The sequence below is a fragment of the Carettochelys insculpta genome, chromosome 1, assembly GCF_033958435.1.
Source record: "Carettochelys insculpta isolate YL-2023 chromosome 1, ASM3395843v1, whole genome shotgun sequence".
NCBI classification, from domain to species: domain Eukaryota; kingdom Metazoa; phylum Chordata; order Testudines; family Carettochelyidae; genus Carettochelys; species Carettochelys insculpta.
This window is the reverse complement of record NC_134137.1, coordinates 43,640,261-43,900,443: the sequence shown is the minus strand read 5'-3', so window position 1 is coordinate 43,900,443 and position 260,183 is coordinate 43,640,261. Positions and strand designations below refer to the sequence as shown.

General features: G+C 43.8%; 2 protein-coding genes across 5 annotated transcripts; one reads left to right on the top strand and one right to left on the bottom strand.

Annotated features, from left to right (window-relative positions):
- Positions 1–37,190: 37,190 nt before the first annotated feature.
- FDX1 (ferredoxin 1) lies at positions 37,191–85,600 on the bottom strand. Its single transcript, XM_074985054.1, has 4 exons — positions 85,386–85,600; positions 70,640–70,764; positions 59,858–59,987; positions 37,191–42,906 (listed from the first exon to the last, which is right to left on the bottom strand). Exons 1-4 carry the CDS (start codon positions 85,541–85,543, stop codon positions 42,792–42,794), a joined length of 528 nt encoding a protein of 175 aa, XP_074841155.1. The 5' UTR covers positions 85,544–85,600; the 3' UTR covers positions 37,191–42,791.
- Positions 85,601–85,636: 36 nt separating this feature from the next.
- Positions 85,637–238,173, top strand: RDX (radixin). Of its 4 annotated transcripts, XM_074985020.1 has the most exons (15): positions 85,637–85,749; positions 86,611–86,705; positions 160,886–160,960; positions 193,960–194,043; positions 206,248–206,343; positions 215,131–215,405; positions 218,787–218,870; positions 219,208–219,354; positions 220,780–220,876; positions 223,119–223,282; positions 229,606–229,736; positions 230,444–230,604; positions 234,057–234,149; positions 234,555–234,797; positions 235,854–238,173. In XM_074985020.1, the coding sequence occupies exons 2-15, from the start codon at positions 86,625–86,627 to the stop codon at positions 236,016–236,018; spliced, it is 1,896 nt and encodes a 631-aa protein (XP_074841121.1). In that variant the 5' UTR covers positions 85,637–85,749; positions 86,611–86,624; the 3' UTR covers positions 236,019–238,173. The 4 variants fall into 4 exon arrangements, with proteins under 4 accessions (XP_074841121.1, XP_074841141.1, XP_074841112.1 ...); XM_074985040.1 differs by lacking the exons at positions 85,637–85,749; positions 86,611–86,705 and adding an exon at positions 128,498–128,580; XM_074985011.1 differs by lacking the exons at positions 85,637–85,749; positions 86,611–86,705 and adding an exon at positions 138,356–138,596.
- The last annotated feature ends 22,010 nt before the right edge of the window (positions 238,174–260,183 follow it).

Below are 260,183 nucleotides of genomic sequence, written 5' to 3'. Positions count from 1 at the left end.
CCAAACCCATCAGATCAGCCCCGCCAGGGCTTTGTCGAGGCGAGGCTTAAACACCTCCAGGGATGGAGACTCCACTGCTTCCCTGGGCAGACCATTCCAGTGCTTCACCACCCTCCTAGTGAAAAAGTTTGTCCTAATGTTCAACCTGGACCTTTCCAACCACAACTTGAGACCAATGATCCTATTCATTGGCCTTCCTTCATCTGAAAGTAAGTGGGAAAAGATGACCATTTCCAGCCCTCTCACTCTGTCCCACCACCCTGCCCCCCCCCCGCCCCCCCCACATAGGCCATAGAATGGCGGGGGGGGGATGACTTTTGTGACACTGCTGGGTCATTTCCTTGTAGCTGTAGACAGAAGCATCTGATGATTGATCTCAAACCTACTCCCACCCCTTAAGGATCTGAGCATGCTCAGTGCTCCCCCCTCCCCCAACATCCATCATTGCCAAGCATTGAGTGAAGTGGCATATCTTTGCCTTTGACCATGAGCAGCTGTATAAAGCCTTACACAGGCATTCAGGCAGGGCCACTTCCCCTGCTGGAACGGGAAGCTGCCTTCACCACTGCGGTATGAAAGGGCATGGAGCCTCCCGAGTGCCGCTGCTGCAGGTTAAATGGAGCCCTAGCTAGGTCGTTGGAGACCAACCCTCTTTAATTCACAGATGCACTTGCATGATTTCACTTATTCTGTGGAAGAGCTAATGCTGCTGTATTGATGCCACAAGGGAAATGGACATTAATCACTCAACAGAAATCTAGAATACTAAATGTGGCCAGGTGCTGAAGATTTCTGCTATGGAGTGTGTGCTCTGTAAGCCCTAATGATTCAGTGTGTCACTTAGATTTAGACATTTGTACTGTACAATATACACTGGGACTTTTTTCTTAATACAATGACCGCTCCAGGCTTTATTTTGCCTGGGTTCTTCAGCAACTTGACCGCACATCTCAACTATTCCTAGAGGACAAATAGTCTGGTAGCGCAACTGGCAGTCGCTAAGTGAAGCGGTTCAGAATTCAGCCATTCAATGACCTTGTAAGAGACGTGTGTTTTCAGTATAGAAAGTATTGCTCTTCACTTGATCCTGCTGTCACATCTGATGTCAATCAAAGTCTGCCTTGTACATTCACTCTTTCAACTATAGCAAGAGAGAGGGAGCAGTGCTAGTCTACGTACTATCAAAACAAAAAAAGCCGTCAAGTAGCACTTTAAACTGGGTTTGTCCCACGAAAGTTCACCTAATAAATTATTTTGTTAGTCTTTAACGTGCTACTTGACTGCTTTTTTCTTTCAACTATGGCTGTAGTTCTGATTTAACCTGTAAGTGGAGGGCCCCATTTTGTGGGAAATTTCAACATTTTTCTGTTCAGAGAACGCACCAGGCAGAGGTCTGAGAGTACGGCTTGGAGAAACAAATTCCTGAGTATCAATCCCACCTCTCTCAGTGAATCTTTCTGTGGCCTTGGACAAGTTATGTAACCTCTTTGCTGCTCTTTTCGGGCTGTAATAAGGGCACGTGCCCCAGAGGCAGAAGAACATGGGCTCAGCTAATCCTAATTACAGAATGGGCCTCACCTGAGGGGAATTAAGCAATTTCTGTGTATCAGGGTCCAGTTTTAATGGAATTAAAGTCGAGCTGGAGGAAGAGATGGAAAGAGAGAGGTTCCTGTGTCAGGAAGAAACCAAGTGGCATAATGCCCGCACAAACTGCAGAGGGCAAAAGGCTTCTGAGCCCAGGGAAAAGCTCTCCAGGCAGGGAGGCCTGCGTGAGACCCTCAATAAAAATAGGGAGGAGACTGCATGCAGTACAACCAGTCAGAGGTTTGTTTCTTTGCCTGCTCTGTAACCTTGGGAGCCTTAAGTATTCTGCTGCTGTGGCTCACAGCCTGAACCTCCACTGCCAGCAGACAAGCTTGCAGTTCCCAACCTGTTTGTACTGTGCAGCCCTGGTTCAGTGCTCTGATCCCAGCAGCCTGCCCACAACACAACAGCCCCCACTATATTCCCTCAGCCTGGGTTACTGCTTGCAGGGTTACCCCAATACCCTGCCAATCAAGAATTTCCCCCAGTTTTCTGCCAGGAAGTGTCCAGCCCTCTTCTGGACCACTCAGATGTAAATCTGGTTCGTTGCTCCTTTAAGAGACAAAAACACAGTGTGTTGCTTTAACTGAAGTTAGCAATGACTTTAATCCATATACAGCACTGAGTAAAACAAATTAACAAAAGAAGTGAGGTTTTTAAGTGAGCTCAAGTCCACAAGATAAATCCAAAAGTGGCTACAAGTACATACAAGTAAAACCACTTTCTACTGTCGAACACTTAAGAAGCTTTGACATTGGTCAAGACAGATTTCTTACCGATTTTTCTTCTTGCCAGCCATGACTGACTTTCTCTTCACCAGGACCTTCCACAGAATTGCAAAGTGCTTCTTTCCCTTGCCTGCTGAGGTGAAAGGTCTTTGATTGTTCAGGTTTCTCTCATATATTCAGTTCCCAGAGACTTCCACCCCTTTGATTAAAGGACCGCACCTTCTCTGATCACCAGAGCCCGGGCCCTGTGTCTGACCAGTGAGTGACGCCTCTCTGGCTTCTAATTTTGCCACCCTTGCTCACATTGCATCTACTGGCATGAGAAAGCATTGCTCACCATTAAGAATGAGGGGCAGATTTGAGTCCCATGTGATCATATGTTACACACCTGCTATTACTTCTCATTGGCTACAGCTTTCAATATTTTAATGATAATTCTCTTAATCTGCTTGATTAGTTCCCCAGATTTATGGAATTTTGCTGAAATCAGAAATCTGTGTTAATATTTTCAGATGAAGAAAACCTAAGCTGCTCCATTGCCATTCTATATTATAAATTAATTTTCTGCCATAAGTATTTGGCCCAATTCTGTTTGTTTCATCGTGGCCTGTGGGTTAGAAGTATTCCACCTCCTCTTTTAATCCCTCACAGTTTCACAAGTTCAGTGGCACATTTCATACAAATAATAGAGTGGAACTGTACAAAGTACATTATATAGCTGTCTGTGGACTCTTAAATTGCCTTTCCTTAAACAGAACGTGTTTTTCGCAGTGTAGTAATTTCACGTCGCTCTGATAAAGCTTAAAACAACATGGGCAACGTAAAGCTGTGATACATTTTTCCTCACGCTGAAAATATCATGTTTAAAGCTCTACAGAAGGACCAGTGTTCTTTGGAATGTTTACTTTTTAGGTCATTTTTATTCATCTGCATGAGGACAGGCGGCTGTTAGACTCATCCTCCCCGGAACTGTGTGGAGGCCCATGTCCTCAAGTGGTGTAAATCAGTCATCCCCCAGCTGTGGAACACCTCCCACTGGAGGAACTTCTCAGGGGTGAAATGGGGCCAAGGCCAGCCCTCAATGGGGAGGAGCACTACCCAGAACTCTTCTGACCCCAGCTCTGGTCCCAGCTCCGCACCTTGCCCTGGCTACAGCCCTGTTCCCTGCTGTGGCTCAGCCCTCCACGACCCCAACTCTAGGCCCCTGACCCTGACCCCCCCATCTTTACCCAGAGTCTTCGGAGCTCAACTCTCTTCCACCTCACTCTGCTCCTTGCTCTGGCCCTGACCCAACTCCAGCCATTGGCTCGGTGTGACTCCACGCCCAGCCTGGTGGAGGAGAACAGACACATTCCATGACAGGTAAGGAAGGGTGTGAGAGAAAAAGTCTGGGCGTAAAACATCCTCATTCCATTGACTTCAGTGGGGCCGTGGGGCTTCAGACCAGCTGAGGTGCTCTCTCCTTTGTCCTTTTTGTAGTTAGCAATTTTTTTTTACTATTCTGCTTTGTCCCACCTGAGTCTATTTCAAGTTCCTCTCTCAAGAGCAGTATTTTAGCAGGTATATGGGCACCTATAACTACATTTTTATCAACACCTACATTATTTCTTGTAAATTTTAACTCACACTCTTTAAGTGACCCAATTATACCTTCTGCAAAATTTTCTAGAACAGGATTGGCTTAGATCTTCAACCCTGATTCCCCAACCAGAGAGTCCATTGCATTAAATTGTTCTGTGTGTTGAAATATTTGTCTGTGGAGGTTTGGTGGTTCCTTTCCTATAGCTCTAATTCTTTCCTCTAAGATCTCATTTCAAATCATTTCACGCTGTCTTAAATTAAGGTGGGAGATTCCAGCTTAGCCCAGAATGTGCTGGACAAATTAATCAGGCTGAATAGAGACTTAACTGGCTGAGAAACTAAGCTCCCGTTTACACCATTAAACATTGGTCCCTTCAGATCAGAGTTAAGCCTATTAGTGGCAAAGTGGTAAAACTATTACTGATCACAAGAGTTGTAGTGTAGGACTAGTCATAGAGAGAGAAGTAAAGATACCAACAGAGCTGTTACTTTAACTTTCTGAGCAATAAAAACACACTAGTCTTTAGTGAAGAAGGGGTTAACCATACAATGCAGGTGGAGGAAGCTGCACCCCCTTATCACTGCTGAGCATGCTCCAAATGGAGCCTATGTATAAAAGGGAACAGTCCACCTCAGTCACGGATGCCCACCTAGGAGAGAGGAATCATATGGCAAGCTCCTTTCCAGGAGCAATTGGAGCCCCAGGTCATGGAGGACAAGTGCACTGAGAACCAGGCAGATACCCAGCTGCCTGCAGACACTCCTGAGAATACAGTCTCGCCATGACCTTTGCAAGTGACACCCCTAGAGGACCAGGAGACCTGTGAACAGCCACACTGGAAGTTAGCGTAGGAGACAATCCAGGGGAACTAAACACTGGTCAGGTTGTTGAACTAGGACAAAAGCTATGTGTTTCAAGACAGATTCCACACTGACCTAGTGGTGACTCACCAGTTGCCGACTAAGTCCTTTGTTGGAATAGAAATAGGAAGAACCAGAGTCTGCCTACCCTGGCTACTGCTCACCCCTGACAGCAGTTGACTTCCCCAGTAGCCACCAGGCTATCTGACCCTGCCATGGAGGGAAGCCACATTGACCCTTGCCAATAGGCCACACGGAGGAGGCTTGCCTCAGGACTCCAGCCATTAGAGTCACACTATTCTGAGCTAAGGGCAGTCATTTGAACCCAGCCACTGCTATAATACCCTTTCTCTTGCCCCAGAGGATGGTAGGGTGTACTTGCCCCAGGGCTGGACGTAAACCAGAGGATCTGAGCAACTCTTGTCATTAAAAAACACTTGGTACTTTTCCTAATAGCAGGACAGTTTTGCCCAGTGTTCAGTTTCCACATAGATCCATCTTTCTCACTGCCCCGAGAATATTTTAACAGAAAAAATTATGGAGGAAGAACAAACTTTGTTGTGGTGATGTCACAAGATGGCTGCTATATTCCAGGCCAGTGATTGCTGCACTTCAGCAGTGGGTTTGTAAAGCACTTTGTAATCCTTCAGTATTAAGATGCAATTTTTAAGTATATAATTATTACCGCTGCTGCTTTCTTGGCATGCCCGGATCAAGTCAACCCATAGGGAGTCATGAGATTCACAATAGAGAACATATCTTTATAGACTGAGAGATTCATTATGCAATATAGAACTGTTTCACAGCAGGTGTCGTGGATTGCTTGAAGACATTCTACATCTACCAATGTACTAAATTCACAGAGCACTTCTGAACACAATATACCACTGTGTTTTTTCATAAACAACCATATACCATAGCAACTCTCTAGTAACTCTTAAACTCCAGGGTGAAAATTGAATCCCGACAGTACTCTGTTGGAATCTCTCTGGGAGGACTTTGAATTGACTAAACAGTAATAATCAGGTCCTACTGACCTTATGGGAATTGAGAGCACATGGTACCTTGCAGAAGTGGGGCCTTGAGTTACAAAGTCCTTGGGAAAGAAATGATGTCTTCCCGTCTGTCTGTACACAAGGGGTTAAGCCAACTGTTGGTAGCAAACAAGTGACAGGCAACAATATTCACAAGAAGAAAGCTCAAAGCCTGATAAATCCCTGAGAGGATGAGACAATAGAGTCAATTGACAAAGGATGCGATCATCCACCCCAGACCCATAACAAAACAATCCAGTCTTTCTCCCCCTAACCTACAATACCCTCAGAGGCTCCTCTGTAGGTCAGGCTTTGTTCTGAGGGAGGAGTTGAACATCCTACTCCACCCTTACTTTACCATGGACCCTACCCTCCTGGTACCTGAAGGACAGTTGAAGCCAGGAGAGTACTTGCTAGTGTGGGTTCACCGCAGCCACAGAATGAAGACAAGTCCCAGAGTAGAGGTGGTGTGACCACACAGAGCCTTTGTGTGCATGGCACCTAGCCTTCTGTAGCTCCCTCAGGATCTGCAGGATTTCTGGGTGGGTCTGGTGGCCTGTTCCACAGGGCAGAAAACCCCACACAAATAATCAGGCAGGATCTTCACAAAGACACATTCCAGCATTTCTTCAGAGACCCCCCCACCCCCGACCTCACATGTTTTTTTTTTCAATGGGATAGACTGATCCGCCCTGAGGAGGGTTTTCAGAGACCATGAATTCCACACTGGGCTCATCTAGCCTTGCCCAGAATGTAACCCATGGTGGTTTGTAACGCTCTGTTGGACAAGCAACCGATGAATGCAGGCAATGATAATATCTAGTACAGCAGGAAATTAAGGCTGAAGTCCTTAATCAATCAGCTTCACCAAAATCAAATTACATAGAAAGTTCACCACAAACGCTCCCTGAAGTTTGGGGCGGGGGGGTGGGAAAAGGAAGTTGGAGAGGGGGTTCGGGGCTGCCATTTTTTGATTCCTGTTACTCTGCTTGCGGCAGAAGAGGAAAAGATGGAGTAGATGACATTGCGGTGGCTATAGAGTAGAGAGGCAAATGTGATTCCAAAAGTTACTGTCACTTTACAGTGCTTTGCAGTTTTTTCATAGTGTGGGGTTTACCACCCAGAAACCCTACAGATCCTGAGGGAGCCGCCGAACGCCAGGGCTCTCCCCACAAAGGTGCTGGGCTGTAAAGCACAGCATGTGAGTTCTATGCAATTGAGAAAAGCAGTGTGAAGTAACACACCTTGCTGGCCTTGCCTCTGAGAACAGATTAGTGGTGGCACTTACGGGGCTTGATGTGCTTGCCTGGACTCCTGGCACACCTTGAACAACTCCAGTCAGAGAGCTGCTTCCCCCCGACCCCTTGCTACACAAACCCAGGATTCTATTTTCTACTCCATTTTTCCTCTGAAGAAGTAGGTTTCACCGATGAAAGCTCATGATCTGATACATTTGCTAGTCTCTAAGATGCCACTGCTTGTTATTTATCCACCCAGGGAGAGATTTTTAAAGCTCACTTGAAGGTTTGTTTCTACAAGGTTTGTCCTGTGAGCAGGGTACTTGCTATGAAGAGAAAGCACTGGGACTGTGAACAGTCTCTCAAACTAGTTACAGCCACAAAGAAGGTAGTTTAACTCAGATCAAGGTACATTACTGGAACAAATGTAGTGCCCATTTTTCTGCCTTGTTCCAACTGCGCCTTGATACCAGCGGGACAAGTGCTAGTGTAGTTGGGGCAGCAACATTTTTCAGCCTGAGTGCTGTCAATGCTGGCAGTCGTGGTATTCTGGATGCGCTTGGGACCAGTGCTGAAAAATGCTAGGTCAGATGCAGCCTAAGAGCGCTCAGTACGCATGTAAGATAGACAAAGGGTCTGACAAGTCTTATGGAATGTCTGAGGAAATTTTTTTCCCACCTTGGCCTTGTGAGGGTGGCAGTGAGAGGTGAGAACATGGGCATAGAGCACAGCATTTGTTTCTAGGTCCAGCTCTGCCACAGCCTTCCTCTGGGGCCTTGGCCAACTCACTTTTGTACCCTAACATGTGGCGTGAAGGCAAATACCTGGCTGAAAGCTGTACATACAGGCTCAGTGAATGTTTGCCTTGTGAACAGCCATTTGGTTCAGCATACAGCAAGGTCACAACATTCATGAGTGCAACATTCACAAATTCAATTATTTGCGACCAGCCACCACTTCCCTGGGGCTCCGGGGCCAGGAGCACTGGCAGCTGCCGCTTTCTCAGCTCTCCATGGCCCCACTGCCGGTCTCAGCCTCCCCCAGCTGCTGGGCAGAGCTGCCTGGGAGCCTGCCATAGTCACAAAATTCAACATTCACAAGGGTTCTCAACACCGAACCTTGCGACCCTACTGGTACCTTTGTTACCCTGGCTGATCCAGTGCAGGGCTTTGGCCACCTCAAGTGACTGGACCACATAGCATCTGTTACTATTGCCAAAGGCCTGAAATGAGTGCTTTAGCTCAAGTGAGTAGGGCTCCATGCTTTTAAATGCAGAGGCTGTGTGTTCAACACCCCCTCCATGATTATGGTTATATTCGTACCCTGATTTTTTTATGCAAACACATTTTTCTTTAGCTGAATATCTGGGGAATGGTTATTTGTAAGCGAAACTGCCCCTGAACGAAGAGCCAGTATCAAGTCTGCACCTCACTTAAATCCAATCCCGCGTAAGCCCTGTTTCAAGGACTTTCATGTTGCATAGGCCTTGGCTGAGATCACGGCACGGAGTGAACTGAAAACCTGTGTGCGTGATATAAGGGTATTTCTGCATGGTGAGCATTTGTTATTCTCTGTTTATTATTCTGCTTAGAAAGCTTCATTCATCCCCTAGTAAACAAGAAGCAGTACCATGGAACTTTGGGCTTGTCAATATGCACAGCCAACGCTCAGTGCACAACAAGCCAGAAAACAAATCCACCTTGCACTAGCTGGCTGTGCATGAATTCGCCGCGTACATCCTCTGGCCGCACACTAAACGTTCCATCCACTTCCATAATGAAAGGGGAACAGCTCAGCGCACAGTAGGGAACTTTCAGCGTGCAGCAGGAGGGTCCACATAATGGTGCAGCCAGAGTAGTGTGGGTAAAGGCGGCAGCAGCAGCAGATCAAAAGCAGACCAAGCGTAACTGCCCATGGGCAAACTTGAACCCAGGACCTCAGTGTAGGCACCTCTAGAGCATGAGCTAAAGAGCAGGCAGTTCTCAGTGGATGGGTACTCTTTGGCTGTGAAGTGGTCTAGGTACCACTAGATGAGACAGTTAACTACCCATAGATGTGTGGGTTACACAAGTACTTACTCACCCGTTTAAGGAGTGTTTTTATATTCGACCATCTCAGCTTCTGCAACTTCACCCAGTGCTACTGTTTGCACTTAGGCTAATTCACTGAAGGCTACTGCCAGTATGTTTACACAAGCCAGAGAATCACACCTCTCCCTCCTAGCGTACCAAATGTCCCTGTGCAAACATGCTTATTCTACTCCAAGGGTAACATGGAGTAGCTTCCTGGCTTAAATTTACAGCCTGGCTAATTCTGCAATGGCTTTCCCCTGAAGACAAACCTTATCAAACACATTCAAAGCTATCGGGCTTGGTGTGCAAAGAGCAAACAGGGCTGTTTTCTTTAGATAATTTATTTGCAATGAATAATTCCATTTTAGCAGTGAGATGAAATGAATCGGTATGTAAAGCACTTGGAGGTACTCTGATGAAGAGCGCTATGTGTACCTAGCACAAAGAAACATTATTTTACTGTCATTAATTAAATTTCAAACAAAGCAGCAGCCATTTGCTTCATCTTCTGAAACAGGCAAAGGACTGCGGGAGCTCAGGGCCATTACAATTTCCCTTTGTCTTTCACTCACTTGCTCTCTTTCACTCAAAACACACACTAGCCACAGGCTCAGCTCAGCTCATTACATCATTTTGTCAATACTGTCTCTGTGCTTGAAGGCAGATCGTCTAATCATTACGACTAGGGGAAAGTTCTACTAAAAACACCATATCCACCCCCTGTACTGGAAGGTCTCTGTCCAGAGTTTACTCTATATTTTCTTATATTGTGATTCAGGCGATTATGAGTATCCAGTCCCCTCACACAGCCTCACACTAACAAAGAAAAAGAGGACGGTATTACAGAGCTGTACTGGAGGGGTAGCTGTGTTAGTCTGTATCCACAAAAATGAGAAGTCCTGTGGCACCTTATAGACTGACAGACCTACTAGAGCATAAGCTTTTGTGTAGAACGACCGTATCTCCCTGTCCCAAATATGGGACAGGGAGACGTAGGTGGGAGGGGCGACTACTCCCGGTTCCACCAAGCCCAAGGAGGCAGCCCCCTGCAGCACGCCCCGAGAGCCCCGGTGAAGTGGCAGCCGCCAGCCCTGCCCTGGGGAAGGGGCAGCCCTCAGCCTTTCCTGGGAGTCCAGTGAAGTGGCAGCCCCCAGTGCTGCCTGAGCCCTGAGGAAGACACAGCCATGGGCCCTCCCCCAGAGCCCTGGGGAAGTGGAAGGGACACAGCAGCTGTCCATGCTCCCCCTGCTTCCCCGAGGCTCGGGGAAGTGACTCCCGCCAGCAGCTGCACCTGCACAGCTACTGGCGGAAAAGGTGAGTTGGGGGACAGCCCAAATACGGGACAGTTAGTCCCTTTTAAAAATAAGTCAGGACGCCTTTTTGGTGTCCCAAATACGGGACCGTCCTGCCCACTATGGGACAGATGGTCAACTTACTTTTGTGGGCAAAGACCCACTTCATCAGATGCATCTGATGAAGGTGGTCTTTGCCCACGAAAGTTTATGCTCCAATAAATCTGTTAGTCTTTCAGGTGCCACAGGTTGTCTCATTGTTATTATACAGCTGCACATTTTAAACTTTCATTTTACGGCGTCAAGCAGCCAGACAGGACACAAATTGTTCTGGCAGCAGAAAGGTGACAGAAGTAAAAATATGTGTGATCGTGATCAGTAACCTGACAGACTTGCCATTCTAGTTATTTGTTCTGCTTAGCATTTACATCATGGACAGGCAGTTCTTATTGCTTAATGATTCTATATACTAATTAGGCAAAGGCTTAAAGGGCTAATGGGAAGAAGGATTCTTTTGAAGCTGGGGTTTACTTTCAAAACAGCAGCATCTACACTGGCTTTCTTCTTTTGCAAGAAGCTCTTTTGAAATTAGAATACGCAAATGAGGTGCCAAATACGCAAATTTATACCTCATTTGCATTTTTATTTACCTCATTTGCACACCTCTTTCAAAAGAGGAATGCAAGTGTAGACGCACTCTTAGTGAGCATCCATATTTCCTGGTAGTACAACTGTCCCCACCCCTCTTGCTTTCACAGGGGTCTGGCATTCAAGCCTGTAGCTTCCCAAGGTGCTTTCAGTTGAGGGTGACTCCTCATTTGCACAGTTCTGCTCCCCTTTGGTCACATAATAAAGAGAAGAACATTGATAACATCTTTTCACTACCCCCCTGCATTCAGTACTACAGTGAAGTAACCCAGCACCAGCCTGAGTAGATCACTCTGGGCATCTCAGCTCTATGTGCTGGATAGCTTGGTGGAGTAGGTGTGTTCCTGTAACCACGGTTTGCTCCTGAAGGCTCTCCCCATCCCAGCTAGCTGTCAGGGGAGTTCCTCACACCCTGCTTACACATAGAACATGTATAAGTTGGATTTTCAGTTCTTCCTGACTGTGCTTGGGGGATGGACACTGACTTTTCTGCATCACCTTTGCTCTGTGTGAATGTTGAGGCCATGTAGGGAGCTACGCAACCCCTGCTGTAAATTGGACCAGCCCTCTGGTCCTGGGGCTCAGAGAAGCAGAGAGCAGTCATCAGTCTGTAGTTCTGCCGCATTCCAAATTCTCCCCCATGCTGGAGACGGGGCTGATGGCCATCTTAGAGTGCTGCTGAAATTTATGAGCTTCAGCCTGCCCTCAGCCAGCCTGTATGAATCAGGGTAAACTCCTCTGGCAGCAATGGAGTAACAGCAGTGCTCCAAAACCGGCTTTTTTTGGATTAGAGTAAGTCTGGAGAGAGGTCTACCATTGACATGGTCTTCTCTCTCAGGCAGCTGCAGGAGAAGTGCAGGGAGCAGAGAAAGCCACTCTACAATAGCCTTCATCAACTTGACCAAGGCTTTTGACTTGGTCAGCAGGGATGGTCTGTTCAAACTGCTCCACAAGATAGGCTGTCCTCCACGGTTACTCAAGATGATCCAGTCGTTCCACGAAAACATGAGAGGAACCATCCAATATGACGGCGCATTATCGGATGCTTTCAGAATCAGGAGTGGCGTCAAACAAGGATGCGTGCTTGCTCCGACATTGTTCGGGATCTTCTTCGCACTCCTCCTGAAGCATGCCTTTGGATCTTCAACAGAGGGCATCTTGCTGCACACAAGATCTGATGGGAAACTGTTTAACCTTGCAAGGCTGAGAGCTACGACTAAGGTGCGAGAAGTCCTCATCAGAGACATGCTGTTCGCAGAAAATGCTGCTGTAGTGTCTCACACAGAAGACCAGCTTCAAAAACTGCTGGATTGGTTCTCCAAAGCGTGCAAGGACTTTGGGCTTACCATCAGCCTAAAGAAGACAAATGTACTTGGTCAAGATGTTGCTGAATCCCCATCAATCAGCATTGACAACTATACGTTAGAGGTTGTCCACGAGTTCGTTTACCTCGGGTCCACCAACACTGACACCCTGTCGTTGGACACTGAGCTAAATAGGAGGATCGGAAAAGCGGCCACAACTCTGTCCAGACTCAGCAAGAGAGTGTGGAATAACAACAAGCTGTACACTCACACCAAAATGCAAGTCTACAGAGCCTGCATCCTCAGCACCCTCCTATATGGCAGTGAGACTTGGACCCTGTATGCCCGCCAGGAAAAGAGGCTGAACGTCTTCCACTTGCGCTGCCTCAGGCGCATCCTTGGAATATCATGGAAGGACAGAGTTACCAACACAGCCGTCCTCGAGCAAGCTGGAATCCCAACCATGCAGACCCTCCTCAGGCAGCGTTGGCTCCGCTGGCTTGGCCACGTCCACAGGATGAACGATGGAAGGATTCCAAAAGACATCATGTATGGTGAGCTAGCCTCTGGCCCCCGGACGCCCCCAGTTGCGTTACAAAGATGTCTGCAAGAGAGACCTCAGAGAGGTAGACATCGAGCTGGACAACTGGGAAGAACTAGCAGACGACCGCGGCAGATGGAGGCAGGGGTTACACAAGGGCCTTCAGAAGGGTGAGATGAGGATCAGACAGCTAGCAGAGAAGCGAGCACACACAAAGCACATTAAGGACTTGCCAGACACCCACTACATCTGCAAGAGATGCAGCAAGGACTGTCACTCTCGTGTGGGTCTTTATAGTCACAATAGATGCTGTAAATGAAGTCTTAAATTGAAACTTTAAAGGGCACGATCCATAGTCTGTGCAGACTGAAGGATGCCTACTACTAGAGTAAGTCTACAGGACTGCTGCAAACATCCCTTCTGGCTCTGGGATCAAACTCCTGAGTCCTTGGAGCAGCACATGGAAACTCCTCAGGGCCGCATGGCCCAGGAGTCACATGACTTAGTGGGGCTGCTGCTGGTGGTGGCTGGGCCCTCGGGGTACGCAGTTGGTACCAATAACACTGCACAATAGGAAGGTGGAACCCATGTGAAGCAGCATCTGATGAAGTGAGTCTGTGCTCACGAAAGCTCATGCTCAAAACTTTTCTGTTAGTCTATAAGGTGCCACAGGACCCTTTGTTGCTGTTACAGATCCAGACTAACACGGCTACCCCTCCGATACTTCTCCCCTTGACATCAATCCCATTTCGTGCCCGGAGCGCGGAGTTAATTGCTTGTTAAATAGCAGGACAGGGCTGAGGGCTGGAGGGCAGAACCGAGCTTTTGTCAGCGAGTCACTCAAGTGCATCCTGGGTGGGAGGGTTTATGTTTCTTTGCACAAAAGTGAACAGGGGAAAAAAAAAGGAAACGAAATCTGCAGGTCCCCTGACACGAGGTCCTGCTGCGCCACAGCGAATGGCCATTGGGCTTAGCAAGGGTGTCTGTGCCTGCCAGCCACTGCAGCACCTGAAAGGCTTGAACTGCTAAATGAAGCTCAGTTGTAGGGCAGCCTGAATTGTCCTGTCACGTGCCCTAACCTCAGCATGTCAGTCCAACTGAGTACGTGTTTCTCATTCCGTTTCCTCCTCTCAGCCGGAATAGTGCCCTGGAGGCTGGCTGGAAAATTAGCCAAGTGAATCTTTGGCTGCCTCTCTCTCTGCCCTAAGCTAATGAGAAAATTGAACTGTGATTCTCTCAATCTGTTTCCTCATTAGTCTAGCAGCGTGTTTAACTTTCACCGGGGTGGCTGCAGGACTTGGTGGGGTCCGAGTTATCTATGCTCATTAACATTCAGGGAAGCAGTTCAGGAGTTCGAAGGTCAAAGGCAAAAAGACAGACAGTTTCTGCCGAACAGGGGCTAGCCACCTTCAATATCAGCCCGTTGATTGCTTCAGTAGCAAACTCTATAAACCCTCTCCAGTGCAGAACTGGCTTGCAGCCAGCTGTCACCTATGCAAGAGAGGTGTTGCTGAACTAGCAAACGCTTTCATAATACGCCATCAGCACGCCAGGGAAATACATGACCGTTGTATGTTTTATAAAATGTAAAGGACATCACTGACAAAGACTGGGTTTTGGATAACAAAACGCTACAGGCTGCAAATGGGCCAAGCCATTAAACAGGCCAGAATTCAGTTTGAAAACACTATTGAACCAGACAAAGAATGAGACTAAAATGCACGTGTGCAAAGGTGGCTGCACATATCAACACAAGCAAGATGGTAAAAGGCAGGACACACTATGCACAGTTCCAGGCTATTATTTAATACTGTGAATGGAAAGGCACAGGAGCTGATTGCTCAGGTAAGCCCAAATGAGAGCTAATTAAACCCCTCTGTCATGCGTTTGGTACATTCCACACGCATTACAGCACAGCAATGGTAGGAATGTTTTAGAGGGCTTTACAATTTTTATATGACAGACTAGGTCTGCTTTCTGCCCCTTGCAAAGCCAGGTGCCTTAGTTAATGCCAGTCCAGCTGTGCGAGGTGCAGGAAACACAGGCTGTAAATACTCTACCGCTAACCTGGAAAACTTTCCCAGAGGCACAGGTGGTAAGTGATATGTTGCCTGAGCACCAGGAATAGTCCTGGCCGAGGGACCTCGCTCCAGGGTTGCTCCCCTGTCCTGCCTACTGCCCCCATGTGATCCTCCCCCTCCATGCATCTCCTGGTCCATCTGCTCCCCCTGGACCACTGCCATGACCACCACCACCCCTAGCTCATGTGACTGACTGCTGGGCTGAGTGGCCTGTGGAGTTGGCAGAATCTCCATGTGCTGCCGCCAGGACTCAGGAGTAATGCAGACACCACGCCCCACCCAGAGGCATGAGGGATGAGTTAGCTGCAGAGTGGAGCAAGCTTCTAGCACCGCTGCACCACCATTGGTGGCAGCAGTGCCATATTGACATATTAAATTGCCCCAGGGTAGCAGGTAGGGCTGGAAGACAAAGGGAGCCTTTGGAGACACCTACTGCCTCCAGAGCCATGGCAGATGGGGTGAGGGTTCACTAGGTAAGTGCAGCACCCCTCTACTCCCTGCACTCCCTTGCACACTCACTCTATCCGAGAGCCTACAGCATCTCCCCCCTCCCTGTTGCCCCCAAACTCCCTCCCAGAGCCTTAGGCAGGTGTGAGAAGAGGGAGGGAGGTTGGTGGAGGCAGGATGAGGGCTCTGGACATTCTAGACACCACCAAAGTTTCTTCAAACCTGCTTCCCCTCTCTACAGGTAAGTGTTCTAGCCAATGCTTGAGACTTCAGACTGTCTGTGAGTACAGGGGTCAATTTGTCAGTCAGATAATGTGTAATGGGGTCAGTTACTGATGGGCATCAGGCCCCCAAGAGGGGAGGGGGGTTGGTTAACTACCTAATCAGGATGGCTGCAGTGTGACTAGAAACTAAAGCGACCTATACTTTATAGATGTAAGGAATGTGGCAACGGGAACGCAAAGCTGCTGAAGGCTGGGAGGAATGTGTATCCCAGAGGTCATCTGCATGAGAATGCAAAGGTGTGCATGTGTGATACCTTTCAGGCAAAGCCTAATGGGTAGCAAGTAAGCCATGAGATTTGGTCCATTGTTAACACGTTGTCGTAAAATCACAGTTTATGCTGACACTCAGTGTGGGAGTTGTGAGATCTCACCAATGCTCTGGGTTGTTGTGGAGGACAGGGAAGTCACCATAGCTGCATAAAACGTTGATTACACAGGGCTTACTGGTTTAAAGCCCTGTAAGGGGCTAGGTCAGGCTGGACCTATGCCTTGGCCATATAGTGATAAGCCTGGCTTGACTAGCTCTTTTCACCTGTTGAAAGATAGAGCTGGATGGTAGGGTGTTCATGAAACCACAGTAGAGACATTAAGAGCAGAAATCATAAAATGGTAGCTGAAAACCTGCAGAGCTGAAATTACAGGGTTCTGCCTCAGGGCAATCCCTGGAAGTGTGATTGGTAGAAGGGGTGACTGGGGGTGGCTAGTAGGAGCAATGGCAGGTGGTAGGAGGAGTAGCCAGTAGCCAGCAGGGGGATGCTGCAAACAAGTGAACAGCTAGTACTACCCTGGTGATGTATCTGTGAGCTCTGGGTTTGGGACTTCACTGCAGAAGGTACACCCTGTAACTGTGTGTGAGGTAAAGGACCAAGAGCCCCAGCAAGAGACCTGGTTCTATTGCATATGGGGAAGGTATCTTGGTAAAGAGGGTTGTCTCTTCTTTGCTAGATATACTGCATCTGTCACTGTAACCTTGGGGTAGGTTATGGTCATTAAATAAGCTGTTTCTATCTTGGACTCTGTGCTTGGGGCCGGGGGAGAACCACCTTACAGGCATCCAGCAAGTGGGGTGAAATTGTCCCAGGCTACTGGGTGGGGGGTCCAGCTGGTTGGTTGTATCCTTGACAGGAAACCCCCCAGGAGTTGAACCCGGCCCTTCTGGCAGGCACCTGGCTTTAACAGAAGGGTTACATAAATACTTTTTTTCTTAAGTAGATGAGATAAAGCTTTTGTCTGGGCCTCCCCAGCTGGAAAAGGCTGAGGTAGCAGGGGTTGAGAAAAGAAACACAGGATGAGAACAATAGGTCTTTCTTTCTCAAGCAGCCATTTTAGTCTCCCTCTCTCTCTCACACACACACACACCCCTCCAAGGTCTCAGTGAACCCCTCAGCCAGAAAACACACCATGATTTTCAAGTGCTTGTAAGAGCTATTCATTCTATTTTTATCCTTCCCTGTAACAAATGCTTTCCAATAGCAGCACTATTACCCATGAGATAGGTTTTTAATAGCATAATTGCCCTATAATCCATTTTTATTGCATGGTTTGAGGTTGTTTGATGTCAGGCCTAGTAAATATATGTTACAATTGTATTCTGTTCAGCTCCATCGTATTCAGAGGCGTAACCCTTCCAAACATCTCTCTGAGGTACATTTCTCAAGGCAGCCGTAGGCTGTGGTAGAGTGAGCTGTTCTGATCTAGTATCTATGCAACCCTTCTATTAATGCCAGGTGCCTGCCAGAAGGGCCGGGTTCAGCTCCTAGGGGTTTCCTGTCAAGTATACAACCAACCGGCTTCACCCCACACCCAGTGGCCTGGGACAACCCATTACCCAATCCACAAGCTGGAGTTCTTGGCCATGAAGTGGGCCATCACTGGGAAGTTTCGTGACTACCTGTATGGTGCTAAGTTCCAAGGATGGACAGACAACAATCAATTGCTGTATGTATTGACAAGTGCTAAGCTGGATGCTACTGGGTAGAGATGGGTGGCTGCCCTGGCCAGCTACGAGTTCAGATTACAGTACCAATCGGGGAGAAGCAACATCAACGCAGATACATTGTCACGACGCCCACAGCCACTGGAAATTGCTGAGATTCCTGTAGATAGAGTAAGAGCCATTTGCAATGGAAGTTATCACAAGTCCCAGGCCCCTGAGAGTTGTATTGCTGAAACTCTGGGTTTACCACCCGAGAGTGAGCCATCGGCCTCTGTTAACTATATTGCGTTGGATCAATCACCATTGCCTAGGCTCAATGCTGCGGACTGGCAAAAAGCCCAGTTGCAAGATGCTGACACCGGTGACACCCTACTCGCAAAAAGAGAGGGGCAAAACCCTCGGACCATTGTTCCCTCCACTGCGGGAAGTAAAGTACTACTAAGGGAGTGGAACAAACTGAGACTGATACAAGGCGTGCTGCACTGGCTCACCATAGAGCCATTGTAAAATCGACAAACACAACTGGTACTACCAACCAAGTACAGGGTCCTGGCCATGAGGGCTCTGCATGATGATTTCGGGCATTTGGGTATGGAAAGAACACTTGAGCTTCTCCATAATAGGTTCTACTGGCCCCGGATGGCCGAGGATGTACGCAGGAAATGAGAGACGTGTGCTCAATGTGGTCAACGGAAAACTCTGCCCACTAGAGCAGCCTATCTACAGAGCATCACGACCAGCAAACCCTTGGAACTGGTATGCATTGACTTCTTGGCTCTGGAACTGGATAGGAAGAATATTGGAAACATCTTAGTGGTAACCGATCACTATACCCGATACGCTCAGGCCTACCCCACATGTGATCAGACAGCCATCACTGTGGCACGGGTATTGTGCGGAAAGTCCTTTTCAGTGTTTGAACTCCCACCTCAGATACACTCTGCCCAGGGGGTGAGACTTTGAGAGTAAACTCCTAAAGGAGGTGCTGAGAGTGGCAGGAATAAAAAAGTCCAGGACAACCCCTTACCACCCACAAGGTGACCCTCAGCCAGAACGGTTTAAGCAAACCTTATTGGATATGCTGGGGACATTGCGCCCAGAGCAGAAAGTGTCCTGGAGTCAACATGTTGCCTTTTTGGTGCATGCCTACAATGCCACGAAGAATGACGCCACGGGAGCCACCCCGTATTTGCTGATGTTTGGACGAGAGCCCAGACTACCAATAGACCTATGCTTTGGGGTGTCAGGGGATGGGGAAAGCTATGAGGCACATCTGCAGTATGTTTCCTGACTAAGTGAAAAGCTGCGGGATGCCTACCGGTTGGCTATGGCAGCTGCCCTCAAGAACACAGGTCATAACAAACACCGTATGATGCAAGAGTGCACCCTCAGGAGCTCCAACCTGGGGACCGAGTTCTCTTGTGGAATCTAGGGGTTGCTGGTAAATACAAGATTGCTGATAGATGGAAGGCAACACCCTACCTGGTGGTGAAAAGACTTAAGGACCTACCTGTTTACAAGATTAAACCTAAGAGTGGATCAGGGCCAATGAAGACAGTACATAGGAATCTCCTACTGCCTGTGGGAGAGTTGATTGGTGCACCTTCAGGGATGGACTATGACATGAGACTGGGGCACAAAGAAAGTGCAAGGCCACATCCATTACCCAACACAGGCAGTGGGTGCGGTGGAGATGATTTACCCTTATCCAGCACCTTCGAGAGAGACTCTGAAGAGGATGAAGCTCCCATGGAGCACCTTGGAATGGGAACCAGATCCCAGAGTCTATCAAGGGAACATGGGGAAAGGGCAACACCTTTGGCACTGAATCCCAGAGCAGAAGTGTTTAGGCCCGGGGCTGGAAACCCCCCTTCCATGACAAAACTAGTCTGGGATGATGAATCTGCCCCATTTACCGACTGTTCGGAGGAGAACGGAGCATGTGCAGTTACACTCCAATTTGCAGACAGAGATGTTTTTGTCCAGGACATCCCAGTCTGTGAGCAAGAGACACAAGGGCCAATACAGGTAGAAAGGGAGTCCCCAGGTGAATGCCCCTTATCCCTACCTTCAGAAGAGAATCCTGCAGCCCCTGTTATCCCCATCCTCAATAGGCGAGATAGAGTCATAAGGCCCGTAAATAGACTAGCTTACGAGGCACCTGGAGTAGTTGGGGAGGATGTAATACACCTGGCACACAGACTTATGGAAGCCATCGTGAGCTTTCTCAGGCCATTAGAGGTGAATTCATGTGGATGTTATAATCAAAAGTGTGGTTTGCTGGGATGTCAAATTCTTGGCTGGGGGGAGGATGCACGGACTGTGGCAGCAGGAACGCAACGCTGCTCAAGGCTGGGAGGAATGTGTCTCCCAGAGATCATTTGCATGAGAATGCAAAGAGGTGTCTGTGTGATACCTTCCAGGCAAAGCCTAATGGGTAGCAAGTAAGCCATGAGCTGTTGTCTGTTGTAAACATGTTGTTGTAAAATCACAATTTATGCTGACACTCAGTGTGGGAGTTGTGGGATCTCACCAATGCTCTGGGTTGTTGTGGGGAAAGGGCAGTCGCCATAGCTGCATAAGACATTGATTACACAGGGCTCCCTGGTTTAAAGCCTTGTAAGAAAGGAGGGAAGGGGTACTAATTGAGCTAGTTTGTTCAGTGTCTTGGCCTGGTTAATGCCTTGGCCATATAGCTATAAACCTGGTTTACAAGCCTTCCTCACCTGTTGAAAGATAAAGCTGGATACTAGGGTGTTCATGAAACTCCTTGCTGGAGATATTGGCTGTGTCTACATGTGCCCCAAACTTCAAAATGACCATGCAAATGGCCATTTCGAAGTTTACTAATGAAGCGCTGAAATGCATATTCAGCGCTTCATTAGCATGCGGGCGGCAGCCGCGCTTCGAAATTGACGCTCCTTGCCGCTGCGCGGCGCGTCCAGACGGGGCTCCTTCTCGAAAGGATGCTGCCTACTTCGAAGTCCCCTTATTCCCATGAGCTCATGGGAAGTTTGGGGCATGTGTAGACACGGCCATGCACACCTTTGCTGTTCTGGTCTGGCTATGGTCTGAAGAAGTGGGTCTGTCCCACGAAAGCTCACCTAATAAATTATTTTGCTAGTCTTTAAAGTGCTACTTGACTGCTTTTTGTTTTGATAGTATATAGACTAGCAGGGCTCCCTCTCTGTTACTATGCACACCTTTGCATTCTCATGCAAATGATCTCTGGGAGACACATTCCTCCCAGCCTTCAGCAGCATTCCATTCCTGCTGCCACATTCCTTACATCTGGATGACAAGATAGCATTAAAAGCACCAAACACACACACACACACACACACAGATGCTACGTCTACATTAGCCAAAAACTTTGAAATGGCCATGCAAATGGCCATTTCAAAGTTTACTAATGAAGCACCGAAATACATATTCAGTGCCTCATTAGCATGCGGGCAGCCGCGTCACTTCGCAATTGACACGACTCGCCGCCACGCGGCTCGTCCAGATGGGGCTCCTTTTCGAAAGGACCCCAGCTACTTTGAAGTCCTCTTATTCCTATGAGCAGATGGGAATAAGGGGACTTCAAAGTAGGTGGGGTCCTTTCGAAAAGGAGCCCCGTCTGGACGAGCCGCGTGGCAGCGAGCCGCGTCAATTTCGAAGTGCTGCAGCCGCCCACTTGCTAATGAGGCTTTGAATATGTATTTCAGCACTTCATTAGTAAACTTCGAAATGGCCATTTGAATGGCCATTTCGAAGTTTTTGGCTAGTGTAGACATAGCCACACAGAGCATAATGAAAATAGTACCTTAATACAAGACAAACAAGAGAGAGACTAGTACTGGGGGGTGAAATGGGGTTGATGGTCTGATTACATCTGATGGCAAAGCTTTACATAAGGACATCCAGGAACACAGCCTGGGACAACGTTAGCGTGTTTAAAAATCTTTTAAATGAAGCAGGCCTGTAAATGTCAAGTATCGCTCACCACCATAGAACAACCCAAGGAACAAAAAGCCTCAAGAGGACATAAAAGTGGCCTGGGAGATGTGCTGCTGATTCCAGACAAGTTTCCTACAGCTCCCTGGTGAAATATCAAAGCTCTCCTTCCTTGATGAAGTCAAATGGAGCTACCACCCACTGCCTTTCCATGGAGATGAATTGCCAATACAGCCTGGCCACAAACAGCATTTGCCACCACTTAAACCCTAAATATAACAACTCCAGTACGCCTGCTTTTCAGCTGCATATGTTACCCCATGCTCCTGGCGAGTTCAGTGGCCCAGCATGAACAGGAGTAAATGGGGATTAGAAGCGCATTGGACTCCTGGGCTACGTCTACACGTGCACCCAACTTCGAAATAGCTTATTTCGATGTTGCGACATCGAAATAGGCTATTTCGATGAATAACGTCTACACGTCCTCCAGGGCTGGCAACGTCGATGTTCAACTTCGACGTTGCTCAGCCCAACATCGAAATAGGCACAACGAGGGAACGTCTACACGGCAAAGTAGCACACATCGAAATAAGGGAGCCAGGCACAGCTGCAGACAGGGTCACGGGGCGGACTCAACAGCAAGCCGCTCCCTTAAAGGGCCCCTCCCAGACACACTTTCATTAAACAGTGCAAGATACACAGAGCCAACAACTAGTTGCAGACCCTGTATATACAGCACGGACCCCCAGCTGCAGCAGCAGCAGCCAGAAGCCCTGGGCTAAGGGCTGCTGCCCACGGTGACCACAGAGCCCCGCAAGGGCTGGAGAGAGAGTATCTCTCAACCCCCCAGCTGATGGCCGCCATGGAGGACCCCGCTATTTCGATGTTGCGGGACGCGGATCGTCTACACGTCCCTACTTCGATGTTGAACGTCGAAGTAGGGCGCTATTCCCATCCGCTCATGGGGATAGCGACTTCGACGTCTCGCCGCCTAACGTCGATTTCAACTTCGAAATAGCGCCCAACACGTGTAGACGTGACGGGCGCTATTTCGAAGTTACTGCCGCTACTTCGAAGTAGCGTGCACGTGTAGACGCAGCCCTGGAGACATATAGTTTGATGGTATAGCATTGCAGCTCCTAAACTCCCTGCCTGCCAGTCCCCAGGCAGTAACGAGAAAAAGGCAAGTCTTTCCTTCTCTCAAGCTGGGGTTGCAAAATAAGGAGACTTTGTGTGTGTGTATGTGGCTTGGTCCTTTTAATGCTATCTTGTCATCCAGATAAGATCAGAACAGCTCATTCTACCACAGCTGACTGCTGCCTTGAGAAAGGTACGTCAGAGAGATGTTTGGAAGGGTTTTGCTTCTAAATACGATGGAGCTAAACAGAATATAATTGGAACATTTATTATGAGTTTCCCTATTAGAAACCCAGGCAGGAGTAGTTAATGCCAGAGAAAAGCTAGAAGCCTATTTTTTGTGAGGTGATCCCTGTTTTATGGCTGTCACAGGCAATCACAGGTTTTCTTTGCATTGTTGTCTTTGTAGCTGTGAATGCCTGCGCACCGGGCAGGAGGCTGAAAAAAACTCATGTCACAATAAAAATAATCTCCATGTCTATCCAGGTCTGTATTGAGATTTATGAACTATAGGCTTAACCCTACAGTTGCTGCTCCTGGGATCTAAACATTACCTCAGAATCAGTGTTTTCATTTTTTTTCTTTTTTCAAAAAAAAGCAATTCTGTAGCCCAACGGGTGTGAAGAAAAGTTTCATTATAACTTACCTGGGTTTGCAGAGAGCCTGAGACGAAAGGTCTGAGCAGTAAAAATTGGCCCGTGCCTCTGAATAGGATGTTAATCACTGCTTTTGGTTGGCCCTACCAACGCCACTCAGAGAAGGAGGAGGAAGGAGAAGAGTGCAGCAAGCCCCGTCCATCCAACCAGCTATTGCAGCTGTCCAGGTATATGTTTTGGGATGTTCCTGCTGCCAAAAGAGGTAGGTGGCACCTGCTGCTATTCTTCGGCACTGGGGAAGAAAGGTGTATGGTGCCATTGCCTTTGACTCTCTGGGGGTGGGGTCCACCGTCATCACCACTCCTGCTGTATGCATGGGGTGCATGTTGTGTCTAGGACTCTGCATTGTCTTAATCCTGTCCTGTCTGTCCCCCCCTCCCCCCCAAATCTGCACCTAAGAGTTCCCAGAAGACACTGTCAGGATATTTTGGTCAAAGGCAGCTACAGTGAAATTTTCAGTTGTGCTATACAATGTTTCCTCTAATTGTTAGTGGGTGGAATAAATTTTATTATGTGCACTGAGGCATGTTCAGCTGCACACCACCCATAGAAATACATGGAGCCTGTGGGCAGCTGTGGGTGTTCTGCTAATCATCTGGGCAGCACCTGAATCTCTCCTGGGTGGACACCCAACATGTTGATCTGGCCATGAGGTAAGTTTGTATCTTAAAACAACATGCTGCCTATAGAAATATTTGAGACTACACGGTGGAACTCAGACTGTGTGAGGCAGAGCACAGAAGCTTGTGCTCCGGTTGCCAAAAATTCTGCACTCAGGGTCAGTATCTTACGGTTTTCATGGTACCTTTGAAACTCCAGCTTCAAGTTACACAATTGGGAACAAAGATATTGGACTTTGTTGCTTCTGCCTTCCCATGGGTGAAAGCAGAAGCCTGGATCACATGATTAGTTTTAAAACAAAAAGCAGTCAAGTAGCACTTTAAAGACTAGCAAAATAGTTTCTTAGGTGAGCTTTCGTGGGACAGACCCACTTCTTCAGACCATAGCCAGACCAGAACAGACTCAATATTTAAGGCACAGAGAACCAAAAACAGTAATCAAGGAGGACAAATCAGAAAAAGATAATCAAGGTGAGCAAATCACAGAGTGGAGGGATTGGGGGAAGGTCAAGAATTAGATTGACCCAAGTATGCAGATGATTAGTTTTGTCTTAATAATAGCCCCAAGGTGTGGCCCAATGGCACTGGTAAGGTCCAGACTTTGGGCTCCCACATGCCAGCCCACAGCTTGTAAGTTTTCAGATCAGTACTATTGTCACTTACTCTGTTTTCAATATTCCACTTACCATTTGTAAGGCCTCTTGACAAGTTTATTTGACAGCTGTCCCACTCATTGTCTTGACTATAAGGCAGCCCGTATTGTCAGAACTTTTAGGTGCACTAAATACAGCCTCAGGATAGCCCCACGTGCTGTATTCCAAATCAGATGGATTTCCCCAGTTAAACAAGAGGAGAAACGATGTGCAGCAATAATGGGCTAATTGTGGTAACTTAAAAAGCTGCTTAATGGACCTCTGTGGCTAATGTTCATAATAAGGGCCATAGCTGCCACGAAGGGAACCAGGGACTAGTACAGCCTCAAGTGATTGATCTGGATCACCTGCAGTAAAGAAGGCTGGGTTTATTTTATGTTTTTTAAATGTTTTGGTGTTTTAGTCAGCAAAAAATATCACTTCTCTGTAGATCAAAGCAGCAAAACTCCATTGGCTGACACTATATCTTATAAATGTATTTTAACACTTGGTATTGACAACTAATTCTTTATAATGTGTCTGAAATTGTTCAACATCCAGCTAAGAAAATTAATATGTCTAGGTGCTTGTTAGTTTGTTGGAACTTTAGTTTGAAACATTCCAGAGCTTAATTTATGTCTGATGTGTTCAAAAACACAGCAGATTTCAATAGAAAAGACAGGCTGCATCTACACAATGACAAAAATTTGAATTTAATTCAGTTAGCTCAATTTTACCACAACTGTCTTCACTGCAAAGACCATTAATTAGCTTGATTTTGGTGCACTAATCTCAGAATTACAATATCGTCATTACATGAGGGGTGTAGCGTCAAGCTCGAATTCCCGGCGTCCCGTATGTAACCTGCAATGCTCTCCCAGTGCTCTGCTCTGGCCACTGCTCTCCCGTAACAGGAAGACCGTGAATTTCCAAGTGGGAGCGGTGAGCCTTTAGCCAGGGGCTCATGTTAGTATGAGAGCCTGAGAAACATCTTCTTTCTATGCTCTTAGCACAGTGAGTGCATCTACCCATTCAAACAGCCCCTGCAGGGAGTTCTTGACTCTGTCTGCATATTTGCTATATTTTTGTGCGCTGCTTGGTGCCAGCCCCCACCCCGTCATACCATGTGTCTTGCTGGGGGTCGTGCTTGCATAACACACCAAGAAACTTCTTCTCAGAGGTTTACATTTGTGTGCGAACCCCCTTCCTTTCCCCACAGGCGCACACAGTCTGGGACTTTCCTGCGCTCAGCCACAACATGTGGGTAGCCCCTTGCTCAACCCAATAAAAGGATGTGCCTGCCGTTTGGTGCTGACCATGCTGCCAGTTGTGTGTTTAGGGCTCTAAAGGCAGGAAAGATTCTGAGCTTTGCTGCCGCTGTGGGGAAGGACCACCTCAACTGACCTCTCAACTACTGGCCCCTCCTTCGCCCATTTCGAGCCATGCTGCCACTGCGGAAAAGTCTCCACAGGTGGCTCAGGGGCTTGCTGCTGCTGGGGAAGGACCACCTCAACTGGCCCTCCCTCCACTGAACACCCCCCCCTTGGCCCATACTGGGGCTTGCTGCCTCCAGGGAAAAGTCTCCCCTAGCAGCTAAGAAAATCAGGGTTTGGCTGCTGCCGTGGGGTAGGACCACCTCAACTGGCCCCCCACTGCACACCCCTCCATGGCCCATACCGGTGCTTGCTGCTGCTGGTGAAAAGGTCTCCGAGCGTGGCTAAAGGACTTGCTGCTGCCGGGGAAGGACCACCTCAATTGGTCCTCCACTGGACCATCTTCCCACTTGGCCCATACCGGGGCTTGCTGCCACCAGGGAAAAGTCTACCCTGGTGGCTAAGGGGCTTGCTGCCACTGGGGAGGGACAACTTCAACTGCCCCCCCCCCGCACCCCACTTTAGCGCATACTGGGGCTTGCTGCCACTGGTGGTGAAACAAAAATTTCTTTTTTCCTGCACTTTTCTCTCCTCTTTCTTCTCACTTTAAAAAACAGTCCGGGCCCCTACATTATTTTCAGGGATCACATTCATGCAATGATGGGAGGTGGGACACTCAGTGGATAGCCGCTTGCGAACACAGTTGTTGCACACTTGTGGGCAATGTAATGGCATCGGAAACCAAACATTCTTGTTTCCTACACTTTTCTAACAGTTTTCTTCTCACTTTACAAAACAGTTTGCGCCCTTGTTTTATTATCAGGGATCGCATGGACTGATGAGAGGTGGGATACTCAGGGGATGGGCAGCTCAGAAAACAATCGAAGCCTTATAGTGCACGTGAAAGCCAAAGACTCTCCCCAGTACCAATATAGTGAAGGAGAAAACCAAATATTCATTTTCCTACACTTTCCTATCCTCTTCCTTCACACTTTAAAAACCAGTCTGGACCCCTGCATTCAGGCATGCAGGCAATGATGTGGAACAAAAGGATGGCCAGTTGAGAAAACAGTTGCTGCAGCTGTGTTAGCAATGTAATGTGGGGGGAAACCAGAAATTCTTTCTTTCAATTTTGAGGGTCTCTGCATTATTTCCAGAGATCGACATATTTTCAGGGATTGGGAGGGGAATGATGAAAATGCAATGGGGGAAGATAACATCAAGGCCAGCGAGCATACCTAGAATGCTATGGGGATGAGGGAACTGTGGGATAGCTTCCCACAATGCACTACTACAACAGTTGATGTCAGCCAATTTGTGTGTGGCAGCAATGACTTGACTTTGCAGGGAGCATCATGGAAGTGAGGATGGTCAAAATCGAACTTATAAATTCCAGAATTAGAAAATCGATATAAATAAATTTGATTTTATTTCAGGCCCTTTCTACACATGCCACTTGTTCTGGAAGCAGCATGCTAATGAACAGCCTGGAAAATGTTAAGGAGGCATGGTGTTAGCTGGTGGCCTGGTGAGATATCACGTATGCCTTCACTTCATCCGAGTCCTTAACTGCTAGGACAGACGGTCCCTTCACAGTGGGCAGCCAGGGAGGCTGATGGATGCCCCAAGGATTCTCACCTGAGTCTTTAGCTGCTAGGACACACAGTCCCCTCACAGCGGGCAGCCAGAGAGCCTGACGGGTGTCCCAAGAGTCTGCTCCATGGAGGCGACACAACTCAATGCCCAGCTCTCAGTACAGCTTACCAGTGACCATGCTAATGCAGCCAAGACTAGCTGGGGTTCTTTGTGTGTGTTCGGTTTAATACAGTTACAGGAGGAGTCAGGCTGAAACTTCAACAGTGACTATTAGACAAGAAAACTTAACTCTTATGGTTACAAGGCTATTGCTTCACTTGTTTGGTTACAAGTAACTTACATATAGCAAAATAACTTTAGCTGACATCTATTCTTGAATGCGTACAAAAGGAAAACACATAGCAGGTATAATTCTCACCCCTGCATTACTCGACTTTGGCGTGGCCAGCACCTTTCATGCCAACCCTTGGGAAGAAGAAGTACGAGGAGGGACCTCGGGAGGCAAAGACCTTCCTGACTGGCAGGTATATGTAATTGGAGCTCAATTAGAGTGGGCTGCCGGACCCTTCTTTATACCCCTTGGGTCATGTACACTCTTCCTTATCTTAAAGATGCCAATTGTGTTAGATCATCTTTGTGACGCCAGTTCTCACAGAGGGGTTACAGAGACTTAATTTACACCTGTGAGGTGAAGATAACTTACGCATTCTTTCCTTATGGGCATGAGATTCCTCTCCTGGGACGGTGTGTAGGCGTATCAATTGCCAGTACCAGCCAAGGGCAGACTGAGGCCCCAGTCGTCGGCTAGCCCGTTTGTCTTTGTTGTCTGGTTTCTGTCTGTTGTTCAGGGTCATGATAAGGCAGCACATCTGCTTCCCTGAAGTATTAAAGACAGCTCTCTCTCTCTCGTGATCCAAGAGGGAGGGGGGGAGGGGGGTTTCTGTCTGGCTACACATGGATGTAAGTTTCTGGCACCTCATTAGCATACGGTCACGTGATTCGGAGTCTGGAAGAAGCTCTTCCAGACTCTAAAATAGCTGTGTAGAAGCGTGACCCCCGGGGATCTCCCAGAAGGAAATCTTCCTTCCAGAAGCACCCCTCTTCTTGAGCATTTTCAGGCAGATGGCCTACCAGAAGGAGGATCTACTTTCGGGAGATCCCCCGGGGGCTGTGCTTCTACACAGCTATTTTGGAGTCTGGAAGAGCTTCTTCTGGACTGAATCATGTGACCATATGTCAATGAGGCGCCGGAAATTTACGTCCATGCCTCATTAGCATTTTCTGGGTTGTTCACTAGCATGCTGCTTCCGGAACAAGTAGCATGTGTAGAAATGGGCTCATAGTGTAGATGCAGCCTTAGATAATCTAAACAGGAAAGAATAGGGAGTAGCAATGGTTTTGTTGCTTGAGTTTATGTTACAACATGCTGGATAGAGAAACACCCAAGTTTTGTGTATTTGTAATTACCCTTTAACAAAGCAGCATAATGTGAAAAGAATCTTTCAGCACTTGCACTGGGAAGAGACTCCAAGACAACTACAGTATTTGTCAAATCTGGAAAACATTCTGTGATGTCTGCTAGTGCTCATTGGTGATGTTTTCATTCAGCTTGACAAAGCCGATCCCTTGCTTGCACTTCTCAAAGGGGCAATTTCCCATCACGATTTAAACCATGTGTTAATGTGCCGAATTTGAATATAAAGTGGACGAGCTGACTTTTATATTCAAATTTGGCACATTAACACATGGCTTAAATCGTGATGGGAACTTTCTGAGTCACTATAGGGGCTCGTCTGCATACTTGGCTCAGTCTAATTCTTGATCTTCCCCCCGACCCCTCCACTCTCGGATTTGCTCACCTTGATTATCTTTTTCTGATTTGTCCTCCTTGCTTACTGTTTTTGGTTCTCTGTGTCTTAAATATTGAGTCTGTTCTGGTCTGGGTATGGTCTGAAGAAGTGGGTCTGTCCCACGAAAGCTCACCTAATAAACTATTTTGCTAGTCTTTAAAGTGCTACTTGACTGCTTTTTGTTTTGATATTTCCACTTAGGATGTTTGACTGTAGTGGTGAATTTGTTTTCTTGAGAGCCATGATTGATACAAGAAATGAAAGGTACTGCCAAAACACAGGAATACATTTTAGCTGAACTACTAAAGCCAGATATATTAAGCTGCCTCTGAGCATTATGCAACAGCTGTAGTCTCAAATCCTGTTTTTTAATGGTTGCACAGCTATTGGCAGAGTTAGGAAGGGTGAAAAGCAATGATACGGGAAGCACTGTGACATTCTCTCTTTGTCTTGCTCTCTTTTCCATCAAACCCTTGATCTTTGCAGGCATAGCCATGTGCTGGTACTCAGTATCTTGGTCCTTTTCAGAAATACACGCATTCATAAGATTAAGACTGTAACGACACCCTCCCACAGTTTACATTTAACACACAAATAATGACCGGCATGATAAGAAGAAAACGTTTGCAAGTTATCTATCTCTGTGTGTATTTTGACGCAATGTAAAAGGTATATATAAAAAAGGAGTTGAACAAAATAGGTAAAGCAGTAGCTGAAAGGTGTTGAAATGGGAGCAAGGAGTTGCAATGACAATACAGGAAAGACTGTAGAAGTTCACACTTCAGCTCTTCACTGAAAAATGCTTAGGAAGTAAAAGAGGACAAACAGGAAGTAGACTGGGGCTTCACTGTATTTTTGTACACACACATATTCTCAGTTCACTGGAAGCAATATTACTATGATGTCACTTACCACTTAAATGTTGTGGTGCATTTTATCAAGTGTAATTTGCTTCAAGATTCTTGCTCAAGTTTTACAGAAACATGGGCCTGTTTGTCTGGAGAGAAGCGGAAGCCAGTTAAAGAAAAGCTGCTGTGATCCTCCTTCCCAAAAGCCCTACCAAGACAAAGCCAACACACACAGATTTAGAGAGGTAGGCTGAAATAGACTTGCAGGTAACTGCCCTCTCCTGAGTACTGCTGTTAAATTACATGGGACAACTTACTGCAGTAAAGATGCTCACAGACTTTGTGGTTGCAGGATTCTGACCTTATTGTGTTTTCTGTGGGAATTAATTTTTTATTTCTGAGGGAGATGAAAAACAATTGTTTTTGTAAATAAAAATGTATTGGTTTCCATAGTCCACTAACTGCATCTTGTCTGAGTGATAGTCCCCAGTGTGATTAAAGTAGCAGTCAGATCCACAGCTGTAACAGAATTCAAAAAGTCTGATGCAGATTTATAGCATGTCATGGGTAGGATAAATCCTTCCTGAGGCAGATTAGGGTTCTGTTAGGTCCTGCGCTGGAGCAAGTGGGGGGGTCCCCTCCCAACACCTTCCACCTGCAGCCCCCCACCCAATTCTGCCCAATCCAGCTGTGGCCCCGCCCACAGCCCTACACTGTTTTGCCTCATCTCCACGTCCCTGTTTCTGTTTTGCCCACTGTCCCCCCACCCCTTTCTATTTTCTCACTGTGGCCCCCATTAGCTCCTTTTTGCCCCGTTACTGTGGCTCCAAGGCCCCTGGAGCTGCTTAAAAGTGAAAACTCTCTTAGCCCTGAGACCTTGGCAGGGAGACAGACCTCCTCTGGCCCCAGGGCTGCAGCAGGAATAAGTTCCTATAGCTGATAACCTCCACACCAGGATAATTCCATTCTAGTTTCCTAAATTACTGATTATGTTACATTTAGTTTGAAGGAAAAGTACAAACATTTCTCATATTGCAGAAGACCCTGGCGATATTTTCCCCCTAACGAAATAACCTGAATCATTGAATATCAATTTCCATTTTTGTTCTCCAGGGTGTACTACATCTGTTGGTCTTATTACTTAAAAGAAAAAAAAAAAGTCAGGCAAGCAAAGATAAATTTTCCTGCTTTTCATCACGCTTAAGGTACACAGACACAACGGGTTTTTTCACAGCAATGTGGCAAAGCAGGATTAAACTTTAAATATAAGCATCCATAATAAGGTAAATTATGTATCCTCTATCTTTCAACCTCATTTTGGTTTGGAGAAGACTTCTGAATATTGAATGACCGATATGCAAAACAGTGTGAATGTATATACTGATGACCACATGGAAGCCTGAGAGAGCTCATTACAGGAGATAAGACTTCTCTATCCTGAGAGGTTTTCTTGTTCTTACAGATTGGACTTTATGAGTGACAAAAGGAAGAATATTTCTCGAGTTTACTTTTGGAATTAATGCTATGACAGCTCTAAGAACTATTTGAACTGAAAGTACATACACGTTGAGAATCTCTAGTCTGGAATGCTCTGGTCTGGCACCATCCATGGTCAGGCATGATTTTAGTTAGCCTGACGTAGTTATCGTGGTAAGGCCACATTTCCCATGGTCCCATAAAATTTGTTCACAGCCACCAGCTCTGGCTTTCAGTGTTCTGTGTTGTTATTTAGCTGTAATTTACCCCTAAATGCCTTTTAAGAGCCCAGTGAGCAGCAGAAATGTTGGTAATGTGCTAGACAATATTGACCTCCATGAGTCAGCAAATTCTCTGGTTTAGCATTGGCCAGACTAAAGGTTCAGTCTGTACTTGGTGTCAAACAGGAAAGCTCCCAAATGCATAAACTTTCCTGATTGGAGATAATTGTTATCACTAGCACTACATTCATGAACCAGAAGTACAATGTCATCTGTCATTGCGGTTCAATTAGTTTAATGCTGTCAGGACCTGAATGAGATCCCAAGGTTGTGGTCTATAACCGTGTGCGGCTGGAACCAGGGTAGATGTCCCAAGGAAGTGTTTAACATCAGTGTTTGCACAAAGCAGTGTTTCCCAATTTTATTTGCCACAGAATCCTTTTAAACTCGAAAGAATTTTGCGGAACCCTAATTACCCCTTAACACCTCTCAGCCTCAAATCCACCCTCCCCACCCCCAGGGCTTACCCCATGTCAGGCCCAAACCCACCCAAATATCTCAACTAGCATGGTGGACAAACACACCTCTGCTCCTCTGACTCTACTTCTGAGGGCCCAACGCAGGATTACGCAGGGAAACACTGGCATAAAGTTTATTTTTCTTCAACATTGTGAGAACATCATAATTCAAAAAACTAGACTTTTTGCTTGAACACTTTCCTATACCAGTATCAGAGGAGTAGCCAGGATAGTCTGTATCTGCAAAAGCAATGAGAAGTCCTGTGGCACCTTATAGACTAACAGATTTTTTTTGAGCATAAGCTTTCACGGGCAAAGACCAACTTCATCAGATGCATGTCATTCCCTATAACAGTAACAGAGCCCTACAACAGAGCTACAATTTGTGTAAGCAGAGGTGCATTTTCCTAGAGAGTAATACAACTCTGAAGAAGAAACAAAACAATGATGGTTTAATTGTTACCAGATTTGTCTGTTACTCTGAGGTATGCTCATTTATTTGGGGTTATGGGGGAAAGAGGTGAATAATTCTATCAGTGTGCAGTTTGTGACACTAGTGTTCCTAAGGAGCTTTACTTCTCCCTTCTGCTAATTCCCACCCAATGGAGATATTCTGCCCAACCCAGAGTCCACAGGATTAAGTTCTTCCCACCCTGGACTCAGGTGCACGTGAACACACACACCAGAGCTCACCTGAGAGGACTGGTTAATCAGCACTTACAAGCTGATGCCTTATATGTCCCTGTATTCAGTAGGCTGGGTTGCACAGCTGTGCCAAGCTGTGGCCCTTATGTACCCTTGGACTCAGTGGCTGCGATAAACAGCACTCTCAGCTGCCACCCTCATACGTCACTCCAGTTCGGCACCCCCTCCCAAGCTGCCAATTTCACAGCACAATCATTCTATTAGTAACCCACTGATGGGCAAAGCCCTCAGGAGTTCTGGGCACCAAAGGGATCTTTTAGCTTAGGTACAAGAAGCATTGCTGCAGTGAATGGGGAAGCCAAAACAACACCCCTGAAGAAGAGTGAGCCAGGGAGGAAGAAAAAGAGAGAGAAGCAACCAGTTTAACAATGAAAGCTATTTATTTTTGGGTAGTGAATATATATTTAACAGTTACAATAGTAAATTGAGTACAAATGTTAGGGCTAGCAAATCATATAACTAATTACATAAGGTAAGGTTAGGAAGCTGTGCCGGTCGGGTTGGGAGGAGGGAAGAAAGAGAAAGATCGCACCACTCTGTGGAGATTGCACTGATCGGGGGCCCCAGATGGTGATGGTAGCCAGGGATCCAGAAGGCAGGAGACAAGCAGAGCTCCTAGCACAATCAGGCAGGAGATGATGAGGTCTCAAAGAAAATGATGTGGGGTTTACATCTAGGCATTTCTTGAGAAAGGGTAAGTGTTTTTGTAGAGACAGGACAAAGGTTCAAGAAGAACACTAGATTTGATTATGGGTAAACAGATGCAAGACAATAGAAACTGATCATGCCTGGCTATGGGTGATGTTCTTTGCAGCTAGGCAGTTTCAGTATTTTGGGTATCAATAGGATCCATTACTAGAATTGGTTGATAATGACTAATGTGGGTGTGAGCAGGTCTGGGTTCATTAGCATCTGGAGCAGAGATTGCCCATCAGACTTCTCTGTTTTTGGTATACCATAGTTCAGTGCATAGTTCCTACTTTGGAAGAGTAGCCGTGTTAGTCTGGATCTGTAACAGCAACGAAGGGTCCTGTGGCACCTTGTAGACTAACAGAAAAGTTTTGAGCATGAGCTTTCGTGAGCACAGACTCACTTCATCAGATGCATCTGATGAAGTGAGCCTGTGCTCACAAAAGCTCTTGCTCAAAACTTTTCTGTTAGTCTGTAAGGTGCCACAGGACCCTTCGTTGCTGTTATTTTGGAAGAGCTGTTCTCCATTCATTATTCTAATGGAGATGTCTCTCTGTTCTGTCTTCAGTGCAGATGAGACTAGGGGTGTTTCCTCAATCTAATCACCCTTGTTTGTGGGATTTAAGTGTGTCCATCCCTAACAATTTCAGTGCTTTGTCTTTGATTCAAGCAGAAGCCTGGAGGAAAGGGATTTGTTTTCCATGAGTGTCACTCCCTGGTTCCCCAAAAGCACAGGGCTCACAGGCAGTCATGCTCTGGTTCCCCAAAAACACAGAGCTGGAAAGTAACATAATATCTTAATCATAAATAGCTTTCACTTACAGCTTATTTTTTCATTTAATGACTTCATTTTTCAGAAATTCCTGCATGAGGTGTAAGTTGTGTCCCATATAAGAGACGTGCTATCACTCGATGTGTCCAGCGAATCCCCTAACCCAAACATGAAACTGAATATCTGAAATTCCCACGTCAAACAGAGCAATCAAAACGATCCTATCTAGTGCTACTGTTTTGAAGACAATAATGTGAGGCAATGACTTTTTCTTTAATCTACATAAGCAAAAGAATCTATTTAAAGTGTAAATTTAAAAACGACTGAGGTTTCTTTAGAATGAAAAAGATTAGGAACAGAGATGGTGGGTATTGCCTGATTGTATCTGTGCAGTCATACATGGGTTACTCAGCAGGGAGCAGATCCAAAAAATTCTAATGGAACATTTTTAATTTGGATTTTGTTTCTTTGAAAGGAAAACATTTCAGAGAGAGACATTTCTCTTCCAGACATCTTCCACTAGAACTCAGGCAGGGTTCCATCGAAAGCCTGATGGGCTTCCTGCCCACTCACCTGCCCAGTTCCTGGATAGCACAGCTTCCATGTTCCTCAGACACTCATCTAGTGAACTCATAGGAACCTAAAGCTCTCAGCTCTTTGGTAGCTCAGGGCTTCCAATCTCCTGTTCTATGGGAGTCTGCTAGGCATTCTAACCTACAGCTGAGAATCCCAGGGCTACTTGGGTCCATGACAGCAGCCCCAGGCAGCTCCATTCCCTTTCCCAAAGAATTTGAATTTATTAGGTTTTGTTCCAAACCAGAATGAAACCAACCAAATTTCATAATAGCAGAGTCCTCCACAAAGCAGAGTGACTTTCCTCAACCCAGCTTTATTTTCAATTCATCAACTGGTTACCAGTGTTAATGAATTAGCATTCCCTTGAAATGGCAGGTCTTCCTCAAATTATAACTAGATAAAGCAATAGGGTCCTGCACACAGCAAAACTATGGCTTGGAGAGGCCTTTTATTATTTTTTTTAATATATGTATATATACAAACTCTCACCCTGAAATGAATTTTTGTTGCACGTGAAAAAAATATTTGCACATTGGCTTTGGCTAAAAGGGATGAAAAGTGAAAAACTTCAATCAAAGCTCTTGTGTTAGTTTTTGAAGAGGTCAGCTCTTTGTGTAAGACTAGTGTAAAGGACAAATTTAGGACCTACTAAGGCCATCAACACTGACAGCACATACTAGCTTTATCCTGAACTGTTTCAGATACCTGTATAAGCCCTGAATGGTTGGTTGACAAAAGGAAATTGCGCCTATGGGTACCAGACCTAGACAGCCCCTTCCATTAGTCCCAGTTAGCATTTGGCATAAGGAGTAATGTGTCCATCCTTTCAAAAAATCTGCAGTTCTGCATTCCCCAAGTTGAGGGAGCAGAAAATAGATAACTGGATCTTGACCTCTACCAATGGATTTGATAGGGTGCAATGTAGAGGAGTGAACAGGATTTACTTGGTAGGCTCCCTGGAATTCCTGGTTCACTGAAGCAGATCCATGTATGATGTTAGCAGTCCCAAAAGGTTTCACTAGGAATTGGAGTTTTATTTCTGTCTCACCACTTGTTTTTGTTTATAACCATTTTCATCCAGGCTTCATCTTTTAACATTCAGCTGAGAAGAGACTCTGGGAGTACATGTCAGAACAAATGGTAATAATTGCCATCATCCATAGGCAGTCAGAGACTTGTCTGTGGGATGGACAAACAGGAATGGGACACACACCTTTCTCAGGAACTTATTAGATATTTCATACTGACTCCTGCTCGATTTTCCTGAGTCCCTGTAGCTAGAAATAGATTAAGGGCTGGCCCTTGATAGGCAACAGGTTATATCCAGAGTCCCATATAATTCTTTTTTAACTTTTCCAGTTTATTCTTCCAGAATGCTTTTCTTATTTGAGGTGTTTTTTCTTTTTTATATTTGCACTGACAAAATGCCTCAAATGACTGTGTACAGACACAAGCACCATACAAATCCAAATTATTTACACTACATCACTTTATTAAGAATTCATAATTATGCCAGGTCTTGAGACAAACACCAACCCCTCTCTGCATCCCTGAGTTAAACACCCCAAAATACCCTGGACAACTCCCTTAGGGGTTCCCTCCTTGAAATTCACCCAGTACTGCTTTCTCAGTGCCACAAACTCCATGGGACACTGAAGATCTTCTCAATCCCTACTGCTTCCTTCTCCAGCAGTGCCCCCACCAGTTCCCACTCCTATTTACCCAAGGATCACTCCCTGAGCAGCCTCATCTCCCCTTACAGATATTTCCTCTCTGCCATTGGACCCCACCATGCTTCACTCAGTAAAGGGCAGCAGGGGAACCACTGCTGAATTATTTACAGCATCTTTTGAGGTTGTCCCTAAAATCCCAGCTGAGGGGGCTCTGACATTACACGAACAGGTCAAATGGTTCACAACCTCTCCATGCTGCCCTCCCCAGCCCCCCCCCCCCCCCCCCCCGGTGCTAGACTTGTCATGCTTCCCTAAGACTTTCACATAGGAGCACCATTTATAGGCAGGGGGAGGCCAGCTGGGGCAGGGGTTCTGTTGCAGCCCACCCCCAAGGATTATGATGTGGTGCATATTTGGGTCCTGCCTCTGCACTTGGCATCCAGAAGCTGTGGGTGAAGTGCCCATCCCTGCCACTCATCCCGCTGCAGCTCCTGTCCTTCAGGGATGGGCCCAGCGCCTCACTCTGACCTACTGGCTCTTGCCACAGCATGGATGTAAGGCCCTCTCCCTGCAATGCTGTCTTTTGCCTCCTTCCAGGCCTTGGTGATGCCAGATCTACTCCAAGGTGGGCTGTGGCAGACGTAAAAGTGGTCAGACCATGGCCCAGTTACCTCCTCCACTGCTGTAACCCCTCTTCTAAAATATCATACTGGGAATCAAGAATGGATTCCTCAGAGCTCTACCCCCTTCTCTTGGGTGAAGTTTAGACTATTCTGCATTTCCCCTGGAAGACTGGCAGAGCTGGGAATGAAGGGCCCTTATGCTCAGCAGCATTAGTAGGGTCCAGGTTGTGTCCAGTGCCTCTATCCTTGACATACAAGAAGGTAGAACAGGAGCAGCAAATCTCCAGTCAGAGCTATGGCTGCAGGTGTGGGCTACAGGGATGCTGCAGTGATTTCCTACCTGGCACACTGCTTTATTGGTACTGGGGGAGTTTCATGCTCCTGAATCCAGTTATTCCAGTAGTAGCTGGCTCCTTTACTGCCGTGGTGAGGAGGCTGTGGCAACTGAATAGAGAGTGGGTTGCCTGGTGTAACACCACACTACCCCAGAGCTGGCCAAGCTCTCTAGCAAGGCACTCAAATGAAACAGGAGACAAAATCCTCTCCTTTTGCCTTTGGAATTTCTTAGCTTAGTTGTCTCCCTGAAGCCTGCAAGGGAACCATAAGCACCAAACCCCTCAGAAAGGAAAAGAGAAGTGAGGGGAACATCCTTCGGAAGGCAAATGCAAGTCTGAAAGTTAGACAAAGAGTAGAGGCATTCCAAGTGCTGCCAGCTCCTCAGTCTATGCATGCACAGTGTAATGAAGCTGCAGTCCTTAGCATGGTAAAGGATGAAAGAGAATCAGATTAAGTTGGCTCCTTCCCTCACAACAGAAAACTGAGCATGAAAATAGTGTACTCTCTGGTAGCTATCAAAGGGTTAAACTTTGACCCTGTCAGCCCTTTACATTTCTGTAAATCATTATCCTTTCCTTAATCTCTATTTTCATATGGTACACTTAGATCAGTAATATAATTTTGCTATTTAAGTAGTCATCCGCAGTATGTGCTGTCATTTAATATGAAAATTAGAGAATATCATTGGCCAAATAATCCTAGTGAAATCAGCGAGGTTACACTATATATGAAATTGGTACCACAAAAATATCATGCACTGTGGATCATTTAAAATGGTATATTTCTTTATGCAATCATCACAGTAGATTTCTGGGTGTGCATTTCTTTCCCTATTTAGCCTAAAATATGTATATATCCTACATTCTGTACCAAAAAGCAAAACTGGAAGAAAAGTGCTAGTGTCTGGGAAATTGGTATAAAATAAAATTTATTTGCACATAATTTTTGACAACTGAGAAACAAGTACAGCTGAGATCTGTATTTTCTGAAGTACCTAGTGATTCCTTCACCTTTCCGTCAACTCGCATTCCTATAAAACAAAGAACACTCACAGAAGCCAAAATGAACTCTGAAGTCTCTGTTTGACTTTCTCTCCTCAATGAATTCCTCCTGTGGTGAAACTCTAGAAAAGCCAAAAGAAAGAACAACCCATACCACAGGAGGCCTTCATGTGAAGCGCTAACATATTAAAACAGCTCTACTGGATACGCTGCTGGTTTCACAACGGTGTGGTGATTCATAAGGGTATTCAGTCACTCAGAGACTGAGCATCATCATGCTTATATTTTAGATTACTAGAAAAACATTAGGATTCAAAATGCCCAAGTTATGCACTCAGATTTCTGAAGCAATTAAGAGTGATACAGGCACTCTAGGACAGAATTTGCAAAGCCAGCACACAAAGCAGCTCCCTGGCTAAACTAGCCTATGAGAGAAGACAAAGAGCTTAAGCCCTGAGCTCAGAGAGTTTCAACAAGTACCTCCAGGCTGGAGGGGGGCACCTACAGCTGCTGCGATTCTCAGCCACGAACACTCTTGTGCAGACAGGAGAAGGGAGAGCTCCTTCATAGCCCAGTGGTTAGGATATCCATCTTAAACATGGAAGACCCATTTCCTTCCCTACCCACTCTACCTCAAATGCAGACAAGTATTTGCCACCTCCTAGGCAAGTGTCCTATCTATTGGACTACAGTATATTCTGATCTAGTGCTGCCTCAATTGCTCACTAAGGAAACAGAACAAGAGATGTTAAAATGAAAGCCTTACTTACCACTTTATATTTCAGATGCTTTGAACAGTTCTTCCTTACAATACAAAAGGCAGTTTAATGGCGTGTTTGCCATGGTACTAAGCAGGTTGTAGGTTCCATATACCAAACCATTAAACATTGTTTTATGTGGACAACAAGGGGCTTACGTACCCTTGTCACTGGGCTAAAAGTTTTGGGGGAACCCCTCCTCTGCCACTTCTCCCACCTGTTATATGTGGAACTAGATGATCACACCTGCAAGGCATAATCCAATAGTGTTTGATCTTCTAACTGGCATATATCAGGCACTACCTTTCAGTTAGGCAGAGGAATACCTATCTTCCCCTGGTTTGCATATCAAAGCTTGGATGGGAAATAGGTGTCTTCATGCCTAGAGGAAAGATGCAGTGTATACATACAAAGGCACAGAAAGACACCTAGGGAGCTGCTTCGGCAAAAACATAGGTATTGTGGCAAAAAGCAGTCAAGTAGCACTTTAAAGACTAGCAAAATAATTTATTAGGTGAGCTTTCGTGGGACAGACCCACTTCTTCAGACCACAGCCATACCAGAACAGACTCAATATATAAGGCATAGAGAACCAAAACAGTAATCAAAGTTCACAAATCAGAAAAAAAAATTATCAAAGTGAGCAAATCAGAGAGTGGAAGGGTGCGGGGGGGAAGGTCAAGAATTAGATTAAGCCAAGTATGCAGACAAGCCCCTATAGTAACTCAGAAAATTCCCATCCTGGTTCAAACCACGTGTTAATGTGCTGAATTTGAATATAAAAGACAGCTCAGCTGTTTCTCTTTGAATAGCAGTGCGAAATTTTTTTTTCCAGTAATGCGCATACTCTTAAATCGTTAACAGAATACCTCATTCCATTAAAATGTTGACTAACTGGTTTGTGGATCTTGAGTGTTTTGATGTCTATTTTGTGCCCATTAACCCTTTGTCTAAGGGAGTTAGAAGTCTGTCCAATATATAAAGCATCTGGACATTGTTGGCACATGATGGCATGTATGATGTTAGAAGAGGAGCATGAGAAAGTGCCTGTGATTCTGTGAGTAACGTGGTTAGGTCCAGTAATGGTATTTCCAGAGAAGATATGTGGACAAAGCTAGTAGTGGGTATTGTGGTACTATACTATATATTATATGTATTGTGGGTTTAGGCACCAACAGAGTTGGACGTCAGGTGAGCAAAACTTTCTGCCTGCCTGTGGAACTTGTATTTCAGAGTTAGGCACCTAAAGCATCAATTATTCCCTAAATCCCTTTGTGAATCTCTTTAGGTTTAAGTGCTTTGATTTCCATTATGAAAAGTATCTTGAACCTACCAAAAATAAAACCTACTAAAATGTTTAGTTTCCTGCAGCACATGTAAATAGTACAGCAAACTGCATCTTTCTTCTGATGTGACTTGCAAGTTTGGTCCCAGTCAAAGTGTGAAGAGCTACTATTTGATTATTTTATTTTTCTTTTTTTTTTTTTTAAATAATTGGAGACACACATTTCCTATAACTGGAAGGGACCTTGGGAGATTATCTAGTCCAGTCCCTTACCCTTCTTGGCAGGGCCAACTGCCATCCCTGACATCTATTTGCCCCCATCCCTAAATGGCCTCCTTGAGGATTGAACTCACAACCCTGGGTTTAGCAGGCCAACACTCAAACCACTGAGGTATCCCTCCCCCTGACATCGTAAATGACATCTTAAAATACCTTAAGTGATAATACTGCAGTACCTCAAGAATACATGGAAAAAGGAACATACACTCCCACTCTCCCATTCACAGAGCAGCAACATAGGAAAAAGACTGAGCCCAATATCTATCTAATTTTATCTTAAATATATTTTCCCCCCATCTGCCACTTCCTTTTGTTCTGCTCCTGTCCCAAGAAAGCTTCAAACTGAATATATTTCAGCTGTGTTTTGTCAGACCACTTACAATTTTTTTTTTTTAGATCCAAGTAAATGAGTTCTCTCACAGGAACACATAGAATAATGGGAAAAGTCCTACATAGATCAAATTAGATTATGTCATATAAATCCCTGTAAGAACTAGTTAGTTTATAGATGCACCTGGAAATCAGAAATAGAATGAGTGTTTTGCAATACTTAGAAAAGAAGGATTATGTAAAAGTTGACAAGTTTAGTACTGAATTTTAAGAAAAAGTAATACTTTTCACATATAAATGAAACATGGAAGAACCTTTCACCCAAAAATACCCTCTGGGTCATTGTTGACAACTCAGCTACTGTACTGAACACTTAAGTATTCAACTGTAAATTAATGGTTTAGTTAAATACAAAATAAAGATTTCATCCCAAGATAACAGTATGACCATTGGATTTCATGCTAGTTGCCTCATCTAACAACATATATCATAAAAACTGAAGAGGTAAATGACAATTAAAAGCATAGAATTTTTTTTTTTTTTTTTTACACCATACTGGGCAAAAGCCACCCTAGAAAGAGTCCAAATATTAGGAACAGCTTAATCCTATGCACACAGTTACTGTCTGGAGGACCAAGACCCATAATGGAGAAGACAAGAGAAGAGAATTGCTTGCATCAGGTATTATACACTAACAGCAGCAGGACTGCACTAGCTTGAAACATGATCTCAACAATATTTGTCATAGTTTATCAAGACTTACAGATTTAAGATAGGCCAGTTCCATCCATCTTCCTAATTTCCTTTCCAGTTGTTGTGAAAGCACCATACCATCAACCAGCTAATTAGCTCTCTTCAGCTCTGCTTCTACTATACCACATGAAATACACAGGGAAATTAAGTGCTACAATTGTCATCTGTCCAGCTTCCTAATGTATCTAGACCTGAAACCCTTAAAAAAAAGTTTTGAATCTATAAAAATCACTGAAAAAGTCTGGTTTTCAAGTACAGTTTACATAGAGAAATCCATTAGCAAGTATAATCTGATAGCATTTTACAGTTCACTACAGTACAGTTTAACTTGTTAAAATATTAATTTTTTTAAAAATCAAAATAAATGGTTCCATAAAGAAAATTATAAAAACAGAATTAACACCGAAAGTCAAAATATAACTCCCATGATTGTATAAGTTCACATTTAAACATTCAAAAATAAATTATAAAAATAGTTTAAAATTTCATGAAAAGCTTCTAGTAAGTTTTATTTTAGGAATTCTTGCTTATATCTATAGATTGTCTAGCATCAGCAACTGCTTCAGGTACTCGAACAGTCATATTGTTCATGAATTTCTTCAAGCAGATCTGGCAGCCTAAACGTGAGCTGAAAGAAAGAACAATGCTGTCTTTAGTTCTAGCCAAATACTTAGGTCAGTGGTGTTATAAGCACTGAAGTCACAAAACATGAAGTTTAAATCCTGAATGTGCATTTGTAAAAAGCTGGCTGCTATAAATACTGCAGCATAAAGATGCAAAATAACACAGCTAAAACACCTTTAAATTAGTCTTCAAATGTAAACTGGTAGACTGTGTTGCTACCTTAGAGGAAGAAAACAGACTCTGATCCCCCAAACTACTCCATGTAAGTAAAACCATTATGCTCACTGAAATAAGTGGGATTCTGCCTGGGTGTATGCACAGAACAGCTTTCAGGAGAGAGGTCTAAGTTTGAAAATCAGCAGCATGGGGAAAATAAAGCATATGGAATTTCTGATTCTCAGCTGATGTAAATTGTCTTAGAGCCAATGAAATCTTCAATGAGCGATGCAAAGTTACACCAGTTGTGAATCTGCATCACAGAGGCCGCGTCTACACTAGCCCCAAACTTCGAAATGGCCATGCAAATAGCCATTTCGAAGTTTACTAACGAAGCGCTGAAATACATATTCAGCGCTTCATTTGCGTGCGGGTGGCTGCGGCACTTTGAAATTGACGCGCCACGCGGCTCGTCCCGACGGGGCTCCTTTTCGAAATGACCCCGCCTACTTCGAAGTCCCCTTATTCCCATCTGCTCATAGGAATAAGGGGACTTCGAAGTAGACAGGGTCTTTTCGAAAAGGAGAACCGTCGGGACGAGCCGCGTGGCGCATCAATTTCAAAGTGCCGCAGCCACCCGCACGTTAATGAAGCGCTGAATATGTATTTCAACGCTTCGTTAGTAAACTTCGAAATGGCCATTTGCATGGCCATTTCGAAGTTTGGGGCTAGTGTAGACACGGCCAGAGTCTCTTTTACTTTATGTCACTGGTTTTAAATAATGTTGAGGTCACTAGTAAATTGAGATTTTCTGAAGGGGTTTCTAAGACAAGCTGGTATTATCATCAAGTCCAGTTTCTAGTGGAAAGTAACACAATACACAGCAATTGGTATTAAAAAGGACTAAATCTTCTGGTGATCTTGGCAGACCACAACTGATGAATATTCATGGCACTATGCAGAGGGAGGAAAAAAACATCAGTGTTGGTCTGTACGTCTCCTATTCTTTAGCTACAGCCTGACTCTTCATTGTAATCAATTCAGAAACTAATTAAAATGGCAATGAAATAACAGAATGAACAGATCCAGCATACAAATAAACTGAACAGAGTAAATATCTTCTGCAGGCTATTAGGTTTTGCTTCTATCCTTTTGGTCCAGTGCCATAATGGAAATCTTCCATGGGCCTGCCTTTCCTTCCCTGTTTCAGCCTCCTTGTTGTCTCTACCTCTTTCCCCATCTGCACATATATCCTAAATAAACCTTCAATTTAGCCTGCTCAAGGAGATCCAAGGGGGACTATTTTCCTCAATACTGTGACATCCTCTCATCGCATCCCCTCCAGTTTAGTTTTGACCGTCTCCAACTCATCAGAAGAACCCTAACTAATGACTGTTCCTTAAGAGTTTCTTCTCTCCCCTCTATGCCAGATTGACTCCTACTGGCTGGGACACACCACCTCATTTTTGTGATCATGATGGCAGCATGCGGAGACTTGGTGAGCAGGAAGAAAACGTGAAGAAACAATGTGCTCCTGGATAGGGAGATGACATGAAAAAGCCATTATTAGATATAAAAAGAACTAATTGATAGTCCAGAGTTCCAGAATAGTAATAATCCAGAATAAAAAGGAACCAGAATTTCCAAGAGAGAAAATGTGATTGTACATTTGGCAAAATACATTTTTTCTACTTAGCTGCATGTATCAATTTTGTGGTATCATTTTTGCATCTGAATTTTTTTCCTGAGCAGCTGCACAAGCTCACAGCTTGCTGGGAACACTGCCTATGGCTACGCCTACACTAGCTCCATTCCTTTCAGGAGCAGCATGCTAATGAGCGACTTGGGAAGATCCTAAAGAGGCGCTGCCATGAATATGCTGTACCTCATTAGCATGACAGCCACGTGATTTGAAAGTGCCTCTTTGGAATCGTGTACTGCCCATGTAGACAGGGGACTTTAAAAAAGACCCCCCAGACTTTGAAAGCGCCTTCTTCCTATTAGGTTTTAGGAAGAAGGGGCTTTCAAAGTCCAGAGGGTCCTCGTGAAAGGCCCCGGTCTACGTAGGCAGCACGTGATTCAAAAGCAGCACTTTCAAATCGCGTGTGGCCGCCATTATGCTAATGAGATGTTGCAAATTCATGAAAGCACCTCGTTAGCATCTTCCCAACTTGCTCATTACCATGGCTCCTTCCAAAAGGGGCTAATGTAGTCGTAGCCAATGAGGGAAGATTGAAAGAAATGGGTTTGTTCAGTCTGGAAAAGAGAAGACTCAGAGGGGACATACTTTTCAAGTTCCTAAAATTTTGTGAGAAGAAAGGACAAAAATTATTCTCTCTACCCTCTGAGGATAGCATGAGAAGCAATGGGCTTATTATATGCAGCAAGGGAGGTTTAGGCTGGATATTAGGAAAGGCTTCCTCACTGCCAGGGTAGGTAAGCACTGAAATTTCCTATGGAGATTGTGGAATCTCCATCATTGGAGATTTTTAAGAGCAGGTTAGACAAACACCTGTCAGGATTGGTGTAGACGGTGCTTGGTCCTGTCCTAAGTGCAGGGGATTGGACTTGATGACCTCTAAAGATTCCTCACAGTTCTATGACTACTGATGGTTGGATACACAGCTGAGAGATTTGGATACCAAGATTACCTAAGGCATTTAGTGTACTTAGGTTCATTAGCTATCTTGCCTGTGCCTTCTCAATATGCAAAGGGTTAATGACAATTCATATTATATCCAAGGGAATAAGAAAAGCACCCTCAGAGCCATCACATCTGCAGCTATATACACTTCATCCCCAGTAACAGAAATTTGAACACAGTTTATTTGTTGCAAATAGTCCATGACTGGTTGGCCCTATTTGCAGAAAATGTTAATGTCTGGAATCCTTGCGTCCTGTGTGATTGCATCTAGACAAGAGCTTGGTGGACTACTAGGGTGTTTAGCAAACCTGGAAGATTCAGAGCTATTAAAGTGATTTGATGCCTACTGCATCAATCTGACAACTAAATAACTTTTTGGCAAAGGGTGGAAAGCTACACTCCTCAAGTAGTGGTGCTGAGTTTGCCTCTGTCACATCCCCGTGGAACTATCAATGCCCAAGTTGCATTAGTGTCTGGTGTCAAGGATGTCCTCACATAACAGCAGTGACTCAGGAAGTAAGGTACCATGAGATTACACCCTACTGTGAACGCAGAACCAAGACAGCTGGTGTCTTGCCTAGGACACTAAATATTAATGTTACCAGAGTGAGGATACCAAACAGTCTCATTTTGGGACACATGCTATTCTTAGGGATGAATAAGATCAGCAGTATAGCAGTGTCTGGCCCAGGACAGATGACTGGAGCTTGCATAACTCAGGTTAGTTGGCTAAAAATTGCTGTGTAGATGTTCAGGCTCAGGTTGGAGACCAAGCTTTGGGACCCTGGGGGGAGGGTGGGAGAACATCAAGTAATTATACAGCAATTATACTTGCACCCAGCTAGTCATATGACCATGGTCAGCCACTGTGGTTTAAATGCTATGTAGACATACCCTTAGAGGTGGTAAAATAAGGGGATTTGAGACTCTTCTTCTTAGCACTCTATTAGAAGGTGACCACCTTCTGTGCTTTTCCAAAGCTGGGCTTTTTCATACCCTTTGTGGTAGCTAAAGACTCGACAGCAGAAATGGGAAAGTCTTTTCAGGAGCTGGGTGCTAGCAGGGGAGCAAGAGCTTACTGGAACACTTTCAGAGGAACTCTGCTCTGTTCCACAAGGGTTTTGTTTACCCAGATCAAGAATGGGTATTAACAGACAAGTCAATGAGAAGATTGGTTTAGGAGAGCTTCTCTGGCCTGTCTACTCATTTAGTAAACAAATCTGCAAATTCAGTATTTTTCAGGTATATGCCCCTTTTCCAGCCATCCAGTATCCATTACTAGGGGACACAGCTGCCTCACAAGAGGGACAATATTTAAGACCGGGATATCTGAGCTTAGACACAAGAGCTGAAGACGAGTACTGACTATAACAAAAGGAAAACCCTACGCTAACTACCTACATAGTGATCTTAAGACTATATAACTAAGCGATTCCTATTATATAACTGGAGGTAGCCGAGTAGGCAAGAAATAGACACACTGCTCACACTTGCATCGTACAGCAATGTGATGTAATGATTGGCCCTAACTTACCCTTTATGCTCTTAAACAGGAGCATGTTAAAGTACACAGGGCACATGCACACATGACGCTCATGGACACTGCTAGCCAAAAGACTGTGATCAAGTGCACCCCAGTACGTACGTATATGGAGAAGACCACATTTACACAATCTGAAGAACTGCTCGTGGACTAAAAATTAAAGCTGGCGTCTGAGGTTTTCAGTTGTGTTTTTACTTAACTAGCTTGGCTTATACTCTATATTTAAATAAAACATCTATGTTGGGAAAATTATACATGCAGTTCATCTCTAATAAAGTATTAGAGACAGACACCATTTTAGCTAAGTGCTACTGAAAGTCCTAGTTGGCTAGTAGTTTTAATTTTGAAACCTGGGCTGAGAGAAGGAGAAAAGCATCAAGAGAATTCCTGAAAAATCTTCTTTTGAAAATAACCCACAATTTGCAATATGCTCCTACTTTAAGACACTAACTAGTGATTATAGCTAGACACGCTAGTGCCAAAACTGCAAGTACAAAAAGGTTCATTTCTTTATGTAACAATGGTTATAAAGAATTGGAAATGATGTTTAAAAATATATACATAGAAGCAGAACATCAGATAACTTCATGTCCTCTTTAGTTACTCAGTGGTGATTGGTGAAACTATGGAGCAGTTTTACAGTCCATGGATTCTGATTATGCATACTTCTCCTATCCATCTGTGATCACTTGTAATCATTTTTGTAGTCAGTTATGCTCAAATATTTTCTCCCTCTGCTTCAGTACTATAACTGAGAAAGTAGATAAAGCAAAAATTCTGTGTTTTTTGTGAGCATGAAGGAGGGCACAAGGGCGAATAGCTCAGACTCCGGAAAAACAGAGGCGGAGTGAATTTTATCTGGAAAATATTAAACCCATTTTATCAGTTAATTAAAATACAGAGACAAATTAAAACAAAAACATTTTTAAATAGAGATGATTTAAGAAAATATGAAGAGTAAACATGCAAGGGGTGAAAAAAGTTCAGAACTGCACCTAACTTTACCTTGAACATTGGGCTTGACAGTTGCCTTTTTATCTGTTCTCTCTCAAATTAAATCTCAATCAGCAAACAATACAGAGACATAGCAGCCTGCCCGTGTATTCACTTTGCAAGATTAAAGCCTCAGACTAAGCTTCTCATGGCAGGGGCCAAATCACCCTCTATGTTTGCACAGTATCAAGCACAGTGACTGGCTGAGACTTGTGGGCAGTACTGTAGTAGAAGTCATCAGTTTCACCTGACAGACTGAAGAGATAATACCTATAAAATGGCATTTCATAATGCGCTTCCTGTAGTCTTCAATACCACTAGTATGATTACTTAAGAAATTCATCTGCAAACATCTGGAGGAAAATAAGGTGGTAAGTAACAGCCAACATGGATGTGTAAAGAACAAATCTAGACCAATGCAAAATCAATCTGAAAGATTTTTTTGACAGGATAACAAATCTTGTGGATAAAGCAGAAGAGGTGGATGTGGTATACGCAGACTTTCGTAAGGCACCTGACACAGTCTCACACGATTTTCTTAACAATAAGCTAAGCAAATATAACTTAGATGGGCCCACTATAAGATGGGTGCATAACTGGATGGATAAACATTCCTCAAGAGTAGCTATTAATGGTTCAGAGTCATGCTGGAAGGGCATAACAACTGGGGTTCCGCAGGGATGTGTCTTGGGACCGGTTCTATTCAATATCTTCATCAACAATTTAGATATTGGCATAGAGAACACACTTATTAAGTTTGCAGATGATACCAAGCTAGGAGAGGTTGCAACTGCTTTGAATTGACAGGGTCATAATTCAAAATGATCTGGACAAACTGAAGAAATGGTCTGAGGTAAACAGGATGAAGTTTAATACGGACAAATGCAAAGTACTGCACTTTGGAGGGCATAATCAGCTTCATACACATAGAATGGAAAACCACCATCTAGGAAGGAATACTGCAGAGAGGGATTTAGGGGTCATAGAGGACCACAAGCTAAATATGAGTCAACAATGTGATGCTGTTGCAAAAAAAATCAAACATGATTCTGGGATGAATTAACAGGAGTGTTGTGAGCAAGAGGTGAGACATCATTCTTCCACTCTACTCAGCGCTCATTAGGCCTCAATTAGAGTATTGTGTCCAGTTCTGGCCACCACATTTCAAGAAAGATGTAGAGAAGGTCCAGAGAAGAACAACCAGAATGATTAAAGATCTAGAGAACTCAAGCTAGGAGGGAAGACAAAGAACTGGGCTTGTTTAAGTTTAGAAAAAAGAAGACTTAGAGGGGACATGATAGGGGTTTTCAAGTACCTTAAAGAGGGTTACTATGAGGACAGAGAAAAATTGTTCTCCTTGGCCTCTGAGGACAGAACAAGGAGCAATGGGCTTGAACAGCAACAAGGGAGGTTTAGGTTGGACATTAGGAAAAACTTCCTAACTATCAGGGTGGTTAAACACTGGAAAAAATTACCTAGGGAGGTTGTAGATTCTCCATTACTGGGGATTTTTAAGAGCAGGTTAGGTAGGTACCTATTGGGGATGGTCTAGACCACGCTTGGTCCCACCGAGAGAGCAGGGAACTGGACTGTATGACTGCTCGAGGTCCCTTCCAGTTCTAGTTTTCTATGATTCTATTTGTGAATGAACTTGAAAACCAAGGCATTGTTAAGATACTTTTTGTAAGAGACTAAATGACACTTGACATGTCAAAAAAGTTACCTCAAGAATCATTTGTTTTCCAGCATTTTATTTTCTTTTACATGTACTTTTGATGGACTTAAATTTAGTAAGGGAGGTTTTTTAACGCAACAGTTACCATTTCAAATTTAGCATACTAGATTGATAGGCAATGTAAATTACATGGTAGCTGACGGCATGAGTTTCAGAAACTTTTAGATCAATTAAACATATCAATGTTGTATCCAACTGCCTACAAAAGATCACTATTAACTTTATTCAAACTGCAACTATTTAAAATATTAACAGAGAGGGAGCCGTGCTAGTCTATATACTGTCAAAACAAAAAGCAGTCAAGTAGCACTTTAAACACTAGCAAAATAATTTATTAGGTGAGCTTTCGTGGGACAGACTCCCTTCTTCAGACCATAGCCATACCAGAACAGACTCAATATTTCAGGTACAGAGAACCAAAAACAGTAATCAAGGAGGACAAATCAGAAAAATCCAGTCGTGGAACCTTTCCTTGCAACAAAGCCTGCTGCCAGCTTTGTCCACATATCTTCTCTGGAAATACCATTACTGGACCTAACCAGGTTATTCACAGAATCACGGGCACTTTCTCATGCTCCTCATCTAACATCATACATGCCATCATGTGCCAACAATGCCCAGATGCTTTGTATATTGGACAGACTTCTAACTCCTTTAGACAAAGGGTTAATGGGCACAAAACAGACATCAAAACACTCCAGATCCTCAAACCTGTTACTCAACATTTTAATGGAGTGGACCACTCCGTTAAGAGTATGCATGTTACTGAAAAAAAAAAATTCACACCGCTATTCAAAGGGAAACGGCCGACCTGTCTTTTATATTCAAATTTGGCACATTAACATGTGGCTTGAACCAGGATGGGAATTTTCTGAGTCACTATTGGGACTCATCTGCATACTTGGCTAATCTAATTGTTGACCTCCTCCCGCCCACTCTCTGATTTGCTCACCTTGATCATTTTTTTCTGATTTGTCCTCCTTGATTACTGTTTTTGGTTCTCTGTGCCTTAAATATTGAGTCTGGTCTGGTCTGGCTATGGTCTGAAGAAGTGGGTCTGTCCCACGAAAGCTCACCTAATAAATTACTTTGCTAGTCTTTAAAGTGGTACTTGACTGCTTTTTATTTAAAATATACTTATTTTTGCAGCTGCAATGTATAGATAGTCTCTTGGACTTGAGCCTAGCTTCACTAGACCAAAAGTAACTAACAGTATCAAAATAGTTCCTGCAACTAATTACACTATGATGCTAAGATAAGACTCACTGACTCAATTCATTTACTCATTATATGAGAAACCTAGTTCCAATTACCAGAGCAGCAATTCAGAACCACCAAAGATATTCAAAAGGAGCCAGACGTTCATTAGCACAACAAATCATTCCTTATCTCAATAAAAATATCCTACCAACTTATTCTCTTTTTGTTTGCTGGAATAATGAAAGCTTCTCCCCCTCCCTCTTTAAAATCACGGGGGGGAGGGCGGGGGGACGACAACTATGTTTAAGAAAAAGACCCCCAGCTGAGGACGATTTTTTGGGCTGGGTTTTGTGAAGTGATAGAACAGGTAAATTAACTCCAAGCTCTATTATTTTAAATTTTGAAAGACTATACAGGTAAAATTTAACACTCACATCAAAAAATAGTGGTCACATTAGCATATCCCCTAAAGGTAAAATGACCTTCAGAGAAATGAACTCGTAATGATCATCAGAAGAAAGCTGCATCCTCTTCCATGTTTTACTGATGTAGTTACAGTAAACGAAAGTCAGGGTGACAACACAAAAATACTGTTCTTCACTTCCAACCAGATGGATATATTACTATACACAAAGTTAAAGCCTGACACCAATGAAGAACTTCATTTTGAATTTGAAAGACTAAACAACTTTAGGAAGATTCATCCTCAAAAGTCAGTATGGTGGGTTAAATGGACAAGTGTTCACTTTCATTTCCTATTAAAAAAAAAAAAACAGGCTAAATATTCCTTTGAATTCTAACATTACTACTTCGCCACTCTTCGCTAGAGGGCAGTAGCTAGCAAATGGAAGAAACACACAGATAAAAGGGGCCGGGGTGTGAAAGAAGCAGCCAAGAAGAAATCAGTTGAAGCTATGATTATTGATCTAGCACTTCAAATGAACATTTGTATTCCCTTATGTGGCTCTTGGCCTAGAGAATCACTTTTAATCCCAAGAATATCATAGGTGTCTGCTTCAACAGGGACATAATTTAATACAAAAATAGATCTCAGGTTGGTTGCGAGTTCTTCTGGATGGGGACCATTTGTACAATACACAGAATAATGGAGCACCAATCTAATTGGTCAACTGGGCAATACTGTAATGAAAATATTTAAACATATTTCTCATTATGTTTCTCTTTCAACATTGAGTTTTTTGTGAAAGGTTCAAACAGTTATCTTTGACAAATAACATTCTCCTTGCTGAAGGTTTCCCATTCTAGAGATTCAACTGCAAGGAAAACCTAAGCTGAATATTACCCTAGCCAAGTTAACAAGCCCCCCCTGCAACTCCCCCCCAACTCTCTCTCTCTCTCTCTCTCTCTCACCCCCCCCCCACCATATTAACAGGTCAAACAGCTTATAGTAGTGGTTCCCAAACTTTTCAGCATCACGCCCCCTTTTTGATTTTTGAGAAACATTACATACACCCCCACCTCTTCTTTACCATCCTCCAACTCCCCTTTTCACAAGAAATTCAATTCATAATTTAAAATAACCACAAAAACTTGGTATAAAAATTTTATTTAAAACTAAAAATAAGCAAAATAGTTCTTCTTGGCCCAAAAATTTAATAAAACAGTAATGTAACAATTAGCAGAAACCAAATGAACTTCATGTGAAGGATGATGTTTAATTTTCTTCAAGAGTTGAAAAATCCTAGGTTTGAAAGATGAAAGCGCGCAATGCAAATTGCTTTCAAGATCCAGTCAATTTCTTTGTTTTGTTTTAATGTGACTGCCCTGGCTCAACCGCCATCCACTGCGTGCGGCCCCGGTTCAACAACACCCCCCACCAGCCCTGCTCCCCACCCACACGCAGCTCCAGTTCATCCCCCACCCAGGCTCTAGCTCCAGCTCAAACACCAACCCCCTCCCCGCAGTTCAAACCCTCCACCAGCTCCCCACCCTGCTCATAGCTCAACCTCCCCCCGCCACCAACGTGTGCAGGACTGGTTCAATCGCCAACTCCCCCCGGGGCCCCAGTTCTAAGCCCTCGTGTGTAGCTCAGCTCAACTCTGCCCCCCCACAGACCTAAACCAAACCAGGCTTAACCCCCCTGCTCCCCTCCTATGGCCCCAACCCACCACCAGGCTTAACCCTCTGCAAATGCCTCCCTGCCCCGACTTACTTTTCAAAGCCACCTCCCCCAACCCTGACTTATGTGAAATTAGAGTTATGCCAGGTTGCGTGTGAACACAATCCTCGCCTAAATCGAGAGACTACTGTACATGGAAGAATTCTGAATAAAATATTTCCCAAAGCTTGAGTTTTCAAAATTATCTTTCACACCTGACTCATTCTGGCAATGAATTGACATCAACGTTGAATGGATGGTGTACTAACTTATGAATGGAGTTGCCAAAAATTGTCTGGAAAATAGATGAATTTTTCAGCAAGACAGTCCAGATGAAACAATTTTGTTCTTCATATCCTCTTTATAAAGATCTTGGAAATGTTCATTTTCAGGTGAGTGATGAAAATGTCAGAAAGGATGAAAATTAGGCATCTGAGCTTGTGTTTGACATTTCCAAAGCTGGATTTTTTCCCTAAATGCTTTGATGGCATTGTGGTGCACTATAACGTTTGCAGCTTTGTTTCCTTGCAACTTTAAATTGAGGTTGTTCAAAGATTCAAAAAAGTCCATGAGGTATGCCAGTGAAAGTTGAAACATTTGGTCCATAAATGCATAGTAACTCTTCTTTCTTCTGTTGCTTGAGGAAAATTTCCACTTTGTCTTTTAGTATGAATAATATCAAAAGCATGTTACCTTTGGAAAGCCATCGTACCTCAGTGTGAAACAAAAGAATTATGATCCGCTCCCAAATCCATGCAAAGAGCAGTAGAAGTCTCATATGCAAAGCACTGTTCTTCACAAAATTGACAACTTGGATGGTCAAATTCAATGAGTCACATAGGTCATCTGGAAGGATTTTAGCAGCCAACACTTGTGCATGTATGATGCAGTGAGCTGTGGTTACGGCTGTATTTTTTCTCTCTTTCTTTCAATGTCACAAATCCAGAGCAAGAGCCAAGCAAAACTGGAGCACCGTCTGTGCATACACCAGCTAGTTTTCCCCAGGAAAGTCTATTTTCTTAAAACAAAAAGTTGGAAATTGCTTTCATAACATCAGAAGCCTTTGACGTGGTCATCAAGTTCTTTGAAAAAAGCAGTTCTTTCACTGTTCCACTGCTAATTTATTGAACACTGATAAGCAACTGACAGTGTTGTGCGAATTGTGAACAAGGGTGAACACAACAGTGCTTCCACAACTTTAAGATCTTTTCCCAGGTCATTAATGTGACGTTTCATGGAATTGTTGGCTAGCTTTTTCTTGCTTTCCACACCAAGCACATCATCAGCTGCTTTCAACAAGCAAGGCTTCACAGGAGTTTCTCTGATTATGTGAGCTTTCTTGGTGTTAGTGATGAGCAATGACAGTCCATAAGATGCTTTGGCTGATGCTTGATGAAAAGCTCCAGTAGTGTCCAGCTTCATGAATTTCAAATTATGAAGTTTAGCAGCAAAAAAAAAAAAAAAAAAACCTTTTGGTGTGCCTGTCAAAGTGCTGTGGTTCTTCGTCAAATATCGCTCAAGATAGTTAGGTCTCAAGGTGTTATTGCTGAGACCTGTGTGACATACTATGCATTGGGGGTGATTGAAGACTGAGGAGGTGAAGGGCTCAGGACAGGGGGTTCCAATGTATGACAGGATCAGGATAGAGGTGTGTGTGGGTGCAGGGGTGTTATGATGCTGTGGCCAGATGGGCACTTGGCCCCCACTGGGGAGTTGCTGGCCAGGCTTCATTTTTAAATAAACTATGTCCAAGACAAACATTCCAGCATTGTCTATTTATGGGGGGCAGGGGCAGCTTGTTTTGGGTCGGGGTCACTGACCCACAGAAAAATAAGTCAGGGACCACACAAGTGAGATGCAAACCAAACCAAAAACAAACCCTGAAGCACGCGCCCCTCCTCCCGCTGCACTGATGTGGCCCCAACTGAGACACTACCCTCCTCTGGCATCCCAGCCCCACAGGGAGAGAGTAGGTAGGCTGGAGGTTCAAGGCCTCAGGTCAAATTAATTCTTCTGGGGTTCCAGTGTTAGTGGAATTTGTGGGCCCCTCTATTCTCAGATGCGGCAAACAATGTTAATGATGAGCAGGTTATCAGAGAATGTGTGGGGCCATTACTGGATGAAAGAGGTAACCCGGTCACAGATGATGTAAGAAAAGCTGAAGTACTCAGTGTTTTTTTTTTTTTGCCTCCATCTTCACAGACAAAGGACAGCTCCCACACTATAGTGCTGGACAACGCAGTATGGGAAGGTGGAGGGCAGCCATCTGTGAGGAAGGAACGAGTTATGAGCTATCTAGAAAAACTAGATGTACACAAATCCAAGGGTCTGGATTTAATGCACCCCAGGGTACTGAAGGAATTGACAGACATCATTGCCGTGCTTTTGGCCATTACTTTTGAAGACTGTTGGAGATCAGGATAGATCCCAGATGATGAAAAAAAGGCAAACATAGTTCTCATCTTTAAAAAAGGAAAGGCGGACAATCCAGGGAACTAGAGACCAGTAAGCCTTATCTCAATCCCTGGGAAAATGATGAGGGGATCCTCAGGGAATCCATTTTGGAGCACCTGGAAGAGGGGAAAATGTTCAAAAGAAGCCAACACGGATTCCCCAAGGGCAAGTACTGCCTGACTGATCTGATTAGCTTCTATGATGAGGCAGCAGGCTCTGTAGACATGGGGAAGTCAGTGGACATGATATACCCTGACTTCAGCAAAGCTTCTGATGTGTCTCCCACAACATTCTTGCTCATAAGTTAAGGAAGTACGGATTGGATCCTTGCACTATAAGATGGATAGAAAGCTGGCTTTACGATCAGGACCAATGGATAATGGTCAATGGCTCAATATCTGGATGGCGGTCAGTTTCAAGTGGAATGCTGCAAGGCTCGGTTCTGGGACCAGTGCTGTTCAACATCTATACTAATCACCTGGATGAGGAACTGGACTGCATCCTCAGCAAGTTTGCAGACTACACAATTTGAGAGGGGAGAGGTAGATACGTTGGAGGCTAGAGATAGAATCATAGAATACTAGGACTGGAAGGGACCTGGAGAGGCCATCGAGTCCAGCCCCCTGCCCCAATGGCAGTACCAAGTACTGTCTAAACCATCCCTGATAGACATCTATCTAGCCTGTTCTTAAATATCTCCAGCGATGGAGATTCCACAACCTCCCTTGGCAGTTTATTCAGAGGATACAGAGTGATCTGGATAAACTGGAGGATTGGGCCAAAAGGAAACTGATGTGGTTCAACAAGGAGAAGGGTACAGTTCTGCACTTGGGACGGAAGAATCCCAAGTATTATTATAGGCGGGGGACCGACTGGCTACGCAGCAGTACACCGGACAGGGACCTTGGGGTTATGGTGGATGAAAGGCTGGATATGAGTAAACAGTGTGCCCTTGTAGCCAAGAAAGCTAATGGCATATTATGGTGCATTAGGAGGAGCATTTCAAGCAGATCTAGAGAAGTGGTTGTTCCCTTCTATTCGGCACTGGTGAGGCCAAATCTAGTATATTGTGTCCAGTTTTAGGCCCCCCCAAGTATAAAAAGGATGTGGATGTGCTGGCGCAGGTTCAGCGGAGGGCAAAAATGATTAAGGGGCTGGAGCTCATGACCTACGAGACTGTGGGATTTGGGCTTCTTTAGCTTACAGAAGAGACGACTGAGAGGTGATTTAATAGCAGACTTCAACTTCCTGAAGGGGAGTTCTAAAGAGGATGGTGAGAAATTGTTCTCAGTGGTGACAGATGGCAGAACAGGGAGCAATGGTCTGAAGTTACAGAACGAGAGGAGTAGGTTGGATATTAGGAAAAACTACTTCACCAGGAGGGTGGTGAAGCACTGGAATGCATTGCCTAGAGAGGTGGTGGATTCTCTACCCCTGAGGTTTTTAAGTCCCGGCTTGACAGAGTCCTGGCTGGGATGACTTAATTGGGGTTGATCCTGCTTGAAGCTGGTGGCTGGACTAGATGACCTCCTGAGGTCCCATCCAGCCCTATGATTCTATGAAAAAAATGAGGGATCAGGTGAGCAGGACAGAGCTGCCAGTGAATGGGATGGCGTGGGGTGCAGAATCTTGGTCAAAAATAGGGTACAGAAGCAAGCTGGGTGTAGGTGTCTGGCCAGGAGGTAGGGGGCAGAAACAGTAGGGGCTGGGGCAGGGGGCAAAGTGCTGGTGGGACCCTGAACAGAGGGGCACGTAGGACCCTGGGTAAGGTACTAAAGGGTGTCTGGGCAGGGTACTCGTGGGGATCTGTTCAAGGAGATGGGACAGCTCGGCTGGTACCTGGGGGTCCCACAGTTATGTGCCAGGTCTGGGGTCTCAGGAAGTGCATGTGCTGCTTCCCCATCCCAAATAGCCGGTGCATTACCTGAAAATGCAGGTCTGTTGCCTGCTGGCGACTTCCTTCGCCATTCTGTCTTCCTATGTGGGGGCTGTGGGGAGTAGGAGTCCAATTCCAACTGCTCAGGCAGCATGTAGCTGCCATAGGGAGCGAGGGGCACATGTTTCCTGAGATGATGCCTCTGGCACGCAGCTGTGGGACCCCCCAGGAAGCCAGCACTATCTCCACTTTTGCAGGCGGTAATGCCAGTGCAGGCTGTTTCTTGTGGTCGGGGGGAACTGATGAGGCGGGGGGGGAGGTAGCCTCACACACCCCCCACTTGACTTTCTTCTCACACACACACCCATTTGGGAACCTAGGGTTTACAGCAAATGCAACAGAAGCCACAGATTCTGTCGTCCTGTTGGTCTGGTCATCCAGAAAGCTTCCCCCTAGAGTAGGTCATAGCATCACTGGCCAGAGAAACAATAGCATGTCAGGTAAACTGACAAAGCAGTTTGCCTTTAGGAACACTAAAACTTCATGATCCTGCTTCGTCTCATTCAGATCAATTGCTTTTAAACTAAACAACCTAAGCTGTTTCTCTGGCATTCTGCTCCTTAGTCAGTAAAATAACATTGCTCTGAAGTCTTAAATAAAAAGGTGGTTAAGTCAAAAACATGTGGTCTTGAAAACACTCTGAGTCTGTTCCTCAAATCGTTCTGATCCAGAATCTAAAAGTACCTCTTTGTCAGCGCAGAACATGAACAGACACAATAAGGGTAAAGTTACATTACATTTAACATTCCTATGTTTGCTTCATCCTTCCTTTTTTAATTTTCTGTTTGGGAGAGGAGACAGGGAGGAGGAGGAAGGGAAGGAAGCAGACAGAGCTTTCTCACAGATTAATGTCTTATTTAGAAGACAAATCCTACCAACAAATAGCAATTAAAAATATTTGGCTGGCCAAAGCCAGGCAGAGGATAGGGAAATGTCTCTGATTAATTCAGAGATGCCACTGCAAGGAGGAAGAATGCTTAAATTAGACCCACTTTTTTGCAGAATTATAAAAATAGTTTGGGATAGATCTAAAGCCCATTCGTAGGGGCAGGGGGGGCAAGGAGAGACATCAAATTTTAAAGATTGTTAACGACATCAACAGGTTCTGGATCAGATCTTTTATCAGGCCCTCGTCAGGTAGAATTAAGCTTTTCACCCCATTAATGCAGAGCTTGTCCATCATGTTCTATCTTTGCATCTTCACTGGGAACAGCTGATCAAGTAGCCTTTGACAACTGGAAAAATGTATTTGAATGTGGAAGTAGAGGAAGAGGGGGTTCCTTGGCAGCTTCTCTAAAATAGTTTTTTTAAGGGGTAAGTTGTCCTCAATCAGCAGTGCACAATTGTTCAGTGTGGGTGAGTGCCTGAGCCACACATGTTGAGCAGAAGACTTTTTTTTAAAGCTGTCTTGGGCTTTGAGGTATTTAAGAGTGCTTGTCTGTGTTCACCTGATTACTGTAACAAGACTAACACCAGAAGAGACAGGCAGAAAAAGGTTTTTGGCAGACAATCTTGCTTGAAATTGAACAGCAAATTTTTTTGCACATGCTTTATAGGATAGCTGCTAATTACCTGTTCCAAAATGGCAACAGGCTGTGGTGTGTAACCTCTACACGTAAGGTTAATATAGGCCAGAAAAAAAAAGCAGAAGAAAGAAACACAGAAGAGCAATAGCTGAACTTCTAGTAAGATGCTTTGTTTTTGCTGAGCTACAAGACAGCTCTGTGGAAGATCATCTATACTCTGCAAGGATACTACTTTGGAGTGGCAAACAATGTTTAGTGTGGCAGACGTGCCACTTATGTAAAATTTCACCTAACAAAGAAAAGGTAACCTGCTATTAGTTCCTATGTAATTGATTCCAACTATAGTAGAACCCCAATTATCCAACACAAATGGGACTGAGGGTTGGCTGGCTAACCAGAAAGGTCAGATAATGGGCTGCCGGCTGGCCAAGAAGGGCTTGTTGCTACAAGACTGTGGGATTGGGCCAGTAGCTGCGGGGCTGGCAGAGCGTGTTGGATAAAATGGAATGTTGGTAACTGAAGGTTGGATAATAGGGGTTCTACTGTATTATCATTTGATTGTCATTCTAGCAGCATTTCATTCTTTCCTGCCCCTTTCACCACTCCTTTCTTTCAGCCTGCTGGCATACTTGAAGAGTCTGCGCCTTACGTTTCTGTCAGTCCATAGGCTAGGTCCAGCATGTCCATCTCCTCATCAGTAATTGCATCTAATTTCTCAAATATGTGATCTTCAAAGATTAAGTGACAAGTGGAGCATGCCAACGTTCCTTCACATGCACCTGCAAAACAGACAAAAGTTTAATACAAATACTAAATTTGACAACATAGCAGGCGTTCGACAGTACCCAGTGCTCTGAGTGGAGACAGACATAGTGGGGGCACTTGCTTTTATGAGTACACCCATTAAGGCGAGAGGCTACAGCCGCCCTTCCATTATCAAAGAATTTCAGCAGAATCCCTCACTAAACAAATGATCAACTGCTTATTGATAAGTCAACTACCAAGTAATCTGAAATGTTAGCATGCAAAGATACAACATGCTATTCATTTCCAACAAATTTCTGTGTTAATCAGAAGTCTTATTAGGCGACATAGGGAGCATTACCAGATTCATCCACTTTTTCCCCCCAGACTTCACAAGTCACATGAATTATGCACCAACTTATTTATTGTAATTTTACTGAATTTATGAATTCAGTTTGAGAAGAATCTAAACTAAGGCATGGCTAAAGAATGGGAAGTACCCCATCAGATGAATGTGAATGTTACTTAAAAATAGTTATGCAGTACATGGGATAAGATATAACTATTTCAAATATATGAACAGCTTGAAAAGTTCACCCAGTACCCACGAGCCCAAAGATAACCAGAATGCTTCTACCATCAATGTGGTTGTGGCCCTCAAAACAAAACCCATTTTGGACAGCTAAGCCTTTATGGTAATGTCTTTCCACATTGTATCGATATCTCCTGGACTTGCCAAGAACAGTCCCTTCCCATTGTATTCCAGACAAAAATCCTTGATGTTAAATGCTTCAATTTCAGGTGTATATAGATTATTTGACTGTAATGCTGTGAAATCAAGCCCAGACAGCATAAGAGCCGAATGAGCTTCTGAATGAATATCCTGAGCAGGTCTGTCAGCCAAAATTGCTGAAGTGAGTAGGTACCTGCAAGGAGGATTGTGACTCTGTATTGTTTAACTATGAAGTACCCTGGGAAATTTGCTGGAAAGGCATATAGGAGGTCTTGACTCCAAGACAGAAGGAAAGTGTTCAGTAACATCCTCTGGGTTCTTCCTGCAACCCCTCCACTGGAAGAAAAATTATAATTGATGGTATTGAAGAGACTAATCCCAACCCCACCAATAATGGAATTAATAACTTCTATGGAGGTTCACAAGTGACCCTTTAGTAACAAGATTTTCTGCTCAAGAAGTCCAATTGGCTGATGACTCCCAAGAGATGATGCTTGGAGCTATCCTGTATTGGTAGCATCATGTTCAGAGCTTGAGGAATTCCAGTCAGTGGGATGGTGAGCAGGCTCCTGCTTGCTCATTTATGGAGAGCAGCACAGGTATATTATCCATGCTGATCTACACCATGGAATTCCAGAGGACAGTTAGAAATACAGTATTAGCTAGCCTGCTGCTTTAAGTTTCAGGTCCCTTAAATCTGTATCAGCTGTATCTCAGCCCCTTGCTGGGCATTCACTAATATCAGTGCCCATGGTGTGTGTTTAGACTGGGCCCCATGAAGGATTTGTCACTGAAAGAGTAATATTTGGAGCAGGGGTGGGCAATAATATTTGATTGGGGCGGGGGGGAGGCTCTCCAAGAATTTAGAAAGTGGTCAAGGGCTGCACTCTTCCACCATATGAATGGAGGAGGCGTGGTGTCCTGGCTTGGAGTCCTCCTTGCAGAACTGTCCCACATGGTACTAGAGACAAGCTTATACTCCATCTGGTGACCACTTAAAGGCATGCTGGATGATAGTGCCAGACACAGCCAAACCTGCCCGGCAGTTAACATTTCCTCCAGCTCAGAAGCAACTCACATGGACTGCTCTAAAAGATGTAGCCAAGCCAAGAGTTTCTGGACTAACAAGCCCTTGCAGAGAAAGACAAGCACAGGGAACACCTGTCTGGGATGTGGCTCATGGCTGGCATGAGCAGGGTTTGAACTGTACAGCTTAGGCCAAGTTTACACTACGGGGAGGGAAAGTGGGATCAATTTAAGATACACAATTCCAGCTACCTGAATTGTGCAGCTAGAGCAGACATTCGAAATATATTTCTGCTGTTCCCACAGCTGTAGGTCGATTGGAAAAACTCTTCCATTGACGTCCCTTACTCCTAACGACAGCAAGGAGTACCAGGATTAACAGGGGGGCCCTGCTGTTTCCATTTAGCATGGCCTCACGAAGCACACTAAACTGAACCCCACAATTTCAACCACCACTTTATTCATCTTTTGATAAGTGTAGATGGACCCTCAGTGTCTCATGATGTACAAATTGGAATGCCTAGTTCCAACTTCAGTGCATGGGGCCGCGGGCAATGAAAGTGTTGAAAATAAAGTTTCTCTCAAATTTGTGAAAATGTAAGTTTTGAAGTTTATGACCAAATAGCAAGTGGCTAACTAGATAGCTTTCATCTTACTAATATGGGAAGAGAAAACTAAGGGAGGATCATGGCTGCTCTACATTTTGCCCTCTCATTGGAGCATAGGGCACCTCAGACCATATATGACTGCAGTGGACAATGACGTATGAAAGATTCAATATAGCTGTGAGTGCACCTCATACACCCTGGAGTGAGACCCACACAAATGCTTGAAGAGCCACACAGGATTTAGAAAGTAGCACAGAGTGGTAGTTCCCAACCTTTTCAGTAACATGGTACATGTCAATGAGAAAACAATTCCATGGCACACCCACATTTTCCAGCTGAATTGATTGCTCATAAATATCACATACATTTACCATGGTTATGGTCATTCTAGAGAGGTTTGCAAAAAGCATGCATACAGCAAGCTAAACAAGGATCAAATGCATTGATGTTTCAAGAATACACCATCTTCAACAGCAAGCACAGCCATTTTCAAAGTTTGCTCAATGCCATGCTAGGGCTGTCAAGTAAACTAGTAATCATGGAAAATTTCAGCAGCTATTCAAGTACTTGTGGGTGGGGAAGGTGGCGCCAGAGAGCAGGCTCCCCTCCCCATCAGCCCATTGGAGCCAAGATGCAGCATTTAAAGATGCTCCAACAGCATTTACCAGGCTTGGTAAAGACACCATGGGGATAAACTGATAAACCCCATGCCAGCTGGGACTCAGGTAGCCTTGCTGCTTCAGAGCCAGATGGCATGGGGCAGTCAATTTTCATGCCCCCCCCCCCCCCCCCACCAGCTCTGCAAAGAGCCGCACACATTGAGTGCCCTTCCCCCTGCATGTGGAGCTCCAGCTGGGATCCACGTGGCTCTTCCGATTCCTGTGTGGCTCCTGCACTCCACTTGAGAGCCACACGGCTCCTGCCACCTGACGCTGCCCCAGCAGCTGTGGCTCGGTGTGGTAAGTGCTGAGGCTGCGCCTGCATCTGGGCACAGCCTTGGGGCCTGATGCAGCACCTGTGGCTCGGCCTGGCCCAGGAGGTCTGGCAGTGCCTGAGAGGCCCAGCACCGCTTTCATGGTGAGTGAGGCTGAATTACACGGGGGGGGGGGGGGGGGCGGGCAGAGGAATGGGATGGGGTTGCCTGGTTCTGAGGGACAGGGAAGGCATCCATTTAGAGCTGGGAGGGGCTCCGGGCAAGGGAGAGGGCATCCGTTTAGAGCAGGGGGGAGATGGGGTTGTGAGGATGTGGTTTGGGCTTGAGTCCTGCCACCTTTTTTCCTACAAAAAAGGACTGATTAAAATCAAAGCTGGTGAAGCAAACTTAAAAATTAGCCACATGAATTGGAAGAAATACATTATTTAAATGGAATGGTCAGTTTTGCTAAACATAGTGAATACAGTTTAGTTAAAGTATCCCTGTAGCACTACTGCTGCATCTGGATTGCCCCCTAGTGACAAAACTGCACCTTTAGAAAGGGTTTTTACAAGACCAAGTACTTTTATTAAAAACAATCAAACAGAGAAATTCTTTATTATGTGCTATAGCCTCTCAGCATCCAGAATACGATTTCCGCTCCCCACCCCACATTTAGTTTGCTCAGGTATTTGTTTTGGCTTCTTAACCTACAGACACCAGTTTTTGCTTCAAGAGTTAAACAAGGGATTTTAAAAGGGAAAAAAAAAAAATAATCACAAAAATATAAGCAGATTAGCCACAGGCCTGTGTGTTGTATTTACTATGTGGTATTTATGATTCTTAATAGAGTAATTATAATAGCTGACATACTCTAAACATTTAAATAAACCAACCAATCATTTCAGTTTTAAATGAGGACATTAGGAGTATTTTTATCCCATGTATATGTCGTTTCTATTGAACCTTTGTTCACAACAGGAGCACCAAATGTTTCAGATTACCAATAAACACTTTAAACAAGACTGAACCCTGCAAATTATGCACCTCACTTATCTATTTGAGTCTAACTTTGTTCCTCTGTAATTACTGTATCCCTGTCTCAGGGACTCATCCATCTTCTCCCACCCTCTTTTAATTTGTTCTAGCTCTGTCTCAAGCCACAATCTTGCAAGTTGGATTTGTGTGGGCAGGTCCCTGGCCATGCAGAGCTCTATTGCCTGCTGCGGAGCTCAATGGTTTGCCTACACAGACGACTTTGCAGACAACTTGAAACTGTAAGGCATTCAGTGCAAAGACCATATTATGTACTCTGCATAGTAAACCCAATCTGATAATGGCTTTTGAATGTTTTTTTTAAAAACTGGAACCCATTAATCTGGACCCAAACATGATACTTTGAATAAAATATTTTACTAAGACTCAATTCACTTCCACTCAAATCAATAAGTATCTCCCCACAGACTTCAACGGGCACTAGATGAGATCCTAAATTACTTGCTTATGGCCAATAACTTTTTGTACTATTTCATTTTCAGACTAAAAACCAATATGTTCCTAAGCTTTGCAAGATGATTAGACAATAGGAACATAGATAAGATTCTTATGTAGGAACTGCAAATGATTAAATTCTTAATACAGTAATGTGAATATTTTAAGAAAAGTTTAATTCAGTGAATTAACGAACATATGTAGCATTTTCTGAAAACTGTGGAAAAACAAAACACATTACTTCTAAGATACCTTTCAGGCTACCATCACATTTTACTATTTGTGCAAGAGACACAAGAGGTGCAATTCTCCAGTACAACTGGCTGGGGAGAAGGAAAAAAAAAAAAAAAAAAAAAAAAAAAAAAAAAAGACAGTTTCTCAGTCCATCCATCATCAAGATAACCTGTGCCGTAGTCAAGTACTGCATCTCCATTAACTCTTACATACAGCGAGCTCTCTCATTGATGCAGTAGAAGAAATATACGGAGCATGAGAAGAATTCCATCACATTCTACCTCCCAATTCTGTTGTTGTGACATCTTAGAACAAAAACTCTCTCAGGAAACTTTAAAAATATTTGAAGATTAGGATGAAGGGGAGAAGACAAATGTAGTTCCTTAAACGGAAAATAAATTTGCCCTCTTCTAAAGTCCTCCTCAAAAGAGCAAAATAAACTACAATTCTTTTTCTCTGTCAATCCTCTGACAATCACATTCCTGAAAAAGGAAGCAAAATTGTCTCTTATTTAGATGATCATCTCACTGGGGTAGAGAACATGGATATTTAAACAGAATCATAGAGGTCCAGTCCTACTGGATATTAAGAAATCATCAAGCCCAGTCCTCTTCTCTGAGGCAGTATCAAGTAGACCTAGGCCAGGGGTCAGCAACCTGGGGCTATGGGAACCATTTGTGGCTTTGGGTGATGCTGCCATAGACTCCTTTTGAGGCTGCTCTGCAGCCCCTTCTGCCTGCCTCCTGACAGCCACACTGCTGGGGGGAAGGCAGGGAGAAGTAGCCAAGAAACTGACCAGCCTTAGTGGGCTGTTCATTTTCCTGGGTCTGCAAGCAGAAGCGAGCTGGGATCCAAGTGGCAACCTGTTTCCCATCTTCTCTCCCCCCCGCACCCGACTTGCGTGAAAATTTGAGTTACATGGGGGTTGCAGAAACACAACCCTCATGTAACTTGAGGGTTACTTCAGTATAAATAAGTTTAAGGAGATAATGGCGGTGTCTACACTAGCCCCAAACTTCAAAATGGCCATTTCGAAGTTTACTAATGAAGCGCTGAAATGCATATTCAGTGCTTCATTAGCATGCGGGCAGCCGCGGCACTTCGAAATTGACGCGCCACGTCCCGATGGGGCTCCTTTTTGAAAGGACCCCGCCTACTTTGAAGTCCCCTTATTCCCATCAGCTCATGGGAATAAGGGGACTTCGAAGTAGGCAGGGTCCTTTCGAAAAGAAACCCCATCGGGACGAGCTGCGTCAATTTCGAAGTGCCGCGGCCGCCCGCATGCTAATGAAGCACTGAATATGCATTTCAGTGCTTCATTAGTAAACTCTGAAATGGCCATTTGCGTGGCCATTTTGAAGTTTGGGGCTAGTGTAGAAACGGCCATTATCCAATTTGCTGGAAGAGGATTTTGTCTGAGGTGCTCTTCTTAATCCTGATATCTGCAAATTGCTTTCTCTGAGATGCAGTCTAGACTGCAGATTTCCATCAACAGTAGTTTTGTCAACAGAGCGCACATCCAGACCGCGGATCTCTCAGAAGTAGTCTGCCGCATCGAGAGCGTTCTGTCAACATTCCTGTAAACCTCATACCACAAGGCAGAAGAAATGTTTCTACAAAGGGGGTTTCAGACATTTGGCTCTGTGTGCATGGGCCAAATATTGGAAAAGCCTCTCCCAACAGAGTTGTCAGCAAAAATATGCAAAGTGCAGTGCACAATTTGTACATCATTTGCCAACAGTTCCCTGCAGTTTAGACACAGTCAGAATGACAATCAATATGCTTCTCAGAAGTTTCTCCAGATAGAGATACAAAGCACAAAAAACAGTAGCATGAATATATACGTCTACTTTTAAATTTGCTGAGTTACAACGCGTGAAACTCATGAAAATTCTATAGCACATTCTCTTAAGCTATCCACGTTCATAATGAGTCAGATTTTCTGCAGTGTTCTGATTTATCATTTTTCACCACACCTTGTACCACTTGCATATCACCCACTGAGCGACTGGGATAGTCTTAACAAAAAGGAAGATCACATAAAAACAAGGAAAAAAAAAAAAAAAAATCACAAAATGAAAACCATCAGCAGTCGTGCACTAGAGCTCTCAGATAATCTGGCCTCCCTCAAACTCCTAGCTGAAATGAACCCTAGGGCAGGTCTCCACTATAACGGAAGGTTGAATTAAGGTATGCAACTCCAGCTACTTTAATTATGCAGCTGCAGTCAATGCACCTTAATTAAGGCTTCTGCACCAATCTCCACTAAGGGCATGCCTACACTTCTGGGACGATGAAGCCAGTCAGAGTTGATTTTCTGGAGTCTGAAGGACACGTGAAATCAATCTGTCTGGAGTCAGCAGTTGACTCCTGTACTCCTTGCTATTGAGAAGGGTAGGGGAGGTTGACAGGAGAAATGCTCCTATTGACCTTCCCTAGCAAAGACAGTCACGTAAGTCGATTTCCAATATGTAATTCTATCTACGGCAATTGCGCAGCTAGAATTGACGTATCTGAAATAGACTTTCAGGTTTAGTGTAGAACTGGCCAAAGAGATTGTTCATTCTTCTCACCTTCTTATTCTTAAGGAGAGTCAGGAGTTCTGGTGCTGATATAGGCACCCTGTAAGGTTGATTTAGCACATCCCTACCAGGCACGCTAAATCAAACTCCAGAAGAACAACCATGGCAAAGTCAACCTTCCTTGCAGTGAAAAGGTAGTCTCAGTTATTGTTGACTACTTATTCCTACTTCTGTAACAGCAACGAAGGGTCCTGTGGCACCTTATAGACTAACAGAAAAGTTTTGAGCATGAGCTTTGAGATGAGATGCACCTGATAAAATGAGTCTGTGCTCACGAAAGTTCATGCTCAAAACTTTTCTGTTAGTCTATAAGGTGCCACAAGACCCTTTGTTGCTGTTGCAGATCCAGACTAACACGGCTACCCTCCGATACTTTATTCCTACTTCTGGTGACTCAAAAAGCAACAGTGATGTTGGCTAATGCCTAATGTGATGGATTAATAATACCTCCACAGCACCAAAAATTAGCATGATGCTTTACTATTCATAAAGAAGAATTCTTGACTCTCTCTGGATCAAGTAGATGACAACTCTGAAGTCAAATCAGATTCTGAATTTCAAAATTCCTCCAAGAATTAGGAAAGCATTAGCTCCCTTGTACCAAGGATTAATGAGACTTCAGCTGGAATATTGAGTGCCAGTCTGGTGTTCAATGGTTAAGAAAAAAATTCCAGCTGAAACAGGACAAGAGGAGATCTGCTTGGACAATCAGAGGAATGGAGGACCTGCCTTATGAGAGAAAGTTAAGGAGCTTCAGTTGTTTAGCTGAACCAAAGAAAGAATGGAAGACAAAATTGTGGCCTAAAAATACATGCAAGAAAGTTACTTAAAGGTAAGGGACAATGTTGACACTAGAACAAGTGGATATAAATGGCCTATCAACAATTTTAGAAACCTTCATCTAATGTAAAAATCTAACCACTGGAGACAGCCTTCCACGAAGAGTTGTCGTGGCAAAATATCTGCTGACTTGTTTCAAGGCTAACCTCACTGACTTCATGAAAAGGATGGTATAGGTTGCCTATAATGATACATGGCTTATTCCCAATAGCCAGAGCTGGGACACTAAGGCTACCTCTATACTACAGAGATCTTTCAAAAGATTTTCCACAAGATCTCTTCCCTGGGGCAAGGGGTGGCCTGGGGGGAACCCAGCCCCCACCCACTCATGCTGGGTTCTGGCCCAGGGACCCTGTGCAGCTGCCAGTGGGAAGAGCTGACTCCCTTAGTCCTTGGCGCGGCAACTCTCCTCCCTGGGCCACTTCCCCATATGATTCCCCCACTACCTTCTCCAGGCCATAGCAGTCCCAGGTCTTCCCTCTTGATCTTGTAGAAGCTCCTACTCTTCCTCTGTGATCTCCAGTGTTCCTGCTGCTCTCCTCTGCTCCTCTCAAACCTGTTCTCTGCCTGCTCCTATCTCCTTGTGTGTGTCTGCTCACCACTCTCTCCCCCTGCCCTTCCCACTGTGGAGGGTTTTAAAGGTCTCTTATTGGGCCAGTCATTGGGGCCAGCTGGCTTTAATTAGGCTGAGCCATCTCCCACCCAGCTGCCTCTGATTGCCCTCCAGGTCCTTCTGCTTGTTTGGGCTTCCTTCACCCTGGCCCTGCCACAGTACACACAAAAAAGGGATCTGTTCTTTTGATACAGCACCCACACAGCCCTCACTATTTTGAAAGAATGGGCCAGGGATTGAAACATCCAAAGCCATGAGGACTGCTCTTCTGGGGGAAAAAAAATAGAGGGCCTGTGGAGCTTCCACACATGCTTTCTTTCAAAAGAAGGCACTCTTCTAGATCTGGAAGCAGAAGAGGGCTTCTGGAAGAAGAGCCGCATTCTTTCGATTTCAGCTTGAAAGGGCACATGGTGCTGATGCTCTGCCTGTTGTTCTGAAAAAGGGCTGAATTTTTCCAAAAGTAAACTTGCTAGTATAGATGCAGCCTAAAAGAGGACAGGTCTGAGTTATTGCAGAAAATTGTCTCTCATATGTCTGGCTGGTGGATCTTACCCACGTAGATCATGTGCAAGTCTTTTCCACTTTACTCTGTCTCGAGACAAAACTTCTAGTGATTAGAAAAGAATTTCTTTCCAGATAAGATTGGCCAAGATCATTTGAAATAAATGGTGGATTCCTGAAGTCTTTAAATCAAGATTTGAGGACTTCAGTAACTGAGCCAGAGTTTGTGGGTAGATACTAAGAACAAGTGGATGAGTCTATGGCCTATCATGTGCCAGAGGCCAGAACAGATCATCATGATTGCCCATCTGGCCTAGGAGTCTATGAAGATTCTAGGTTGCAAAAATCTTTTGGGGGTACAGACTCTTTCCAAGGACAGGATAATTTTTTTTCCCCGCTGAAGTTTCCTCTATGCTAATTCTTTCCAAAATGGCTTGATATTCACTGACATCTCTTCATGAGCCAAAAAACCCACACCCACAAAAAACCCTGATGTTGTGTACTGCCCTCCCTCTCTGTCACCCCCCTTTCCCAATATCATATATCTTTCCTGCTTTTGTGGAAAATTTTCTTCCTAAATTTCAACAGCCCCTTTCATGGGGTTATTTTTCCCTTTTGTACCTGTGCACAGAAGCTTAAACGCATGCCCATATCTGCAGATGGTCTTACATTCAACAGTGATAGGTATTAGAGATGCTAGTTCTTCAGAGTTTGCCCTTCCAGGAACAGCTGTCACCATTAGATCAACTCTGTGTGTCAGCTCTGTAGTAGGCAAAATACAGAGAGACTTGGCTGCAGGCAAAGTGCTTGAAAATCATGGAATTGAAAACTTTCAAGGCAAAAGCTCCTTTCTTACAGAAGAGAGCAGTCAGAGCAGGTGCATCCCCTTCACAGAAAACTTAATACTTAAAGTTGTTTAAAATTCCAGTATAAGGTCTGTCTGCTGACATTGGCTTTGAAAAATTCAGAAGCTTCAAAACAAATGTCTATTTGCCCAAAAGTAACGTTCTATATTGAATCAGCTCTAAATAGCCTATGCAGCCCCATACACAAAATGAAAGAAATTCTGAAGTTCCAAATCAAATAGTTATGTTTTAGACACATCCCCTGCAAATGAAAAACACGGTCAATTAAGCTTTTACTTACCAAATCCATCTATGTCTAGATTATTATTGACAACAAGATCTAGCAGTGAGTCCCCAACTTTCCCTTCAGCTGTTAGTTTGTCACCATCACGGTTTATGAAGTGGACAGTAACTTTTTCTTCTGAGCTGAAAAATAAAAACATACATCTTTGTTAACTATAGCTAAAGCATGTAATATGGATTGGCAGCAAAACAATTTTAGGGTCTTATGGTACTCCACTAACTTTAACAGTTACCAAAACACACTAAAATCACCAAGCATTTTTAGCGTAAAAACTCCAAGAAACCATTAGATTTGTAAACGCTTCATGAGAAAGTATTTCCTGCTACATTTTGTATAGTGCTGAGTACACCAACACAAGAAATAAGGAACAAGAACTACGGTTTGTCTTTTCTCACAATGAAATGTTGAGGAGGGAAAGGTATTTGATCACAAATTCCTCTCCCCTCCCCCGCCCCTCACGTCAGATAAACCTATTTTATTTCAGGAACAGGCCAGCTGACAGAATCCCTCATTTGAGCACCACTTTCAACGCCGAGGACAGGCACATAGTGGCCCAGAATAGACAGGAAGGGTAGAGCCTCATTCATTGACTGACTTCTAATAATCTGGAAAGGTTTCAAAAATACTGACTTGTTTACTAAATTCCTAATAGTTGTATCTGGGTAATCCCAAAGACAATATCATTGCAGTGGTCTGCAATAATTTTTTTTTTTTTTTTAAAAGGAAAAAACACTAACATTGGAATTGCTGGATTGACAAGGAAAAAAAATCCCTGTATAAAAATACTAATCAGGCAAATTCAACAATACCATTTAAAAGTCACTTCTAAAGAGCAGAACCCTACTTTAAAGATTATCAAAATCACAAGGATTGGATTCTTCACTGACTATCCTGTTATGTTACTTTATATAGGTGTCAGAGTACGCACGCACGCACGCACAACAGTGAGTGGAATTATCCTTGGACTAGCAACAGGATTTCTTCCACCAGTAAAGATGCAGACCAATAAAATGTTTGTTTTAAAAATTCATCTTGCTTCAAGAAAATAAACTTAAGTATTACCTGTAGTGCCTACAGCATCTGGCTGACCAGTTACATACTAAACTACCTGTCTTACTAATGAAGCTAGTCCATAAGGAAGTCTAACCTGTACAGCTAAACAAAATTATGAAGTCTTCCTATTGAATTTACTTTTCCCTAAAATGTATCCTAATATTCTTCACAAAATGAATTGTCTATGATACAGTTACTAAGGCTGTAAGAGAGTCTTAACAATGACTTACTAAATCAAACATTTTGAAACAGTTGTAAAATTATGTAGTTAGAAGTATTCTTATACAAGTTCATTAAAAATGCAATTACAGTAGGTTTCCTGAGAAAGGGTTACACTATATTATATATATATATATACACACACACACACACACATATACATATACACACACACATACATATACACACACACACAACCATAAAATCTCCTATTGCAATTTGTGGCATGATTCATTATGCCATATTTAATTCTTGTCAATTATTCAGTTCATATTTCAGAAGACAGCCACAAGTTACTTTCAACAACAATCAGTTATGACAGACTGACTTTGCTAATCTGCAAAAAATTCTAGTGACATGTGTACTACATTTACTTTAGTTGAGTTTTCTAAGTTTTTGGACATGAGTGTGTACATATCTGGATAGACTGGAAGTATTTCAGTCTATTTGGACTACTTTTTTTATCCCAGCAGGAATGAAAGACAGACCTGCCTATTTTATGGAACTGTTATGTTATGTTTGTTAAATGTAAAAATATAATTTATTGAGAATGTCAACAGCATTCCAAGCCACCTAGAAGAGATTCAATCTCTGCCCTGAACTGTTCAAAGTCCAATAGCAGACATGATGCAACAAGCAAGAGATATAAATAGTTGGGCAAGTTATAGGATGGCTGGACAAAGGTTACAAAAATAAAATCAGGCTTATTTAGTTACGGAGGCTTCTTGTTGCAAAATATGCAGTTTTTAAAAGGAAAATTGCTCCTTTAAATAAAATCCTCTCTTTCTTCCCCCCCCATGGTCAGTATCCAATCATCTTCTGTCAAGCCCCCCACTCTGATGGCCACCCTATTCCTCACTCCACATGGCAACTTCAGCAAACATTTCATATTTACTCCAAAGTCATCCCAATCTCCAAAGTCAGAAGCCTACAGTGTTGTATATACTCTTATCTTCTGCACCCTTCATGCTGCCCTTCCAATCAGCCAGCCTATAGCTAAGAGGCTCCACATAACACCTGAAGTGTGTGCAACACTGGGGACTATGATCCTGGTCCTTTTACTCTCTGAAAGGTGGGGTGCTTCTGCACAGAGGTTGTTGAATGTGACTGGGACCAGTCTGTAAAATGTCAGCTTTCAACATTATAAGTAAGGAAAGTAAACACCTTTGCATGCCTTAGCCAGTTTTTGAGCAGCTCCAGCTGTGGTGAGAACAGTTTCTGGCTCCTAGGAGTCTGGCCCTGCTCCTGGAAGAAGTTCTTCCGTTTAGATCAGTTCTTTAGAGGCTTAATGCCTTGTAACACATCTATCTTAATGGATGTTAGGCTAGGCACCAGCAGGAATTGACCAGGACATGTAGGCAAGTGTCAGTGTTCCTGTCTACTGGACGAGGAAAACAGGTAAAATTCAGAGTGAGCTACATACAGCATTAATCTTCCAGTCAGCAAGCAGAATTACCAAAGGAGCTGAATGGGAGCACAGGAAAGAAAATTAGGCAACCAATTAGAGGTTAATAGAGTCATGTGCAAGAATAAAAATGTCATTTTTGTGTGTGGGAGGGGGGGGGGGGGCGGGATTTCTGTGCCCCTACATTTCCCCAGCATCAGTGGAATGGTCAGCTCTCCCCTCATGGCCCCAGGGCTGGAAGAGCTCTGTGCCCCTGCCAATTATGTGGGGGGGAGGGTGTTTCCCTGCTTGCCCCCTCTGTGCATGCCCCTAGAAGGGAGAGGACAAAAAAAAAAAAAGAGAGAGGCTCCAAAGACAACACTAATCGCTAGGGACTGTGGAGAGCTCAGCTGAAGTCAGCCACATAAGTAAAGACTTGTGAGAAGGGGGTGAAGCTAAGAAAAAGCCCTCTGATGAACACATCTGAGACTCTCTCAGTTTGAATGTGTTAGCTGTTAGCAGTAAATGAATAAGGGAGTGACTGGGTCTGAGGTTATTAGCTTCAGATTTGAAGTCAATCATCTTTAATCAAAAATTCACACTCAATTTGCCATCAAAATGGATGACTATATATAAATTGTGATTTTATTACCTGCTATAGCAGTAAACCAATTTCATTTTAGTAGGAAGATAGCCTCCGGTACTTTAATTAATCTTTTGCAAAATACAATCATTACTACAGTAAACTTAACTGGTATTCCATCTACTGGAATTCTCAAACCAGCACCAAGCAAATTTTGAGAGAGAGTTCCCAGAACTACTCTGGCAAACGTGGGCTACTGCTACTCAGACTGGAAAAGACCAGTCATATAGCAAGTTGCTCACAGCAGGAAAGCTCAAGGACTTCTACCAACAGAGCTAAGAAAACAGTGAGCAGTGGTGTCAAGAAGTCCTATGTCCAGGCATCTACCACAAATTTTCCCACTGCATGATCCTGCTCATGGGAAAGACCTACAGACATTTCTAAGATAACTTGTTTGGTCTACACTAGACCTTATTCTTGACTGCAGATATGCAACTCTAGCTACAGCAATTGTAGTAGAAAAATCGATGTACCTGCAGTTAACTAAGGTCTGCCCTCACTGAGGGAGGCTGATGGGAATGTTTCTTTCACTGGGCTCCAACACTCCTTGCGATGGGGGGAATGCGTGCGTGCATGGATGTGTGTGGACTGTCAACCCTAGTGAGATCAATTTGTGTGAAATCAAACACCAGGCTATCAAACGCCTAACAGATCAATCTCCTAGTAAGTATAGGCAAGCCCTCAGAGGGAACACTATTTTATCTTTGCATTAGAAAAGCTTTAGTAGTGCATGAACAGTGATTTTAGTGACAGATTAAAGTTGAAAAACTGCTTTTCTTTCCAGACGTCTGCTTTAAACCCTAAGACATGATGAGACCTTGTTTCGATAAGTAACAAATCTGATTAAAGGAAAAGAAGTCTTTAGTCTCAGTCCAGCAAACATCAAAACTATTGGTGTCAAGGGTACATAGGGAAAAAGTCCACAACGGCAATAAAGATAAATACTTTGATAAAAGAAGACTCTAAAGAAATAGAATTAAAGTCAAGTATACTGTCATTGAAGCATTCACCTAAATATTTGATTTTTGGTGTGCTTTCATTCAGACATATAGAAAATATTTTATACAAAAGCTACTCAAGGTTCAATCTGCGATAGCTTTAGTTTTCATAACGTCATAGGATACTAGGACTGGAAGGGACCTTGAGAGGCTATCAAGTCCAGCCCCGTCCTAATGGCAGGACCAACTATTGTCTAAACCATCCCTGATAGAGATTTATCTAGCCTCTTCTTAAATATCTCCAGCGATGGAGATTCCACAACCTCCCTTGGCAATTTATTCCAGTGTTTGACCACCTTGACAGTTAGGAACTTTCTCCTAAGGTGCAACCTAAACCTCCCTTGCTGCAGTTTAAGTCCATTGCCTCTTGTTCTATCCTCAAAGGCCAAAAAGAACAAGTTTTCTCCCTCCTCCTTACAACACCCTTTTAGATACCTGAAAACCGCTATCATGTCTCCCCTCAATCTTCTCTTTTCCAAACTAAACAAGCCCAATTCTTTCAGCCTCTCTTTACAGGTCACATTATCTAGACCTTTAATCATTCTTGTCGCTCTTTTCTGGACCCTCTCTAATTTCTCCACATCTTTCTTGAACTGCAGTGCCCAGAACTGTACACAAATACTCAAGCTGAGGCCTCACCAGCACAGAGTAGAGAGGAAGAATTTCTCCTCATGTCTTGTTCACACCACGTGTTAATGCATCCCAGAATCACGTTTGCTTTTTTTGCAACAGCATCACACTATTGACTCATATTTAGCTTGTGGCCCTCTATGACCCTAAATCCCTCTCCGCAGTATTCCTTCCTAGACGGTCATTTTCCATTCTATGTGTATGAAGCTGATTATTCCCTGCAAAGCGCAGTACTTGGCATTCACCCTTATGAAACTTCATCCTGTTTACCTCAGACCATTTCTCCAATTTCTCCAGATCATTTTACATTATGACCCTACCCTCCAAAGCCACTGCAACCCCTCCTAGCTTGGCATCATCTGCAAACTTAACAAACATACTTTCTATGCCAATATCTAAATTGTTAATGAAGCTATTGAACAGAACCGGTCCTAACACAGACCCCTGCGGAACCCCACTTGTTACACTTTTCCAGCAGGATTGAGAACCATTAAGAACTACTCTCTGGGTACGGTTATCCAGCCAGTTATGCACCCACCTTATAGTAGCCTCATCTACATTGTTTTTTTTTTTTAAATAAGAATATCATGTGAGACTGTATCAAATGCTTTACTAAAGTCTAGGTAGACCACATCTACTGCTTCTCCCCTATCCACAAGGCTTGTTATCCTATCAAAGAAAGCTATCAGATTAGTTTGACATGATTTTTTCTTTACAAATCCATGCTGACTGTTCCCTATCACCTTACCATCTTCCAAGTGCTTGCAGATGATTTCTTTAATTACTTTCTCCATTATCTCTGCTGGCACAGAAGTTAAGCTGACTGGCCTCTAGACTCATGGGTTATTCTTATTCCCCTTTTTATAGACGGGCACTATATTTACCCTTTTCCAGTCTTCTGGAATCTCTCCTGTCTCCCATGATTTTCCAAAGATGATAGCTAAAGGCTCAGATACCTCCTCTATCAGCTCCTTGAGTATTCTTGGATGCATTTCATCAGGCCCTGGTGACTTGCAGACATCTAATTTTTCTAGGTGAGTTTTAAACTTTTTTTTTTTTTTATTTCAACTTCTAATCCTACCTCTTTCACACTAGCATTCACTATGTTGGGCATTCCTTCATCAGACTTCTCAGTGAAAGCCGAAACAAAGAAGTCATTAAGCATTTCTGCCATTTTCAAGTTCCCTGTTAGTGTTTCTCCCTCCTCACTGAGCAATGGCCCTACCCTGTCCCTGGTCTTCCTCTTGTTTCTAATATATTTATAAAAAGCCTTCTTGCTTCCCTTTATGCCTGTAGCTAGTTTGAGCTCATTTTGTGCCTTAGCCTTTCTAATCTTGCTCCTGCATTCCTGTATTGTTTGCCTATATTCACCCTTTGCAATGTCCTTGTTTCCATTTTTTTTAAATATGATACCTTTTTTATTTTGAGATTGTGCAAGATCAACTAGTTAAGCCAAGGTAGTCGTCTTTTGCCATTTTTTCTATCTTTCCTATTTAAGTTTAAATTACTTGCAGTAAAAGAAAGACTACAGAGTCAATAGCAGTGATTTCCTCACTTACAGGCCTTCTGAAAACTGAGCTAAAAACAGTGAATGCATAACAAATTTTTTATTGGAAATCAATCTGATGTGACAGTGTACGCAATCAGTTTAGTCAAAGGATGACTATCTCCAAATAAATTATATAATCTTGTGCATGTATCTGTGCTGGAGAGATTGTACAATACTTGATGACTAAGTCCTTCCAGCAAAACACATCATCTTGACGAATGAGTTGGGGGAAAAGCACCCCACAATAAGATTTGTGTTGCTAAGAGAAAATGGACAATGAATGTCCCTTTGGTAGATAGGCAATTTGAGAAGAGAGAAAGGAGTTAAAATGAAAACTATAGAATTTGGAGGGAATTAAATAGAGTTGTAGAAGTGTTTAAGAGAATTGCTGGTTTGATAACAGAACCCAGTTATGGCAGTACAAGTTGGTACGTTCACATCAGATAAAACTCTTCCATTCAAATTATGTAAGGGAGGCAGGTAGTGGCTACCAGTACCACTGTGTTTTTCTACCCAGGAGCCTTCATAGCCCATTTTCCTTCAGAATGGCTCAGAGGAAATAACGCATTTCAGCTGAAACTTGACTGCCTCCCAATGCGCAAGATTGGTCTGTAGTCTGGGTACACTTGTGTGAAAATGACAGCAGGGCACAGGGAGTTGAGCAAAAAAAAATTTTTTTTTTTTAAAATGTAAACAAAATCTTACATAATTGCACAAATATGAGAACCTAAGCCAACACTCCCAGTATGTATACCCTTACTTTGTATGTTTAAGATTGGCTCTTTTTGAAAAAACAACACAAAACAAAGTTCCACTAAAAATGCATTTCAATCTTTCATTCAATGTTGAAAAAACTGATACACAGCCAGCCAGCGTTTGACTTTATTTTGCATTTAATCCTTTTGGTACTTCAATGTTTTTATCATGTTTTATCTATCCTTTTTAAAATCAGGATCTGAGATGGCAGCCATACCAATGGCAGAGGTAACCTGACCCAGGAGAATGGAAAGAAAATCCTTTTTAGTAATAAAAGAACAACTAAAAGCTGAAGAAGAATGAAAAATTAAAAAGAGACAGTACTCTTCTGGAGTAAAAGGAGAGGTGAGGCACAAACAAACAAAAAAAAAAAAAAAGCAATGTTGGGAACATGAACCCATAAGGTAGCTGTGAATAGTCAGACCATCACTTTAATAAGGGTACACGAAAACTAACAAAACTTAAAAAAGTTAAACATCATGTAAAAGTTGATATGGCTAATATGTTAAAGCAAATAAAAAGTGGAAATAAAATTACGGAAAGAATACGCTTTGCCCATGGAATACACAATGTTGTGAGCATTTGTTTTACTCCTTCTACTTAATTTAAAATCCAAGAGGTGACTGGATAGCTTGTGTTTTTTTTAACATTGCATTGTGCTTTGGAAGCAGAAACCAACTCAGTACCAACAGAGATCAGTAAATATAAAAGAGGTGCGTAATTTAAAAAAAAAAAAAAAAAAAAGTTATCCAACAGTTAAGATGAACTATGGTATAAAGTAAATGTTATTAGAAAGTGTAAGCCTATATGCTTTGTAAATGCAAAAGAAAAACTGTACTCAAACTAAATTACCTGTAGTTTTCTGCAAGACTGAAATGCCCTAGATTGAAAACTAAAAGGTACTAAGAAAATGTTGTCAAGTACATAGGTGGTATTCTGGTGCATATTGCTGTCAGGAAAAGTCATTCAAAAAAGTACTGGAATGCCCTGTTTACATTTTTAATGAAAGCTGGATTGAAACCAAATTCCAAAAGAGGCCAAGCTACTGAAAAAAGTTTCCTTCCTGAGACAAAACCACGCAACCTAGCTATCGAGCTACAGACAAATGAAAAATTACAGGGACTTTGGGGCTGCCCCTCTACTTCAGAAACAGCATTGCTCTCCGTGCTGGGCACAACAGGCCCTTAATCAGGGATTTCACTCATGACTCAGGCTACATCTCCAAGATACAAAATCAATATTAATACATTCAAATGTAACACTGGATTTTACAAATTTGACCATCCTCACCTCACCAAGCCGATTTATTGCTGCCACGCAATCTGTAAACATTGACTGTTGCAGCAGTGCATTGTGGGAACCCATCCCACAGTTCCCTCATCGCCCTAGCATTCTGGGTATTTTCGCTGGTGCAGCATGGGGACAAAAAAATGCCCTGCAAGTGGTTGTGGATATTTGACATCTTCCCACATTGACAGCCCTCAATCCCCTCCTATGGTAAGCAGAAGTCCATTTTTCTAGGCAGAAGGAAGGCAGGAAAACTAGTGCAACAACAAAATTCGCCAAATTAACAGACATCGCTTTCTTCTATAACTGGACTGCTTTTTAAAACTGCATCTGTTACTGAATTATCAAAGTTTTATAAAAAGCAGCAGGCGAATGTCTTCTTAACTGGCCCTCCACCCACTGTCCCCCATCTTGAGTACGTCTGATCCCTGAAAATAATACAGGGACCAATGCAAAGCATGAAGAAAGATCAAATAGTAAAGGCTTTGGAAAAAAAAAAAGATTTGGTGAGGGAGGGATTTTGGGTTCCCAGTTCATTATATAAATGCTGAGCACAGTCTGTATTCTCAACTGGCCCTCCACTCACTCTTCCCTGCATAAAGGGGTCCAAAGTTAGAAGAAAGGATAGAAAAGGCTAGGAAAAAAATTTTTTTTGGCTTCCCTCTTTGCTAACAGACATTGCCAACACAGGCCATGGGGAGCAGGGCTCACCAAATTTCACAGGCATTGTGGCATACTGGTAGAAGCCAGTTCTGTGGACAAAAACAGAGTCTACACTGGCTCTTTGTCGACAACAAAGGGGGAGAGATGTGTTGGGGGGGAAGGTCTCTTGGAGGGCTGGAAGTTTGTCACCAAAACTAATCATTCCCACTCTGTTCCAACCGGTCCCCCATCCCAAGGGGAGAAAAAAAAAAAAAATCAAAAAAAGAAACAAACAGTCACATTACACTGTGTATGCTCTCGCTGATTTGTGACCAAGAGGCAAATTTTGGCAGAAGAAGTTGGCAGCATAGACATATGCCCTGATTAAGGTACCCTGGTGGCCCAACTGCAAGAGAGTTGTAAAAGGTCATGTTAACAATCACCTGGTTTGTGCTATAGATAGCTCACCAGAAAAAGACAAAACATGGACTTCTCAGCACAGTAGTCCAGGGGTCAGACTGTCCAGGAGAGCTGTCACTTACAAGAAGCAACAGATACTTGTTATTATTGATGCATTTCCTAAATGGTCAGAAGCCTGGTCTACTACAAAAGCCACTGTCCCTGTAAAAAGCAAAATTACCAGTGGGGCCTGTCTTTTCTAGGAGAGGAATGCCTCAAACATAACATAGGGTTAATTGTTAAAAGAATACAGAATTCCTTACCCCACTCACAACATCCATCCCATAAACTGCTGAACACCAGGTCATTCAAACCATTGTTAAAGTGATATCAGGAGTGATAATAGAAGTCTTAACTGACAAGTACAAAAAGAAGTCCTGCGGCATCTTATAGAGTAACAGGTATTTTGGAGCATAAGCTTTCGTAGGCAAAGACCTGCTTCGCCAGATGCATGAGTGGGGATTCCAGAGGAGGGTCTAAATTTATAGGCTCATGAAAAGGAGGGAGTCCCAGTCAAGAGGAGGGCCAGAGTTGACAAGGACTCCCTTCTTTTCATAAGCCTATAAATTTAGACCCTCCTCTGGAATCCCCACTCATGTATCTTACGAAGCGGGTCTTTGCCCATGAAAGCTTATGCTCCAAAATATCTGTGTTAGTCTGTAAGGTGCCACAGGAATTCTTGTTGTTTTTGAAGATGCAGACTAACACGCCTACCCCCACCCCAATACCTGTAACTCACAAGGTAGGAGCAGAGCTAGTTTCTCCTTCTCAAACACTGTTGCAGGACAATGGCAAGGTTTGGCTAGTCCTGCACTTTTTCCTGTTACTTACGCTTAGAGGACACCCACATATGCACATGTAGCCATCATCATCATCAATAACCGTGGGCGCAGCGCCCGTTGATGTCTGATGCCTCTCTCACTATTTCCTTCCATCTTACCCTGTCCAGTGTAGAGTGGCTTAGTTTCTGTAGACCAGCTCCACACCAATCTACTATATCATCTATCCATTCTCTGTGGTGTCTGCCTCTCCTATTTGAGCCATCCATTATGCCAAATACCAGGGTCTTGATTTTTCATTCACTGTGCAAATATGCCCAAATAGTTGTAGCTTACATTTTATAACCTTCTGCAGCAGGTTCTCTTTCAGCTGTATCTTTCTATATAATTCCTCATTGGTGACCTTCTGCATCCATCCTATTCTCAGAATCTTTCTATAGCAACTCCTTTTGAACGTCAATATTCTTCTGTTCGAATCTTTCATTATCACCTGTCTCACATCCGTACAACATGCTGCTGAATACACACGTTTTCAAGACGCTCAGCTTCATTCTTAAGCTAATTGCTTTGCTTTTCCAGTCATGTCCATCGCCTTCAAACTCACTCTTGCTTTTGCTATTCTAGTTGCTATCTCCTTCTTACAGTCTAGATCATACATTGTTGCTCCCCAGCTATGTGAGCTTCTCTACATTTTCTAGTTCAATACCATCTACACTAATCTGCCAGCAATTCTTATGTGCATTTCCCCCGTCTGAACCCATAATACAGTTGAGATACTGGGAAGTGGTGAAAACTACTTATGATACAAATGGTAAACTATGCATGGTAGCTGAGATTAACCAACATTGATGTGGATCCAATGATTATTATTCTGGCTTCCCAATATTTTGTTTCACAACAAAACTGGCTGTGGTGATAAGTGGAAAGACTGTGCATTCCAGATTCATGTCCCATAATATAACTGAATTATAGGCTGGACTGAGATTACAGGAGTACACTTCCAAGGCAGTATCCGAATTTGGGCATCCTATTCCTCCCTTGAACATGGACCTTAAAAGCTTAATAGCCAGGAACTGGGAATTCAGGGGTTAACTAGCACTCCATGTAAGAGCAACTATACAAAATAAGATGACACCCAGAGTGAAGACTGATAAGTACCTAAGCTCCTCAGGACCATGTGAGTGCATAATTTAAATTTTGTGTTATCACGTCTGTCATAGAAGAAGCTACAAAATTGTAGAAGTATGTTTGCAATGCTCAATGTAATAAATCTGACATAGGCAGGGTTTTAAAGGTAGGAATATATAAAGTTAAATTTAGTTAAGGACATCTATACTGTAAAGAAGAAACCAATCAGTAGGTCAAAGGAGACCGTAAGAATATTATTGTAGTTGGGAAAGAAGCACGATTTCAACAATAAAAACAGTAACAAGACAAAGAAATTCTGTCTTAAAAAGAAACATGCTCATACTTTCCTACTGTTTGGCTGATAAGCAGAGGGTGGGGGCGAGTCTTAAGAAAGGAGGCTGTAAATTTTTATCTAGACTTATCTAAATATCTAGACTGGAAAAAGGTGAATTGCTTTAAGTTTTATCTACTTCTGTGGGTGTGTGTTTTTAAGCTTGTCAGTAATTGGCAATGATCTCATTTGTTTCTTAAAGCAGGACTGATTTTGGTACTTACCGGTCTTCATCAACTCCAGATATTTGCCTACTTTTACAAACGGAGGAGGAAGGAAATTTAAAAAAAAAAAAAAAAAAAGGGGGGCGGGGGGGAAGCACTTCAAAGCTCTCTTCCCCTGTCCCAAGCAACCTGTATAATGTGGAAACAGGCATCCCTCCTCCAGCCTAAACTGATGGCAGAAAAGTGCCACTCACCTGACTGGAGCTGCTATACTTAGAACTGAGTAGGGTGGCAGGTTCTCTCTTCTGGGGGAAATCTATACCCAAAGCCTCTCATGCCCAGCCCAGATCCTGCAGCAGCAGCCACAGCCTTCACTATGGCACCTCAACCCTCTGCCCCAGCTGTAAGCCCCCTCCTGCACTCCAAGCCCCTCATCTCCTGCCCCACCCCAGAGCCCTTATATTCTGTCACCCTGAGCCCCTCCCACATTCCAAATCCCTCAACCCCATCCCACATTCCAAATCCCCATCCCACAGATTAACCATATGCAAAATTAATTTTTATCATGTGTGATGTTGTGTAGCACATCCATATTGGTGCACATAAATTCTTTCTGCACATGGACACAAAAAATTAGAGTTAGACCTGAGCTGTATATTGACCTAGGTTGTTGGAGGATCCTTTGGGGTCCGAAGAACCTATTATTTGATGAAACTGGTTGCAAGGAACCAACTCATCTTTGAAACCAAGAATGCTTTTGTGACTTCTTGTTAGCCAGTGCAGTAAGACAGAGGTGATTTCTGTGGTTGGTTTGGTTACACCTTATGGGTTAAACCCCCAGCATTTAGGGACATATTTGCCCTGTTTCTCAGCAGCATGACCTGAATTTGGTGCACTCAGTTACAATCCACGAAGGCACAGTTATTACAAGGAGTCTTCAGGATCACAGCATAATGACTTAAATCTGGAGTATAGACCTTAAAGAAATTCAAACATCATGATCATCAGCAGCAGCAGCATGGACAGAATTTCCATACTGAAAGAAGTGGGTCTGTCCCACAAACACTCATCACCTAACGTAACTCTATTCTACACGAGTTTCTTATATCATGAAGTTAGGAATTAAATATTTAGATGCCATGCAGCAGATTAATCAGCAGATGGTGCTATAGGCAAATGTTCAAAATGCTTTTCTACTTAATCTCTTTTTCTGACTAAAAGAAGGCTGTATAATAGTGCCAAGAGACGCTAATCAGCCTATAATTAAGGCTAAGTTTTGTCATGTGTATTTTTAGTAAATATCGCAGAAAAGTCACTGGGAATAAAGAATTCACAAAAACATGTGAGGTGTGCTTGAAAGTATCCCTGACAAAACTGGAATTAGAGCTTTCCTCGACTGACTGCATACTAAGCTTGCCTGGTTTAAGGCAAATCTCCAGCATGTTCACATGACATCAGCAGTTGAACTTCTAAAATAAACATTAGTTGCCTTAATGAAGTCATAAGAGATTACAGGTTTTAGTTCTCAGCTATTTAACTAGAAAGCCACACACAAAAACAGGATGTGCCTTACCTGACATGCTCACAGAGTTTGACAAGTATCAGAGAGGTAGCCAAGTTAGTCCGGATCTTCAAAAAAATCCAGAAGTCCCGTGGCACCTTAGGGACTAACAGATATTTTGGAGCATAAGCTTTCATGGGCAAAGACCCACCTCATCATATGCATTTGAAGTGGGTCTTTGCTCACAAAAGCTTATGCTCCAAAATATCTGTTGGTCCCTAAGGCGCCACAGGACTTCTTGTTGTTCATACAGTTTGGGATACTGAATAGCTATACAATATACCATACTTTCACCTTGGCAAGATTTAACATTTTGCTGGTATAATCACAGAATGCACTGGAATAAAACTGAAGCCAATTTAAAAGTCTGTAAGTAAAAAGGGAAGACTTGTTAACTCCCAAGGTTTCTGCAGAAGTAAAGGAATCTTTGCACAATTCTAAGAAAAGCAGTGTGCACAACGGGAGGAAAGTTAGTGCTGATCAGTTAGTTTGTTTTAGCATTGTGATATTTAAACACAATCGACTGGAGGCTCCCCTGCCTCTCTTCTAAAGAAAAGACTTCTTTGGAAAATTCATTTTTAAGACTGTAATTCCCTTTAGCTGTTAGCATCTCAAGTTCTGTCCCGAAAAAGTGAGTAAATTTGGTTTCTGAGCTGTATCTAAACAGCACAAGGGTCCATAGCCTCTGAAGACAGGCCTGGGCTCTATTCCCTGTTGTGGCTGTCGCACGACGCATGGGCAAGTCCTTACACCCCTTCCAGAGAAAGAAGTAGGGTTACAGTACCCCCGAGCGCACAGCCGGGGCAGATGCCCACCGTAAGGCCTCAAACCTTGCGCAGCACTTTCACTCCCAGGCCGTATGAGCACGTTCTGGGCCGGGGGTGACCGAGGGCCTGGATTTGACAAGCGAGGGCCGAACCCGGACAACAGGAGAGCGAGCCCGGGGCCGCGTAGGGAAACGGCCGGGGGCCCGTCCCCGCCCCACTCGCCAGCTCACACCAGAATCAGCCCTTGCCTGCTCCGCTTCCCCCGGCGGCCCATGACTCGGACTGGGGGGCTGGCCAGGCGCTCCTCCCGGAAGAAGCGCGGCGGAAGGCCGCTCAGTGAGGGCCGGAGGGGCCCGGGCCGCAGGACCGTCCCCCGCCCCCCACCCTCCTTACCTCAGCCGCGCCCGGGCTGAGAAGCTGAAGAACCGGGCCCAGGAGGCACCATCCCCGCTCCGCCTCCCCGCGGCTCCAGGGAAGGCGGCCAGGAGCCACCGACGGCGAGAACAGGCCGCAGCAGCCCGCAAAATGCTGGCAGTGCCCGGGGCAGCCATGGTGAAAACACAGCGCGCAAAATCCGCCCGCGTATACGTCCAACACGAGCCCCGGCAATTCCTGAACGCACTTACGTCTTCTCCGGGACGTACCCCTCGCGCCACTTGCCGGTGACTGTTCGTGGTCGGTACGCAATCCCCTCCGCCTCTTGGGTTCCGGGAGGTACGCAATGTACGTAGAGCCGTCCTCTATCCCGGAGCGGCGGGTAAGTAAATTACGTAGCATGCGCCTCGTTTGGAGCTCGGAAGGCGGGATAGGCGCCAGCTCTAACATTGCCCCAGGCTACCCTGCAGCTGCCGCCCCTCCCCTGCTGCCCTAGTCTGGCGGCTTTGGTCCCTGCTGTGCGGTAAACCCCACCTGCGGCCCGCCCAGCGCCCTTCCTGCTGGCGCAACAGAGTGGGGGTATGAGCCCTGGCTTCTCAGGCCCCGTCCCAGACTGACAGCCCGTCCTCCTCTCTGTTCTTCCAGGGGTGGGGACTGGTTCGCCCCAGTCCTGTATACAGGGCCCTGACCTCTCTCCATGGAGCTAACAGGACAGAAGGATCATTGCTGCCCTTCCCCTAGGGGGCTGGTTCCTGGCAAACTGGCCTCTTCTCTCTGATCCTGTATTTTACAGGAAGGGCATCACCCGCAGCAAGCCAGTCTCCCTTTGCTGTGGCAGCCCCATCAAATACAGAAAGGGGGCTTCTACAGAGCCCTGCCTGCTTAAAAGAAAGTCTCTGGTGGTTTGAGCATTGGCCTGCTAAACCCAGGGTTGTGACTTAAATCTTTAAGGAGGCCATTTAGGGATTTGGAGCAAACTAGAAAATAAAATAAAATAAAAGGATGGTGCTTGGTCCTGCCAAGAGGGCAGGGGACTGGACTTGATGATCTTCCAAGGTCCTTTCCAGCTCTGTGATGTGTGTATGTAGGTCAGTTCTAAGAGTGTTTGACTTGACATTCATCAGGGTCAGAGGACTTTCTTTTTTCTCTGGACAATGCTTAGCACAATGAGGTCCATGGTCCTACAATAATGCAAATAACAATTCCATTATGCTATTCTACTACTCCTTTTTCTTTTCTACAGTGAGTGGTGGGAACATGCAAGATCAGTCTGATAAAACTTTTCACACCATCATGTATTCTTGTTATGGTGAAAGCCAGCAGGTGGCACAGTTAAATGTAAGTATTTTTGCTTGTGAGGAAACTTGGTCTTAGAAGAAAATACTTAATATAATTTCTCTTTTGTAGTTTTTAGGCAGTATGTGCAAGCATCAAGGTAACTTGCTGTCTGCCTTATGTCTCCAAGTCGAGTAAATTCTTGAGGCAGTAGCTCCAGACCCCTTCTGTTCCAGATTGGCATATACTTGTAAATAAAATAAAGTCACACTAAGAATATTTTCAGACTCTGTATAAGTTATTACTCCTCCTGCAGGGAAGCCAACCATGAAATTCCCCAAGATCTAGTTCCACACAGCAAAGGAATGGCGGTACATACATGCCATGCAAACAGTGATAATAACAGAATGTTAAAAGTTCAGAATGGAGTACTCAAAACCCAGAAAAAAATCAAAGCTAAGCTTGCCACTGCAATCTTAACTCTAATGTCTTGTATGTATGCATTAGTACACAGTCTTTAGTTAGGTTATCGTGCACTACCATGTTCACAAACCAAAAAGCAGTCAGATACTTTAAAGACTAACAATTTCTTAGGTGATGAGCTTTTGTGGGACAGACCCACTTCTTCAGATCTAGAAATTCTGAATTTCCAGAATCTGAGGAAGTGGATCTGTCCTGTGAAAGCTCCTCACCTAATGCATTATTTTGTTGCTCTTTAAGTGCTACATGACTACTTTTTAGTTTTGTAAAGATAGACTACCTCTCTGTGACTACCACTACCATGTTGTATCTGCAGATTCCCTGCATTCTTCAGCATGCTGGTTGGATAGTAAATGAAGAAGGAGTGCAATATTTATTTCAAAATAACTTATTTAAATAAAAGTGAAGAGGAATGGGTAACAGCAAATGTCCTGAATTTGGATGTAACCCTTCTGCCAGGCACAGCCAGCAGCAGCCAGGGCTAGGTTCAGTTTCTAGGGGGTTCCTCTCCACCCATCCAACACAGATTTGGCTTGAGACCCCCCTCAGTAACCTGGGATATTTATGCACACTCCCTGGATGCCTTAGAGAGGCCATGCTTCCCCACTTGGAAACACAGCGTCTAAAGTGTAGAAAAGGAATGTTTAATAAAAGGGAGGATAATTGTAGCTTCCATTTTATAACCGTCTACAGCAGGTTCTCTTTTGGCTGTATCTTTCTATATAATTCCTCATTGGTGACCTTCTGCATCCATCCTATTCTCAGGATCTTTCTATAACAACTCCTTTCCAATGCCAATATTCTTTTCAAATCTTTCGTTATCACACATGTGTCACATCTGTACAACATGCTGCTGAATACACAAGTTTTCAAGACGCCCAGCTTCATTCTTAAGCTAACTGCCTGGCTTTTCCAGATCTTATCCATCGCCTTCAAACTCGCTCTTGTTTTCGCTATTCTAGTCGCTATTTCCTTCCGATCGTACGTTATGTTGCTCCCCAGATATGTGAACTTCTCTACATTTTCTAGTTCAATACCATCAACGCTGATCTTCCTTCCTATTTCCTTATCTCCAAATACCATTGTTTTTGTTTTATTGATGTTCATAATCAGTCCGTACTGCTTCCCTTCTTCGTTTAACACCCGCACTGTTTTCGCTAGCTTCTCCTCGTCTTCCTCAATGATAACTATATCATCTGCGAACCTCAAGTTGTTAATTCTTTTCCTGTGCACAGATATCCTTTCTCCCTCTTCCTTGCTCTTGTCCATCGCTCTCTCCAGATGTTCGATGAAGATACTTGGCGATATTGGATTTCCTTGTCTCGTACCTCTACTTGTTTTAAACCAACTTCCCCACTCCCCGCATGTTCTCACCACTGCCTCTGCATTATCACTGATATCCTTCAACAACTGTATCAGTCTGCTATCCACTCCATATGACTCCAACACCGCCCAAGTCACTTTCTGATCTGTACTGTCAAATGTCTTTTGAAAATTGACAAAGCAAGGGTATACATTTTTGTTCTTTTGTTGAGCTTTCCCCACTATCAGTCTTAGTGCCAATATCTGCTATATGGTACTTCTATCTTTTCTGAACCCTGCTTGCTCGTCTGCTGTATGTTCTTCTATCTGCAATCTTAATATCTCAGTCAATATCATCATCAGCACCTTACCTAGATGACTCATTGGGGCAATCGTTCTGTAGTTCTTGCACTCCAATGTACTTCCTTTCTTGGATATTGTCACTAGCACAGATCTTGTCTATTGCTTAGGTGCCTTCCCTTCTTTACATGCTATACTACATAGTTGGTGTATTTCCTGAATCATGCTTTGTCCACTATATTTGATCATCTCTCCCATGACTTTATCATTTCCAGGGCTCTTGTTCTTTAGTCGTTTCACTGCATTTTCTACTTCCTCCTTTGAAATATTAGTCTCGCTCTTGATGCTCGGGGGAGATATCTCTTTCAATTCTTCAATCAGTCTCTCTGAGACACTCGGGTCCACCTGTGCTTCGTATAGATCGGTGCAATATCTCATCCATCGCTGCACAATCTTCTCCCTGTTCATGAGCACTTCTTCGTTCTCATCTTTGATCGCCATCTGCTTTGGTTGCCATTTCCTATTAATATTACTAATTGTCTTATACACCTCCCTGGTCTTACATTCGCCATAATACCTCTCGATATCTTCACATTGCTCCTCTAACTATTTTTCCTTATCCTTTCTGGCTGCTTTCATTACCTCATTGCATTTCATCCTATATTCCTGTTCTGCCATCTCAGAAACATCTCTTCTGATCTTCAACGCTCTTTTCTCTTGAACCAACTTCAGTGTCTTCTGGGTAATCCACTTCTTATTGATCTTTTCTTCTTCTGGAACAATCTGCTCATTTGCCTCTTCTATAGCGATGGCAATCCCTGTGACTCTCTTATTTAGGTCTTTCTCGGTGGCGATATTCTTAATCTTCTCTTCGAGCGCTGTTCTGTATGCATTCCCTGTTTGTTCCTCACATGGCCTTGCCACATCTTTTTTTTCTTAATCTGTGTCTTACATTTTCTTTTGAGTTTTATTTTGATGTTTGCAATCACTAGACTGTGGTCTGAGTCTATATCCGCTCCTTGGAAAGTTTGGCACTGCTGTATTGATGTTATCCATTGTCTTACAAAATCACGTCTATCATATTCTTGGACTTACCATCATTTGATCACCACGTCCACTTCGTGCAGTTCTTTTGTTGGAATCTCATGTTGCAGATCACAGTCTCCCTGCTGCATACACTTATAAAATGGAAGCTACAACTATTTGGACGTATTTGCAGAATGAATGATGAACGAAAAATCAAGACCCTGGTATTTGGCATAATGGATGGAGAGGCAGATCCCACAGAGAATGGATGGATTATGTAGTAGATTGGTGCAGAGCTAGTCTACAGAAACTAGACCACTCCGCACTGGTCAGGGAAAGATGGAAGGAAATAGTGAGAGAGGCATCACACACCTACGGGTGCTGAGACCACTGTTATTGATGATGATGAAGAAGTAGCTTGGCATTAATTTGGGAAAACACCATAAACAGAGTTCATAAACAAAACCATGAGTAACAGTCTGGCTCCAGGTAGGTTGGGCGGTGTTCTCTTCCTCTCAGGTTCTTAATATCAGAAACCAGTGCTTTTTTTCTAGAAAAAAAGGGGTGGCGGAACTCAAGCCCCAAACCACCCCTCCCACCCCACTCAGAAGCTCAACAACCCACCAGATCGCTTAACTCCCACCCAGCTTAACTCCCACCCCCAGTATGGGGTCCAAACAGCCCCACAGAGGCTTAGTGCCCCACTGGGGGGGGGGGTCCAAACTACCCCTCAGCAGGCCCAAGATTCCCCTGGGTGGCTTAACAGCGCCCTGGCGGGGCCTGAGTCACCCCGCTGGTGGCTTAACTGCTCCCTGACAGGGTCCAAACTGTGCTCTGGTGGCTTATCTGCCCTGTGTGGGGCCCAAACCACCCCCGGTAGGGCCTCAGTTGCCCCCATGCAGCTTAACTGCCCCCAGCAGGGTCCAAACTGCCCCCTACAGCTTAGTCACCCTGTGTGAAGCCCAAACCACCCCAGGTGGCTTAGCTACCCCATGGTGGGGCCTGAGTCACCCTCTAGTGGGGCCTGAGTCACCCTCCAGTGGGGCCTGAGTCACCCTCCAGTGGGGCCCAAGTAGCCCTGGTGGCTCAAATGCCCCTGTCAGGGCCCAACCCATCCCCTCCTAGCTTAGCTGTCCTGTGTGGGGCCCAAACCACCCCTTCAGCAGGGCTTAACCACCTCCTGGTGGGACCCAAGTGACCTCCTCGCAGCTTAACTGCCCCCACGCACGTGGGGTCCAAGCCATCTCCAACGGCGGGGCCTGAGCTGCCCTGCGTGGCCCCAGTTTGCCCCCGGCTTCTTAACCCCTGTCCCCGGCACAATCCCAATCCACCCACCCAGCAGCTTAACCACTCCCACCAGCTTAAACTCCACACTCCCTCAAGCTGCTCCTCCCAAACCCTCCACCCTGCCTCCAGTGTGTTGCTGCCTCCGCCTCCTCTGTGTGGCTCCTCCTGCCCCCACCTGCAGCATGGGCAATATTTACCTTGCCACGCTAAAATAATGGAACTCAAGTTACTTGGTTTAACGGCCAGCCGTTAAACCAATTAAATCGAGTTCCATTTCAGCACAGCAGGGAGGGAGGAAAGGAGGAGTCAGACGGAGGCAGCAGCCTCCAGAGCTGTAAATGACTCTTAAAGAGCCACATGTGGATTGGATGAAGCCGCCCAGCTGACTTTTAAAAATGGCACCACTGCTGCCTTAACTGTGCCCTGAGAAAAAGTGCCAGAACACCCTTCCCGGGCGTTCCAGCAAAATACAAGCCCTGCCAGCAATACAAATGTCCCCTTCGCATGTCCAACCTTTCTCTGCACCCCTATCACAATTGCTGCCCTTGGCAGAGTTCATCTCCCAGCATGAGTAGAGGAGATAAAGCAGCATCTTACTCCACTGGTCATTCACCTGTTCACTGCTCTCTCTCGCCACCTTGCTCGCCACTCATTGAACCACCACTGCTCCCACTGGCCACACTGCTGCTCCAGCTGGGTAACTGCTCACTACTTCCACTAGTTTGTGGTAGATTTGGCTCTGGGCAAAGCTCAATGATTTCAGCTCTTGGCCCAAAGCACAGTCCAGCCACAAGAAGTGTCCAACATCTGCTGGAGTAAATATAAATAAAAAGAGAGACTCTTCACAGAGCCTGTTTTAGCTCTATCATTGAACAGTGAGGAGAAACGGATTGAACCAGTCTTACAGATCACGCCTGGTGGACATGTAGCCTGAGAGCCCCAGCCTCAGAGGTTGCTTGAGGCTAGGGACTCAGCCAGTCTGGCAGGCAACCCCACTGGCTAGCAGCGGAGCCACCGCTGGCCCTGGGCAGGGATCCCCAACAGGCAGGGGCAGAGAGCTTTCATGGCTGAGGGCATGGAGCCGCTGCCAGTCCTACATGGGGTGCTGCTGTGGGTAAGGAGCACCACTGGCTGGAGCGGGGGTGGCCAAGAATGGCTTGACCTCCCCTGGTCCAGCAAACTCCCTTGTAGAGGATGACTCAGGTCCTGAGGGTGCTGGACCAGTGAGCTCCAACTTGTATTTTTATTGCATAAAAGGATTCTGCCTAAGAGAAATGTAGCAAAATGCGCCCCCATTCCATCACCTCCAGCTTCTCATGTGACAGCAGCAAAGGCACAGGTCTGAATACGTAATGCACATAATGCGCTGTGCCATCACACTCAGCAAATCAATCTTACGGAAAATCCGTGTAAGGAAGATATGAAGGACTGCTTCCGTTACTGCTCGCTGGAATGGGAGAGGAGCCCTGAGCATGTGTATGTAAATACAGTTTGCTCCTGTGCGCTTAGATCTGCTAGCTGTTCGACTGATACAGTGATGTTTTGCCTATTGCAGGGGTTGGCAACCTGCAGCTCCGGAGCTGCACGCAGCTCTTTAAGGAGCCGCATGTGGCTCTGGGTGCAGCTGCCGCTGACTCCTCTTGCAGCTCTCTGCCCTGCCCCTGCTGAAGTAATGGAACTAAATTGAATTGGTTTAATGGCTGACAGGGTGGCCGGAAGGATCCGCTGTGAAACCAATTCAGTTTAGTTCCATTACTTCAGCGGGGTCAGGGGAGGGAGCTGCCTGCACTGCACATGGGGAAGCAGGTGGGGGGAGGGGTAGCTGAGTCTGCCCAGGCCAGAGCTGTGCAGCCACGCTAAGAAGGAGGAAGAGGCGGGAGGAGGCCTCCTGGGAGCTGAGCACAGCTTCCCTCCCCAAGAGGCCAACATCTCCTCCCAGGCAGCACAGCGCCCCCTAGCTCCTCCTTGCTCTGCAGCCCTGGGACCTCATTTCCTCTGGCAGCCACCAGAGCCTAGAGCCATGTCCTGGTGCAAGCTCAGCTCCCCCAGGACCCGGCCCAACTCCCCACCTGGCCCCGGGACCCAGTGAGTCTGGTGCCAGCGCCACTGGGCGGGGAGTGGCTAGGAAAGCTGCAGGCACTTTCTGGCCTGAGAAGTTGGGGGAGGAAGGCAGGGAAATCCAGAGTGCGTGCGGGAGGAAAGCAGTGTGGTCAAGTGAGATCTGGGTTCAGTGGGCAGTTTGGGGCAGGACGGCTGAAGTGGGTTAAGCCAGGGGATTGGGGAGGGAGGGTGATTCGGGGCTGACAGAGGTTAAGCCTGGGAATGGGGGCAGGTTTGCAGGATAGGAGGTGAAGCTAGGGCCTAGAGGGGTGGACTTGGGGTTGAGGTGGGTAAAGCCTGGAGATGGGGGTAACTTAACTTTGTAACTGGTGCAAATCATTGTGTGTGTGCCTGCACTGTTCCTAAAATAAGGATTACAAAAAGTATGGTTTGACATTATTAAGGACCGTCTCGTATTCACATGCACTGCGGCTCTTGAAATATTGATTTTGTAACTGAATTTAAAAGAATGGCTCTTCTTGCTATTTTGGTTGCAGACCCGTGGCCGATTGTAATCAATTCAGGGGCAGGGGGATCTCTTCTCCTGTCGATGCTGGCTGCTGTTCTCGTATTTCTGGAGTACTGGCATCATTGGGAGTGTGCTCGGAGATCGATTTCGTGCACCTTCAGTGACGCAATAAATCAACGCCCGGTGGATTGATCCTTGCCTGATCAACCCCCAGCACAGTGAAAACATACTCTCAGTGTGCTTGTGAGGGAGCATTGCCTCTGAGAGGCACCCAGGAGTGGAGTGTAAATTTTTCAGGTTACTGGGTGGAGGCTTGAGCTGATTCTGTGTTTTATCCATGGAAAGAAACCCTTAGATACTGAACCCAACCCTGCCTGCTACTGGCTCCACCTGCCAGAAGGGTTGCATTAGTATAGTGTCAGACTGTAAATTTTTATAGAAAGAATAATCAGAGTTTCCGCAGTGAAAAAAAATTCTTTTTAAACAATTTATAGTTACCAATACAAAATAAAACTGGGATTACATGAGTCGAAGAGAAAAGAAGATAATGTACCCCATACCAAATAAATGTCTTCATAGAATCTTAATAAAAAACCTGTTGGTTTTAGAAAACTTGGTGGTTTTTTTAAATCCAGCCCCCTAATTCAGACGATAATCTATAAATCTAAATGGATTAAATTCCATTGTTTTTACTCTCCTGTTGTATGAACTGTAGCATATTTTGTGTGTGGCGGGCGGGGGCAGGAAAAAGATGGATGATGTGTGCTACCAGTTTTATGGGTCTGCCAATTGTCTGCTTATTCAAGCAAAACGATGGCCCTGCTTCCTGACCCTTTTCAATTACACAAGCCTGTAATTTACTCAGGTCTACCCCTTTCATGTACCTGTCAGTCCCTTAAAGCAATGCAGAGCTTAATTTAATGTTAAGATCTAATTTCTTAATACTCAATAATTGTAATAATCTAATTTCTTAATAATCAAAACTGTCTCAGTGGGCAATACAATTTATTGCTGGATCATTAAAAACTTCATTAAGTAGCTAGTAGAGATCCTGTCTGTAACAGGTGCACTGATCCTTTAAGGGATGCTATAGGCCATGCATAGCTTGTTCTCAAATTCTGCCTGGATGCTAGTGATAGTATTTGTCAAACGTCTTTAAAAAAAAATCAAATTTCACCAACCTTATTTAGATGCTTGCCGTCTTCCCAGCATCAAGAAGATGTGAGCATTATCATTAAATATTGCAATTCAGGAAACTAAAGTGCAGAGAGATGGAATAGTGTACCTGAGGGCACACTCTGAACCTGGGATAAATTTGAGAATAGAAGACTGCTGAAATAACCATCCTTTATCGAAATTGCTTGTGTGATAGTGGCTTGTTGGCTTTTTGAAACTACCAGACTAGATGCTACAGGCCATGCATAGCTTGTTCTCAGTTTCAGCCTAGAACAAGTGACTTCTGGGAAGTGTGCTTCTCAAGACTGGTAGGGATGGTAGACTTGGCAGCAATTTGTGCTGGGAAGAGGGCAAGCATCTAAATAAGCTTGGTGAAAGTTGATTTTTATTTTTAAATAAGTTTGACAACTACTATCAGTGCTTATTTTTAAGTATATTTTAGATTTTTACCGATTCTGAATTTTCACAGTTGCAGGAAATTACCAGGTGAAAGGAAGCCAGACAATAATTATTCAGTATCAATAGCCAGTAGAAATCCATATAACCATTAAACACAAATTGGTAGCATCACGTTAAACTATACGAAGTAAACGTCTTTAAATCCAATTCTAATTTGAAGTCCCCAGGTAGTGTTTTTCTTGCTTTTTTCTATTTTTAAATTTTGTTGATGGCCTTGTAGACTCTTGAGGACAGAAAGGACCATCATGATCACATAGCCTGACTTCTTCACACTGCAGGCTGTAGACCCTCATCTACTCCTGAAACAGACCCCTAACTTCTCTAGAGGGAAGAAGATGCAGGACCTACCTCCACATGAAAATCTACCAAGGGAATTTTAGAGTAAAAGTTTATTTGGGTAATTTGGTACTGATCTACTGGGATGGCATTTGGCTTTGTATCCTGGGAAGAAGTGGAGTTTTGGAGTTTATATAGAAGATTAAATAATTCAACAAGAGAGGGAAACTGAGGCAGTAGTTATATTTGCTTATAGAAAAATATACCGCTGCCATATTACCTGCCTCGGTATAACCTTTTTCCAGTTCATTGAGAAAATGTCCTTCACCACTTTAAAGGCCGCATCCGCACTAAAGTGATCTTCTGGAAGATCTTCTTTCGAAAGAGCACATCCACAGACAAAAAAGCCTCTTATAGGCAAAAAAAAAAAAAATCAAATAGGATTGAAGGAAGGGTTGAGAGGTGGAGGGATGTTAATTGTCCTGTCTGAGATAATTATGAGCATCAAAGCAAGGGAAGCAGTCCTTGTAATGTGTGGAGGTAGTTGATGTCTCTGTTCATTGTTTCCCTTCATTTGATGCTCGTAATTATCTCAGACAGGACAATTAACATCCCTCCACCTCTCACCCCCTTCCTTCAATCCTATTTGATTTGTCAGTTTTTACTGCAATTTTTTTTTCTTTTTGATTCTCTTTGCTTATAAATGTCAGTCTGTGTTGGAAATGAAATTGATCTGAAGAAGTGGGTCTGCCCATGAAAGCTCATCACTGAATAAAAATCATTTTGTTAGTCTTTAAAATGCTACATTTCTGCTGCTTTGTTTTGTGTGTGTATAATAGGGACTTGCTGTGAAGTCCTGGCCCCACTGAAATCAATGCCAACACTCCCAGTGATTTCCTGGGGCCAGGATTTCAGGCAGGGTGTCTGATCCATAAGAACTCTTATGAATAGAGTGGTATCTTATTCAGTTGGAAAGATTCCTTTTAAGATACTCAGTTGTAATGCTGATGGACCTGGGACCCTAGAGGCTAAGCCATGAACCTCTAGTGCTTCCACTTAAAGCCATCTGGCTCTTAGCTAAGGCTTTAGAGCAGACTTCAGTCTGCCTAGTAGCCTCAAAGAGTCTGGGTTACACAGTGATGAAGTTAAAGGTATTTTCAGAAATCAGATCACAGCTGTTTGTTGTTTTGTTGTCAGACAGCATTTCTATGCCTTTCTCATCCCAGTTCACCCTGAATACCTCTTTATAATGTGTTAGGGTGTGGACCACTAAATGTATCTGGTTGGTTGGGTGGGTGTTGCATAGTGGATAAGGCCTTACTTGAATTGTGGGCTGTATTATATGAATTAATTATAGAGAATACATGAAAAAATGTGAAAAGTAATAATGAGCCTTATTATTTACAGTAATAAAGTCCATTGTTACTTTTGCACTGCCAGCCATCTGGAACTGACAGCAGCAACTCCCAAGGCTAAGAGTGGGGGCTCAGAACTGACAGCAGCCATATGGGGCGGAGAGCAGGGATCCGTGCTGTCAGCAACCCAGCGCCAAGGGTGGGGGTGTGCAGGGCTGACAATGGGAATGCAGGGCTCCCACTCTTGGCCATCTGGGGCTGATAGCAGCCGCTTGGGGCTGACATCACACGTTCCAGCTCTCAGACCCAGGGCAGGCAAAGCTCCCATTGTCAATCCCATGCATGACTAGGCTCCCACTGTCAAAATTGCAGTGGAAGGATAACTATTGAAGAGTTTCAATTGCTGCAATATCACAAGTTATGTGAGGCCTTAATAGTGGATTAATTTCCTTCCATGTCTGGGCTGGGTCATCAGGCTGGCAAAATCTTCATTTTGTTCAGTTTCTCTCCAGGACATTTGCAACTTGTTTGATCCCAAATGTCTGTCTCTCTGACTTGTCTCTGTAGTGAACAACAGGAGTATTTACACCATACCAAAGGCTTGATCATAACTAGAATGAAGCAACAGTTCTTAAACTTGAGCTGTACAGAACTTGTACAGAGCTGGTTGCTTCACCTGCTTTTGAATCTCTCCTCTTGTCTCCCTCGTCTCCAATAGCTAAACCATAGCAGAAACTTAAAGTCAAATGGTCCGGATTAGCCATACCAGTACTTGAGACTTTAGAATGCTGCAGGCAGTAAATGTGGACAGTGAATATGACTTTGCTCAAACCAACATATTGTTCTTTGCTCTTCATACATGTCTAAAGGCAACAGTAAAAACTAACTTCAGGGTAATTAGTAACAGAGAGGGAGCTGTGCTAGTCTATATACTATCAAAACAAAAAAGCAGTCAAGTAGCACTTTAAAAACAAACAAAATAATTTATTAGGTGAGCTTTCATGGGACAGAAAGTGGGTCTGTCCCACAAAAGTTCACCTAATAAATTATTTTGTTAGTCTTTAAAGTGCTAGTTGACTGCTTTTTTGTTTTAACTTCAGGGTGTGAAAGCAAGTCATGCAAAGTTATAGACTGCATGCTGGGTTATCTTGCCCTGTCTTTTCTACAAGTATCCTAGCCGTTGTTTGTCCCCCAAAAATATCTGGTTGCTACAAATTGCCCTCAGCATCACAGTACATAATACTTCAGTGTGTGCTGGTTCCTGAGTGGGTGTAAGTCTGCACAACCCTAAAGAAATCAGTAGAGCTCTGCTGACATATCAGATGAGGATTGAGCATGAAGGACACCTGTTCTTGGGAGCTTAAATAGAGGGTTATCTTCCATCTGTCATAAAGGACAGATATTGGTGAAGGTTAAAATAGTAGGCACGTCACTAAGCAGATTGCAACAATGAAGACTTGGGACTTTTCTACTCCTAAAGTTTTGTACCAATTTAACTAAATGGGACCAATGTCTGAAAGGATGTGATGAAAGGATGATTTTGACCCTGTCACAGCCAAAGTTTTACTGGCTTCAGAGACAGCAAAGTACTTAAGCACGTGAACCACTTTTCTCATAAGAGCAGTTCCATTGTGTGAAAAGCCAGATGACCTGGACAATTACTTTGGTAAGATATTGTCACACGGGTTGGTGCAAATGTTAAAACAGGGCTTGCTTTCATTTCTGGGACTTTGTATTTTGATTAGATGATGTAACAGAAGATGTGACTACTCGTGAGTAAAATTACTCATACGTGTCAGTATTTGCAGGATCAGGGCTTAAAGTGAGCCTTTCTGCTTTATAGGAACCGGGGCGAATGGCTAGGACTCCTGGGTTCTGTTCCCAGCTATCCCATTGGCACAGTGGAACTCTGAGTGCTAACATTTTATCAAAGAGGTTATTTTAACAGCAGCATACTGTTTACCAGAGATTAAGTATACTGTTGATATTATGTTATTCTTGTTTGCACAAAGAGAAGCTTTTCTTTAGATAGGAATAAGAAAAATAAACAAAGATTTGTTCGAATTGTTTTGCCCAGCAGGGTCTCTGAGTCATCTATACTGTATATACAAAGATTCAGTGTGTCACTACATATAAGATTAAAAGATAACTTGAATCAGGTTGAATAGCTTGAATTTGCTAAACATAATTGACTTCAGCAATATTCAGTCAATGACTAATCTGACTGAAACTAATGGGACTACTTGTGTGATTTAAGGGTGTGCAAAGTTGGACTCTCAGAATACTGTATTTGTATTGCATTAGTGTCTAGGGGCCATCTCAAGATTAGCTTGTGCTAGGAGCTGTACAAATGGCTTCTGGGTAGTTAGAAGTTTTGTGACTGTTCCGGATAAGTTTTGGTCCAAGTTTGCAGATCCCAGATGATCTTGTTAACAGGCAAATGGACGAAAATGTTACCAAAATTGAAGTAATATTTACGGGCTCTGACAAATTGCCTGGGACATGACATAATACCTGTAATAGAGGGTAGTCCTCTTCACTAGAATCACTTATCTAAATGAGGCATTTTCTTACTGGCAGTTCTTCTCAACACTGCAGCTGCATCACACAATCAGTGGTCTGAGCGTTAGCCCAGACTGAGAGTAAGGATGTGTACTAGCTACTTGTAAATCTGCTCTGAACAAAACAGTTGGAATGAGTTGGTTTGTAGCCTCTTTAGGACAGAGACTTTCTCTTTTGTGTTTTGTTTTGTGCTAGTGTCATGTCTGGCACAGTCCTGACTCTGGAAAAATGCCAGTGTCCACTTATGCACCATCAGTAGTAGTAGTAGTAAGCCTCTTGCACGCCTACATCTTGGAGGATAAGCCATTGATGACCATCCGCCAGCATACCCTGTCTTGGGCAATCATTTCCAGTTTTGACCTGGTGTATCCCGTCTTTCTAGCGTCTGCCTTCAGGTCTCTATGCCAGGTGTTTCTTGGGCACCTCTTTTCCTTTTTCCTTTTGGGTTCCTACTTAAGGCTTGTCTTGTGATGGTGGTGGTTGGTTTTCTAAGGGTATGTCCAATCCATCACCATCTTCTCTTCCTGATTTCTTTTTCAGTATGAGGTTGACACAAGTCTTGGTTGTTGATGGTGTATGGGCAGTGGATGCGGAGGATTTTACAGAGGCAGCTGTTGATAAACGTCTGGATTTTTTTGGCAGTCCTCTGTGTTGTTCTCCAAGTTTCTGCTCCATACAATAGGACAGATTTGACATTAGAGTTGAATAATATGATCTTAGTCTGTGTTCTGATCTGCTTAGAATTCCAGAGGTTTTTCATGAGGAGAAAAGCTGTTCTTGCTTTCCCAATCCTCGCTCTCACATCAGCATCGATGCCCCTCTTTGTCGATAATGCTGCCCAGGTATGTGAAGACCTGAACTTCTTCCAGAGCCCTTCTACCAAGTATGACTGGCTCTGTGCTAATGATGTTCATGTTCAAAGTCTGTTTTTCCCTTGTGCATGTTCAAGCCAACTGTAGCTGGGATGTCAGCAAGGTGTGATGTCTTCTCTTGCATCAGTTGGTGGCTGTGGAACAGAAGTGCCAGATCATCTGCAAACTCCAGGTCATCCAGCTGAGTCCACAGTGTCCACTGGATCCCATTTCTTTTCTGTGCTGTTGTCATCTTCATGACCCAGTTAATCACCAGGAGAAAGAGGAATGGTGACAACAAGCAGCCTTGTTGGGCTCCCGTCTTCACTTTGAAGCTCCTTGTGAACTCCTCCCCCCCACCATGGTAAACTTGCATCATCAATAGCCCTTGTGTAACTGCAGCTGCTGAAAAAACAACCTAATACCTTAATTCTTGACCCTTTATTCTCCTCTTATTTGCACAAGTGCACCTCAGGAATAAAGGCCAGTCATTATGCCAACGTATGAGTGATGGGCTATTTGTGTATACAATAAATATATTGAGTGTCTGAGCAGTGGTGACTTGTCCAACTAATGGCCTTTAGGCAAGAACTGGCCCATGAGATGATTCCGTGCAGCCGCCGGTTGATGCCATTTTTAGAACAAACCTGAGGACTGCATAACCTTACATGCACCTTACATGCACCATCCACATGAGGTCACACTGCACTGAGGAGGTGATTTTGGGAGCTGGAACAACGCTTTGTCCCTCTGTGCCCTGCTTCTCCGCAGTGGTGAGAACTGGACTGCCCTGGCACCAGCACACTCTGCTTCCTACCACTGTGGAGAAGCGAGGTGCAGCAGGCCAGGAGAGCAGCATAGCCGAGCTGCTGAGCTCCCACTGCTCATGTGGTGAATGGGGGGGTAGCAACCTCTGTGGCTGCAGAACCAGGCCCCCCACAATCCCTCTGGCATATCAAACGCTTTGGTTCTTCTTTAGGAAGAAAAACTCCCACGCAGAGAGTTTTCCCAAGTGGCCTGGGGCTGGGGAGGGGAGAGACCAAACACTGCTCTGGGCAAGGTGTGCGAGGGCCTCAGGGGTCCTCTGGGCAGGTGGAGTTGGGCTTAGCAGCCATGACTTCAGCCAGCCTAGGGCTCCTGTGGTTCTAGGAGGTGCTTGGGGCTCCTCTAAGCAGGGGGGCTTGTTGCTCCGGCTGTGGGGGTGGGGTGGAATGGGGTTTTGAGCTGCGGAAGAGGAGGTCTTAGGGCTCCAGCAGTTGGGGAGGGGGGCAGAGGCAGAAGAGGAAGACCTGTGGGCTGCCATCCCAAAAAAGGGAGCTCTACTTGCCGCCCAGGTATTTTGTGTGTTACTAGGAGTTTTACCCAGTGTTGCCAGGTCCTTCAAGGCAGGGGGCTGAGTATGTGGGGGATGCAGGGGTCAGAGCAGGTGCTTGGAGATGTGGGGCTTAGGGTAGCGGGTTGAGAGGTGTGGGGAGCCTGCGGACAGGGAGTTGGGGTCGGGGTGGTGGGTGAAGGCTGGGCATGGGGAGGCAGGCCCCTGCTGCACACTCCTTCCATGCTCACCAGGCTCCATTGTGGCTACTGGACCCCAGTCGTGCTCCCTGCAAGTCTACCACATCTCCCCCAGCACTGGGTGGTCCCATAGCCCCAGTCCCTCACCTCTTCCCAGCTCCCAGAGCAGGACAGTGCCAGCTGCCCCGGTCCTGCAGCACTGATCCTGGGAACAGCTGGGCAGCCACTTGGCCTTGGCACCACAGCTCTGGCCCCACAGCTCCAGCCCTAGGACCAGCTGGGCAGCCGCCTCAGGAGCAGCTCAGCAGCCACCCCATGGCCCTGGCTCCAGGAGCAGCCAGGCAACTGCACCACAGCCCAGCCCTCCCAGGTGGTTAGAATGGGGTGGTCAGGACCAGGCCTTGCCTTGGTTACCCACCGCCAGATTTTCCTATAAGCTGAGTGCATGGATGGCCACCCAGAAGAGATCCAGGTGCTGCCCAGCTGATTAGCTCAGAGCTAACAGCCAGCAGCATGGGTTTCTGTGGGTGGCGTACATCCACACATACCTCGGTGCATATAAGAACATCTTTTCTACCCGTGGATGGAAAAAATTAGAGGGAACACTGCCTGCCACCCACAGTTGGGGTGCATCAGTCAGGACAGGGCGTAGGGGGTGCAGAGCAGGGGCTGGGGCCAACCCGAGACAACAGGACCCCTGCTGCCTCATCACCAGCTGCTCTGTGGCTCTCGGGCACTCTCGGGCACACTTGATGGCTGCACCCCTGGTCTTTCTGGAGTACAGTATAACTATTCCCTGTGCTTGCTGCTCCCTGTGGTCATCCTGGAGTATAACTGTCCCTGCTACCAGACCCCTCCCATTCCATTTGATGAGAAACCATCACATCCCAGTCTTCTAGCACAACCACACCCTGACCTTGCTCTAAGTTATGGTGAGAGAAAGCTGCAAACCAAATTTGGTGGTCCTAGTTCTTACTGTTTAGGAGGAACATAAGAATGGCCATACTGGGTCAGACCAAAGGTCCATCCAGCCCAGCATCCCATCTGCCGACGGTGGCCAATGCCAGGTGCCCCAGAGAAGGAGAACAGAAGACAATGATCAAGTGATTTATCTCCTGCCATCCATCTCCTGCCCTTGTTATGAAGGCTAGGGCACCATACTTTACCCCTGGCTAATAGCCATTTATGGACCTAACCTGCAAAAATTTATCAAGCTCTTTTTTAAACCCTAATAGAGTCCTGGCCTTCACAGCCTCCTCGGGCAAGGAGTTCCACAGGTTGACTGTGCGCTGTGTGAAGAAAAATTTCCTTTTATTAGTTTTGAACCTACTACCCATCAATTTCATTTGGTGTCCCCTAGTTCTTGTATTATGGGAAAAGGTAAATAATTTTTCTATATTCACTTTCTCCACACCATTCATGATTTTATATACCTCTATCATATCGCCCCTCAATCGCCTCTTTTCCAAACTGAAAAGTCCCAGTCTCTCTAGCCTCTCCCCATATGGGACCCTTTCCAAGCCCCTAATCATCTTAGTCGCCCTTTTCTGAACCTTTTCTAATGCCAATATATCTTTTTTGAGGTGAGGAGACCACATCTGCACGCAGTACTCAAGATGTGGGCGTACCATAGTTTTATATAGGGGAAGTATGATATCTTTTGTCTTATTATCGATCCCTTTTTTAATAATTCCTAACATCCTATTTGCCTTACTAACTGCCGCTGCATACTGCGTGGATGTCTTCAGAGAACTATCCACTATAACTCCAAGATCCCTTTCCTGATCTGTCGTAGCTAAATTTGACCCCATCATGTAGTACGTGTAATTTGGGTTATTTTTTCCAACATGCATTACCTTACACTTACCCACATTAAATTTCATTTGCCATTTTGCTGCCCAATCACTTAGTTTGCTGAGATCTTTTTGTAGTTCTTCACAATCCCTTTTGGTTTTGACTGTCCTGAACAACTTGGTGTCATCTGCAAACTTTGCCACCTCACTGCTTACCTCATTTTCTAGATCATTGATGAACAAGTTGAACAGGATCGGTCCCAGGACTGACCCCTGGGGAACACCACTAGTTACCCTCCTCCATTGTGAAAATTTACCATTTATTCCCACCCTTTGTTTTCTGTCTTTTAACCAATTCCCAATCCATGAAAGGACCTTTCCTCCTATCCCATGACCACCTAATTTACATAAAAGCCTTTGGTGTGGGACCGTGTCAAAGGCTTTCTGGAAATCTAGGTATATTATGTCCACTGGGTGCCCCTTGTCCGCATGTTTATTAACCCCTTCAAAGAATTCTATTAGATTAGTTAGACACGACTTCCCTCTGCAGAAACCATGCTGACTTTTGCCCAACAATTCGTGCTCTTCTATGTGCCTTGCAATTTTACTCTTTACTAGTGTTTCTACTAATTTGCCTGGTACTGATGTTAAACTTATCGGTCTATAATTGCCAGGATCTCCTCTAGAGCCTTTTTTAAATATTGGTGTTATATTGGCCGTCTTCCAGTCATTTGGTACCAAAGTGGATTTAAAGGATAGGAGTTCTTGAAAAAACAGACTCACAGATGGACAGACATACAAACTCTCTCAAATATACAGTAGATGAGGCAAGACAGAGAAGGCAAACCAGTAGTGAGGTGCAAAGAGAGGCGTAATGTGGGCAAAGGAGCATGTTGGGAGCATCTTTGCAGAAGCGTTCTGAATGGATAGAAGCAGGGCAAAACTGTGTTTGTCAAGGCTGGAGAGAAAGACTTTGCAGTAATTGAGATGCGGTAAGATGAGAGTTCTAGCTGTGGGGCTGGATAGGAAAGACTGCATCTCAGACTTGTACTGCTGCTTTAGGACTTAGAGGGCCTGCTTTCATTTACGTCACGTGCCCTTTCTGCAGAAATCTTTGAGGGCCTCTGATGTATATGATTGTCCCTTAATGGATGGGGGGCTTTTGTTAGCATCCCAACATTTTGAATAGGCTAACTAAAAACTTCCCAAGTCAAGTAAATCTGGTTTCACTACTTTAGTAATTTATATTCTAGCCCTACTGGTTCTCCAGTCATCTCTTTTAAGATATAAATGATCCGTTCTTAAAAAAAAGAAAAAAAAACTGATTTAAAAAAAAAAGTAGAAAGACAGCATTTCAAGCCTCATTTACCCAACAGAAAGGGGGAAAAGGCTGCTTTGTTTTGACTCTTAAAAAAATCACAAACTGTATGTTCTAAAATCCTAATAGCAAATTGTATTACCATCACCCCACAGCTGTTTTGCTTTTCCCATTGAACTTTGATCCAGGATGATCCACTCTGATAATGTAAAATTGCAACATGTTGACAACTGACACAGGAACGCATGCCTTATGCAAAACTGAATTATCTTCTCAGGCTCCAGTCCTGAAACTGGAGGCACACAGTTGCGTAAATAGATCACAACATAAGAAAAAGGTGTAAGATTAATTAAGCTTCTCTAAAAGAAATCTCTGTGGGCATCTCTCTCCTACTATGCTCATGAAGTCAAAAGGGGGCTCATATGGACATTCACTTCAGTAATAGTAATAGTAACACATACTTTCGTTAGCACTTCATTGATAAATTCCTTCAGAAATCTTTGGAGGAATCTCACTTGGCCTTGATGATTTATAATCAGTTACATTTCCTAATCTTCATGAGTATACATCAAAAGTAACTCCAGTAGAGTCAATGGAGTTAGGTGTAAAAAGCCATACTACAGCAGAAGCATTGTATACTTTAAGTTTGCTTTGTTTTTTTCTTAATATAAAGCAGGTGTAATTGCTAGGATCTTATTTATTCTGTAGACTGAAGATCTAGTCTTCTGAGCAGCTTCGTATGTCCATAGGCTGCTCTTGGTACGACTCAGGCGTGAAACTAGTGGTAACGGGAGGAAAATAGCAGATACTTCTGCCAGGACTTTTTGAACTAAAATGGCTTTTCAGCCAGAACAAGGTGTAGAAGTGTGTGCACATGTGCATGTATTTTTGGCCTACTCAGGAAGAATGGGGAAAGCAAAGGTGCCTGATTCTCTCATTTTGGGAATTGCTCTGGGTTGTGATGTGTACTTTCTCAGATGAACAAGGAGATCCATACAAAACTTTGCTCAGTATGTCCTGGCTGGAAAACTGAAATTATTTCTAGGCAGTTCTTGCACATCCCCTTTGTCTGTTATATTATACAATACTTGATTCCGCCTCCCAGAACACTTACATGAGTCAAGATCTTCAAGCACTTCAGTCCTAGGGTAATATCTTGATTGATTCATTGTAAAGGAATGGAGAGATAAGTTAAGTTATCTTTTTTAAAGATGCTTTTGCTCATTCACAAAGTTGTGTGATTTTTGTTTTTTGGTCCCATTTATAATTCTGTTGTATGTTACTGTACAGGAACATTGTCCATCACCTCTAAGAATTCTATATTGGAGGTTGGAAAGGATACACCAGCAGCTCATTTACGTAGGAAGGGCCTTTGGCCTCCTCCAAAAAATAAAATTATTGAATTAATAGCTAAAATTAACTTTATTTTTGCTATTACCTTTGCACTGCTTCATTATATTATTTATTTTTCACTTTAATTGTTTGGATGTTTAAAAACTCTATGACTGTATACACTTAAACATACAGTTGGCTTCTGTTTTAGATAATTGTATTACATATTTGATCTAAATACTGCCAGAATGATGTTGTAAATCTATAAGACAATTACTTTAATAATTTCAGTGATATGCACCTGAATATCCTGTTGTAGTTATAGACAAGCAGGCCTGCTATCTTTATTTGTAATGTAATGTGGCCAGGAGCAGGAATCTCAGTGTCATCTGACAGATTCAGATATCTGAAAGCATGTTTCTGTGAGGAGGCACTACATGTTGAACCAAGAACAGACATGTCACATCTGGTTTATAGGAAGCCAGTCAGTTGCTTCAGTCTCAATTTAATAGGAATCTGCTTGTTACAAAGTTAATACTACATGTACGAAAACAAATATTAAAACAAGATGGCATATGTGGGGGTAGTAGATGAATCATGAAAATGTCCTTATATTTCATATTTAACTTGGTCGTAATCACCGTAGAAGAGGTGGGTGTTGAGAGTCACTTAAAAGGACCAGATTCTGATACCTTTATTTGGAATAGTACCCACACTACTCTAGAAATGGTCCACTGATGCCATGGGACCTTTTCTAGTGTAAGGACTATACCACATGAGTAAAGCTGTTGGTCTGACACATCCCACCCTTTTCTGTACCCTGTTCTGACTTAGGGTGCAGGAGGGGAGGTGCTGGGTCTGTCTTCTGCCCAGACTGCCTGCCAGCAGCCTGCTCCTGCACCCTGCCTCCTGCTCAGATACCACTACTCTACCCTTGCATCCTCCCTTTCTCGCAGAGCCTGCATTGCCACCCCACTCCCTAACAGATCCCTTCAATCCACTGAACTTCTCATTTTGACCCTACCAAAGAGCCTAGGGGTCCCCACAAAATCTTCTAGCCTAGGTCCCCAGATGGGTTACTGTGATTCTGCAGGGGAGTCCTGTGCCTGGGCACCCTGCCCCCATGGGCTGGAATGCGAGGGGAACCCTGGTGTCCTCTGTTACATGAGTGAGGTGACTGTCTCTTGTTTCTCCCTGCTTATCAGGTGGTGGCTCCCTCCATGAGGGATGTGGCGGGGGAGGGTAGTTTGTTGTTTTTTTTTGTGCTTCTCACTTGTGTGGCTCCCTAATAGGTTCCTCACCCCTTCTAGAGTTCTTGCAGCAGCAAAAAGAAAAACCCTCTTAGAGAAGAATGACAATGGAAATTAAGACCCATGGTAGCTTTGTAAGAGGCCATACAGGGGAGCATGGCTAGGTTGGTAAATTTTATGGCCTACTCAATGCCTCAAATGGCTTACCTGTGATGGGAGCTCATCTCAGTTTCCAGATGTGCTAAAATAGAGAGCAGTAAAAGAGCAAGGGGTCTTTTTTCCCTGTTATGAACAAACATACAGAGCAGCAAGGTCCTGTCCCTTTGTCTTTCTCACCCCACTGAGCTTCCATTGATCTTAACTTAAAAGATGGGAGGACAGCTGCCCTGAGGACAGTGATTTAAAAGGGCCAGGGACTCCCAGCTGCCATGATAGTGGCGATGGCAGCAGCCAGACCCCTGAGTCCTTTAAATAGCTGACAGAGGCCCAGATGCCACACAGTGGGCAGCATTGTAGGGCTGGCTGGGGAAGGCAACCCCCTGCCCCACCCCTTCTGGTGGTCCAAGGCCCAAAGCCCACTCCCATCCTTGCCCACAGCCCTGTGAAGTTTGATGGCTGCTTTGAATGCCTGCTAACTGCTTTGCTGAGTTTCATTTCTAAAAATAATTTTTTGGCCAGCAAAGTTTCAAAACAAATCCATTATGCTAAACTAGGGGTACTGTATTTGACCTTTCAAAAAAGAAGATACCCCTGAGAGGGAGTGTGTCTGTACCAGTATCTACCAACTCACATTGTATTAATGTGTCATACTATATACATCAGGGGTGGCCAACTTGCCCTTCATGAGTGCATGTAGCTTTTTGAGCCATTAAATACAGCTCCTCCTCAGAGCCATGCACCAGGAGTGCTGTCCACTGCTCTGCACAGCACCCCAGGGCTTTTTGGGAGAAACATGGCAGCAGTGACGGTGGCAGCAGCAGCTCTGGTGAGTCACTGGCATCAAGTTAAAGAGTAACAAAGAGCAAGCCGTGCTAGTCTATACACTATCAAAACAAAAAGCAGTCAAGTAGCACTTTAAAGACTAGCAAAATGGCTTATTAGGTGAGCTTTTGTGGGACAGACCCACCTCTTCAGACCATAGCCAGACCAGACCAGACTCAGTATTTAAGGCACAGAGAACCAAAAACAGTAAGCAAGGAGGACAAATCAGAAAAAGACAATCAAGGTGAGCAAATCAGAGAGTGGAGGGGTGGGGGGGAAGGTCAAGAATTAGACTGAGCCAAGTATGCAAACAAGCCCCTATAGTGACTCAGAAAGTCAGAACTTAACAAGTCAGAACTTTCTGAGTCACTATAGGGGCTTGTCTGCATACTTGGCTCAGTCTAATTCTTGACCTTCCCCCCCACCCCTCCACTCTCTGATTTGCTCACCTTGATTGTCTTTTTCTGATTTGTCCTCCTTGATTACTGTTTTTGGTTCTCTGTGCCTTAAATATTGAGTCTGTTCTGGTCTGGCTATGGTCTGAAGAGGTGGGTCTGTCCCACGAAAGCTCACCTAATAAACCATTTTGCTAGTCTTTAAAGTGCTACTTGACTGCTTTTTGTTTTGATGGCATCAAGTTAGAGTGGGAAGAACTGAGGAGACCTGGCTTTGGAGGAGGAGAGGGGGATTGGGTTAGAGCGGGCAGCTGGGGTGGACATTGAACATCATCATCATCCACAACCGTGGGCTCAGCGCCCATTGATGTCTGATGCCTCTCTCACTATTTCCTTCCAGCTTTCCCTGTCCAGTGCGGAGTAGCCTAGTTTCTCTAGACTAGCTCCACACCAATCTACTATATTATCTATCCATTCTCTGTGGGGTCTGCCTCTCCTATTTGAACCATCCATTATGCTGAATATTAGGGTCTTGATTTTTCGTTCGTCGTTCATTCTGCAAATATGCCTAAATAGTTGTAGCTTCCATTTTATAACCTTCTGCAGCAGGTTCTCTTTCGACTGTATCTTCCTATATAATTCCTCATTGGTGACCTTCTGCATCCATCCTATTCTCAGAATCTTCCTATAACAACTCCTTTCGAACGCCAATATTCTTCTTTTTGAATCTTTCGTTATCACCCATATCTCACATCCATACAACATGCTGCTGAATACACACATTTTCAAGACACTCAGCTTCGTTCTTAAGCTAATTGCTTTGCTTTTCCAGATTTCACCCATCGCCTTCAAACTCGCTCTTGCTTTCGCTATTCTAGTCGCTGTATTATATATTTATTTTTATCTATCTATCTAGTTAAAAATAAATATATAACATGTGGCTCTTTGCACTCTATCCAAGGCTGTTCATACCTAAGTAGCTGGCCACCCCGGTATATATAGTACATTAATACAAAGTGAGTTGGTACATACTGATACTGATACACTCCCTCTCAGGGATATCCCCTTTTTTATATAGTAATCCTAGCTAAAGTTTTTATTCATCTAGGTCAAAACGGAAAAGCCTGATATGTGGTCACCTTCTACTACAGTATTGCTTTCATAGGCAGGAAGGCTATTTCATTTGCTCTTGCCCAGAATTTCTGACCAGACTGTAGATTCCTAAACCACCATTCTTACACTCCATTTGTTCATAAAGAAGAGGGAGAACTTGTTTACCTGTATCAGTACCCAGTTCAGAGCTGCCCCCACCCCCTTCATAGATACAGAGCAGGAGAATTTGACGTTCTCAAGTGGCAGTTGGGACAGGTTATCCTGGCAAGAAGGGAAGAGTAGTTTATCTTTTACCACCTGAGGACTGTTAGCACTTTCTTGGCCTAATTGTATATAGATACCAATCACACACTTTGATTCACATAGCTTTTACTTACATTGATGTCCTAAGCTCTGATGCAGCCACTGACAGTAGCTCCTTGTTACCCACACACTCAAGGGCACCCCACCTTTACCCTTTGTGGGTTCAAGGCATAATCCAACTAATTTAGGCACCACCACCCTTTTCCTGTTTCAGAGACTCCAGTTGAAAGACACCTACTCTTATCTGGTTTCTAAGGCTCCAGTGTACTCATATCCAATTCCTAGCGCTCAGGACATAATCTTCTGCAAGTTTGCAGGACCTTTGGCCAGTGGGAGAGCCATATACAGTAATATCTTTACTGTGTACGTATTAACAGTTACCAAAACAGAATACACATGCTAAGCGCACAATGCTCTCACCATTCCCAATAAAGCAGAAGTTTTACTGGGGGCCACTCAAGACTAGATTGTCTGGGAACTCCAGTTTCTTCATGACATGACTAGCAGGTCATTGAGGTCTGGCAGGTCTGATTTTGAGCTGTATCCTGGAGAGTAAGGTTCCAAAGAACTTCTTCCTTTTGGAGCCAGTCTATAAAGTTAAACTCGACTCCTGCTTAACTGTCTCTTGATTAATCATGTCATAGTGAAGTATTACAAAACAGTATTTTTCACCACTCTTAGCCCATTATAAAACAATCCTTTCACCAATCATACCCCGCCATCTTCGTGTATTTAAATTTTGCAAAATTAGTTGTGCACCAGACAGAATCAGAGGGTATACAGATAAACAACAGGGAAGTGGGGACTATAAAAGCAAAACAACAGAAGTATAGATTTCATAATCACAACTAGTGATAAGTAGTTCCTTGCCAGACAGAATTCTAACAGTTTTCTTAAAGAAAATAATTATTGCCTCATGCCTAATTTGACAAGAATGCACTGATGGGATTTCCCTATTCCTGTATTTCAGATGTAACATACCTTTGTTTGCCAATATCTCTAAGGTTAGTAGTATCCATTAGTCCATCTCCTAATCCAGGCTTTGTCTACACTAGGAGATTAGTTCGAATTCAGGTGATTTCAGGTTGAATTTATAAGAAATCAGTCCATACTACAGGGTTTATTCTGTTGATTTTAAGGGCTCCTAAGGTCAACTTTTGTATTCCTGATTTTCACGAGGAGTAATGCCAAATTCGACCTTGCATGGTCAACCTTAGGGTAGTACAGACAGAGTGCTGTGAAATGGAACATTCTTGGTCTCCTGGATGCATCCCACAGCACCCCAGTGTGACCACTCTGTCCATCACTTTCAGCTCTGCTGCTCTCCAGGTATGCCGGAAGCAGTGGTGAAAATTTGAAAGTCATTTCCTGTTTGGCTAGCTTGGTGAGCAGAGCAGGCAGCACACCTCAGTAGCACATCTGGGCATGAATTCCCAAGGTTGCAGACAAGCTCCAGCATGGAGCATGCAGGAGATCCAGGACATCATTGCTGGGATTGGTGGGTTGGGGGAGGGGATGAATCTGTGTTGGGACAGCTAAGAAGCAGCAAAAGAAATGCAGACATATACACAAAGATCTCACAGAACATAGAGGAAAAAGGGTACACTAGAGACACCCACCAGTGCCGTGTGAAAATAAAGGAACTCAGGCAGGCATACCAAATAGATGTTGTGGGTCATCACCACAAATATGCCACTTCTATGAGCAGCTGCATGGGATTCTAGGGATTGATCCAATCACTGTCACCAAACAAACCATGGATACCTCTGAAGCCCTGATAGTACAACCTCTGAAGAAATTCCTCAGGAATCCTCTGGTAACAGCACGGAGAAAATGGATGAGGAAGGGGAGGAGGATGACAGTGTTCAGCAGGTGAATGGAGCAGCTGATCTCATCGGCAGCTAGGAGCTTTTTGGAACATTGGATCTCATCCCTTCCTACCAGGGCATCTCACAACTGGACCCTAATGGCAGTAGGGGGTGCTTCTGGTGAGTTCTCATTTTTATTAATGTTACAAGTGGGTTAAGGTAATCGGGGCTACGTCTACACGTGCACGCTACATCAAAATAGCTTATTTCGATGTAGCGACATCGAAATAGTCTATTTCGATGAATAACGTCTACACGTCCTCCAGGGCTGGCAACTTCGATGTTCAACTTCGACGTTGGGCAGCACCACATCGAAATAGGCGCTGTGAGGGAACGTCTACACGCCAAGGTAGCACACATCGAAATAAGGGTGCCAGGAACAGCTGCAGACAGGGTCACAGGGCGGACTCAACAGCAAGCCGCTCCCTTAAAGGGCCCCTCACAGACACAGTTGCACTAAACAACACAAGATCCACAGAGCCGACAACTGGTTGCAGACCCTGTGCATGCAGCATGGATCCCCAGCTGCTGCAGCAGCAGCCAGAAGCCCTGGGCTAAGGGCTGCTGCACACGATGACCATAGAGCCCCACAGGGGCTGAAGAGAGAGCGTCTCTCAACCCCTCAGCTGATGGCCGCCATGGCGGACCCCACTATTTCGATGTTGCAGGACGCAGATCGTCTACACGTGCCCTACTTCGACGTTCAACTTCGAAGTAGGGCACTATTCCCATCCCCTCATGGGGTTAGCGACTCCAACATCTCACCACCTAACGTCGATTTCAACTTCGAAATAGCACCCAACACATGTAGCCGTGACGGGCGCTATTTCGAAGTTGGCGCCACTACTTCGAAGTAGCGTGCATGTGTAGACGCGGCCTAGGTGTGATTTGTGATGGGTGCTGTACCGAGTCAGGAGGTTCCTGAATCTGGCTTTTAAACAGCCAAAGGCGCGTTCTACACATTCTACCGCCATTCTGCACGTACTAAGCCTGTAGCTAAACTGCTCCTTACTGTGATCCATGCTGTCTGTGTATGGCTTAATGAGCCAAGGGAGCAAGGGGTAAGCTGGATCACCCAGAATCAATACTGGTATTGGGGAATTTCTGATCTGGGAACAAAGTTCCATTCTGAAGCTTTTTAGACAGATCAGAGTTCCTAAAGACGAACGCATCGTGCATGTTTGCTGACCACTCCCCACTGATGTCAGTGAAACAGCTTTGTGATCCACCCGCATCTGCAACGCCATGGAGAAGTGCCCCTTGAAGTTTATGTACTCTGTGGCAAGGCTGTCTGGTGCCAAGATAGGGATGTGCATTCCATCCATCTGCTGCAGTTATGGAACCCCCGTCACAGCAGAATCATCCGCTATATCCTGCATATTTCTCAGAGTCACTGTCTTCCATAGCAGAAGGGTGTTGATTGTCTTGCCTATCTGGATCACAGAATCCCCCACTGTAGATTTGCCCACTCTGAATTGATTGCCCACTGACTGGTAGCTGTTTGGCATTGTAAGCTTCCACAGAGCTATTGCCTCTTGCTTCTGAACTATCAGAGCAGATCTTGTTTTGGTATTGCTGCACTCCAGCGCAGGGGAAAGCAATTCGTAAGGTTCCATGAAAGCGGCGTTAAGCATGCAGAAGTTTTGTAGCCACTACTGATTGTCTGATAATTGCATAACAATGCAATCTCACCACTCTGAGCTTGTTTCTCGGCACCAGAACTGGTGCTCCAGTGTATGAAACGTTGAAGCAGCCAGCATTTCCCGGTTCCTCTTCTCCAGTATCTCATGTGTGTATGTCCATGTCCTCCTCAGAGTCTTCATTGCTCTGATGGCTGCTTGGGTTCTTCACATACCACAGCACAATGTGTGGAGTGTTCATAATACTTGCCACAACAGTTAGAAGCAGTACAGGTTCCACACTAGCCTTGTAATAGTGTCTGCATGGGTACAGAAAAAGGGTTCAAAAACACTTTCTGCTGTTGCTTTACAAAGGGATGGAGAGGAGACAAGTTCCCTATGGGATGCTGATGACACACACCCAGCATGACCCATGGCATTTTTGTCCCATCATACACTGCAATGGGGCCTCAGGGACTGTGGGACAGGTACCCACTCTGCATTGCTGACAAAGTTGAGCCTGGCAATCCTAATGGGGACAAACGCCATCAACTTTATGTATCTATGTGGACATGCACCTTCAACTTTACACAATAGGATTCTAGAAAATCGACTTTAACAAATTCGACCTAATTTCATAGTGTAGACATACTCCCAATTCCACCCAATCAGGTTCCTATATACTCCTTGGGAGTCCTTTCTTTAGTCTACTTAACTCCCCTCCTCCTGCCGCCACTTGGTAAATGAATCAAATGACCCTCAGTATTTCACACTAAGATAATGTTACAGCAGCTAAACTTTTCTTGGCTTCTAGTGTGATGCCCTTAAAATAATCAGGGAATGTATTGTAATGGCCTTTCTTTCCTTACACCTAATTTTATACAACATCCAGGTGTTTTCATCTAGGCTTAGATGCTGGAGGCTGATTAAAAAGTGCCAATTATTACTGAGTTCCCTCCCTCCCCAAGCAGCCAATGGATTTGCATATCATTTTTCCCCTTTGATAATTCTACTTTGTGCTTATGTAACCCTTCTATTAATGGTAGGTGACTGCCAGAGGGGCCAGGTTCAGTTCCTAGGATAGTCCATCAATAATGCAACCAAACCGGATTGAGCATCCACCCAGTAACATGGGACAATGTCACCCAACCTGCTGAGTGCCTGTAAAGGCAGTTGTTCCCTCTCAAGCATAGAGTCTGAGATAGAAACAGCTTGTTTAATAAAAGTAGCCTAACATAAATTTACAAAGTGACACATGCAATGTTCCTAAACAAAGGAAAGGAAAACCCCATTAAACGAGGCACTGTCCCTAGAGTCTGTTGAGGCAAGTCCCTTGCTTAGCGCTCTTTAGCCATACACCCCCAGTCCTAGAGTGTACATCTGCCTCAACTCTGCACTTGCAGTCCATACCAACCCAGAGTTCACAGGTACATCAGCATGGCGACTCTTGCCACACCAGGGAAGGATCATTTACTGGCCGCTCACCACTTCTGCTGTCCACTCCTTGCTGGCCGCTTGCCCACTGCACTCTGCCAGCCACCCTGGCCAGCTGCTTGTCTGCTGCTTTGTGGGTTTTGCGTGGTTTCATCTGCCAGTCATTTCAGCTCTTAGTGCCTTCAGCTCTTGACCTGGCCTCAAGAATCTCAGTATCCACCAGGGTAGATTCTCACAGAATAACTACAGACCCCAGCATTGGTCTGGGCTTTAGTTCTGTCTTTGAAGAGTGGGGGGAAGGACTAGTCTAACCAGCTGACTGCAGGGCCAGAAGGTTCTCAGTTGGTATCCACTCCTCCCTTCTGCACCACAGTGCTCTGCTGAGAGGAGCTGAGTGTGATCCACATCTTACACAGTGATGGTGACTGCCTGGTATCTCCGCAATAAATTCAAGCGTTGGTGATACTCCACAATTCTTACACTGTATGATGGCATAAGTTGTGACTTTACAACAACAAGTTGTTTACAATAGGCAAAACACCACTGCTTCATCTGCTACCCAGCAAACAAAGCTATTATTTACTTGGATATACACACCCTGAAACTCTTCCTGTTCCATGTACGTGATCTGTAAAGAACACATTCCTCAAATCCTGCTTCCACATTTCTTATATTCAAAATTCTTATGTTTATCCTTCCATTCTCACCAACAGATAAGCCTCATATCCTATGCCTATGCTGCCTTAAAATGTGTCTTCACTACCTATGGGTATTTCCCTGTTAATAGACATATTCTCTGACACCTGTCCCTCTGCAACATTTGTTTCTCTATATACAGTTGAGGTGTCCATTAATCCTTTTCTACCTCATGCATTTTCCCTTCTTAAAAATATAATTGACAACAATGCTCGCAACAACACAAAGTATGGTCTTTGGTGCAATAGTAGATCTACAGTATATTGGCTGCCCTTCAGCGGGGGCAGTTTTTGCTGATGTTCTGAAAGACAAAAAGAACATTTTTCTACCTCCTTTGGGGTGTGAGGGGAATAAATTATTGTTTAAAATACCTCTTGCTTTTTCAAATCTCCTTGTTGATTGCAGGCAAGAGGAATCACCCTCATAACTTTGGGTTTTGTTCTATAGGCAGGCCAGGTTTTAATATCTTCTACTTTTAAAGATTTAGGGTGCATTATCACACTCTTCAGTTGTGAGATTCGTGAGGTGGTGTACCTCAGTTTCCCTTTTTAATAAAGCAGACTAGGTTTGTAATGTTTGCTGTGCTGTCTTCATTATCATTAACAATCATGTCCTCAGTGTCCGTTGGTGTCCAGTGCCTCCCACACTATTTCCTCCCCTTTCCCTGTCCAGTGGACAGTGGCTTAGTTTCTGTAGACCAACTCTGCACCTGTCTACTATATTATCTACACATATCTGTGGGGTCTGCCTCTCCTATTCAAACTGTCCATTATACTGAATACCAGAGTCTTGACTTTTCGTTCATTGTTCATTCTTAAGACATGCCCAAAGAGCTGCAGCTTCCTTTGTCTTATCTTCTGCAGTGCTGTGCCAAATTTTTTTTACCATAAGGCTTTTATGTGTGAGGTATATTTCCAATTACCTTTTCTAGCATGCTTAAAAGCTTTCCCCAAAACTCATATATTATACATTGTTACAGGCTTACTCATTAATATTAAATTTATCCCAATGTATAATATTAACAGTAACGTTAGCATCAAATCTGTTACAAGTGGGTATATAAGTATCTAGTTATACCACACCTTTTATTTTGACAAATTGTTTCTGAGGCTAGTATCTTCAATTCTCTCTTGAAATCTTTGCATAGGCTTCTTAATTTAATTATTTCCTTGGGGCTTGAGGGAGTAAGCTTGTAAAGGACTCCTGCCTTCTAAGGGTTAACTTGTCCCTCCATATCAGGACTGAATTGTTTCCTACCTCCCTTTCCTGGAAGGTCATAATTTGAGCCTTCTAACTTACATTAATTTACATGTTGGCCAGGTGTGTCCATTATCTGCAACCCCTTTGTGCTACCATCTGTGGGCAGTTCTCTCCCTCCCCTTTTGCCTAAGTAATTTGCATCAACACAGACACCACTGTTTGTTGGTTTTTCCTTTGAGATTTTGAAAAATTAGCAATTTTCTACCCCATTTCATGCTTTCAGTTATGAAGAATGGATCAATTTTAACCATAGCTTGTTTTGTTTCTTTGACAATTTTTTTAACCTGGCATATTTTTTTGGGCTTGCCTTTTTCTACAGTGTTCCCTGGGCTCATCTAAAAATATAAAGTAAGGGGTTTACTTTATTTTATTTGTCTTTGTTTTTAAAGCACACAGTAATCTGCAAAAGAAAACACTATCTTAACTCCTTCTGAAGTCTTTCATTAAGTAACAGGTTTGTATGCATTCTACAATCCTCTTCTACAAATATACACTGCTTATATAATGGGAACATGCATATTCCTTCCATAGCATTATATTAACCATATCAATTTTTACACAATGTGTAACTTTATTTTGGGCTTATAGAGTTTTCATGTAACCGTATCTAATAGTGACATTCTGATTCCTCAAAGCCACCTTGAGGTTTGCTGTTCCTGCCATTGCTTTTTTGTGCACCTCTCCCCTGCTAATGCCCCTCTGGAGCAACATCTTTTTATTTTTTTATTACTTTACAACACCTTTTATTGTCTTTAAAAATGAAAAAATAAGGATCCAGACTCTCTTCCCACTCCCCTGGTCCTGGCTGCCACAGCCATGGCCACATCCTCTAGTCCTTATTGAAAAAGATATTCGGTTTTATAAAGCACAGAAATACCAAAGGGTTAAATGCTAAACAACACAGCCAAACTACACTAGCTGTTTGTGTCTGGCAAAATTGTCTGTCAGCGTTGCAACTTTGAACGAGAGATTTAATTGAGCCTGAGTGTCCTTCTTAAAAAAATCAAAACCAATTCATCTTAAACCTACAAAACAGGGTTTTACAAACCAGGCATGTCAGTTTTTCTACATATTTATACAATAGATTTACAAACAAAAACTATATTTTTCTTAACATCCCTTGCACTGTTTTAATAATTTTACATAGCTGTAGATGTACTACATTCCCTTTTTATACATTTGGAGGAAATTAAGTCCAGTAGAAACCCTCTATGCTTTTTGTCTATATTGTCCATATTCAACTTATTTTAATCAGCTTCTCTGCCTGTCTGTAGCAGTCATTTACAACTGATTATTTACAGACCATTCCTTTGGGAAAAAGACCTATTTTCCTTCAGAATGGATGCAAAGAAACCAAAAATTCTCTTCATATAGTACTTTCTTTCTTCAACACATCCAAAACTTTTGACTGTTTAATTCCCTTCAACCTCTATGGTGTTAATTGCTCAATTTCTTTCCTTAAACCACTTATCTTCTGAAATGAAACCATCATCAGCTCAAATACAGCAGTTACAAGTATCATCCCAGGGGTCAGTATCCCTGGTGACTGTTCTCCTCCCATTATGCCTCTCTGGGCTTCCATCATGTTTTTTTAATCTCCGTTATCTGTTGCCTGAAGACTGCATTCTGCTTATCTGAGCCAGATCCTACTTTCCATTCCTGTACCCATTTAGGAGGGAGGGTGGGTCCTCAAGTAGCCTACATCTCTCCTAGTCCCTTTTCTCTGTTCCCAGTCTCTCCTGTTTTTCTGAGATGGTCATTCAGCCAGCTAAATAGCAATCTGTTCTGAGAAAAGGCATGGACATTCTGCTGTTATTTACTATATTAGATGCCATCAGGTCAGTCCAAATGACCTTAAGATGCCCACGTTCGTCACCAAATCTGTTATCCCAGTATTCTAGGGCACCCCACTTTCACCCTTCTGTTGGCTCAAGACGTAACCCAGTTAACTTAGGCACCCCACCTTTCATAGTTCCTAAGGCTCCAGGTGAAATGCGCCTACTCTTACTCAGCAACTAGAGTAACCCTGGTTAATTTAAGTATCCAGTTTCACCCCACCACCTTTGTTGATTTAAATCTTGCAAAATTAGTAAGGCAACAGAAAGAAACAATCAGACAGAGACAGAAGTAAATTGTAGAAAAGTGGGGACCATACAGGCAAAGCAATAGCAGTATAAATTTCACAATCTTAACTGTTAGTAAATGATTCTTTGCCAGACAGAATTACTGTCAAACAATGTTTTCCTTAAAGAGCTTAAGATCTGCTTTTTATCTGGGTACTGTAGAACAGGGGAATCTTATTAGCATCCATATCACAACAACCATCTCTGCATATCTGTTGTCTTCTGGAATTTTTTTTTAAAAAAAAATCTCTTTTTATCTTGTAGAAAATATAAACCAGGCAAAGGGCCTATTAATTTAAACATTTTAAAATTCCTTAAACATTTTAATAAAACATATTAGTTTTAGAGCATTAAATTGCTAATGATATTTTAATACCAATATTGCAATTGTTTTTCCTGACTATGGGCCAGTTCCTTCAAATATGAGGCAAGTTAATGGATCTCAATAAATAAATTGAATCATGTGGATAAATATTCCCAGGATGAATAGCTAGGATTCCTTTCTTACCAATATTCAAGCATATGTGTAATTGTATTCAGTGAGCAGCAGTCTCAGGGCCTAAATTATTAATCCAGTAATCATTCACATACTAGCAAAAGGCATAAATCGTGGGTAACAAGGTGACAAAATTAGAAAACTGTACAAAAAGGAACTTTTTACGAAAGCTGTCATCTTCATCATGCTCTATCCAATTTCCTCCATTCTAGGCTGAGCTCATACCAGGAAAATGTCAGATAAGTATATTTAGTTGTAGCAAAATAAAGTTCCACTTCTGCAATTCTCTCTGCATGGAGACAACTATCAGAGAGCTGGTTGTGTTAGTCTGTGTCCTCAAAAACAACAAGAAGTTCTGTGGCACCTTATAGACTAACAGATATTTTGGAGCATAAGCTTTCATGGGCAAAGACCCACTTCGTCACTCATGCATCTGATGAAGCGGGTCTTTGCCACGAAAGCTTATGCTCCAAAATATCTGTTAGTCTATAAGGTGCCACAGGACTTCTTGTTCTCTCTTATTCTTGTACAGAGCCTCCCTAAAATCATGGGGGCTCTGTGTGGGTGGGAGGATGTGTAATGTCAGCTATAATCAGCTCTCCAGTATAAAATGGATTTCGAGGACTTTTGCCTATCTAGGTTTTTAACTGTAGAAAGACAAATACCTTTCCTATTATCTTTATCATTCAGTTATAGCACAGTAGCTTGTGTTAGTAGTTGTAACTTTATCTTTATAACCTCCCTCTTAAGAACTGTGTAACTAATTAGACATACATATCTGAAAGCTTTCTGTAAAATAAAACCAACATGCAGTAACCACGGCCCTTCACTAGTTTTCAGGTCTACTGCTAGGAAGAATTCACTCTGGCTACACTTCTAATACTTTGTTGACTGTAGACTGTTTTCACAGAGATATGAATGCAAATTTACAGCCCCAGAAAGCAGAGGAAGTCACTCTCTTGTTTACAGGGTAGATAAAACTACTTTATGTACCTTGTTTATCTCTTATAGAGGCGTAATACAGCTATAAACATCATTTATGTAATCAGACAGGAAGTAAAGTATAGTATAAAATGACAAACTATATTCTTTCTGAAAGGCTTCTATAACCACTCTCCATTAATGTCTGTAATGACCAACTGCAACTAATTCAATATTAGGGGCTGGCTTAATAGGCTCTGGGGAAGCAGCATTTGTGCTAAAACAGCCAACCAAAAGGAACACATTACACCTTTGTGCTGTCCAGTTCAAAGCCTCCAAAACCCTGAACAGACTAGGGAATGGATGGTGAAGATACCATCTCTTTATGCAACCCATCATGTTTGTTGTACTCAGCAAATACACTTCAACTGACGGAGTGTGAAGCTGATTTCCTACTGGGATGACTAAAGATAAGGAGGGCTGGTGAAAGGCCAATGATTTTGGACCATGCTTCCATAGAAGACCAGCATTACCCTAAATATTAGTGTAATAATCACATCAGATACTGGCAAACTGACCACCTTCATTCTTTTACTGTCATGAACTAGGTCAAAAAAGTGCAGGAGGGAGACTTCAACATTCTATAAGTACTGTAAACTCTTTCATAACTGGCAGCCGCAGGACCAGGAGGTTGCCAGATACTCAAATTTTCTGGATAACAGAGAGTTCTACCTAGCAATGCATAACACTAAAGAAAAACAAGATTAGATATTAAGAAACAAACAAAAATGTACACAGAATACTTTATTTACCAACAACAGTAGTATTGTACACTGTAAACTTATACTGTATTTGCTGTATTTATTTGTATTTACTTTCCCTGTACTGTCCTTACGGAAAATCAAATAAAATTTACTTATGGTGAACATGCTGGTTATTTGAGAGTTCCAGATGAAAGAATGTTGGTTAAGACAGCATTTACTGTAATTTAATGCACTTTGAATGGTGTGAGGTATTGGTGCCTACTCCTTGGGTGCTGTGGGGCTGAAACACTCCTGGGGAAAGGTTAAGAGGTGTAGAACACCCATTGGCAGCTACATCCCTTTGTCTTCTCCCCCGCCACCATCTCTCACCTGCTTCTGGCCCCACTGACAAACTTCTCACCTGCTGCGAACAACAGATTTGTGGCAATCAAGAAGCTCCAGGAGGTGAGGGGAGGAGCAGGGATGGGGCACACTTGTGGGAGTAAAAGGTGAGGCAGGGGCTCAGGGAAGGGGCGGATGCAGACATAACAGGGGAGGGAGCTTGGGGGACAGCGTGGAGTGTGAGAGGGGTTGAACACCCCCAGCTACAGGGGAAGAAGGCATATATGGTCTGAGGGCTTGCATTATATAGCACTGAGTGCCAAAGAAATAGCTAAATGAAATATGTCATTTATAATGTCTATTAAAAACTTTATAGGCTAAACCCCTTTAACATCTGCACTTTACAACACTATTCTATCACAGAAACGGTGTGGAAGAGATCAATTGAATGACTTAATGAAGTGGTTCTCAACCAGACATGCAGGTACCCATGGGGGTATGCAAGGTCTTCCAGGGGGTACATCAGTTCTTCTAGATACTTGGGTAGTTTTACAACCAGCTACATAAAAAGCTCTAGTGAAGTCAGTACAAACCAAAATTCTATTCAGAGAATGACTCACTTATATTGCTCTATAAACTATACAGTGAAATGTAAGGACAAGACAGTATTTATATTCCAGTTGATTTCTTTTATAATTATATTGTAAAAATGATAAAGTTAACAGTTTTTTCAGTGAGAGTGCTGTGCCATACTTGTATTTTTATGTCTGATTTTGTGAGCAAGTAGTTTAAAGTGAGTTGTAACTTGGAGGTATGCAAGACAAATCAGACTACTGAAAGAGTAAAGTAGTCTGGAAATGTCAAGAGCCATTGTTGGAACAAAGTCTGGACACCATATATGAAGCAAGCAGGAGGGTTTATTACACACAGCGCTGGTGGGGTGTCACTTCGTGTATGAGGCTCGGTGATCACCATCAGACAATCGATTATACAGATTATTGATGGGCGGGCGGAAGCTACAGCATAGACATCACCCGAGCCTGGATAGGTCCTAGCAGCAAAATGAAATGAGCACTATAAGCCAATAATCTAAAAAGATTACATAGTATCCCTGCCGAGTGCTTATAGAACATTTTATCTCTGATACGGGTAATTTTCCTTAACAAGTTATTAAAACAAAGCAGACATGCAATAACATCTATGTGTCTAATTGGATGGATGATGCATCTACAAGAGTAATGATGGCGCCTTCACACAGGCACATCCAGAGGTGCTTATCTAGAAGATTAAAGCAAAAGACAGTAACAGCATAGAGCAATAACATATTTGTTTTGAGTACCAGCCTGGGACAGCGGAGGAGAGGCCGCCATGTCTCAGTTCTCATATGCAGGACCTCACCTCGGAATGTGGTTGCTTGGGCAACTATCCATCCCTTCAAACTCTAAGGCCCTGTCCGAGCTGGGATGACCTTCCCTGGGTCTTGTGAGTGAGATGGGGGGACCCAGCGGGGTAGCTTTGCACTCATGCTAACTGTATTATAGGATTATAGGTCTACTCCAGACTTTAGGATTTGAATAAGGGGTCTTTAGCACAAACCATGTCCTGTCTCAGAAATTTTCACCCTACTGTAGAGTGGATGTGTATGCTACCGGTCACTGCGGAGTTGGGTTAATACTGCAGAATACTGGGATTTACTATGATTACAATAAAAGTGAAACATTTTTTTCGTATCTGGTAATCCAAGACACGGGGCGGAAGCTAGGGCTTGCTTCACTTTCTTGAATGCTTCCTCCTGGGGCTCTCCCCACTGTGCTAGCTCATTGGCAGGCTTCCCTCCTCTCGTGAGGGCTTGGATTGGCTCCACTCTGTCTGAGTATTCAGGTATGTATGATCTGCAATAGTTTAAAAGTCCCAGTACCTTGCGGACTTCCATAATAGTCCGTGGCCTTTTTAACTCCTGAATGGTTTGCTTTCTGTCCACAGTGAGAGCCTTTCTTCCCTGTGATATTTTGTATCCTAGACATAGGACTCTTGGCTGCTGCAGCTGAGCCTTTTTGACACTTAATTTGAATCCGGCTTCCTGGGGGTGTATAAATAGCTGCTTTGGGTTTTTAGGTGGTCCTTTTCGTTTAAACTGGCCCCTAGCAGGTCATCCACATACTGCAATGTCACTGTGTCTCCTTCCAGCAGGACCTACTCTGTGGTTTTTGCCATAGCTTTATGGGAAATGGAGGGTGAGCTATGGGGTACACAAGTCCAGGTGTACTGTTGGTTCCCAATGGTGAAGGCAAATTTTATGTTGGCCTTCCTCTGCAAGGGGAATACTGCAGAACCCATTTGCTACATCCAGAACAGTAAATACGTAGTGGGTTGAGCTCAGCAAATTAAGGATAGTGGCCGAGCTTGACACAATAGGATGAGCCTTGGGGATTGCTCAGTTAAGGTGCATATAGTCTATGGTTAATCTCCATGACCCATTGGGTTTTGGACAGGCCATATCGTGCAGTTGGTAGTGGAGGTGATCTGCCGCTAAGGCTTCTGGTTTCTTTGGGTACTGCCTGTGGGCTTTATGTGTAGGTCCTTGCATGACCACAGGCTCCATATTCACGAGCCCGCAGTCTTGTTTATCTGTTGCCCAAACCCCAGAGTGGAGGGCACAGAGGGTTTCTACTAGGGGTTCCCCCACTTTGCGGTTGTAACTTTACTGCAGGTGATCATAGCAATATTTTGGGGTTCTATTTGTGTGGTTTTTCCCGATGTCCATTTGATACTGCTGGCTCTGGGGTTGACCACTCCCGCAAGTCCCTTAAGGAGATATATGCCGCAAATTGTGTCTGCTTGTGCTGGGCAGACCCAAATTTGACTCACAGTGACTATATCTTCAAATTCAATTTTTACTTGTTGGTTTAAGGTGGCTTATAATCTCCCTCCCCGCACACCTTCCAGTCATATGCAATGGTGTGTAAGGAGGTTTTGGCTGGTTATCGATACCGAGGCTCCAGTGTCTGTTAACATTTTGTATGGCTGGTCCCCCACTCGTGCATTAAGAAACATCCTTGGGTCACCTGCTGTTCCAGCCACTGAGGCTGCTGCTACCTATTGTCTCATCAGGAGTTTGAGGATCTCCTAGAGCTGTTTGGCAGCTCTCTCCTGCTCCTGGGCAATGCTGGGGGTGTCAGGTTTATTCTGCTTTGTTGAGCACTGGTCTGCCTTGCTTTTTCCAGGATTGAAACAGTCCTCCTTGGTGTGGCCTGACTTTATACACTTGCTACAGGCTTTGGATTTCTTTTTACTATACAATCCCATGCTAGGTGTCCTGGCTTCCTGCAACTGTAGCAACTGGCAGTCCCGTCCATGTGGACTACAGCTATTCCCTCTATGGAATTCACTGGGGCTACCTTCTTTTTCCTTCTGCTCTCCAGGTTGGTAACCCACTTCATTACATCCTCATACATGTTCCCCACTGAAATGCCTAAGGCCAGCACGGCTTGATGATCTGTGGACATCCCTTCCTTTAGAATTTGAAGGAACACCTCATGGTCTCTGGTTGCTATACCATCTAGACCAGAATATGAGCAGAAGGCATTCCATTTCTTTTCTGCATAGGATATAACGGACTCTCCCTTCTGTTGGGTTACTGCTTGCAGGGTTCCCCAGTTAGCAGTCCGGGCTCTCAAGCCTACAGCGAGTGCCTCTTTAAACCCATTTATGTCACCCACGTCTGGGTTGTCTCTTTGTTCACCGGCATTCTGTGGGTCAGGAACAGTGTCCTCAGCCCAGCGCCCGGACCTCCATCTCTCATCCAGGTTCTCCTACACATCCCTGGGGCATTTGCACCTGGCCAAAATGTGCATGTCCTTTGTACGGAGTCTGTGCATTTCTATTATGCTGTCGAGTTTGTCCCAAAACTCAGCGTTACTATGGTCATGGATTAGATTGGGCAAATCCGATATTAGCACCTGTTTTTCCAGGGGCGTGAATGGGTGATACGTGGAGGTAATTTCCATTTCAAGCAGAGCCCTGCCTCCCCCTTCAGGCTGAGGACCTTTTATTCTCTGGGTTTGCATGCTGATTAGGGCCATGCATGGTACCTGATCCCCACCGAATATCTTCTGTGCCCCTTCTCTTCCCTCTCAGATTAGGAGGGTGTTCTGGTTCATAACAGGCTTGATATGGAGGGCAAGGTAAAGAATTGTCATGTGCTGCTAAGTCTCCCTAGTGGTGCTGGGGCTGTGGCATGGCTGGTGAGAATGCAGGTTCATTCTCCCCTGAATTTGGTGTTTTCTCCCTGGCACCAGGGAGGCTGTGATACTTGCAGTTTGATTTTCTCACTCTGGAGCAGGCATTTGCTCTTCAGAGCATTGTTCTCATCCCTCAGGGCTTTATTTTCCTTTTTCCTTTAATCTGAGGATGTCCAATAATGTTATCACTGCCTTCTCTGCTTTATTCCCTTTCTGAGTAGTTCACCACTTGATCAAATCCTCCTCAGTTCCAGCTGTGGCGTATCTTGCTTTCTTGACTGCTGCCTGCTGAATACGTATGTGCTTGAACTCTAAATAATCTCTTGGGTCAGGTGTCATTCCCCTTTCAGAAGCCATGACTTCTGCTGACCTGGGCTGGTGTCTGGGGACGTGTATTACTTCCCCATTTAGGGTCACGTGAGCTTCGCTGCCTGGATCAAGTGCCTGGTTTAGATGGGGATGCGCGCTTCCCCCTTAGGATTTCTTGCCCTAATTGCTGACCAAGGCTGTACGTCTCCTTCTTCTGTATACAGCTTTGCTAACCGGGTTGGGGATATATGTTTCCCCCTCAGATACTGTGTTCTCAAGTCCCACAGTCTTGGGTCAGCCTTGATTGGGGAATGTAAGTCTTCCCCTTATCGTCTTCCCTTTACCTCTCTATACAGCTTATACCATAGTCTTAATACCCACAAACGCTGGCCCTAACGGGACTTGTACCATTCAAAGATCTATACATTATGTGCCTGTCGGGGGGCTTCTGTCAGGACTTGCAATGTTACATGCAATGAGGAAGTGGGACCACCAGTTCACACTACCTGCCGCCTTGGGGTACCCAGCCAGTCCTGGGCTTAACATATGGCTAAATTGATCCCTGGTGGTTTATCCAGTCCCTCAGTAACAAGCCCCTTAGCTTAAACAGTGTAAGAGCCTCTTGTACTCATCCCCCTTTTCATGGATATCCCTTCCCCCACAACTCACTCTGTGCTTAGCTCACACATGTCTGGGTTCCTTTCGGTTTGAATTTGGAAAAGCAGAACTAAGATGTGTCTGCAGGGCAAGAGAGACTTCTATCTCTAACCTAATGAGGTGGTAAAGTAAACATACTCACCTCTCTTGGATGTCAGTCTCTGGCTCCCATGCAGCTCACAAACTTGGATCCCGAATGAGCCCCCAGTTGTTGGAACAAAATCTGGACACCATATATGAAGCAAGCAGGCTGGTATATTACACACAACACTGGTGGGGTATTACTTCGCATATCAGGCGTAGTGATCACCATCAGACAATAGGTTACAATTAGATTATTGATGGGCAGGGGTAAGCTAGGGTATGGGTGTCACCCAAGCCTGGATAGGTCCTAGCAGCAAGACAAAATGAGCACTGTAAGCCAATAATCTAAAAAGATTACATAATATTCTCACCCATTGCTTGTAGGACATTTTATCTTTAATACAGGTGGTTTTCCTTAACAAGTTATTAAAACAAAGCAGACATGCAATAACATCTATGTATCTAATTGGATGGATGATAAGTCTACAAGAGTAATGGTGGTGCCGACACATCCAGAGGTGCTTATCTAGAAGATTAATGCTAAAGACAGTAACAGCGTAGAGCAATAACATATTTGTTTTGAGTACCAGCCTGGGATGGCGGAGGAGAGGCCGCCATGTCTCCATTCTTTTATGCAGGGCCTCACCTTAGAATGTGGTTGCTGGGGCAACTGTCCCTCCCTTCAAACTCCAAGGTTCTGTCCGAGCTGGGATGACCTTCCCTGGGTCTCAGGAGTGAGGTGGGGGGCCCAGCAGGGTAGCTTTGCACTCATGCTAACTGTATTATAGGAGTACAGGCCTACTCCAGATTTCAGGATTCCAACAGGGGGTCTTTAGCACAAACCATGGCCTGCTTCAGAAATTTTCACCTTACAGCCACTGACCTAATGTATACCTCCCCCAGTATATGTTTATGTTTGCATAATAGCTGTTTTGTCCAGAATAACTTTAAATGAAGTGGCTTCCATAATTTCCCCCAAGAAGATTACTCCATATGATTTCATTGTCAGGAAGCAGCTTGCTCCTGCTACTTCTGTTCTGTTTTGTTTTGTTTGCTTGTTGGTTTGGACTTTCTGAAAGCTGATGTTTTTTCTTACTTTCGAAGCAGCAGCTAATTAGAAATTCCCCTCTGTTCTTTCCCCAGCCATTCTTTCTTTATCATACAGACAGAGGTCAAGGTATATTAATAGCTGCCGCGTGATTCAGAGTTGCTAACTGAAGTGGATCCTTTCATACCGAGATCTGCTGGTTGGGGTCCCTTGCTATTCTGTCACTCTAGAGAGCACATTTCCTATGAAACAACCAGAAGGAAATTGCAAAACACAGAAGCAATTGGGTTTTCCTCAGTATTTTCATTCCCATTTTTCTCCAGAAGTCTTTTTGTTGCTTCTCCCTCCGCCCCCACATTGTGGAAGGAGGAACTGTATATGAAGAATAATACTCAGTGGTGTCAGTGGTCACCCAGTTAACTGGTGGAAGCTAGAATAGTCCCCCCGCCTGCTGCAGGTAAGTGGCTGCTCTGGTACAATAGTGCCCTCCATTGGTGGTGGTAGGGGGGCGGGCATCCTTGCCAGGCAGCTCTCATCCATAGTGGGCTGGGCCCAAGAGTGCTGTGGGCAGGGGTGCTCCCACGTGGATGGAACAGCCCTGTTGTGTGGAGGCCATGGTCATGCCATGCACAGGGTGCTGCTGTAGCTCAGGCAGAGTATCTCTGTTCCATAGTAGGGGTTTTAATGGTTAATTGATAAGGTTCATCCTAAATGGATGAGGCTTACCAATTGTGGTTAACGGGTGGGGTCTGGAGCAGCTCTCCCCCCACTATGGGCAGTGGTTGCTTCAGCCTGCAGGGCCGCCACAGGTGCATTGCAGCCCGGCTGGGTCAGTCCCTATCTGCAGCAATCGGGGTTGCTGGAGTGGGGTGGCTGGACAGGCTACAGACAGGGGATGCTCCAGCCATGCTGGAGTGCCCCCCACCTACAGCAGTGCTGCAGGCAGCGAAGTTTCAGCAAGGCCAGAACAGCCCTGGTCCCTGGCATGCCATGGGCAGGGGGAAAAAGGGGTCAGCTGTAAGTGGCCTTCTCAGCCCCCGCCCCTGCCTCCTTAATGGGTTATCTAGTTAAACCTACCATGTAACTGGTTAAACAAATGGGATTTTACAGCCCTAGTCTGTGATGCCGGGGTGGGGGGGCTCACCACGGGTAGAAGTGCTTCAGCCTGGGTGGAACAGCTCTTGTCCACAGCAGACGGGGCTGTTTCAGCCCAGCCGAGCAGGGGTGACCCTCTAGTCTCCCCGCTGTTTAACTGGTTAACCAGTTCAGCTTAACGTTGAAGTGGTTAACTAATTCAACAAGATTTGACATCCCTAATCCCTGTCTCTTCTAGAAGATAGTCTGAGTTGCTACTCCATACCACGAGTGATAGAAAAGGAGTCAGAGCCTGAGCATTCCTTTCTTCCCTCACACCACAAAATCCCATGGATTCTGTGACTTTCTGTGATCTCCATGACTTCTGCAGCTGCCTCTGTGGCTGACCCCAGATCTCCTCAAGCAGCTGTTTGGGTGTCCCTGGGCAATCAGACAGAGTCCATCCCTGGTCCAGTCCATCCCCAGCAGCATTCCTGGGCATGTGGCTGGAGAAGCCAGAATCCCCAACCCCCAGGCATGCAGCTGCAGTCCACTGACACTGGTCTATAGACAGTTGTCTGGAACAGCCATGATCTACTGGCTCTGGCCACGGGTGGGTGAGTGGCCAGAGCAGCCATGGTCATGGCACTGCTCTGCTGGAAGCTGGCTGGAGCAATCTTGATCTTCTGGTCCCAGTAGCAGTCCTTAGTTCTCAGCTGTGGTCACAGCTGTGGTCTCTGGTTAGCTGGCCAGAGCAGACATGGTTGTGGCCCCGTGCAGCCGTGTATTGGTGGTTCAGGCCCTCCACACACAGCAGTGGTCTCCCAGCCCCAGCCAAGATTATTTTTAGTAAACGTCATGGACAGGTCACAGGCTGTGAATTTTTGTTTACTGCCCATGAACTGTCTATGACTTCTAGTAAAAATACCCATGACTAAATCATAACCTTATTTATAATTCTTCTCTGATTTGTCTTTGTTGTCCATGTAATATGTTTTCTACAGAAATCACTGGCCTGCCAATTGTCCACTGCTTTAGGAACTGTTACTCTATATTCTTCTCCTATGCCCTTCAGTCTCACTTTCCCTTTTAATCCTCCATAAATTGTTTGGCATAGTGTTTACTCAGGATAGTAACCGTGCCTTATTTATAAAGTATTTTTACTTAGATTACTTTTTTCAAGCTATCTTTACTTGCATGAGCTTCAGTTTAGTGAGTAGGAAAAATATTTTCTGCTTCAAAACATATTTAATGTTTAAGAGACACATGATTTACAAATCATGGCTCTATTTCAGCGAATACTTATGCACATGCGTAATTTTGCTTGTGCTACCAAGGTGAATGAAGTGTGATTGGCTGATGCCTTTTTTAAGACAGTGACTTCAAACAGAAGGTGGTCAGGTGTGAAGTGAACCCACAGCTACCTGTGAGAAATTACTCAGGTATGATTGGTAACAGTGCATAAAATATGGTGGTAAGAAGAAAAGTACTAAAATGAGAATATGAAATGTATTCTGTTGAGACCACAATTTTACATTTTTTCTAGAAGTCGGGAGAATTTGCATTTGGTCAACAAAGTAGCTGTGACCTACAAAGACTCGCAAGCCTAACTTTGTCCTTAAATCAATGGGACTACTCACAACATGCAGCCCACAAAGGTACTCAGCCACATAGACTCCAGATTTAATATCTGCCAGATCCCAGTTTGATCTGCAAAACTCCTGGTGAATCCTGTAAGCACCTAAACTCACTCACGGCCTAATTTTTCCAAAGTAAATTTTCTCTTGGCGCCTGTGTTTCTTCCTCTGACCATATATGCTGCTGCCTCCCTCTCAGTGTTCAGACACCTATTTTCTGCCTAAGCCTCAGAGAGACAGGCATTCTGCTGGCTAACTCATGCAGAGATCTCAGTCTAAGTGTTCTCTGAGGGCACTTACAGAATCCAGTCCCATTAAAAATCTCCAGCTGGAAGAGAGGAGGTAGTGATCACCTTACAATGTTTAGTCTCATCTGCTGGTATGCAGGAGACTTGTTCAAATCCCTTATCCACCAGAATGGGAGAAAAGATTGGAATAAGGGTCTTCTACCTCTTATGAGGATGCTCTAACTATGCAGTTATGGGCTAGTCTGACAAGGGGCTTCCTGTGTTACTTGCACACTACGGCACTCTATCTTTACCCTTTCATGATTTCAAGGCATAACCCAGTTAATTTAGGCACCCCCCCCACCCCTTCCCAGTTCCTAACACACTAGAGCTACATCTACACTATAGAGTTTTCATGACAAAACTGGGATTTTGGGAAGAGCTTCTACACCTAAAATGTGTTCTGTTGAGATACCGTCAACAGAATGTGCTGCTTTTCCTGGCAGAGTTCTGTCACTCCCCCAAGAGGCAGAACTCCTCTGTCAACAGATTCTGTTGACAAAATTATAGTGTAGATGCTCCGTGGGGGACTTTTGTCAACAGAAGGGGCCTCCATGGTGCCAGACAGCTGGAGCCAGGAGACGGCCTGGTCACCACAGTCAGAGCTCTGTGCCCTGTGCCTCTGGCCTGTCAAAGTTACAGGGAGTCCTGGAAGCCCTGTACCAGGAAGCAGCCATCATGTGTCTCTTCTGTCTGCTCCCAGACACTGATGTAACCACACAAGCCACATGGCAGCTTCCCAGCCACCCCATGACATCCCTGGCCTCTCCAGGAAGTGGGCAGGAGACCCCTAGAACCCACCCCAGGGCACAGAGAAGCAGGGTCCCTCCTGGATGGAGCTGGAGATCTGAGCCTGAGGCCATGCTGGGCCTCTGGTCTGAGGAGGTCATGCTCCTAGACCCAGCAGCAAAATGGTGAAAGGCCTCAGACTACAGTCAGGTTGCCAGCACCCTGGTGGTATGCAGCTACCCTTCCCAGACCATGGAACCGGTCCAGGCAAAAATAAAGGAACTCTGGCAGGGCTATATCAGGGCCCAGGATGCTGCATGCTGATCAGGGGCATGATGGGCAAGCTACCTATATGAATCTGAGCTACAGGAGTCCCTCCAGGCAGAGAACACCTCTCTTCTTGTGAGCACCTGGATATAGCCCAGGAGGCTCCCACCCCAGAGCTGGAGTCCCTCCTGGAGGAACAGAAGCCCAGGATCCAGGGTGAGCCAGAGCCAGAGAGTGACACCACTTCTGTTGCCAGTGTTGGGGTCAGGCCCCTTCTCCAGCCATGTCACTTTCAGGGCTTCCCCGGACCTATTCAAGGCCATGCGGTGTGGCTGCAGGGGGGACAGGATCCCACCCTCTGGGCCCAGCATGTACACAAGGCACTGTGTTCCACCTGGTCTGACCATAAAGCCTCAGGACATGGGCACTAGCCTGTTGCTGCCCCACAGGAGGCCATAAGAGCCCCAAGGTCCTGGGTGTAGGGGGGTCTGCCTGCCCCTGATGTGGCTGGGAGCAGGACAATCATGTGGGCAATGACATTACTCAAGACACACCACTATGGACTGTGGCTCTCAGCTTGCAAGCACGTCTGCAGGAAACAGGCAGCATCCGCACCCTGTGGACAGTACCCCAAGCCACACGCATTAAGGGATGGGTCCCAGAGGACCAGGCTGCACCAAGCCCATCTGCCATCCATGCACAGACCCCACAATGGTGGAATAACCCCTCTTGACAGGTGGGAGGGCGCAGGGAATGGCCCAGTCCATGGGGCACCACAGACACCCCCATGTGGCAAGAGCTGCCTGTGCTCCTGGGACATCCTCATCCCCCAGCGGGGATAGGGTGGGGCTGCAGGCCCAAGGCCCCTGCTGGGGGTGAGCTGGAGGGGGCTCTTGGGGTCCCTGGGAGAAGGTCTCCCTCAGGGCCTCCTGGATCCACAGCCCATCTCGATGGGCCAGGTGGATGGGAGCTGCACTGTTCATAGGCACAGCCAGCAGCCAGCCCCCACACTGGGAGCCAGGCCTCCCTCTTCCCCTCCACAAGGTTGTGGAGGGCGCAGCATACCCCCACAACTTGAGGGGCATTTCAGTCTGACTTCAATACCTGGCAAACTGGTCAAAACTCTAGTAAAGAGCAGAATTGTCAGACATTGATGAACATAATTTGTTGGGGAAGAGTCAACACCACTTTCCTAAAGGGAAGTTGTGCCTCACCCATCTATTAGAATTTTTTGAAAGGGTCAACAAGCATGTGGCTGGGGGGATCCTGTAGATGTAGTGTACTTAGATTTTCAGAAAGCCTTTGACAAGGTCCCTCACCGAAGGCTCTTGAGCCAAGTTAACTGTCAAGGGATAAGAGGGAAGATCTCTCGTGGATTGATAACTGGTTAAAAGATCGGAAACAAAGGGTAGGAAAAAATGGTCATTTTCCATAATGGAGAGAGGTAAATAGTTGTGTCCCCCAGGGGGTCTGTGCTGGGACTAGTCCTATTCAGCATATTTATAGATGATCTGGAAAAAGGGATAAACAGTGAGGTAGCAAAATTTGCTGATGATGCAAAATGACTCCAAATAGTTAAGTCCCAAACAGACTGTGAAGAGCTACAAAAGGATCTTAATAAATTGGGTGATTGGGAAACAAAATGGCAGATGAAATTTGATGTTAATATATGCAAAGTAATGCACTTTGGAAAACATAATCCTAACTATACATATAAAATGATGGGGTCTGACTCAGCTGTTACCACTCAAGAACGAGATCTTGGAGTCATTGTGGATAGTTCTCTGGAGACATCCACTCAGTGTGCAGCAGCAGTCAAAAAAGCTAACAAAATGTTGGGAATCATTAAGAAAGGAGTAGATAATAAGACAGAAAATGTCATACTACCTTTATATAAATCCATGGTGCCCCCACCTGTGGAATACTGTGTACAGATGTGGTCACCCCATCTTAAAAAAGATATATTGGAATTGGAAAAGGTTCAGAAAAGGGCAACAAAAATTATTAGGGGTATGGAGTGTCTGCCATATGAGGAGAGATTAATAAGACCGGGACTTTTTAGTTTGGGAAAGAGACCATTAAGGAGGGATATGATAGAGGTATATAAATCATGACTGGTATGGAGAAAATGGATAAAAAATTGTTATTCACGTCTTCTCACAACACAAGAAGAGGGGTCACCAAATGAAATTAATAGGCAGCAGGTTTAAAACAAACAATAGGAAATATTTTTTCACACAATGCACAGTTAACCTGTGTTGTGAAGGCCAAGACTATAGTAAGTTTAAATAAGAACTAGATAAATTCAGGGAGGATAGGTCCATCAATGGCTGTTAGCCAGGATAGGCATGGACGGTGTCCTTAGCCTCTGTTTGCAAGAGGCTGGAAATGGGCAACAGGGAAGTGATCATTTGATGATTTCTTGTTCTGTTCATTCCCTCTGGGGCACCTGGCATTGGCCACTGTCAGAAGACTGGCTCCTGGGCTTGATGGGCCTATGGTCTGGCCCAGTATGGCTGTTCTTATGGCCAGGCATGTCAGCAGACACCGACAACCATGCCTTGAGGCACCTGAAAGCACACTCCACCTGGTTGTGTGCATAGGTAAGGTGGCATTAAACAGTTCCTGGCTTGGGTCCAGGTGTCCAGTGCAGGGGTTGGTGGCATCCCCACAATGGCATGTCCACATCCCTAATAGCCAGCTCCTGGTATAGTACAATAGTGCATGCCTCCATTCTCCGGAACAGGCCAGAGTTATGGAATACCATCATGTCATGTGCCCAGCCTGCCCATCCGAATTATACCTCTATGAAGCATCCCTGGTGGTCAGACAGGACCTGCAGCACAATGGAGTGATACCCCTTCCTGTTGATGAACCACGGTGCATGATGGTCCGGGGCGTGGATGGGGATGTGGGTCCCATTGATGGCCCCAAAATAGTTCAAATCCCCAAGACATTGAATCTGGCCATGACCACATTGACGTCAGCCAGATGGATGAGTGACCATCCATCACACCAGCAGGAGTGAGTTGATGGCCCTCATGATGTGCGGAGGAGGAGGAGGAGGGACACTTGGTCAAAGACTGTGGCAGGGTGGAGCTCTTGGCCCTGGGGGCTTCCCCATCCCCTTCTCACCCCCACAAGCTCTTCAGGAGTCCCCCTGTGAGGCCACCCCCTAAGCAGCAGGACTATATCCAGGTGGGATGGCATCATCCCCTGTGGATGGGGCTTCCCCAGCCCCCCACTTCACCCCTCCAACCCTGCTCCCTGAAGGTCCCTCTTAGGTGGAACCCCCTACTCCCCACCCATGTGGAGCCTGCAGCCTGAGAATGCCTTACCTGCATGTGGCTAGTGTCCACGATGGACCTGCCCAAGCCAAAATGATTCCCCACAGAGAGGTAGCTGTTGAGGGCGGCCAGCTTCCAGAGGGTGATGGTGACCCTCTTCTCCAGGGGAATGGCAGGCCACAGGTGGGTGTCCTGTCGTCAGAAGGTAGGGGCAAGTCAGGCGCCGAGTTCCAGGAAGGCCTCCTACTGCATGCGGAAGTTCTGGAGCCACTGCTGTATATCCCATTGCCCCATGACCAGCCAGTCCCACCATTTGTAACTGGTGGTGTATCCCCAGACCTGCCCGATGACCCAAGGGTGCAGGTGTCAGCGGTGCCCTATGGCAGTGAGGGCATCCTCATAGGCAGCGTCAGTCTCGCCCCTCTGGAGGAGGAGGGCTGGAATGAGAGGCCGCAGCTGTGCCTGTGTGTGTGTGGTCAACACAAGCCTGGGGGCTGCTCTGGCAGCATTCCTTACTGGAAAGGTCGAACTCTCTTGGAGAAAGTGTGGGAGCCATGCTCTAGCTTTGCTGTCCCTCCAGGAGGCATGTACGCCTTAGCATGGGCAGGGAATGCAGGTTGTGGGGGCTCTTTCACGGTGTGCCAAGCTGGGGCTCCAGGAAGGGCTTGATGTCCATGTGAGCCTGTCTTCTGGGTCTGAGGGGCCCATTCTGTCAAGAGAGCCACTAGAGCACATGGCTACTCTCTATCAACAGAGTGTGTTGACAAAGCAAGTTGCCCTTATGCGTAGATGCAATTTGTTGGCGGGAGTTTTGCTGGAAGATCTGACAGTGACTCCTGTTGACAGATTGCTGTAACGTACATGTAGCCTATGTGAAAGAACCTATACATTCAAAGTTCCTGCGGCTCAGGGCCACCCATATTCAGTTCTTTGGATTCAGAGTGTAACCTGGTTAATTTAAGTACCCACCCTTATTCCAGTTCCTAGAGCTCAGGACATAATCTTCTGTGGATTTGCACCACAGAGTCATTTACCCATGAAAAAGCCTTACACATGGCAATATCCTTACCCTCTGTTTATGAAGAGTTACCAAAATAGAATACACTCACTAAGCACACAATGTTGACCACTCTCACTAAAACAACAAGAATTCCTGTGGCACCTTGTAGACTAACATATTTTGGAGCATAAGCTTTCGTGGGCAAAGACCCACTTTGTCAGATGCGTGAGTGCATCTCTGACACTCTCAGTGAGGCAGACAGACTCTTCTTGGTGGCCAGTCAGGTTCAGGTGAGGTCTGGAAGCTCTGTGTGTTGAAGTTAGGTTCCTAAGAATTTCCTTTTGGACCCCAGTTTACATAATTAAACATAACTCCTGTTTAAATATGCCTTAATCAATCATTTTAAACTAGTGGGTCTCAAACTTTTTGGCCCTTTGTCCGCATCATGCAACGCAAACCTTTCTGTGAACTGCTGCCCATCCATGCTAACATGCATTTGCTTATCTGTAATACCTTAAATACTAAATTATTCATATCAGTCTACTGGAGCATTAAAAACATAGATGCAAACTATAACATAAAGGGTGGTTGCAGGTCTGGAGAGCAAGGGTGGGTTCTCCACTTCAGGACGAGGGGGGAGTCCCAAGCCTGCAGCCCACCTACCAGATGGTTACAGACCAGTGTTCATGGACTGCACTTTGAGAATCACTAAAATAAATAATACTGTAATGAATTATCAATCTTACTTAGCTTATTACAAAACAATTCTTTGACCAAACATACTCCACCACCTCAATTTAAATCTTACAAAATCAGTTATGCAACAGAAACAATGAAATAATCAGAGCGAGACCATCTGGGTAGACAGCAGAGAAGTGGGGACCATACATGCAAAATGCCAGAAGTATAGAGATTTAATCCTAACTGTTGATAAGAGTGGGTAATTGAATATAAGTCGAGCCCTGCCTGGATACAAAGTTTGTATCTGCAAGAGATTTGTATCTGGAAGAGACCTGCCCTTTGGGGGCTTTCTGTTGACATCCCTGTACATCTGGTTCCACAAGGAAGAAGGGATGTCTTGACAGAGGGTTTTTTTCTGACGTTTGGCCCCATATAAATGGGCCAGATGTTGGAGAAGCCTCTCCCAACACAACTGTCCGCAAAAGATAGGCAAATGTGTTGCGCAATTTGCCTATCTTTTTACCGACAGTTCTCAGCAGTCTAGGAACAGCCTTTGAAAGGAAAGGTGGGCAAGATACAACCTTTTATCGGACTAACCCGTTGGAAGACACAAGCTTTCAGAGTACACCAAGGTGTCCTGCAGGATTCTGTACCTCGAAAGCTTTGGCTCACTAACCAAACAGAGCTATTACCTCCCCGTCCCACCTTGTCTCACGAATACCCTGGCACAGACACAGCCCCGGGAACCACCCAGCACCCGTGCAGACATGACACGCGCAGGAGCGTTAGAACAAGTTGTACGGGGAGGTGCAAAGAGCCCCTCAGGCACGCTGTACGCCCTCCACATAACAGACACCGCTTCAAGCCAGTAGGTGGAACCAGCACCCCTGGTTCCAGCAGCACCTCAGCACGCGGGGCATTAGACGTGGAAAATTAGCCCTGCGCAGGTCTGTCCAGCTGTGCCAAGCCCCCGCTGAAAGGCGGCCAGAGGCGGGAGGAAGGACTGTCCCGGCAAGGCCACGGCCCGCCCCACCACATTCCAGGCCAGGAGACGAGGCGCTCCGCCGCTGTGGACTCCCGCACCTCCCAGCTCATGGATGCTGCGGAGCGCACTTCCCCGCTACGCAGCTCGTAGCCCACCAGGCCAACAACGAACCTGCTCCCAGCCGGGCGCACTTGCTCCCCGCCCCGCGATTGGCGGCCGCCTGCCTGGGGGAGATAAGGGCAGCGGCTTCGCCGTGTCTAGTGCGCATGCTCTTATCTCCTGCGCATGCTCCGTAGCAAAGAGAGGAGAATCTAAGCGGCGGCGGTCGCCGCCATATTGTATAGCTGTCAGCGGTGGCGCTTTGCGAGTCTCTTGCAGCGACCCTCCAGAGAGCAGCTCGGGGTGGTCCCCAGCGCCTGCTGCCCGGCCGCGGAGGGGCCTGCGCGGGGGCCCGGCCACAGCTGACCATCGGAGAGCGGGCGGCAGCGAGTTCCCCGGCAGCGCCCTCCGCGGAGCGGAGCCGCAGGTGAGGGGGACGCGGCGGAGACCCGGGGAGGGGGCTGATGTCTGCGTCGTGCTGGTGCCGCCGCCTATCAGGCCGCATTCGCTCCGCCCCTCTCCCCCGTCCCCAGCTGCTTCCCGCCATCCTGGAGCCGAGCGGGAAACTCCGAGTCCGTTATTAGATTACTGCTAGCTGCCCGCCCGGCTCGTGTCCCTCCCCGGGGGGGGCTGCCCGCCCGGCTCGTGTCTCCCCCGCCCCAGCCATGGCCCCTCCGGGCTGCGTGAGTTGGCTCGGACATGCGCCCGGGACTATCGTCCTCCTTCCCGTAATCCCTTATCTAGAACTCTGTGCCCGCCGTGCTGTGCCTGGCCCCGTGACACCCCGGTGGCCCCCCACCCCGGTCATCTCCTTCAAGGCTGTGTCCCTCCCTGCCTCCGCCACGCTGGCCCCCTCCTGTCCCAGAGCTGTCCCGTCACCTCGCGTTCCTCGGCCCCCTTCTGAGTGCTCTGTCTCTGCCTGCCTCCCCCGCGCAGACTGTGCGTAGGGGCCGGCAGGTTATAGGGAGAAGGGCCTGGGGGGACTAAAGCTGCTGCAGGGTGGGAGGTGGGTCTGTGCGTTTGCTCCGTCTTGTTCGCCGCGATCTAACCTTGGCTCTGGGTGCTCTGAGTCGGGGCATAAGCCTGACTCGCGCGGGCTGCTAAATTGCGAGGAAGGGCTTAAGCGAAAGCGCACTTGGCAAGACCCTTTGGCTGCTTGTTGCAAGGAGGACGATACTTTGTAATACGTTTCTCACGTCAGAAACAAAACCCCCGCCCACCCCTCTGCCCTCGCAGCCGGGGAGCAGGAGACTGCCACGGCGCCGCACCAGTATGACCAGGAGTGTAGAGATGTCTGCTGACGCGTCAGGTTCAGTTACTTTCCCCACCGCCTGTTTTCAGAGTTGGGGAGGTTTTGACATTGTAAATTGCTCCTGCTTGCAGATAGTGCTCACTCCTCAGTGTTAAACGTTTAAAGTGACTTGGTCTATAAAGCAAATCGGGTGGGAGTAGGTAGTTGATCTTTTGCAAAAGCCAAGATACAGCATGTAAAATTCCACTGGGGTGAAACTGCTTTCATTAAGACTTTCCTGAGGCTTTTTAACTCTTGATTGATTGATTCAACCTGATTTTCTACAAGAAAATGTACTAATATGGAAAAATAAGGAATTATTTCATAAACAAGTGCCAGGAAGCATTTGTAGCTGTCTCCTGTTTATAACAAATTTACATTTTAAAGTCTCTAAATACTGGTCTACTTAATGGTTGCAACAACTTTGAGCCATTGTACGTTATGTTGGATAAATAATGTCTTTTTATAAATAATGCAAATCTTTATTTTCAGACTTACCATTCAACCCAGCTAAGTCAAGGAAATAGCATGAAAACATATAGTTATTAACTTTGTAATTCCCTTGCTCTTGTTGGTTTTATCAACTTTAAAAACACTTCCTCTCAGTGCTAATATAATCAAGTATGTTAATTTTAAGGAAGTGTTAAGCTGCATTTGTTCCACTATAGAAGTGATGGTGAAGGATTTGATAATATTACTTACAGTATGTGTTTGTTGAAAGGCACAAGTGCAGAGTTGGGAGATGAGAAGTGCTGAGGTATAATACTGATAATGTCTCTTTTTTGCTGCGTATCTTTAGACAAGATCAGCTCACCTTGCTATGCCACGCTTTCTATACTGATCAGTTGCAGACATCACAGGAATGCAGTTTATGTATGTAAAGTGCTAAATAAGGGCTTATTCACAAAGGGTCATAGAGTCAATGTGGTAATGCCTAACATTTAGGTGCCATACCACTTAATGGAATTCACAATCCATATTAGGCACAATAGCTCCCTGTTACAGTGTCAGAGGAGAGGTATCTAAAAATGCGGTCCACAGAAGTTAGCCAGTAGGAAATGCTGAGAAGGACATGGTCTCAGTCTCGCCCCTCAAATGTATTTGCGTGTCTGGATTAAACTAGGAAATTAGTTTGGTTTAGCTGCGTTGTCTGGGATGTGAAAAATCTACATGTCCTTGTGTCTTCTTTTTTGTCAACCTAGCCACCATCTCTCAGAGAGATGGGTTACCTATGCCATTGGGAGACTTCCTGCTGTTTGCATAGGTAGCATAGCATTTTAATTATAGACAGGTCCTAATATTCACAACTGTAAACTCCTGCAGTACAGTGCCTAAGTTTTTTTTGTTTTTTTTGTTTTTTTTTTCCTCGGGCGGAGGGCAGGGGAGGAGAAATGAAGGGGAGCTGTTCCTCCCTATCGCCTATTAAATTTTAAGTCTGATGAATAGAGCCTTTCCCTGGAATAGTCATTGGTGCAGGGGTTGAAGATGGTACTCCCACATTTCAGGTGAGTCCCGGTTATAATTGCTGTTCTCACTTCTTCCAGTGAATATTTAGTATAAGAAATAGAACAGTTAAAAACAGGAGAAATTGATAGTCCCAGAATATTCTTGAGCCCAGAAGCTAGGGCTACATTCTGAGAGGTAGAGATGAGGATTCAAATTCTCATTCCACATCTGGCACAGGGAGGAAATGAATCTGGGATTCCCATATCCTGTGTGAGTGCTCTAATTGCTGGGTTAAAACTTACAAAGAGAGCAACACCTCCACTTCTGGTATTTTGTACAGGGTGATGATCTATTGGGAAGCCATAATAATGGCCATATTGAGTCATACCAAAGCCATCCATCTAGCCTAGTATCCTGTTTTCCAGCAGTGGCCAGTGCCATGTGAATCAGAGGGAGTGAACAAAATACATAATCCATACCATTGCCCATTCCCAGCCCTGACAAACAGAGGCTAGGGACCTAGCAATGAGACAGTGATGGACGTATCATCCATGAATTTATCTAGTTCTTGTTTGAATCCTGTTGAATTTCTGGCCTTCACAACATCCTCTGACGGAGTTCCACTGGTTAACTCTGTATTGTGTGAAGAAATACTTCCTTTGTTTGTTTTAAACCTGCTGCCTATTAACTTCATTTGGTGATCTATAGTTCTTTTATTATGGGAAGGAGTAAATACCTCCTCCTTATTTTCTCCAAACCAATCATGATTTTATAGACCTCCCCTTAGTCTATTCTTTTCTAAGCTGAAAAGTCAGTTTTATTAATCTCTGCCTATATGGTGGTCTGTCTATACCTTAATAACTTTTGTTGCCCTTTCTGAACCTTGTCCAATTCCAGTATACCTTTTTGGAGATGAGGCATTCAACATGTGCACACATTATTCAAGATGCAGGCATACTGTGGATTTATGTAGTGGCAGTTTGATATTTTCTAACTTACAGCCCTTTCTCAATGATTCCAAACATTCTATTTGCTTTTTTTGTGGTTGTTTTCAGAGAATTACCTGTAATGATGCCAAGATCTCTTTTGAGTAGTATAAACAAATTCAGACCCCATCATTTTGTGTGTGTGTTTGGTATTGTGTTTTTCCAGTTTTGCATTGGATCAGGCTGCACAGGTGAAATTGGTAAGGCATTGCGTAGTTGAGGATTCTGCTGGGGTTTGGGTAAGGGTGAAGGTAAGGCAGTGCATCCCAGTAAGAGACTGGCTGGCTGGGGATGGGACTTGGGATGCTGCTAGTACCCACGTTTGCACAGCCACAGTGTACCCAGGCTCTAGCCCCACGGATCCAGTGGCTAGGTAGCACAGTGGCTGAATTCCAGCCGCGAGACTCCTAACCTCTCCACTCCTCTACTTTGAACTCCCTCATCCCACAACAGCCTGCTCTGACTTCTGCACCCCCAGCACCCTCTGAACCTGTGCCCTGGGCATCCTGCACATGCCCTGAGTGATACAATGATACCAGTAAAAAATGTATTACTTTCATTCCTGGGTTTAGGTGTGAGTTAGGTGACTGGTTTCCTGGACTGAGGTGGTCGTGTGTATGCCCAGTAGTAAATTTTTAGAGGGTCTAAAGACTTTAGCATTTGATACTTCAGTACCTAGGGGGATAGGTATCATTTAGCACATGGGCTTTAGGGATCTAGATGTTGGATTTATGCACCTAAACGTTTTGGGGGGGGGGGGGGGTTTAGTCCTAAAAGCCAAATGTTTCCATTGCTCCTTAGCATGTTTGGTACTACAGAACATGAGAAACAGACAATATGCAGTGTGTTATAAATGTGCAGCTGAGATTTGCAGAATTGCTAGATCTGGAGGGACATGAGTTAGACCTGATGAGAACATTGTGACTGATGAACAGTGGACTACAGCCAAGACCCAGTTTGAGTGATGGAATTGTTTGAGCCCATAATGAGAGAGAGGTTAATGAGACCTGGAAGAGGTTGTACTCAGACACCAAAAGGTGTCAGAGGCACAGTCTGTCTGTTAACCGTGACAGTATGCAGAATTTCCTTGGGAATGAAGCAAATGAATTTCTTCAGCAGTATACTCTGATAATGCCTAGACACTTTTATTACATAATTGTTTACCATTATCCAAGACTTTTTGTGTGTAGGGCTGGCATTTGCTGGTTGGGATGAAGAGAGGTTAGCTTAGTGATCAGAATGGGTAACAGGTCTAGTGGTCTGATTAGGCATTGACAACCAAGGTCTCATAGCAGAGTTAATAGTCAGAAGCGAAAGCCGAGGGCAGGAACTGGAGTGAGCAGGGTAGAAGGCAAGGAGGGATCAAGGCAGGCTCAGAACAGAGTAACATAGGTGCAGTGCGTGGGGGGGTGTACAGGGGGTTACATGCCTCCCCTGCACTCACAGTTAGTGTCCTGCTGCTTCTGGTGAGTGTAGAGGTAGTCCTGCTTCTCTCCCAAAGCAATGTGCTGCTCTCAGGCCTCACTGCTCCGGGGGATGGGGGCAACTGCCCCTGCACTCACTGGAAGCTGTGTGGTGCTCCTGCAGGATGAGGTAGGCAGGGGCAGAACAGGTAGAGCAGTGCTGGGAGAGGGCAGAGCACGAGGTGGAGGAGGTGGAGCATGGGTGGGGCAGCATCAAGGAAGGGGTGGAGAAGGTGTATGTGGCTGGTGGGGGGCCCCCCCCCCCATGAAGAACATACCAGTTGTCTCTGGGTGTCAGCACAGTGGGGGAAGAGGGTAGGGAGGGGCTGAGCATGCAGCAGACAATGTACTAATGCTGCTGGAGGCTTAAGAGCTGGCCTGCTTCCCCTGGCAGCCAGTGAGGCGGAGTAGCCAATCAGGCAGCCTACAGAGAGACAGTTTGTACTTCTGAGGCTGCTTGCTCATGAGGTACTGGTTTCTGACTGTACCTGTCCCTTGAGGGGCTGTCTAGAAACTTTTGGTCTTGGTTTCCCAGGATAAGTACGGTGACAGACATGCAGGAGATCCAGGCTGTGTCCATCCCAGTTAGTTAAATATTGTTTTGTTTTGTTTTCCAGACCTGACTAGAATCTAGAATCATTCTTCTTGGCCTGAATATTTATTGGTGAAGGTGAAGGAGTACTAAAGAGTGGGAAGGGGTTCTTGAGTAATGGTTTTAGAAGAGAGACATGGAACACCTGGTGACTCTTAAGGGAATCTGTTAGCTATAACTTGGTTAATCTGTTTCATGATCTAGAAAGGTAGCAGATACTTAATGGTCTAGATTCCTGGAGGGGCAATTTGATTCCAGATGGACAACTTATTTCCTATCCAAACAAAAAAGCAGTCATATAGCACTTTAAAGACTAACAAAATAATTTATTAGGTGATGAGCTTTCATGGGACAGACCTAATTCTTGAGATCTATAGGCTTACCAAAACAGACTCAATATATAAAGCACAGAGGTCCAGAAATTATCGAGGTTGACAAATCAGATAGAAGAGCTGTGTGAGTGAGTGAGAGAGAGAGAGAGATGCCATCATGTGCCAGCAATGCTCACACACTACGTATATAGGGCAAACTACAAACACTCTTCTACAAAGAATGAATGGATATTAAAAATCTCCTGGCCATTAAAAATCTCCAGATACACGAACCTGTCAGCCAGCACTTTAATGGAGTGGGCCATTCTGTTAAAGACCTGAGAGTTTGTGTTCTGGAAAAAAGAGACTTTAGCAACTGTCTACAAAGAGAATGTTCTGAATGGACACATATTCAAATTTGACACATCATCACATGATTTGGACAGGGACAGCAATTACCTGACCCATTATAAGGGCTCTTTTATATACTTTGATGTTTGACCTAACTCTTAACTTCCCCCACCCCACCCCTCTCTGCTCTTCTATCTGATTTGCCATCCTTGATAACAATATTTGTACCTCTGTGCTTTATATATTGAGTCTGTTCTGGTAAGGCTATAGATCTGAAGAAGTAGGTGTGTCCCATGAAAGCTCATCACCTAATAAATTGTTTTGTTAGTCTTTAAAGTGCTACATGACTGCTTTTTTGTTTGGATAGAATACAGACTAACATGACTATCTCTCTGCATTATTTCCCATACTGGCACCATACTGATGCATTCCTTATGATAAAGATTTCTGTTGTGGAAATGTGAAGTCTGTAGCAGTTTGGTCCTCTTTGGGATTTCGGGCTTCATGTGTTTGGATGGGAAAGATGTCATTAGCTAACAGAGATTGGATGGAAGATAACAGGCAAAGAGCTGTAATTCAAGAAATGAAGTTGAGGTCATGAGGATTGTGGATGTAGTCTCCTCACCAAGTTTGTGGTACTCATTCTTTTCAGACGATTCATCTGTATTCTTTGTCTCTGGCTGCTATTTGATCCTAAATTTGAGTTGTACAGGCACAGGGATCACCATGCCTGCTGTCGTTACCTCTGCCTAGACATATTTAGGTGTTTCAAGATTTTATGATCGGTCAGTTTCCAGTCTAAGCTCTATCACCTTGCAGAAGACGGTGCCATTTTTCATGGGCTGCTTTAATATCTAGTAAGTCTTTCTGTGTTGTCATAATTCATTTTAGTTTGAGTTACTTTGTTCCCGATACTCAGTTTCGAGTTACAGTGTTCCCAATACTTAAATTCATCAATGTTCTTATGTTTCATAAGAAAAAGCACATTGATGAATTTAAGTGTCGGGAACATTGGGCTGGGCAAGAACTACCCCTGGCACAAAATTTAGTGGGCCTGCCTTCACTGTAAATGGTCTGGATGAGTCTGAGTGAACAAAGGTGGGAACTATGATAAATCTCTCTCTAACATTATCAAAGGCAACTTGTGCCTCTCAGGGGCCAGGAGAACCAGCTTTGAGAGGAATGGTGAGCACAAAGAATCCTGGGATAAATTAGCAAAACCCAGGAAGCACTGAATTCCACAGATCTCTTTCAGTGCCACCTTATCCATGATGGTCATCCCTTGAGTGAGATGGTATAGCTAAGAAATTCAAGGTCAAAGCTGCATTTCTCTGAATTGGCTTATGATTCTGGAGTAATCTTTCAAGAACACTACACACCTTCTGATCATGAAGAGCTGTATCTTTGGGGAAAACCAGAATATCATTGTCATTACTGACCTCAAAGTGGTCCAGCAGATGTCAAAATATATTGCTCTTGATTCTTTCAACACTTAATTGAGCATTATGTAGGCCAATTAGGATGACTACATATTCATGATGGCCATGTCGGGTGTGAAGGTTGCTGATCCACTTGTCTTGTTCATACATGTGCATCTAGTTATAGACTCCACACAGATCTAACCTTTTGAAAATACAGACTGACATACACATCTCTTAAAGCTGAAAGTGACCTTGATGTCATAGAGTCCAGTCCCCTGCACTCACAGCAGGACCCATCACCATCCCTGATACTTTTTTTTTTTTTTTTTTAAACTTAACCTGCCCCAGACCCTCCAAAGGCTACTCTCGGGGACTGAGCTCATAACCCTGGGATTGCGATTCCAATGCTCTGACCAATGAGCTATTCCCATCCCCTTGCATAGCTAGTCTGAGTTAATCAGTGAGGGGGGAAACAGGTAGCAGATTCATATCATGACCTTGTTTAGGGTTGTCTAGTCAATACATGGTTGCAGAGAGCCATCCTGCCTCTTGACTAAAAGGATTGGTGCAAATATCTGGGGTGTGTCTACACTTGCATTCCTCTTTCGAAAGAGACATGCAAATGAGGTGCAGATGACTGACTGAAGAGATCTAACCAATAATACATAGAGTGGATAGATTGTTATAAATGCATTTTATTTTTCAGAGACTTAATTTATTCTATGATCAAATTGAAGTCATGGTATTTCTAAAAGACTAATATCTCGTTTTGTGAAGGAAAATTAAGAGGTCTAAAGTGATATATATCCAGTTTCACAACTTTGTTGCACCATTAAAAACAGCATTGGCAAGAAATTTTATTTCACTTTGCATTGAAACCTGAAAATTTATATCAGTCATCTTCTATAGTTGCTAAATTTATTTTATATCCTAGCTGTTGTATAACACGCATGCCTAGAGAGATTGTGCTGCTTTTGCCCTGCTGTGAGATTTTCCAAGTCTTCCAAGTTCTGCTCTAAACAAATAAACAAAACATCTCTGTGTTAATCTGGGGTTAACTTGTTTACCATACTAAAATAATTTATCTGCAAAATACATAATACTGCTGTTTTTAAAAAAAATATAAACAAAAAATTATCCTTTTCCTTCTCCTCCCCATGCCCCAGAGCTCAGGCTGCCAACTGAACCCAAACATTTTCACCACATTTAAGTAGCCCTTTACCCTGCGGTCCTTAGCAGAAGTCAGCTGGCACATGCCAGCCATGGGTTTTTAATTGCAGCATTAACATACCGCTGGAGTCATAGATTCCAAGGTCAGAAGGGACCATTGTGATCTGACCTTCTGTATAGCACAAACCCTCACCCCCCCCGCCCCACCCCATCCCAAAGCATTTAAGAAATAAAAGCATAGTCTTTTAGAATTACATCCAATCTTGATTTCAAAATTTCTGGTGATACTTACCACAACCCTTAGTAAACTGTTGCAATGGTTTATTTACCTTTATTGTTTGCAATTTTTATGGTTAAAATCTACGCTTTATTTCAAGTCTGAATTTGTCTAGATTCAGCTTCCAACTTGGATTATGTCAGGCCTTTCTCAGGTAGAAGAGCCCATTATTAAATACTCCTTTCCCTTATAGATACTTAAGAGGTAATCAGTTCACCCCTTAATCTTCTAATGGTTAAACTAAATGGATTATTTGAGTCCATCACAAAAAAGCATGTTATCCAATCTGTTAATCATTCTTGTGGCTTTTCTTAGAACACTGTCCAATTAAACACCATTCTTTCTGAATTCTGAACATCAGAACTGGGCATGATATTCCAGCTGCAGTGGCACCAATGTCAAATATAAATGTAAAACAACTGGACTACCTACATACAGTCCTACTTGAGAGTTCCCTATTTATGCAGGATTACATTAGCTCTTTTGACCACAGTGTCACCTTGGAACTCATGTTCAGCTGATTAACCACCACAGTCTCAATTTTTTTTTCCAAAGTCCATGTCTACACTACAGCATAAAGTTGATTTTATGGGAGTTAGGTTGATTTTTATAATATACCTATCTTTACTAAAATACCATTAGGTCAACTTTAAGGGGTCCTAAGGTCGACTCCTGCTCCAGCTTTTTCATGAGGCGTCACGCCAAATTTGAATTTATAAGGTCAACTTAATGCTAGTGTAGACACAGCATTATTTAATTTGATTTTTATTGGCTGCCAGAAGTATTTCAGAGTGTCTGTTCTGAACATCGTTTTCACTTCCACTGCTGTCCAAGTGATTGGGAAGTAGGAAACAGGAATCAGCTTGGACTCTCTGGCTTGACCCTCCCGCCCCCAACCACCACCACCACAAAGCTGCTGGGCTCTCCAACTGCCTGTTGCACCCCACCCCCTCCAGCTGCTGGGTCAAAATGAGATGAATTGGAAAAACATAGTATCAGAGGGGTAGCCGTGTTAGCCTGGATCTGTAACAGCAACAAAGGGTCCTGTGGCACCTTATAAACTAACAGAAAAGTTTTGAGCATGAGCTTTCGTGAGCACAGACTCTTAAGCATCTGATGAAGTGAGTCTGTGCTCACGAAAGCTCATGCTCAAAACTTTTCTGTTAGTCTATAAGGTGCCACAGGACCCTTGGTTGCTGGAAAAACATCATAAAGCATTTCAACAATATCAAACAATTTTCAATAGCTCCAAATTGAAATTCTTCAGATTTTTATTTCTGCATTTTACATTTCTCGGGACTGCTGGCCCATTAGCCTTGTAAACGCATGTGCCAGGGGCTGACTGCAGAAAAGTAGCACAAAAAATGTTTGGCAGTTTGTTTTCAATGGGAGCGGGGAGTGAGGGCAGTGCACTCTAGGATGATGAGTTCAGATACCTGCAACCGCTTGTGGTGCACTTTTTTTTTTTTTTTTTTCTCATAACATACTGGCACAGAAACCCAGAATGCAATGGGGATACAGGAACTGTGGGATAGGTACCCACTGTTGACACAGTCAGACATAGTGTATCCCCATTACTTTTGCTATGTTGACTTTCTAACGTGGATGTACACCATTGACTTTATAAAATCTAGTTGTATAGTTGACCTACAATAAATTCAGCTTTATTTCCTAGTGTATACATAGCCAAAGTCACTGCTTCCAAGAACAGAGTCCCCTGTGGTGTAGTCATGGTCTGTGTTCTTTGATGTATACATTCTCATTTAGCCATTTAAAAACACTCTGTTTGCTTGTACACAGTGTGTCAAGTAATCCAGATTGCTCTGTACCAGTGACTTGCCTTTTTCATCATTTGTGAATCATAGAATCATAGAACACTAGGACCGGAAGGGGCCTCGAGGCCATAGAGTCCAGTCCCCTGCCCCGACAGCAGGACCAACCACTATCTGCACCATCCCTGATAGACATCTATCTAATCTGTTCTTAAATATCTCCAGCGAGGAATGAATCATCAGTATAGTGGGTATGTGTACTTCCAGTACTAAGAAGGTAACTAGCAAAGATGAATTGAAACATGTTGTGAAAAAGTTCAAGGAAGAAATGTTTTGGTATCCTACATTATAAAAATGTCTACGTACAAGGCTTTTGCCATAGTATCTGAGTTTTAAATAACATTATAATACAGTAAGCTTCAGACCCAGAATTCTGTCATCCAGAACTCTCAAATAACCAGTGTTTTAACTATAAGTACATTTTAGTTGTTTTCCATAAGTACAGTATAGTGAAAGTAAATATAAATACAACAGATACAGTAAGTGTACAATACTCCTGTTGCTGGTAAATAAAGTATGCTGCATATATATTTTTTTTGTCTGTTAATATCTAATCTTGATCTTTCTTTAGTGTTAAGCATTGCTTAAGTATACCTCTCTATTATCCAGAATATTTGAATATCTGTCAACCTCCCAGTCCTGGGAGATAGCATTTCATAGTTAGAACTCCATCTAATTTATCATAATTCTGTTAAAATGTGACAGATCAGGTGGGTTTTTTGTTAGCTTGTGTTGGACTCAAAATCTTTACAAAGAGGTAACCTTCATTAAATGTGCAAATAATAATTCTTATCTGGTTTCGTTTAGGTCAAGGAATTAATACAAAGATTACTTAAATATGGTGGGGCCAAACATATATTTTTTTCGGGAAAACGTTACTGTGACTTACAAAGTACAGGAGCCGTTAAGGTAAAATTTTCAAAAGTGCTTAACTCACTTTGGAAAATGAACTCCTAAGTCACATAGGCATTTTGGAAAATGTTACCATTAGGCAAATCTATACCGGAAGCACTTTTTTTTTTTAATGAGTGCAGTTATAGCAGTACTGGAAATATGCTGCTAGTGTTGTTAATGAATCTGTACTAGCAAAACTATACTCTTATCAGTATAGATTATTGCAGCCTGTACTTGCTCTGAAGTGCAATAAGCTATATTCACAAAAACACAGTTTTCTGGTATAACTGCATCTACACTAGAATCTTGTGGTGGGTTAGGGATCACACCTCTTCACTCTCCTGATTAATATACTTATGCGGTCAAAAGTTTGTAGTGAAGACTTGCTTTCAGTCTCTAATGATATTTGAAAAAGAAATGTACAGTGTAATGCAATCATTGCAGCCCACCACAGTTTTATAGGAGATATTGAAGCAGATTGAATATTTCTAAAAAATTCCAAATTCACATAAGAATGGCCATACTGGGTCAGACCAAAGGTCCATCCAGCCAAGTAGCCTGTCTGCCAAAAGTGGCCACTACCAGGTGCCCCAGAGGGGGTAGACTGACGACAGTGATCAAGCAATGTGTCTCCTGCCATCCATCTCCAACCTCTGACAATCGGAGGCCAGGGACATCATTCCTACCCTTGGATAATAGACTTTTATGGACCTAGCCTCCATGAATTTATCTAGCTCTTTCTATTCCAGTCCTAACCTTCACAGTTTCCTCTGCCAAGGAGTTCCACAGGTTAACTATGTGCTGAGTGAGGAAGAACTTTCTTTTATTAGTGTTAAACCTGCTACCCATTAATTTCATTTGGTGTCCTCTAGTTCTCGTGTTATGGGCATAAGTAAATAACTTCTCCTTATTCACCCTCTCCACACCTGTCATAAGTTTATATACCTGTATCATGTCCCCCCTCAGCATCCTCTTTTCTAAACTGAAAAGTTCCAATCTTTTTGCCTCTCCCCATAGACTTATATAGGGGCGGTAAGATACCCCTTGTCTTATTTTCTGTCCCTTTAATAATACCCAACATCCTTTTTGACTGCCTCTGCACAGTGCATGGATGTCTTCAGGGAACTGTCCACGATAACTCCAAGATCTCTTTCCTGATTAGTTATAGCTAAATTAGCCCCTATCATATTGTAAGTGTAGTTGGGGTTATTTTTTCCAATGTGCATTACCTTACACTTACCCACATGAAATTTAATTTGCCATTTTTTTGTCTGTCACTCAGTTTGAGATCTTTTTGAAGTTCTTCACAGTCTGCCTTTGTTTGGACTATCTTGAACAGTTTAGTGTCATCTGCAGACTTTTTCACCTCACTGCTCACCCCCTTCTCCAGATCGTTTATGAATAAATTGAACAGGATTGGTCCTAGGACTGTCCCTTGGACTGTCCTTTGGAGAGGACTGTCCTCTCCATTTGGAAAATTTACCACTTATGCCTACCCTCTGTTTCCTGTCTTTTAACCAGCTCTCAATCCATGAAAGGACCTTCCCTCTTATCCCAGGACAACTTACTTTACATGAGGTACCTCATCAAAAGCTCTTATCAGGCTTTCTGGAAATCTGTGTATACTATATCCATTGGATCTCCCCTCTCTGCATGTTTGTTAACCCCTTCAAAGAACTCTAACAGATGAGTAAGACATGAATTCCCTCTGCAGAAACCGTGTTGACTTTTGCCCACCAAATTATGTTCTTCTATGTGCCTGACAATTTTATTCTTTCCTATTGTTTCAGCTAGTTTGCCCAGAACTGATGTTAAACTTACCGGTCTGTGATTGCCAGGGTCACCTCTAGAGCCCTTTTTAAATATTGGTGTCACATTAGTAATCTTCCAGTCATTACTTACGGAAGCTGATCCAAAGGACAGGTTACAAACTAGTGTTAATAGTTCTGCAATTTCCCATTTGAGTTCTTTCAGAACCCTTGCATGAATGCCATCCGGTCACAGTAATTTGTTAACATTAAGTTTATCTAGTTGTTCCAAAACCACCTCTAATGACACTTCAATCTGGGACATTTCCTCAGTTTCATTTCCCACAAAAAACAGTGCTGGTTTGGGAATCTCCCCAACATCCTCAGCCATAAAGACTGAAGCAAAGAAATCACTTAGTCTCTCCACAATGGCTTTATCATCCTTGATTGCTCCTTTTTGTACTTGTATCATCTAGGGGACCCACTGGTTGTTTAGCAGGCTTCCTGCTTCTAATGTATTTAAAAAAACATTTTGTTATTCCTTTTTGAGCTTTTGGCTAGCTGTTCCTCAGAATCTTTTTTGGCTTTCCTTATTACAGTTTTACACTTAATTTGGTAGTATTTATGTTCCTGTCTATTTACCTCACTAGGATTTGCCTTCCACTTCTTGAAAGATGCCTTTTTATCCCTCACTGCTTGTTTTACAAAGATGTTAACCCATGGTAGCTTTTTTTTTTTTTTTTTTCCCCCCCAGTCTTAGTATGTTTTTTAATTTGGGGTATACATTTAAGTTGGGCCTCTATTATAGTGTCTTTGAGAAGCTTCCATGCAGTTTGCAGGGTTTTTGTTCTAGTCACTCTGGCTTTTAATTTCTGTTTAACTAACCTCCTCATTTTTGCATAATTCCCCCTTTTGAAATTAAATGCCAGAGTGTTGGACTGCTGAGTTGTTCTTCCCACCACAGGAATATTAAGTGTTATTACATTATGATCACTATTCCCAAGCGGTCCTGTAATAGTGACCACGTGGACATATCCTGCACTCCACTCAGTACTAAATTGAGAATTGCCCCTAGCCTTGTGGGTTTCTGTACCAGCTGCTCCAAAAAGCAGTCAGTAACAGCATCGAGAAATCTTATTGCTGCATCTCGTCCTGATGTGACATGTACCCAGTCAATATGGGGATAATTGAAATGCCCCATTACTATTGAGTGTTTTATTTTGGTAGTCTCTCTAATCTTCCTTGGCATTTCAGCATCAGTATCACTGTCCTGATCAGGTGGTTGATAATATATCCCTACTGCTATATTCTTAGTAGAGCTTGGAATTACTATCCGTAGTGATTCTAGGGAACATTTATTGATTACAATTCTTATTTCATTTGATTCTACATTATCTTTTACTTACATACATACATACATACATACATACATACATCTTTCATATGTTGTTGACAAAAGTTGATTTTTAATCTCTGAATTTATCAAATTTAAAGAAAATGCAGCAACTATTTCTGTGACTTCAGGGCTCCGTCTACACTAAGACACTATGTCGAAGTAGCCTATTTCGAAGTAACATTGAAATAGGCTACTTGGATGTGTATCGTCCACACGTCCTCCTGGGCTGGTGCCGTCAATGTTCAGCATTGAAGTAGCGACAGGGAACGTCTAAAGGAGCCACCCCAGAAGGAAACGCAGAGCGTCCACACACAAAGTACTCCCTGTCAAAATAAGGGGCCAGGAAAGCGCACAGATGGGGTCACAGGCTGGAGTAGCCCTTCTGGGGCAACAGCAAGCCTCTCCTTTAAAGGACCCCTCCCATGCACACCCAGCCTGCACAGCACAAGGTCTGCAGAGCGCTAGTCTCACACTTGCAGACTGACGCACAGCAGCCAGGGACTCCCAGCAGCAGCACCTGGAAGCCTTCCAGGTTGTCAGCCAGGGAGGAAGCGCTCTGCTAGGTGCTGCATGGGAGGCCGCCTAGCAGTTCCTGGCAGGGGGGCCCTCCCTGGGGGCAGATGGGTATGCTCCTGACCACTGGGCTCCCCTGTTCTTCCCCTGCCAGGTGCTCTGCCGCCTCTGGAGCTACCCCCACCAGCTCTGAGTGGTGGGAGCAGCTGGTCATGGCGGGGGTGAGGGGTGAGGTGATGACATATGGCTGTGGAACTTCCACATGCGCTGGCAGACCTTCCTGGAGCTTTGCCAGTGGCTCACCCCCGCACTGAGGCACCAGTACACTGGGTGCGATGCGCCCTTCCTGTCGAGAAGAGCGTCGCAATAGCTGTCTGGAAGCTGGCCACTCCAGACAGCTACTGCTCTGTGGGCCACCAGTTTGGAGTGGGAAAGGCCACAGTCGGGGCCGTCGTCATGGAGGTAAGGTGGCCTGAGCATGCACCCATTTGGGGGCGGGGCAGGGGCCACAGAGGTGGGCCTTGGTGTGGGGCTTGGAAGGGAGGGGGCTGGGTGTGGGGCTGGGGAGGGAGGGGTGCCAGGGAGGGGCCTGGGGCACCCTGCACACCCTCATGGGATCTTGTGTCCCCTCCCCACACGTGGTCCATGCGCTCAATGCCGTGGTGCTTCAGAGGGTCGTCCGAGTTGGGGACCTGATTGGATTTGCTGTCATGGGTTTCCTGAACTGCTTCGGGGCTGTGGACAGGACCCACATCCCCATCTGCACCCTGGACCACAGCGGGGGAAGATACATCAACTGGAGGGGCTACCACTCCATGGTCCTGCAGGCTATGGTGGACAGCCAGGGCTGCTTCCAGGATGTCTACGTGGGCTGGCCTGGCTGTACACAAGACCCCTCTGCTTTTAAGAACTTGGGCCTGTGCTGCTGGCTGGAGGTGGGGACCTACATCCCGCCCAGAGGGAGATCCCTCTGGGGGAACACCACTGTGTCCATCTGCCTCGTGGCGGATGCGGCCTACCCCTGGCTCATGCGCCCGTACACCGGCCACCTCACTGCCAGCCGGGAGCGTTACAATGCCCAACTGAACCACACCTGCCAGGTGGTGGAGAGGACCTTTGGCCGCCTGAAGGGCCAGCGGCTGTACCTCCTTGCTCGCCTGGACGTTGGCTTCCAGAACATCCCCCAGGTTGTGGGTGTGTGCTGCACACTCCACAACACTGTTGAGAGCAAGTGGGAGGCCTTCGTCCAGGGGTAGGCAGTCGACGCCAGCGTGGGCTTCCCCCAGTTGGCCGCATCCAGTTGCCAGGCCCACCACGAGGGGGTATGGGTCTGCGAGGCTCTGCGGGCCCATTTTGATCAGAGGAACCCGTGAGCACCTCCCTGGCCTTCCCCAGAGGGCTGCCCGCACACCATCGCCCCAACAAGCACACATCTCAGGTTCTTTGGAAAATAAAACTGTGGATTATTGAATATAGGTAAACTGTCCTATGTGCACAACAAAAACTGGAACCAGTATACAAAGGGGGACAACTATATGCAAATAGGGGGCCAGGGGATGTCTCGGCTGTCGGCTCATCAATCTGGGGTGGAGGTAGAGGTGTGCAGCCCCCGGCGGGTACGTGTCATGCCCCCCATCCGTGGTCCCCGCATGCCCGGCTGGGAGGACTGGCAGGTACAGCTGGGATGCTTCCACTGGCCAGTCTTCAGCCCCAATGGACTCTAGTCCTGGGAGGCTGGCAGGCAGGGTGGTGGGCGAGGCAGGTGGAGTGGTGGGGGGCATCGGGTGGAACAGCAGGGAGGGCAGCGGGAGGCGGGAGCTGGGCAACAGCCTCCCGGAGCAACCCAGCTATGTCCCAGAATACACCCATGAATTCTTGCCATGCTGCCTGGCACCAGGTGGACTCCTCCCTATCGAAGCAAAGCCACTCCTCGGCCACCTCCGCCGCAGAGCTGCCAGGGTCTGGAGGGGGGACTCAAGGGGACTGTCCTCTGGGTCCAGCGCTGGCATACCTGTCCTGCTGGCCTCAGTGCTGTTCCTGTGCGCTGGCGGTGCCTGACCTCTGGCAGGCTCTTGGGAGCCACAGAGGGTGCCTGGTTGCCTGGGGCCTTGGATGGCGCAGCTGGAGAGAGGGAGGGGAAGGCTGTTAGTATTGTGCCCTGGCCTGTGCCCCCCCCGTTCCCCCTTGGGTGGTGGGTCTCCATCCCCATTGGTGGGTGTGGTCCCCCCCCGCCCCTGGGGTTGGGGCACAGTGCTGTCCATGGGTGTGGGTGCTGACGGGCACTGATGGCCTTGCTGCCGTCCTGGGACCATGCTGTGGCTGGGCAGTTATGGGTTGGGGTGTGTGGGGGCCCCGGTTATGTCTGGGGGCCCCGCCCCATGGCCCTGGGGGTATGTACCTGACTGTCCACTGCCGCGGTTGGGGGAACCCCAGTGGGAGGATGCCCCGCTGGTGCTCTGGGAGGGGAAGTCTTTGAAGAGCCTGCCCCCCCCCCACTGCTGGACCCCTCCTCCGCCATCCCGAAGGGTGGCTCCTCGGGTGTGCCCTGGGGTGTGAGGCTGGCCTCTGGGCTGGACTCCGGCTCCGAGGCCTGCTGGGACTACTTGGCTGTGGTGTCCAATGTGGCCTGTGGGGATGAGGTGTCCTGAGGGCCCAGGATGGCCCTGAGCTCCCTGTAATAGGGGCACGCAGCAGGGGCTTGCTCCCCATCATGTGGAACCCCTCCTCTTCGCCCCAGAGCCCCAGCAGGTCTCAGAGCTCGGCCTCCAACCAGGAGGGGCCCCGCTGCTTTTTGGCCCCCTGTTTGGCTGCTGGGGGTCCCCTCGGGAGTGGGGGGGAGCCCTGGGGGCGATCAGGGGGCTGGCTCGATGCCATGGCGCTGGGTGGTCGGGTCAGGGTCTGTAGAGGGTGTGCAGGGCTAGCACACGTGTGTGCTGCTGCCTGCACGCTCTCAGCTTCCTGCCACAGGAAATCTGGGGGTGTGGTGCTTTAAGGGCTGCTGCGCTCATTGGTTATAGAACCCCGCGGGGGCTGGACAGCACATCTCAACCCCTCAGCTGATTGCCGCCATGGAGGACCCTGCTATTTTGTAGTAGCAGGACGCAGATCGTCTACACACACCCTGCTTCGACACTGAACGTCAGAGTAGGGTGCTATTCCCATCTTCGGTTAGGAATAGCAATTTTGATGTCTTGCTGCCTAATGTCAATTTCAACGTCGAAATAGTGCATGGTGTGTGTAACTGCGACACGTGCTATTTTGTCATTGTTCCAGCTACTTCGAAGTAGCTGGCTAGGGTAGATGCACCCTAGATATTTGCAATATACTATTTAAAGAATAACATAAAACTTTAGCACTGTTTGCCTTTGTTATTTGTGTACTCTGCAAAGTTAAACAGGGTCAAAGACTCAGCAGGACAGGAACTGTAGTTAATCCACTGTATCCAGCTGGCACAATGGGATCCTGACCTGAGTGAAGCCTCTGTGTGCTATTGCCATACAAATGTTAAACACTTTTTGAATCATGTTAAAGTATGTACTGCTTAATTATGATTGGATAGTATGACAAATTCCAGTGCAAAAGATTCTTTGGCAGGTCTCCTATTCAAAACTTGCTATTATCTTTTAGATTTATTAGCATGAGACTGATACACAAAAAAGGTAGGCTGTATATGAGAGAAACTTGCTCATAGTGAAATGAATTAAGGTATGGCATAGTATTTAGAGGGAGGTAGTTGAAATTTCATAATATGGGACTTTAAAAATTAGCTTTGATGACTAATAAATATGGTGTAAGGGACAGACTTTCACAGGCAGGAGTTCTCATGCATGTCTTCCTTGCAGGCCAGGTTAAAGTAATATAAGTAATATCAGTAATCTTAAATGTTAGTTTTCTTTTCCTTTTTCTCTCTCTCCTCCTCCCTCCTCTTCTCCCTGCCCACCCACCAATGTATCATACTTATTTCATCTTTTTATTTGGTCTTTTTTCTTAGAAATCATTTAAGCACATTTTGAAATCTCATTTAAATCCATGGGCATTACAGCATGTGTGCTTAACTTTTTTCTTATCAAGCACTTAGTTGTTGTTTAGCTAAATACAAATAGTAAGGCTCTTTCCTGATAAATCAGTCCTTTCAGCCCCTAGATTATTTTTTTGCTCTTTTTTGATCTCCCTCAATTTTGTCAGCCTCTTAAGTGGTATGAGTCTGAGAAATGACTGCAAAACTCCAGCAGCAGTTATATTCTGCACGTATCTTCCACCCCTCTTTTCTGTTCCTGTTTCTGATCTTTCTAGGAGCTTCATATATCGTTTCTTCCTTGTCTTTGCAACGCCACTTAGTCATCTTTGGGGTCAGAAAGCAATCTTCTTCCAGATCAGATTGGCTAAAACTTTTTTTTTTTTTTTGGCGTAGTTGGAAGTAGACTAAAGGTTGGATTCTCTGTAACTTGAACTACTGAAGTCCTCAAAACTTGATTTAGAAAGACTTCAGCTAGAGGATATGGGTATCCTACGGGAGGGGTGTGTGTGTGTGTTTGTGTGTTTCTGTAGTCTGCAATGTGCAGAGTCGGACTGGGTCAGTGATTGAGGACCTCCTGACTAATTAGTGCACCTATGCAAACTTTGACATGTGACATCCTCAGGCCATAAAATTAGGGTATATATTGTGTGGATATGTCCTACATAACAGACAGCACTTCATGTTTGGCCTACAATGATAAATAGATTGAGAAACACTAGACCAAGGGTCAGTAACTCCTGGCATGGGTGCCAAGAATGGTACGAAAGCCAATTTTCATCAGCACACGAGGTGGGACCTCAGCCATGCCCCTCCTCTTTCAAGCAGCTGGGAGCTTGCTTAAAGCCATGCCACCTGTGGGTTAACAAAGGACCAGCTAATGCTGCCAAACACCACTTAAGCGGTAAAGCTCTGCATCTTAATTTATTTATTCGTGAACCAGATGTGAGTAGAACTATTAGTGAGTTTAAAAAGTATTACTAGAACTCAGACCATACATGGAGGTGAAAAAGTCAAATTTCAGCGCTCTGCCTTGGAAAGGTTGCTGACCCCTGCACTGAACTAGATGATCATGATGGTCCCTGGTGACTTTAAAAACTATGAATGCCCCCTGACATTGCAGTAATGTGATGTTGGTACCACCTCCTGTATTAAAAATGAAGATGCTAGATAAAACTGGTTCCAGCAGTACCATGTCAGAAGCCTTTCTTGGTATAAAATACAGTAAGATTCTGGTGGTTGTTTGTTTTTATTCATTTTCAGGGTTTCTATGAAATCTGAAAATGAAAGAATTTTCTCGTTTGTCCTTCCTTCCCAACCTAGTCCCAGCCAGCCAGGAACACTAGGGCTGGGACACTGTACCTCTCCGTACTAGAGTTAAAGGGGACTGCAAGGAAAGGGGTTGCGGTCTTCCACAACAGATGTTAGGAGCCCTAAGCCACCACCATTTGGATTCCTGAAGGGATGCCTTCCCCTAAATCTCCTTCCAGTTCCTGTTTATCTGAGTGCTCTATCTTTTCTATAGTTGGTATCTCCCCTCAACATGTTGAAAGCTGGCTACCTGTTGAGTTGCAAAATTTTAATCTAAGTTCTTTACCTGCCACACTGGATCCCTGACCTGCTCTAGGGAAGGCAGAAACCCCACCCCTCAGCCCATTTGGAAATGAGGGAAATATTCTTTCCTGCCCCAGTTCTCCCAAACCAAAAGATGACTAGCACAGACTGAGAGCAAATAATATAAACCTGAGGGAGGGGGAGCTGCGGATCACTGTTTGAGAGAGAGTTCCTTTTGGAATACAGGAGTATATCCTCCCCTTCCTCTTGTGCATATGGAGGGGGCAGTGCCCTTCTCTGCCTGGCCATGTGCTGTTCCATGCCTTTCAGATACGTCTATTTCCCTTTTGCCTCCCTTGTATCCCAGATGGTTAACATTTTTGCTGCTTTCTGGACAGAGTCTCCACATTCAGTTGTGGTGAGCATAGTCTTGCTCACTTTTCAGAGTATGACTGCATTTCAAGTGACTATTGCTTTTGTCAGTGATGACTTATTCCCTGGCTACCTGGACATACGAAACAGTCCTAGCACGAGCTAACTTTTACAAATGATGCTATGTCCAAAGGGGAAAATGTGGGTAGATAATGGTTTCTGAATTTAGAATAAGTTGTGTAGAGGGGAAATACCATGTACCAACAAACTTGCAGGTAAGTTTCTAGTGCTACAGGATTAAGATGCAATTCTAGAACACAGTGAAAGTATGTGGTTTTAAAGTAACGTCTGTAGTAGAGTGAAAAGCTTTTTTTAAAAAAAGCAACAATATTCGCTGCTTTGTTATTGTGAACTAAGATTCTGAGAGCAAATTTTGCTCATTATGGCGGGGTTTCACTTTGTACTTCAACTTACTGAATTTCATTTTGTTTGGAAAAATGAATCCTTGAATTATTGCACCTGACTGGTTACCAAATTAACAGGGAACTCCTCCTTAAATAGATTTTTAATCAGATATGTCAATTTTAAAGGTCCTGTTTGGCTTTCTGCATGTCTGCACACTCCGATTAGGGTGGGCGATTTAAATTACAGTATGGGAATTCAGTGTCCTACATTTTGGTGGCCCAAATAAACTTAACTCTTAGCATTCTTCTAGTTTAAAGGGTTCCTTAAATAGCAGCTAATCTTTATAATATGTAGTATTAAATCTGATATCAAATTTGTTGGAGTGTATGACATTTTAGATCACCATTCATTGTCTCTCTATTCTCTTTTAAAATGGAGCTGCAGAAAACTAATACAATTAATTAGTGTTGTTTTCAGCCTGTTCTTGTAGTTCTGCTAAAGAACATTGGTGCTGATGCTGGATGTTGCAGTTGCTTTTATGTTAAATTATCAAATGCTTAGTGATGTGTGTTTTGGTCAGGTAGACTACTTTTTCTAAAAATTCTGACGTTTGTACTGTTTGCTATGATGCACATGAACTCTAATTATATAATATCTGTACTGTGTTTGTCTTCAACAGAAGTGGACAAAAGAATTTGTAGAAGACTTGACTGAAAAAGAGATTCAGAAAAGGAGAAAAAAAATGCCGAAACCAGTAAGTAGATGCCTCTGTGCTCTTCTAGGATTTGACATAATAGCCAGGCCCAAAGCACTCAGACTATGGTCTTGTCAGATCTGATAAGCTAATAATCGAGGTTGGGCTTATTTAATACTTTTATATAGGTAAGCATCAAAAGGAAAAAAAATCTAGGTTCTTCACAAAGTGGTGATTAGTGCCCCAAAATGAAACACTAGTCTCTGACAATACTGAACTAACATTGCAGTGGGGGGAATTAGGGGGAATTGTGCTTCAGTAATTTTGTATATTTCAGGTGAAACATAATGGTGAAAAGTGGCTTCAGAGGTGCACTTCATGCCTGTTTAACTCAGTAGAAGGACTTTCATTGCCTTAATGTAAATTGGAATGAGCCTGTATGAGAGATTGCAAGGAAAGGCTTGCTTAGCTGAGCAGTGATGACATTCCTTATGGTGTGGGGAAGTGATGAGTAACTATGATGGTTTTGAATGTCAGTTTAAAATGGCATGTCCTCCATTGCACCATCGGAACTTGCCATCACGTCTTTTGGCTTGACCCATGGTGGGAATGACTTGGATCTTATTTGTGGTTTAGGATTGTAAATGCATAGGAAGGCAAGCACACCCTTTTCATAGTTTGATTAGCACCTCCTTGTATTGAGATCAGGTCTTTATCCATGTTCCCGCTGACCTGAGGGACACAAACTAGTTAGCCTGCAAACTTCAGCTTCCATAAAGGTTCCAGTGTCTTAGAGAATATTATTTAGCCACTGGATCATTTGCCAGTGCTTCAGTAGGACATTAATGCTTTCTTCTGCCATCCACAAAGTGCCTTTTTACATGCCCTTGGGAAGTGCCCTGTAGCTCCCAAATTCCTCATTTTATATCATTGTAATCTTACATAAAGCATGCCTTGTAAGGTATTAGGGGAAGGGTTATGGATGGAAATATGACTTTCAGACCATATGTATAGGTAATGCATATTAAGTTATAAGAAAGCATTGTATGGTTGTAGCTAAAGTATGCTGTGAATTTGGGAGGTGCCTGGATACTAGCTCTACAGAGACAATGACAAGGGATATAATCAAGGTTGTTGTGTGTTTGTTTTTTGTTTTTGTTTTGTTCTGGTACTTGCCATTACTGAGGACCTGGGCAGTCCCAGCCCTGGGATTGACTTGGGGGGGCGCGGGGAAGGAAGGCAAAGCGAGCTGGGTACTGGCCCTCTTTTTAAAAATAATATATATTAAAAAAAAAAAAAAGGCACTGGACATAACCAACAGCTAGGGTGGGGGCTGTTGGAGAGACATAACCACTGGCTAGGATGCAGTGACTCACCTGCAAAAGATCTCACCCGGGGAATTGCTCAGCTTTGCTTAGACTCAGCACTGCCTCCAGACATGCATGGGCTTGTGTTCTCCAAGTACATGGTACTGAGGATATAAAACAGAACACAGTAGCCACATGTTTGGCTGTGTTCTTCACCCACTTACACTGCAAGCAACCAGGATACTGAGGCTGTGTCTACACTAGAGCATAAAGTCAGTTTTAAGGCACTTCGCTCAGTTTTTGCAATGTGACTGTCTTCACTGCAAACGCCATTAGGTCAGTTTTAATGGGTGCTAGGGTTGACTTTCTTGCTCCATCCCTCCAGTGTGGTGTAATGCCAAGTTTGAATGTAAAATGTCGAATTGGTGCTAGTGTGGAAACAGCATTACTTTGAATTGATTTTATCAGCCTCTGGAAGTATCCTACAATGCTCCGAATGTGTCCGGGATGGCCACTTTCAACTCTGCTGTTCTCCAGATGTTCAGGAAGTAGGAAACAGAAAGCCAGGGAATTTGAATTCATTTGCTTTCTGACCAGCTCGGCGATCTTATCTAGCCATGATTTCTCAGGGCCACAAAAGAGCCCCAGCATGGAGCCATTAGGAGAGCCAGTGTCTTATTTCTGTGTGAGTGGATGAATCTGTGCTGAATAAATACCAGGGACACACAGAAGTGATGGGTTAAAAAAAAAAAAAATCCCGCCCCCCCCCCCCCCCCCCCCAATCCTCACTACACGCACACCACATGGCTTCTGGGCTGTGCAGACCATGTCTGCAGACAGTGGCATGTCTTGCCCTCTGCAGGGTTTCAGTTCTTGAGAGAGCTTTTTCCCTGCACAGGATTTAACACTAAAGCCTGAGGAAAGTGGTATGTACCCCCAGTCTCAGCTGATTCTTCCTCCCTTTTGTGGACCCATATATCATCCTGGTTGTTAATTCTCCTGTGGCACTCCATAAAGGGCATAAAGTAATTTATCTGTAGAATTGATGGAGTGCACTTCCAACATGAAGGCCACGTAATCATAAAGAGTTTGCAACTCATCTTAAAAGCTTCAACCTCTGGAATTTACAGTGGCCACCCACAAACATTTTAATGTGTTCTGAGAACACCCAGCTGACTGAACCATGTCAACAGGTTGTTCAACTAGTTTTCTCCTAGTGATAAAACACTAATGATGCCAAAGTGGAACAGAGTGGCTCCATGCAACTAGTGAAGGACTTCATATTATTCTCAAGGGCCGTGTCTACACTAGCCCCAAACTTTGAAATGGCCATTTCGAAGTTTACTAATGAAGAGATGAAATACATATTCAGCGCCGCATTAGCATGCGGGCGGCTGCGGCACTTCGAAATTGGCGCAGCTTGCCACCGTGTGGCTCGTCCCGACGGGGCTTCTTTTCGAAAGGACCCCGCCTACTTCGAAGTCACCTTATTCCCATCTGCTCATAGGAATAAGGGGACTTCGAAGTGGGCAGGGTCCTTTTGAAAAGGAGCCCCATCAGGATGAGCCGTGCAGCAGTGAGCCGCGTCAATTTTGAAGTGCCACGGCCGCCCGCATGCTAATGCGGCGCTGAATATGTATTTCAGCACTTCATTAGTAAACTTCGAAATGGCCATTTGCGTGGCCATTTTGAAGTTTGGGGCTAGTGTAGACACGGTCAAGGAAAATGCAAAAGTGCTAGTGTATCTAGCTGAAGGAGCCAAGTTTGAAGGAGAGGGGGAGGGGGGGGGGCGGTACCCGTGAGTAGTCACCACCAAGAAGTTAAGAATGCTCTAGGAAGGCCATGGCACTGTTGTCGCCAACATGAGGTTAGGAGACCTTTAGAAGTGTTTCCACCAGATTCATTTTGAATCCCCAAAACTAAACAGAAGAGAACAAAAGATTCCCCAAGAGCATTGGTGTCTAGTGGTTGCTTGACTACCCTATCAGAAGTAGTAGTGGCTCAAGAAGAGAAGGAAAAGTTAAGGAAACATTACAAGACAGAAGAGTTGAAGAAAGAATGAAGGGATTCTCTTGCCTCTGGTAGGAGAGAGAGAGTGTGTGCCCACAAGCTCCATTCTGTCACATGAAATCTTCCGCTGAGCCACATGATTTGTGAAGGGAGACTACTATGGCCAGCCCCCCAACATGTGGTGCCTTGGGAGGGACCTGGGACCAGCTTCCTGGTGCATTATGCCAGGTGAGGGCAGCCCCATAAAATTTCTGTGGAAAGGGGCCAGTTCTGGAGACTGTTGAGCAAACTGTTGACAAGGTTCAACCAGTTGTGCATCTGAAAGGTTAGGCAGCTCCATAAAATTTCTCTCGGGGGCCAGCTCCCCATCGCATGGTGTAAATTCCAGAGCTTGAAGCTTTTAAGAATGAGCCCCGGAAACGTGAAACAGAGAAAACAAGTTTCTCACAGGGAGAAAGCTTTCACCCCCTGCAGGGCAGGACATGCTGCTGTCTGCTAGCATGGTTCCCACAGCCCAGCCGCCAGGTAGTGTGGTGGGGCAGGGGTTAGCCATGTGGTGGGGAGGCGGGGTTTAGCCCAGCAGCCAAATGGTGCCTTGGGGGTCGGAGGCTGCCCCATACAGATGTGAGATGAAGAAAACTTGTTGAACAACATGTTGAAATGATTCAGTCAGCTGGGTGCTCTCAGAACACATTTGGTAACAAGGTAAGTAATACAAATGACTCAAACAATTTCTCTCAGAGAAAAAAGACTTCTGAAAAATGGACATTTGTTTTCAGTGGGAGGGGAATGAGGGCAGTGAAGCCTGGGAAGATGACATCGCCACTTGTTGGGAACTTTTTTCCCCATAACACACCAGCAAAAAAATCCCAGAATGCCACAGGGCTGAGGGAACTGTGGGCTGGCTTCTCACAATGTAGTATGGATGCACTAAGTTGACTTTGCGGGCAGGTGCAGGCACTTAACTTCAGCTTTATAAAATGCAGTGTTACAAAGTCTACTTTAATAAATTTGACTTTATTTTGTAGTGTATACGCAGCCTGAGAAGACTAAAGACTCTGAGGATACTGGCCCAGGTTACAGGGGCACACCTGTATACTGCAATATCCGGTGGAGTGAGAGAGACTGCTTGATCTAGTTGTTAGCCAGTCTAATAGGGCTGAGAATTAAGAATGCATGCTTTGTTTTGGTGACTATTCTGACTTTGTGCATAATGCTTACAGTCACTTAAATTCTATCTTAGTAGTCAAACTACTTTTACTGTTTCTTTACTAGTCAGATTGCCTGAACTTGGTCCAGGTTTTACAAAAAACTAGCATATCCCTTTCCATTGATGGAGTGATGAATCAGTTAATAAATTCGATCTCATGTAATTGAGGTATAATGCTAGGACCTGGGGGGGTTTGGCTCTGTTGCCTTACTTTTTGTGAGTAAGGCTGTATGGCTCTGTGAGCATTCCTGCCATCTGTCCAGGTATGGGGTGTCCACATGTTGTGTGCTGGGTGATGACCATCTCCTGGAGGAGTTGCTGCTAGTCACTAAGAAGGTATTGTGGGACCCCACTGCCCACTTAAGTCTCTCTAGCCTGGGCTGTTTCTCACAATACCAGGCTGCATTAAGGAGAGGGTGGAGAGAGAATCCTATTATACCTTTCTACTCCAATTTTCATTGGTGTGGAAGAGCATGTTTGCTTATTCTTTATATTTATTGACTGCTTGAATGCTCTTTCAGCCTTGTACTTAGCCATTGGAATAAATAATTATGATAATGCATTAACAGGTGTGTTGTGAACAAGATACGAGAAGTCATTCTTCTGCTCTATTCTGCGTTGGTTCGGCCTCAGCTGGAGTATTGTGTCCAGTTCTGGGCACCGCAGTTCAAAAAAGATGTGGAGAAACTGGAGAGGGTCTAGAAAAGAGCAACAAGAATGATTAAAGGTCTAGAGAATGTGACCTATGAAGAGAGGCTGAGAGAATTGGGCTTGTTTAGTTTGGAAAAGAGAAGATTGAGGGTAGACATAATAGCGGCTTTCAGGTATCTAAAAGGGAGTCATAAGGAGGAAGGAGAAAACTGGTTGTTCTTGGCCTCTGAGGATAGAACAAGAGGCAATGGACTTAAACTGCAGCAAGGGAGGTTTAGGTTGGACATTTGGAAAAAGTTCCTAACTGTCAGGGCGGTCAAACAGTGGAATAAATTGCCAAGGGAGGTTGTGGAATCTCCATTGCTGGAGATATTTGAGAACAGATTAGATAGATAGTGGTCGATCCTGCCGTCGGGGCAGGGGACTGGACTCGATGGCCTCTCGAGGTCCCTTCCAGTCCTAGTATTCTATGATTCTATAATACCTAGTCCTTTTGTAACTCAGTGAATCAATAGATCAAAGAAATATTGTTTGGCTCAGACTTGTCAATATAAGGAGGTTGTCTTTTCTGGCTACACCTTTCCTCTGGATGCTGTGTATTAAATGCATGAAAATCTCACAGAAACACATGGACTTGTGGCACAGTGAGCCTTGGTTATTTTGGTTCTCTTAATATGGCTTTCAGTAGTGTTCCCAGTTGTGTAGTATGGATTTTATTTGTCTTTTAAGGCTAAGGAGGGAAGTCTCTGGGGCCATCATGCTGCATTCCTCGGTGTGGGTGTGTCTGGATGGGTGGGTATGTGTGGGTGTGGTGCTGATGTTTGGTAAAGTGGCAATGCACTTGGGAGGAAAATACTCGAGGAGGACATTCTGTTGGGGGCCTGGGATCAGAACCTTGAAGTTTGGTGGGCAAGGCTTCCTTCTGCATTGGCTGGCCAGAGAGAATTCTGCATAACCAAATTCCAGGGCTGTTGAGAAAAAGGGAGTAAGTAGAATATAAACTGCTTCCTTACCTCTTAACTGAGACTGGAGGGAGTTAGAAGTGCTGGCAGTTTTTCATGGAGAGCAGGAAAATTGGAATATCAGATTTCAAAGAAGAATCTGAACTCTTACTAGGCGGGAGGAAGCGCAACTGGTTTATAGGAATTTTTATGCAGAACTTCTCAATTTACTGCCTTGGACTTTGGCAGCAGACCTCCTGGGAGAATATGAAATCTTTTTGAGGAATACCAAGTAAAATAAATGGTTAAGGCTGTTCTTTACTCTGGCACTTCAAAAGGCGGGGGGCCCACAGGAACTTTATAGTACCCTGCCACTTAGCACGGTTGACAGCCATGATGGGCCTGGAGCCAGGTGGGAGGGGGACCCTTCTCAATGCCTGTAGAAGGGGTGGGGCATAGGGCAGTCAACCCTGAGCACCACCTGCACTGTGGCACTGCCCCACCCTCACCAAACTATGCAGAGTGGTGGAGCAGTGCTGCCGCAGCACTTCATGCAAGCCTGGAGCTCCAGGCCTCTTTGAAACACCAGCACCTGTGGTAACAGCAACCTTTTGTCTGTCCCTGTGGCGCCTCCCCGCCCCCATTGGTGGGCCTGCTGCTTCTGCTTAATAAAAAATGCCCCAAGTTTCAGATTCCCTGATCTTGGGTGATACACTGCTGTCCACCTCCAACACCGTTTTTTAAAAAAAAAAAAATCCTTTGAGAACCCAGTAAGATACACTTGGAACTGTCTTCCTGTAGGGTACCCCCAAGCTTTTTAACCTTCAGGGGTGAGTGGGAAAGGTACTACTCTTTCCAGATATCCCAGCCATTCACTTAACTAAGCTGACTGTAAGGGTTAAATTCAGAGACAGTGGTTCCTGAGCAACTTACTTCAGGAAATGCTGATAGGGATCCAGGAGAGCCAGTGAGAAGAGTGATTTTTTTAATTGATGCAGTGATCTGCCTGCTGTAGTATTTTTGGTGTGAGCAGAGATGAGCTGGGGGGAGATGGATTAAGCCAGGAACCAGTCATAGAATTTCCAGTGATAAAATTGAGGCAGCAGATATGAGTAGAAAGGGCATGTTTAGTCAGATGCCATCAGATTTCCTTTAATTTTGGAGTTTTGTTTTTTGGGCTGTCTATGCACTTTAATCTTACCTTCTAGTAGTGCTGTAACTCCTAACAAGGGAATATACTTACCAAGTGTGCTGTCTTTGTTCTGTTAATAAAATCACCTTTTTAAGGCTATGATCTGATTAATGTCCTAGAAGGTAGGATGTTCTGTGTACATGTGCCTCAAATGAAAGGTCAGCTATTATGAAATTGCAGTTTGTTTTCACTCTCCCTCCTGCAGGGAGGATTTAAGAGCATGGGGTTACCCCACAGGGAGACACTCCAGGTGTCTTCCTGAGCTCTCAAAAGAGAGCTTTGTGCTTGGGTGGGAGTGTGTTGCCTAGGATCAATGAATCTGTGACCTTCAGGAGTCTTTTAAGCAGAAGCCTTTAGTGGCAGGGTGTTTTAAAAGTTCTTGCAAGCCTCCTCCTTCTGCATTCAAAGTGCCAGAGTGCACCACAACTTGGACCTTCCCATCTGGAGAGAACTTGTAAACAAACTGCAATTTCATAATAGCTAACTTTTCAGTCTCAGGTAAGTGTGTGCAGAACCTCGTGTCCTCTAGCATACAGGAATCAGATCATAATCTTAAGTGATTTTATTAACAAAATAAAGACATACTTGGTAAGTTTATTTGCCTGCTAGATGTTATAGAGCAACTGAAAAAGGTACATTAAAGCACAGAGAATTGCTTTCCTGGGATTCAGTTTAAAAGTACAGGGGATACCTCAGTCAGCAAAGAGGAATCCCACAAACCAAAAAACAAACAAACTTGATTGTGTCTAAACATTTCCTTTTCACTTATGTATCTGTTGTTCCAAGGCTCAGTCCTTTCCAGGCATGGATATTGCTGAAAACTCCATGCCTGGTTCCTGGATTAGTTCTTTGTTTGTTTAAATCCTTTTGTGAGCATTTATTTTAAGTCTTAACTCTAGAGTTATGACTGTTGCCTTAATTACTGTAGAGCACCACAGTGAATTGGTACTTAAATGTTATAACAAGGAAACACTTGGATAATTCTATGCTATAGCTCTCTTTATCTGTATTACTCTTAACATTTTAGCAATCTTCAGTTTTGAAATTTCTTGGTTGAAATGTGAATAGTCTCATGTATAGAATTCGGAGACTTTAACACATTTTTATAAGTGTGTGAGCCTGCACAATATAATGCAATCAGTGATTTTTGTTGAACCTTGACTTTTTCTTACTGAGGTGACTGTGTAAGTATATTTGTAATCCAGAGGCCTTCCCAGAGCCTATTTATTCAGCATTGCCTGTACTCTTCTACAATCTCAACCCTATTGGGCATCGTGGAATTAGTTCTTAATCCAGTTTCCATTGTAGCCTTTGAGTGATTTCAATGGAAGTTGGATCAGGTCCTTAACTCTGATCACAAACAATTGTTGTCAGTGGATATGAGCTTTGAAGGGTTTAATTACCTCTACAATCTTCAATAGTTGAATATTTATTTATTTAATCTAATTTCCAGCATGCTCTTCCAAAAAAAAAAAAACTGAATCAAAATCATTTTTGACTACATGCCATTTTTCCAGATTTTCGCCTAAACTAGAAATATTGAGGCTAAAATTAAACACTTTTACATAACTTTTAATAATCTCATAGCCTAAGAAGATTAGGTTTAATTGACTGTAAGATGACTGCTAGTTTTTTGTTTTTTTCCCCCCCTCCCACCAGCTGTTTTTGGTCAGACTTTGGAGTCTGTTGATACAGGACTCAAAGCCCTTGAAAAGGAAGGATCATGTTCCTTAGACACCTAATGGGTTAGGTCTGAAGATGCAACAGAAAATCTGGAGTGATTTATAATTAGTATATCTTTATTGATTTTCTTCAGGTATAGAATACATCCAGCAACAGCAGACTATGAATTGTAGAAATGTTGACATCCTAACATTTTCTTAATTATCTTGAATTTGGGAAGATTATAGTGAATTTTAATAATTTAGTATATAAATTTTATCCTTGAATAGACTAATTTTTTTTTTTGGCTAGATAAAATTTAATTAAAACTTTCACAGGAAAATCATTCAAATTTTACCTTTGTGTTATATGGTAGTGCGAAAGAGTGTGTTTCTCCTGGGAGGCCATTTGTGGCATCAGGACACTGTGAGTGGCCTCTTACCTCAGGTTTGTGGGTTCTGGAGTAACACAAAGAGCTCCACTTTAGGCTCCCACTTAAATATCACCCCTCTTGGAGGCCACCATATGATTTTTGACAGATAGAAGGTTCAGGTCCAATGGCACGGGTTCCACGATGACTGGGAGTCTCTTGGCCACTGCAGCCTTCATCTGCCTTCACAGCCATTGTAGCATTACCTTTGCTGTCCTCCACGTGCTCTGCCATTGAGAACTTTTTACAGTTGTTCTTCATCTGGACCCTCTCTCTTGATCTTGCCACCATGGGTGACCCTGCTGGGAGTATGAGACTCCCTACAGCATCGCTCTTGGGTTCACTGGAACACACAAGCCCACTCACCACAACAAGGTGGTGATCTGGAGAGTGAATCCCGTTGTTGGTTAAGTTTCTACTGGATGGTAATCTTCAAACTGTTGCTTAAAAGCAGCAAGAAGTTCTTCAATTTTATTTATTTATTAAGAACCAGTTCATTTTCAGACAGTCTTATGGTGTCGGAACCTTAGTGGGAGCTGTTCATGAACCTGAATGGAGCTAGTGGACCGCTTATGGTTTGCAGACCATAATTTGCAAACCTGTAGCATAAAAAATATCCCTGAAGTAAATACTGGTTTGGAGTAATCGGGTTTCCAAATTGTGCTGGGGCCATTGATAAGATTCATGCTCATAATTTTCTCTCCTTTTGCCCAAGAGTTTATAAACTGTAAAGGGTACTACTGTTACTGTGTAGACCAAGGATAGGAAACCTACAGCCGATGGGCCAAATCCAGCCTGTGAGGTTCAGGGCTCTCCCACCGTCCCCTGCAGTGGGGTGAGCCAGTGTTGGCACTCTAGCCACACACAGGATGCCAAGATTCAGTGGCCTCCTGTGTGGCTGGAGTACCAGCACTAGCTCCTCACTGCTGAGGGGAAGGGGAAGAGATCCATGAGCCTTGCAGGCTGGAGCAAGGCAAGTCTCCCAACAGGGGTGGAGTAGGAGGGGAATCCTGGTGCCCTGAGTTGTATGAGGGTGTTGAGTGTTTCTTTTTTTCCTCCCCTCTGCTTATAAGTTGAGGGTGACATCCATGAGGGTGGGGTTTTTTGTTTGTTTGGGTTATTTTTTGGCTTCTCGTTTGCATGTAGCCCTAATTGATATTTTTTTTTTCCTGTGCATTAGTGAAGGCCCTTGTGGACCACATAAAGATTTATGGACACTGGCATGGGCTGCACTGGAAAAGCTCATACTGCTAAGGTTTTCTGATGATGGGGAGTCTACGTTCACAGAGAGGCTGGAGCATTACTCCCATGATACCCAACATATGGGGTTGCACGGGGGGGGGCACGTGTATCCCCTCAATGTTGCCCCTGCACTGAGAGTGCCAATTCTGATGAGCATGGGGGCAGTCTTGCCCCTCCCCCACAGGGGCACAGCTCGAAAGTTCTACTTCTAGGCCACATCACTCCAGGAGAAGGGTGGACTGCTCCTGCATCCACTGGAAGTGGCTTGGTGGGGAGAGGGCGGAGCAGGGGTGGTGAGAAGGAGGGATATGGACAAGGAAGGGGAGAGGCATGAACAGAGCAGGGGCGGGCAGGGCAGAGGCACAGGCACTTGTCTGGTGCACCCCTTGCAATACCTGCACTGGTGATCTTTGACTTCCACTGATAGTTATAGATAGAAATACTGTCCATAGTGTTACCGTGAGGGAACCTGCATGCTCCCTTGACATGGCTTGGCAGCTGATGCACATACTGATCTTAGCAGGCATGGCAAAAGGTTTTTTTTAGACTTTCAATGACTTTATAATAGTGATTTAATGCCCCAGAAGAGAGGATGGTTTGATTAGATTCCCTACAATGTCTGGTGGCCCTTCTGTGACTGTTAGTAGCAAATATCCTCAATAGCCAGAGATGGGATACTAGTTGGGAAGTCTGAGTTATTACAGTGAATTCTTTCTTACATTTCAGGTTGGTGTATTTTGTGGACATGCTCAGGGTCTAACTTAGCATCATATTTGGGGCCAGATGGAATTTTGACCTAGGTAAGATTGCCAGAGACCCTGGCTTTTTTGCTGCCTTCTGCAGAGTGGGGATGCAGGTCACTTAGCTGGGTTAAACTAGAGTAAATGGTAGAAGAACTTGAAGTAAATCATGATTTGAGTGAGTACTTAGTAATTTAGCCAGAGGTTATGCATCTTTCACAGGATTCAGTAAGTAAGGTTCTGGAGACTGATTTGTGCAGGAGGTCAAACTGTTTAATCACAGTGATACCTTCTGATCTTAAACTCCTAGTCTACGGGTGCTGTTTTACAGACCTGTTTCAATGCTTGTCATCAGTGCCATTGCTGCAATTTGCTGTGGTCTTCATAGTCTGTGTGAAGCAAAAGACTGAGCCATTTGTTGCTGAATAGAGCTGTGACGGTAGTGAATTGCTGAACTTGTACATTTAGAAAATGCACCTGTCACAGCTAGAACAGCATGCGTCTGGCCAGTGAAATAGGGAGAATCATACATGTGAGTCTGTTTGTACAGTCCTTACAGTAAATGAGGTGCTACCACGTCGTACAATGAAATGTAGGGGGAAAGGGTGGATTGCTATGCATAGTAATTACGAATTACATGAGCGCTTATAAATTGACAGTGCTGGTGGGATTTATGGGAAGATTGATGCAGAGAAACGTATTGAGAAATGTTTGCATGTAACTTCTCAGTTCTCTCTTACCATGTGTTTTACCTTAGTTATTTGGAGCATTCATTTTGTAATATGATGCAGTGATGGCAATAAAAATTCTTAGCAAAATAAATGCCTTATTTTTGAACATATATTAGCAAAAGTACATTAAGTCACTGCTAGGTAAGCCAGTTGTCTTAGCACAGGGGTCTGCAACCTGCAGCTCTGGAGCCACATATGGCTCTTTAAGGACTGCTGCGTGGCTACTGATGCTATAATTGCAAAGTGCAAAACAAGACAAAAACCTTCTGATTATTTTCAATAAACAGTGAATGTCCTGCAGTAAACATGTACGTTACAAATCACTGTGTGTACACTGTTCTTAAAATAGGGGTTACAAAACATATGATTTGACATTATTTATTAAGGACCATCTCACATTCACATGCATTGCAGCTCTTGAATTACTGAGGGTTTTTTTTTTTTAACTGAATTGCCAACCCGTGTCTTAGCACATTAAAATAATAGTAATACATCAACACCAAAATCATTGACAACAACAAAGTGCATGAACAGGGCCAACAATAAATCTTACCACTGTGTCCCCTGACCTCCTGCTCCTCTTTCTGTTCTTTCCTATTTGGTGACGCTTCCAGGAGATGCTCACAGGGTGGAGCTTTGTCTGCACTGGAGTGGAGCCTTGCAGATGAACGGGACTTGGCATGGGGTCGGAGAACTGCATGTGGCAGATTTGCAATATCCAACTTCTAAGTTTCAATTGCAGTAGTAATCCAACCATAGGACAGACCTATAACGCATGGAATTGTGGAGAAGTCAGGGGACTCAGCACTTGGTATAAGTTCAGGAGGAGCCCGTAATACTTAACGGCTTTAGGCGTTATCTGCTTTTTGAAAATGTCTCTCCTGGGTTCCCTGTTCCTCCCTGAGCTACCATTCTTTTTCCAGAAACTGTCCTGGAAGCCCCTTCTCAAAAGGTGAGACTCTGTCCTGATTCTGTAGCCAGTATCTTGACTTTCCATTTTTACTTAAGTTTTCTTCTTCATGTACAACACCTGATCGTTGGCCCTGTCTGGAATTTCCACCATCATGGATATCATGGAAGTCAGTGACAGTTCTGTATCCCAAGGTCTTGTTGGAATGGGACCATTTTACCAGGGTCAAAGTATTAGCAGAGCTTGAAGGGACTAAAATCAGATTTCAAACAGTACATTATTGTTGCAGTGCTTCTCAACAGGTTTACTGCCATATGTAGACAAAAGTGCCTTGTGGAATCTTAAGGCCAAAAAATGATGCTTTTTAAAACTGAGCTTCAGAATATTCTGAGAGGAATGTCTTAGCTCCCAGGATACAACTCCAGTTAATCACAGTGAAAATACTGCACATTCAGTGGCAAGTTACAGTTTACAGTTTAATTGCTGAACTCCTTGAGAGGGACGGGGGTGGGAAGTTTACTGCATAAGTCTTTTCTGTACTTTCAGCTGCTATACATTCTTGAGGACATTGCAATCCCAGAGATTCCAGAATATGAAAGGGAAGTTTTATTTCAGCCTACTGGTGGAAAGCCAGCTGTGTGTTCCCAGAGGTTTTCAAATTTACAGTGATAGAGCAGCACATCTCTGAGCAGAGTGGGCTGGTGACCTAGAGAAGAGAGCCCAGGAAAAATGCCCTTCCCTGAAATGTGATTAGTAGCCTTGAGTTCTTATTATGTTTGTGGTTACCAGTGCCCAAGATTGGGTCAAAAATCATGGGAGGAATCAAGAGAATGCTGTGTTAGTGTTCACATGGAGACTGGTGCCATATGGCACTCAATCTAAACTGCCAGGAGTGCATCTGCCCTGGGATTACATTCACATGCACATGATAATTTAAACTCCAAAACAACTACACAGCCATTCCTTCCAGTACATTTGTGCACTGTATACAAACCCCATGTCACACTTAGATCCTTGATTTTTGTCAGTTACGTAAACAGTTTTCTGTTTACAGACAGCTGATTATAGAATCAAAGCATTATAAAGGACTACAAGAGCCACTTAGTCCAGTTTTTCCTCAAACACTTTTTTTCATAAAGTATCCCTTTGTTTAAAAAAAAATTAAGTACCCCTGGACTTGTTTTGCATACCCCTAAGGGTACATGTACCCCTGATAGAGGGGAACATGGTCCTAAGCTAATCTGAGGTCTTGAAACAAGTGCCATCCAACCCATCCACATTACTGTACCCTTTTTAGGAGTCAGATTTGTTTTGCTTAGCAAACTTGCATTGCAAGTTACCCCTCACTTAACTACTTATGAAAAAAATTACAAAAATATCACACAAGGCTACTATTGAAAACTTGCTAATTTTCAACCATCTTATTATCAAATAAATGAACTGCAATAGAAATATTGTACTTAAATTTCAGTGTAAGACATATATAGAGTATTATAAGCAAGACACTGTCTGAATGAACTTGTAGATTGTACTAACTTCACTAGTGTGTTTATATATCTTGTAAAACTAGGCAAATATCTAAATGCTTTGATGTACCCCCCAAGGGCGCACATGTTCCTGCTTGAGTGTTGGAGGGGTAGCTGTGTTAGTCTGGATCTGTAACAGCAATGAAGGGTCCTGTGGCACCTTATAGATTAACAGAAAAGTTTTGAACATGAGCTTTCGTGAGCACAGACTCACTGACATCTGAAGAAGTGAGTCTGTGCTCACACAAGCTCATGCTCAAAACTTTTCTGTTAGTCTATAAGGTGCCTCAGGACCCTTCGTTGCTGACTCCTGCTTGAGAAACACTGATTTAGTGTATTCACTGCAAGCTGCAGGATTTGTTGTGTCTAACCCATCCAAACCAGGTGGCCATTCAGGCTCCTTTTGAAAACCTTCTGTGAAGAAGTTTCTGCAACCTACCAAGGCAGTCTATTCCATTGTCCTATTAACAGTAGGAAGAAGGGTGTGTTTTTCTTGAGATTTAATCTAAATTTGCTCTTGTCCTGCCTTGTGTGGCAAAAGAGAGCAACTTTTGTCCATCTTGTTTATGGTAGCCTTTCGGGTATCTGAAGATCAGTCTTTTCCCTTCCCCTTGCCTTTACTTTCCTCTCTTCTAAACTAAACTCAGTACTTTCAGAATTTGCTTATGTGGCTTGCATTTCATCCCTTTAATGAACTTTGTTACTCACCTTGCATATGTTGTGGGAGGACTGATTTTTGTAGGGAACACCACGCTAAAAGGGAAGACAGATGTTCTGACTTCAAACTACCTGATTCATCTTTGTAAGAATGTGTATGTTTATAATCAAAACTTATTTTAAAGTACCTTTCACTGTGCTTCCTGGTCTGCATTTTGAATTTCATCAATGATTTAATTGTTGCTTGCAAAAAGTTTTGCTTTGGGTAATAAAACAGAAATGTCTCCCACTCCTATTTTAATAACAAAAACTTATGGAGCAAGAAACTCACCAGGCTCCTGGGCTGTTTCTGCCTGCTGTGTTTGTGATGTTGGTTCCACAGTGGACTGCTCCTACTGGGGACATCAGAAAGCATCTCTGAGTAGAGATGAAGAATGTGCAGCAGCTGCTCTACTGGAAAAAAAATCTCCTCAGGGACTAATTTGACTAAGCAAGTCATTTTACCAGACTTATCCAGTATTTGATGGCTCCCTTTGGTTCCTGTGTTGGATTCAAGGGTGAGAAGGTTGTCATCCCAGCTGACCCAACTGTCATGAAGAGCTGGTGACTCAGTGCAGTCTGTTTAGACCCTCAGAGAAGGAGCAGGATGAGTAGTTCAGAGATGCAGTTCTTATCCCTACTTGCCAGTGGTGTGAGGGATTAGAAAGTATTATATATAAATTTTTTTTTGTTTTGTTTATAATTTTAATTATACTTCTGGCACGAGAGATTTTTGTGAAGAAAAGGTTCATGTATTGAACTGTAAATATAGAAATTATTGGATTCCTGAAATCATTACTACTTCAGCATTTTATTTTTCCTTTTGTAGCATTATGTACCGAACAGAATTTTTAGAGTCTTAAGTAAAATAAATTTTAAACTGCACATTTAGAATTTCAGATAGAAATAGGGATGGAAATATACCGTCTCACTAGTACGTCCTCTTCTCTTCCCTTTCTTCCTGCGTGCCCCCCCACCCAAAAAAAAAACAAACCCACCTTCATCATCTTTTTCAGCAGAACTTAGTCCTATTTAGGCTGATGTATGCGACTTCCAAAACAACAAGTGCATAAAGAAAGACATTATTTAATAAAGATATTTAATAAGTGACAGAGTAAAGCTGTTCAAAAGATCATTTCATTTTATTTCATGTTTGTTAAAGAAGGTGGCAAATGGAACTGTCAAAACAAAAAAGCAGTGAAGTAGCACTTTAAAGACTAGCAAAATAATTTATTAGGTGAGCTTTTGTGGGACAGACTCACTTCTTCAGACCATAGCCATACCAGAACAGACTCAATATTTTAAGGCACAGAGAACCAAAAACAATAATCAAAAATTGGAAAAAAAATTCATCGTGAGCAAATCGGGGGCAAGGGGGTGGAATCAAGAATTAGATTAAGCCAAGTATGCAAACAAGCCCCTATAGTGACTCAGAAAATTCCCATCCTGGTTCAAACCACGTGTTAATGTGTTGAATTTGAATATAAAAGAGTTCGGCAGCCTCTCTTTCAAGACTGTTGTGAAAATTCTTCTTCAGTAACACGCAGACTCTGAAGTCATTAACAGAATGGCCCACTCCATTAAAGTGCCAGCTAACAGGTTTGTAGATCAGGAGTGTTCTTATGTCTGTTTTTGTGCCCATTAACTCTTTGTCTAAGGGAGTTTGAAGTCTGCCCAATATACAAAGTATCTGGGCATTGTTGGCACACATGGCATATAGTTGAGGAGCAAGAGAATGTGCCTGTGATCTGTCAATAACCTGGTTAGGTCCAGTGACTGTATCTCCCGAAAAGATTTGTGGACAAAGCTGGCAGCAAGCTTTGTTGCAAGGAAAAGTTCCAGAACTGGTGTTCCTGCGGTATAGACTGTGGCTGTTTGGTGAGAATCCTCATAAGGTTGGGACGTTATCTGTAGCAGAGACCAGGCCTGTCACCTAGGGCCTTCTGGAGTGTGGCATCCTGATTAAGGATAGGTTGCAGGTCTTTTAATAATGCGTTGCCGTGATTTGAATTGGGGGCTGTAGGTGATGACCAGTGGTTCTTGGGTTTTTTGGGCCTATATTGGAGTAGCTGGTCTCTGGGTATTCGTCTGGCCCTGTCGATTTTGTTTTTGTTTCTCCTGGCGGGTAATTCAGGTTTATGAATATTTGATAAAGATCTTGAAGTTTTGGGTCTCTGTCAGTAGGCTCAGAGCAAATGCGATCGTACCTAAGGGCTTGACTGTAAACAATGGATCTAGTTATGTGTTCAGGATGGAAGCTGGAAGCATGTAGGTAAGTATAGCAATCAATGAGTTTCTGGTACAGTGTGGTACGGATCAGGCCATCCTTGATTTGTACTGTAGTATCCAGGAAATGTATCTCTTGTGTAGAGTAATCGAGGCATAAGTTGATGGTGGGGTGCAGATTGTTAAAGTCTCTGTGGAATTCTTCTACAGTCTCTATACCATGGGTCCAAATCATGAAGATGCCATCAATGTATCTCAAGTAGAGGGGGAGTAGTAGGGGACGAGAGCTGAGGAATCTTTGTTCCAGGTCAGCCATAAATATATTAGCATATTGTGGGTCCAGGCAGGTGCCCATAGCAGTTTCAAAATTAGGTGTGATGCACTGGTGGGTTTGCTCTTCTATACTCAGAACTTACGTTGCTGTAACAGTGTCACTCAAGGGAAAATCCACACCACTGAGTGACATGGTTATACTGACCCAACGCCTGGTGTCAACATCACTAAATCAAAGGGGGCAGGACTTTTTCCTGTTGGTGTAGGAGCTGCATGTTGACAAGATGGAATACTTGCACCAATAGAGTGGTTCTCCTATTTGGCATAGGTAATATCTTCATGATGTCTGCAGTGACACAGCTTCATAGAAACACAGATACATGAAGACAAGCTCTAAATTTAGTGCTTTCTCTAGATATATTAAACTTAACAGGTGAGATGAGACCAGTAGCATTTAGTGAATTTCAGCTGGTCCAGTCCTCTCTCCTCACGTCTTTTGGCTTTTTCAAGTTAACTGTACTTTAAAGGCCAGGTTATATTTGCTAGATAACTTTTTCTGCTAAATGCAAAGAGTGCACTCTTGTGGTTAGTTTATAAGAGATACTGTAATTAGGGGCCAGCTGGTAAGCTAAACCTGTTAGGTCGTGGTTCTTTGGTCACTCATCATTTAGCATTTAAAATAATAACCTAACTCGAAAGTAACTATTTTACAAAATACTAGTTGAAGATCTATGCAAAAAAATTATGCTGTAGGAACCTTCAGTGTGCAAAGAAGTTTAATTGTTGATGGAGAATTATGGATTAATATTAATCTGATGTTTTAAATCTGTTTGTCCAGTTGTTGCAATGCATTGACAAATGGCATGCTTTATAAATAAAATAGACTGGGAGATGTTGGGTAAGAGAGTAGATAGTGCTAAGGGACCTCTTGTGCTGTTAGTCATTTTATTTAACTTAATTTCCTCCATTGGCATCCTTGCCACCTAAGCCTCCATCAAGTCTGTCCTATACCCAGAATTGGTAGATATATTTTTTCTGTTAGGACCATTGTTCCCTGTAAGATGAGTGCTTGGGCTGCTGCCCAGGAGAGTCAGATGCTGCCCAGCTGATTAGGAGAGTGCCCACAGCTGGCAGCATGTGTTTGTGTTGGCAGTGCACATCTGCTCAAGCTTTGGTGTACATAAAACTTATTCGGCCCCAAATGAAAAAAATTAGAGGAAACACTAATTAGGACGGGTGTATACGGGATATTATTCTGATGTAAATTTGTCTCGGGTTTAAAAAATTCAAGGAATTACAGACCAGTCAAACTTCAGTACCCAGAAAGGTAATAAAGCAAATAATTAAGCAGTCAGTTTGAAAACACCTAGAAGAAAAGGTGATAAGTAATAGCATGGAGATGTTGAGAACAAATTATCAAACTAACCTAATAGGTTTTTTTGACAGAGTAACAAGTCTTGTGGACTCGGGAAGTGATAGATGTCATGTATCTTGACTTTAGTAAAGCTTTTCATACTGTCAGGTGTGAGATTCTCTTAAACAGCTTACAGAAATACAACCTAGATAGAGCTACTGGAGGTGAGTGCATATCTAGTTAGGAAACCTTTCTCAGAGACTAATATCAATGATTCACAATCAAGTGGGAAGGGCATATTGAGTGGAGTCCCATATGAGTCAGTTCTAGGTCTGGTTCTGTTCATCTTCATCAAATGATTTAACTGTATCACAGAGAGTACACTTACAAAGTATGCAGGCAATATCAAGCTTGGAGGGCTTGCAAGTGCTTTGGAGGACAGAATTTAACCTTCAGAATGATCTGGACAAATTGGAAAAATGGTATGAAGAGAACACAATGAAATTCAATAAGGACAAATGCAAAGTACTCTGCTTAGGAAAAACAGTCAATTGCACACTGTAGTAGAAAGGGGTTTCCGGGCACAGCTAGAGAAATCAAACCAGAGTACTTTTGCTTAAAATCCAGGCCACTTACAGCCCCAGGCTGAGATTTCCTTCTTATTAAGGCAAATCCACTCAGCCACTACAGCATCTCTGCCAATGCGACTGGCCAGCCAGAAGCCACACAAGGAAACCCACAGACTTCTCAGTTGCTATACCAGCCCAAACCAACAACTCCTGACTTAAGGTGAGAAGCTCTAAAGCCTGTTTCACCCAACACCACACAGATTCTTCCAGACCTCAAAGGGCTCAGCCCCAGACGCTGGTCAACATATATTTGGCTCTTACCCAAAGAGACATGCTCATGAATTCTTTAGTTCTAACATCTAAAGATTTGTTAACAGAGGAGAGAGAACAGGGTTAGAGAGAAGGATTGTTAAAGCAATGCTTTACGTACATCAGTCAGAGCTGCTGATGCAGGCCAGTGATGATGTTTGCTGATTCTTGAAAGTCTCTGAAAGTTCATTTCAGGTTATGTAGAGTCAGTTGTCAGACCATTGTAGATCCGTCCGACTGGGGTCCACGGGCTGGCACACGTACCCTTGAAGACCAAAAGACAACATGGTGTTCTCTTCATTGTTGTCTTATGTTCTCTGTTCTCAGACAAAGCCCCTTCTTCCAATAGTCCTGTGAGGGTTTGCCCCCACCTGACTCAGGTGAGCTGTTGTGGCAAACTGCCATTGGATGAATCCTAGGAGATAGTCTCTAATTTCTGAAACATACTTGTTCCTTTGTTTCAGCCCAGGTCACTCGACCATTGGGCTACAGCTGCTTGACACATCCCAAGCATCTGGAAATATGGATTTGGTGTCTAAGAACCTGGTTTCCACCCAATTGTTCAGCCCAGTGTCCTGGCTGTGGCTGAGTTTACACCTCCTATTGTGAAGCTTAGCATTTAACATTTTTTAATACAGCTACATGGCTAAAATCTATATCTTTACATACATACATCATACAGACACACGAGTATCATACATAGATTTATGGCATCATTAGCTTTTGTGTTAGACACCTCTCACAACCCCCTTAACACAAAATTTGGGGATAGTAGTCACACTGGGCATTAAAATGGCTTCCAAACCTGATATAAAAGTCCAGCCACATGCCACACACATACAAAATGGGAAGTGACTGCCTAGGAAGGAGTATTGCAGAAAGGGATTTAGGGGGTCATGATGGATCACAAGCTAAATATGAAAACAAAAAAGCAGTCATGTAGCACTTTAAAGACTAACAAAATAATTTTATTAAGTGATGAGCTTTCCTGGGACAGACCCACTTCTTCAGAGGGCCGGACTTGATGACCTCTTGAGGCAACAGTCCTGTGATGTGTTCTCTCTCGCTCTCTCTCTGGGATCCCTTTTGTCAAGTAAAATTTCTCTTTGGACGCCTATAACTGATGAATGGGAAGGTGAGAAATTAGGCCAGTTCTGGAAGGAACACTCTCTGGCAATAGCTGCACATGACATCTCTGTCTCCACCAGCACTGACACCAGGAGTGTCAATGTGGGTTCAGGCATGCTTCTTACATCTGGCTCTTTTTGCCTTCTTCCTAGGGGCAATGCTTGATCTCAGATTGTTTGGCACCATTCTTGCTGGTGGTCCTCCAAGCTGCCCAATCTTCCACCTGCCTCTCCCAGATGTCAGCATGAATGTTGCACTTTGCCAGAGTGTTCTTAAGGACATCTCTGTAGTGCTTCCTCTGCCTGCTGTGAGACCTTGACTCAGTCCTCAGCTGAGCGTAGAGAATCTGTTTTTAGGCAGACATGTCAGGCAGTCTGACCATGTGACCACACTGTTGTAACTGCCTGTGTGCGATTGTTGCCTTAATGCTGCAAGAATCAGCCTCTGTGGGGAGCTGATGATGATCTCTGTCCTGTCATATGCTGTCCAATATTCTCCTCAGGTACCCTTTTGATGGTATTTCTCCAGCTATTATATATGATGCCCATAGGGAGTCCAACCTTCAGCTCCATGATGCAACATTGGGGTGATTACGACATTATAGATGTTGATCTTGGTCTGCATCTTGATGTCATGATCATCAAAGACTTGTCTCCGTAAATGTCCATAAGTCACGCAGGCATTGGAAATTTGCTGGCAGATTTCATTGCTGGACAGATAGCTTCTGAGGTAGGAGGAGCTGTTGACATTTTCCAGCACTTGGTCATCTGCCATGATGGCTAGTGCAGGTGGTAATATGGTGGGTGTTTGCTAAAAGAGAACTTTGGTTTTTTCCTGTATTGAGTCAGTCCCAACCTGTGGTAGTCTGCTTCAAAAACATCAACAGTTGCCTGGAGACCATCATTCAAAGTAGCACTGGCTGCTGCCTCCTTTTCATAATGGAGTTTTTATAAGATTGTTGTGGTCTTGGTCTTTGGCTCTGAAGCAGCCCAGATTGAAGAGGTTATTTCAACTCCACGTGGGTGGTCATCTCCAGTGACCTAGAGCATGGATACCAGGAAGATATTAAATAGTGTTAGTGCTCTCACACACCCTTGTTTGATACCAGTCCTTAAGGGCCTTTTACTTAAGGGAGCCGAATGCTTTAGTCAAATTGAAGAATACCATATATAAGTGCTGCTGTTGCTTCTGACACTTCTCTTTTGTTAGACAGGCAGAAAAGGTATCAGTCATTCCTTGCAGTGGTCAGAAGCTGCCTTGTGACTTCGACAGAACTTCTTTTACTAGTTCAAGGTGATAGTTCAGAAGGAATTGGGCAAGAATTTTGCCGTGACTGAAAGCAAGGAGATTCCTCCCTTAAGAATCACATCATACGTAGCTGATTTGACTTGTTTAGGAACAGAATTATTTGGAATGAAGCCAAAGCTACCCAGCAGGATTTAAAATAGAAAACTTGTTAACAATGAACTCATTGTCTTTTAGTCTTCATCTTTTATTTAAAAAAAAAAGTGTCTTCTCACTCAATGTGAGTCCACCGTTAACAGAGGCAAGCACATAAATGTTGGTGGCTGACACTTTGCTGCTGTAACAGAATAGCCAAAGACTCTTTTGGTTAGTGTAATGTGTATAAGGGTACGTCATTTTGCAGGCAAACACCTGTGGCAGGTTCATGCCAGCTGACTTGGGCCCATGGGGCTCAGGCTAAGAGGCTGTTCCATTGGGGTGTAGATGTTTGCACATTGGGTAAAGCCTGAGCTCTGGTACCCTGCCACCTCACAGGATTCTAGAGCCTGGACACAAGGCCAAGGCCAAACATCTGCACCACAGCCTCTTAGCTTGAGCCCTACAAGCCCAAATCACCAGCACAGGTGTCTAATTGCAGTATAAACCTACCGCAGTTGACCTTGTACTGCTAATGTGTGTGTTAGAATCTGACAAGTACAACTGGGGGAGAGAAAGTTACAATGCACCTACTGTATCAGGACATGTGTCAACCAGAAACTTTATCTGAATTAGGAAACTTGTGTTTATACAAATATACAATGCAAATCGTGTTCCGTTTGTATATTTCTCATTTTACTGTCACTTTGAGTGTTTAGCTTTTGCAGATGATGCACACTGTCAATGAATAATGCCTTTATTTGCTTGATTTTCACAACCATTTCTCTGACTCTAGAGAGCCTCTAGAATCACTTAAGAAATCTGTCCACTTAATAGTATAAACGCTGCTTCTAATAATAATTTTGTAGTACATTTTGTTTGGTAATAATGGTGATTTATCTAAAATATCAAATCATACTTATTCTCTAAAAATCTGGTCCAGCTTTATTTTCTTTGCTTTCTGAGTTCAAGTGCTGAAAGTTCTATTTACGTAAACTGTTAGGTTTCTAGGATTTCTGGGTATTTAATTTGAAAAATAAAGCCATTAGGAAAGATTTTCATCAGTCCTATAACCTAGTGGTTACCTATGTCTCCTTCCTGTTTCTTGCTCCATACATCCAGGCTACATTCAGATTTTCTTCACATGTAATTTTAAGTTTTGTCGTCTTCTTTCTGTTAGACAAAGAGAGCTCTCATCCAAGCTATTATCTGCTCTACTGATTATGGTAACCTCCTTCATCACACTTAAATCTCTCCTTCAACTAACGCAAAACACAATTACTAATATAACTTTCCCTTGCTCATCACTGTAACCAGTTTATCCCCTCCCCTTTTGAATCTTTTACCAGCTTTCACACTTTCCTTTAAGTTCAAACTACTTCTCTTCAGCTTCATGTGTCCTCCATAACTCTTACCTCTTGCTACTTGTCCAAATTTTTCAGACTGCACTATACCTCCCCGCCACCCCATCTTGACTCTTCCAGTCCACCATCAGTGCCTGCTCTGCCCATCTCTTAACTGTTTGTAAAACAAATGTGTACGTACCCTTTCATACTATCCCTTACACGCAGAACTATGCCATTCTGAGTTCTATAATCTCCTTTAACTCCTTCCTGCAGATCAAACTATATGCTTCAGCCTATATAGGAAATTTAGCCAAAGAATGATGGTGGGAGAGACCGCCAATGCAGCAGACAACCACCTTTGATCCTGGGGCAAGATGTGTGTGGAGGGTGGCTCTGTATCCCCTGAAGGGTTATGGTTGAGGGCAGGGAGCCCTCAGACCCACCCAGACCATGGTGCTCCCATCCATCAGTCATGCACAGTGGCACTCTGGCACCAATTTGAAGGGGCCTTGGGCTCCGGTCACTACCACTGTAGCAGTGTGGGCGGCGGCCAGGAGCTCTGGGACATTTTGACTCACCAGGCCCCAGTTGCATTGCCCCCATCCCTAGGCACTGTCCTTCTCACTCCCCCATCAGCAGGTCTGGGGACAGCTAACACATTGTTTTACATGTTCTTTGTTCCTCTTACTTCACCATTGGTATATTATCTTAACTTGGATGCTTTGTGAAGTAGGGACTTTGTCTTTGTACGTCTTCATACAGCACCTGGCACAATGGAACCCCTATTGTGGTTGAGCTCTGTGGGTACCACCACAATACAGATATTAATATGATATATACCAAGACTTATTTCCTTCTGAAATACTCCATCTAGTGGCAAAAGTAGAGTAATGTGTCCTGGAGGTGAGCTTATACAACGAGTGTAATGGTAAGATTTATGTTCTAGGAGCGCATGCAAAAATTGTGCTCTTCTTTGAGGGAGAGGGAAACCTTTATAACATAAGTATGGTAAAACAAAATCAGAAATGCTTGTAGCAGAATATAATTTCTCTCTCAAACTATATATACTTTTTCAGGTTTTAATTTTATTTCTTTTAAAATTCACTGTTTTTCCAAGCCTACAGTTGGTCTCATTTCTCACAAGTTACATCATTTAAAATATATATTCAGAATTGCCACTCCTTTTTAGATATCATTCTAAATGACACCAAAAGGAAAATAGGATTTTTTTTTTCTTTCATTTCCTTTTCAGAGTCCAGGGGAATGGTTCTGGCAAAAGTGAGATGAATAAATGAGTGGTGATAGTTTCCCTCTCCACCAGAGAGAGAGAACATGATTAGAGCTAGTGCCATCTTTTTCGTGCTGCTTTGCTAATTGTAAAAATAAGAGCTGTTCCAGGAGTGAAAGGACCTAATTGTCAGTACCTGGCTATGTTGGGGTTTGGGGTCCCCAAGCTCTGCACCTCGTCTGCAGGCAGGAGTGACTCTCGCTCAGCAGGAGAACAGTGGCTTTATTGGCCGACAGGGCACAGCATCTTGCAAAAGAGTCAGTACAGCAATCAGAGATGGCCAGTCCAATCCGTGTTGGGCTGGATCCAGGGCCTTGCCCCCACCCCCCAGCCCACACTAACTGCTTTCCAACTCCCAGTTCCAATTCAAACCCCTCGGGCTCCACCTTCTCCTTTGTCTGCAATCCAGAGGTGTCACCTGGTCACCTCAGTTACCCTCAGCAGGAGCTCCACACCCTCTGTGAGCCACACACATATCCCCCACTGCATCACATCTCTCCCCACTTCCAGACCAAACTGAGCAGGGTCACTCAACCGGTGACCTGAGGAAGTTCAGGGCCTTCCCTGCGTGATAGGGCATCGACTGTACCCTCAGTGCTCCCTTGATGTGTACCATGTCCATGTCATAATCCAACAGGGGGAGGTACCACGTAAGGAGTTTGGTATGGGCCCCTTACATGTAATGCGGTCAGGCAAGTCCCGTTGGTTCTGTCAGATTGGTTGGTCTCCCTGCTTCAGTCTCCAGTCCATCAGCCACATTCTCAGGTTGGGCAGGCAGAGCCCATACAGCTGCTGCAGCACCAGCAGATCAAATGGTTCTTCTCTGGTCTGGGCCCCTGCCCCGCCTGCCCACCAGTCCATACAGCTGCTCCAGTAAATGTTTGGAATTCAGTTACAGTCCCGCAAAGGAAGGTACAAATGCTTTCCACCGTTGGCATTTAGCCATACTACCAAAATGCTTGTGTGCCTCAGTTTCCCCCTCTGTGCCACACAATAGGTTTGGAATGTTCCTGGTCATGTGAGAGGCTGCAAGACTAGTTACAGAAACAACAGTGACATTTCAGAATTACAAACTCCTTCAACATACAGATCATGTTTATACATCACTGTCATGTTACATAGTTCTTCCAAACATTCAGTACATGGCACAATTCTACAGCTTTTGGTAGCAGTACCCATTGGTTACAGCAGTCAGTGTGAATAACAAGAACAAACCCATTGCAATTGTACATTTGCATTGTTTTTTGGTATACCACAACCTTTGTGTAACATCCTTGAGAATCTGGCATTTTGGGACTAAATGGCTGAGGCCTTTCCTTTGCAAAACCAAGTTTGAATCTTCCCCTTGCCCCATGGGTGGAAATCTGATCTCTCTGGGTGTGACCTCCCTTCTAACAAGAGCTAAGCTATTGATGATCCTCAGGGAGACTGCCCCTCCCAGCCAGTCTGGAAATTTGCATAACCAAACTGCTGCTCTGTTGTCGGAGGGGTAGCCATGTTAGTCTGTAGCTTTGAGAACAACAACAAGTCTTGTGGCACCTTTATAGACTAACAAATATTTTGGAGTATAAGCTTTCATGGGCAAAGACCCGCTTCATCAGCTGCGTGAGTGGGGGGGGGGTGTGGTTTCAGAAGGATATTTAAAGAGTGCGGTCCCAGTAAGAGGGAGGGCCAGAGCTGACAAGGTCTATTCAGCGAGGTGGAAATGGCCCATTATCAATAGTAGGTATCAAAAGAAGAAAAAACAAGTCAGATGAGATGGGGATATGAGCCACTGTCAGAGTCTAATGGAGAGATTTTAACACCCAGGGCAGAGAAACTGCCTTTGTACGCTGCGAGCCACTCCCAGTCTCTGTTTAATCCTTGGTCAACAGAGTCAAATTTGCAAATAAGTTGCAACTCAGAGATTTCTCTCTCCATTTGATTTCTGAAACTTCTTTGTTTCAGGACTGCCACCCTTAAATCTGCTACTGAGTGTCCAGGGAGATTGAAGTGTTCCCCCAAGGGCTTTTGTACATTACCGTTCCTGATGTCTGATTTATGTCCATTTATTCTTTTACGTAGACACTGTCCAGTTTGGGTAATCTAAATTGCAGTGGGGCATTGCGGGCACATGATGCCAGATATTATATTAGTAGATGTGCAGGTAAAGGAGCCCCTGATTGTATGGTTGATGTTAGGTCCTGTGATGATGTCACGGGTGTAGATATGTGAGCAGAGTTGGCAGCAAGGACCGTTGCAGGGGCTGGTTCCAGGCCTAGAGCCACTGGTTTGTGATTTATAGTGGCTAGTGAGGATTTGTTTAAGGTTGGCAGGCTGTCTGGAGGCGAGGACAGGCCTGCCTCCCAAGGTCTGAGAGTGAAAGATCACTGTTCAGGATGGGTTGCAGATCACTGATGGTGTGTTGGAGAGGCCTTAGGTGGCGGCTGTATGTGATGGTCAGAGGTGTTCTCTTGTTTTCCTTGAGAGGCCTGTCTTGTAGCAGGTGGCTTCCGGGTACCAGTCTGGCTCTGTCAGTCTGTTTCCTCACTTCCATGGGTGGGTATTGTAGTTTGAGGAAAGCTTGGTAAAGGTGTTGTAGATGTTTGTCACTATCTGATGGATCAGAGCAAATACGGTTGTACCTTAGTGCCTGTCTGTAAACAATGGATCGTGTAGTATGCCCTGGATGGAAGCTGGAGGCATGTAGATAAGTATAACGGTCTGTGGGTTTTCAGTATAGGGTGGTATTTATGTAACCATCACTTCCGTGCAGAATAGTGTCCAGGAAGTGGATCTCTTGTGTGGACTGGTCCAGGCTAAGGTTGATGGTGGGGTGGAAACTGTTGAAATCGCGGTGGAACTTTTCAAGAGCCTCCTTCCCATGGGTCCAGATGATGAAGATGTCATCAAGGTAGCACAGGTAGAGGAGGGGTGCTAGGGGACGAGAACTGAGAAAACATTGTTCCAGGTCAGCCATAAAAATGCTGGCATACTGTGGGGCCATGCGGGTGCCCATAGCAGTGCCACTGATTTGAAGGTATAATTTGTCCTCAAATCTGAAATAGTTGGGGGTGAGGACAAAGTCACAAAGCTCTGCCACCATTTGTGCCTTGGTCTCATCAGGGGTAATGTTTCTAACAGCTTGGAGTCCATCTTCATGTGGGATATTGGTGTAAAGGGCCTCTACATCCATGGTGGCCAGAATAGTGTTTTCAGGATGATCATCAATAGACTGTAGTTTCCTGAGGAAGTCAGTGATATCTCAAAGAAAGCTGGGAGTGCTGGTAGCATAGGGTCTAAGTAGAGAGTCCACATATCCAGACAATCCTGCGGTAAGGGTGCCAATGCCTGAGATGATGGGGCATCCAAGATTCCCAGGTTTATGGATCTTGCGGAGCAGGTAGAATAAACGTGGTTTGGGTTCAAGGGGTGTGTCTGTGCAAATCTGTTCCTGTGTTTGTATAGGGAGGGTCTTTGTATTCCTCAGTGTGATCCTTGGACAGAGGCTTGTAGAATGTGGTATTGGAGAGTTGCCTGGTAGCCTCCTTTTGGTAGTCTGTCCTATTCATGATCACAACAGCACTTCCCTTGTCGGCCTCTTGGATGACAATGTCAGAGTTGTTTCTGAGGCTGTTGATGGTGTTGCGTTCTGCACGACTGAGGTTATGGGGTAAGTGATGCTGTTTTTCCACAATTTCTGCCTGTGCACGCTGTCGAAAGCATTCTATGTATAGGTTCAGTTTGTCATTTTGACCATCAGGGAGAGTCCATGAAGAATTCTTTTTCTTGTACTGTAGGTGGGAGGGTACCTGTGGGTCAGTGTGCTGTTACATGTTGTGTTGGAAGTATTCCTTGAGTCCTAGACGGCCAAAAGTCTTCCAGATCACCACAGAACTGTATCAAGTTTGTGGGGATGGTGGGTCAGAAAGAGAGTCCTCGAGAAAGGGCAGATTTTTCTGCCGGGCTGAGTATGTAGTTGGATAGATAATATTGCTGGGTGAGTTAAGGGTATCACTATTGTAGCCCCATGTGGAAAGTAGGAGTTTAGATAGTTTACAGTCTCTTTTTCTTCTATAGAGAAGAGAAATGTGTGTTGTAAATCTCCTGTTTTGTTCTAGTAAAGTCCAGCCATGTGGAGGTTTGCGTGGAAGATTGTTCATTTATGAGGGTCTCCAGATTAGAGAGCTCTCTTTTGATTTCCTGTTTGCTGTACAGGATGCTGATCAGGTGGTTCTTCAATGTCTTAGAGAGTGTGTGGCTTTGTTGCTTTATGAGTCCCAGATGCAGAATCCACATGAAGGAATCCCTGTTAATCCCTTACTGGCCCTCCTTTGTCCTTCCACTTCCAACTTCTGCCTCCCCATGGAATCAGAAGTGTAGTCCATTATGAGAATATAAGTGTTTCCATCATCTGGAGATGCGGAATTGCTGGAGCTCTCCTGCATTCTACAGAGATTGACTGTGCAGCTGTTTTCTTTGGTTATCACAGGGCTGTTCACATTCCTTGATAGTTTTCACTTTACTTGGACCAACTTTCAATTCCTGAGAAACCTTTACACTGCCTGCTTTGGACCTTTCCAGAGCACAACCAGTGGTTTCACAGTCATGTAGGTCCTGGCCATCAGGAGCTAAAACAAACTCCTCCACAGGCACAGGGCTGGCTCGGACGCTTACACACAAGCACTTTTCCTGTTCACTCTCCTTCCCTTCACTTCCATTTTCTGCAGTCCCCACAGATTGAGCTGGAAAAGTTTCAGGGAAATTCTCTTCCTCAAGAGCTCCCTCAAACAACTCCTCACCCTTGTCTGGCTCCACAGGGGCACTGCTCCTTTGAGTCACAACCAACTCCTGGGTTTCACCTACACCCAGGATCATTTCTGGCCCATCAGGCAGATTCCCACATAGTCCCCTTCCAGGCAGACAGCTAGTACCACTAGACAAAAGGTTAGGATCCCTTTCCTCCCTTCTGGTACTAGCTTCTTTATTTTCATCAGACAGCATAACTCCATTGCCAGTCTGCTCTTCCTGTGTCGTGGCTAGAGGATGACTCTGGACGGACAGAGTCCTCTCACCCTCTCCCAGTAACACCTCCACATCAGGCAAAGAACAAGTACCAGAATCATCTGGCCTCTGGGATTCCCTGATGATACTAACTGGATCAAACCAAGTTAAAGCACCATCTTCCCTGAGAGACACAGAGGTAGGTCCACTTCCCATCTGGGCTTCAGCTGCACTCAGATCTAACTCTGGGATCTTAGCCTAATCTTGAGCCCCCACAGGCTCAGACAAAGGATTCACTTCCCTAGAAGCAGAAGCACCCTTTGTTCCACCAAGGACCAACGTCTTTATTAGGGATACCACTGCCCATCCCAGAGCCATGGGGGCTGGAACAGAGGGAATGGCTGAATTCAGAGTCACACCTGGAATGCTCTTTCCTGGTGGTTACATCTCCAGCTACCCCAGGCTGGGGAATCTTCCTCAGACAATGGACTAGTTTCCTCGTTGGCACCTTTTTCAAATGCAGGCTCTGCTCTCTCCCCAGGCGTGCTGCTGCTGTTCAACACAGACAGACACTCTCTCCTTTGTCCCAGCCCTCCTGGCTGGTCTCGACACATACCCAGAAGGTGAGGCAGCTTCTCTCTGACAACTTGCCATTCCCAGCGGACAAGCCACTTTCCTGCACAGGCACCCTTCCTCAGCCCAGGCCTGGAAAACTTTGCAGATCTGTCTTGGCCACTAGTAGACGATGAGTTGGAATTGCTCCTTCCCTCCTTTTGAGGTGTGGCGGGCCACTCAGTTCAGAGCTCTATGCAGTCCAGGGTTCCTTGCCCCAATCTGGGCTCACTCCTGCAGGAGTTTCCTTAACCCTCTACTCTGCTATTGTACATCCATGCTGCCTTGTCCAGCTCCTTTAACCTCAATTCAGTTTCCAGGTGCTGTTGCTTCACAGTGAAGTTGCTGAGCGTGGTTGCAGGCTTTCAGGCTGATGCCCTCTGCACTCCATGATTCCTGGAAGAATCCTTTCAGTGTGCCAGACTCCTTGCGGGTCACAAGCTCCCCGGGGTTGGGCCGTAGGCCCCTCTGCCTTCTGGGACCAACTCCAACAGACTCCCAGGTGAACCCCTTCTCAGATGTGACACTTGCTCTCAAGGACCATGAGCACACTCTCTTGGGAAGAACTCCATTCAGCGTGTCAGCCTCCTCACGGGTCACTTGTTCCCGAGGGTTGGGCCCTCGGCCCCTCAGCCTTCTGGGACTGACTCCAATGGACTCCCACAAGTAACCACGACCGCAGTTGCTCGGGTTCAGCCACAGGCTCCTCCGCCTTGGGGAACTGCACCTCACTGCCCATCAGCACACCTGGGTCTTGCTGGTCCCCCTTCTTCCTCCTGGGCCGCCGTCACTTACTGCTGGATGCTCCATCCTTGGGGTGCAGTACATCCCACTGCTGACACCAGTGTGGTGGGGTTCAGGGGTTCCCAAGCTCTGCACCCCATCTGCAGGCAGGAGTGACTCTCACTCAGCAGGAGAACAGCAGGTTTATTAGTTGACAGGGCACAGTGTCTTACAGAAAAGTCAGTACAGCAATCAGAGACACAGTCCAATCCACACTGGGGAGAGGAGGCCCCGAGGGGCCCCCCAGAGCTGGGGTCTTGCTCCCTCCTCTCTCTCTTTCTCTCTCTCTCCCAGCCCAGACTAACTGCTTTCCAGCTCCCAGTTTCAATTCAAACCCCTCAGGGTCCTCCACCTCCTTTGTCTGCAATCCAGAGGTGTCACCTGGTCACCTCAGTTACCCTCAGCAGGAGCCCCACACCCTCTGTGAGCCACACACATACACACAGGTATCCCCCACTACATCACACTGGCCTCTCTGGTCAATTTCCAACTGAGGGTGCATTGAAACAAAACAAGCCGTCATGTAGCACTTTAAAAAGACTGGCCAAATAATTTATTAGGTGATGAGCTTTTGTGGGACAGACCCACTTGTTCAGATCATAGCCTTACCAGAACAGACTCAATATATAAAGCACAGAGGTACAGAAACTGTTATCAAAGTTGGCAAATCAGAAGAGCAGAGGGATGGCGGGGGGGAGTTGAGAGTTAGATAAAACATCAAAATATATATGGGTCCTTATAATGGGTCAGGTAATTGCTGTCCCTGGTGAAACCATGTGTTAATGTGTCAAATTTGAATATGAATGTTAGTTCTGAGCATTTGCTCTGTAGCCGGTTGTTAAAGTCCCTTTTCAGTAGAACACAAACTTTCAGGTCTTTAACAGAATGGCCCACTCCATTAAAGTGCTGGCTCACAGGTTTGTGTATTTGGAGATTTTTGATGTCTGTTCTGTGTCCGTTCATCCTTTGTCGAAGAGTGTTTGTAGTCTGTCCTATATATGTGGTGCGTGGGCATTGCTGGCACATGATGGCATATATGATGTTAGTTGAGGAACAGGAGAATGTGCCCATGATTCTGTAATTAACCTGGTTAGCTGCAGTGATGGTATCTCCAGAATAGAAATTGAACGGATGGACAACTCACCCAATGTAGGCCACCAGGCATCTGTCAAATGGTACTAGCCTTTGATTGCTATCATCCTGAACAAAGTGGAATGGTCCAGTAGCTGAGTGGCTCCATATTCTATTTCTAGTTATTTTACTTGTCCAGTTACATAATAATTTTTGAACTTTGTTACACCCTTCGATTTTCAAATCCTGACTTAAATATTACACCAAAGATATTTTAATCCTGAATGAAAGTAAATATATTTTTTAAACTATAGATTTACTTTTGGCCGTTATATCTTCTGTGTCTTGTGTACAAGTAAGATTAAATTATATTTGCTACATGGTAAATGACCTCAATATACTAACATTTTTTTCTTAAGAGCTAGTCACAGTTGTCTGAAAGCATTGTACAATACATACTGTCTAAGAATTTTGTATTGTTCTCCACAGATCAACGTAAGAGTTACAACAATGGATGCAGAGTTGGAATTTGCCATCCAACCCAATACAACTGGCAAACAGCTCTTTGACCAGGTAACCCTTTATATGTAATAATCATGGCTAAAGTGGACAAAATGCTACAGTATTTCACAAAACATTAGTTTGCAGATTTCTGTTCACACTTTCCAATTAATACCTTCAGATTAATCCAAGCTATCCTAATAATCAGCTTTATTCACCTCTCTTCAGTTCAGAAGCAAAGCATTAAGCACAAGGACAACTTTCCAAGAATGGATAAGCAGCCAGCTTTAGCTGAATTACAAATATCAATGTCTTGAAATTAATAGTATTTTGTATGAATATTCTCAATTCTATTCTAGGGGTATACCAGAATTAGGTGTATTCATTGTGTCTATATGACTTTCAATACCCTTTCATAATCTGTCAGTGCGGGGAGCAGGGAGGGTCTGGGAGATGGAGACGTGTGCTCCTGGGAGGGGACGTGGACAGAATCCACTGAATGAAGTCCAGGATTGCTGGCGGAAAGTCGGGCAGGGGGAGCAGGGGCAGTGGGTATGGGTGGCTGGGCCTGCTGATTCCACCAGATGCTGGTGACAATGTCTATGTGGGACACCAGCTGGTCTCGTGTAGATGTCTGCCACTCCCAGTCCCATGCCCACCATGCCTTGTCAGCCCATAGCTGCCACTCCATGAGATTGATGACCTGCCTGAGGCCCCCCGGTCCTCCTCGCCACAGTAATGAGCCCATTGGCCATGGTCCTGCTCCCCACTACAGTGGGGTTGTCATGATCATGAGGGTTAGCCAGCAGCTTGGGAGTAAAAGGGTTAACCTCCTTAGCCAGGTGGGCTTGGCCTATAGGAATGTAGGTAAGAATTTCAAACTGGGACAAAGAAATTTTTTGGCTCCTCCTTTTTCCGTTCTCTGTTCCTGTTTCTTCTTTCCAACCATGAGGGAGACAGACATAGAATATTTCCCTCCAAGAAGAGGCCCTCCAATCTTCTGTAAGTAGGGTAAAGTTTAGATAAATCTGTTAGGCTTTATTGTTTTATGGTTTGGGAAGTGGGATCTGATGTCTGTGCACTTTTTAGAAATGTTTTTACTCTCCTGGTAACTAAGTTCTAGCCCCATGGTGAAGACTCCCCATGTGTTTTACTTTGTGACTCTTCCATCTAGTTATTAGGATTGCAACACGAATATTGTTGTAGTAATAAAAGTTCTCTCTTTTTTTCTTTTTATTAACCTGGTATTGGTTAATGTTTGTGTCCTGGTTTTTTACTTTTTGGGGCTGAGAATTTCCCCTGGTTTCCTTATTATTATTGGGTGATGGCAGTGAATGTTGTTCCCAAAATCTAAGGTTTTCTTAGGATTTTGGGGGGGGAGGGGGGAGAGTTTATACCAAAACCTAGTCGATAAGGTTTTGGAGGTACTTTTGCTGGCCCCCACGTCTGCATTTGTCTTGCTAGAGTGGGGAAGGAGCCATGACAGGGGTGTTGACATGTCCCAGTGCTGGTGGTCTCTGTGGCTCCTCCAACTCTTGCTCCTCCCTGGTGTTGGCTCGTGGGGAGAACATAAGAACAGCCATACTGGGTCAAACCAAAGGTCCATCCAGCCCAGAAGCCTATCTACTGACAGTGGATAATGCCAGGTGCCCCAGAGAGGGTAGACTGAAGACAATGATCAAGCAATGTGTCTCCTGCCATCCATCTCCAGCCTCTGACAGTCAGAGGCCAGGGACACCATTCCTACCCTTGGCTAATAGCCTTTTATGGACCTAACCTCCATGAATTTATCTAGCTCTTTCTTAAATTCTGTTATAGTCCTAGCCTTCACAGTCTCCTCTGCCAAGGAGTTCCCCAGGTTAACTATGTGCTGAGTAAAGAAGAACTTTTTTATTAGTTTTAAACCTGCTACCCATTAATTTCATTTGGTGTCCTCTAGTTCTTGTATTATGGGCACAAGTAAATAACTTCTCCTTATTCACCCTCTCCACACCTGTCATAATTTTATATACCTGTATCATGTCCTCCCTCAGCCTCCTCTTTTCTAAACTGAAAAGTCCCAATCTTTTTAGTCACTCCTCATACAGGACCTATTCCAAGCCCCTAATCGTTCTGGTTGCCCTTTTCTGAACCCTTTTCCAGTGCCAGTATTCAAGATGAGTGTACCATAGACTTATGTAGGGGCAGTAAGATTCTCCTTGTCTTATTTTCTTTTTTTTTTTTTTAAATAATACCTAACATCCTATTTGCCTTTTTGACTGCCTCTGCGCACTGTGTGGGGCTATCCCAGCCTCCCAACAGTGGAGCTGTGTAAGGGAGTCAAGGAGGACAGAATGAGAGTCCTTCCTGATGTGCAGCATCCCAAGGCCCACCCTGGTGTGAGCGGAAGCCCCCACCCACAGGCTGCGATATTGGGATGTCCCGGAAGCACAGGCAGGCCCTACTACACATGGAGTCCATGGTGCTGTGGGTACTGGGTCGCACACCCCCACTTGCCCAACGGGCTGCTAGTCAAGGAGGGTTGTCTGGCCATGGTGGGGTCCCCACTTGGGTGGTAGCTGGGCTGGGCGTCTCAAGGCATTGTCCATGGGGGCATGTGCTGCCTGCTGCATACAATTGTGCCCATGAGCTGAGAGCTGCAGTCCTCAGTGGTGTGACTGGGGTCGAGCCATCGCCCTTGCAGCTGTCCCACTCTCAGCCGTGTTGGAGGGTGCCTTCACAGGGACTTCTGGGACCTCCCATGGGGGTGGCAGTGGGCTAGTGCCTGTGCCCGAGACTGCATGGTTGGTCTGGGTGGAACACGCTGTCTTGCACACGTGTGTGTTTTGGGCCTTCAGGGTAGGACCCCACCCAAGCCAGACCACCCCTCTTGCTCCAGGGTGTGTGACCCTTGGGGTTCTCACTTGGAAGATCTCTCAAATGTACAGGGAGGTCCTAGAGGTGCCCTAACTGGAGGAGGGGTCTGACTCCAAGGTGGTGATGAGGGTCACCTCGTTGCTGATGGAGGTGGCATTACCCTTTGTCTTCAGGTCAGCTTGGATCCTGGGTGGGGCTCTGGCTTGAGGAGGCCCTCCTCAGCCATGTCCAGGGGGTCGCAGGTGGGGAGGAGTCCTCCACCTTCAGGAGGTCGTGCAGCTCAGTGTAATATGGGCAGCTTGCCCATCATGCCCCCGAGTGGCGTGCGGCATCCTGTGCCCGGGTATAGCCCTGACACAGCTCCTTTATTTTTGCCTGGGCCTGTTCCATGGTCTGGGCAGGCTGACTGCATGCCACCATGGTGGTGGCAACCCAACTGTAGCCCAGGGCATTCCACCTTTTTGCAACCAGGTCAAGTGAGATGGCTTCTTTGAACCAGAGGCCTAGCAGGTCCCGAATCTTGGGCTTGGTCCACAACGGGACCCATGTCTTTGTGCCTCAGGGTGGGACCTGGGGGTCTTCTCCCTACTTCCTGGAGGGGCCGGAGGGTTGTGGGGTGTTTGCGATGCTGCCATGTCGTGTCTGTGGCTGCAGGATGTGGGTGGGGAACAGGCAGCAGAGAGTGTGATGCCTCTGCTGCATGCATGCTGCCCGCTTCCTGCTGCGGGATTTCCAAGGCTCCCTGTACCTTTTAAGATTGGGCAGTGGCACAGAGCATAGAGCTGTGATTGCAGTGAACATGGCATCTCCCAGCTCCAGCTGGCCAACGCCATTGGTGGGTCTTCTGCTGACAAAAGCTTCTCCCTTGACGCCTCTACGCTACAGTTTTGTCAACAGAATATGTCGACAGAGGCATTTTGCCTCATGGGGGAAGAGACATAACTGTCAGGAAAGGTGCTGCCTTCGTTCGACGTGTAGACGCTTGGGGTTTTCTGTTGACAAAATGCCCGTATTGTCACGCAAACCCCATAGTGTACACCAGGGTGGCTGACACGTGGCCCATGGGTCAGAATCCAATCCACAGAGCCTTTTTGTCTGGTCTGTGGAGGTGTCAGCAGTGCCATTTTGAAAGCTGGCTGTGGGGCGAGTGGTCAGCAACCTGCTGCTCCAGAGCCTCAGGTGACTCTTTAAGGAGCCATTTGTGCTCCGGACACTGCTGCCGCCGTCGCTGACTCCTCCAGCTCCCTGCCCTGCTGCACTGAAATAATGGAACTCTATTTAGTTGGTTTAACAGCCAGCAGGAGGGATCTGGCCATTCAACCAAGTCCCATTATTTCAGTGCAATAGGGCAGGGAGCTGCCTGCGCTGTACATGGGGTGGAAGTGAGGAGGAGGGCTGTGGGGAGCTGGGGAGCTGTGCTGAGGAGGAAGCAGCAGCCTAGCAAAGGTGCAGCAGGGGGCAGCAGTGGCAGCACACGGAGCTCCTGGGTGAGTGTTATGCTTAAACGAAGCAAGCGAGATCTTTTATAGGGCAAAAGGCAGTAACCCGCATTTATTAAGAATACAGCAGTAGCATGTGCTTTTCAGTCATTCACACACACAGACACCATACACGCTGTCCCACCAGACAATGTTATAGTTACCAATCCAGAGTCGAGATCAATCTAGTGGCCAGCTAGATAGATCACAGAGGGAGAGCAGGGCCTTGTTGGTCTTGAGTCGATGCTGTCCTGGAGTTGGTGGCAAGAGGAACCCAAAGTCCCATGGCAAAGCACCCTGCTTTTTATAATCCTTTTTCTCTGTTGAACTCTATGGATTTTGCTGTGTCAGTCCATGACCGGTACGTTATCTTTTTGATATCAGTCATTCCCAAAACATCTCTGAAGGGCTCATTTTATCAGTCATCTTTAGGGGTGCTTGCTCCATGCTGTAGAGACATCAGTGTGCCAATCTGATCACTTCTTGTACCAATGGTTCTTTTCTGATGCCATTAGGTCTGTCGTCACCCATGCTTCGCCCCTCCTTTCTTGGCCATCTGGCTCTGAGGATAAGCTTTGCACCTTTATCTTTACCTTTACATTGCTACATTACTGAATCTAAAATACAAATATAAAGAGAATAAAACTTTCAACTCCAACATGACGTAGGTGGAGGGGGGGTTGGGTCTGAGAGGGATTAAGCCTGGGAGCAAGGGTTCTTGGGTTTTGGGCTATTTTGTGTTCAGCCCCCGGAATATGTAAAAAAATTGCCATGTGCCCCACCCCCCGTGGAAAACAGTTGGCAACCCCTCGTGTAGATGGAGCTATACAGTATTGGGTGGGGATGATCTGCTACTGCATAAAGTCTTGTGCCCAGATTATCAGTTTCATGCATTTTATAGCTTCCCAGAATGGGATGAATAGAAGTGCAAACTTTCTCAACAGCTATTCGATTCTCTCCATTGAGCTCATCAGTTCCTTACGTGGCTTTCAGGCAGCCTCAGCAGTACTTACAACTAGCCTGTAGATATTTTGAGAGATTGTTGGCTTGAGTCCCTTTTTTGACATACCATGCCTGTATATGAAGAGAGAAATCATTCAGACAAACCCTAAACCCACATGTGGCTTTGTAGACCTAAGTCAGTAGCTGAGTTGCACTGTTAGACAAATAGGAAGTTTTCAGAGAAAAGATGTAGTATTTTTCTGTGGCTATTACGGTCATCATAGTGGAATGAGATGTTCTAAACTTACAATATTGGATGAGTCATCTTGGTTAGCCCCACTTGGTGTATGTTGCAGTAAACTTTTTTCCTTTTGCAGCTATTGCTTGAAGCAAATTACCTTCTTACAGCATTGTGTCTTATCCCATGATCATGAGCATGTTTGGATGTCAGCAGACCCCTTAATAGTGGGAAGATTTAATGTGGAAGGCTTTGTTTCCACTTACTGTCTCTAAACTACTTTGTTTCCAGTCTAAGGCATTTTCTGTCTTCTGTTAAATGGGAAGTCTAAAATCTCAGTATCTCTGGTTTTCTCCTTTTTTCCCCACTGATTAGGAAGCTCAGTGGAGACCTCCCTTACCCCACCAACATGATGGTTCAGGTAACTTAGATGTTCTGTTTTAGCAGTCATCTCTCTGTCATCACAAAATTTTTTTTCTTCGCATCCATTTGGAGGCCAGAGTGGAAGTGAGAGGCTAATTTTATGGGCTGCAACTAGCCTGTCTTTTTGCCACTCCTTCATTCATAGGCGAGGAAGAACAACATAAAGTGTATTTATCATCGGCAAACTGACTTTTATCAAGTTCTCAGAATTTAGAACTGAAACTCCTGAACAGAATAATCCCATTTCAGGAAAAATCTGGGGTTTTATTCACCTCATCTCCTCAAGTTAAACCTCACCATCCTTGCTGTATATCTCCAAAGTCCCCTGTTAAGATTTTTTCAGTGCTTTTTTTGCTTAAAATAAAAAGAAGAAAAGAGGAGCTGGCTCCCTATTGCTCCTCCTGTCCGGCCCCTCCCCCTGGCCAGCCCTGTGTCTGGGCCTACTGAGGTGCTGGTAAATCTATTTGGTTGCCTAATAAAGTATTTTGTTCTGAAATGTTATTTATTATTGATTTGTTAAAATACAATTGCATAGTTTTGGATACCATTCTTTTAAATGCTTGTTAATCATACATTATCAAAGTCGAAATGTGTAATAGTGTCCTTGCAACTTGAGGTACAAATTAGCTGAAACCACTGTAATTGTAAAAGATCTATATTATAGGGAAAGCTGGCACCGATCTCTGTATTTAGATTAATAAATGCTTCCCATTATTAAAAGATTCTTGTGACATTTTCTTTTTTGAGGTCTAACCTTCAATTTTTTGGCAAGGCTTTGCTCTTTGGCAAGAGAAAGCTGTGGGGAAGCCGGGTGCCTCCGGCTTCATCCCATGAGATTCCTTTGCAATTTGCCTGATTTACTAGCTAATGAAAATCATGATTTCTCTGTTATGGCTTTTTGTTGTTACTGCTTAATTTTAATAGTATATACTAAGCTTTGGGCAGCTGACTGAAATAACCTCTCTGAATACTACTCAGAGAGGGAAAATTTATGGTACTTGATAAAATAGAGGATATGCAAAGAACATTCCAGAATGGACGGGGATGGCAGAGTCTCATTTGTGCTCTAAACAACATCTGATGGAGCCAGGAGGATTCATATCGATAAAGCCCCAAATGTTTTCTGGCTATGCCCCCACAGCAGCGACAGCGTGCGCTGCACTTTGAACCTCTGGGAATGGAGGCTCAGCCTAGATGCTGCCGTAGCAACTGTTGTAGTGGTGGGGAATGGGTGAAAGCTAGGTTAGGTTTCCCCAGACTCAGTGCATGGATGCAGCTACCCATTACTCTTGTGAAGTGACCATCTGGTTAGGCTCTGACCTCCCAAGGTGTGGCAAGTGCCAGGCTGGGATACCTCTGGCAGCATCCTTGGCCCAGTACAGCCTCAACATCCATCCATCCAGCTGGGGACATCAGACATAGCAGGACAGCGACCCCTGGAATAGAAGTGAGTACAAATAACTGAAAATCAGGACAGCATGAGTTATATGCTTGCTTCTTCTTTTGACTGATGTTAATGAGTCTGTATCATGCATAAATACTTATTAATCAGTGTCTTATAATTGAGAGATTGTATTTGTCTCAGCTAATGTAGATCTTTGACATAGCAGCTGTAGCCCACCCACTTAACCTCTCTACCTCTCAAGAAGTCTCTCAAGTCTTTATTCTTGATTTATCTATTCTATGATTCTTGGCTGTGTGGTTTGTAAAATTGGGGTACTTATACACAGGTACTAACCCCTTTTACAGATGAGTAAACTGAGTGACTTCCCTAATCCTCTGTTGATTCAGAGGTAGAGCCAGGATTAGAACTCAGGACCTCCTGAATCCCAGCTCTATTAATTCCTCCAGATTACACTTTCTTACAGTCACAGGTGCTGAGTGTGATGTGTCCCCATCATGTTTCATGAAAAATTGTTATAGAATCATAGGGCTGGAAGGGACCTCAGGAGGTCATCTAGTCCAGCTCCCTGCTTCAAGCAGGATCAACCTCCACTAAGTCCTTCCAGCCAGGACTTGTGAAGCTGGGATTTAAAAACCTTGAGGGATGAAGAATCCACCACCTCTGTAGGCAACGCATTCCAATGCTTCACCACCCTCCTGGTGAAGTAGTTTTTCCTAATATCCAATCTACATCTCTCCCTCTTTAACTTCAGACCATTATTCCTTGATCTGCCATCTGACACCACTGAGAACAGTTTCTCACCCTTCTCTTTAGGGCTCCCCTTCAGGCTGCTATTAAATCACCCCTCAGTCTTCTCTTCTGTAAACAAAACAAGCCCAAATCCCTCAGCCTATCCTCATAGGTCTTGTGCTCCAGCCCCTTAATCATTTTTGCTGCCCTCCACTGAACCTGCTCCAGCACATCTACATCCTTTTTATACTGAGGGGCCCAAAAGTGGACAAATATTCCAGATGTGGCCTCACCAGTGCCAAATAGAAGGGAACAACCACTTCTCTAAATCTCCTTGAAATGCTCCTCCTAATGCACCCTTGTATGCTGTTAGCCTTCTTGGCTATAAGGACACAGTTTACTTATATCCAGCCTTTTATCCACCATAACCCCTAGGTCCCTTTCCATTGCTTAGCCAGTTGGTCCCCAGCCTGTAAAAATGCTTGGGATTCTTCCACCCCAGGTGCAGGACTCTACACTTCTCCTTGTTGAGCCGCATCAGATTTCTTTTGGCCCAGTCCTCCAACTTATCCAGGTCACTCTGTATTCTCTGTACCTTTCAACATATCTACTTCTCCTCCTAGTTTTGTGTCATCTGTGAACCTGCTGAGGACGCAATCCAGTCCCTCATCCAGGTAATTAATAAAGATGATGAACAACACTGGCCCCAGAACTGAGCCTTGTGGCACTCCACTTGAAACTGACCGCCATCCGGTTATTGAGCCCTTGACCACTACCCTTTGGGCCTGACCATCAAGCCAGCTTTCTATGCATCTTATAGTCCAAGGATCCAATCAATATTTCCTTAATTTATGGACAAGAATGTTGTGGGAGACGGTGTGCCAAAAGCTTTGCTGAAGTCAAGGTATATCACATCCACTGACTTCCCCATGTCCACAGAGCCTGTTACCTTGTCATAGAAGTTAATCAGATTGGTCAGGCAGGACTTGCCTTTGGTGAATCCATGTTGACTACTTTTGATCACTTCCCCTCTTCCAAGTGCTCCAAAATGGATTCCTTGAGGATTCCCTTCATTATTTTCACAGGGATTGAGGTAAGGCTGACTAGTCTATAGTTCCCTGGATTGTCCTTTATTTCCTTTTTTAAGGATAGGCACTACGTTTGCCTTTTTCCACTCATCCGGGATCTCTCCTGATCTCCAAGAGTCTTCAAAGACACTGGCCAAAGGTTCGGCAATGACATCCAGTTCCCTCAGTACCCTTGGGTGCATTAAATCCAGGCCCATGGATTTGTGTACATCTAGTTTTTCTAGATAACTCAGAACTTGTTCCTTCCCCACAGATGGCTGCCCTCCACCTTCCCATACTGCATTGTCTAGGACTATAGCGTGGGAATTGACTTTGTGAAGACTGAGGCAAAAAAAGCATTGAATACTTCAGTGTTTCCTACATCATCTGTCACTAAGTTACCTCTCTCATCCAGTAATGACCCCACACCTTCTCTGATGATCTGTTTATTTTTAACATGCCTGTAGAAACCCTTCTTGTTACTCTTCACGTCACTTGCCAGCTGCAGTTCCAATTGTGCTTTCGCTTTCCTCATTACTCCCTGGCATTCTCCAGCCATATGTTTATACACCTCCTTAGTCAACTGTCCACATTTCCATTTCTTGTATGCATCCTTTTTGAGTTTAAGCTGACCAAGCATTTCCCTGTTAAGCCAGGCTGCATGCTTACCATGTTTGCATTTCTTACTATGCAGTGGGATGGTTTGTTCCTGTGCCTTCAGTAAGACTTCTTTAAAATACTGCCAGTTCTCTTGAACTCTTTTTCCCTTCATCTTTGTTTCCCAAGGGATCCTGCTCATCAGTTCTTTCAGGGAGTCGAAGTCTGCTCTTCTGAAATCCAAGGGTCTGTATATTACTGCTCACCTTTCTTCGATTTGTCCGGATCCTGAAATCTACAACCTTATGGTCACTGCAGCCCAGGTTTCCACCCACTTCTGTTTCTCCTACCAGTTCTTACTTGTTTGTGAGCAGTAGGTCAAGTTGTGCATGGCCCCTGGGTGGTTCCTTAGGCACGTGTACCAAGAAGTTTATCTCAAACATTCTCCAAAAATTTCCTGGATTGTCTGTGTACTGCTGTTTTGGTCTCCCAACAAATGCCCGGATGATTAAAGTCTCCCATGAGAACCAGAGCCTGTGATTTGGAAGCTTCACTTAGCTGTCTGAAGAAATCAGCGCAGTTTTTGTGACTGTACATGCCAGTACAGAGTACTATTACCTCTGCAGCCCCCACCCATGGGATCCCCATGGCTGGATCTGCCGGCTGGCACGTGGACAGGGTTGGGGCCAGGAGCCAGTGGAGTGCAGAGCCCTGCCAGCATCCCCAGGCACCTGGCTGGGGCCAGGGGATCCCCAGCAGTCCTGTGTCTGTGAGCTGGCTGGGGTGCAGAGCCCTGCCAGCAGCTTCAGCCCTGGTGGCCTACGGGAGGGATGGTTCCTGGCAGCCCTGCAGCAGAAAACCTGGCTTGGATGCGAAGCCCTGCCAGCAGCCACAGTCATGGGAACCCGGGGGATGCAGAGGGAGCAGGGAGTTGGCTGTGTGAATACTTCTTCTCTTTTTACGAAAAAAGCACTACTGATTGTAGTATGTGTGTACAGAGGCAGCAGTAGTAAGTCTGCACAGACATTCTTTGTATGTAATTCTACACAGCTCAGATGAATCTGAGCACTTCCATAAAACATGAGCTTCTGCAGGAGATTGCTTACTGCCAGGATCCCATTTGGAGATAGAGTGTATGTTTTTTATTTGAACCTACAGATTTAATCCTTTTGGCAGTAGGGTCAAAAATTATTTCCAGATGTTGAGGAAGGCGAGTCACGTTAAATATTTTTTTCTCATCTCCCTAGTATATGAACAACAAGCTAGAACAGAGCAGAAGATGTTATGGTGGGGGAAGGGATGTTCAACTTCACTACTTATTTTTTTTCAAGCTTCAGAGGTATAGCTGGGATTTGTTAAGATACAAGTGACACTGGATTTTTTTCTTTATATGGAGAAGGAAAGTTCAGACTTCTAGCAGCATAAATAATACACAACACAACTTAAGTAGAGCATGCAAGGATCTGCAACTAGAATGTATCTAGAATTTGTGAATATTCAGTTATGGGATATGGTTGGGGAATCATGATGTGATTGCAGAATGCAGAGTACCTTGTTTCTTGGTGAAATAGGTTTCATTTTTACGACTGCCGGTGAATGACCCATTCAAGAATTCAGGAGATTACTGTTGTGTAACTGGTGAACTCCTTACCACTATGTGTGCCAGCCTTTTAAATCATCATACAAGTTGATTGTGATGCTCCTGTTGCACTGATTTGAAAAGCTGTCCTATATTAAGTTTGTTCTAAGCTATTTCACAGTTCAGGGTAATGAAACTACTGTGGTTTTTCCTTCTTACCCTGATGCAAGTCCATCCGCAGAATAAAATTGAATTTTTTTAGGTCAGTTCAAGCAAAGCTATAATTTTCAGGAAACCATCAATCGTATTTGTCTCTAAATGGATTGTTCCATTGTGTAGTTTCTGACAGGCTGGTGCTAGTCCTTTAGTTAAAATTGGGACATTCCATTTCTTGCATTTTTGATTAAGGCGTTAGCAGAGATCTGGCAAGTGGACAATAAGACTATGTCATTGACATCACATTCAGGGCTCTCCTCCAACTATAGTATTTCTAGCCTTATCCATTGGTTATAGGATGCAAAAAGAGGCAACATTAAACAATGAATTACTTAATAGTAACTATGTCTGTTGTCATTTTTCTTCCCCATCCTAATACCATCCTTTTCTCATGTTGCTTGGATTGTCTTGTACAAAGAGAGAGGAAGTATTTGGCCTGCATGCTGTTAACTCAAGTGATTCTTTTTTTCTCCTCAAATATCTGCTTGTTGGTGGGTGGAGACGTACCACTTTATGCTAACTGGTTGTGTACAGAGGAAGACTTTACTATAATGAAGCGCAAGCTCTTCAGTCTTTGTCTGTCTGTCCTGTCTATAAAAAATCTTTTAAGGTTTTATTAGCTTAAATTGGTTGCTCACAAAACCTATCTGTGTATTGTCTGAGTCTGATCCTGTGCTTGGACCATTCCCCCAAAAACCAAATGTCCTCCTTCAGGTTTTATTGATGAATGACTTGTTTACTTTTAGGTAGTGAAAACAGTTGGTCTTCGTGAAGTCTGGTTTTTTGGGTTGCAGTATGTGGACAGTAAAGGCTATTCAACTTGGCTGAAGCTGAATAAAAAGGTAAACTATTAATATTTCTGATTCACTGCCATTTTGGAATCGCTTATGTACACACTGGCTACCCGTATGTATTATACATTGTAGTCTAACGGACAGACTTCTTTAAAGATTAACTTGACTGTTTATAAACAAGTGGAATTTTAGTTCACTATTACCATATAAGCTCCTTCACAAGCTAAATTTTATTGGTAAAAAATGAAGCATCAGAGGGCAGGGAGTCAGTATCAATGGGTATAGACCAAAAATTGAAGATTTTAAGTTCTTTTGAACGTCATTGTAAATCTGGGGTTCACAAAGGTTTCTAGCCAGTCATGGTAAGCTATTGGTAGGCCAGGGTGTTTTTGTTTATCTGGAGCAACCAAAGCCACAGAGGCCTTTAGCCCCCAGTGGCTGCCGTTCACCATTCATGGCCAATAGGAACTGTGGGAAGTGGAGGCCAGCAAGGCCCTCCACCTCTTTCACTTTTACAGCTCCCATTGGCAGGGAGCAGTGAGCCACAGCTCCGAGTGGCTGAGGGGCTCCATGCTTGCTGATGATCTAGATAAACAAAACATCCTGGCCTGCCAACAGATTACCCTGTTTGGTAAAGAGCCAAAGTTTGCTGATCCCTGCTTTATTTTAAAAGTTGGCATCACAAGAAACATGCAAAAACTTTGCTAGAATTATTTTAATATAATCTAACAAAAATCTGTTATCATAATAAATTGGGGGTGGGGAGAGATATAGCTTAGTGGTTTGAGCATTGGCCTGCTAAACCTAGGTTGTGAGCTCAATCTTTGTGGAGGCCATTTAGGGATTGGGGTAAGTACATGTCAGGGATGGTACTTGGTCCTGCCAAGACGGTATGGGACTGGACGAGAGAACCTCCTGAGGTCTCTTCCAGTTCTAGGAGATGAGTGTGTCCCAAAAAAAAAGAACAAATATGTATTCACATAACTTAAATTACAGTCAATATTTCAAATATTCATATACTGATTTTAAAATAGTAACAGAGAGGAAGCTGTGCTAGTCTATACACTATCAAAACAAAAAGCAGTCAAGTAGCACTTTAAAGACTAGCAAAATGGTTTATTAGGTGAGCTTTCGTGGGACAGACCCACCTCTTCAGACCATAGCCAGACCAGAACAGACTCAATATTTAAGGCACAAAGAACCAAAAACAGTAAGCAAGGAGGACAAATCAGAAAAAGATAATCAAGGTGAGCAAATCAGAGGGTGGGGGGGTCAGGGGGAAGGTCCAGAATTAGATTGAGCCAAGTATGCAGACAAGCCCCTATAGTGACTCAGCAAGTTCCCATCACGATTTAAACCATGTGTTAATGTGCCGAATTTGAATATAAAAGCCAGCTCAGATGTTTCTCTTTCCAAAACGGTGCGATAATTCCTTTTCTGTAACACACATACCTTTAGGTCATTGACAGAATGTCCCATTCCATTAAAATGTTGACTACCTGGTTTGTGGATCTGGAGTGTTTTGATGTCTGTTTTGTGCCCATTGACCCTTTGTCTAAGGGAGTTAGAAGTCTGTCCAATATACAAAGCATCTGGGCATTGCTGGCACATGATGGCATATATGACGTTAGCACAGGAGACTGAGAGAGTGCCCGTGATTCTGTGAGTAACCTGGTTAGGTCCAGTGATGGTATTTCCAGAGAAGATATGTGGACAAAGCTGGCAGCGGGCTTTGTTGCAGGGAAAGGTTCCAGGACTGGTATTCCTGGGGTATAGACTGTGGCTGTTAGTGAGGATCCTCATGAGGTTGAGAGGTTGTCTGTAGGAGAGAACAGGCCTGTCACCTAGGGCCTTCTGGAGTGTGGCATCCTGATTAAGGATAGGTTGTAGGCCTTTAATAATTCGTTGCAGTGATCTGAGTTGGGGGCTGTAGGTGATGACCAGTGGTGTTCTGTTCTTGGCTTTTTTGGGCCGATCTTGGGGTAGCTGGTCTCTGGGTATTCGTCTGGCCCTGTCGATTTTGTTTTTTTACTTCTCCTGGTGGGTAATTCCGGTTTACGAATATTTGGTAAAGTTCTTGTAGTTTTTGGTCTCTGTCAGTTGGATCAGAGCAAATGCGATTGTACCTAAGAGCTTGACTGTAAACAATGGATCTAGTCACGTGTGCAGGATAGAAACTAGGAGGGTGTAGATAAGTATAGCGATCAGTAGGTTTTCGGTACAGTGTGGTACTGATCAGGCCATCCTTGATTAGTACTGTAGTGTCCAGGAAATGTATCTTTTGAATGTTGTAATCAAGGCATAAGTTGATGGTGGGGTGTAGATTGTTAAAGTCTCTGTGGAATTCCTCTAGAGCCTCTGTACCATGGGTCCAAATCATAAATATGTCATCAATGTATCTTAAGTAGAGGAGTGGTAATAGGGGATGAGAGCTGAGGAATCGTTGTTCCAGGTCAGCCATAAATATATTAGCATATTGTGGGGCCATGCAGGTGCCCATAGCAGTTCCACTAATCTGGAGGTATAAATTGTCCCCAAAACGGAAATAATTGTGTGTGAGAACAAAGTTACAGAGGTCAGACACCAGATTGGCTGTGGTGGCATCAGGGATGATATTCCTGGTTGCTTGTAATCTGTCTTTATGTGGAATATTAGTGTACAGAGCCTCTACAACCAGGTTACTCATGGAATCACGGGCACTTTCTCATTCTCCTCTACTAACATCATATATGCCATCATGTGCCAGCAATGCCCAGATGCTTTGTATATTGGACAGACTTCTAACTCCCTTAGACAAAGGGTCAATGGGCACAAAACAGACATCAAAACACTCCAGATCCACAAACCAGGTAGTCAACATTTTAATGGAATGGGACATTCTGTCAATGACCTAAAGGTATGTGTGTTACAGAAAAGGAATTATCGCACCGTTTTGGAAAGAGAAACATCTGAGCTGGCTTTTATATTCAAATTCGGCACATTAACACATGGTTTAAATCGTGATGGGAACTTTCTGAGTCACTATAGGGGCTTGTCTGCATACTTGGCTCAATCTAATTCTGGACCTTCCCCCGACCCCTCCACTCTCTCTCTCTGATTTGCTCACCTTGATTATCTTTTTCTGATTTGTCCTACTTGCTTACTGTTTTTGGTTCTCTGTGCCTTAAATATTGAGGTCTGTTCTGGTCTGGCTATGGTCTGAAGAAGTGGGTCTGTCCCACGAAAGCTCACCTAATAAACCATTTTGCTAGTCTTTAAAGGCTACTTGACTGCTTTTTGTTTTGATTTTAAAATCTTATTGTTCAAATATACCTATTTAAAATTAGAATTATTCAAAGTGTGAATCAGTCTCCAATTCACCAAACAGTTCATTAAACTCTGTTTCAGTCATGGCTGCACATGCATTGTTGTCATAGATGTCAGCAGTGTCATCTTCAGACTCTGATTCCTTGTCATCATCAGCCTGTGTTGTGTCATCAAATAGGACATCATCTGCTGACCTGTCGAGCACATTACTGATAAAGCATTTCTGAAATGATTTTCCTGTCATTTTTCAGGGAATGTACTTCCACATATCCTTGATCCACAGGACAACTGTATCGATTTCAGGCTTCATTAAGATTCTTGCCTTTTGTCAACTTTGCCATGCCTTAGCATATTTTGCTTACCCTGTCTTTAAAGCGTTTGACCAAGCAGATATTGAGTGATAGTAGAATAGAAGTTTAAGCCTTGAGATATTACAACCAAAGCAGGGTTATTTTTGTTTGTTTTTTGCAACGCTTTTCACCTCATCCATCTTATGTGCCTTAAATGTGTTCCAGATGAGTATTGGAGGCTTCTAGAGAAGTTCTCCTGGTCTTTTATGCTGCAGTCTTTCCAGCCTTTGAGTAACCCAACTTTCATCTGCACATCCTTTTTTTTTTTTTGTGCTCATAGGATATCACCAACAGGATATTTTATGTTTTTAGCCAAGGTTTTTACTTTAAAAATAACAGGACGGAGAGTTGCTCTATTGGCCAGCCATGATAAAATGACCATAAAATGGATTTTTTTCATGGCCAGTAGTTTTAATTAAAACTGTTTTTTCACCAAACCAATTACCATTCTGTTGCTCACAAGATCAAATGTTGTCGGTGTTTTGTCCATATTTCCTCTTTGTGTCCGCTCAAATGCACATTCCTTTAGATATTTTATAATAAACCTTTGGAATGATTTGATTTTTTTCTTCTTTTTCCGGATCTCTTGGCAACTTTTGCTCTATCTTTTGTCTCTGACTGCAACAGAGACCGTTACAGTTCATGAAATGAGTACACCAACTCCCAGATATGTCAGATATTGATAGCTTTACAGACTTGCATTTGTCCTCCTTCCATATTTGAAGAGCATGCAGATAAATTCCTGTTCCGGTGATGACGTACCCATTTTGTCGACATTCAACACCTCAATCACTGAGACCTTTCGCCAGTTCAGAAATGAAGTACACCTTATTGAACATACTTTCTTGCTTCTTGGGATGTCTTTTAGGCCATGTCTACACTAGCCAAAAACTTCGAAATGGCCGTGCAAATGGCCATTTTGAAGTTTACTCACGAAGCGCTGAAATACATATTCAGCGCCTCATTAGAATGCAGGTGGGCACAGCTCACTGCCACGTGGCTCGTCCAGACGGTGCTCCTTTTTGAAAGGACCCCAGCTACTTCGAAGTCTCCTCATTCCTATGAGCAGATAGGAATAAGGGGAATTCGAAGTAGCCGGGGTCCTTTCAAAAAGGAGCCCCGTCTGGACGAGCTGCATGGCGGCGAGCCGCATCTGCCCGCATTCTAATGAGGCGCTGAATATGTATTTCAGCACTCATTAGTAAACTTTGAAATGGCCATTTGTATTGCATGCAAATGGCCATTTTGTCGTTTTTGGCTAGTGTAGACGTATCCTTAGTGTGTTGCATTTTGCCATTCTCTTACTTGTGTCCAGTTTCTACAGAATTCACAAGCAGTGGAACAATTATTGTTTGCTTCTGCATATTCTACAACTATAAGTTTGAACACTGCATCATAACCAGATCATTTTCTTTTGATTTCATTTTCAAGTTAAATAATAACATGAAAATCTTAGAAAATAATTTAGTTTTATAGGAATAGCACCTGCTTTCACTGTAGAATAATGAATGTTCTTGATTTATTTCAAAACAGTCCTGCAGCTTAGTCTGTGGTAATAACAGGCTATTTAAATTTTATGACAGATTCTGCCAATTTTGCATGTTCTGTTTTCAGATTGACTCAAGACTTATGAGGTTCAATAGTAGAAATGCATGAAGAAATCAAATTACATAGTACAGGTTGTACCTCCCTAAACTGGAACTCTGTATTCCAGTAGGACCACTGATGTTTCTGGAACAGAGCCCCAGGGATGGGAGACCAGTAGTAAAGGGAGCTGGCATGCAGCAGCCTGGCTGGAGCCAGGGCCAGCATCTGGCAGCCTAGCTGGTGGGGCGGCTGGAGGTGGTGTCTGGCTGTCCAGCCGGTGGCAACGTTCATATGTTCTCTTTCTCTCCTGGATAGAAAAGACAGTGCTGAATTACTGGAGAGAGGCAGAACCCGCTTTTGGAAATCAACTCGTGCAAATTTAGGTATTTTTATCATATCGGGCAGACTGCCTCTGGACAAAAATGAGACCTCTTTGAGATCCTCTTCTCAGTGGAAGGCTCATCCCTATTTTTAAAAGAGAGAGAGAGAGAGGGGAAAAAAAAGAAACTAGCATCAACTTCTCAGAGAGAACTGACCAAAAAGATGCGATCTACAGTTCAGTCTCTCTTCTTGATTCCAACTGCACCATAACTGAATGCCTTTGAGGCACCGGGATCCTCAAGCACTGCCTGCCCAGTATCTTCAGCCAATCCTCACCACTTGTATGTGAAGTCTAGAAGTAAAAGCAGACCTACATTCCCATCAGCATCTCCATCAATGGTGCTGAAGGAGATCTTTGTGCCATGACTGCATCAAGAATGATGCCATTGGCATCTGCAACTCTAATGCCAAAGCCATCAGTACTGTCCACTGTGATGCTCAAACTATTGGTACCAAAGCCAGGGCACTCCACCACTTCTATTATCACAAAGACCTATTGGTATTGGTGATGACTCACCACTTTACTGCACTAATGGCTTCATGGTGCACACAGTATCAGAACAGCCCATCTCTTTAATAATCCCTCCATTTGCCAGCAAGGAGGAAGAGGTTGGTCTTTTTCCTCCTCACTCCAACCCTTACCTGACGAGACCCAAACCCTGTATCTCTGAGTTCTCTCTGTAGGCAAGACATGCATATAGTGTGGGCACTTGTTGATGGCCTCATCCATGTCATTCACCAGATAGTGGCCATACTGAGATCCTGGGATTTCTAAAGACAGCAGTTCAGCAGACTACCCAGACGGGATTAAATTGCTCCCACCACCCCCGAAGAAGCCATCGAGAAATGGGAGGAGAACATAGAGCAAGACACCACACTAACTACAAGTTCTTCCTCTTCCCCAGATGAGACCATAATGCTTGTGCCACTGACTTTAAGTAATTTCAGTAACTTTTTAAATGTGTGGCTGGATTAGAGATCTTGAGGAGGTTCTGGAGCACCCTACAAGCATCCTCAATTTCCACAATAGTGCACCTGTTTTGTGATGCTTCAGTGGAGACTGCAAAAACAGTTTGAAACACCCCACCTACCTATACCATCCACTTGCAAGAGGACTGACAATTATGTGCCCTTCAGTGGTATGGTCCTCCTTTTTTCCATCCTGCAGTAAATTTGATCTTTGTCATTTACATCAAAGAGCACGGTAGACCTCAACAGTTGCTGACATCAAGTTCACACCCACTGACAGAATGGAAATCAACCAGAGTTAAAAATTCTTTACCCGAGTGGACAGCATTTATATGGGGGTTCCTTTCACTTGGGATCCACCCTTTATAATACTCACATACTACTTGTTCTGCTAAGGCACTCATCTGCAACACCATATGGTTTAGGGCAGGCAATCTCCCTCCAAAACATACTTACACATAAATCTGTTGGATCTCTGTACACTTAGCAATGCATGCCTTCACTTCCTGCTGTTGGTAAGAAATGAGACCATATGAGTAATGTGTGTTAACACTGCTTGCATGTTTTATATAAGTTAACGGGGGGGAGCCCAATCCCACTCCTTATATGTCAAAGGCATGAAGTTGTGGAATTAGTTTATTTAACACGCTATTGGAATCTCAGCCTCCTATCTCTTAGGCTGTCAGAATACTACAGTATGCATTAAGCAGGAGTTATCATAAATGGAACTAAATGGCACACTCCTGTAGAACATATTTCAATAGAGTGACACCAATCTCTTGATCTTTTCGTGACTACAAGAACAGAACTCCAAGTGCCCACAGTTCTGCTTGAAATCCACCCTGGGACCCCATTCACTGGTGGGTGCTTTCCTCCTCAAATGGGAAGTGCCACTTCTCTATGCATTCCCACTGATACCATATTATTGAGGGGTGGTAAACAAGATGTGCCTGAACAAAGTGAAGGTAATACTGATGGTCCTTATGTGGCCCAGATAGACTTGGTACTCTTACCTGCTGCAGATGGCAATATGTGCAACATGTTGTTGTCTCTTGCTCCATATGGACCTTCTGTTATAGAATAGCAGGCAAGATTACCATCCAAACCTGGAAAGTGTCTTCTGAAAGCGTGAGCCTACATGGTTCCATCATGACGTTCTAGTCCATTTGGAACAGGTTAAGCAAGTATTACTAAACAATAGGTCAACCACATGCCCGATTGCCTTAAAAAATTTAAGAGGTTCGCTATACAGTGCCAAGAAGCACCTCTTCCTTTTGATGATATGCTGTCTCACTGGGAACCTGTTGGACTCTTTACTGTTACATTTGTCAGTTAAAGTAGCATTCTTATTGGCCCATCATGTGGGTGAGTTAGGCTGTCTGTCTCCACTACCAGATGCTCAAAACATTTATGCAGTCACCAAGAGCTCAAGATTGCCTGTATTGCTAGGGCTAACAGTACTGTGTTTGCTCACTCATGTAACTTTGAACCCCCTTCCCTCCAAGATGAGGCACTCCTCTATGGTTACCCGACGTGGAGCATCCACAGGGACATCACTCAAGTTGGAAGAGAAGGTTACACACACTGTGCAGTAAAAGGTTCTTAAAAATGTTTGCCCTTTTGAGTGCTCCACTACCTGCTCCTCCTTCCCTCTACTTTGGAATTCAATTTTAGACTCTGTTGCAGAGAAGAAACTGAGGGGGTCGCATTGCACATGTTGCTATGAGACAGGGGCTGCACATGCATGAGCTGGATGGCTTCTGCAGCTGAAATTCTCCCCTCTAATGCACGGGGATGCACCTGAAATAGATCACACTCGGGGACATGCCCCTTGAAGAACCTAGTTATTGCACAGGGTGTGTGTTTTTGTTTTTTTTTTTTTTTTTTTTTGCTGAAGGAAACATGTCTCTTGACATTGCTTTACTTTCTGTGGATTTTGTTTTCTATAAATTGTGAAAATTATTTTTTTCAGATTATCATGGTGAGAAACTAAAATTATCACAAACAAGTCTCACCTACTTTTTTTAATTAGGCCTTAAATTTTTTTCGAAATCTGTCATGCTTGCCTAATTCAACATGTATTATTCATAGAGGTATGTGACTCAAAAAGTCATTGCTAATAACTGGCTTGCCAGGAAGAGTTGTATTACTATGTGTTATTGCCAGGTAAGTGGTTATTACTGAAGTGTAAACACTAAATGCTATATAGCACTCCTTTAAAGTCTTGAATTTGTTGTTCCAGGTTACACAGCAAGATGTAAGGAAAGAAAATCCTCTGCAGTTTAAATTCAGGGCTAAGTTTTTTCCTGAGGATGTATCTGAGGAGTTAATTCAGGAAATAACTCAGAGATTGTTCTTCCTGCAAGTCAAAGAAGCCATTTTAAATGATGAAATCTATTGTCCACCAGAAACTGCAGTGCTTCTGGCTTCCTATGCTGTTCAAGCCAAGTATGGAGATTACAATAAGGAGATTCATAAGCTAGGCTACTTGGCCAATGACAGACTTCTTCCCCAGCGGTAAGTGGGCAACTGTAACTGCTTTATGGATACTGCAGAACTGTAAACTTGCTGGAATAAATGTTGGTACCACTCAGTTTGCAAATCTATGTGAATTCCTTAATAGAGATGGGCAAAATATTTTGATTAATCATTTGCCAAAATACTCAGTTTTGGTAGACCCAAAACTCTGAGTGGATTTGCCAAAAACAATTTGAGGGAGAGTAGATGCCATTCCAAAAATGATGGTAGTGCTTTTCTTATTATCAGTAGCCCAAGAGGTAGGGTACTCACCAGGCAATTCTGAAGCCCTTTCTATGAGTTCATCTCTCAAATAAATGTAAAATCTTTCTTATAAAACCACAAGGCTAGACAAAGATCTGTAAAAAGAGATGATGTTCTTCTGGCATCCTATCTAAAACATTAGGGCCTATCAAGACTGAGGTTACAATATGGTTTCTAACCATGACTTTAGCATTGTGTTTTCCTGTACCTACTTAGTCTTTCATGTCCTAATACTTTTGCCTGAATCATAATATATGGTTGTGCTAGTGTGTGTTTTTATTTTGTGCGTAACACAGGCAGATTCTTGCTTATACATTAGACCTCAGCCCATCCTGAGCTTTGCTGCACATTGGAGTACCCTCATTTGTCACCCTTGCCTGTAAACCTCCCTTCTCTCCATATCTTCCCATTTCATATTGATACGCTTGATGTCATTCAAAACTGTCCATTCTTCTTTGATTGCTCATGGGCATTACAGTAGGTGTATGTGCACCACATGCACAGTCATTGGAAGGTTTTACCATGAGTGGCCACCCATGGGGTCAGTTGTGGAGTTTCTTGGAGTGGTACCTTCATGGCTTGGTGTATAGAGCTCAACCAACCCTCCACCTCCATTCCTTCTTAACACCAGTGGCAGTCCCGGAAACGCTTGCTCTCTTACTGCTGCAAAACAAGCCTCACTGTTTCTTCCTGAATCACTTGTGGCAAGCCTGTGCCCCGCGGTACCTGCGTACGTCTTGCCTTAAGTGTTCAGGTGAAGGCACTTAATAAATAAGTGTAGTATTTGTGGGAGTTTCAAGCTCAGAACTGAGTGAGAGAGAGAGCAGTGCTTGAAACTCCTGCTCATAGAGTTGGCACTTTGACCCTCTGTACCAGACTTGGCACCATCCTCTTTGGTGCACAGTGCATTGACTTCAGCACAGGATCCATTGGTGCCCAATAGAGAATGCCCGAAGAAGCTCAGACACTAGTCTTCAGCTCATAAGGCAAGCTCCTTGGCTTGACACTGCTCCCTGTTTCCGGTGCTGCACAAGAAGGCCAGACCAAGCAGAGTGTGAGTTTCTAGTCAAGAAGGCTGGCAGACAGTGTCTCCCTTGGTGGGACACCGTATGGACAGTGCAGCACCCCTGGCACCATCAACTCTGGCCTCAAGGCTGGTGCTATCGAGACTGGTCTCATTGGACTCCCAAGGGAGGAAGGCCCTAGAAGAGGACCTGGACCACCTCCTGTGCTGGACGCTTTTGAGATAGCAAGGGAACTTTATTCAAATGATGTGGCACATGGCTCCAGAGCAGGCCACAACACAGCTCCTGGCACCACATGAGGGGCGTTATTCAAAGCAGACCCTGCCAACAGCCCGGCCTATGGCACTGTCCATGGTGCAGTCTCTGCTTCCAGCACCATCTCATGGACTTACACTGTTGCCAGTTCTGGTTTGACACATTTACAGTGTCTACCATAAGTGAACCTGTCGGGTGGGCTGCCCCCTGCCACTCCTGCCCCTAAAAACAAGGACACCAAGAAGCTGGACCTCTTTCGTAGTAAAGTCAACTCAACTTGTGGAGAGTGGAAGCTAGCTTTGCATTTCCCACCAGCAAGGGCTGGTGAGCTGCTGTACCTATAATTCCTGGCATGCATTGTCCAAGTTCTAATAACCTGCTTCTTGCAGACTTGCACTAGGAGTTCACAACTGTCTTGGAAGTGGGCAAGACAGTTGTCCACACCTCCTTCCAGGTGGTAGTGTACTCAGACAATTTGGCCACAAGATTGCTGGCCATGGCCATCAGCATGAGGCAAAACATCTGGCTCCAGGTGTCTAGTTTGGCTTCAGACTACCATCAAGGACTTCCCATTTGACTGTGTGGGTCTGTTTTCCAACAAGACCGGCACCAGGCTGTGCAGTCATATGGATTCCAGAGTGACCCATATGCTAACACGTCAACACAAGCCATTAGGTCACAACCTTCCATCTAGTTTTAAGGAAGCACCACTGGACAGAGCATCAGTTCAGTTCCCAGATCTCTCTCTCCTCCCCCCGCCCCGCAGTTTTGGCAGTCATGCTTGTTTCAGTATGACTAATCCTCTCCCCCCCCCCACACTTCCATTTTGTACTGTGCTTGCATCAGTATTACCTCAGACTGTGGGGTCCTGAGCATGATAGGGTTGGGATATTCCATCTACTTCACTACCCTCCCACTCCTTGTCTTCTCCATCCTACTTCAGAGCCCGTTCTGTCAAAGAGCTTGTCAGTCATCAGAATCGGTCCCTCCTTGCAATCAGGTCAATAAAGGAGGTCCCTCAGAAATTCAGGGATAGGAGTTTCTATTTCTTCTATTTCCTTATCCCCCAGGACAAAGGGCAGGGTCAGGCCCATTACGGATCTTCAAAGCCTGAACTTCTTCATAAGGAACCTTAAGTTCCTCATGGTTTCTCTGGCCACCATCATTCCTTCCCTAGATCCAGGGGACTGGTACTCCATCTTCAATATGAAGGATGTATACTTCGGTATTTTCATTGATCATTCCTGCACACAAGAGGTTTCTCAGGTTTGTAGACAGCAGCATCCATTGTCCATTCACAGTTCTTCCATTTGGCCTCTCCACAGCACCATGAGTATTTACGAGGTGCGTGGCAGCCTTTCTACACGTGAAGGGTACAGGTCTTTCTGTACCTCAGTGATTGTCTCACCAAGGGCTGTTCCCAGAAACAGCTCTGCCAGCATGTGGAACTAACGCAAGCCACCTTTGCTGCACTAGAGCTCATTCTAAACATTCCCAAATCTCAGTTGATCACAGCTCAACAAGTGGAGCTCATTGGAGCCCTCCTGGACATGCGAGAGCCTTCCTGCCCAAATCTCGCTCTCGGACATTCATGGACTTCATTCACACACTCTGCAAATAACATGTTCTAGTGCTTTACCACTCTCCGAGTGAAATAGTTTTTCCTAATAAGCAACCTCAACATCCCCCACTGCAACTTGACCATTGCTCCTTGTTCTGTTAGTATACAATAGTATATACATGATAATGTACAGTCAGCTCTGTAAATGAATTTATCTGTGTATTTTGTGGATCAGATTGGTTTGTTTCATTTCATAGCAGGCTCTTTCGTTGACAGTGTTCTAGAACAGCACAAACTGACAAAAGAACAATGGGAGGAAAGAATACAGAACTGGCATGAAGAACACAGAGGGATGTTAAGGTAATTTTGTGGGAATTGGCCCTTGTAGCTCAAGGTTTGTGGAATTTTTTATTTCAGATTTGGCTTTGTTCACTAGTCCCTCCATTTTTCTTTCCTGTCCAGGTCGGATAAGAAGCATGGTGTAGTGGACAGGGTATTAAACTTGGGTGTGTGACTTTGGGCAAATTAGTTATGTACCCTGGGCTTCCATTCCCCATCTGTAAAATGGATGTAATACTTCCTAGCTCACAGTGGTGTTTGAGGATAAAATGTAATTATAGTGAGGCATTCTTTAGTTTCTCCACTGCTATTTATCATTTATTTCTCATTTTTTGGTAATGCTGTCTTCTCTCATCAGGGAAGATTCTATGATGGAATACCTCAAGATTGCACAAGATCTAGAAATGTACGGAGTGAACTACTTTGAAATAAAGAATAAAAAGGGTACTGAGTTGTGGCTTGGTGTTGATGCTTTGGGTCTGAATATTTATGAGCATGATGACAAGTAAGTTGTTTTTATATGTATAATAATATTGCAACAAAGTTTAACACACATTGTGCTAAGCATTGTATAAAAGTAGTATGATACAGTTTTTTGTCCCAACCTTATTAGCAGACTAAGTAACAAATGATAATAAGTGGAAGAAAAGTTCACCAGTGGAGGTTATTTAATTCCCCTGAAATTCAAGGTGAATTCACTCTCACTTTGTGGGTTTCAATTTGGACTTCCACCTTTTGAAAATTGGCTTACAAAGATTTTTTTGTATGGATGCTATCTGTGCCCCTCGTGGCTTCAGTGAGAGCTCGAACTAGTACAGTATCCTGTTAGTATGGAAGAAGTGGAAGTACTTTTTTAAAATAGGAAGCATTTTATTTGTAATAGATGCAATTAGAAACAGCTTGTAGAACAATGCTGTGTTGGTATAAAGTCTAATTTTTTTTATTCAAAGAAAATTGTTAATAGATTGAAAAATTGTGTTTTTGTTTAGGAGGTCAGAAAGCTTCCTGTCCATGTATTCCTCCTGTTTTCTTTCCTTACCATTTAAGATACAGAAATAATGTATAATAAAGCATCTCTTAATAAATCAAAATACTAACAAACATAAGACAACTAGAAGTTAAACATCATGAGCTTTACATCAGATAGTCATTGCCACCAACATTCAAAATACCTGTCTTCAAACTAAATTTAATTTCTGTGAGTATCCCTGGCAAACCTAAATTGCCATTAGATGTCACTGTATCTTCTAAGAGTTTGGAGGAAATATTCATTCAGGCTGTTGCAGTAGAAAGAAATATCTCTGTTGTTCTGAAACACATCTTTGGTTGCTAACTGCTAATACTTTTAGTCCAACTGAAAAAAAATTATCACCGATGTAATGTAATGCACAAGACATTCCAACTATATCTGTTATCAGTTATATCAGATTTTCTTAATTTAAAATGATTCAGGGGATGAAGTTTTTAAGTTGCTGTGGGAATCACTGTAGCAACTCAAACTGCATAACACTTAAATCAAAATGCAAAATTACTTAAAGATGAGTTATCGTCTCTGTTATAGTAACAGGATTTTGCATGTTTCTTTTGCCAAAACAGTCGCCCATTTTATAAAAGGTATACCTCTAATTCTTTATAAAGGATCAATTTTCTTTTACCAGGCTTTAACATTAATAGTGGCTGTTAACGATTTAGAGGAGAAGATGCTATAGGTGCTTATAAGGAAACTTTTGGTTCCCTACACTACATTATTGCTACAGATAGTTAGCCATTAATTAAAACATCTGTTAACTGTTTATCATTTTCATTAACTGTAATGTAAGTGTGGCTGAAAAACAAATACAAAGTTAATAAAGACAAATTTAAATATTTGCAAGAAATATGTATTTGTGCTTCTGTTTAAAAAAATAACTTTTGAGTGTTTTTTTTGAAGGTTGACACCCAAGATTGGTTTCCCTTGGAGTGAAATCAGAAACATCTCATTTAATGACAAAAAGTTTGTTATAAAGCCAATTGACAAAAAGGCCCCTGTAAGTAAACTGTGGGATATTTTTTCTTGATGAAGATTTTAAATATGATCTAACATGCTCTGACACATTTGCATACATGGTAGCCTTTTTCTGCTGTGTAAAACAGCCCAAAGAGCCTCCCTTAAATTACTTGGAGAATAGCTGGTGGTCGAAAGGGAATATTAAAGTAGAATAATGAGTATTCTCTTACTGGTCTCATAAAATTGATAGCTCTTTCAGCTGTTCATCCTGTAGATCCAATGTTCCCAACCTTTTTTCTAAAGTGATCCATGAACTACTTTCTTATCCTTTGTGTCTCTGTGTATGTGTGTGTCTGGTTCACTAGGCTAGCCCTAGCTCGAAATAAGTTGCTTAATTTGCATTGGACAGATTGTGCAACTTATTCCAAGGCATCTTATTTCAAACCCAGTGTAGGCTGCACTGAATCAGGCTCAAAATAAGTGCTTATTTCACGTTTCCTGGTAACCCTCGTACGGTGAGGGTTATCGGGAACAAAACGCTGTGCTCAAAATAGCCCTATTATTTCAAGCATGGTGTTTGGCTGCACAGTTTCTATTTCAGGATACAAATGTGTCTCAACATAGAAACAATAATGTAGCCTTAGTCTTAAGGTCCAAATTTGGGGTCTGTAGTTCCAAAGTCATCTGATAGCAGCCTTTTCTTTGTCCCTTTGAAGGGGCAATGTAACCCTTATCCCAGCACAGCATAGCAAAGAGGCTCCTGTGGTGTGGAAAGAAGGCCCACCCTGCACTCACTCCAAAATGGTGGGGTCAGCAGGCCAAACTGAGTGGTACTATGACCCCATAGAGTAGGTTGCAATGCCCCAAGTGAGAAGCTGGGCCCAGCCGTGTAGGATAGGAGCTTCCATTGTAGGGTAAGTGTGTGTTAGCCGGTGGCCAGGTAATGTGCGGTGAGGTACTCCCCTGGGTCCTAAGCAACCCAATTTTTACTGTTAGAGCAGGCAGCTCCTAGCGCGCTCACCCACGGCCAGGCTGTGGTAACCAAACAGTTAAAGTTCTTTTGTTGTGCCGGCTGTGTTGCAGTGACAAAAGGGTTAACAAAATGGTTAGGCTCAGAGCTTAACTAGTTACAAGTTTATTTAAGCTACAGTTATAAGCGTGGGGTTACAAAAGGCTATTGTTTACTTCTTATATGCTAGCAAAGTACAGGTGTTAACAAGTTACGTTACAATCCAATACAAAGATATCTGTTACCATCTAACACAATGATATCTTGACACTAGTTACAGAGCTCTAATTCTTTAGCTGTGCACAAAAAAAAGTCAGAGACCTAGCATGGGTGTATCTTACCCTCTCTGCATCTCTCGATACCAGCGTAGCCAAGCTGGATCGGTCACTCAATTCCGCGGAAAGACGAATACGAGGTTGGGCATCCCCAGTTGTGGACCTCGGGAGGCAATCACCTGACCCGACCAGCCAGCAGGAAGTTGGTGGAGATGCACTCAAAGTTAGAGTTCTGCTGGGCCTATCTTTTATACCCCTTTTGGGTTACGTATTCTCTTTATCTATGGTGCCAGATCATACTGGTCTGTCTTTGTGACGCCAGTTTGTTACAAGGGCATTTCTTACTTAGTTTGCACTTGTAAGACAAGAGATAAGCAATTTAGGAGTACAGGACATTCTTTTGTGTGGGTGGGGCATGACCCCTTCTGGGTGATTGTGTGTGTGCGCATCATATTGATCAATGCCAGCTGGGGTGATTTCTGAGGGTCCCCCCCACCCTTTTTGACAGTCTGGCCTGTTAGCCTTCCATCTGTACTTTCTGCTTCTCAGGGTCATGATAAGCTAGCATATCTGGGCCTCAATGAGGGCATCAAAGACTGTGCTGTCAGCAGCCATTTCCGTGCCCTGTGTGCTCCTTGGGGGCGGGTGGGGGGCAGCGAGCAAGCTGGCTTGTAAGGGGGAGACTCTGTCTGGCTACAGTGTGTGGAATAGGCTTACTTTCCAACATTCCGCCTCATCTCCTGGACTACCTCTCCATACCTGGCCTGTAACCCATTTTAGAACCTTCCTTCAACTAGGGTAAGGCCCACAGTTTGGGGAACATTGCTGTAGATTTCTGCTCTTGGCTTAGCCAGAGTTAAAATGTCAAGATTGCTGTAACATTATCTCTAATCTTTCAAATACAAACATGTAAATGTTGATATTTTTAGCATAAATTCTAGAGTTTTAGACAAAGAGATAAGCTTCAAGGAATTTAATTTCAAATATTTTGTTGATAGGATTTTGTGTTTTATGCACCTCGCCTGAGAATTAATAAGCGGATTTTGGCACTGTGTATGGGAAATCATGAACTGTACATGAGGAGGAGAAAGCCCGATACGATTGAAGTGCAACAGATGAAGGCTCAAGCTAGAGAGGAGAAACATCAGAAACAGTTGGAAAGGTATGACATCAACCATCTTCTGTGAATCAGAATAAAATATATTTAATGCATTTTGTGAAAACGGCCATGGAGTCACAAAGTATCCAGGGTTCCAAAAGGCAAAACTCTGTCTCTCCACTTCTGAATATGTAAACTCTCCATGTCTGAATATGTAAATTAATCATGGATCAATAGCGTTATCTGGCTTTAATAGAAAACCTTGTCATCTTCTAGCTGTGTTTCTACGCTGCTGTAATCTAGATGCAGTTGCACCTCAGACCAGATTTTAGGATGTGCTGATTGTATGTGCATTTCTCCTGTCCTTAAACTTTTCCTTTCATATTGAGAAACTATCTCAGTTAGTAACAAACACTCCTGGAGTGTCGATTGCCTTGGGGAGTCATGTTCCCCTGAAAGTCTAATTTTCACTTGAAATTAAAAATGAGGGCCAGAAAGAACGAGGAACCTAAACTGTCTTGTAATGGAGGCTTGCTCCAGCCAGCTTCTGACCCCAGCAGGGGACATTTTTGCTGGGGACCTTCTCCCTCGCTCCCTGCTCAATTGTCTTTGAACAAGTCAACCACTTAAACCTCCTCACTGCTTCATTCCTCTGGAGCATCTAAAGGGAAATCTCTGGGAAGTGGTCTTCAAGTCCTCTGAATAGAGAATCCACCTCAGAGAGATGGTGTCAGATTCAGACACATTGTGGCACCTTCCAATCTCTGATGAAAGCTGCATGTTCCTCAGGTACTGTGACCACCAGCAAAATATATGTATATTCCTTCCATTATCAAGGAACTTTCTATACTGAGACCTGTAAGGAGTCAGGCTGTCCTTGTGAGAGGTATACTCCACTCTGAAGTTTTTCTAGACAGGCCTATTAGTTTTTCTTGCCAGGAGACGAGCAGACAGTCCCCAATAGCCTTTTTTCCCCTTAGGCTCTTGCTTCACAACAGGCGATCTTTGGGGGGACAGGAGGCAAGACTGGACAAAGATTTTCCCTATAATTAACATCTTTTCCTCATCTTCAGATGAAGCTGTCATATCTTCATTGTCTTTTGCTGCTAATTTTAAACAGGTCCAGAACCTCATTACATTCCTCCAAGGTACTCTGAATTTTAATTTGTTCATAAACATCCCCCAACTCTTGTCACTGATGCTGTGAATAAGTGTCTGGTGCTAAATTAACTTCATAGAATAAAGATGTAATGCATCTTCATTTATTTGGGCATAAGTCAGATACGTTGGTTACCTTACAATTTGCGATTGCCCATAATCTAGTCCTTATTGTGAAATAGTTACATGAACTTTGAAATTAAGTTCCTGTCATCTTCCAACAGACCAGAGGAAGTAATTTCAGGTGATCATAGCAGAGGGCCAACTACTCTCTAGACCCACTTTGTGCTTTCTGGGAATTTACACCGCCCCCCACCCCCCCCAAAAAAAAAGTTCAGTAAGTCCCAGATGGCCTCCAACAAAACAGAACAGCAGAAATGTAGCACTTTAAAGACTAACAAAATTATTTATTCAGTGATGAGCTTTCATGGGACAGGCCTACTTCATCAGAATAAATCCTTTTGTTAGTCTTTAAAGTGCTACATTTCTGCTGTTTTGTTGGAGGAAAGATAACAGATATGTAACCATGTTAGTCTGTACTCTTAAGTTCTTACAACCTCAACATAGGGGACAGTGGTCCCAGAAAAACAGACCAACTACTTGTCAGGCATTAACCTCGTGACCCACAATTTTGAAACACCAGATTTACTGGATTGGAATGTAAAAATGGCCATACTGGGTCAGACCAATAGTCCATCAAGCCCAGTATGCTGTCTTCCAGTTGCGGCCAATACCAGGTGCTTCAGAGGAAATTAACAGAACAGTAATCATCAAGAGATTCATCTCGTCACCTATTCCCAGGTTCTAGGAAAGAAACTAGGAACACTTCTGAGCATGGTTTTGTAGGGATTGGTTAAGGTGTTGAGTTACCAGCTCCATTCTTATGTGCTGCAAGATTGTGTGTCTTCTGCACATTGGCAACTTGTGGCATTACTGGATTTTAAAAATAATTATGAAGCCATTTCTGTGATTGCTGTGCTAGGTTTGCACTAAATCTTGTGCCAAGTGAAGTGTCTAATGAAAGTTGGTGATTCACTGAATCTGTTTGTTACTTATATATCTACTCCATGTTTGTATGTAAAAATACAGATATTGGCTTCATACCTGAATGAGAAATGTTTTAGTACAGAGATTCACGCAATAGGAGGTGTGATCACCTCCCCAGTCAGGTGACGTGGGCTATACAAAGGGACAGATGCCCAGACGTTAATTCCACATTTTATGGAAATGCACTGGGACGTGCTCGCTAACCCAGCAACCAATGTCAGAATGCCACAACAACCTATCTGGTCAGGTGAGACTCCAGTGCCTATGAAAGAAGAAAGGAATTTTTCCCTCTAGGTGGCACCACTTTTGTAGAACTTGTGGTCTCTAATTTGCGCCCAGAGTGTTCTCAAATGGGAGCACCATGTGTTGAAAATGCCCTTGACTCAGAGTGAAGCATAGGAACTTTCTGTGGGATTGCATGATAGCGAAATCTTGACGGTTGAGGGCTCAGAACCAGTACAACTATTGTTGCAAGAGTTACCATTTTGAACTTCTGAATCTACTTATTAATCTTAGATCTAGAACAACTCTCTAAATGCCTTATTTTTGAACAAAGAAACTACCTGGAATGAAATCTTCCCCCCCCCCCCGCCCCATGTTGCATGAGACCTGGTTCTAGAGTACCCCCTTTCAAAAGAGAGTGGACTTCCTGTCATAAAAGGTGCTTGTGAGGGTCTGTGAACAGGGACAGCAAGGTGGTGGATGGAGGGAGGGAGGTCAATTGGATGGAATATTTTGTTGAAAATCTCCAGCATGCACTTGTCCATAGTGATATGTTCCCAAGCTCTGATGGAAATGTCAGCAGTTGTGTTATTGGGGCGGGGGGGGATTCAGGGGGTTTGGGGCACAGCTGAGGGGATGCAACAGTACATACACTCAGTGTCAGGGAGCATTAGCCTTACTTAATCAGGAATAAGCCCTTTAGGAAATCACTCAGATTATTTCTCTCCATTGTGGACAGAACTAAGGATTTCTAGGACAAGGCTTTCTAGATGGATATCTGGCTGCATTACCAGTGCTATCAATCTCGTGCTTCTCTTTGTCCCTCTGGAGTATTAACTCACTCCACAAGATGCCCCAGGAACCTTCTGATTGCAGAAATATCTGGAGCTGCAACTTGGGTGTCCATTCGTATTTGCTGAACACTATGCAATCACTCACACCTCATTTTCTGATGCTATATTTTGGCTCTACTGTCTTGTCTTCAGTCCTACACTCTACTTCGAAGCCTCACCCCATCGTAGAGGATACTACTTGATAGTCTCTTACAATGGCGTGTTCCACAGGGACACTACTCAAAGAAGAGAAGGCTACTTAAGCTGTGCTGTAACTGGTTTTTTGACATGTTTCTTTCACCACCCAGCCCTCCACCAGTCAGGGGTGTTCCATTACCCACCCTCTTCCCATCTGTTTTGGAGCTCTTTTTCAGCAATTTCCATGGTAGAAAAGAAATTGGGAGTGGTTTGCCTAAACAGCTCTGTATAGCATCAGTTAAATGCATGAGACTGTGGGGGAAATGTTCGTAGACTGAATGAACACAGCTGACTAAAATCTCCAATCTGAGGTGATAGACACAACCACACTTAACGCAAAGCACACCAACAGGGATGCACATATTAACAAACCATAGCTACTGAACAGGGTGAGTAACCCTCTCTTTTTATATGCAAACATCTTCGTAGAAAACTCAGTTTCTCTCATTAAACTATTCCTGTGGCTGAATCTTAGTTCTTTTTTGCTTGATTTTTTTGAAACTTGTCTCCAAAAGGATACTTGATAGAGAGAACCTTAACCTTGGCCTAAACATTTGGACATAACTTAGGCTATGTCTACACTATGAGAGATCAATTTTTTACATCATTTACCCCAATTTCACCAAGTTTGTCTTTACTGTAAATTTTAATTAGTTTGATCTATGGTGCACTAAAATCGACATATTGATGTAATAATATAGTCATAACCTGATGGGTGTAGTGTTCACTTTGAATTTAAAATTCCAAATGAAGGGTAGTGAGGAAGCGCTGTGTCTTTTAAATCAAATTCATCAGTCTCCAGAGATGTCCCATATGTGCCCCACAGTTTTTTGCTCTGGCCTCTTCCATCTCCACTGCTCTCAGGTGTGGAGGAGTTAGGCAACAGGAAGACCATTTCAGTTTGCATCTGGAAGCCTATGGCTCTAGGGTCATGAGAGGCTGAAAAATCTTTTTCTTTTTCTTTCTTTGCTATTGGTTCTGTGTCTACCTCTGCTAGCTGCTGTTTCTTTCCTGCACTGCCAGGTGCCAATTGCTGCCCCCACGCACCAAGTGGCATCTAGGCTGTTTGGGGGGGTCGTGCATGTATGATAGGATGAGAAACTTCTTTTCAGCCATTTTACATTTTGTCCTGCCCCCTTCCTTCCCTCTCCAGGAGCCACCATGCATCCTGGAACTTTTCCTTGCCTGCATCACATGGCTTTACCCTGAGCCAATAAAAGTGATGTGCTGCACAAGGTGCCAAGCAGCCTGAGTATGGTGAGGGTCCTGTAGCTGGCTAGCAGAAGTCTCCCTCGGTGGCTCAGATATTAGGGAGCTGGCTGCTATTCAGGGGGATCTTTTATCTGCCCCACGGAAGTCTCCCTTGGTGGTCATGACTTGCGGGGGCTGGCTTTAGTCAGGGGTCTTTTTAGCAGTTGAGGGGAAATCTCTCCTCAGCGGACATGATTTTCAGGCAGCAAAAGACAATACTTTCACAAGAGTAGCTGTCATCTCAGAGCAAATTCTTGTGTGGGCTTTATACAAAGGCCTGGGGCTGGCTATAGTTGGGAGTCTTTTAGCCACCCAGAGGAAGTCTTGCTTGGTGGACATGATTTTTGGGGCTGGGTATAGTCAGAGCAAATTTTTGTTTGGACTTTATCCAAAGGCCATTGAAGGCAAAGTAGTAGCTCTACAATTACCACAGTTTCCAAGTAAGGCTTGCATTGACCAACCAAGTCATAACTGATTTTATGATACATTGCATTTTGAGTGTTATGCTTCTGTCTACTTGCTTGTGTAGACATGCGTTTCTAGGTTTTGCAGTGGTTGCAAGGATGAAAATTCTTGTTCTGACGGCCTCCTTTACCGCTGGTAATAGGGGCAGGTGGTGGGTCCTGCCCCGGAGTGTCAGGCAGCATACTTGGCATGGATGTAGCTCTGCTGGAGCCTCCTTTACCTTCACCTGGACTTCCTCCATGCTGCAGTGGGGGTGGCCTCATTTTACTAGGGTGGTGGCCATCTGGCATAGGCTTGGACATTACGGTACTTCTCTGGGGAGGGGGTCTTGAAGTAGATCCCCCCACAGGCCCAGGAGGGTCTGCACCTTTTTGCCCAGTCCAGGAGAAACCCTCCTCTTGGTGCCCAGGCTGGCTCTTGGGCCTTTGAGACAAAATTATTGATCTGAGGATCATCTTTGCCAGGAGGTCTAAATCCAGATCCAAGCCTCCAAAGATCCAGTGCTTTTGCATCCTGTTTGGAAAATCTGTTGGTTGGAAGACCCAAAATCTTTTCTCTAACCTTTCCTAAGCACTTTAGTAACCTTCCCCTCCCCTCAATTATAAAAAGCACATCTCTTATATAGGCAAGCCAGATTCTGCCTGAAGGGGCATTTGGTTAACACAGCAGGGAAATGTGGCAAATGAAATGTGGGAAGATGTCATCAGATACCCACAGCCACTTGCAAGGCATTTTGTCCCATGATGCATCAGTGAAAATAGCCAGAATGCTACAGGGCTCAGGGAACTGTGGGATAGGTTCCCACGATACACTGCTGCCACAGTCAATTTTTGGCGACTTGTGTGCGGCAACGGTAAGTCAATTTTGTGGGAAGATGAGGATGCTCAAAATCGAATCAATAAAACCCAGCATTAATAAATCCAATTTTAGCTTGTAGTGTAGAGGCAGCCTTAGTCAGCCTTGGCCCAGGTTCTGTAGCTCTATTATAGTAAGAATGTTTCTGCATTCCAGACTGCAATAGTGTTATAAGTTCTTTACCCTCTGTATGGTAGCTGAATCTGAAACATTTAATGTTAAATTTTGCTCTTGTTCACGCTTCTTGATAAGCTGAGAGTAAGTTCGATGACTTCAATGGATTTTAACTGGCATAAGGGAAAGCAGAATTTAGCCCTTTTGTATCCATGCATATCTGTGTAAAATATTTATTTTTAGGGCACAATTAGAAAATGAGAAGAAGAAAAGGGAAATAGCAGAAAAGGAAAAGGAAAGAATAGAGCGTGAAAAAGAAGAATTAATGGAGCGCTTAAGACAAATTGAAGAACAGACAATGAAGGCCCAAAAAGGTAAACTCTCTTTCATCATGTAATTTCTTTTATTTCAGTCCATACAGAAGTGTTGAATAATTTAGACCCACAATTTAGGATTTGCTTTATTAATAAATTGCAGAACTTAGTATGACATTTTTATTAATGGACTTATATACAATTTTTATTTTAACATTCACTGACATTTGTGTATCAAACATTGCAACGTTCTTCCAAAAGTTGAATTATGTTACGTCTGTGCTACTGTTTAAAAGGTAGTGAAACTATCCCTAAGGGGTGTCTGTGAGAGGAACTAAGCAATGTCTGAAGTGCAGCTTGCCCTATATCTTATTTAATTCTAATTAAATCTTATTTAATTAATAGGAAGATAGAATTTTTCAGTGTTGTGGAGGCATAACTCTTATTTTCTGCAGATTGTTTTGTAAACTGTTGTGGCCTCTGAAAATCAAGTTTTGCATGAAGAACAATTGAAGATAATGGCCAAGATTTTTAATAAACAGGAACCTAACTTTAGATACCTTTCAAAAATGTGTCTTGATTGCTCAGCCTGCTTGTTTAGTGTTTACATTTGGACTTTAGGTGTCTAACTTCAGTCACCCTAAACTCTTCATCAACTTTTAAAATAACTTATTTTGGGTATTTTGTTGACTTCCTAGAGTATATATAGTTTGATATATTTACAAGTTCTAAGACCAGCTAACCAGTGTACCTTCCTTTTGGGACAGAGCTGGAGGAACAGACGAGAAAAGCTCTAGAACTGGATCAAGAACGAAAACGAGCAAAAGAGGAAGCAGAGCGTTTGGAAAAAGAACGTCGAGCTGCAGAAGAGGCTAAAGCTGCTCTAGCCAAACAGGCTGCTGATCAGATGAAGAATCAGGAGCAGCTAGTAAGCAGTTCAACTCAAACTTTTTTTTTTCCCAGCAAGCTGAAAATACAGCCTTTAGGAAGTTTGACATTTGATTGTTTTTGTTTGAAAGAAACATACTCTGGTTTATTGAAACATAGGTACATGTAAATTACTTTGACTATTAGATTCCAGCTTTAATAAACAGATTGGTACTTTTTACACACATAGCAATCGCAGTAGTTTGCATTGTTCATTAATAATAATAAATTTTTAAATGACAAAGTATATAAATTTATATTAAGAGATGTTTACAGCATGCACTGACATCCTTTGTAGGTTTTCCAGGAGCCATTACTGTCTTTTAATGTCTGGTAGCATAGAATCATAGAACACTAGGACTGGAAGGGACCTTAAGAGGCCGTTGAGTCCAGCCCCCTGCCCCAATGGCGGGACCAAGTATTGTCTAAACCATCCCTGATAGACATCTATCTAGCCTGTTCTTAAATATCTCCAGCGATGGAGATTCCACAACCTCCCTTGGCAATTTATTGCACTGTTTGACCGCCCTGACAGTTAGGAACTTTTTCCTAATGTCCAACCTAAACCTCCCTTGCTGCAGTTTAAGTCCATTGCCTCTTGTTCTATCCTCAGAGGCCAAGAAGAACAAGTTTTCTCCTTCCTCCTTATGACTTCCTTTTAGATACCTGAAGACTGCTATCATGTCTACCCTCAATCTTCTCTTTTTTCCAAACTAAACAAGCCCAATTATTTCAACCTTTTTTCATAGGTCACATTCTCTAGACCTTTAATCATTCTTGTCGCTCTTTTTTGTACCCTCTCTAGTTTCTCCACATCTTTTTTTGAACTGAGGTGCCCAGAACTGGACACAATACTCCAGCTGAGGCCTAACCAGCGCAGAGTAGAGCAGAAGAATGACTTCTCGTGTCTTTGTTCACAACACACCTGTTAATGCATCCCAGAATCATGTTTGCTTTTTTTGCAACAGCATCACACTGTTGACTCATATTTAGCTTGTGGTCCACTATAATCCCTAGATCCCTTTCTACTGTAGTCGTTCCTAGACAGTCTCTCCCCATTCTGTATGTGTGATACTCATTGTTCCTTCCTAAGTGGAGCACTTTGCATTTGTCCTTATTAAACTTCATCCTGTTTACCTCAGACCATTTCTCCAATTTATCCAGATCATTTTGAATTATGACCCTATCCTCCAAAACTGTTGCAACCCCTCCCATCTTGGTATCATCTGCAAACTTAATAAGTGTACTTTCTGTGCCAATATCTAAATCATTGATGAAGACGTTGAACATAACTGGTCCTAACACAGACCCCTGCGGAACCCCACTTGTTATACTTTTCCAGCAGGATTGAGAACCATTAAGAACTACTCTCTGGGTACGGTTATCCAGCCAGTTATGCACCCACCTTATAGCAACCTCATCTAAATTGTATTTGCCTAATTTTTTGATGAGAGACCATATCAAATGCTTTACTAAAGTCTAGGTAGACCACATCTACCGCTTCTCCCCTATCCACAAGGCTCGTTATCCTATCAAAGAAAGCTATCAGATTAGTTTGACAAGATTTATTCTTTACAAACCCATGCTGGGTGTTTCCTGTTACCTTACCACCTTCCAAGTGTTTGCAGATGATTTCTTTAATTACCTGCTGCATTATCTTTCCTGGCACTGAAGTTAAGCTGCCTGGCCTGTAATTTCCTGGGTTGTTGTTGTTCCCCTTTTTATAGATGGGCACTATATTTGCCCTTTTCCAGTCTTTTGGAATCTCTCCTGTCTCCCATGATTTTTCCAAAGATGATAGCTAAAGGCTCAGATACCTCCTCTATCAGCTCCTTGAGTATTCTAGGATGCATTTCATCAGGCCCTGGTGACTTGCAGACATCTAATTTTCCTAAGTGATTTTTAACTTGTTCGTTTTTTTTTATTTCAACTTTTAACCCTACCCCTTTCCCACTAGCGTTCACTATGTTGAGCATTCCTTCATCAGACTTCTCAGTGAAGACCGAAACAAAGAAGTCATTTAGCATCTCTGCCATTTCCAATTTCCCTATTACTGTTTCTCCCTCCTCACTGAGCAATGGCCCTACCCTGTCCCTGGTCTTCCTCTTGTTTCTAATATAGTTATAAAAAGCCTTCTTGTTTCCCTTTATGCCTGTAGCTAGTTTTAAGCTCATTTTGTGCCTTAGCCTTTCTAATCTTTCTCCTGCACTCTTGTGGTGTTTGTTTGCCTATATTCATCCTTTGTAATTTTTCCTTGTTTCCATTTTTTATACAATTCCTTTTTTATTTTGAGACTGTGCAAGATCTCCTGGTTAAGCCAAGGCGGTCTTTTTCCATATTTTCTATCTTTCCTACGCAGTGGGATAGCTTGCTGTGCTAGATTGCTAAACATGGGTCCATATTAGACTCATTTATTATATAAAGAAATTATACATTAACATTTCAGGGTGAGGTTTTCAGGAGCATTCAATGTTGCTTAATTTCTGCTTCCATTGAAATCAAGCATACAATTTCTGTAGACTTCAATGGGACCCAAGTTGGCCAGTGCTGAGCACTTTTGAAAATCCCGCCCACAATGTACAAGTGATTTTTTTTTTTTAATAATAGCTAAAAGTACCTGGGTAGGTGGCATATAGCAACATACCCTGCTGCTATAGAGATCATTGTTGAGAGGTTGCCAGAATATGACAATCTCCCTTAGTTTTGCTACCCAAAGCAGAAAATAAGATTTGCAGGGAAGGGACAGGAAGCTTAGTAGTGTGGTTTCCACTGATACATCCTATGTAGCCACTCTGAAACAAACCCTCCTAATATTTCAGGTTCATCCATTTGAAAACCAGTTTCTTTCACTATAAGGTGACCTGCCATTTCCATCCCCCTCGGAGACTGACTTTCTTTAATATGAAAAATTTTTTCCATCACTTTGTTTAGGAAGTAAGAAAATAGAGTAGATTGATTCTTTGCTGTGGCTTCTACACACTGTGCTATAAAGACACCGTAGTTGTCGAGGGAGAATTCCTCCAGCCCTACTCTGGTCTCCTGCAACACCTGTCTATATCAGCTAGGGCTGAAGGTGAAAAGGAGTGCTTCCATAGCACTGAGATGGGCTGTCAACACAGGGAATAGGTAACCCAGGTAAGGTTTCTGTAAATGTCAGGAGCTTCTGGGACTGTTCTAATTCACACCTAGGGCTGTATTAACCCCCAAACAATTCAGAATCTGGAACGTTTGAAAGCGACTTAAAGTTCTGTTCACTAGGCTTTGCTTCTTGTGAAGGAGCAGCTGGAATATCTGTGAGCACACTTACATTTAAAAGCACTGTTTTAAAAGGCATAAGTGATTGAACTCTCACTTTTGAGCTAGAAGAATTAACTAATGTGACAAAGGCTTGTCCTCTTTTATTGCATATCCCAAAATGGATAGCAAATTAAAACTTGCTTCGTTCTTTTTAAGGCAGCAGAACTTGCTGAATTCACTGCCAAGATTGCACTTCTGGAGGAGGCCAAGAAGAAGAAGGAAGAGGAAGCTTCAGAATGGCAGCACAAAGTAATAAACTCTTCTTGGGTATTAAGTTGGGATTTTAAAAGGAGGGAGCTAGGAGTGCTGTTCCCATTGAAATGTAGTGAGGTTAGGTGCATGTTTGCTTTAGGCTCCTTTGAAAATCCCACCCCAAAAGACTAGTCCTCCAACTTGTTCAAACCACAAAAAAAATCTGTTTAACTTCAAAATACTGAGGGAAAGTATGGAGGAAAATATTCTCATCAAAACTCCTTTCCACTCAGGCTTTTATGTTCACAGATTTTGAACTGTAAATTGCTCTGCTAGTTTACAGAAGGAGCGTTTTACCATATATGTGAACATTTAAACCATTTTCTGTTTAATTTGTGGATTATTTGTAATTCACTTTGAAGGTGAAGCCATATAAATGCTAAGCATTAGTATTGTTTTTAGGCTTTTGCAGCCCAAGAGGATTTGGAAAAGACCAAGGAAGAACTGAAGACTGTAATGTCTGCTCCTCCACTACCGCCTCCACCACCTGTTGTTCCTCCAACAGAGAATGAGCATGATGAACATGATGAGAACAATGCTGAAGCTAGTGCAGAACTGTCTTCTGATGGTGTTATGAATCACAGAAGTGAGGAAGAACGGGTAACAGAGACTCAGAAAAATGAACGTGTTAAGAAACAGCTCCAGGTAATAAAGGTTTGTGGTTGCATTAATGGTATAAATAAGCCTTCAGTTTTTCATTCCTTAATTGCTGAAAATCTTGCAAATTTAAATTGCATGTTTAAGTGAAACTAATGTGTAGATGGCATATTTTATCACTTCTTAGATTTGTAAACTACATAAAACTGAGTTAATAAGACTTGGAGTAAAATAACATGTTCTGTGTGTAGTTAAAGTGTACATTCAAATGAGATGCTGCATTACCACAGATATTTAGAATCAAATATTGAAAATTTAAATTCACCTGGAGTACACTATACAACTTAATCTGTTAATTTCTGAATGAAAAAATGTTATATAGTACCAACTGGGGTTTTGTCCAGTGAGGAGTATTTGGATTTCTCAGCATCAACTCACAAAATCTATAAAAACAAAAAGCCAAGTGAAAAACGTACATCTCTTCAGACAAGTTTTATCTCCATGCAAGCAAGACTCTAGATGGTAGTATTTCATTTTTTCTGCCCTTGTTTTTTTTAAAGGAGATTGTTCTGTCGTTGAACAATTTCTTAATATAATGTAAGAGTTCCATTTTTCTGTGAAGACATTAAAACCAATGTGAGCTCCCATTTTTTTTCTCAGTATCAGTATTTTATCAGCAAGTAATATTTAATTAATTGTGTACATCTCCTACTGCTGTGCTTTTCATGGTACTAATCAGAGACGTAAATAGCTGCAACCTTTCAGTTTAGTAGAAACTAGAGTAAAGTCAAGGCCTAACTTCTCCTACTTTGCTGGGTGTTCCCCTGCTCTCCCTAGAGCTTTCCTCCTGAATGCTAGAATGTGAAGAATCTTTGCTCCAGGTTTATCATCTCCTCAGTCTGCATGATGTATCTAAAATCGTCAACCATAGTCAGTTATTTTCACTTCTTTGTTGAGCAGAGCAGGAAGCATTCCTATAGTTGTCATTCAGCAAATCCCTGTCCAAGACTGTAGATCATATGTTGTCAAGAAATCCTAAGTCTGGGTGCTGAATAGCGAAGGTGCTGAAACTCAAATATTTATTTATTTTTTTTTTTTCAACAGACCCTAAGTTCTGAGCTGGCTCAAGCCAGAGATGAAACCAAGAAAACACAAAATGATGTCCTCCATGCTGAAAATGTTAAAGCAGGTCGTGATAAGTACAAGACTCTTCGACAAATTCGACAAGGCAACACAAAGCAACGCATTGATGAGTTTGAGGCAATGTGAATGCCTTTATTTTGCATATATGTTCTTCGCAAAGCTGAACCACCAACAGAGGAAGAAAATCAGGCCTGTGCAGATTTGAAGATGACACCCCACTTTGCCAAAGCACTTACATCAGTTTGACTGTAGGGGGTAAAAAACAAATTTAGGGGAAGGCATTCAACAATAATGCAGACTATCATCCATCATTTTTTCGGGAGGGAGAGAGGAATGGGGACAGGAGGTTTCCATTGTATTACATGTTGGTTTTCATTTTTATTGTTATGCACTTCTTCTTGAAGACTGGTGCTTATGATACCCTGACCATCAAGTGTGTGCGTTACTAAACATCAACTCAAAAAGGACATTGAACTGAAACGTAAAACTCATGGATACTGTTTTGGTGTGATGCAGTTTGAAATTACATTTTTCCATGTAGCTACATCTTCCTAGGAGTTTGATATAACTGACTTTAACATTTTTTTTTTCCACCATGCTTGCTTGTTTGGGTGTTTCATGTCCTGTCATCATTGATGGTTTTCTTTGCCTACCTGTTCACAAAGGTCTGGATGGCAGGTAGTAGGTTCCAGCATAAATTTTAAAATGGAACACTACCTGTGGGCAGGAGTTGCCTTTCCATTTTAGATGTGTAGAAACACTCTAATAAACCGCAAGAATGTTTTGTATCCTGCTTTTTTATGATTATGTTAATTGCAATAAGAAAAATCTGGACCTTTCTGGCAAGGGAGCATATGAAAACATCAGTCCCAGGGAGGGGACAGTATCCTACCTCACTACTATATACATGATGACTGGTCCTTCAAACACTGTGTGTAAACTGACTTTCACCTTATGCTCATACTATAGAAAGACAGGAGTCTTCACTCAAGATTTTGCTTTATTTCAAGAGGATTTAGAATGCTAAATACTGCTTAGCTGCCTTTTTGTTTGGTTAAATTTGTAAAAGCCTATCATGTACATTAAATTTGTAACTTGTCATTGATATACTCTCTTATGGGAGTGGGGTGGAATGTGTTTGACTTGGTGTGTCTATGGGTTTCTCTGTACCGAATGAAAATTCCCATAATTGGAAAAAAAAGACACTTATATCTTTATTTCTGAATGATGCCAGTACATAATTGTGATCACATCTGACATCTCATCATTGTTGCTCAGTTGTCTCAAACTTTTGAAAAGGGGATTTAAACAAGAAAATTTTAGAGGGTCAAATAGTTCATAAAAAGTGAGTCTTTTAAGAAATTGTTTTACAATTTGGCCTGCAATTATTTTTTGCCTTCTAGTATCTTGGTGAGTATCTGAGGGTAAAGCCCTGTTTTCTCTGAGGATGGTTCAGCAATCTTCCATTTGGTATTATGCACTCATACATTTACACTTATTAAAATATGCCATTTTATTAAACATCTTTTCGTGCACAATGGGTTCAAGTTATTTATGAACAGTTCAACTGAGCTTTTTTGATTTTGCTAAATTAAGGGTACGCTATGTGGGATGATATCATGAAAAGGGTATAAAGTTGCATTAATATATTTTGAGTTGTGGGGTTAAAAATAGCTGGCCAACCTCAAAGACTGGCTTGTATATGTTGTGCACATGCTTCAAAATGGGTTGTGGAAGTTTAGTGTTTCTACTTGCAGTGCATTGAAAGAAGAGTTGGAGTATATCAGGCTTCCTGCATTGAAGCGTGAGCATTGAAATTTCCAAAGTGTTAAAACCATTTGCCATAGGTGGTGAAATACTGTACTTTCAATGGCACTTTATGGTTTTTTCCTGAAATATGTGCACTAACATTACTATATCAGTTCATCAGTGTTGGAGAAATACCAGTTAAATTTGCTGTTTATAAATCTTCAGTATATAGATTAGAATTAAAATGGTTCTAATCCATTTATAAAGATGTGTGAATTTTTTCTAAATAACCAGGAACAACTGTCTGTCTGAAATGTGGATTTTCACAATGAACTGCAGTGGTTATTACCAATAGCTGGGAACACTTATTGATGCAGAGATATTACAATACATTTAATGAGTATTTGGTGAAATAAATTTAAACATGCTTTTCCTTTAGCATCATGTTTCGTGTTGTACAATTAAGTTGCATTTACATCTACTATTTTGGATAACATTAATTGGTTAACAATAAAGAGAGAATTTCTCTGAAGTTCATTGTTGTTTAATATACTTCGGGAAATCTGTTACTCATTGAAGTAGGTTTTTCAGAGCAGCGAGTAACTTCTTGATCATCATTCTTAATATTTCACATGTGGTCAAAGGAAAATAAAAATAGTTTTAAATTGAACCTCCAAAGAACAGTACTCTGCTTCAGAAATTACTGCCAACAATTGGGAGGAAAAACTGGTGATTGCTGATTCAAAAGAGAGCATGAATCATCAGAGCAAATTGGCTCTCTTGAGACAAGAAGATAATTTGGTAATGTAAGAACTCTTAGTCACTGCCTGCACTTTACTTAGCCTCAGTGAAGGTAAGTTTAATTGGTGATTGTCTTGTGTTTTACATTAAAAATAATCCAAATGTTATTTATTTATAAAAATGCCATATGTTACCTGGATTAGGTATATTAAATACGGAGATGCCTAAAGATGCTTCTTATTTGGAGGTAAACTTGCATTTTCTGCCCGTACTCTTCACCAGTGCAGGACACATGTACATGGCTAGAATAATCTGCTAAAGAATTTGCACATGAATTGGACTTCCTCTCAGTTGACCTATAGTTCAGTCTTGCATTTCTCTTTGGCCTCGTACTGGCTCAAACACAGAGTGTACAATTCATGTAGTTATATCAGGGTGGTTAAAATAAGTGAAAGGGCATATAAAACACCACATGTGCTTTTACTTTTCCACTGTGCATGAAGATTGATTTTTGTCCTTTCTGCCAACTAGAATCCTTTCTGTTGAAATGTTGTATTCCAAATGGCTGATTGTCAGAGTGCTCCTGCATATGTATGCCAACCTTAGCCAATATTTTGGTTGCATTGTGAGGTAAATGCTTTGAAGTTATTTTTCTTTCACAGAGAAGACAAAAGGAGGCTGAAAATATTGCCATACTCCCTGTGTACCAAAAGGATATAAAAAGGCACCAGCGACATCTCCATTTTTGTCCACATTTTCTGCTTCATTTCTCTAGATTGGATTTTTCACAAGGAAGCTCTAAACAAGAATGGATGACTCCCAGTCTCTGGATAATTCCGGAGAGGCTTTCGCAATCTAGCATCTTATCTGAACATTGCTTTATGTGTGACACGATTTTGTAAAGCTCTTCCTCTTTTATTAAACCTTTAGTTTTTAGTTACCAAAGTATTGGCATCAGTGTGGTTATTGGGTAAGGGATGCATTATATGTTGACTAAGCAGCTGATTCTTTGGTATTAGACCCAATATGACTGAGCAGGTTTGCAGTAACTACTCATAAAATTGATTGTTTGGTGGTAAGCCAAGAGCTCGGATGCCAAAGAAGATTGCATTTTGGCTTTTTGTTAACCTGTGTAGGGAGACAGACATGCAACTTTTGTTACTGTCTTGGTATAATCTTAGATTCTTCACCAGTTTGGGAAGAGTCTGCCCTATTTCTCAGCCTTCTATCTGAATTTGGCCAGTGACTCTGTGAAACATGGTGACAAGTCCGTAGTACTGATCGTTTCAGGGGACTTACAGGTCCATCAGAGGTAAAACTGGTGAAGATATTCTTCTTAGTAATGCAAGATGTGGTGCTTAGTGCAAAACATGAAAGGAAAAAATGGTTTGTTTAAACTGCACTCCCCAGGCACTAAATTTAGTTTTTAAAAGATTAATTTAAATGACATTGTCGTCATATTGTTATGACTGTAATTCCAGCAAAGGTTTTCTTTGAGTGGAAGCTGAAAACTTACCTCTACTATGTCAACTTTAGTCTTCTACAAAATGATGTATTTGTTTGAGTAAAAAGGCTTCCCATTACACTTCATCCTCAATATACAGAGCAGAGTACCACTTCTACTGATCTTGTTGAATGCTCTTTTCTCAGCCGGCAGTAACATCCGTTGGTTTGAGCAGATCTTGTTGGGATTTAGGGAGGACATATTGAGCTAGTTTTTAGAAACATTTAGTTTGTGAGAGAAATCTTCCATCTCTCAGATCAAAAGTCCACCACCTCTACTCTGTTAGTCTCTCTCCCACTTTCACATTCTGACATATTGGACCTATATTGAATTTTCACCTCTGACTAGTGTTTCAAGCATCTCCATCTGGTAGCTGAGATGTCGCTTTGCTTCTAGGCATCTTTTAAAAGTATAGTGCTGAGTCTCTCTTGTTGTGTCAGCATCTGGAGTTCTTGCATTGTTTTGAATGCAGCAGACTAGCTAATTGTATTTAAAATGAGGGCTTTTACCATTTCCATGATCTTTAATCTTTTGGATCAAAATCTGAGTTTAGCTACCGCCAAATTTCTTTGATCAGGGAGGGATGATGGATTGAGACATGCCACGAACAGGAAGATGGTGGATCTGATGGAGTTAATTATTGCCAAGAGTGTACTGAACAGCACAAAAATGTAGAAAAGAGTCTCTGTCAGAAGAAGCCTACCATATGAATACAATACAGACCACAATGTTTAAATACTGGGGATTTAATCATGAGCAGTGCACGGAAGAACTCCTTTAATTCCACTGTGCAGACTACCTGCATCACCACACTACGCAAGGGCAAGCATAGCTGTGGCTCCCGCTTTCCTAGTGTAGAACCCCTGAGTTACAAATGACCTCCAGTCCCAAAGTGTTGAACTCTAGACAAAACCTTATTGTTTCAAAAGTTTTGGAAAGTTTTGAGCTGAATATTGACTTAATACAGCTTTGGAATGTTGCCAGCAGAAGAAAAATACTGCTCTCTTTATTATTTTAGTGGTTTAGCTTAACACAAGTGTGAGGCCCCCATGCATGTTAATGCCCTGCTGCTAACCCATGCCTGTTAGTTTGTCTCCTCGCCAACAAAACAGCAGCAGGGGTGTACAGCAACAGGCAGGAGAGTACCAAGTCTGTGTCGCTCACTGCAGCGTCCATCTGCCTCTGGAACTTGTGTATCAGCAACAAGTCACATTCCACATGGTGTGTGCAAAATATCCACTTGTGGGTGCAAAACTCCCTGGCCAAGGGTTGTGGACCTTCTCTGGTGCTCCGCCTGCTGTCCACTCTACATCTGCATTCTCCTGGGCTGCCTCATTTAAGACCAGGACAGAGTTCATCAGTCTTGGTAATCTTTGCATCACAGACTAGTTTTTGGGTGGCACTAATGGTGCAGACATAACATGTTTGATGCCAGTGCATCACACCCTTACCCACAGTAGATGGGCCTCCACAAGAACATGCTGTGTTCAGAAATGAAAACATAAGGACAACTCAGGAAACTATGGACCAGCCAGCTTACCATCTGTGCCAGGAAAGACATTGGAGCAAATACTTAAGGAATCCAGCCACACACGTGGAAACTAATAAGGTGTTATTTAACAGTCAGCATGGATTTGTAAAGAAGAAATCATATCAAAACAAGCTGGTAGCTTTCTTTGATAGGATAACAAGCCTTGTGGATAAGGAGGCAGTGCTAGATGTGATATCCCTAAATGACACAGTTTCGTCTGTTCTCCTTGTCAATAAGCTAGGGAAATACAACATAGATGGGGCTACTATAAGGTGAGTGTATAACTGACTGGATAACTGTTCTCAGAGACCAGTTGTTTATGGTTCACATTCACCCTGGAAGGGCATAAGTGGGGTTCTGCAGAGATCAGTTATGGGACTGGTTAAGTTCAACATAGTCATTAACGACTGAGTTAACGGCACAAAGAGTATGCTTATGAAGTTTTGTGGATGATACCAAGATGGATTATGATTCAGAATGGGTGGGACAAAGTGGGGAAAAAATGGTCTGAGATGAATAGAATGAAATTCAACAAGGACTAGTGCAAAGTACTCCACTTAGGAAGGCATAATCAGTTTCACAAGTACAAAATGGGAATGACTATCTAGGACTGAGTACTGCTGAAAGGAATCTAGGGGTCATAGTGGACCACAAGCTAAATGTAAGTCGTCAATGTGACATGGTTGCATAAAAAAAGCACACACAATTCTGGGCTGTAATAACAGGAGTGTTGTAAGCAAGACCCAAGAAGCAATTCTGCTCTGCTCTGCACTGATTAGGCCTCCATTGGAATATTCTGTCCAATTCTGGACACACATTTTAAGAAAGATGAGAATTTGAGAAGGTTCAGAGAAGAGCAACAAAAATTATTAAAGATGTAGAAAACATGACCTATCACGGAAGAATGAATGAATTGGGTTTCTTTATTTTGGAAAAGAAAAGACAGGACATAACAGCTTTTCAGTACCTAAAAGGGTGTTATTCTCCTTAACCTCCCCTGCAGCAATTCAAGCCCATTTCTTCTTTTCCTATCATCAAAGGTTAAGTTTGGAAATCAGGAAAAACTTCTCAAGGGTCAGGATATTTAAGCACTGGAATAAACTGCCTATTGAAGGTTGCGGAACCTTAATCATTGGAGATATTTGAGCACAGGTTAAACAAACACTGGTCAGGGTTGATCTAGATGCTGCTTGGTCATGACATGAGTGAAAGGGACTGGGCGTGATGACCTTTTGAGTCCCTTCCAGTTAGTTCTAAGATAGCAGGTCCAGACCCTTAAAGAACCTGCCCCTTTCCCATTATGGGACTTGAACTTGGTCCTGTCCAGGCTCACAAGCTTCCCATTCAAACCACTTGCCATGTGCTCCTGGTCACAATTGTCCCAGAAGGCAGCTTTCTTTGTGGCACTAATATTGTCCAGACTTCAAGCCTTGGTCTCAGCAACTCTGCACATGGTTTTCCATATGCACAAGTTTCAAATCCATCCCCATCTAGCCTCTCTCCCACAGGTGGTGTCAAATTTCCACCTGGGTCAAGCCTTTTCCTACTGGTTTTCATGACTCAAACTGTACTCTTCAAGTGAGGCAAAGCACCTCCACTTGTTGAACGTGGCAGGCCCTGGCAGTTTACCTAAATGAACGAGGCCATTCTGGAAAGCCACCCAGCAACTCATCTCCACAGCTGAGTGGACAAAGGGTCAGCTGGCCTCCGCCCACAGAATTGTAAACTGGATCACTTTGTGCATCCACACCTGCTGCTAGCTGGCTGGTATTTCTGCACCGCCGATTGTGGTGGGGTGCATGCAATTCGAGTAAGAGCTTCTTCTCCAACCTTTCTGGCTTATGTCCCCCTCACACGGATCTGTCAGTTGGCTATGTGGTCATTGCTGCACAACTTTGCTGCACTCTATGCCATTGTCTTCTGGACTAGGCTCGACGCTGGGTTTAGCAGGCTGGTCCTGAAGCCTTCTCATACATGACTCTTACCCACCCTTTGGCTATGTCTACACTAGCCAAAAACTTCGAAAGGGCCACGCAAATGGCCATTTCGAAGTTTACTAATGAAATGCTGAAATACAGATTCAGCACCTCATTAGCATGCGGGCAGCCGCGGCCAGATGGAGCTCCTTTTCGAAAGGACCCCACCTACTTTGAAGTCCCCTTATTCCTATGAGCAGATGGGAATAAGGGGACTTTGAAGTAGGCGGGGTCCTTTTGAAAAGGAGCCCAGTCTGAACGAGCTGCGTCAATTTTGAAGTGCAGCGGCTGCTTGCATGCTAATGAGGCACTGAATCTGTATTTCAGCACTTCATTAGTAAACTTCGAAATGGCCATTTCGAAGTTTTTGGTTAGTGCAGACATAGCCTTTGAGTGGATACTGCTGGTGGTCACCTAGGGTAGAAGGGACATGAGCAACATGTCTTGAACACTAGATACAGAACAGGTCTTATCTTCCCCATCCCACAGGCCCCACTGAGTTCTAAAAGTAGATATTGTCTCTGAAACTGAAATCAGCTTGCAGGCTGGAGCTCAACGGATGAAAGACAAGTTATTTGTAAGGGGATGCACTGTAATTTACTTCACATTTAAATTCAGCCTCATCATAGATATTAGATATTTTTAAATGGGATCATGGTTTAAACAAAGATTTCTAATATGACGATGACAGCTAGGGCCCAAAATAGACGTATGAAATGAATCAGTATATTGATACACGTTTCATTTAATTTTTGGCCTTGAAAAACTTTCATTATCACACACGTTAGAAATGAGGCTGTTTAGGAATTTAAATTAGGAATAATTTTAATATGATGTGGCTTTAAAAAAAACTTAGTGCATTTAAATATAGTACAGGTAATAGTCAATGAAGTCAAAGCCCTGTCTTTTTTCCAGGAGTTCTTGATGTGATTTTTCCTGTAGATACCAGTCCTGACAGTGTTCAGTGGGGATCTAGCTGAGCTCTGGAGGACTGCCACCATTTTCTTGTAGAATTTCCTTTACTTAGATCCAAAAGGTTAATATCAGTGGTGCTGAAAAAGTTTTACTTTTTGAAACTGTTTTTCAACACACTTATTTTTAATGCTTCCAGGTCCTGATCATTTAAAAAAAAAAATATTCCATCTACTTCAGATTTCTCCTTCCAAAGTTGGTAAGAGAAAAAAAAAATCACCCATTTTTAGGGAACTTTTCTACTTTTGGGGGGAGTGAAATTTCTTTCTTCCAGGAGTTTACCACAGCAGTGTACATGTGTGTGCGCTCTCTGTTATAGTCTACATTTGGAATTAGACAGTGCTAGTTGCACCCTGAGAACAAAATTAAATGGGACCTGTAACATCATGTTAAGTAAAAATTAGCAACCAGGCCTGCAGGCATGATGGAGCAAAGAGGACAGCTGCTCAAGGGTCCACCATTTCAAAGGGACTCGGAGCTCCAGCTACCACCACTGCTACTCTGACCACACAGGCAGCTGGAACTCCAGCCCCTTTGGAAGTGCCCCAGTAGTGAGGCTCTACCATGCTGCTGCATGGGGGAACCAGTACGGCAGTCTGAGCAGCAGAGGGCTGACTGCCCTTGGCCCCACCTTTTGCAGGGGCACTGAACTGCCCTCCCCCTGCCCTGGTACCTGGAAGTTCTGACAGGCAACTTTCTGGAAAGAGAGTACTAGAGCACCACCTGAAGAGTGAAGTTTGTTGAGACATTTCTATACCTTACACGCTTGGATGGGGCAAGTAAACCAAATAAGTTTGCACTCTCTAAATAATATGAAAAAGAATCAAACCTATGTTCATTGACTAGGAGGTTAGGTGAAAGCATGGAGGAAAATCAGTCTTATCCATGATTCCTTTTTTCGAATGTCATCTCCTTTGGATAAACAATTTCTTATCAGAGCAGGGGATTGAACAGCTGGAATGAAGGCAGAGTGAGGGTGGAGCACCCACTGGGAAAAAGGCAGGTCAGTGCTTCCCCTCAGAATCACAGTCAAATCAGGATTCAAACACTGGCAATTTGTGCTGGCTAAAGCCATAAAGCCACTCAGTGACACAGTAATAGGAAATACTAGCGCAGAGGCAGTGTGTGGCTTTCATTGTGCTAGTTTGGTAATTTCACCACCCGGCCAGATGTTCATGTTCCCTGTACAGGCGAAAGGTAATAGCACAAACCTACATATTTTTCAATTTTGCAGCTAGTGTGACTGAAGGAGTGTTACTGCCCTGCACTGCTCCATGCCGCAGCTTCTGAATGCAGGTAAACTGCTGAAAGACAGTGTCCAAGTGTTCGAGCCTGTCTTTTCAGGACCGCTAACCCAACACATGCTTGCCAGTAGCAGCCTGGTGTTATTCAAATCAATTAGTTATCAAACAGCAAAAGATAAAAGGGAGAGAGAATGACAACCATGATTCAAAGCTTAATAAGGGCTGAGAATATAGCAAAAAGCCAATTTCCTCATATCTGCTGACACACTAAAGGGTTATGTTCCTATAATACTGACTTTTTTGTTCAGTGCAAAATCTAAAAATGAAACCAATGTAAATCTGTAGCAGCTTTGATATGTGTTGTGTGCCTAGCAGTTAACAAGCAAGTTAATTAACTCACACCATTACGTGTGTCAGCCAACAGACCCATTTCCTGTGTAAAGAATCTGTGTTAGCTGGGTAGCTTTTCTGATACCATATGATGACATAAGAGTACATAGTAAAATAAGTGATTTATGACAGCAGCTACAGCCGCCTCAAGAAGTTGCTGTAGTCTTTAAGGTGCCACAGGATTGCTTGTTTTTTGTGAAGCTACCATGTACCACAGCTACCCCTCAAAGGGAATGACTGAGCATTTGAGAATGGAAGGCAGAGTGGGTGAGTGATAACAAAATAGAGTTTATGATTCTAAGGAACGGTAGAGGAAAAACGGCACATTAAAGATAATGGATTTCAAGAAGAACAGACTGTAGCAAACTCAGGGACTTGGTAGGTAAGTTCCCCCAGGAAATGAGTCTGAGTGGGGAAAAAAAAAAGCCATGCAAGAGTGGTGACATTTCAGTGACATTATTACAGGCACAAAAGCAAATGATCCTGCTGTGCAGGAAAACCAGGAAGCCTGGAATGAGCCCACCCTTACTTCACCAGGAGAGCTCAATAACCTCAACTTGAAAAAAAGTGTCTCAAAAAAAGTGGAAATTAGGGTTACATCTACACTAACAGATAATTTGATCTGATTACATTCAGTACCGCTGGGTTCTATAAGTTCAGTTTTGAGTACCCGCCCTTCCCCACAAAGTCAAGTTAGTGCTGTCACACAATGGCCAAACCAACTGTTGCAGCAGTGTATTGGGGGAACCTATCCCAGTTCCCTCAGCCCTGCAGTCTGTGCCCTCCTCCCAGGCCCTGCTGCATCCCTGCCACTGGCAGCACTCACCCTGCTGCCTGGCTCCCAGGTCCCCACAGCTTGGGGGGCGGGCCCAGGAAACTGACCAGTGCTGCTATGCCTGGCTTACTGGAGCCAGGTACAGCAGCAGCACCACTGGGTAGTTTCCTGGCTCCCACAAGTGGCAGGGAGCCAGCTGCAGCAGTGCCAGCGCCAGCCTCTGGAGGCTAATGAATTTGATTTAAAGGCATGTTGCTTCCACCCCAGCCTGCATCTGAAAGTTTAAATTCAAACTTGACCCTACACCCAGCCAGCTTTGAGTGTTATATGAATGACATTATAACAATATTAGTGCCCCCTAAATCAAGCTAATGGTCGCTGCAGTGAAGCCTACCTACCTCAAGTTTGAGTTTATCTCGTAGTGTAGACACAGCTCAGGTCAAATGACAAAGGAGAGATCTAAACAAGCCTAACACAAGCCAATGATGCCAGGTGTACAAAGGCTAGGGACGAGGCCTGAAGTACACCACACCAGGTGTGCATGAAGAGGAAGTGGCTCAGGCCATTGCACTTGGGATATGGACCCATACAAAGTCAGCCTGGATTGGCAGTGCCAGCACTTTGCTGAGTGCTGGAATACAAGAAGAGGGTCTGAGTCCAGTTCCTAGAGGGAAAATGGCCACTTCCCAAACGGCTTGCATGGAATGAATCACCTCTGCTGCTGCGGCAGGTCTTGCAATTAAGGGACAGGAAGGCTGGCAGGAAAGCTTGAGGGAAACCACGCCGGCTCTTCCCTTGTTGATTGCTGCTGCAAGGGCTGAGAAGCTGGCACCTTTCATATTGCCAGAGTAGACAGTAGAGAGAGACTAGTTGTAACACCCAAATTTTCCCATCCCAGTACCAGGCTGCTCAGGGGGGTGCTGAACTGACTTGTGGCTTTCACATAACTTTGGGGAGGGCTAGGCCTGAGGTTCCTATGTGCTCTGCCATATGTGCCACTGGGCATTCACCTCCACCCAGACAAACCACCAGCAAGCAAAGATTTAGGTTACATCTACACTCACCCCCTCCCTTTCAAAAGGGGGATGTTAATGACACATCAGAATATGCTAATGAGGCACTTCAGTGAATATGCAGCACCTCATTAGCCTATCTCCATGCGTTATTAGCATCCCCCTTTTAAAGGAGGCGTGCTAGAGCAGACCCAGCCTTTTCTGTAAAGAAACCAGAAGGGGATTCCAGTCTGGTAGTTGCCTCTACATTTACCTCATGGTCTTAGCTTCACAGAGTGCTACAACTTCCTACTAGGAGGGCAGAGGGTACTTCCCAGTAAGACTCCAGGTTCTCCCAGCAGGCAGAAGGTGTAGTCCCCATCTGTTTCTTGAAACACCTGGCTGAGTTAAAACTATTGTTTTCATCAGTTGGGTAAGTATCAGCTGGGATATTAGAGACCTTGAACATTTTAGTTCGTAATCTGCCAGCTTCAAAAGTCTTTTGGATTTCTTTTCCAGAATCTTCTCACACTGGTTCCCCATAGCAAACCTCTCACAATATAAAGATGTCCCCCACTCCCACAGCACTATGATTCAGCGGCTTAGGTAATGTTCTTACCCCTAATTTTGAGGAGTCTTGCCGCTCTAACAGCTTGACAATTACTTGCAATGAGCCTCCCCCCAAGTTGTGTTCCTGTACCAGCAGGTTGGAGATTTAAATAGGCTATCTTGTGAAATCTGGAAAAAAAAGCTCAGATGGCTATGCGCATGCAAAGTGAGAAGAATCATATTAACCAAAAGGGCCCGGTCACTTTCATAATCAAACCGCAATGAACCAAGATTGATCTCTCTCTGCTGAGGGGAACTTCAACCAGTGTAAAGTATGTTGCCAGTCTGTATGTACTTGAAACCATAAACGTGACCACATCTATCAGTGTTTTTACTAGCCAGTTACCTCCACACTGTTACTCATCAGCTGATTAAACAACTCAGGGTTCTTCTCTTATTAGCAGTTAGTGTGAAAAAGGAAGTGATTGCACTGAGGTAAATGGTTCATTTTGCTTAGGAACTAGAGGCAGTTTTGCCTAGTAGATTTAGCACCAACGAGAGATTCAGGAGACCTGCATTGCTTTCCTGGCTCTACCACTAGCCTGCTGGGTGTCCTTTGGCAAGCCCTTTCACCACTTTGTGCCTCAGTTTCTCTATATATTTTTAAACAAAACCAAATACAGTGGATCAGTCCAAGAAAGGGAGAAGAATGACTACTTGGTTACTAGCCACAGCTCTAAAATCATTTATGGGGATTGTCAATGGCTGTCCATGTGCTCCACTTTCATTAGTCAATCACAATGGACTTCTCAGAGCTTCTAGGAACCTAGAAGACCATAGACAGGCCTAAGCAGCCAAATCTTATTCACCTGAAGAATGAAGGTAGTGGCAACTCAAAGATGGGAATCAAAAATTCAGAGGCCAACCTGGAGCCAATCTAATACATAACATCTCAGATGTATCAAAGTTATCAAGTGTGTACGGGAGGGAGGGGTGTGCAGGAAAGTTTTGTACAGTGGCTTAAGTTAAGCAACATTTCTTAGCCTTATTTCTAGCACTTCTGAAATGGCCCAGTATACCAAATAGGTCCCCTTCGAGGTCAGCAAAACATGCTGCTCTGTTTAACTTGCTGACAGAACTCCTGCCACACAGCAGTTACAAGTTATAAGTCACTAGATGATTTTTAAAGAAGATGCTGGTGGGTAGACAAAGGCTATCAACAGTGATTCTTCAACATATTTTGAAATGCATATATGTGCAAGTGCTAATGAAAGTGATATGTTCTAGGCTATGAAAATCTGTAAATTACACTTAAATACAAGTTTGTGTGATAAATAGTAAAGTCCTACAGCTCTTTCAGTCGTAAGTTGTAATTTTAAAAATGGTCTCTCTCAGCTCTGGACTGGAATGCCCTGAATTCCCATTTTAATTGCATAACTACATAAGATATGGCATTAATTTTAGTCTGATTCATAGAGCATTCCAGGTTTGGTCAAAGGTCTCCTAAGCTACAGGGACATCCATCCAGGTGTTAGCCAGCAGAATAAGGCCATAATATGGATCACATGCAGTGATGGGTGGAGTGAAGAGGAGAGAATAAGGTACCATGTGGGAGAACGGAGAAATCTGGCACACAGAAGGTAGTGCCATAAAAAGTGAGGGACAGTTTAGTGGGAAGTACAAAGACTGCTCTGAAAAAGACAGGTCTTCAGAGCCGGCAGACCAGATGGGAAGGTTCATCAGTAGGAAACTTTTCAGTATGACCGTTCAATATCTTGTGTAAAGGAGAGAACTTCATCTGTTTTTGAGATCTTGACCTCTAGGCTCAAACCAAGCATAGTATCAGTTTATTATTCTATAACTGCTGAATGTGCAGACTATTGGTTAACATAAGCTCTTAACTGCATCAGTGCCACCTACTGATTGCAGTGGGCTTGCACCATCCACATAACTAAGGGGATTTTGGCTTTATGTCCCCCACTTAACCAGAATTAAAGTACTTTCCACCTTTGTATTATAATCTACTTTTTTATATTTGGATTGCACTTTTCTCTTCTTTGAGCAAGACTTAGAGACACAGATCCTTCAACACTTGGAATTTAAACTCATCTATGTATGACTACAGACAGATTCTGTAAAAAGTTGTTTCTAAGTACTGTACCTTTCCTTGGTGTTATCTTAATTAATGGCCATAACTACAGTAAATGTAACATATGGTGTCTGTTAATTGCATACATTCTAAGGAATATCATTTCTTTCCTTTGAAAGTATTATCCAAAAATAACTTGTCAGTTTTCCAGTGACTGGAAAATAGAGTGTCCATTTGAGCAGGTAAAATAATCAGGAAGGAAATAATTATTTCAAGAACTACAGACAAATTATGGTAATTTAATAATGCTTTTGATAGTCATATATGGGTCTCATACGTAAACTAGGGAAATGTGGTCTATATGAGATTAAAAGGGGCATTCACAACTGGTTGGAAAAACACTTAAAGAGCACTAATGGTTCACTGTTAAACCAGCAGTATGTATCTAGTGGGACCCCACCCAGTGTCTGCCCTGGGTCTGGTTCTATTTAATGTTTTCATTAATGACCTGGATAATGGAATAGAGAGCACATGTTCATAAATCCTATGGACAACAACAAGGCAGACCTAGAGGACGGGATTAGAATTCAATAGGTCCCTGAAAAATTGGAGAATTGGACTGAAGCCAAGAATACTAGAATCACAGAATACTAGAACAGGAAGGGACCTCAACAGGCCATCAAGTCCAGTCCGCCTGCCCTCACAACAGGACCAAGCATCATGTATGTCATCCCTGTTCCTAAGTATTTCCATTTATGGAGATTCTACAACTACTACTTAAAACTACTTACTTAAACCCTTGTACTCCGAGCAGAGCATAGGTCATCTACAAGTCTCCTCCACTTCACTCTGTCTCAGGACAAAACTTCCAGCTGACTCCAGAAGTACCCCAGTTGTCCTTTAGTCTCACTAGATCTTCTCCATGATGTCCAAGGTCTTCCTCTTTTGCATTTTCCTCAACAGTTCCATTTAAGAGCTTGACAAACTATGTTGGTTGGTGGTATTCTGAGTGTGACCTAGCCATTCCCACTTTCTTCTTTTGATTTGAACATCAAGTGGTTCTTGTTCTGCTCTGTTCCAAAGCTCCTCATTTGTCACAAAGTCTTGCCATTTGCTGCATAGGATGTGCCTCAGGTATCTGTTTATGCATGTCTGTAGCTTGTAATATGAAGACTTTTTAATAAGCCAGGTCTCACATCCATACAAGAGCTCACTCTTCACATTTGTGTTTGAGATCTGCAGTTTCGTCTTACAGTTATTATATGTGAACTCCATATGGGATAGAGAGTCTTGAATGCAGCTGTTGCTTGCCCTGTCCTGGCATTGATATCCTTATCTGTTCCTCTATCTTTGCCCACAATACCCCCCAGGGTAGGTGAGCTGTTCCACATCTTCCAGGTCATCCCTTCCCAGTGTAAGTGGTGTTGTTGGACTGGTTGATCCTCATTGTCTTGATCTTTCCCTTGTTAATGAACTACCCTAGGCAATTTATTCCAGTACTTAAGCACCCTGATACTTAGGAAATTTTTCCTAATGTCCAACCTAAACCTCTCTGGGTGTAATTTAACCCCATTGCTTCTTGTCCTATCATCCATCAGAGGCTAAGGAGAATAATTTCTCTCTCTCCTCTTTGTAACACCTTTTTAGGTACTTGAAAACTGCTATCATATCGCCTCTCAGCCTTCTCTCTTTCAAACTAAGCAAACCTGATTTTTTTTAATCTTCTCTGATGGGTCATATTTTCTAGACCTTTAGTAATTTTAGTTGCTCTTTTCTGGATCCTCTTCAATTTCTCAACATCTTTTCTAAAAAGTGATGTCCAGAACGAGACACAGTACTCCAAAAATAAGTGCAAAGTACTATGCTTAGGAAGTTAAAAATAAGAATAACTGGCTAGGCTGTAGGAAGGCCTGGGAGTGATAACAGACCACTGAATATGATAAGGTTGTGAAAAAGGTAAACAGCACTCTGGGGTGTATTAATTGGGAGTGTCATACATACACCACAGATAATTGTCCTGCTCTACTCAGCACTGGTGGGCAAACTGGAGAGTCCAGAGGACAGTAACAAAAAAGGGGGCTCTCAGTTGGAGGTGCCTATCAATACTTTAAGGAGAGATGGTTTTGTTTTGGTGTTTATGGAATGGGATTTCCCAAACCAGCTTAGCAACATGAAAGATAAGCACACTTGGATTCTGCCTCACATCTCAGAAGAGTGGTTCTCTCTCTTTGGGTCATTTTGGGAAAGAAATTAAGAACCACAGTGCCCCCCTACAACCATTCCCAGTCCCCTCACTCAAATGCCCCCCACCACTTGAAGCAGAGCCAGAAGCAGAGCTGGGCAGCCAGAAGCAGAGCTGGGCAGCCAGATCTGGACCCCATCATGCAAGGCCAAGTAGCAGCTGGGACCTGAGTGTCATGGCTCATGGGTGGGCAGCTGGGACCTCTCGCCCCAGACCAGGAGCGATGACCCAAGAAGGAAGTCCAGGAAAGGAGCATCATCTCCTATCCCCATAATGCCCAGTGGTCTCCCCCCTGCCAAATGTACTCTCAGACTCTCTCTCCCATCCTCTGAAGTACTCACCAGCCCCTTGCTGACAGAAAGCTTCAAGATGCTGTCTCCCCACTCACCCAACCCCACCCCATGCCAGACCACAGCAACAAAATTTTGAATTTTTTAGTACAAAGTTGTGTGCTAATTGGGCCACATGCAGTCCACAGGCTGCAGGCTGAAAACCACTGCCTCAGGGTATTGTGGCAGACCCACTTTCATTGTGACTATGACATATCAATGTGTGAATATGGAACACGTTAAAAAGAGAAAGTTCATAGTTGATAAACTTAAATCTCTCATGAAAACACATTACATGCCTGGCAGCACAAGCCTTAATGAAAGTCAGGGGGCACTTATGCTCCTAAGTCATTTACATGCTCTTAGAAAATGCACTTTATGTATGAGCAGAAAGGGCCAAATCTTGCTCTCCCTGGCTACGTCTACACGTGAAGCCTACATCGAAGTAGCCTATTTCGATGTGGCGACATCGAAATAGGCTATTTCGATGAATAACGTCTACACGTCCTCCAGGGCTGGCAACGTCGATGTTCAACATCGACGTTGCGCAGCACCACATCAAAATAGGCGCTGTGAGGGAACGTCTACACGCCACAGTAGCACACATCGAAATAAGGGTGCCAGGCACAGCTGCAGACAGGGTCACAGGGCGGACTCAACAGCCAGCCGCTCCCTTAAAGGGCCCCTCCCAGACACACTTGCACTAAACAGCACAAGATCCACAGAGCCGACAACGAGTTGCAGACCCTGTGCATGCAGCATGAATCCCCCGCTGCAGCAGCAGCAGCCAGAAGCCCTGGGCTAAAGGCTGCTGCACACGGTGACCATAGAGCCCCGCACGGGCTGGAGAGACAGCGTCTCTCCACCCCCCAGCTGATGGCTGCCATGGAGGACCCCACAATTTCGACGTTGCGGGACGCGGATCGTCTACACGGTCCCTACTTCGACGTTGAACGTCGAAGTAGGGTGCTATTCCGATCCCCTCATGAGGTTAGCGACTTCGACATCTCGCTGCCTAACGTCGAAGTTAACTTCGAAATAGCGCCCGACGCGTGTAGCCGCAACAGGTGCTATTTCGAAGTTAGTGCCGCTACTTCGAAGTAGCGTGCACGTGTAGACACAGCCCCTGAAGTGGTTGGGAATTTACCACTCTTTATGATCCTGTAAGGTCCTTTCCTCATTCACTTTTTTACATAAAATTACATTGATTCTGGCATACAAAGTTTACACAGTACTGCATTTATATGTTACACATATATCTGCGATCACAGAAAAACATTTACAGATGATCATGTGAAACACTATCATAGTGCAGCTGGATAGCCAGGAAAGTTAAGGTTTGACATTTCCTTTTTCTTTTAGGCCAGTTCTGAGGATGTAATATTTACTAGCTCTGCTCCATAGCATATACCTGGCACAAACAGAACTGGTTCCCACAGTATTAAAAAAAAAGAAACAGCACTGTTGGGACTGGAGGTTTGTAATGGGCTGAGAGGAAAGTAATCTATGAAAATATTACGCACGTATTAGAATGCCAGAATCAGTGTCTGAAGATGGCAAAGTTAGTTAACAATGGGATGATGCAAAGAAGAGCTAAAGATCAGTCAGAAAAAAATTTTTGGAGCAAATGGACAGTAGAATAGGTTATCAGAAAAGATAATGAGAACAGCTCATTCTATAGAACTTTGTCAAAAGCACCACATTCAAACATGAGTTTGACAAGTACTTGCTGCTCAACAGTTAGTAGCATTTTATGCAAGCAAATTTCATATTGATTGCTCGGCATACCAACAGGAACGCTGGACAAAACATGAAAAATCAGCTTTGTGTGTGGCACTGTCAGAGATGCATTGCAGTAGCCTTTTCAGACCTTCCTTGTTAGTGGGAAATTTGTATTTTCAATCCACTGACTCTTACTTTTTTAGAAGCTCTGTAATGATGCAATGTTGCTGAACAGCCAATGAACTGACAAGGATGTATATAACATAGCAGGAGCTCACAGCTGTGTAAATCTTTGGTCTTAGCTATCAGCAACCAAACTCCATTGACCATGGCATATGCTTTTTCCACACTGGAGTGTTATTTTCATTGATATTTTTGTCACTCTCCCTTGTCTGTTCATCTACCCAATGGTCAGTCACTGTTAAGCCACTTTCATACATCCATATTTTTGAGTGCTCCTTGACTTAAGACTTTGTTACTACACAGTCCTTTTTAGTACAACTACCAGCATTATTCAATTAAAAAACAGTTAAGGTCTGTTTGTAAACAGAGCCTCTAATAAAATTTCTCCTGCTAAATTACTGACAATCCTTTTTTAAGTACTTGAATTTTCTATATAAGAGAAATTAAAATATAGACTATGGGGACAAGAGTTAACTCAATTAAACATAAAATTACCTCTAAGAATAAACTGACAGTTCATGAACCTATTATGCATTTTAAATGCTTTCTTTAGCCATACTGAATTTGGTTAGCTCTACCAAGTTCAATCAAATAGTTTTTATAATGTGGTAATGAATGACACTTACAATTTTATTGCTAGCTTCTATGTTGCTCTAGCAAGGTCCTCTTACATGAAACAAAAACAATCCAACCATGAGAAAAAGGCATCTTTATTTTTTTCCTCTAGTATAAGAATTCATGTACATGTTCTGCAATGTTTTTTCTTAAGGTTTAAAACACTGCTATAAGATGTGAACAATCACATCACAGAAAGAGCACACAACAGCCAGCAAAGGGAGAAAGTAAGCTTACCAGACAGTCCATACCATTCTCTGACACTTTTTCTGCCAGTGGAGATGTCAGGACAAACACAATCCCAGCTAATTATTAAAAGTTATGGGTGTGTGGGAGAACAAAACACAGACAGTGACTTGTGCAACTAGTTCTGCCTTTTTATATTTTGTTGGTCAAATTTGTTTTCAAAAAAGTCATTCATATGAAGAGGTCCACTCATTTTGATAAAAATAATTGCCTTATTAAGCCTGGATGAGCTTTGTCTTACAACATGAAAATACATGATGTGAAAATAGATTATGTGGTACAGATAAGGATCTGCACAAACTGTTAGCTGGAAATATTTGTCTGCATTTTAATCATTACAACATGAGCTGTGCTGGCCAAGTTTTCTGCTGGCATTTCCATTTATTTAAGCAGAAAATTTGATCATACCCATTAAAATATTCCCCGGTTTCCAACATAAAATATACCAAAATGCAGTCCCCAGTCCTGGAAACACTTATGCACAAGCTTAGCTGTAAACCTGGGGATAGTCACGTTGATGTTAATGAGATTACTGAGGTGCTTAAGGTTAGAGATGTGCATACATTTTTGTAGGACTGAGGTCTCAAATTACAAATACTAAATGAGGAGGGAAAAAACTCAACAAAGGCATAACAATTTTAGCTCAGATCATTAACACAGAGGTACAATAAAATACAATTAAAATTATGAACACTCCAAGAATTGAAATTTGGAGCCATTAAAAACTATGTGTAGCATTCTACAGCTACTAATTGCATTAATTACAATTTGTTAGGAACCTAACCACATGGCTATGTATTGTTTTAATGTATGTTACATAAAAAGGTTTGTAATGCACTGCAGAAAAGTACATACAGTAGTATGTTTCATATGTGCACACACTGCCCAGAAAGACACATGATTAGACCATCAGAACACCAGTTGCTGAGGAAGTCTTATGCTCATCTTAAGTTAAACTTTTTCACAGATATGAACACAAAGTCTACACAGAAATGTTGTTATTTAGATAAGTTTTTGTTAGAACAGTTATTTCAAATGGACTACTATCGGACTGTTTTCATGATCAACCTAAAACTATCTACATATGTTTTATATAATTCACATGAAATTCTTAAGCTATATTGTGACTTGCATTTTTGCTAATTTACAAATACATACAATGTGACCTCAGACATTTAAAAACCTAAGTCTTCAAAACAAAACACAGCCATTAAGGATATTTTTGCTTTAAATCAATCATTTGCTTTGTTTTGATATTTTTCTTCCACAGTATTTAAAAGTTAGATCTACATGTACTCCAGCTCCTCTTTGTAACAAAAGGAATAAGTTAACAAGAATAACTTACATTGTAAATAAAAATAAATAAGTTCTAAAATTATTTTTAAATGGTCTCTTAATTGCACAGTATTATACCTGTCTGATAGCAATATTAAATCAATTGGATATTTGTTTAAACATTCTGGTATTATGATAGCCATGTGTCAGCATTTCAGTCATAACACACCACAAATATCTTGCTCAAATTGTCACCTGACAAATGTTTTGGTAATTGCTTATTCTGGTGTTAGTGGTGCCCAGACTTAACCTGCATATCCACCACTCCAACCAACAATGTTTCATTACAAATCTGTCATTTTCCTAAGGCAAAGAACAAGATACTCTGGTTTTAATCCATATCTTTATTTTTAGAAGATTTTCTCCTCCTACCACTGAGGCCAAACTCCCCTCTCCTCCTTGAATATTCATTTACACCTTCAAAGAAGAGTCAAAAACACAGCAACAATTCACCCTCCCAGCTTTCAATTGTGAGCACTATCTGCAGTCACCCTAGACTTGAGCAGTATCTTATTTGGTTCACTGTGATATTTCAGCTCTGCCATCGAAACTGCTAGGGTTTGGTTTGGTTTGGTTTTTTAATCAGACATACTGGACAAAGGAGGTAATCTACAAAGACAAAATTTTACCTCAAAGAGTAGTAATTGGTGGTGACAGATTTAAAGAGTAAGGAAGAATTTTAAAAAATATCTTACACTGAGGGAACAGTAGCTTTGATATAACATATGCGAGACACTCGGTGTTTTTCATTGAAGTTAAACAGTAGGGGAAAAAATTGCCCATGCACATTTAACTTTAAAAAAAAAAAATCTTTGTGATGTGTTTAAAACCCAATATTGCCAACTAAGGTAGATAAACACGAGTTGTGAGTGGATATACTATGGGACTACATGTATCACATGCAATATTACACATCTATAAAAGCAAAGAGTGATGCATTTTTAAAATACATAATATATGCTAAATGTATGAAAGTAATTATCTTAAAATATTGAAGGTAAAGTAAAATGTTGCTCACTCTTCAGTGATGGTGTAAGGTTTTGCTTTGCATACTTTATCCGTAAATGAAAGCCACGTTGCTCTGACTATACCAAGCAATTAATAGCCCAGTTTGACTGCTTATATAAATCACATCTAATGTTAGTTATATGGCTTGCATCTACGCACCTAACTTAATTCAAGTGTAAAGTTTCACCAATGTCCTATACATAATGTGTCATCACTCAAAGCTGCTAAATATTTAGAGCAAACTCTTCGCAGATGACAAGATCATAAAAGATATTGCTCATTCGCTTTTTTTATTCACAAAGGAGTGAGATACCAAAAGGCAATATTATGTCAGCACAAAACAACCACACCTGAATTTAACTAGCAGATCACTGCACAGTATTAAAAGCTTCCAAATAACTCCTGTGCTTACATTTTGTAAAGCAATTTTAGTGCTTTAGGGAAAAACACAATTTGATTTGTTTATCAATGTTTGTCAAGAATGTTTCTAGCAATCAGCTTGCTTGAAATGATTCAGCACTGCTTATATAAGAAAGAATCCAATGGCTGGTAGTTCTTATCTGTGCACGGCAGCATGTCCTGCCTGTTACTTATCTCACCATTTTAATGTTGTGGTCAAGACTAAGGATACATTTATTAGGAGACATTCTGAATAAAAAATAAAGTAAAATGTGTCCATTACACACGCATCTTTTCTCAGGTTCAAAGAAATTCAGTTTTTGGTAGAAGTTAATTTATACATAGAAATATAAATGTAGAAACACTTCAGAGACTAAACATTCTAATACAATAATTTCATTATTAAAACAGGTGCACCTACACTATGGTGTACTACTTAAAAATGTATTTGATAAAAATCTTAGCGTACAACTAAGACTCACTGTTTATAACTCCAGTGTCAGTACTTCACTAGTCTCTACATTAAAACATGTTCTACAGATAGTGACCAGCAAAATCAAGGGGAAAAATTGTCACGAATGAATAGGTTCTCTCCCTAAACAATTTTGGATAGCTTACGTGCAACACCACCTGCCTTGTTATAAGGGACTGATGAACACAGATCCCACCTCAAAAAAAACCAAACAAAAAAAAAAACACACACACAGTAAAAGCTGTAGAGAGGAACACTTCCTGAAGTAAGTTTGCTGAACATGGTTCAGATTATTGGATACATCAATAAGCTCAATGCTTTTTAGAAGCATTTACTGTATACCCTAATCCTACTTCTTGCAACACACAGTGTCACACAAGTAGTGAAAATGTTTTCCTATTCAAAAGTGCTTGGACATCATTTTCAGGCAGCATTTCACCTTATTTTAGTACGTTTACACTAAGAATGTTTAAGAAGAAAGAAAAAGCCAACAGCTTTTTCTAAAAAATAAAAATTATAAAAATATAAAATTGAGACAAACACTTATCAAAATAAATCATTGTATTTTATTTGCCTAACTCTATTCTAAATTGAAATCTATTTTTTTAAATAAGGGATAAAATGTTGCCCAAAATTCTAATTATAGATAGATATTTGTGATTTAACTAGATCTACAAATCAAAATAATTCTCAGTTAAAAAGATACAATTTGTATCAACACTATTTGTACTTTCTGGTTCTTCAGGGCCTTACTTTAAATTGCACCAAGAGTATCAAAATTATCAACAGTTATCTTGTAAGCTAGTAAATTAACAACACTGAACAATGTTCCTCTATATGGCATACTAGAACTGTAGGAAATTGACTACACCACATAAATACAACCCTCTGTCAATGATTGCAAACCCTGTATAAAAAAAAGTTTGAAGCAATAGTAAAACCCATGACACAAAACCAGAAATATTCCTTACTAATAATAGAACAGACTATTGTATCTGTTTCTGCAGCTACACTATTTGTGGCAATAAGTAGGCCTATACAATACAACAGGCTGAAAACTAATTTCTGGAACATATACACTATCTTACAAAAAAGTTTGTTATTTTCAGCTACTATACCATTACCATAGTGCAGTTAATAAATGTTGCATATCCTCAACACACAAAACCTTGTCAGGACAGCCTTGATAGATAGCAAGGAAAATTATACAGTATCTTAAATAGAAAGC

What these genes read in the sequence shown, in the direction of transcription:
- FDX1 (XM_074985054.1), bottom strand. Translation starts at nt 85,543, where the DNA reads ATGGCTGCCCCGGGCACTGCCAGCATTTTGCGGGCTGCTGCGGCCTGT. An exon ending in TCAGCCCGGGCGCGGCTGAG is followed by an intron (nt 70,765 to 85,385) that starts GTAAGGAGGGTG and finishes TTTATTTTTCAG; the next exon opens with CTCAGAAGAAAAAGTTACTG. An exon ending in GCCTATGGACTGACAGAAAC is followed by an intron (nt 42,907 to 59,857) that starts GTAAGGCGCAGA and finishes TCTTTCTTTCAG; the next exon opens with CTCACGTTTAGGCTGCCAGA.
- RDX (XM_074985020.1), top strand. Translation starts at nt 86,625, where the DNA reads ATGCAAGATCAGTCTGATAAAACTTTTCACACCATCATGTATTCTTGT. An exon ending in TGAAGAATCAGGAGCAGCTA is followed by an intron (nt 230,605 to 234,056) that starts GTAAGCAGTTCA and finishes GTTCTTTTTAAG; the next exon opens with GCAGCAGAACTTGCTGAATT. An exon ending in GTGTTAAGAAACAGCTCCAG is followed by an intron (nt 234,798 to 235,853) that starts GTAATAAAGGTT and finishes TTTTTTCAACAG; the next exon opens with ACCCTAAGTTCTGAGCTGGC.